Below are 271,623 nucleotides of genomic sequence, written 5' to 3'. Positions count from 1 at the left end.
CAGCGTTCTTCCTTCAGGCTTGGCACCACTAAGGCGTAGGTGGCATAATTTTTTCAGAGGGGGGTGCAGGCTATATAGCATCCCTCAAAGAACCTGCGCTGCAGACTCGCGTACCCTTTAAAAAGAAGAAAGCCTTAAAAAAAAGCCGCCTGTTGATAATGGCGATGAAAATGGTGGTTTGAATGAATGTATACAGTGAGCAATCTTCTAAGTCTGAAATCCAGACCTCTCTCGTTCTAGAGTTCGCCTAGCAACGTTCGGATTATTTATTCAAAATATCACACGAGTCCGTTATGCGTTTGCCTAACGCGACTCGAAGGCGAATGCCTACTTCTTCTTTTTTCTTCTCAGTCGACCGTATTGATACTGTATAGCAGGTGCGTAACTTTTACATTAGATCACGATGTTGCGGTGTTTGTCGAAAACACCGGCAGAGTCCATTTGGGAGTATCGACGATGTTGTCTTTTTTTCTTACCTTATAGACAGGGCGGTCCACACTGTTGTCATAACATACTTCCAGGAAGATTTCACTTGCCCGTGAAGCCGATCTCGGAGAGAAATTCGCATGTAAGAAGAATTTCAATTCAGCTAGTTTGGGCGGACATAGCGTAAGAATTGACGGCGTGACAAAAAAACGCTTGCAACTCGAATGCCAAAGGGAGAGAGAGAAAGAACGTCACGGTGTCCGTGTTGTTGGTGTTTCATCCCCGTCAATACGTCGACAATTTTTACGCTTCGCTTATATTCCGCAGCTAAATTTCACTGACCACAAATGCGGAACTTCTAATAGCAGATAATTCTGCCTGTGTATGTGGCTTCACAGCAGCGTGCGCGATGATGCCGTGAAGCCACACCAGGCCAGCATATCCGGTGAAGAAATGTTAAGCAGCCAAAGTTTCTGGCATTGTATTTGGCAAGATTTTTTAACAGATATCAGAGCGCAGTATCGCTATAAAATGGCGGTTCCGGAATCCTTCGGACCCTACTGCGCCTCGGAAAAAAAAAGTCACATGGTTCCACGTGCATTTGCTTAGGACGACTCGATCGATGGCGAAATCCATTTTCTTATTATCACTCGTGTAGACGCCGCCCATGCTAGCGGCCACATTTCGCGTTTGATGAGGCATCTAAGAATTTCGCCTTAATAGATATAATCATTATGGCATCATCATCAGCATCAGCTGGCCTCGCTGCCCATGTCTACAACGGAATCGCATGTAAGGCTTCGGTAGCTCCGGTGTCGCCCACCAACAACCCACACCGTTCCTCTGACTTCCGTCGACAGTAACTACGTGAACGGCGAGATACTTTCCACAAAGCTTCAGAAAACTTGTAAATGTCGTGTAATCAGCATTCATGAATTTGTCCAAATAGTACGAGAAGTGCCGTACAGCTGGCTATAAAAAGCCGTGATGCGAACTTACTCTATCTCGGTTCCGACTAAAAGGCCAGGTTGCAACTAAGAAGGCACGCGTATCCTGTACTTTCAGCCTTTTAGCTACTGTATGAAATCAGAATGAATGTCATCGTCACGTCGTTTTTTTTTTTTAATTCGGTGCCGATGGCTTTAATACCGCAGGTTGTCGTCTTTGGTACGGTAACGTTTTTTTTTTCTTTTGGTTTAAACATCTGAGCTGTTTAAGCCAACCGTTAGTCCGCGCAGAGCGAACAGAAATCATCATTATCATGAACCGGCACGCGCTCTTTTCGTCCTCTTCTTCATCTTCTGCTTCGCTCCCACAACACACGCGCCGATTTGTCCGGCGTAGGATGCAATAACTCTGATGGACGAGTGAACGAGTACAGAGAGAGAGAGAGACAAAGAGAAATAAAGATAGAGAAAGAGAGAAATTCTTGGCAAATAATTTCTTGGCGAGATTCGAGCCCGCGTACCCACCATCCGCAGGCGAGCGTCGTAACCACTCGGCTATCCAGGTACGCTAGCAGAGCATAGCATAGCTTTGTATAATAGAGTATAGCAATTGGGGTTTGGAAAGGGAAGTGGGGGTGAGGAGGGTAGATTTGAGGATGAGGGGAGAACGAGTACACAGAGAGAGAGAGAGAGAGAGAGAGAGAAATGCATAGAAAGAAGGAGAAGAAAGAGCGAAAAAGATAAATGCTGACAGAACGACTGCAGAGAGATATATATAGAAAGAAAAACATAGAAAGTGACAGAGAAAAAATAGACAGAACGAAAGGGAAGAGTGAGAGAAAGAAAGGATAGAAAGACAGAGAAAGAAAGAGAACGAGAGCGAAAGAGATAGAAACTGCCGATACAAAAAAGATAGAAAAAAAAATAAAGAAAGCACGCATAGCCATGTATAGTACAGAATAGCAAGGGGGTGGGAAAGAGAAAGGCGAGAGGGCAAAAGCCTAAACAAGCCAGGACCAGCTAGGCGTCCACCAGCTCTGCTGTGACCCAGCCCTGCACAACTTAGAGCAAGCTGCGCTAACTTTTTTTTTTTTTTTTGCTTTCCCTCAGATTCTCTGAACTGATGAATGAAGGTACGTATATAGTGAGCCCTTGTTTCACTCTCGAGCCTTGTTTCACGCTGAAAATGATGCGTTAAATTTGGCCAAATTATTAATTATTTGACTCTGAAACATATAATGCATAAACAGCAAACTGGGCGAAGGGTACGTAGACTAAACTTACTGCACAAAAAATATCGGGCTAGTATTGCATTTTGCCGTTAACATTAAATTTTAGATCACAGATATAGCCCAATTTTTGGACGTAAGAACATTCTGTGGCTCAATTTCAGAGGTTCTGCGCATCACCAGTTGAAAGTAGGCTGAAAGCAGGCAACGCGCCTTTTCTCATAACAGGCAGATAGATAGATAGATAGATAGATAGATAGATAGATAGATAGATAGATAGATAGATAGATAGATAGATAGATAGATAGATAGATAGATAGATAGATAGATAGACAGACAGACAGATAGACAGACAGACAGACAGACAGACAGACAGACAGATAGATAGATAGATAGATAGATAGATAGATAGATAGATAGATAGATAGATAGATAGATAGATAGATAGACAGATAGATAGATAGATAGATAGATAGATAGATAGATAGATAGATAGATAGATAGATAGATAGATAGATAGATAGATAGATAGATAGATAGATAGATAGATAGATAGATAGATAGATAGATAGATGCTTTCAAAAGAATGCTCATCGTATTAAAATTAACGCAGGACTAGTATGGTCCAGTATAAATGAAGGAAAATATTAGCGTAGAAGTTAGAACTAAGCAGCTGTTTCTTCAAGCATTTGAAGTGGGCGCCATCAGAAAGAGGTCAGCTGACCCAGCAACAATAATGATCGCAAAGCGGCAGTGCAACAAAAATAACAATATAAGTACAATTTGTATTGGGTTAATTGTTTTGTAAAATATTCTGATGTTAACTTAGTGCGAAAGCATAGAATATGTGTCAATTTTTGCACTTCCGGTGGCGCCAGAGTCGTTACTGAAAGCGGAAGTGACAGGTCGGCAGCGGTGTTGGCGTGCCTGTAGATTTTGCCACGACGCCGATGTTAATATTTTCGGGCAAGCAATTTCTCTAAATAAAAGCTGTTTCGTTCGTTATCGTTAGGCCGAGACAAGACACAGAATGCTGACGAAGTTCGAGACCAAGTCGGCCCGCGTCAAGGGCCTTAGCTTTCACCCGAAGAGGCCGTGGATTTTGGCGAGTCTCCACAACGGCGTCATTCAGCTATGGGACTACCGAATGTGCACGCTTCTCGACAAATTTGACGAGCACGACGGTCCCGTGAGGGGCATCTGCTTCCACAACCAACAGCCGCTGTTTGTTTCCGGCGGCGACGACTATCAGATCAAGGTGAGACGACCTAGCGAACCGAACGAGCCGTCCCGACATGAAGCGACACCCAAAGCCGGCCGCTGACGCAATGAACTACGAGTGTCGTATGTTACCGTGCTTATTTCAGAGGAAGAAAACTAGCTGTCACCGAAAATTTACTCCATCGAAGATAACTAACAAGGATTGACTCCCACCACACCGCTGCGCATCAATGATGGGCACTAGTGTGTCATGTCTCGTCGGAGTTGGCTGCTTAGCGACAGTAATCTGTGGTTTAGTTTAAGTAGCTATCTTCGAGATTACTGACCGGCAAAATAACGGACTCTTTTCTTTCAAAAGCTTTCCATGTTCTCACCAAATCGTCACAGCAGCGCGTAGCTGTCTTTCGCATCTAGATGTCCTGTGAATTATCGACAGATGCACGTCGTACGGCTTCTTTCTGGAACGTGCGTAGTCAACGTCTCTGCATACCAGGGTTTTCGCCTGTGTGCTCATAATTGCAGATATACCCCAGTTTACTTTACAGGTACACATCTTCGTCATAGATACCTGGTGCCAGTGCTAGCGCGCTTGCCTGACTCCTTGCATTTTGAATGGGGCCGGTCCCCTTGCGGAAGGGCACGTTTTACATTTGAACGAGGAAATATGCGCCCCCATACAAGGCTTCAGGTTCGTGAGATCTCACTGTGTGCTCTCTGTCAATGAGTGTGCGACTTTAACTCTCTGTCAACGAGTGTGCGTATTGTGGGGTGCTTCTGACAGATGTTCCTTGCAGTACACGGTTATTAAGGTCTGCTAGTTCAACTCGTGATTCGAAGTTTATTAACGTGTAGCCACACTACTGCCGAAGTGTTACAGCTGTTCATGGTATTGTCAAGCAGCTTTCCATAGACAGCGTTTACCGGGACACCTTGATTATCATGTACTTGTGATGGCGAAATAAAGTTGAATTGATAATTGAATTTGAGACTTTAGGGCAGGTTAATGGAGTACTGACACGATTTCGAGGCATCACAGCCTACCACAATGGACTTTATCATGAAGACTTAACATTCTGTGCTGAGTATGCGAATTTTGTGTCCTGCATGAGGCCGAAATCATTGTCATAGACGCCGGACGACAAAACACTCATCTTTGTGTATGTGCTTAACATGCAACTGGCAGCATTTGATGGATACTGCTGCAAGGGCATCATGAATTGCGGTCCCCACGTTACTTAGACCTACGTCAGACTGTGGTAACACGTCACTGTGAAACTGTGAAACCTCGATATCGAAACCAAAAGTGTTTTCTTGTAAGGTAGCGGAATAAAAATATATACATTGCGTTCTGAGGTACCGTGATGCTCATTTTGGGGTTATCAACACCAGTGCTTTTATTTAAAGCCACAATACAAAAATTGCTAAAATTCATGTCAGTGCTCCTTTAACATTACAACTTGTTTTGTCACTCTCAGGTCTGGAACTACAAGCAGCGGCGATGCATGTTCACGCTGCTAGGCCACCTGGACTACATTCGTACGACCACGTTCCACCATGAGTACCCATGGATCCTCAGTTCCTCAGACGACCAGACCATCCGAGTTTGGAACTGGCAGTCACGCACCTGCATCTGCGTGCTCACAGGGCACACTCACTACGTCATGTGCGCCCAGTTCCACCCGTCCGAAGACCTGATGGTCTCGGCCTCGCTCGACCAGACAATCCGTGTCTGGGACCTGGGTGGTTTGAGAAAGAAGAATGTGGCACCTGGACCGGGGGGTCTTGACGACCACCTTAAAAATCCAGGACACACAGACCTGTTTGGAACATCGGATGCTGTCGTGCGACACTTCCTAGACGGTACAGCTTGTCTTGTGACTGTGCACTTGCCGTTTTTCCTTTATTTCGTGGCTGTTCGGGCTTTAGGTAGATTGCACATGACGTCACAGAAGCCAGAGTTCTTCAGTCGTACGAGTTGCGAAACTCCCCATAGGCCCCGTGTATCAAAATGCGCAATTCCCATTGGCTGAAATCGTGGGGGGGTCTGCTGATTGTCGCGTCATCTGTTGACCGAAAAATAAACTAATAAACGCTCGCAACAACGCTAGCACTGCAACGTAATATTTTGTATTGCTCATAATAGATGACGCAACAATCTGCAGGTTCCCGCAGAATCGGTCGTGGGCTTGTCCGGGTTTCTGAACGCAGTTTCGCAAATTTTATATTGAAGAACTCTGGCGGAAGCAGCTTCTTATCGTGCTAGTATCCAAACATGATGGCCACGGTGACTGTACAAAATATCACCGTGCACAGTACATCAATTTGCCTTCAGTGACGGGGCAGGTTTTACAGCAGCTTATCACTGTTGTCGCTCAATCAAGCTTTTTCCTTGCACGACACCTTGACATGCTAGTATTCTAACAGGGCGGCCCATCAATACAGTCTAGCACTTTGTACAATCTGTCGATTTTACCAGCCACATGCTGCTTGTTAGCCCTGTCATGTGCCAACTGAACTTATTCTTGGCCTGCAGATTTCCTGTCTCCTAACTATCGCTCATGCTTTTAGCTGCTGTCTTCGGTGTTTTCTTTCTCTTGATGATATGTAGGCATGTCATCTTTCAATGGATGATTTCACGACATTTCATAAGCATGTCATCTTTCAATAGACTGGTTTCATGACATTTCACCGTGCCACTGATGCCGCTAAGCGGACTGGACGGCAGCTATGGCAAGAATCATCTGATGTTAACACCGTGCCATAAGATTTATAGGCAGGAAGGGGCGGATATAAATGTTCTACTAGAGATGGGTTAAAAAGACCAGCCCTCGTGTTACCTCTGAAGTTCACTGTAAAAAGGGACGGGGGCATTTTCTGTGGCATTTGTCTTAACAATGACCCGTATATGACAGCGGCAAGCCCACTGTGCATTTGCTCTGGTCACGGTTAAGTCTGTCTAATTAAGAACTTCATTGCAGTGACAGTGTCACTGCGTCTACTTGTAAATTTCTTTAGTCGCCATGTTTTGATGGACTACCATGTGACTGGCTAGGATGAATTTCAGTCTTTGGACAACACCAATCATGTGGTCGAGCTGTGTTTACTCTTGTAAAGGGAAGCGACTACTCGCAAAGTTTGAGGTCTGTGCAGTGCTTAAGTTTTCAAAGCTAGCTGACTGACTGAAAGTGGACGCGACTTTGCCCCAGGTCACGAGCGGGGTGTCAACTGGGCCGTTTTCCATCCCACCGCACCCCTTGTGGTGTCGGGTGCTGATGACCGGCAGATCAAGCTCTGGCGTATGAACGATTCCAAGGCCTGGGAAGTGGATACCTGCCGCGGCCACTACTGCAATGTCTCCTGTGTTTTGTTCCACCCAAGGTCAGCACACATCTTTTAAAATTTGACATGTGATGGTTGTTGAACACTAGCACCTTGAACATGACCACTTCAGTCGCCACGTCTCCTTGTGGGCACTCCACATGTATTTAAATTTGCGTATTAGTGATGACTGTGCAGTCTTAAATGTAGAACTGAATGCAAAAATAACGAAAGTCAATGAAAATCGAAAAGCAATATCATTACTCTCCACACCACTTTGGTGTGGAGAGCAATGATATGACTGAATAATTGTAATTATGTTCCTTCTTGGATCAGAAGGCTGTACAATGAATATTCACTGGTGTATCAGCCTCTAACGGATATTTAGGTATCTGTTATTGATTGCATCATATATCAGAGGCACACATCTATAAAATATCTTTATTTTTATATATAAAGACTGGCCTGCAGTGGCCAAAATTATAATGCTACATGTGTGAAAATTTGTTCTGACACAGTTGCAACATGTTATGAACGAAATACCTTGAAAATATATAACGGTGACTGCCTAATAGCACTGCATTATAATGTGGGACTGGATGGCACAGTCTTTACATAACTTTCCTCTGCTTACAGTGCTTAACTTAGTTAATTACATCATACTAATTAACAGCCTCTTTTCTAAGTTGTCAACACTCCAAGCATGTCTGAGAGAGTCCCATAGATATCCGCAAGGTGAATAGGAAAGCTGCCATGTTCAGGAGTGGGTAAGCTGTCACTTACCTGATGGAGCATTTCACTGGCCGAGCTGGAAGAAGTTTTCTTGCTCCGCAGCCATGAAGCTGAATGCCACTGGTCGATCTGGAGCTTATTTGTGCTTTCTGCTGGTCCATTTGGTGTGACCCGCGCCACGACGGAGTGGGTCTCTCCTAGTAGTGAATGATGTCCTGTCCTACTGTACACTAGACTCATTAAATGGAAACTGAAGGGATCAGGAAAATATATGTTGCGTTTAACAGGAGTTCCATTAACTGAGAGGTAAAGAGGGGTGCAGAATTCGATTACAAGACCAGTCATATTTTCCGTTATTTCCGTTTCAGTGATTTTCGTTTGCCGAGAATCTGCTGTATCTGCTCTCATATCGCCTGCAGTGGTCAGCATTGGTTAATGTTGGCTAGTGCTGCCTAAATGAAAGCTCTCGACTAGTGTTCACTAAGGGTTGGCTGTTGTCTGCTAACATTGGGTAATGGTGGCTAATGTCAGCTTTTGTTGCCCAAATTATGGCTAATATTGGCTAGCACTATCATATGTTGGTTAAATGACATGATTCCAAATAGTGCTTGTGTTCTCCCCAGTTGGGAATTTCTGCTTAAACTTTTTTTTTCTTTTTTTCACCTGATCAATTTTCAGGCAGGAGCTGATCCTCAGCAACTCAGAGGACAAGAGCATCCGGGTGTGGGACATGTCCAAGCGCACTTGCCTGCACACTTTCCGGCGCGAGCACGACCGTTTCTGGATCCTGGCTAGCCACCCGAGCCTTAACCTCTTTGCGGCAGGACACGATTCGGGTGCGTTACCTGGAATTTTGCATGTCATTACTGGTGCAGATTGGCTGGTCAAAAGGCAGCGCAGGTCTTTCTTTTTGAAATGCACTGAAATATTGCCACTGCTAGAAGAGTACTGTACAACAGTGCATGTTACAGCGTTACGAGAAGGCTAATTTTGTTGTTGGTAAAAAAAAAGTGTATTGTTTGAGGCTTGAACTTAAGACCATGCCTTTGCGGGGCAATCACTCCTTCCATCTGAGCAAACCAGAATACTCGAGTACATTGACGTGAGGCTGAAACTATGAACTAGCGCTATATGGAGGACCTGTCATGGTACATTGTGGCTATAGCATTGTAACATTGAACCCTTTTATAAGATGCACTCAGGTAAGAGACAGTTGCATATAAGACACATCAGTGTGCCTACATAGAAAAAGGGGTTGATCAGAAAATGGCACCGTGGTGCCCTGCTTATAAGAGACACCTCACATAAGGGACAGGAACTGCACCCTGGTGCATATCTCTTATAAATGGTTTCAACTGTACTGCTAAGCACAAGGACGTAGGAATGACTCCTGGCTACGACGGCTGCATTTTAGTGGCGGTAAAAATTGATTTGTAGTCTCCGCACTACGGTGTGCCTCATAATGGTATCTCAGTTTTGAAACATAGAATACCACAATTTCTTTTAATTTTGCACTCCTCCTCAATCCGCAGGTATGATCCTGTTCAAGCTCGAGCGTGAGCGCCCTGCATTTGCCCTGCACGGCAACCTGCTGTATTACTGCAAGGACCGTTTCCTTCGACGCCTGGACCTCACCACCTCCAAAGACGTGGCCTATTTGCAGTTCCGGGGCGGTAGCCGTAGCCCTGTTTTCAGGTGCGTATCTGTGTGCTACATTTAATTCACCTTTATTGTCAGCCTTTTGGCTACAGCCAACGACCTGCGTTTTAGGTGCCTGATCTTTCGAATTTGCCTGATAATGTGGGCACTGTAGTGGCACCGCCGCGTGCCACACAGAACCACTGTACAAAGGCATCTGAAATTTCGGATGCTAAAGCCATTTGTCATCCGATTTTTTTACTTCATGCCGCAATTACAGGTCTGAAATGGCATTCATCGAAGCAGCCATTGTTGCCATGTTGATTATCTCGTAACCACATCAACTCCAATCTGCTTGCAGCTGTAACTGTTCCCGAAAGTCACTTTTGCCGCCACACAGATAGATTTTTTTGACTCACATTGGAATCTTAATTACATTGGTCTAATTTTTTACTCAAATCAGGCAATTTAGGGAAATTCATTCACTGAGATGTATAAAGGCAATAGCAGGTAAGCATTATTGTTATTATTATTTTCAATTTATTATTTCTCTATTGGTGCAGCATGTCGTACAATCCAGCGGAGAACGCCGTTCTGCTGAACACGCGCACTGCGAACCCAGATAACAGCACGTACGACCTGTGCATGGTTCCGAAAGACTACGACCCACAGAATCCAGACATGGTCGAGGGCAAGCGATCCACCGGCCTCACTGCTGTCTGGGTGGCACGCAACCGTTTTGCCGTGCTCGATCGCACCCACAATGTAAGTGCACCTTTCTGATGGCCACGGGTTTGAATCCCGGCCGCACTTAGATGGAAGCGAAATGCTAGAGGCCAGTGTACTTAAATTTAGGTGCGCATTGAAGAACGCTAGGTGGTCAGTTTCCAGAGCCCCCCTCTAAGGCGTCCCTCTTACTCATATCCTGGTTTTGGGATGTAAAACCCCAGCGATTATTATTATTAATCTTTCTGATGAATTACATTTCCTGTGTGCTGGATTGGCTCAAATTTACCTTCAGCATGCGTTGTATGTTTTGTTTATCTCGGTAGAGCTGTAGCCATCACTTACCTCACTGTTCACTATGGCATTATTCAAATTATCCTTCTCGAAACTGTGTGCTTGAAATGCATTCCTGCTGGGGTAAGCTCATTGTCTGTGACATTCCGGGTACATTTTATTTTAAAAATACATTAACAAATACCTAGTGATAGTATTCTTGTAACATTATATGTGAGAGAGTGACATCATTAGATGCTGGGACACTAGAAGACCACATGACCACCTGGAAGGTTGGTGAAGATTTTAACCCTTTCACTATCGGATGTTTTTGACCGTGACACACCCCTATTGTTGGCTTGGTTTCGGGAATATCAGGGAATCTTGAAACGCAAAGAAATTGCACGTTGTGAAGTCAAGATGACAGATAGGGATGGAAAGGAGATACAACAACCTTGTTTGCTGCTGATAGCAGCAAGTGAGGCCGCGGAGATCGAGCGAAAGCAGTGATTGAGTCATGTTTCTGTCTATTGGAGAGGCAACGGCGCGCGTCCCTGAACGTGACGCGCTGTAGCAGACAAACCTACGCAATAAAAAAAAAAAACATGGCTGATCCCTCCGTCATAGGAATCGGTATAACACGAAAGTGAAACGTGTCTTCACAGAAGTAGTGCTTATTGTGTAATGATATATGAGAGCTTGTACAATGTCTATTCGTGTTTAGCAGCTATAGCACCGTTTGCCGTGGATGCACCCATGTTGACAGCATGTCTGTATCGCTACGACTAATGCCCATGATCATGATTAAACTGTTGTGGTAGCCGACGGTGTGAACATATATTTGGACAAAGCGAATCGTGAATCCCGCGTAAGGATGATATCAACAAGCTCATAATCAACACTGGTACCCGGTATGCACTTCTTCAAAGCGTCGTCAATTAAGGAGAGAAACGGCACGGTGTGCGCTTTCTAGTAATGGGTAGCCGACGCCTGTGCTCATGCATACATAACACGCACTGAGCTTCAGCAACACGGGAGGTAGAGGTTCGTAGCCTTAGCCGCAAACGCGTGCGTCCCGCTGGCCTCTGTCTTGCAGGCGCTGCTCTCGCTCCACAAAGGCACGACATTCGCCCGTCGAAATCGCGTCCTTTCTGCAACGCATATTGCAGCAGTTTTGTTAGTCGGTGCTCTCGCAATTGAAGCAGTCGGCGGCGGAGAAATCCTGTTGGTGCACGTGGAAGATGCACTACTCCGATGAGCCGACGCACGCTAACACGAAGCCAAAGGCAAAGAACGTAACTGCGTCAAGGGTGCCTCGGCGACGCCAGCGCGGCCACTCTACCGCTCTGGTATCGAGACGCTTTAACCATGACCTCAGACATCGCGGGCAATCTCGGAGTAAGCGCTAGTAAGTGTCGATCGTGAAGTATTACTTCTTTTCACCTCTCACAGACGGCGGCACCACCCCGCTCCGCCCTCTGCGAAAGAGAATGTGTGAAAGATATAAGGCACGTTCGCGCCGTGTCGTGCATCTCCCGCGATGGCTTAGTGGGTAGCGCGTCGGGCGCTTGCCGTCGCGGCCGCGACGTCGTGGGTTCGATTCCCAGCGGGGTATCTTTTTCTTGGTTTTTTTCTTTCTCACCTGTTGGTGTCCATTTTATCAACGTCATATCCGTGACGGATGTACTTGGTGGACCCCGGCATAAAACACTTTCATGTTAAAAAAAGAAAGAAAAAGAACCCCGGAAAACCTGCAGCAGATGGCAGACCAACACTTGCACCCGCAATCATGCGCGTCGCATGGTCGCTCAGCCCGAGAGAGTAGCGCGTGCAGAGTGACCATGCCCTCCAGTAAAGAAGTGTGGGCATGGTCGCTCCGTACCCTTCAATACATGTACCAACATAGCGAGGGGTGAAAATATATGCTTCTAGAAAGACCGCACAGATGACGTAACCAGTAGAATCACGCCAAACACGCCAGCTTTGCTCTTCGGCGCGAATTTTTGAATGCACAATGGAGAACATACCGGTATGTCAGTGACGCTGTGAGGGGGAAACGCGAAAACGGTACTGGTACGTCAGTGACAGCGAAAGGGTTAATGTCGTCATTGGTCAGCGGAGCTTTCTATTTCTGTTTGTTTGCATTAAACTACAATGCTCCTAGATGGTGTACCAGGGAGCTCACAATGCAAGCTTTCCAGGAATTCTAGTAAGTCCTTTCCATCTCTTTCAAATAAACATATGGTATAAAACACATAGATGTTAACAATAAATTTTAGTTGGTACATCAACACTCGTCCCGTTCCCCTTTGTCTCATCTTCAATGTTTCGTGATGTCAAAAACAGAAATGTTTATTTAAAGCATGAACCATTGTTACGAACTCCTCTGGAATGCTGTGTTGTCTAAAGTATATGATTTGCGCCAGGTGATGTGGATTAAAAGAGGAAATCCACAGCTGGGACATTTTGTAACATGTACTTTGCATGGTTACCATTGTGCTTTCAGATTGTCATCAAAAACATGAAGAACGAGGTCAGCAAGAAAGTGCAGACACCCAGCTGTGATGAGATCTTCTATGCTGGCACAGGCATGCTTCTGCTGCGCGATTCTGACAGCTTGATGCTGTTTGATGTGACTCAGGGAAGGTGAGTGTGTGTGTGTGCTTCATTTAATGTGCCCTTGAGCTGAAAGATTTAATAGGAAAAGATTGTTGTAGTGTTTACATTTTTAACCAACACTCGGGAGACTAAAATGTGAAGATACTATTCGATTCTGTTTCTGTTCCAGTTCACCTGGCGTCTAATTTATCTGGCTGTTGATGCTAGCATGAACAGGGACCCACATCAATTTCTGAAAAGGCCAATGAAACGCTGTTCCGGTTTACAGGACTTCCCCTTTGTTTTGGCATAATTAGCATTGCCTACTCTGAGATGTTTTCATTATCTTTCTGGTTGATACGAGTCGAGGAGAGCCTAGGAATGGAGATGGTCTTAGTTGTGACATGCTTGCATGCGGAAGGTGGAACGTCAGGGGATTGAGGTTTCACCTGCTTTTCTGATTGGTCCACTTCCCCTCACTTATCTTGCAATGGCTTACAAAGATGGCAGTGGCTCTCGACGGGGTGTTGCATATTTTTCATGTAACGAGGACCTTGGACTAATGTGTCCCATACATTGCCCCCCTCTACTCTTATGTACTTTGACGTAGTGCCTGGCAATGAGTCCTTGATGGTAGAATAAATTATGACGATGTTTCGAAACCTAGCGGTTTCTGTGAGACGAGTGCATGGCGTGATTCTTTCCCGTTCACGATTGCAGGCAGCGTGCCTCTGTCAAGGCCAAGGCAAAGTATGTGGTGTGGAGTTCAGACATGAGCCACGTTGCCCTCCTGGCCAAGCACACCCTGACCATCTGCAACCGCAACCTGGAGGTGCTCTGCAGCGTTCAGGAGAGCACTCGTGTCAAGAGCGGGGCATGGGACGACTCGGGTGTTTTCGTCTACACCACGTCCAACCACATCAAATACAGTCTGACCAACGGGTGAGCGCCGACACTGTCTCTTTAGTCGTGATTGCGAAGGAGCGAAAGGATAATGTCCGAGGGATACTGAAAGGAAATGCTAAACTATTCTGGAGGGGTAATGTATGCTATAAAAACTGCATCGTTAATTTTGCAGTAGCATTCTGATAATTGCAACAGAAATTGAAGGTAAATGTTCGAGCTTTTGAATTTTTCACTCAAACCTTATGTTTCTTTTTGCAGATTATGGCCATTTTAGCTTAGTAGATGCCTTTGACTCTTTTGGAATGCTCGTATAGTCATTTTGTTGTCAATAAAAACTAAGCCTAAACAGACACCATTGAGATGCGTGATGTCACTGCAAACTGATGTGTGCGAATGTGAAACCAGTATCAGCTTTTTTTTTTTTTTTTACATCACTTTTATCATACCAAACATCCTCTCAAGGGTAGAGTGGTTTTTTGGAAATGTTGTTTTGGAGCTAGGAGAGCTCAGCTTATATTTCTTCAGCATCCTTTTTAGAGCAAAAGGCATAAAAAGAAGCAATCAGAAGTATTCGGCAAGTCCACCAACGAAGAGCTCGTGTCCGCGGTGATGCTGCTGAGGCACAGGCCGTTCTTTACTAAACTGGATTTGCTGATGCCTCATTCTGTCTATCGATTGTCGACCGCTCGACTGCTATTTGTGCCTCGGTCTTGCTTGAATGAAAGTCGCCCAGGAAGTAGTCAACTTTCTGTGCGAAGTGCACAGTAGCAGTCACGTGTTCTGTTGTGTTGGCCCGCAGTGACCACGGCATAATCCGCACCCTGGACTTGCCCATCTACATAACCCGTGTGAAGGACTCGAGTGTGTACTGCCTGGACCGCGAGTGCCGGCCCCGTGTCCTGGGCATCGACCCCACTGAGTATCGGTTCAAGCTTGCTCTGGTCAACCGAAAGTATGATGAGGTGAGTGTCTTTTAACAGCAAAGCTATTTAAACCAAGCGTTAGTCCATTCGTCATGGACAAATCAAACCTCATGGAGCAATGACATCACCTCGTATTGCCGAGCAACCCCTTGGCGCATCTGCGCATAGCTTTGCGCTCGCTCTGCTATCTTGCTATCTAGCCCTTGCATGGCATGGCCGGCTCCTTGGCTGAAAAAGGCTGGGCATAGATTGCGCTAGTGGTGCAAGGCTAGAGACACAGCAGAGCTGATGGGCACCTAGCTGGTCCTGGCTCGAAGCTGAGCACTACTGGCTTCCACCCGGCAACGCTGCACTCGTCTGTAATGCAGGGGCATCTGTCGAGACTGAAGGCTGGCTTAGAGTGATAAAGCCTCGCAACACTTGGCAACACTTAGCAAAAACTTAGCAATGTCTAGCGAAACTTAGTAAAGCTTAGCACGACCTCGCAACACATAGCAAAACTTGGCAACGTCTATGAAAACTCAACAAAAACTTCGCAATGCCCAGCAACACTTAGCATAACCTCGCAATACTTAGCAAAACTTCAAAAAGCCAGGGCCAGCTAGGTGCCGACGAGCTTTGCTGTCTCTCTACTCTAGCCTTGAGCCACTAGTGCAAGCTATGCCCAGCTTTCTTTGCACCTGACATTGTGGTTTAAACAAAGTTGGATAATGCACATCAACGGGCTGGTCGGTTTAGATTGACGAGACACTGAGCTGCGCAACTGTAACAGGTACAAGGGAATAGTAATGAACAACACACAGTGATATCAGGGTGTCGTTTATTGCTTTTCTCTGTCCCTTTTCCATTTGCATTACCCAATCTATCATAAGCATAAACAGAATAAATCTCCAATGTCAAAATGTTGCTTGTTGACCGAAGATGGCGAGACCTTTGGAGTTGTGAAGTTGACACAGCTGAAGTTAACTCCTGCTCAATTGGATGCTATAAATTTTGTGTGTGCGCTTTTAATACTATTTTGTTGCCTGCCAACAGCTGCGAGGCCTTAGCAACAGGTTGCTGGCGCTTACGATAATGCGAGCACAACAAAACATAAGTACAGAACAGCATTTCAGGTGTTGTAGGGTTAATCTGTGCATTGCTTTGGGATGTTTAAATCCTAAATTCGATTCAACATAGACCCCCGGAGCTCTGTGTTGCAAAGACTGTACAATTTTTTTCTTTCGTTTTTCAAAAATTTCGGGAGGCAATCAGGTAAGGTGTTACATAGGGAAGAACTGGTAAACATAATTAGTAAACAACACCATGTAGATCAGTAAAAAATGTTAAGATTCGTGGTTCAGTTTTCAAGAAGAACAAAGAAGAGTGTGTGCCAATCTACATGCCTAGTCAGTTAAAGGGGCCCTGCATCACTTTTTCGGGATGGTCAGAAAACGCTGCTGGTTGGTATTCGGGTCTCCTGAGAACACGCAAGCCTAACATTAGAGTGCAGCACGCTTCCTGGAATTTACAATTCTCAAAGTCAGCTAGAGTTCGTTCCCTCATCCCTCGACAAATGATGCCATAAACCCAAAGTCCACAGCCATTGGCTGATTTGAGCATCGTGAGCTGCACAGTTACCACGGCCGCTGCGGGATGCCGCCTCGTGACCCCTCACGTGCTCATGATCACACTGAAAGTAAGCCGTGCGTTAGAAGAAAAACAAAAAAGAAAAAGTGCTCAAGGTCATGACGTGCGCTGACGAAGAGACACACCTTCTTGCCCATTGTCATCCCCCTCCCTGCATAGCTTTCAGCGCACTCGCTAGTACGAAAGGAGAGAGAAACCGCTTCAAGCAAGCAACAAATCCCTGTAACTCCCCTCGTGCTTGACAGCTTTTAAAAATTTTTGCAGCAGTCGATTTGTGAGGCAAGGAGCTCTTTTAATGATGTCATTCGACAATTGCTTGGATAGGTGTTGCAGGGCCCCTTCAAGAAAGTATTTAAACGTGTATAACATCACTCAAAGAAAACCAACAAGGATAAGTTAAGTCAGTCAGTGTGCTCAGTGTGCAGCAGCTGGTGGAACATGTATATGTTAGTATCAGTAGTTACATGGGATAAAAAGTTGTTCCAGTCGATTAATAGTGCACGGTATGGAAGAACTTGCGAAACGATGGGAGTTTTATGCCAGGCACCTGACTTGGTATGAATGATTGCGGCTTAGAAATATAGCTGAACAGTTCCGCCGCTCTGCCAACAGGTTCTGCACATGGTGCGAAATGCCAAGCTGGTGGGCCAGTCCATCATAGCCTACCTGCAGAAGAAGGGCTACCCTGAGGTGGCACTGCACTTCGTCAAGGACGAGAAGACACGCTTTGCCCTTGCACTGGAATGCGGAAACATCGAGGTGAGCATGAGTGGCAGTCCAGCCGTGCAGCTAGGCATGTGCGAATATTCGGGCGTTTTGAATATTATAACAAATATTATAGTATTAGAATTCCCTTCAACACGAATTTAAGATTTCTGAAATTTCGAGGTATTCAACACGAACTAGTGGATGTGTATTTTACCGCATCTAACCCACCTGGAAAGGTAGTTTCACTGCAGCAAGGGGCTGCTATGCTATGAAGCTGCCTACTCAGAGCGAATCTGCACTGACTTGAAGCCACACTTCAAAGTTGTGTGCATATCATTTGCACCCCCAATAAAGTTAAAATTACAGTAAAATAAATTACAATACAATCATAATAATGGAGAGTTAAAGGCACTTGCTGCATTCGGGTATTGCGTCCTTCGTGATTCTTGCCGTTCACGAAATGTCGGCTACACTGAACTGAGATTGCCAAGCTTGATCCGGGGTCAGTTGCTATTGGTGTTCTAACCACAGTGTGGCCTGTCATCATATAACTACACCGTATGTGTGTAGCATAACTATGGCTAACATAACTTGACCGTGGCAACATTGACCACAGTTATGGTCACCCGGTTAACAGTGGTATTATTATTCTTAAAGGTAATGTTCCTGATAATTGTGATAATTCAGCCTCACTGAGGCAGTGATCTGTCACTTTAGTTGGAGCCAAGGTTTTGCTTCTATTGTGCCTTTAGGCCCTTGATTTTGAAACTGTCACTGTACATGCAAAGCAGTGAGCGAAATGATTATGGCATGGATTTTATTCATGCAAGCATGCTAGCACGCATCTATTTCAGAATTCAGGAGTTTCGTATGTTCCGTTCTTCTAGGTTGCGTTGGAAGCAGCTCGCACCCTTGACGACAAGAAATGCTGGGAAAAGCTGGGCGAAGCGGCTCTGATGCAGGGAAATCACCAGGTAATGGAGGGGCTCGAAACGAAAGCATAGCTGTTCCTTTCTGTACCTGCACGAATAATTCATTCATTGTGATTGGGGACGTTGCACATTACACATTCTGTGTACAGTTACATCATGTAGTACTGTTGTTTCCAATTTAGTGGCTTGTTGGCGATTTGGGCACACTTTCAGCACCATTCTTCAACTTTGACGTGCACTTCATTAATGAAAACTTGATCTTGTAGAGAAGGTTTTTGAACTGTTTCAAACCTCTTTTTTCGTTAAAATTGCTGCATACCAGAGCTTTGGTTTCCTTGAATCATGGGTGCATGTTTTCTTAGTAACAAAACTGCATTATGTACAGTACTCGATTAGTAATGTTCTACACTTATTAAAGGTATCTGAATCTCAGCCTTCCATAAATGTCTTACTTTTCGTTAGCGTTACCTGAGCTTATTTTTTATAGTGTGTTCTGGCGAGATCTGACTCCCCATTCTCCTAATATGATGGCCAAAACAACACATGTGCTATAATAGAGGACTGTGACATGCTTAATACTGTGCATGACGAAGTCCTGTACTACTATGTGCAGGCAGTGATGAGGCTAGGGTGATTAGTTAAACCTCTATGACTAGTGCATTAAAACCCCTCATAAATGTGATTAGTATGCACTAAACACCTCAATGTATACATTTGTATGCTAATTATCATATTTTTTTAAGTGCCCTTAAAATTGAGCGTGCTGTACTTGTCACTAATGTGCAACCAATGAGTTGCCCCTTCTTGAATGTCGCGTTTCAACCTGCATCCCTTGTTGGTGCCTCAGGTGGTGGAGATGGCATACCAACGCACCAAGAATTTCGACAAGCTGTCGTTCCTCTACCTGATCACGGGCAACCTGGAGAAGCTTCGCAAGATGCTCAAGATTGCGGAGATACGAAAGGACACGAGCGGGCAGTTCACCAACGCCCTGTACCTCGGCGACGTGCAGGAGCGCATCAAGATTCTCAAGGTGGGTATTTGCTGTTGATTCCTTCATTGCTTCATCGACTCCGAGTTCAGGTTCTCTGAAGCAGGGAAGAAAAAAACCGCTGTCTTCCTTCTGAATTTCATCCATTATCCGTAACATGCGAGCTGCCATTGTCAACGTTATCATCATTTACCATATTTACTCAAATCTAGGCCGCCCTCGATTGCAGGCCGACCCCTGAAATTCGCAAGGCCAGAAAAAAAAAAAAACTTTATCGGTCAAATTAATGCAGGCCATCGCTTTTGAAGCAGAGTTGGTGCAGGTGTTTCGCGAGCACCTGTTTAAGGCATGACTACACTGCACGATCGCTTCCAGAAAACTGAACAAGTCCGTGCTCGCACCTCTGCCACCTCCGCGTCACCCAACAGGAGGAGAGAGGGTGTCAAAGTGCGTGGCAATCACCGGCGCCTTAATCACGTGACCCGATCCACCTTTGCCGGCGTGAAATCTCGCTGGTTCGACGACCCTCGCTGCATAAACGTGGGACTGCAAGATTTCGGAACAATGGACAGTACGAAGCAGACGACGTGGTCGGCCTGAGTAGCCACGGGGACCACCACTCTGCCGTTGAGCCTGAGTGACCTTGTCACCATGCAGCTACCTTAGGATGTTGCGAAAATGAGCCTCGGATGCGCATGAAGAGCTGTCTGCATACGGTAGCCTGAGATCGGTGCATGGTGAGCCACCATGCTCAAGTGCGGCCGGGCCTTTAGGTAGGTGGCGGCTGCGGTCAAATCATGGTACTCGAATCTAAGCCGAACCCTTTCGCACATCGTTTTTTCGAAAAAAACATCGCCTTAGATTTGAGTAAATACAATAGATTCAGATGCTTTATTTTTCTTCGATGTACACAAAAAAAAGGTGCAGAAGCTGAATGCATAGCAATGCCTTACATAGGCATCTGTAGCTATCATGCGAAAAAATGGTGTTTCAATTGCATAGATCATTTCGCAGCATGACCTCGTAAACATGAGATTTTCTGAAACTGCGTTGCATGCGCTGTATTGGCCTTGCCATACTGCTAATATGCAGCCATCGCCACCATAGTTGCTGCCCTCAAACTATTGTTGTCATTGTTTTCCTTTGACCAGCTGTCCATGTTCTTCAGCATTGCTTTCAATTTTCCTTCAAGTTTTCCCCTATAAGGGAGCTGTTCTCGAACTGTCCATTTCGGCTGCCGCTGATTGGCCAGAGCTCAATGAGCAGCGCGCCCCCTGTTTCAGGTTATTCTTCCGCAATGTCATCTGACGTGACGGTGCTTCCACAACTCTCTACATAAGTGAGAGGAATGAAAGGCGCTTCAGTGCAGTGAACGCAGCTTCCCAAGATTTGCTTTTGGCCACGAAAATCTTGGAGGCCCTGCATTAACTCTTATTCCGTGATCATGTTAGCTGTCGAACTAGGTTTAATGTGGCCTCCCGTTTAACGAACTTGCACGATCATGTTATGGCTTGCCGCTTTTTGCAGCAACTGAACGCACTCGGATGAGGTCAAGCTGAAGAAGACATGTTGATCAAATTAACAGTTCTAGGATAGCTGCCCTAGTCTTTCTTTCTTTCTGTCAATTGTGAGCTTTCGATATTGTTGCCCTGCAGAATTGTGGACAGACCTCCTTGGCCTATTTGTGTGCCCGCACTCACGGACTCACGGAAGAGGCCGAGGCTCTCGCTCCGCTGGTTCCAAACGCGGAGTCACACAGCGCCCCGGATCCCAACGCCCCTCTCCTCACGCCTCCCGTGCCGATCCAGCCGTGCGACGAGAACTGGCCCCTGTTGAGCGTCACCCGAGGCTTCTTTGACAGTGCAGCTACCACAAAGAAAACTGCCATGGCTGCAGCAGACGTGGAAGTGGACGCTGAAGGTAAATCTGCGGGTCATGTGGTGCAGAACAAAGCATCTTTGTGTAGCCTTGCCGGGATTCCACTTACTGTGAGTGTAACTTGGGAAGGCATCAAAATTTGGAAATGGACTACAGTAGACTGTCATTAAACAACAATCTCTTAAACGGAGTTGCTGCTTAATTTGAACAACTAACTCTAATATGATTGGTACAGTAGAACCCCGCTGATACGTTTTTGAAGGGACCGTAGGAAATAAACGTAAGAGACGGGAAACGTAAGAGCCGAAAAACAGGAAAAACGGCAAAATATTTAGTGGTACAGAATTTTTTTTCAATTCTTACGAGCAGCACGAAAATTGGCGCGCTCAGCCGCGATCTAGTCTATGGATAGAAACGCGGAGCTTAGGACGGCCTTATCCACAGAAATGTAATCAACGTATGTGATTTTTTTAACACCAACAGCTGTAAGCATGAAAAAACTAAGCACACGCAATCACGACCGGCGCGGCGAGTCCGACCGCGAACCGCACGCACGACCATGCGAGCTTCAACCAGCTCGAACTCCTCCCCCCGTTCTCCGACAAATAACGATGATGATGAGTCTACGCCAACGCGATGGCAGAAGTGAATGCCAATCTCGAAGGCCTTGCTTTCGCAAGCAATTACGTCATACACGCCATGTTTGTGCAATGCAAATCTCAGAGGCTATGCTTTTGTCAATAGTAAATGCCAATCTCAAAGGCCTTGCTTTCGCGAGCAGTTACGTCATAGACGCCATCTTTGCAATTTGAATCTCGAAGGCCATGCTTTTGTTTGCATCAATTGAAAGATTCTGTTGCTTGCGCCTCTCATGCGGCTAATACTACGGTCAAACGAGGCCAAGCTGCGTGAAAATGCGCCATGGCCGCTCTCTTTGGTAGTCACTCGGTCGGCTCCGGGCGCACTTCGCGACGTATCATACGGGAACGGTCCGACAGTTACGACGTAACAGCGGGGTTCCCAATACATTGTATCCTATGGGAGCTATGCCGGGACCGGCGGAAAACGACGTAAGAGCCGGGAAAACGCAGCAGTGAGGAACGTAACAGCGGGGTTCTACTGTATTTGAATTCCACACCTCTATTCATCTCTGTAAATGGCACTACAGTTAAACGGAACATATTTTCCTGGCCCCTTCAGGTTCCGTTTAGTGAGAGTCTACTGTATTTCATTGTGGCGAGATTCAACTTCCGCACCGTATATGCCAGGAACAAGTGTGAGATTCTAAATATGGTCAGAGGTGCTTTCAAGGATGTTCGACAATATGTTGTCACAATGTGACAACAGTATACATAATTGAAGTCCAGCTAGTGACTGATGGATCATTGAATGCCTGTATTTTGTTGGTACCAAAAACGAGTTTGTTATTTTTACAACTGTACTGTTGTTTCTCCTGTCAAATTTCTTTCCATGTACCCTGAAGTTCCCGACTCACTTTTATGTGCAACACTACTTCATTATTTAATAAAAATTCCATTTCACATGTGTGAAGTAGTGCTGACGTAATTTCCTTTTGTGATTGGTTAGGATGGGGTGATGATGCTGAACTTGCTCTGGATGAGGAAGGCGCAGCGGGCGAAAAGGAGCCCCTTGAAGCTGGCGAAGCTGGAGAAGGTGGATGGGATGTGGACGAAGACATTGAGCTACCGCCCGAGCTCGCTGAAGCGACTGGACCCACCCCTGGTGCTGGGGACGAGGGCTATTTCGTGGCCCCGACCAAGGGCGTCTCCCAAAGCCAGCAGTGGGTCAACAACTCCAAGCTTGCCGTCGACCACGTCTTGGCCGGGTCATTCGAATCGGCCTTCCGCCTGCTCCACGACCAAGTTGGTGCGGTCGTCTTCGAGCCCCTGCGGCCGCTCTTCATGGCGACCTTCGCGCGTTCCCGCACGGCATTCCAGGGCTTGCCCGAGCTGCCCTGTCTATACGGACACCCCCTCCGGAACTGGAGGGACGCCAGTTCCGCCAAGAGCGGGCTCCCAGCTGTAGGCTGCAAGCTGTCGGACCTGCTTGACCGTCTGCAGGTGTGCTACCAGCTGACCACTTCCGGAAAGTTCTCCGAGGCCGTCGAGAAGTTCCGGGCCCTTCTTCTGTCCGTACTTCTCCTCGCTGTCGACACGAGACAGGAGATGGCGGAGGCCCAGCAGCTCATAGAGGTGTGCCGCGAGTACATCCTGGGTCTCTCCCTGGAGACGGAACGGAAGGCGCTTCCCAAGGAGACGTTGGAACAGCAGAAGCGGGCCTGCGAGATGGCAGCGTACTTCACGCATTGCAACTTGCAGCCGGTCCACCAGATCCTGACCCTCCGCACTGCACTCAACCTGTTCTTCAAGCTGAAAAACTACAAAACGGCAGGGTCCTTCGGCAGGCGGCTTCTGGAACTGGGACCGCGTCCCGACGTGGCCTCGCAGACCAGAAAGATCCTTCAAGCTTGCGACAAGACGCCAACAGATGCGCACGAGCTGCGGTACGACGAGCACAACCCGTTTGCACTGTGCGGCAAGAGCTACATTCCCATCTACAGAGGAAAGCCGGAAGCGAAGTGTCCGTTGTGCGGAGCCAGCTACCTTCCAGAGTTCAAAGGCTCCGTGTGCGGTGTGTGTTCCGTGGCCGAGGTTGGCAAGGATACCATCGGCTTGCGCATCAGTGCTCTGCAGTTCCGTTGAGCTCATGTTGGAATTCTTGTGGAGTTGGGACCTTTGTATAGCTACTGGCAGTGAATTTATTTTATTTGTGAGAGACGCTTATATATTTTTTTCTCCTCTTTTCTTGCTGCTCTCCATTCCAGTGAATAAAACACAGCTGCTGTGAGAACAAGAGCTTGTGTCATTGTCCATTTTGCTTATTTAGGTCTAAGCGTAGGTTTCAATAGAGTAATTCTTTGAGAAGTTAGACAGCACACGATACTTATGCCCTAAATATACTACTCAAGAGTTCCTACTTCAGTCACTGCAGAGAATAACGCATTGGAGCTGCTTTGCATGGCAATGACTTGTTTGCAAGTGAACATTGGTACTGACATGCAAAAACATCTTGATTTGGGTTTGTTGGCCTGAAGCACAGATGCTTTGTCACAGTCGTATACATATGTTGTCTCTGCTCTGCGGAGTTATTTGAACTTGACACTGATAAATTTAATGCTACTAGCCATTTCAAGTCCTTGATGAAGTCTAAATGACTAAGTACAGCATCCTGTCTCCATAGCATTACCATATCGTTGCAAATCCTGGAATAAAGGCCACCCAACAGTAGCTTGTTGGTAAGCGGGTTTTCTCTATATGTACATAACCATTTGAAATTGAAACCCATTAAAACAATCTTTCAAGTGTTTATTGAGAGTTGCAAAATCAATCTTCTAATTTGAGTCTTTAAAATCTGGTCAGAACTCTGCCCTAAGGTAACAGTTGAGTCAGTTGGTATCCTTTTGCTTATCGAGGGAGTTGTGCTTTACACAGTGGGGTTGCATGAATCGCCTCGCTATGCGCACTCGTGCATCTACATTTGCACGTGCAGAGTCTCATCGGCGTGTGCCCATTTGGCTTTCTGATTGGTGCATTGGTGTGAGTGCCAAGTTTGTGCAGGGAGTAGAGAGAACTTTGTCTACACATAGTTATGCAGTTGTGTTAAATGAATGAACAAGACGGGCAAGGTACGTAACGTGTGTAATGTAACGTGTACCATACGTCTGAGCGAATGACTAATATGAGAAACTTCTCAAAGTAGGTGTAAAATAGGCTGTGTCCACCAATAGGTTTCACAGACTACTCAGCAACGGCATAGCCAGAAACTTATTTTGGGGTGGAACAAGGGGCGTCATACCTCCATTTGTATTTTTTATGTGAATGTGGGTATATGCTTAGCAAGCCAATTGAGGTCATCTACAAATGGGCTCTTGTAGCCTTTGCAACTTTGCAACTATAGTATATAGACGAGGAAAAGCCCAGGAAACGTTCTGCGTCCGCATTTGGGCTTTGCTTACCTAGAATTTAAGGTCATGGCCTTGTGATATAACTAAGGCACCACGGATTTATAGGTGCCTTTCATGCAAAGGAAGGTATTAACTGCAATTTGACTTATTCTGGTCAAGTGTAAATGTACAAAACATTACACACGCAAAATACAGCGCATAGCGACTGTGTGCGTTGGACTTCATCAAGCTGCTTTCTGTTATTTATTTATTTTTTTAGCGTGAAGGAAGCAATCGCATAGATTCAAACTACTAGCCATTGTCATCGTATCGCAGCGATCCCACGGTTTCACAACGATCGAGTGTTAAATGCGTACTGCGAGCGGTACGACACATGGGCGTTTCGTTTCTTTCTTGAGTTTGAACCTGTTTGAACAGATCTTTTCAAGGTCGCCTGTGGAGTATGACACACTTCAGTGCGTCTGAGTAGAATACATGAAGACACGGACATTACTTGCATGATGGGGATAATGCAATCTTTTTGTGCGATGTCTGAGGGAATCTGTAGCATTTCAACCCACACGTAACCGGCAATTCACTCTGGTCTGGCAACCAGGAGCGGCTGCTCCGACATGGCGCCAGGATTCAACAGGTAGCGCGTTTTCCTTGCGGTGATTCGCCTTGATTAGAGTTGTACGCGCTCCTTTTGGGCGCATATACGACAATAACCTCGACCGCATCAGAGAACACCTGCAATCGCCCACACCTCCCCTTTCGAACGGCACGGCACATCATCGGCACATCGTCGAGGTTGCTGGAACATCGGCAGCCGACGTTCTGCAGAGCAGCGGCGCCTCTAAGTTGCTACGTGAATTCAACACGCACGCCAACGACGTCATAGTTTGCGAGGTGAATTGGTTGTTTTGTTAGGGTGGCTATAATTGGGAGGTGTGAAAACTGGCCTAAGTTAGCCCCCCATTCGCGATCCCGCAGTGGTGGCGCTGTAGTCGGCGGCGTCGCCAGCTTGCAGTGTTCCAGAACCATCGCTGTGGTAGGGTGGCTAGCTGTGGTAATGCACTCGCGCATGGGCGTCGGCAGGATTTTGTCTTCGGGGGTGCAAACCCGTGTTGCATCGCGGCTGGTGGAGTGGAGGAACGCTGGTGTAGCTTGAGGGGGGAGGGGTTGCAATGCCCCTTTTACGCCCCCCTGCCAATGCCCATGCACTAGCGTCGGTCATTGCTAGATTTTCGCCGGGGAGGGAAAGAACGCTATCAACGTGGACATAAACAACATTGTTGCGAATGAACAATACACTTATGTCTCACTCAAGGATCAAGGCATTAGTGCGAACCTTTCGGCAGCTCACAGGTCAAGTAACCAGGCATAATTCAAACCCCCCTAAATGCAACCATTCTACGATGAAGCGTTTACATGTTTGGTCAAGGCAAAATTATCTTTATAAGGTCTCGCTACACATTTACGGAGTAAAAACGAAAGCTTCTTCTAGCGGGGGCGTTGTATCTTTGATGACGTCTTCTAACATTATCACGCGTAACCTTTGATACAAAATATTGTATTTACTCGTACTACTAAATGTGCCTTGATAGTGCGAGTTTCCTTGTCCTTTTGTTCTTTGCCGTTTACTCATCAGTGCTGAAATTGCATTACTCTTGTGGTCGCGCGCCGTCAATGAGCCAGTATGCTCAAATTTTTATAGAAATTGAGACAGCAATTAGTTTCATGGCTTCAACAAACTTAATTAGCATCATTTTATGAGCAATACACTGGTGGATGTTCCTTTAGGTTATGCGTGGGTTCAACACTTTTTTTTTTAATTTGCTCTCACTTTCTGCCTGGTTGAACCCGCTCAAAAGAAAACGAACCCTCGATCGTGATGCAAAAGAACTGCACCACTGGTATTGTCAGTTCATCTGGGCGGGGCCCCCCTCACCGGACTTCTTAAGTTGTATCCGACTGTAGTTTTGTGCCGCCGGACGGGTATCGCCTCGAGCTCCTTGGCTAGGTGCTTGGGCTTATTGGCGCCTAGAGAACGCGTGACATATCGGCTTTGTTGAAGCTGATGCACCCGGCACCCCTTTCACGATGTATATTTCTAGCGGGAAAGTCGCGAAACGCCTTGGTCTCGGATGCGTTTGTTCTGGCCACTGCGTGAGATTACCTTTCTTACACCGTCGTTCTGGCGATACCAGTTGTCCCGGTCCCTACCAAAACTTTACCAAAACGGCAGAGGGCAGCACAAGAAAATGAAAGAAAGTGGATAGTTCGTCGCTTTGGAGCAAGGCACGGTTCCTGGCAGCGACCAGGGGAGCCTCTGGCGCCTGCTTCTAAGGACTTTGGCCCACGCCACGCAGGTTCGTTGTGCGACGTAATTAATGGTGTGTGGGTTGGTTGATGTCGAGAGAAGCTTCTGAGCTCAGTGAGAAGACGCAGTTGTGCACTCTGCGTTGCGTTCTCCCCAATTAGAGTGCTTCCCCATCCTTTTTAATAGTTGTGCATCGCCAGGAAGAGTGAAGCATGTTAATGTGCACGAGAGGACTAGATTTGGAGCAGGGGTGTAGGCAGAAATTTTTTTCGGGGGGAAGGGGGGTTCAACCATACTTTATGTACGTTCGTGCGTGCGTTTGTATGTGTGCGTCCGGGGGTGGGGATTTGAACCCCCCTCACCCCCCCCCCCCCATCATCCCCCCTCTTGGCTGCACCCCTGATTTGGAGTAGAAATTCACGAGATACACTTTATTATTTTTCAGGTTGAGCCAGCTGCGCCTTCATCGTCCGCTGTCAATCATGAAGGGAAGGCAGCCGAATGTCTCTGGCACTTTGATGACGGAGTCGGGCCCACCGCGAAGCCTACGAAAGAAGATCCTCTGGATTAACTGGTACGCTGCTTCAACACAAAAAGCCGACACGCGGTTAGATCGAGATCTCTGGGCTCATGGCCTCTTGTTTAAAAAAAAAAGGTAATTTGAGTGTCATGAGGAAGACTCGACGAGCCTAAGGTAAGACTTAAAGGGACTGGCAACCAATCTTTAAGGCACCTATTATCTTTAGCGCAGCGGAAAGCTATTGGTCAGTGTCTAGCCACGGAATGGTAATGTGGAAAACGCAGTGAAACATTTTTAATCAGAATTTTTCTATCTGCGGCAAATATGAAGTCTTATACACGCTTGACAACACATGCTGCAAACAGTGAGCGCGAGAGCGGTTCGTGTTCGAGCGCGGCGGTTTATTGCGCATGCGTGCACACCACGCGCATGCGCCGCGGCTCGACATGGGCCACTGGCGGCCGCGAAGGCAGCGCCGCTTCTCACCGTGCAGTTCCTTTTACCTCGTAGGTAGCACAGAACAGAGCGGGGATAGATAATAATATACATACGCCTGCTCTTCTCTCCGCTTTCCTTTCCATCTTTCTTTCCCTTCCCCCTCCCCTTGTGTAGGGTAGCAAACCGGATGCTACTATTCTGGTTAACCTCCCTGCCTTTCTCTCGTTTTGTTATCTCTCTCTCTCTCTCTCTATTATACTCTAACTTTGAGGACCAATTATGGCGCGCATGACAGCATCAGATTGCGTGACTATGTACAGCAAGGTGACCGACTTCATAATCCATCTTCAAGGCTCTTCCGCTAGGCTGCGCGACAATACCAGTTTTTGTTACCTTTAAGCACGATTTAAAAATATAAATCCTACTCACAACGCGAAAAGGATGCTGTAATCTGTCACTCTGTCACTATATTTTAAGGCCCTCACGCCACGCCCGCAACCAATCAGAGCCGTTTCGCTTCCGCCGGGGATAGAAATAAAGAGAGAAAGAAACAGTGATAAAAGGAAAGAAAGAAAAGCAGTAGGTCAGGCACGCACACGCCATTTTCCCGATAGGGGATTGGCTCCCGAATTTTTAAATGCGAAGCATTTCTTAGCGAACTTCTGCGACTTTGAGCGTATCTATCTATCTATCTATCTATCTATCTATCTATCTATCTATCTATCTATCTATCTATCTATCTATCTATCTATCTATCTATCTATCTATCTATCTATCCGCCTACGACTTTGTGCTCTCCTGGCCGTTTCGTTAATCGGATGTATACCAAAATTGGTATGGAATAACATGACCGTATTACGAACATAAATGACAGGTCATAACATGAAAATCATGACATGCATGTCATGAATATCATGATTTACATTCCACGGCCTTGGGGCTCTTGCGGCCATTCCGTTAACTTCATATATACCAAAACTGGTATGACGTGACAAGTGTTCATGGCGAACATAATGACAGGTCCCAATGTGCAAATCATGGCACGCATGTCATGTGCGGCATGATTTACATGACATGGTCTCGGGGCGCTCGCGGCCGTTTAAATGAATGGATATATACGAAAACTGGTATGACGAGACAATTCAATATGACGAACATAACTGAAATCATGACACGCGTGTCATGTCCGACATGATTTACATGCCACGCTCATGACGCACTCACGGCCGTTTAGCTAGGTTGATATACACCAAAATTGGTATTGCGCGATGTGACTGTATGAAGAACTTGAATAACAGGTGGTAACATGAAAACCATGACATGCATGTCATGTATGTCATGATTTACATTCCACGCTCGTGGTGCATTCGCGGCCGTTTCGCTGGCTTGATGTACACCAAAATCGGTATTTCGCGACGCGACTGTATGACAAACGTAAATTAGAGGTGATAACATGAAAATCATGACATGCGTGTCATGTACGACATGATCTACATGGCACGCTCATGGTGCGCTCGCAGCCGTTTCGCTCGATTGATATACACCGAAATTGGTATTGCGCGATGTGACTGTATCAAGAACATGAATAACAGGTGGTAACATGAAAACGATGACATGCATGTCATGTATGTCATGATTTACATGCCGCGCTCATGGTGCATTCGCGGCCGTTTCATTAGCTTGATATGCGCCAAAATTGGTGATGCGTGACGCGCCTGTATGACGAACGTAAATGAGAGGTGGTAACATGAAAATCGTGACACGCAAGTCATGTACGACATGATATACATGCCACGCTCATGGTGCGCTCGCAGCCGCTTCGCTCGCTTGATATACATCAAAATTGGTATTGCGCAACGTGACTGTATGACAAACATATATGACAGGTGGTAACTTGAAAATTATGATATGCATATCATTTATGGCATAATTTACATGCCACGCTCATTGTCCGATTGCGGCCGTTTCGCTAGCTTAATATACACCAAAATTAGTAATGCGTGACGCGAATGTATGACGAACATAAGTGACAGGTGGTAACATGAAAACCATGACATGCATGTCATGTATGGCATGATTTACATGCCACGTTCATGGTGGACTCGCGGCCATTTCGCTCGTTTGATTTACACCAAAATTAGTAATGCGTGACGCGAATGTATGACGAACATAAGTGACAGGTGGTAACATGAAAACCATGACATGCATGTCATGTATGGCATGATTTACATGCCACGTTCATGGTGGACTCGCGGCCATTTCGCTCGTTTGATTTACACCAAAATTCGTATTGTGCGATGTGACTGTATGACGAACATAAATGACAGGTCCTAACATGCGAATTATGTTATGTATGTCATGTACGGTATGATTTACATGACACTGTTATGATGCGCTTCCGGCCGTTTAGATAACTGGATATATACCAAAATTGGTATGGCATGACACGAGTGCGTGATGAACATAAATGACCGGTCATGCAATGTATATACCAGAATAAACGTTTCATTAGCATAGTATATACCACATTGTGCATGCACGCGTGCATGGCAAACATGCGATATATGGTGAACTAGATGCCATGGCATGAATGGTTTCATTTGGCTCAAAAATAAACAAAGCGATGTATGCAGCTCTTTGCTGGCTGCTTCGCATTACATCGATTCCCACAGTGCGTGGGATCTACCGGATTTTTTTAATGATTTAATGTGAGCGTTGCTCGCAGTGAGCCAGACGCTTCCGATGTTGCCTTATGTGTAAATTTTCAAGTTCCATATAACTTCAATATTTTTTCGTGTCCTGCTAACGATCACCAATCCAAGCCCGCCTGCTGTAGCAGCGTCTTTGTGTAGCAGCGTTTTTTTATCTGGGGTTTAACGTCCCAAAACCACGATACGATTATGAGGGACGCCGTAGTGGAGGGCTCCGGAAATTTCGACCACCTGGGGTTCTTTAACGTGCACCTAAATCTTAATACACGGTCGTCGCGAAATTCTATGGGAGGAAGTATATATCTGTCGATACGACGAGAGGGAGCAGCTCTATAAGGAGAAAGACGAGCGCTGCAGCGGCGACAGCTGTTCGCAAAATCTTTTCCTTCAAGAATTGAAGAAGCCACCTGCGCGTCTGTTGGTTTTGATGTGCGACGAAGTGATGCCCTGTCGCGTTATAACGAATCACGCTTTTCGACATGCACGTGGAAACGACGTCGAATATAGGTTGCGCGTCTAGAAGACGGCTCATCGTTCTTACGTGCTTGTCGTTTCGGGAGGTGCGTCAGCGGGGATTGGCCGTGATGCACAAGTGTTAGCTGCAGTCCCGAACGTTTTTCGCCTAGTACCGCGCACGAATTATTGTACGCAATTTTCTTTGCTTTGACGGCATTTCCGCGGAGTTGACCGAATAGGCTTGAGCCTCGAGGAGTGCAACACTCGCGCAAAATGGCGTTCTCTTGTTTTCTTCATATCTCGAGGACCCGGGTTCGATTCCCGGCCACGTAGGGCGCGTTTATAAGGGATCGAAATGCAGAACACCCGTACGTGTGGTTTTCATTTAGGTGCACGTCTAAAAACCCCATGTGGTCGAAATTAATCCCCGGCGCCAGGATTAGTTTACTAAGGGCGGGGGGCACCAACGACAAGTGAGTTCCTTCTGGGGGGGAAGGGGGGGGGAGGGGGGCAAGAGGAAGGGAACTAATGCCGTTGTGTTTTGACTGTTTTGACTATATGCGTTGTGTTTTTACTCCTTGCCCTTTAAGGCAAGAAATCGAACACTAGTGAAGTTTCCATGTACGTTGAACTTGTTGAACGGACTCGAAAACTCTATTGTTCGTGGTTATCTCTCTCTCTCTCTCTCTGCGCATTTGCTTTCTTTCCCCATTTTTGATCATTCCCCTCTTTGACTTCTTTCACGGTGTAACGGGCAGCAACGCGGATGTTTTTCTCCCACTGGAGTTACCTTTTGCGCTCAATCTCTCTCTCTCTCTTTCCCCTTTACGGATTTAAGCGCGTACTACCAGGAAGTACAGATATAGTGAGGCACTGAGTCAGCAGTACAAACATAGCCGGTATAGCGTGGTTCAAAACTGTCGCGCCAGTTGCAAACTTTCAAAATGTCGTTAAAAAAAAATCACAGCATATCCACGGGGTGAATGATGATGAGTGGGGCGAAGCTCCGGAGGAAATCATCGGTAAATCGTGAAACTCTTCCGTGAAATTCGCCCAGTACATCATATAAAGAGTGTGAAACACCGTGTATATATTAAACATCAAACTTTTATTGTACTGTTGGTTGACGTGGTCCCTTCATTATCACCGCTTTGTGATCGGTGAAATCCAGGGAAAGTGTCCGCTCACGAACAAAAGAGAAAGCACGCCAAGAGCGACCGCGTTCCCCGCTCGCCCTGTGAGAATTAACGGCAAGGCTAGAGGGAAGACACGACGCGCGTAACGTTTCTCTTCGCGTTCCACGACGCGAGGTCGGGAGCATGCCCAACGAAAGCCAACGGAACGCGATCGTGCAAGTGCTCCGGCTTCGCGAACGATGCACGGCGTTTACTGCACATAAAGCGTCCCAAAACCAAACATCTTGCTCACGGTGTGCTGACGTTTTTCGTAGAAATAATTTCTTTATCATGTACATTAAGACGAAAAGTTGAAAGCTCACTAAAGTATATCGCCCGCAATGTATGTCTTTTAGTGTGATTAAATCAAGGAACACTACGATGTCTTGTAAATTATGATATCTAGTGAATTGCTCATCTAGTGAGCAATTCATTAAACTAGAGCTGGCTACATACATACATACTACTACTACTACTACTACTACTACTACTACTACTACTACTACTACTACTACTACTACTACTACTACTACTACTACTACTACTACAGAGGAGGTAACGACCCACATCCTAAGGAGCTTCGCCCCTAAAAGCTGGAGTGGAAGCTTTCTCAACGCCTTACCGAAAAAAGCGAGACCAGCGCTTACCCACTCTACCTTGGAAACATGCTCTTTTCGAATGGCGCCCGCTTAGAGATAGAATTGTTTTGCCCTGTTAATGTAAATGCTCGGATAATTCTAAAATAAGAGATCATTGTTCACGACGAAGCTCGGTGAGATATCGAGAGGAGTATTGATGACTTTATTTCCAATGAAGTTTGCCAAGGCTTTATGGTTTCTTGCGGAAACCAGTGACACAATGACGCACATTCAGCAGCGTCTAACTCGCAGGGCGTGGGCGGAAAACGACCGCTTTTCTTCGCTGTGCTAGAACGTCATCCTGCCCCTACTAAGATGGTGGCCGCGGTCGACGCCTTAGGGTGGGTACAGCTTCACTCTTGAGGTGTCATTTCTACTCCAGGTATTCTTCTAAGTGCGTAGCACTTTAGAGGCCCGGTTTGTCGTCCATCCACCGTCTCATCTTGCATGGTTGCGCCGTGGTAAATACAGACCTAAAACAAGGCTAACAATGTTCAAAACCAGTGCAAAATTAACCAACAAGGTCTAAAATAACAAACTACAGAAATAACCAAGAATTAATCGCAATAGTTTACCTAAGATCGCGAAAAACACTCCTGAAACGTACGCCTGAAACCCGCGCCGCGCAAGAGAGGGCGCCACCGCCTCGGCAAGCGCGCGATTGCGGAGTGAATCACCGGGTTGCCCGTGCTATGCACATCTTGGGTTACACGGTAGTGGAGCTGCCTTATCGCAGGATTTAAACCAGGGTTGCCACTGCTTTCGAGTAAATGTCGCCAAACGACGAGCAGAAAGTCGCCAAAAGTCGTATTTTTTTACGAATTTCGCCAAAAAAGTCGCCATTCAATTGTGCGGCAATCCTAGAATAAGAATTTCCATGATGTATAGCCCCGTAGAATACAGTGCCATTCAAAGCCCTTAAAGATATTGACATTTCTCAATGGCAGCGCATCGCCCCTTCACCATGGGATGCTTGGTGCACCTGGTTCTCCGACTGTCGCAAGATGTGCGCGGAGGCGCAAGTAGAAAGATAAAACCTCATGATATCCTTCCACCCTGTCCGCTCGTTTCAAAGGTAAAAGTGTGGTAAACCTTAGGCGAAAGCCGCGAAGGCGTTGTTTGTAGACACTTTAATCCCCTCATATGAAAAAAAGGATAACGGTTTATTGAAAGTAGTAAGACAGAATTTTACAGGTTCGTTCATTAGTGAGTCTTATGCCTTTCAGTGTGAACTAATATGTACCGGACGCCACTGTCCCTTTCATATATAATCACTTATATCTACCCGCGTCAATCCAGGCGTTATAATGAACAGGTAGACATTGAAAATGTTATATAGCAATTGTTTTCATTGCACACGTCCACCGAGGCAGTAGAAAATGCCTGAATAAATAATTTTTTATTGCACGAACACCGCGTTCCGCCCATCTTCGCTATACGAGCTCGATTAGGGGATACTGCACGGTGAATAGGTCGCCAAGCTATTCAGAATAGTTGGAGCTTTGGCGGAACAAATGGCCGGACACACGACAACCCGCATCTAGCCCTTCAGAAGCAAACTTTAGCGAAGCTCTGAAGCATTGTGAATCTAGATGAATTGAGTTAGAACCATCTAGATACGGCAAGTACCACAGAAGAACGACCTTAGCAGGATTTAGCGTGGGATCTAGGACCCGCACCACGGCCTACACAGAACGACATTTTTTTAAAACCTCCTGTACCGACTGACGAGGTCATCAGAGCGCGCCGGTCGGGTTTGCCTTTTTCACGAACGCGAACACCTCACACAACCGCGCGCAAGTGTTGTTCCGGCGGCGCGTGCCGAGGATTACTTCGTATAAGCCTCTGCAGGCCCTCTCTAGCCTGGAAGGCGCGATAACATTGAGCGAGAGAGGGGAAAGGGAATCGTAGTCGACGCGGAGAGAAAAAACGTGCAATGTGTGTCAGGTGCACTCGAACGGTGATGAGGCCGCGAGCGCAGACCCAGGGAGCGATGGACCTGGCGTCGAGGCTACGGGTTTGAGCTCGGAGCACGCGCGCGCGCACGTCACTCCGAAGCGAACTCTCGACACCGAACCCTTCGCGGTCCACGTAAACTGCTGTACTCGTGCGGCGGCGCTCAGGCCAGGCGTCCGGCGTCAGGGTCTGTTTCGTAGTCGCAGCTGCTCACTGGATAAAAAAGTAAAGAGAACCTCGCGCGCTGTACGTCGCGCCGTCGTCCCAGCTTCCAAGGTTTGTTTGCCCGTGCTGCTTTTTTTCTCTCTCTCAATGTCTGCCCTGCTTTCTTGTTTTGTTTATGCCGCTATAGTACGCTCAGAGTCGAATGCAGTACCAGTAACGAAAAGAATGAGGTCTTTCTGTGGCGCCTGGTAGGACCAGCGCGCCCCCTCCTACAGCCGTCTTTCTAGAAGGCGGCCTGTGTAAGGCGTATGCTTCGCGCAAGTCCAGCTCGCACTAGCAGCTTCGTCTTTGTGCAGCTGGCTCGGTTGAATCGGATAGGCGCAGCCAGGTTGTCGTTTCTCGAACCCGCTTTTGGAGCGAGGCTCCTGGTTTGAGGGGACCTCGTATGTAATGTTCGTTACACGGGATCACGCGCCCCGTTGACGTCTGTCAGCTGGTCAGCTGCGGTTGTTTGACTTTGGCGTCACAGAGGCCTATTGTGGAGATTACTTCAACGCTTGCTGTGCGTCATTCCAGTGTAAAGAAAAAGAAAAGTATCACTAGAGTGCTGTGACCTAGACTGATGCATTAGTTATAAGCTTATCTTTTTTTTAATTTCGTTTCATTTTTTTTTTTTGTACGGGTTCGAAACTTGGGACTTGCGTTTTCGGTGAAGCGTACCTCTGGTCGACAGCCGACCACTGAAACCAGAGAGTTTAGGTGTACGTAGGATGAACGAAATGGTTATTCTTAGTGTCCTCTGAGCTCCAGGCCTATAATATTCTTGAAGGCGCACTGAATCCTCTGGTCTCCGGGTCTATGTTAATTTAAAGGAAGGCGCATTGAAACCTCAGGCATTCTGATGAGGTGTACCGTTCGCGGCAACGTTTGTTAGTAGTTATGCAGCGTCTTGCGAGTCATACCTGCGTCGATGATGCCAACGTGGACGGTAACGGTGGCAGGCAGCTGCTTTAGTTTCCGTACAGGTACTGATGTGAACGGCGATCATTTACGCTTCCGAACGCCAGACGCCACGCACAGTGTGGTCGCAATTCCCGTTGAAGGGAGCAGTTATAAGAATGGATCTCAGTCGTTGTCAAAGCTTCAGTAGTTGTACAGGAGGCTTCGATCCGGCGGTACGGCGACCTCATATGGCAGATATCAGAAGTGTTTTAATGTACCACACACAAGAGAACAGCGCCACACATGTATGTATGCAGTTCAATGACAATCGCCGACTTTGTCACTAGGTCCTTCTTCGATCGCAGTCGTCCTAATATTCTCGGTCAAATGAAGAGGCAGGTGTCTAAGATACTTAACGGCGGGGGCGATGTAACATTGCAGTTGTTGGATCATTCACAGGAGCTATTGCATTTATTCCTGAAGCGGGTAATGTGGAATTTATCGTTATTCGCTTAATCTAAATACCGCCTGCTCATGTACTTCCGGACATTTATAAGAGAGCCGTTGGACAGTTAGAGGGCCGAATCATAGGCGTCCGCACAGGGGGGGGGGGAAGGGGGAGGCAGGGGGGGGCCCTCCCCCTTATCATATAAGGGGGCGCCACGTCTACCCCTTACCCTTACTCAGTCGAACCTGTGAGGTCATTGTTTAAGGTGCATGGCCATGCAGGTTTTTGACGATAATGGCGGCCGAGAACCCGATGATGTTGCATTCCGAGAACTGATTTACTTCTCATCTGTACCACAGAAAGCCGGGGACTAAAGGCAGGCAGTTGTGGGAAGCACGCAATCGCTTCATTTTCATTTTTGAATCCATTGCGAAGCTTGTTTCCTTTCGGACTCGACCAACGTGAAGGGGGGGGGGAGGGGGCTGCGGTGAAAATTGACCCCCCCCCCCTTCACCCCGTAATGGAAAACTCTGCGCACGCTTAGGGACTGAATAGATACCAAGGGTTGGGAGACGTAGTCGATGACGTCGGAGGGCCAGATGGAGGGGCGAAATCAGGAAGTTCGCAGTCATATTGTCACGGGGTCGCGACGTCGACGAAGGCAGCAGTCAGCGTGTCCGAGATGAAACTCTTTATTTGGCCGAACTTGTGGCCGTGAAACTGAAAGTCACACTACAGCAATACTGATAGCGGCGAGCACTGATAGCGGCGAGCAGAGCGTCGGCCGTCGGAAAACTGATGATCGCTTAGGACGCGCAGTCTTTTATACATCATGCATCGAACTTTCCAGCCTTATCACTGGTGGTCGCGCAACCTCTGGAATAATCTTGGCTATCCGCGTCATGTGCGCAATCGTAACAAAATGATCTACTACAATCGCGAAGCTTCTCGAACACTGCGGCGCGGTCAGCTTCGAGCTTTGCTAACCGTCCTTGCGGGTCAAACCCGGATACATCAAAATAAAACAAGTGGGCGTGGCAATACAACGGAACCAGCTCGCTCAGGATAGGGTAAACGGGAGATCAGCGGGAGATGCCTTCGACCCGCAGTGGGCATAAAATAGGCTGGAATTAATAATGAACGATGCTTACCAACTCTATCGCATGTCGACGCGCGGCCCTTGAGATGCATGAGCCATTCCAGAGCTGCGATCGTGTCGAAAGCTTTAGGTGCATTTTGTAACACATTGTCGCGCCCGAGAGAGCTGTCACGCCGCGAAATCGGATCCATCATCGTTAAACCCCCGACCTTATCAAAGGTACCGGTTTTAACTTTGCCAGGAACGGTATTTCTGGTTCAAAATCAGTCCGTAAAGGAAGTTCCGTGTGTAAAGAACACGTGGCTGTGTTAGAATTGTTTGATTCGCAGTTTCCGAGCACAGCACTCTGCAGGAATTCTTCGTAAACATAAATGTCAGAAACACACTGCCCGTTTGAAAAGTCGTAGCACCTGGCTACTCATGACCTTACGGCAATAACCTGCCACGCTCTTTTTCTTGTTTATTTTTCAGCATAGGAATGCACACTGTGTTTCGGCATCTCTCTACCACATGCTCCCGGCTTCGTGACATTTCTAGCTACATACCAGTGAAATGTCAGTCGACGAAACTTGTTGACCAGTCAAATTGCGATGTGTGACCTGCGAATTCATAGCAGTGGTTACGCGAATGATGCCGTAACTGAGGCTTCGTAAGTGTGCCCCTTTTGCAACCCCCCCCCCCCCCCCTTGTCGACGCCCATGCTTATCCCTCAGTATCTCCCAAGAGAAAAGTATATAACAGCTGCCTGCATCTTACCCGTACTTGCCTATGGGGCAGGAACCTGGAGGCTTACGAAAAGGCTTGAACTTACATTGAGGACAATGCAGCGAGCCATTGAGAGGAAAATGAAAGGTGTAATGGTGTTAAGGGACAAGAAGAGAGCAAAGTTGGCCAGGGGAAAAAAAAAACGGGTGTTAATAGTAGAAATCAAGAAGAAATGGGCGTGGGCATGTAGCGAGAAGGCAAAGTAACCTCTGGTCATTAGGAGCAACAGACTGGATTCCAAGAGAAGGCAAGCTCGCCAGGGGGAGGCAAGAAGTTAGGTGGGCACATAAGATTAAGTTTGCGTGGATAACGTGGCGGCAGCGAGCACAGGACCGGGTTAACGGAGTGACACGGGAGAGGCCTTTGCTCTGCAATGGGCGTAGTCAGGACGGTGATGATGAAGACGTCGTAATAGTTCGCCTACCTTAGGAGAACAGTGGCCTTCCGTAGAAACCTCACGACCACTGAACCTGAACGTCAGAGTTTTCGCGTGTATGTTGTTATGCTGGCTGTCTGTACGAGGTTAAACAATGAAGGTTTGTTGTACCTTTGGGTATATGGATATGTGACATATGCACTGCTGAGGAGAAGAGAGAGGAGAGGAAGGCAGGGAGGTTAACCAGATGGTAGAATCCGGTATGCCACCCTGCGCTGGGGTTGGGGAATATGGGTGCACTGCTGAAAAATGCAACTGGGAGAACGAAGAACGTTGTTTTAAAAGCCCCGGGAATGTTGATCGGACCGTCATTGACATCACCGCTGGAGACCATGCGGGTCGCGCGGCATTGTTCGTAACGGCTGGGGCTATTCTGCTTACGATTGTTCCAGCATTTGTTGACACAGAGGAGAAGGAGGACGAGGATAAAATAAAGGCAGAGAGGTTAACCGAGGCTGAGCCCGTAGGCTACCCTGCACTGGGGAAGGGGAAAGAAAACTTAGTGAGGAGGAAAGAAAAGTCACAGCCGTCATAACAGCAGTTCCGCGTTTCATGACATAGAAGAGAGGTACCATAGACGTGTGCAAAGTTGCTGATGATAGGGGGGGGGGCAATGTTTAATCGCAGCCCCCCCCCTCCCCTCCGTGGTCGTGTTAAAAAAACAACATGCTTCACAATGGGTGAAAAAAAAAATGGAAACGTAGCGATCACCTGCCTCTCACGATGTCCTGCCTTTGGTCCCTGGCTTTCCGAGAGTAAAGGCCCAAGGCCCCTGATGTTTTAAATATAATGGCGCCATCATCGTGAAAAATATGCGTGGCAATAACCCTGCTCTTTAAACTATGACGCGACAGGTCCGACTGAGAAAACTATGGAGCAGACTTTGACCATTTTGACCATTTGGTGTTCTTTAACGTATACACTGACATCGCACAGTACACGGGCCTCTGGCATATATATTTCGCCTCCATCGAAATGCGACCGCCGCGGCCGGAATCGAACCCGTGATCTTCGGATCAGCAGCTGAGCACCGTAATCGCTTTAACACCGCGCTGGACCGCAATTTTGATTGATTCATTGATTGATTGATTGATTGATTGATTCATTCATTCATTCATTCATTCATTCATTCATTCATTCATTCATTCATTCATTCATTCATTCATTTTTAAAAGTGCACATGAGCAGCTTTAGGCCTTTCTCAGGATGCACTCTTGTTGCACAAGGAGCAGAAAAAAGAATACGAGACGTAAAAACAGGAAGGAACAGTGGCACTGAAAGGCAGCAAAAAATGAAAGGGGGGGGGGGAGAAAGAGACAAAGAAAATATTCAACTTAGAACAACTTGTTGCTTCATAACTTTGAGGAAGTTGGTTCATAACTTCGAAGAAAAATTTAGACGCCTAAGCACCACCAGGAGAAAGACGAAGCACTTTTCTGTGCTTCGTCTTTCTTCTTGTGCTGCTTAACAGGCGTCTAAGTTTCTCTTCAAAAATATTCGACGACTGAAATCTGACAAAAAGATCAAGTACAAGGGCTTGATACGTCAGGATCATTACGCAAGGTACTTTGACTCAGATGTTGCACATATTTATTTTAAGAAAACGTTGCGGCAACGGGGGAAGCTTCAAAAACGTTCGCTCAAGAAATTTACAAATTCCTACCGCTGTTTACTGAACGGGTGTCGCAATTTTGTTATCTGGCGTCAGTTTGTGAGGCTAGCAAATGCGACATGGGTTTCACCAACTCCCACAACTTCCTATTTCACTTCCGACACGCGTGTGAGTTTACAGCCGTTATGTGAAATCATTTGTAATGTTTGCTAGGGTCTTGCAAACTTTTTACTTTCCAGTTAGCGGCATATTTGAGATCGATCTACGCTAGATCACATTTCGTCATCCTCGTAAATCTGTTATTAAATGCAGTTGAGAGAATTGTGATTTTTTTTCTGTAAGTAGCGGAGTTTTACACTTAATAGCTAAGCTACATGCCTTAGGTTTTAACTTATCTTTGAAATGTATCAAACTTTGTCAAAATCGGTTAAGTGGCCGCTGAGAGAACGTCCACCGGTTCCCGTTCGCTTAGATATGATCTCCTGTAGCTAAGGGAACCATGGCCCCGCCGCGGTGGTCTAGTGGTTATGGCGCTCGACTGCTGACCCGAAGGTCGCGGGATCGAATCCCGGCCGCGGCGGCTGCATTTTCTATGGAGGCGAAAATATTTGAGGCCCGTGTACTTAGATTTAGGTGCACGTTAAAGAACCCCAGGTGGTCGAAATTTCCGGAGCCCTCCACTACGGCGTCTCTCATAATCATATCGTGGTTTTGGGACGTTAAACCCCAGATATTATTATTAAGGGAACCATGGAAATGATGTACACCGAATTGTTCATCACATCCACGAGTTCACGGCTAATTAATTTTGTCTAATGCGAAAGTACATTTGCGCTTACGACGTGGCTTCCTTCTTCATCTTCCAATCACGTGCGTTTTCTTAATTACAAGATTCTGTTTGTGGATGTGTTCATCGATGCTGCTTGAAGTTTCTGGGCGTATACGCTCGTTAGGATTGGATTGCGAAACGCGCCGAAGGAGACGGGAATAGGCTACACAATGGGCGCCATTCGTCTTACCCGTCAACACTTTTCACGCTGACTCACTTCGGTATTTCGTGGACGCACTTCTCAAGGCGACCCTCGATTCACCTTTCGCTTCGTCGCATTTGTCGCTTTTCATTTCGGTGCGAAAGCCGAAATGCGTCATGGGATGCGGGGTGCTGTGGCAAGATAGTGCGATATCTTATACGAAAATTAAACCAATAATCGCAAGTGTCGTAGGTTGTGAAACATCAAGGCAGTTGGCGGTGGAGCTAGCCGAAGGTGAACATTCCGACAAAACAGTGAGTCACTGGTGAGTTTGAGAATTTGGGGGCCCCAAGGAGCTTGTGAAACCAAGAAATCTGCGAGCCGCCAGGGCGCATGCGCAGAAGCCAAGTTACTCATGGGCTCTTGCGCTCGCGTTGACCCAAGACCAAAAAATCGGAAACTAGCGTGGGTCCCCAAGTCGTCTTGGGTCGCCGGCGAGATGAAGTAGACGCAGCGCGGGCCACGACGCAGTGTGGCCCGCGTCTCCTATAATCTTAATTTCGCCATGTGTGGCGCCGCGAGAGTTTGACCCAACGCAGACTGCTTTGGCCCAGTTTTCCAACTCTGCTGTCCCTCCGAACGCAAGAACAGCCTACCCAACGCAGCTTGGGGACCCAGTGTCTTGAGTCCCCAATTCTGAAACTCTCCATTGAGTCTCGTATGTTAACAAAACAGCGGTAACAGTGGTGCGAGTGCGTGAGTGAAAACATTATTTAAGGTGCCCGGCGGTACTGGGCGAAGTGGGGCCCACAAGCATCCCGGCCTATATTTGGGGCAGGAATATGCTTATGCGTTAAATGCAAGCGATGTAGTACTTAAGCCGGTGTGGTACGGTAATTTTTTTTTTTTGTTCTATGTAAGGGTGTCGTACTGTTCTTGTCTGAAATAATCATTGTTTGTAGATGAGACTGTACTGTCGCAAGGGAGTGAATTCCATGGGGTTTCAGCTGCCGGCGAGCAGCATTTTTTTTTATTTTATAGTGAAGCTCTCTGTGGCGAAGATCCGGGATTTCGTGGCATCCGCATGGATAATCTCTCCCCTAAAAAGTGAGAGTGAGAGAGCCAACAACAAAAGCAAACGCATATCGCTGCTCGCTTCGGTATTCAGTGGTGCGATCTTGTACGCGTTCCAAAATAAGTACGGAGGCGTGGCATTACATCCAGCCGCACGTGACCGCACGCGATTGGTCAATGCAGGGCCGTAACGTCTGTCGCGGTTCACATGGGCCATTCGCGTGCGGCTGGATGTAACGCTACGCCTCCGTGTTTATTTGGAATGCGTACAAGATCGCACCACAGTTCGCCAAAACTACAGGTTTTCCCGCTCACTTTAATCCGAGTGCCAGCTAAAATAATCCGCACGCCACAGAAATAATCTGAGTGCCAAACCCTTTAATCCATGTGCCAAACATTTCATCCCAGCGCCAACATATTTAATCCAAGCGCCACCACAAATAGGCCGCATGCCAGTGAGTTTAATCCAAGTGCCGCCATGTTTAATCCAATCGCCAGCATCTTTAATTCAAGTGCCAGTCAGTTTAATCCATACGCAAGAAACGGACGGTTTGCCAATTTATATAGTCTAAATGTCGGAACAAGGTAAACATAAAGCGAGAGGAATATTTATTTTTTGCCAATGCATGGTCGCGCTTAGGAAATAAGGTACTACGGTATTTTGCCCGAACGTTTCGGCGTGATTTATCTTAGAATTCAAAAAGCAGTGCGGTTTAATTATATATGTTCGGGTACTAAATGTATACGCTCATTATAAGCACGTGGTAAAAGTTTAAGCATCGAGACAGTTTATGCTTCACCGCTACCACAGAATTTTGGGTAATCACGTACTCCGTTGATCGCATCTGGGAGATATTCATTCGCGCTTTAACTATGTTCTTCAGAAGGAAGGCGGTATTGTTTTAGCCGACTGACGTGCACTACGTCACTGGGCGTGTTTGCAGGCGGTTTAGTCTCGGAAACGGGAACGATCTCGTACGTGATGTCCGTTACCTGACGGACGATACGGTACGGACCCATGTAGCGGGATAACAACTTCTCGGACAGGCCAACACGACGAACCGGGCACCACAGGAGAACTAGGGAGCCAGGCAAGAAACGAACGTCGACATGCCTGCTGTCGTAGAGGGTCTTCTGGGCTGCTTGTGAAGCCGACAGCCTAGAGCGGGCGATCTGACGCGCGTGGTCGGCACGAGCGATAGCATCCCGTGCGTATTCGCTCGGCGGAGATGTAGTAGCCGGAAGTAGGGTGTCCAGTGGTAACGACGGATCACGGCCATAGAGCATATAAAAAGGTGAGCAACCGGCGGTATCATGACGCGATGAATTGTAAGCGAAGGTCACATGAGGCAGCGCCAGGTCCCAATCATGGTGGTCAGATGAGACATACATGGAGAGCATGTCCGTGAGAGTGCGATTTAGGCGCTCGGTGAGGCCATTTGTTTGGGGATGGTAGGAAGTGGTCAACTTATGCTGCGTTGAGGAAGAGCGTAAGAGATCGTCAATGACTCGGGACAAAAATGCGCGGCCACGATCGGTGAGCAGTTCACGAGGAGCACCATGGTGTAGAATGACGTCGTGGAGCAGAAAGTCGGCAACGTCAGTAGCAGTGCTGGTGGGGAGCGCTCGAGTGATGGCGTACCTGGTCGCATGGTCTATAGCAACGGCGACCCACTTGTTGCCAGAGTTGGACTCAGGAAAAGGGCCGAGAAGGTCTACACCAACACGGAAGAAAGGTTCGGTAGGGATGGAGATCGGGTGAAGGAGTCCAGCAGGGGGTGCGGCAGGTCGCTTCCGACGTTGGCAGTATGACGAAAAAAAGCAGGCGTTCTTTGCTGCTGGACGCAGCTCGGCACTCCATGCAGCAGATACAGCGCGCGGACTGCGCGGCCTTTGACCGGCACAATTTTTTTTTTGTGCCTGCAACATTGCGTGAAGATGACTTGTGAACGTCCGTTTCCAAGCCTTAGGAGACAGCGCTATTCTAAAAAATACTTATTATAACCTATGCTTATGTTGCATTTCTCGAGTGATCTGGATTGTGCAAAAATATTGTTCGCTTTCGTTTTACCTATAATCCCATTTTGCCCCCTCTCATTGACTAAATTATATATATATATATATATATATTATATATATATATATATATATATATATATATATATATATATATATATATATATATATATATATATGTATGTGTGTGTGTGTGTGTGTGTGTGTGTGTGTGTTTGTGTGTGCACACGTTAGATATACAAAATTGATCTAATAAATTTATCATTTCGCTGACATCCGTAAGATTCAAATGCTCGGTGAGATGCATAATGCAGCGCGGAAAAACGAGTAGGTATAAAGTAAAGAGAAGGAGCAAGGACCACCGCTCGTCCTTGTGCCTTATGTTTTCTCTGCGTATGTTTTCTCGCACTGCGTTAAATATGTCACCGTGCGAACTAGGCCAACAGTTAATACTGTTCAAATCACCGGACACATTTTGTTTTAAGAAAAAGATAAAAACTAACACGGATGTAAAATATAACTTCCGTTTTCCACATATCGTAATCAGCAGTCTATGTTTTAGTACACTGCAGAACGAGAAGCTCTTGGAATTACCTCCAATTCGCCCTGCCCTGCGCGAGCCTGATAGTTTCTTAATTCCGTACTCCATTTGACCCATTTCCGCCCTCGGCTAGGTATTCCACATCTTGGTAGCCATTGCGTCACTTTAACTGAACATAGATTGTCTTTCTTTCGCATTACACGACCTGTCCTGGAGCTGCTGCTCTTTTGTGTGCCAAAACCAAAATCCAATTATGAGCTCTAGTGAGCAAAACTTAATTTTGCTGAACTACAAAATATTCGTTAAGATGTTTGTAATGAGCGGCACGCATGTGCCTTTCTTTCGTTCCCACTAATATGATCGCACTCGTGCCAAACATTGCCCCATAAAATGATGCATAGCAAATTATAAGCCCTCCAAACACAGCTGAAGCAAACTATGGCAGTAGGTTTTTGCCCCGTGAATAATAGCACCGAATACAAATATTAGTGCAGTCTTCAGCTTTCGGGCTATCGTATTTCATATTGTAGCAACTGTATTTCAATTGCACTGCCGTTTTCATGCCCCGTATTACTGTGTATTGTGTATAGATTAAAGTGACTGGCACTTGAATTAAAGTTGTTGGCGCTTGAATTAAACATGGTGGCACTTGGATTAAGCTCACTGGCACGCGGCCTAATCGTGCTGGCGCTTGGATTAAATATGTTGGCGCTAGGATTAAATGTTTGGCACGTGGATTAAATAGTATGGCGCTCAGATTATTTCAGTGGCGTAGGGATTATTTTAGCTTGCACTTGGATTAAAGTGAGTGGGAAAACCTGTAGTAGCGAGATAAGAGGCTCGGACCGCCGGGGTGTCGAGGCGTGTCATGTGCTATACACGGCACGTGACTTAGCTCGCACAAGTACCTACGGACACGCGAAGTGCCCAATAGCGGGCGAGCAAAGGTATCAACTCCCAGACTACGCGGAGCCAGCGTTTGGACGAATAAACTCGTGTGTACGTGACGTCGCCGCCGATACGAATAGATATCCGCTTGTCGAAGCTTTCGTTCCAAGCTGACGTACTAATTCTTTGGCCACCCGTTAGCTGCGCTGAGTTAGTTGCGTTGGTAGCTGCGCTGTGCTGGTAGCTGCTCGTTAGCTGTGCTGGTAGCTGCGCGTTAGCTGTGCTGGTGGCTGTCTTTCGGCGATATACAGTCACCACTGACCACATGTTATGCGAGATTCGGTCCCGTCAAACGAAGCGTTCCATAAATCTTTGCGCACGACATCGTACTCCAGATATTGCCATGCTGGAAGGACATGACGCGTCAAAATCTGTGGTACATCCGCTCGTCACAGTTTCGCAAGAATCCCAGCACTCTGCGCTCGGGATACCTCACGATACGATCGCATGTATACTGCGGCCATGTCGGTCGCACATATCGCGAACAGGCACACATCGGAAGCTTTAGAAACAACGCACGAGCGTCTTGCTTTCAACGTATTCGCGCCACTGTGCAATGCGCTGAATAATGAGCTTGACTTGCATTGCCCCCCCCCCCCTTCCGCCCTGCTTCTTATAGTCAAGTCAGTCTTCCTGCACTTCCTATAGTCAAGTGAAGCTTCTGTACTGCCTCACAAGTGTCATTGGCGTTATAGGTGTGGCCGAAAAAAAAAAAAAAAAAACCCTCGTCCTCGAGCTCACAGAAATGAGGCTCTCGAAGGTGCGCCGGTCGCATGCGTGTTTGTTTGCACCGTTTTCCAATATACACATGCTCTCTCGATCGCGGGCTCGTCGGCGATTAGCCATTCTGATATGGAAATCTGATCTTTTGTCGAGGTTACTTCTCATTTCACGTTGCCGCATTTCATTGCTGCCTGGACCTGAATGCATGACCGTCGTTGTTGCCTGTAGCAACTGAAGTGCTCCGCTGCTAAGCACGTGGATGAAGGTTCAATTCCCGGCATGGAGGAAAGAAATAGTTAAGAGGGAGGATTGCGCAATGCGATAGAAAGAAAGAAAGAAAGAAAGAAAGAAAGAAAGAAAGAAAGAAAGAAAGAAAGAAAGAAAGAAAGAAAGAAAGAAAGAGAAGTAGCAGTTCGGGCACGCACACGCGAAACTTCGCTTGTTCTCACTTTCCCAGTAGAGTAGGGAAGGACTTCTGAATTTTTTTCTCTCGCTGTCTTCGCTATCGCACGTCAGTCGTCCAAAAACCGCGCGACACCTGCATTTCATCCAGCTCTCTCCCATTTCTAGGCGTTATTAGGCGTTAATTAGGTATAGACCAAGGTGTGGGCGGACTGTAAAACTAAGCTCTTAGCGTTGCTCAAGGTATCAGCAAACAAGTCGAGTAACACCCGCACTAAGAAAATCAGCTAAACTATTGTGGCGACAAACTGCGCACAAACCGGCGCAGCCTCCGCCTCGTCACTATCTAGCCCGGCGTGACAAGGCTGCATGCTACACCACGCCTCCGATAAGGGACAGCGCCACCGCAGCGTCACCGGAGGCTTACGTCACCGACGGTGGCGATAAAACCGAGCTGTCGAGCTCGGAAGGCCCTTCCTTCCTTCGCTACCCGACTGAGCGCAGCGTCGGTATGCTCGCCCCGCTGCTGCTACTACGCTAATAAACAGTCGTTATGTTTTATGTTGGGATGCGTCCTTCAATCTACACGGCATCCCACACTATAAGTTCGCAGTCTGTCGTTGCGCGATCACAAATCCTCTTTCTCTCTCTCATCTTTCTACTCCCCTTTCCCCCAACGTAGGGTAGCCAACCTGACATGTTTCTGGTTAACCTGCCTGGCTCCTCGCTTTTGGTTTCTTCCTTCCTATACTTTCTATCGTCATTTTTTCTGTCACTTCGAAGCATTTTCTTTTTATCCGCGTTCCGCGCGGTTCTTATCGCCCTCTTGAGCATACCGAGCGGCGTTTGAGTGGCCACTTTGAAGCTAGGACCGGAAAGGCACGCAAGCCGCTCGAAATAACAGGCATATCGGCCGGCCCTTGTTTGCCCCGTCACCGCGGCCGTCAATATTGGCCCACGCTATACACGTCTCGCCACCGCGACGGGCCAGTCTTGGGTGGCTGAACTGGACGGACGTAAACAATGCCGTCTTTATACAGTCGGGAAATTGCTACTTGTGCCAAAGCGGCTGTTCAACGCTAATCCGTTACCCTCGTGAGAACCGGCAATGAAGGGTCAGCGGTGCCGCTGTAGGGTTCGGCATAAATTGCCCACCTCTTTTAAAGGGACTCCGAAGAGAAGAACGCTTTTTCTCGTATTAGTAAATCACTCTTTCAAGATGCCAAAATCACCACGCTTGCCGCGAGAAGACGTGGTAAGCGAGAACGCGCGCGAAAAGAAAATGGGAGTGACGACGCCATCTTCGAGTGCCCGCACCAGTGGCTGTGATTCCATAGATTTTGGTGACGTTTACTAGGGCCTACATAGTTCCTAATCGGTAAAAATTAAGTACAATGTCCTCTGAGGGGGCCAGAGACTTAACATACCAAGTTTCAGGGAATTCCGTTGAGCGAGTGTTGCCAAAATACGGAAAATGCGCGCTGAAACACGTTACGCCTCGTGCGTCGATATTGGGCGCGAAATTTGAAAATGAATCATTGACCTTGATCTTCTCCTTTATCAATTAACTCGTCATGGTGAAATTAACGACATTAGAGTTATCCGAGTACAATTTATCAATCTAAACCGATTCACTGTTTCGCTTTAGTGTCCCCTTAAAGTCCAGATTTCAAGGATTCGATTTTCGGCCGCAGTGGGGCCGAATAACTTATGCTTACCACTTTTTCCTCTGTAATACTCTAAACATTTTTTGTTCATTATGTATTCTTATGTTGCCTCTAAACGTATGTGCATGCCGCCTTGTGTTATGAGCCCCCCAGGCACCTTCACGCCGCTTTTCGCCTGGGGTTACATTCCAACTATTATGTTGAAAATCAACATTTTTTATTGAATGACTGTTGATGTCAGATCGTTAAGATAATCCGGGAAAGATAGCGCATTGTGTTGTCGTCTCCCTTACGTCCCTGTTTGTAAGCGCTCAATATGTTTTCAAGATAAACTCGGAGCATCTTTTCATCGGATAAGGGCAGTTTCGTGGCTTACTAACACAACCACGTGATCAATCAATCAATCAATCAATCAATCAATCAATCAATCAATCAATCAATCAATCAATCAATCAATCAATCAATCAATCAATCAATCAATCAATCATCGCCGTGTTCTTTCGAGACGCTATTTTACATTCAGTGTTAAACATCAGTTTCTTGCATAAGCCGGCCTCAGCTATGAAAAAAAAAAGAACAGAAGGCGACATAATCAAGCCTTGACAAAGAAGGCTAGAAGATGATGCTTGTGTTCTTGTTTTTTTTATCTTTTGTCAACTCGCTGTCTTGTGAAAGGTACGCGCTTGCCGAACCAGTTAGCGTGAACCGAATAAAGAAGCAACACATTCTAGTGAAGAAATGATCCTTAGTGGTCGCTTCCAGAGGACGAGTCCGAATCTTTCGGTTTCTCTTTGGTAAATGAATTCCGTAAGGCATCATTGCAAAAGTGAATTACGGCGATATCTCGAACTCTTGTCGAAACTCTCTAAAACACGAGATGGATGGAGAAGAGTGCATCGAGGGGCATCACCTTCTTAATTCGCTGACCTTTGTTCACTTCCTTCAATTCTTTTTCTTCTTTTGCGCGTTGAATCAGGTGTGTGGATGGCTAGATTTTGATAGAGCCATCTGTCGCTGGCACTGCCTCAATGATGAGCGATCTTAAACGGCTTTCGGCAGAAGTAGCCTCGCTTGTGCCGTTTAACATTGAAAATCATCGCAGACATCGCCATTACTTGTAATAGAGCAAGCAAGTTCACTGGCCGCGCCGATGCTGTATACTTTCGTCGGATCCGCAGAAGAGAGACGGCGCTGAGACAGAGCCGGAAAAAAAACCAAAACAAGAGAGGCTCGTCGTTTGTAGCCACTTCAAACACCTGTCCGCTTTCCTGCGCTGCTATTTCGAACAACGGCAGCTGCGCAGCTATCGGTCCCTCGCTGTACACTCTTTATTTCCCATGAGTCCCCGGGGGTCGCCGATAACGAACAGCAGCTGGGGCATAAGATGAGCTACCGAGCGTTTCGCTTGTATTGCGGGCAGAGTTAACCAGCCGGACGTACTACATATCGTGCAGTTCACGGAATACATAAATACCGAACACGTGGACTGCAGCAGTAGCGGTTGTTTCGACACCTTGCGGTGGTTAGTCCAACCACAAAGAAGAGGAATTTGTCGAGTGTTACTTGTTTGTGTCACACCACACACACACACACACACACACACACACACACACACACACACACACACACACACACACACACACACACACACACCACACACACACACACAGTTATATATATATATATATATATATATATATATATATATATATATATATATATATTATATATATATATATATATATATATATATATATATATATATATATATATATATATATATCATCGCAACAGATGGCGAGGTCCAGGAAAGCATAGGGAACGTCATTTGTAGTCTTTAATCGTAGTGTTGTGATTATGAGATATAGGGATATGAATATGAATTGAAAAAGTCACAGTTTCGCCGCAAGGGCGAATCAATGAATGCGATAGCAACATATTGGAATGGTATACAAACTGAGGCTAGCAATGAACTCCATTGGGATCTGATCTTAGGACAAAACGCTGATATGAGGGAATACGGCCGCTTCAGGGAGTGAAGCGGTTTTCTCGCTGTCTCTCGCCTTCTCGAGAAGTAAGCGGTGAGGGCACAGCACGTACAAGGCTAGGAGCCGTCTACTGATCTCTGTAGAGATGCGACCGCGCCGTTTTTATCGAAGTTCGCATTTTCTGCCCGAGCGACGCGGAGGCGCTTAAGCTTATGTATGCCAAGAAACGAAGATGCGACATGGGGCTTCCGGTATGCAGGTAAATTGTCATCACTTCGTGGGTACTCGAGACCTGCACTTCCGGGGCTGTGACGTCGTCCGTGTGGACTGAATAATGTAGAGCTCTCAGTGGCACTGAGTAGTCAACGTACGGTAAATAATGAGCTGACGTAGCTGCACGTCTGTCCGACAGTTAAGGGCCGGTCTTCCGGTGCCACATATGTGTAGATGAGGGAACAAATGCTTATTTTCTCCACGATACAAGCACAGCACAGCACAGCGCCTGTATTGTTGGAGAAAGGCTCCTACTCATCGGCAGCTTGAGTAGTTTCAATGCACAGATGTGCCCGCACTTCCTAAGTCTGTGAAGACTGAGGCGTTTCGCATTTTCGTCTAGACAGCTACCAAGCTCAGAAAATAATATGGGGGTGCATTACAACAAGGTGAACTGAACAGTGCATTGGTTTCTTTATTTGTGTCAGTTTGCTTCATGTTTTTTTCTTTACTTGCTCATCTTTGTTTTAAATGCGAAGCATTTCTTAGCGAACCTCTGGCACTTTGAGCGTTTCTATCTACGTATCTATCTATCTATCTATCTATCTATCTATCTATCTATCTATCTAGCCGCCTACGTCTGGGTGCTCTCGTGATCGCCTCCTTAACTTGGTGTACACCAAAATTAGCATGGGAGGGTAAGCGGACTTGACGAATATGACTGTGTGGTCATGATATGAATAACGTGAAAATCCTGTCGCGTGCGTCGTCAAACCCTTTCCTCCAGACACGTGTGGCACATACCCGTTTACCACCGGCCGCGGCGTACGGGTATGCGCCACAGGTGATTGACAGTTTATATCTACCCAGGAACGGCGAGAACAGACATTGGTAACTTAAATGCGAGAGCGTTAAGAAAAACCGACATTGGCAGCATTGACCCGGCGAATGGAAAGTATAAAAATCAGGATGCAAGCAGGAATCGAACCCAAAGATTCTGCGTGGCAATCCGGTATTCTACCACAAAGCCACGCCAGGTCTACAAATTGGTTTGGAAAAACAGCCTATGCACGCGTAATGTCGGTGCAACGTCAGTTGTGGTTGTGGTGCTGGGTATCTAATTTTACAAGAAAGCAATAAACACTACACATGTAGTCCTACAATACAGGCGTCATATCAGATTAACGCCCGTGATTCCAGTGTTGGCTCCGCTTTTATAACAGTCTAATAAGCATTAAATTTGTATTCCTATGATTAAGCAAGCTATTTTGAAGCATTGCTCGACCCCGGAGGAATGCATTAAAGAAAGGTACGTACGATATTCACATCGTCGCAGCGTAAAGTGCACTTAGTCCGCCAGAACGACGCAGTGTCCTCTTCATTTCTTACGAGGCTGGGCGATGGCATCATGCTGACCGAGGATGATGACGGATTGATTGACAGCCGCATTGTAGACTAGGCTACGTAGGACACATACGCCCGGGAGTCTACGAATAGAACAAGCGCCATCCATTTATGTTGGTCTACGTAGCCCTATCCAGGCCTGCCAGCCTCAGCGGCCTAAACCTCACCAACGCGATGGGTGACTTCAGATTCCGACATGTCGCCGGCTCTACATACAGACAATTTGTCGACGAAATGACCGAGGCATCCACGATTTCTAACAGCTCTACTGTAACTCGTACTTCACTACACATGGACCCCTCGCCACCGCGATCGCGACCGGATCCGATAACAAGTCACGAGCACCGTCTAGTGCTCACTGATCACGGTGATGATGACCTTGTTCAAAAACTGTTAGGAACCCCTTCCACCCATGCACACGGGTTCGTGAAACGTGCGTGCTTTCTCCACGACAGCGGACAAGTATAAGCAGAAGCGGTAAGCTGACATGTATACATGTCAGCTTACCGCTTCTGGTGTTGGTATTGACTACGTTGCCGTTGGCAGCGTTACCCAACTGTAAACAGCTGGTTTATAACACATCTGCGGCTCTTCAACATATATGTGTGTACATAAAGTTTAAACAAATCTTTAGCATCATTTCGTAACGTTTCGCTCAGTAAAAAAAAATTACGCCACAGTCACCTTCCCGCCGCATGCTTCGCATAACATCGAGTCCCACGGTACGTGGGATATGCCGAATTTTTTTAAGCAACCTTTTTCCTTTTGCGCTGAATAACTTATAGAACTTATAGAAATAGAGCACCCGAGGGGATATAAACCTCAACGTCTCCGCAGCGAGTCAGTTAGAATAGAACAACAACAAATGTGGGGTGGCACCAAACATAGCGCTACGCGTAAAACCATAGTTTAACCTCACCCCGCGCAGCGTTTTCATGTCGGAACCAGTGAGGTACCTTCGATTTTGCATTGTATATGCGTTCTGCACCGCTTTAACGGCACGGAACAGCACAGCTTTGGGCATATAGCTGCGACAGCTGCGACGACGGGGTGACAATACTGGCCGATTCATCGCGCGAACTGAACCTGGGCGCCGGCCTTGAGCCACTGAGAGAGCTCGTGGATAGAGCTATGCGTCATTTCGTCTTGTACAGGGCACAGAGAGACAGAGCACACACACACACGTGAGGTTAGAACAACGAGTAAAAGTTCTGCTGCAGTGCTGCAGCATGAAAACAGACGTTCGAGATGGGGAGGAGGGAGCCGACTTTGTTTTCTGTTTGGATTTCTTCATCCACCGCCACATGTTCTCCGAGTGGGCGGGGCGTGGCGACGTCACGCGACACGTAAGCGCCCCCCACGTGACCAGCGGACGCACGACACACACCTCTCCGCAAACTGCTGTCGTCGGTGATGCTGCGCGATGAGTCGGAGTTCGGCGATAGCGTGCGTGCGTTCGACGGCACTTCGTCGTCGTGACTGACTTCAGCACGACGCTGTGTATTGTGGTGTTCGCGAAAAATGTGGAACGTCGGGAGTGGTTTTGTTCGTTAGTGTGGAAGACACTATAGAGGAACGTTGACTCGTCGAAGCAGAAACATTCGAGTGGGCATGTTGGATACCAACGTCTGTTGTGATACACTGCAGTGGTGGTCGCCGGCAGTGACCTTACCGGACCAAGCTTCGTAAACGTGCCCACAAGCCGAATTCGTACGTACGGTGCCACCTCTTCCCACCTTTCTACGCACCTCCTAATTTGGATATGCCACTGTTTATCCTATTACAACGACGTGTACGTTCAGCGTTCATATTTGCAAGATGGTTATTACATTGTTATTCTCAAGAGCGTACGTTCACAAGATCGTCGATTTGGAGTATTCTCGGCGACATCGTGTAAGCTGTGGCAGCTTATCAGTGGCTAGATTGTGGCGTGCTTGGCTCGAAGGCGTGGGATGCGATTCTCGTCCGCGGCGACCGCTTTCGATGAGGGCGATATCCTAAAGCATCGGGGTACTTAGATTTAGTGCCGTTAAAGAACCACAGCTGGTCAGAATGAAATACGGTAGCCCCCCGGTGACGCGCACCTTGTAATCATATCGTCATTGTGGCACTTAAAACACCAGAATTTGATTTTCCTTTACCGACTTATGCTCCTTCTGCTTTGTTTTGATAAAAATACGGCAAATGCCATGTGAGGCCTGGCCTAAAAGAATAAATAATTGAAAGACTGCACCGCGACGGTATGTGTGCTCTGTTGAAACGAGTGTTTTTGAACTTGTAGGACTGTTTATATGTATATATTCATATAATTTTTGTTTCTTATTTTTTGTCTTAACAACTATGTGGAAAGGGGTGGCCGTCACCAAATAATGGTGACAACTACTCCTTCATTTATATTCTATTTCAATAAAAATAATTTCGAATGACAGTTGATAACCCCAGAGCGAGGGACACGAAATAATAATTTGATACGTGTCATCGGCCTTATATTATGCATCAGATTAGAATGTACGATATAGCCCAGAATCGCGAGAAGTGCAGGCTCTCGCTTTGCAAATGAGGAAGCCGATAACTAACGCCCCATCGATGTTGCAGAATAAGTGATAACGAAACCTCAGCCTATAGAAGAAGATAACCATGCGGACTTATGGGGAAATTTGTGCTTATTCATCGGGTTGACGTAAGATAGATTAGTGGATATTTCGGACGGTCCTTTTCCTCTTGCCGTATGCTGTATTAGGGAGATAGTAAAGTCTGAAGGAGCTTTAGCAAGCCATTTAATTGGTGACAATTATAAAACATATACAGAATTTGAATCACATAACTTATTATCTGATTAGCGTCTGAATATGCTGCAATATCGAATGCGATGACTATGTACTTACTTAATTACAAAATAAACAACTATGATACATTAACTATTTGAAGTCAAATGTCAAATATTACACGTTAAGGAAATATACAAGCGTTAATTAATTTAGGTGCCTTACAAATATTTTAGTTTTGCAAATATTTACGTTAGAGGCCGTTATAGCTGCCTTTATGCGCTTGCGACTCACTTCGTTAACAAGAATGTGGTTTTCGTTGCCGATTTCGAGACAGCGGGGCTCTTGCCGTGACGTCACTGTCTGACGTCACAAGCTGGAAAAGGCGTTAAAGCCAGCTTGCTATATATGCAGTCTCCGAAAGCAGTGACATTTCGAATGAACGCCTTCTTTCCGTCCTCTCCACCTGCACGGTGCTCGCGCATTCTTCTGAGAACCGACGTCGTCACGGCAGCTGCGTGTACTTGTACAATGCGTGTCCGTGACGATTCGCCGGTGTCCATCGATACAGTGTAGGTTCGTTCGTAATCTTTACGCTGCTATCTGGTAACGTGGGTACTTACGTCAACCTTGATAGAACGAAAAAAAAAAAGAAAGACACTCGCAAACTGACAACTGATACAGCAGTCCGTGTTAATAATAACATCTGGGGTTTAACGTCTCAAAACCACGATATGATTGAGAGACGCCGTAGTGGAGGGCTCCGGAAATTTCGACCACCTGGGGATCTTTAACGTGCACCTAAATCTAGGTACACGGGCCTCAAACACTGGAGAGTTTTAGCAACTTACGGAAATACGGTACGCAAATACGGTAAGGACGTACGGTAGCATTCCTCCTTTCCCGCTGGTTGTGGTTTGGCCGCTCAACGACCGGGAAAGGAGGAGCGGTACCGTACTGCCTTACCGTATTTCCGTAACTTGCTAAAAGACTCTATTTTCGCCTCCATCGAAAATGCAGCCGCCGCGGCCGGGATTCGATCCCGCGACCTTCGGGTCAGCAGCCGAGCGCCATAACCACTAGACCACCGTGGCGGGGCAGCAGTCCGTGTTCTCACGTCTTTCAGAAGTACTAGGGTACGCACACTTGCGCGAAATAATAACACCGATGACTTAGCCAAGGGTGGAGGAGGAGGGTTTAGGGGGAATTCAAATCCCCCAATTTTTTTAAAGTTTTCGTATGTATGTATGTATGTATGTATGTATGTATGTATGTATGTATGTATGTATGTATGTATGTATGTATGTATGTATGTATGTATGTATGTATGTATGTATGTATGTATGTATGTATGTATGTATGTACACCCGCACAAATACAAACATACACACGAACATTCAGAACGAGTAATTGAAAGCCCCCTACCCCCCCTCGAAAAGACTTTCTGGCTACACCTCTGATTCATACTATGCTATCGAAGAGTCTCAGAAAATGCCGAAGGAAGTCCGCCTTGGTGGTCTGTGGTTATGGTGTTCGACAGCTGATACGTAGGTCGCGGGATCGAATCCTGGTCGCGGCGGCCGCATTTCGGTGGAGGCGAAATGCTGGAAGCCCGTGTGCTTAGATTTAGATGCACGTCAAAGAACCCCAGGTGGTAGGAATTTCTGGAGCCCTCCTCTACGGCATTCCTCATAATCATATTGTGGTTTTGGCGCTTAAAAACCCAGATATTGTCATCATTGCTTCTTTCCTTTCGCAAGAAATGTACGGCGTCGGCAAATAAATACTTACGCGAAAAATAAAAAAAAGAAAGGAAGGACGTTTTTGGCGTATGCCTCAAACAGGCGGCCAATACCGTTGGGACATGTGTCGGACGCGAAGCCGTGACCTACATTTCCAACGCGACACGAAAGCATAGCTCCCTGTATGGCCCCTAGGCACTGCGTGTACCGCGTGCCACGGTCACCGACAGTCTTGACAACTTGTCCTGCAAGCCAGCTGCTGCGCTCTTTGTTGAAACGGCCGTTAACTTTTCCATTTTTGAAACGGATTAAGAGTAGTTCGCTGCTTCTATAAATAGCAAGATCTCGATGTATGCACACACAAGGTTCAAATTCATCAAAACGAACTGGATGGTATAGATAAAATAATGTCGTTCATGTGTAACAGCTGCTTAGTCTGTAGTCTCGAATAGTACGTATTATCTTGTGCAGGTGACAGTGCGTATGTATGTATGTATGTATGTATGTATGTATGTATGTATGTATGTATGTATGTATGTATGTATGTATGTATGTATGTATGTATGTATGTATGTATCAGTGCTGGGCAGTATCGAAGATACATGTATCTTAGATACTATCTTAGATACTCTGTGGGTATCTTGTATCTGTATCGCGATACGCCTCGCAAAACGAGTATCTGTATCTGTATTTCCGATACATTCAGCAATGTATCGTGTATCTTAAGATACAAGATACTGCTATAAAAGCACCACCCCGCTAAACAATAAACGTCGACCGGAATTCCGGTTCTCCAGCTGATATTGCTGCCACTACGTCACCTGAATAAAACTAACGACAGTTACATTCTTGTATATTTCCGCCAGAGCGCTCCAGCGAGCACAGATGATGAGGTTTAGGCGTCCCTATTGGTGGAGCAGAGTCACGTGATGGCGCTCGAGCCATCTCGACAAAAACAAGTGTGCGAACGTCTACGCGCAGCCTACCCTTTTTTTTCCTAGATGTTTTCTTTCTGTTTAGTTGTGTTGATTCATGACACTTGTTCATAGCCACTGCACTCTGCTGCATACTCCAATGCGTGCGGCGTCTTTCGCACAAATTCTGATGCCGATATACTGTCGCTATCAAAGTTTGTCTAGCGTGGTGCTTCGTTGCAAAGTCTCAAGAATGCAAGAATGGGGCTGCTTTGCGTCTCGCGGCTTTCACACATCAGCGATGTGAAAGATCTCGAGGAGGTAAGCTTGACTTGCATAAGTAGGATGAGATTGACATACATGCAAAGGATATTCTAACGACCGTCCCTCTATCGGTGCCGACGTTAGATGCAATAGAACGAGCATTTACGTAACAGGGAATATTTTGACGTACTGTGTCTTTGTTCTTCCTGTTAAATTGTTAGAGAAGTTCTTTTAATGATAATTTGATTGTTAGCACAAGTGCTTTCTTTACTGTCGTCCGTTTGCATCCCATACATTACCCAGTCCTCTGCATACCTTTAACAGTGAAGCTGTTTAGCAAACCCTCCCTTCTCCGACGAACCAAAAGACTATCATCATCATAAACGGGTATGTGCCACAGAAATGGGGTCAGTTCTCCTACTCACCACTGGTTCCCTAAAAATGAAGAAGGCAACAGTTAGCCGAACAAATGGCTGCGAAGCGACGGCAGCGAGCCGAAGACCCCGAGTACGTACAACGAGAGAATACTAGGTAACGGAAAAGGCAACGGCGGCTTCTAGAAGACCCCGAAGCGATGGAAGGCCTACGCCAACGACGATGGAAGGCGCCCGATGCCGTCCGGCTCGTCTATATACTCGAAAGACGAAGACTGGTCCTAGCCATAAGCTGATCGGTCTCATGCGCCGTAACTGCAAAGTTCATCCCCGCTACAGCCAAGTTCAAGTAACAGTTCAAGCCAAGTTAAAGCAAAAGTTCAGCAACGTTACAGCCAAGTTCAAGCCAAGTTCAGCCTCGCCAGAGCCAAGTTCGAGTCAAGTTCAAGCCTCGCTACAGCTAAGTTTAACCTCGCTACTGCCATGTTCTGCCTATAGATGCAGAATAAATATGCATGAGACCGATCAGCTTCGCTGCGTATCGAGCTTTGCGCCGCATAGTGCACGTTTTGCGCCATCTTTTTCTCCCGTCTGTTTATTGTTATATGTCTTTTGTAAAAACCGTTCTTTGCTTTATTCTTATTTTCAATTGTCTGCCAACGTAGTTTTTTTTCATATTTCGCAGGATTTCTTTAAAAGTCCGAAAATATCCACCACGCAGCATGTACGCTGTCAAAAAAAAAAAAAAAAAATGGATCGGTCGTTTTCAAATGCGCTCTACGATGTGTCGAAGCACAGTTGGCCCAAAAGTAGATATTAAAAATGTCGCATAATTGACCTTATTTAATTAACCAGTTAAGCTTATGACAAACATGCCATAAGGAACACCACGTGACGGTACACCAAATACCTTTGGTTTCATTCAGCGGCAGTTAACCACTTGTTTTTTTCATTATTTGGTTCAACTTACGTGAAACACCCTGTATACTTATTCACTTTGATTGTTTAGTAGGGAACCACCTTGCTATTTGACTTAAATGTATTGATTTTCTTTTGTTTAGGTCACCTTAAAATATTCTTAGTGTTACAGATCTGCAGGTAAGCAGAGCGAGTAGTGGCAATAGTGTGAATAGCTGTGATAACCTGTGGCGCTTTGTGCCTCTAGAACACGTCTGAGACGTTTCCTGGCAGCTCAGGTTCTCTCGAAGAAGAAATGCTAAAGATTGCATGTTAGTGAATATGTGTCAGCGAACGCTTTACGCCATCAGATAAGTAAAATGTGAAAATCACTGCAGTTTTATGTCCTTAATCAATTGTGCAATTATATAGTTCATCGTCTTCGCACGATGCGTCACAAACAATATCGCTACAGGCGTTGTTGCTGCTCTACACCTGTTGGCGGATGCGGCATTACAACAGCAAAATACGCTTGCGAACAAGGTAAGACTGCACAGCGGTGTTTACGCCATCGTGCGGAAGTATCTTAATAAGGTTCTTGCAAGTAGATGGCAACCGGCTAGCAGGTCGACAAGTAGAGCCCCGACAACCATAAGTTGCAGAAGTGTGAAGCAAAAACCACTAATAGCGCAGCGGTTAAAGAGCTGTCATGTTAAGCAGCCAAACAAACAAATAAGTTGTTTAGGAATGAAACTAATATACCTTGAGCAAGAAAGTTAGTATCTTGTGATACAATAAGGTATTTTATAAAAATTAAGCAAAGTTGGTTGCAGTTAAAAAATTTTCATGTAAACACATTTTTACATAGGCCTTTCATAGGCCTTTGCTGCTTCATAATTAGATCTATAATAGAAAATTTGCAAGTGTATCGAAGTATCTTAAGATACAATTGGGAAGTATCGTATCGGATACAATTATTCCGCAAGTATCTTGTATCTGTATCTCAAATACTTCTTGCCTAAGCATCTTGTATCGTATCGCGATACAATTTCAAAGTATCTTTGCCCAGCCCTGGTATGTATGTATGTATGTATGTATGTATGTATGTATGTATGTATGTATGTATGTATGTATGTATGTATGTATGTATGTATGTATGTATGTATGTATGTATGTATGTATGTATGTATGTATGTTATGTATGTATGTATGTGACCCGCCGCGGTGGTCTATCGGTTATGGTGCTCGACTGCTGACCCGAAGGTAACGGGATTGACTTCCGACGGGACGCCACGTTTCGACGGAGGCGAAATGCTAGAGGCCCGCGTACTTAGATTTGGGTGCTGTTAAAGAACCCCAGGTGGTCAAAATTTCCGGAGCCCTCCACTACGGTGTCCCTCATAATCATATCGTGGTTTTGGGACGTAAAACCCCAACAATTCTTATTTTTATGTATGTTATGACTCATTCAGTCAGATGCAGCTTACCAAAAAAAAAAACAAAAAACAAAACCAGAACCGCGCCCATTACAATTCTGCTGCCGTATTTAAAAAGTAAGGCCTAGCCATAAAACGATTGTCTCTTTCATCTTTCCATCCACAGTTGAATGACAACCAGGCTGAAGGACGGGAGGCGACAGTCAGACTCCGAGGGCCGAGGGCTTTGCGTGGGGGTGTGTTCGATTTCAGCCGGTCACTGGATAATAAGATAAGCTCCTCAAGAGATGGATTTATCCTGACCCCCGCCGGGACCTACTGAAGGGGAAAAGGAGATCCTCAGAAGTTAACGCCCTGGCGTCGAAAGCCGGAACGGCCAAGCCGCTGTCCGCGGAAAGCGTGCCGCCGCCGTTGCCGAACAACTCCACAGCCGGAACCAGAACCGGATCTGCAAGCGACCCAATGGCCACGCTGCAGCTGGAACAGCTGTTTCGCGCGTGCGACACCCGCGGTACGGGATACCTGGACCGTGAAGAGCTCCGCAAGCTTTGCCACCGGTTCAGCATCAGTAGTCAGGACGCCGACGCCATATTCGAAGACCTGGACCACGACGAAGACGGTCGCATAGACTTCCACGACTTCGAGAAAGGATTTCGCGACTTCCTCACGCAGCTCCCGGGAGGCGACACGCCGCCGGAACCGGAGTCGGCAGACGCTGCCGCCGCCGGCGGCGGCAACGCCTCCGCAGCCAACGCGAGTGCTCCGAGACCATCGGAACTGGAGAAGGCGTTGCGCAGGGCCTCCACCATCGAGTATCGCAGGGACTCCGTGATCAACGGCGGCGACGACATTGCCAAGCTGTGGAACACGCAGCGAGCCTGGGGCAACCTGACCACCGAGCTTGCCAAGTCTGGGAACGTCATCGAGTGAGTGTTGTGGCGGCCATTTATGATTCTCGTGCGCGTTTCTCCAGGGGGGGGGGGCTATCTTGTACGCGTTCTGTGACAGGTCGGAACGAAACGTCACGAGAGGACGAGAGGGAAGAAACGGCCAGTATAGTTGAGCTGAGGGAATTCAGAAACGTTTTCAACGCATGAATAATAATAATAATAATAATATCTTGGGTTTAACGTCCCAAAACCACGATATGATTATGAGAGACGCCGTAGTGGAGGGCTCCGGAAATTTCGACCACTTGGGGTTCTTTAACGTGCGCCTAAATCTAAGTACACGGGCCTCAGACATGTTCGCCTCCATCGAAAATGCAGCCGCCGCGGCCGGGATTCGATCCCGCGACCTGTGGGTCAGCAGTCGAGCGCCATAACCACTAGACCACCGCGGCGGGGCTCAGAGCACTGCACGGGCCCGGGCCGGCCCGAAAGCCCGGGCCCGGCCCGGCCCGCGGGCCGGGCCGGGCCGGGTAAGGCGTTCTTGGATCGGGCCCGGGCCGGGCTCGGGCCCTTGGTCTTCGGCTCGGGTCGGGCTCGGGCCTGAGCCAGGCCCGTAGTAGGCCCGGGTCTCATACGTATAGGTATAATTGCGTGTGTACGTTGTGTGGCTTTGTTTTCGTTGTTTTTATGGGGTTTAACTTCCCGAAGCGACCCAGGCTATATGAGACGCCGTCGTTGAGGGCTCCGGGTAATTTAAACCACCTGGAGTGCATTGGCGTGCATAGAAATTGCACAGTACAAGACGTCTACAATTTTGCTCCATCGGTATGCTACATGGGATTTCAAGAAAGGCCTAATATAAGTTTCCGCATTATAGTGAGTGAAAGACGTTCTTGGTACCGTGTAAGGAAAACAACGGTAAGCTGCCTAGATTAGTGTGTATAAGATGTGCGCGTTTGTATCTAGGGAACATTTCGAGTATGCAGCTACGCTCGCATGCCCGTAGACTGGCCAACGCGACTTGTGGTCATTAATATCTCAGGAGCTGTTTTCGTGCATTTTAAGCAGTGTTGTAGGCAGTTACCGAAAAAAAGTAACTAAATACGTTACTCGTTACGCTAACGAAAAAGTAATGCGTTACCGCCCTACGTTGCCTCTTAAAAGGTAACGCGTTACCGTTACAGTTACCCTAAAAAGTAACGGACGTTACTTCTGCCGTTACTCTATAGTCAGAAATTTTATTCACCGCATTTACACTGTAGGAACCCCAAATAACAGTTTTAGAAAGGTGATATTTATAATTCACACAAATTTCCATCACTAACGTTTTTTGCGCGAAGTACCGATTTAACGAGAATACGTTGCACAAATGTGTCGTACCATGGCAACAGTAGCGTAGCCAGCAATTTTTTCAGGGCTGGGGCGGGGAGCGTTCAGCCATACTTTATGTATGGTTGTGCGTTCGTTTGTATGTGTGCCTGTACATATACACATGGAAAATTGAAAGATTTCGGGGCAGGGGGTAGAGGAGGGTTGAAACCCTCAACCTACCCCCCCCCCCCCCCGGCAACGACAGTGCTTCGCAATAGTGGAGTGACCTAAAGTCGCCTATACAGTTACACGTGATGGCTGCTAACTCTGTGGCACATGGTAAATCCATTTTCTCAGTGTGACGTTAAACACAAATTACATCTTATCATCAACGCTCTCCTTAAAGAAAACACCACAACTGTCAACAAATTTACAGTAATTCTGATAGTGCGCTTCTACTAACAAGGCAGAAGATCAAATAGTCATAAAGAAATTCTTAACGGCATAGTTTCGGGGGGGGGGGGAGATTTTTTCACATATGTATTTCTCCCCTTTAATAATCTGTATACCTGACTAAAAAATTGCGAGCGTTTATGTGAAGGTGTTCAAGGTCACCCTCGTTCGCTGAAAAATTGGGTAACTATAGAAACGTGTACCCGCAGTTGCCGATAGAAAGAAGTAACTTTCATTTTGAAAACAAATTTGATAACCATCGCTAGATTATTGCAAGGAGAATTTTCCAATAACTACAGCTTCTTGTAGAAATAAAGCAACAGCTGAATTTGAACGCTGTCATCGGACAGATTGCCTCTCTCATAATCAATACGTCCACACCTACCCTGAATAGGCACTCGAAGGACGCATTGGGTGGTACTCTCAACGCCTGATTAATGAAAATAGCGCGAAAAAACGTAGGACGAGACGAGGAAGGCTAAAGCACAAGCGCATGCGCTGTAGCCTTCTTCGTCTCGTCCTACGTTTTTTCGCACTATTTTCATTCATCATGAATTACCAACTCGTCAACAGTCTATTCAATTAACGCCTGGCGGGCTGGCATGAGTACGCCGCTGTGACAATAGAACGTCGGGGCGAGCTCTGCAATAGTGGCGCCTATGAGACGAGGGAAATTTGTGTGAAACTTCCGGGATAATTGAGAAAAAAAGTAACGAGTAACGTGACACCTCACGTTACAGAAAAATGTTAACGTAAGTACGTTACCCGTTACAGTTCCTAAATAGTAACGAGTACGTTACTAAGTTACCGAAAAAAGTAACGCGTTACCGGTAACGCCGTTACTTGTAACGCGTTACCGCCAACACTGATTTTAAGTGCAAGATGCGGAGCGACTCTTATCCCAGGCAAACGCCGTTGTTAATTTTCCCATTACTAGTGGCGATGCGCCAGACCATAGAGACATTCGTTTCCCCGAGTGGCGGTGACGGTGGCGGTGACTCGGGGAAGAAGGGTGGGACAAAGAACCTTGTTGTTTGAACACGAAAACGTAGTGTAGGTTGGGTGTAGTTGCCTGCCGAGGAGTCAACACGACAGCTTTAATTTATGTAACGCTGCCCAGCCTGGCGTATTCCTCCCAGAAGCAGATAGAGCACGTTTTTATCCCCATTGCATTGTGCCATAGATGAGGTTTGCAGGAGACTTGCTACTTTACTCAAAAGCCCTAGCTCGTATGCAGTTGATGTAGACTCAATTTAAAAATGTCTGCCATGCTTTTTTCTCCACTTTATGCAGGTATTATATTTTGTAGTTGTTCTTTGAAATGCAAAAATGAGATTGCGTGGTTAGCACTGCGTGCGTACATGAAGAGCCAGCTATGACTCCAATTATTTTATATTGCCCTGCAATCATTTCGCAAGAGTGTTACGCGCGTAATTCACCGAAAGTATACACAGTACCAGTGAAAGTCGTGACACTGAAAGAAGTTCCTAAAACAATCTAGAAAATATCTTGTGTGCGGCAGGTATCTTCACAATAACCGAAGACTGACAGTGCCTCATTTATGCTCAAGGCATAACTAGCTGAAACGGGCCGGGCCGGGCCGGGCCGGGCCCAAACCTTTCGGGCCCGGGCCGGGTACGGGCCACATTCAGGAACACCGGGCCGGGCTCGGGCGGGCCGGAGCATGGCGTTTTCGGGCCGGGCCGGGCCCGGGCCGGAAAAATCGGCCCGTGCAGTGCTCTAGCCGGGGCTACGCATGAAGAAATATGGAATTACTGTAGCTGAACATCAATATTGCTAGGCATTGTTTTTTCAAAGCTCAAAATTGAAGAGCGGGATGACTTTAACAATATACTTGTGTTAATGTCCTGAGTGGACGCTATAAGTACGTGTTGCCACAATTCGACGAGTCGTGCGGTAGCGGGGTCTGGTTGCGATTTCCGCGAACTATGGGCGCAGGATTGGAGTAAGCCAGGCACAAAGCAGGCTAATCCGATTCTCCGGGCCCAGCGCTTACGTTTCTATCCAATTCATGTCGTCCGGAGACCGTTATGTATCCGTTCTATCGGACGGAACGGTGCCTCCGACCGTTCTGTGCCCATTCTTTGCCAAAATGATTCACAGCACTGCCGTTTCCGGTTGCTATTCTCACGTCTGACTGTCAGACCAGCCTCCACCAATTCCGTGCGGCTCCCTCTCGTGACGTTTCGTTCCGTTCTGTCGCAGAACGCGTAAAAATAGCTGCGCCCCCCTCCTTCCCCTCCCCAGAACGCTGGACATGTGACAGGGATTCATATTCTATTCAATGTTCAACCACTGTATGCTTGGGAAGATTTATAGAACGGCGGTTTTTCCAAGAGGCCCTTGGCGCAAACACGTTACGACAGAACAATGGTGCATGCTACTTGGACACTGCTCGCTGTTGTTAGCGGGAGTGTAACGGCCTGTCAGCAGAATTGCAAAAGGCCACAGGTTTCGTCTGCGGAGTGCGCTGACACCCGTGCAATGAGTCTACAGGGTGACTGGCGTTACTTTGCCAGCAAGACGGAAGTCCCAGTCTCGATTGCAGAGGAGCAGCGGCGGGCGTGTCGTAATTGCGCAGATACTTCTAATTATATATAGGTGACGAGCGCGGCAACGTTTACACCGACTTTGCGTCACGTGAGTACACAGCCGCTTGGGGATCTGTTTACCGCAGCGTTTGTGATAGCAGGAAAAAAAAAAGTCACCGCCTAATCACATGACTATGCTTGCAAACATCACGTGGGGAGCAGGGACGTAGCCAGAAATTTTTTTTAAGGATGGGAGGGGGGGGGGTGACTGTATTATCCTTTATGTATGTTCGCACGTGCGTCTGTATATGTGAGTGATTATATATACACATGCAAAATTGAAAAAATTTTGGGGGGGGGGGGCGGTGAGCCCCCTCTTCCTGGCTACGTCAATGTTGGGGAGGGAGTCTGAAGTGTTAATTAGTTTGTCGTGTTACTTTTGTCATGCGCCCCAAGTGAAAGCAGCTCGCACCACATGTTCCTCACGTCCGCCACTCGAGAAGCATTTTGAAACGTGATTACTTGTGAATTCTAAGGCGAAAAGAACGTGAAAGAAACATGGAATAGAAACATGGATTCCTCCTGGATAGTTCTGGATGTTGCTGCTGACATACGGGTGTTATTTGATATTGCCACAAACCATCACGGACAAGAAAGAACGCTCCATCATGGCGATGATAGATGGGCGGGTAGAGAACTCTTACGAAGTGTGAGGGTGAGGGGGGTCAGCTTACGAGAGATCTGATGCCTAAAGTTGAGTATGAGGTGTCAGCACCCATACTCAACTTATACATTAAGGGGGGGGGGGGGGGGGTGTCAGACATCACCCCCCCCCCCCTGTATCCGCCCGTGCCATTGAAGACGACAATATAGATGAGATGCAACGCTTAATCGGAGAAGAAACAACGATTAGATTATGAGCAACAAGTCTTACATGACACGGTAATACCCGCTACGTAGTTTTCGATTTTGATGGCTGCACGACGTTCTAGATTTCAGAAACAAAATAATGAGGGCTTTTTGTGCTCCCCTGTGCAGAACACGTGTTCTCTTTGGTTTCGCTCCCAAGTTAGCTTCACGTGAGCAAGCCGAGTGCGTTTTAGAACATTATTGATGAACATCGCCTGGCAGCCGGGAATCGGGAAACAGAGCACTAGGTTTGTTTGGAGGGAAACATAGAGAGTGCTGGTTGAATGGAATTTGCTGCAAAAACCGCCTGTTTCTCGCTGAAACCGGCTAAAACCCCGGCTGCTTCTCGTCTCATGGCAAACGAAATGATAGCGAAAGAACGCCCGGGTTCAACAATTAGCATGGACACATACGCATTTCTACACGCGAATTCAAGAGAGCACGGGAAACGCAGGGAAGCGACTTTCACGGATAAATATTGCCGCAAACACGTAGGATTGCTGCGCAATGCAGCTTCAGTCGACGTTTCTGAAATACTTAGATGTGAGCGACAACTTCTTTAAAGAAAGAAACATGGATCTTTCTTACGCCGAAACACACCTATTGTCTATCACTACGCGACAGCTGAAGAATTTTCTATCCTAAGCTTGAGTAGCGGGCCTCCACGACCGTGATGCAACAGGAGTTCAAATTCTCAACCGATGACTGTCGCTGGTTTCACATATGGGCGCGCTTATAGCAAGCATCTCCTTTTTTTTAAAGCGTGCTTTGCGTGCAAGCTACGAACTTTGGTTCCCTGACAGAAATGGCGCAGTATGGGCAAAATTGTTTGTTGTCTCTTAAGGTGCCATTTGCTAAATCAGTCTACGAGTATTACCACATTGTAAGTTCAGAGAAGTCACGCACTTTAAAAGAGTGTCAGCTGCTTCTTGGCTAGCTTTGTGTCTGACATTCACATCCCTCTTGAGGTTCCACACGCGTGCTGTGGTTCCACTCTCTTTGTTGGTGCGAATTCACTATCGAACGCGTTCGTCTAAAGACCTAGCTGTACACTTCAGGGCGACCTACGCAGGTGTCGCAACAGGCTCCACGCAAGGCGCGAGATGAAGATAACAGTGCGAATGGCTTTCTCTAGAATCGAATGATTGCCTTTTTCATGAGTGTGCATTGTTTTCCCACACAACAATAAAGAAAAGAAAACTTAACAGTTAGGAGTAGTGGGTTGAGCGATGTTGCTGAAAGACAGCAACATCGATCCAGCCATTGCTGTAATGCATTTAATTGTAGCACTGTAGAAAGACTTGGAAGTGAAATCTGCCTACACAATTGCGGTCGGCATTCCACTCGCAATCATCTGTCATGAAACGGAACGTGATCGTGACTTAGCAAATGTTCCCGCGTTCTCTGACGCAGAATGACTCATCGTCGCCTAATTTGCTTGTCTAAATTCTTGTCACATACGCAAATGGCAAATTCGCGAAACCTCTTTTGTATGGCACCTAGTCACTCAAATTCGCAGCAATAATAGTTACTGGAACGTACAGGGAACAGAGTGCTCGTGAGCCTAGCTCAACCGTAGTTTAGACGCTTGCTGTATTTTGATAGCCTTAATAGCGGCGAAAGAACTCTATGTACAATATGGCCGTACGACATTCTACGTTCTAACAGTTTTGTGTAGCGTAGTTGCGGAGTAGAGAAAGTGAGCAGCTGGAAGAAATTTTTAATTGCCTTTGACATTATTCGTGTAGATGATAACGGTCGGTAAATGTATCGCCCGCATAGCGGCGGATATTGTGGCGGATATGTGCATGTGTCGAAGTTTTATGTAATATGGGCACACGTCGACGAGCTCTAAACGCGGACAGAAACGTAACGTTAGATAAAACAGTGCTACAAAACATTTCTGCGTAACAGTGGCAATACATTACATGTCATATACGTTCAGTACGTTGTATATCCATTAATTTTAAAGTATGTCTATATTAGCCGTGTCTCGTTTCTAGAAAATGAGGAAGTGTTTGAGTTTTCTAAAAAGCTTTTGTAACGTTTGTTCACTCACCTTTTCATTCACGTGCTTTTGTTTCTGGTATTTTCGCGAATACTATATACATGTATAGAGATCATATCAGGAATATGCTTTGGTAGAACGATATACTTCACGATGAGGGAAATGCTTTCAGTAACGCCGTACAAAAGCACGTTGTTTTGGCATGTCTGTTAAAACCACGCACGACTGCTGGAGATATGAAGATCCTGGAATTATCGTCTGTAAACTTTGCTTCTTATCGAGAGTGCTCAGGAGTCGTGCTTTTTCACTAGGAAACAAGTAAGTTGAGTAATCTCATTCGCGTGTCTTTAGAACAGAAGCACATTACCTGGCTTAGATAAGACGTCCCGTTATGATATAGTCGATTCGTATGACAGTGGTGCCTTTATTGTCTTTAGCAGAGAAGAAATCATACACAAGAAAAGTGCGGAGAAGAATAGCCGGCTGTGTGGACAGCGAAGCATGGGAAGAGGAAAGAACATAGAAAAAAAAAAAAAACGAAACCAAGTTAAGAAACAGGTGCACATGCGCAGCTGTCTTTGAGCCACACGTGGACAGGAAAACGAGCTTTGTTGTTTCTTCGTGCTGTTGCATGCTGAGTCCCCGCTGTGTGGAACGTTTCCAGAGACGCTTGTATCGGTAACGTTGCCGTCTCGCACTAACCCGGCAGTGCGCATCGCTTTCGAATGGCTGGTTGACACATTTCGTGCACACAATTATAGCTGTTCGCTCAAGGAGGGCAGACGTTAAACGACAACGCGATAGTGTCAGAGATGGAGCGTAAGAAATGCAGGAATTTCATTGATGGATTTCACACAGGGATTCAGTGCAGTTTAATAGATCGTCACGTACGACATTTTGTGAGTGCAAAATAAGAAGCAAAGAAATTTTAAGAACGAGAAAACTTCTTTTCTCCTTAAGATTTGTTACTTTTCTTTGCGCTCTGAAAATGTCGCATGCAATTCACCACCAACTCGCTTAACACCAAGTCTTATTTAACAGAACGTGTTGCCTGAGCTGGTTGGCTCTTACTTGAAGAGTTGGGAAGTGTGCCCCTTAGGACAAGACGGTGGAGAAGACCGTCCTGTTCTCTTCACCTACTTAGGACTGGACGATGAAGAAGTATGTCCTGTCTCCTTCACCAACTTAGGACAGAACAGTGAAGAAGGTCATCCTGTCCTCTTCACCAACTTAGGACAGGATGATGAAGAAGCCCGTCCTGTTCTCATCACCAGCTTAGGACAGGACAGTGAAGTAGGCCATCCTGTCCTCTTTACCAACTTAGGACAGGATAAGGAAGAAGCCCGTCCTGTTCTCTTCACCAACTTAGGACAGGACAGTGAAGAAGGCCATTCTGTCCTCTTCACCAACTTAGGACAGGACGATGAAGAAGCCCGTCTTGTTCTCTTCACCAACTTAGGACAGGGCAGTGAAGGAGGCTATCCTGTCCTCTTCACCAACTTAGGACAGGATGATGAGGAAGCCTGTCCTGTCCTCTTCACCAAGTTATCACAGGATGATGAAGAAGACTGTTCTGTTCTCTACACCAACTTAGGACAGGATGATGAAGAAGACCGTCCTGTTCTCTTCACCAACTTATCACAGGACGATGAAGAAGACTGTTCTGTTCTCTACACCAACTTAGGACAGGAGGATGAAGAAGAGCGTCCTGTCCTCTTCACCGACTTAGGATAAGACGGTGAAGAAGGCCATCCTGTCCTCTTCACCAACTTAGGACAGGAGGATGAAGAAGACCGTCCTGTCCTCTTCACCAACTTATCACAGGATGATGAAGAAGACTGTTCTGTTCTCTACACCAACTTAGGACAGGATGATGAAGAAGACCGTCCTGTTCTCTTCACCAACTTATCACAGGACGATGAAGAAGACTGTTCTGTTCTCTACACCAACTTAGGACAGGAGGATGAAGAAGCCCGTCCTGTTCTCTTCACCAACTTAGGACAGGACAGTGAAGAAGGCCATTCTGTCCTCTTCACCAACTTAGGACAGGACGATGAAGAAGCCCGTCTTGTTCTCTTCACCAACTTAGGACAGGGCAGTGAAGGAGGCTATCCTGTCCTCCTCACCAACTTAGGACAGGATGATGAGGAAGCCTTTCCTGTCCCCTTCACCAACTTATCACAGGATGATGAAGACTGTTCTGTTCTCTACACCAACTTAGGACAGGATGATGAAGAAGACCGTCCTGTTCTCTTCACCAACTTATCACAGGACGATGAAGAAGACTGTTCTGTTCTCTACACCAACATAGGACAGGAGGATGAAGAAGACCGTCCTGTCCTCTTCACCGACTTAGGATAGGACGGTGAAGAAGACCATCGGACATATCGGACGTATACCTTCACCACGCACTTTACCGTACATAGCGTTTGTCCAACCTTTTACACCGTGCCATACATAGATACTGTCCAACTGCCGACCATATGCATTTTTCATAGACCGCACAACTCACAGATATATACCATACGCCTTTGTGCAAGTAGATGTGTGCAAGGAGGTGACTCAGGGGCGAAGTTGCATCACATAACGGGTGTGCTATGATGAGCGCAACTGCTTTGTATCCTGCAGGCTTTCCGTCCTCATATAGGATTGCAGTAACGCAAGAATATCCTTCTTTTTCTTCTTGTTCAAGTACCCCTTTCGCAAGCAACTATATGCGTACATTCACCGAGGTGCCCTTTATCCTCTTTCCATGGTACATTCGGCTTTCCTCGAGCAACCATTTGTTAAGTTCTCGCGATCCTTTCGAACAGCTGGCGGGTGGTTTCGCAAGGACCACTTCTTGTTTTGTTCATTCCTTTTTAGAGCGCTACGCAGGGCCAGAACATCGCACCCAATGAGTGAATGGCTTTTTGTGTTTTTGACAATAGGGTAGGAAAATTGACTCTACGATCGTCTTGGTACCATTGAAGTCGGCGCGTGAAATACTTTAACCTTCGTGCTTGTGACCTTACTTTTGAGCCGAAAGCCTTATATGATTCGCGAGTTGAAAATTCCGGCGTAGTTGACGTCTACACGAATTGTAAAAAAAAAAATCAACTAATAAAAGTTCGGCTCTAGGCGCGCGAGCTGCGTGCTAACATCGTCTTTGCGAAAGCGTGAAGACGAGTCCGTAAAGAATAAGTGCCAGGAGGTCTTCAAGAAAAAAAAAAGTTGAATTTCGAAATTCTTCTGTGAACCTGCGTTTGTGTATTAATGGGTTCCAGAACTTCCCACATTCGTTCTGAAGTGTCATCGTAACTCGTAGAACAAGTGCTGATGTCAGTGATGTCAGTAGAGCACTTTGAAATGAATGCCAATCAATACGCTTTAACGATGAATAATAGCTTTCGCCTTAAAGGGGTACCGACAGAAAAATTTTGGCCTCGCGTTTTTTTATTTGCTGCAATGTGTTGCTGGGGCCCCGTTAGTCATAACACGGCACATCGTTTGCTGCAGCGCGCGACAGATAATTAATTACGGTCTCCCCACTACCGAGCAGTGTCAGTTTCGGTTTCAAAAACGACAAGCCGCCGGTTGAAACTATCACCACCTAGCGGGTCGAGCGTTCGACACGTCAGCACACGGAACTGTGACGCACTTCTCCGCGGTTCGCGAGCAGTCGCCGAGAAGTATGCTGCTGGAGAAAACGCGGCAAAAAAAAAAAAAAAAAAAAAGCGGCTATGACGTCATCATAAATTTTGCAGCGTGTTCACGTGAGGGAAATAGTGGGGTCACCGAGGGTCACCTTTGAGGGTGTTAATAAAGCGAGGGTGTCGATCGCTCACGCTAACTTCAAAAGTAATTTAAAATATCTTCCAAGCTATATTCGCTGTTGATATTTTGCGGATGATATACGCATGTTCACGGCAAATCGACCCCGCAGGCTGTCTCGGCCGCGAAAGTTTGTGTCAGGACCCCTTTAAGTTGTCCTAGTGTTAGTTAAAGGGACACTAAAGGCAAATAACAATTTATGTCAGAGTGAAAGGTCAATGTATGGGAACGTCCAAAACGTCAATATTATCAACAGCAGTGCTCTACTAATCGAGAAATTAAGGTAATAATAATAATATCTGAGGTTTAACGTCCCAAAGAGAAATTGAGGTAAACGCAGGACACGATATGCGCCACGAGTGGGACATTTTGGAAATGATCCCGATGACGTCAAGAGTCCAGAGTACAATTAACCGCTATAGTAATCAAACTAGTTGCGATAAAAAAAAAAAGATCTTTCCGTGCATCACAAAACGTAATAAAATGCTGCTTGTTCATTTCTGTTTGATTCATGGAAAGAAGAACCCCTTGGCGTTACCATGGGGAACGGCGCGAGTGGTTCAAAAGTTCCGTTTTCGCCGAGCTGCGCTTCGCTCACGCGGTCGCGTGGTAGTTTCGGTATCGCGTACTGCTGCGTGTGCTTGGCTCTCGCTATTTTCGCACGGCTGATGCTCTACTTCTGCTGCTGGCCAAGCTAAGCTCCGTTACAGTGAACTGTACAGTTTTGGAGTGACCCGTGGCTGCGTCTTGGCAAGGTTGATGGCCGCTGTTGCGCAAGAAACCGTAGCGTCAGCGGCCGGGCAGTAAAGGCGGGCAACGTTGGGCACAGCAACTGCTACGTCAGAAGGCCCGTTCAGGCGGGTGATTTGAAGTGCGCTAACGCCGTGCGGACCACTAAAGCGGGATTTTCTTTCAAAATAACAATTTTCTTGGCACGAAACAAGCAACTACGCGGTTTCTGCAACGCTTTTTCAACAATGAACGTCGACTTAATATTTGCCTTTAGTGTCCCTTTAAGGATGGATGGATGGATGAATAAAATTTATTTTGGTCCCTCGGAACGCGCCGTAGAGCGTTGGGGTCCGCTCCCATGTCGGAACAAAAAGACCAGGTCTCTGGAGTTCCTTTAAGGGACCCCAGAAATTTTATGCTGTAAACCATGGGTTCTCAAACTGCATGGGTTCCACGGAACCCAGGGGTTCTGTGAAGGACATTTTAGGGTTCCGCGAGCGGTCAGAACGAATGCGACCCGCTTTCGTTTTACCCCCATTAGCACTCAATATATGACTTCGAAGAGAAAACGTTCAAGAAATTTTCTATTCAAGCCATAGCACGCCGCATCCGCACATCCGGTGTTTGCGGGTAGCGAGAAACCTCCACGGTAGCAGCACTAAAGATTCGTCGTCTTGTGCGCGCCATGAAACTTGCGTGATTTGCGGACCCGCGGTGACAGAGAGCTGGTAATTCATGCTCGTGAGCGCAGTTTTGTTAACGGGGACCTCGGCATTTTATTCGCGGCTCATGGTGCGCCGGCATTCACGTGGCGGTTTTCATAAACGCCAATTTGCCACTGCACTATGCCGGTTTTGTAAAGCGCTTTGATACGCGCAAGCGGCAGCGCATTTCGTGGCGGCTGTGTACTACATGAGCATTTAGGTTTATAGCCTTACGACCGGCGTATCGATCGACGGCCATTTCGCGGTGTGACTGGCATCATGCCTTCATTTATGTTTTGCAAAAAATAAAACAAGCTTGTGTACATCCGGCGCTTTGTCTACGTGAAGACATTGCTTACGGCGTGCGGTTCCTGACGCATGGAGTGGATGGTCGGTGGGCGCTTTACGTGACTCGTGGCGCGGTGTGAGGGCGTTGCGGAGGAATCGCAAGTCTGTGAATGATCAGGAGTTGCACATCAAGGACGATGACCTTCGGTATTAAGGATAATAGGCCAATACGGGTGGTGAATTAATACTGTGGGTGGTGAATTAATACTCACATTACGCATACTAAGGAGTAAAAGTATTTTTTTTTTATTTGACTTGATGTAAGGAGACGTTGGCACACAAATAAGGCGCAGGCTACTCCTTAGCTCTTGTAGTACATAGGGTCCATGAACATGAAGTGCATAGGGTCCAAATTTCGAAAATATTACGATTGGCCGAGCAGTGTTGTCGAAATCTTTGCCGAAATTTGACAGGAAGTTGAAGTTTTCATGTGAGAACCAGCGACACTGACATGTGTCTGTATGGGGAAAATCGCCTACCTGAACTACGCGAAAGGTACTTGACGTCATGGAAATAAGCAAGTGTGATTGGATAGGACATCTATACAAATTCTCTCAGGGTGGGACACACACGACCGTGGGCGGAGCTTACATTTTTTCTTAGATTGTAACCGAATATATTTGGTATACGGTTTATTGGTAGAAGAAGGCAAGGTGCGCAAACACACAAACACATGAGAGGAGAACAAGACAGAACAAAAACGCGTTGCGTCCGTGTTCGCACGAGTCTTGTCTCTTACGATTACTGACCAGAAAGTTTGTTTCCATACTCAGAAACGGGACATTTGCACATGAAAGCTCGTATTTGCATCTCACTTAGAATAAGGACTCCCATTCGCCCATTGCGACGGCATGTATGTACATGAGTCAACGTTTTCTTTTTTCTCAATGGCCACATTCTGCGCGTCGTCTGCGCGCACCGAGTTAATGACCGGCCGTTAACCCCGTTCTGCGTTTTGCGTGAATGTCAACGACTGCCGTGTTTTCGATTCCGGTCGGTGCACCCCTCGGTCGTCGGCTGTGTTTTTTAGCTGCCTCTTGAGCGGCTGAGAGGAAAGTCATTGACGATACGTAGGAGAACGATACCGTGCGTACGCATTCTGTAGAATGCCCACGTTTGAAAACACACTGAGCTTCTCGAGACACCTACTGGTCATGCCCGTTATTAACCGAGTTTTTTTTTGTTTTTGTTTTGTGGTCCTTCTTTAGGTCACTCGCTAAAGGTTACGTTAACGACGAGAAGGAAGTTATAAGGACTATGCGTGTGACGTCATGCGGGCGATTTTGTATCCCTGTTTAAACACTTCAGCTGTGGTGCTCCAGATGAGCGGATCTTGATATCGCATATTTTCACAATATTGAGCGACAAATTTCAATTTCCGTTCCTTGGCCCATATGCAGTCTTGGAGCAGACTTCTCCCGTTAACTATCGCGTCGATCCTGTCATAGATCCAACTGACGGCCGCCGTCGCGACACCGAGATTGTCCACGTCTCTCGTATGATGCCTTCCACAAGGCGTTCTCCGCACGTTTAAGTACGCGGAGTAAATTAGTTTGGGCATTTATCAGGCACTTCATCATCTGTACACGATCATCGTCACATTGCTGGGTTCTTCGTCTTCATCGCCTGTGGGTACTCATCTTGAGATCGTTCTGTGCCTTGAGCGTGATCGGTTCGCCATGTCTTCGGGGTGTATTAAACGCGTGTTAACTGCTACGTCACAATATTTATTTATTTATTTATTTATTCAGATACCTACAGCGCCCAATGGGCAATATTGTAGGGGGGAAAACAAAAAAGAATACATTACAGGTGGTATACAACATCAAGAGGTAACATAAGAAGATCAGCAATACGTTTAAGAATACAGATGGCATGACACATGTACATTCCGAACAGATCATTCGATAAAAGAAAAAAATAATAGATGCATACACACACACACACACACACACACACACACACACACACACACACACACACATACATACATACATACATATATCATATATATATATATATATATATATATATATATATATATATATATATATATATATATATATATATATATATATATATATATATATATATATATTGTCATGCAGAGAAACAAGAGACAACGCCCGTTCGCTGGGCCGGCTGTTCTTATTCTACTTCGTCGTTGTCTGCTTCGTCCTAGCCCAGCTTGCGCCAGTGCCCGAGCGCCGCTCTTGGATCCTTACACTCGGCCACGCTGCGAAATTGCATGGCGAGCTGCAAAATCGTCTCTGGAGGGCGTCCTTGGCTGTTGCGTGCTGGACGGTCTCGGCCACGCAGCAACTTGATTTCATAGGCTGTGAAACATGCTTCAGGTGGACGGCACTGGCTATTGCGGGAAGGTCGTAGGTGTCGCTGCCGCATCGCCGGTCGCGTTTCCAAATGCGCCGCATGTGATTTACAAGGAACGGTGGACGACCGAATTGATGTGTGGTGGCCGCCGACAGACCGTGTCGTCAGTAGACGGGCGCGTATCCGAAGATTTGAAGGAGTGCGTCCGCTTCGCGTCGATGAACTACGATTGCGCGAGCTAGGCGGAATGTACGGCGCTGCCGAAACAGGGGCTTCCTTTGTTTCAGGGCTCGCCAGAGGGGGAAGGTGTATGTGCCCCAATACTTCTCGTTTTCTTGGCTCGGAGAGGGGCGTAGTACGCATAGGCAAGCCTTCGACGTTTGTAGTCGTGTTGGTCATATTATATTCCTTGGACCAGACCAGCGCACGTTGACCGTCGGCGAATTCGGGCTGTGACTGCTCTCGAGTCTGCGGGAGCTGCATTGGTGGGTCTGAGAGCGCACTGAAGTGTGCCATACGCTTGCCTGGTTCCCCGACTTGGAGCGTGTCCGGCACTAGATCTCGGACGTGCTCATGCTCACGCACTGGCGAGCTTGGAGGCTGCATCGCCAACTGATGTGTCTTGTGGGCGGTATTATTGTCTGGTGAGATGGGTGCTGGTGGGGGCGTCGCGGAATGCGAAATATGTGGCGTGGAATCCTGCTCCCGGGCGGTATCCGTGTCGGGCGCGTGGCCTTCCGCGTCCACGATTATGTCTGCGCAGGGACTCCGGGAAACTGATGGACGATCGAGATGCTGCCCTTCACAAGCTGTGTCTGCGAAGTAGGGCTGGTTGGCGCTGGGCACAGCTGCACCATAGGGGCGCTGCGCCTCGCGAGCTCGATCTCGGAGGGAGGGCAGGTTTGTGAAAGCCCGAGCTGCGCCGTCGAGGTTGTGTGCCTCACAGCTCCCATCCTCGTTAGAGACTCGGTCGGCAGGGAGGGGGTCGCAGGTATGAGAGAGAGGGCGGAAAAGACTGGTCAACTTGGCACACCATTCAGGCCACGACCGTTGTTTGATCCCTTCGTATGCATGCCATGCCTTGGCGGCATCGCGAAGGCGGTCGATGGCCACCAGCCATTTTCGATTGTCCGGCCAGGCAAGGAGGGTGCCGAGCAAGTTGATGGTCTGAATCCACCCCACGACGTCGTCCTGGAAACCTCGGAACTCCGGTACTGCCCAAAAAGCCGACGATGGTGAAGCGGCAGGCGAGAACCCGGAGTTCAACGACGACAAACGGCCGAGATGTTCTGACAGTTGCTTGAGCGCACGCAAGAGCTCCGCGCTGATGTAAGGTGAAGCGCCTAATGAGCCAGGGATCGTGTCCGCGGAGTATGCGGCAGTCGCACCACTCACGTCGGCGAGATCCACGGCCAAGGAAGCGTGGACGGCGTCACTTGGCGGCTCAGATGATGGTAGAGTCTTGGTCACGGGACACTCGCCATGGGAAGAGTGAGCGATGGACCCAGGCGAAAGGAGCCCGTGCGCATTGTTGGCGCGAAGTAGTACGTCGCCATTCAAGTAGTTCCCCGGAACCACCGTCGAGGCCTGGACGCCGTCCGCTGGTGGTGGGATGGATACTTGCGGCGATGGTCGACTTGCGGGTTCCATCACCGAGGAAGCGCGACGGCGTTCCTTAGGAAGACGCGTTACCTCAAGCTAGCAGGTGGGGTTCGCCAAAGCTTTCGACGACTGCGCCATTGTCATGGAGAGAAACAAGAGACAACGCCCGTTCGCTGGGTTGGTTGGTTGGTTGGTTGGTCCTCAGTTACTTGGCGCAACCCACCACGGGGGATCGGCCATGAAACAGGCGGTACCTTATTTTAGAAATTAAATTGTTTTACAATACGAATAAGTTTAGGAATGAATGTTTTAAAAAATTAGATTCACTGGTACAATCCAGATGTTAAAAAGAAAAAAAAAACCATTTGAATAGGTTGAAACAGTGAAATGGTGCATAAACTTAACATTCTATTCTTTTTGTTTCCCGTAAAAACTCGCACACGGCTGCGCAAACGTTCCTGTGGCTAAAGCCCATTTCAGTTGCACCAAAGGAAAGAATCACCGGAAGGGATAAATTTAAGCCCATCCTTCGGAGAGGTTGATCTAGCAATCGTTTTCTTTGATTAGTGAACAATCTGCATGTTAAAAAGAAATGATGCAGAGATTCACTCTCGTTGCAGTGGAGGCATAAGGGTGACTGTACCAGACCCGACCTGTGTAGGTAGAAGTTCAGTGGGGGAACTCGGCATCTTATCCTGGTAATTGATACTTCTTCCCTTCTAGTGCAGCACCAACGATTTCTCCATGGATACTTAAGGTGTGGAAACTCAGATGTTGCCAAAGCCGATTTGGCAAAGGTATCCGTCGTTGCAAACTTTTCAAATCGTGCTGCTGACACGAACGCCACCGTCGGCAATATCGAGATTATGGGACCATTATGTGATGCCACCGCAAGTGCATCTGCATATTCATTGAGGGTTAGACCCTTGTGCCCTGGTACCCACACTAAGCGAATAAGGCGATAATGTCTTGGGACAAGGGAATAAAATACTTCTAAGGCATTCGAGAAATTAGGTGCAGTTAATGCAGAGCAGATAGATAAACAATCTGTCAGAATGACAGCTTCTGTTATTGATAGGGGCAATTTACGTAAGGCTAGGACAATGGCAAGCAATTCCGCTTGATAAATAGGCGTAAAGTCGGGTAATCGAATTGAAAAAGACCAATCCAAAGCTGAGGATGCAATTCCCACTCCTGCCTTTTCTTCACAAACTGAAGCGTCAGTCGCTATAACGATGTTTGTTTCTAAATGTGACAGGTGGTCTTCCAAAACGGCATTCAGGTACCTATTGGGTAAATGTTTGCATTCTTTAGGAAATATATTGTCGAACTCTATTCTAATTGTTTGAGGAGATCTGTTAAGTACAAGTACTTCACGAAGGTTTACTTGTATTTTTTCCATAAGCTTTTGTGCGACAATCACTTGTGGGCACCTTAATCTAGACCACTGCTGGTTAAAAAAGGACGTCGGCTCATTGATAAAAACATAAAGTGACCTTCTCTGAGGTGTCGCATATATCTTTAGGAAGGTACGTACGGTTAGAATTTGGAACCGTGTAAGAAGAGAAGGCAGGCGCGCTTCTTTATACAAAATATTATTTGCGACAAATTTAGTAAGCCCAAGACATAATCTTAATGATTCGCGTTCTAGCAGAACCAGTCGTCGAAGTTTGTACGCAGGTGCTCCGGAAAACAAGACGCAGCCAAACTCCAATATCGGGCGTATATACATACAATAAATCATAATGAGCACATCACGACGTAAACCAGATCGTTTACTGCTGACTCTACGAAGCATCCCTACCGCCCGTGCTCCTTTAACTGCCATATTTTCTATATGCGCATCCCAATTGAGTTTTTCGGTATAGACCACCCCTAAATACTTGACTGATTCCACCTGCGGAATGACATCTTGTCGGTAAAGTAACGAAATTTGCACTGGGACACTTAGTGGGAAAACTATCATTGCGCTTTTCCTTATGTTCAAAGATAAATTAATGCCCTCAAGCCACGTTTCCAGAGTGTTCATATATATTTGTAGAATTTGATACAGTGTATGTATATCTGCAGCTGAAGCAAAAAATGCAATGTCGTCGGCATATACATACACCTGCACGTCACGTTGTAAAGGGATAGTACACAGTAATATATTAAATAATAATGGTGACAATACCGAGCCTTGCGGAAGACCTCTAGTTTGTTTATAGTTTGAAGAAGACACACCATATTGAGAGCAATAAAATTCTCTGTTTTTTAAAAAGGAATACACCCATGCAACGAAGTAGTGTGGTAAATCTACTTGCGTTAGCGAATTTATTAATTTAACGTGTTCTACGCTGTCATAAGCTTTTGTAATATCGAGAGTGACTAAAGCGGAAAAGTGTTTCTTAGAACGAGCTAATTGTATCCTGCTTTCTAAGTCAACATGGGCACACCAAATGGAGTAGCCACGCCTGAATCCAATTTGGCATGGGCTCAAAATCATGTTTTCGTTCAACCAATTTTCTATCCGAATGTGTAAGATTCTTTCGATTAGTTTTACCAGATTAGATGTGAGCGAAATAGGCCTAATGTTATCTAAAGTGAATCCAGCTCCATGCTTTTTTAATAAAGGAATTATTTTCGCCATTCTCCACTCAGGCGGGATCCATGAATTTCTAATAGAGTGGTTAACTATTGCAAGTAAATCCTGGGGCGAAACTTTATGTACAATTTTTATTACCGATGCGGTTATGCCATCAGGACCTGGCGCAGCATTGGGCAAGATGTTCACTACTTGTGCTAGTTCCGAAGCTGTCACTTCTTCAAAGTCGTCACTTTTGACAGGGGACCGTGAGTGGAATGAACACGCAGCCGTGAAGCGACTTTCAAGACCTTTGGCAATATTTTCCAGGAAACTAGACAACTCAATTGGCGTGGAGACTACCGATTCGATGTTAATTGGTGACGGAATTACTTCTTATTCTACTTCGTCGTTGTCTGCTTCGTCCTAGCCCAGCTTGCGCCAGTGCCCGAGCGCCGCTCTTGGATCCTTACAATATATATATATATATATATATATATATATATATATATATATATATATATATATATATATATATATATATATATATATATATATATATATATATATATATATATATATATATATATATATATATCAAGACAAACCAAGAGCAGTACATCACAGTATAACTACAAAAGGCTAAAAAGAGTTGAATACCGTGGGTGACACGATACCTATTTGAACAAGAATTCAGCAAGGGCAGAGTCAAGGGAACTGATTGGCGACAAGACAACCTCCTCCGGTAGACTATTCCAATCATGGCATGTTCTTGGAAAAAACGAATGCTTATATACGTTAATGCGAGAGCTATATTCTCTGACCTTTAAAGAATGATCGCGACGGGCCGACCTGTAGGTAGGATCAAGGATATATGTTTCCTTCCTTAGGCCTGTTGCTCTAACAAAAATTTTGTGAAAGAGCTTTAGGCGCATGTATTTCCGTCTATCCTGCAAAGTCGGCTATCCGAGATCGGCTCTTATATCAGAGGAGTTTATCGTAAAGTCGTAGTTGGAAGAAACAAACCGTGCTGCACGCTTCTGAATGCGTTCCAATTCGGCACTGCAAGTCTTTGTACCTGGGTCCCATGCGTAGAGAGAGAGAAATAACATTTATTTACACATCCGGCGTGTGGGAAGTCCCCGGCCTCGCAGGGCGCGGATATTCCCTATCTTAAGATTACGGCTATTAGAGTCCGATAATCTCAGAGCCTAGACCTCGAGGATGTTGTGCTCCAACTAGGCGACAGTTACTCGGGTGCCTCCGCGCCCGTTGGACGGGTCGTCGGCTCCTTTCTCCGTTGCTTCGCCATAGCCTCCTCAAGCCGCTGGATGGCCCTTCGTTGCGTCTTCAGGTCTTCGGAGCGTATCCACGCTCTCACCTCTTCGGGATACGTGGCGTCCGGGCACTGCCCGTTCCCACTGTGCATAGCACTGTTACACCCTCCCCACATGATGTGGCGGAGAGTAGCTAGTTCACGTTCGCACACACTGCACTTTGCGTCCACGAACATGTCGGGGCACACGTGCCGGGCCAGAGCCGGTGTCAGCACGCACTCGGTCTGCAACTGTCGGAACTTTACTGCGGAGCATCCGTATTCCAAAATAGTGCGCACGTTTGAAAAGTAAAGAGTTTCTTTCAACTTAGGAGGAGCTTTCTTGAAGTTTCGCTTTAGGAAGTTGAGAACACGGCCAGCCTTAGCTGCTACATCGTTAATGTGGTCATTCCATGAAAAGTCATTGTTATACAAAACACCTAAATACTTGTAATTTGATACAATCGACAGGTTTTCACCATCAAGACAGTACTTGCTATCAAAAATGTGACGTTTGTTAGTAAACCGGACAATGTTACACTTAGAAAAATTCAGCCTCATATTCCATTTATTGCACCACAGTAATATCACGTCTAGGTCATTTTGTAATTCGGCACTATCACTCAAGGAAGTAATTTCGCGGTAAAGACAACAGTCGTCGGCGTACAATCTGAGATGGCTTAATACCTGTTCACCTATATCATTAATAAAAATTAGAAAGAGAAGCGGCCCCAGAACCGATCCTTGGGGGACACCTGATAAGACTGTTCTATATGATGAACTCGTCCCGTTAAGAACAACACACTGTTTTCGGTCATCAAGATAGGCCTGAATCCAATGTAAAAGAACCGTAGGAATGTTTAGTGCAGACAGTTTTATCAGCAACAGATTATGTGCTACCGAATCAAAAGCCTTTTGGAAGACGGTGATATGTGACGTAGCACATGTTATGAATATGTGCTATGTGTGCTAATATGTGTTAAGGGACAATGCAGATTTTGTCCCTTAATCGCGCACTCGTGCAAGCGCCGTATAATTACGAGTACCAGTATGATCGCGGACCGTCTTCAAACTTTACTGGCAATCATTTGTTTATGACGTCGCTGCGGCCCTGAAAAACATTAAATTAACGCGTACACCAGTTTTCGTCTGTCGCGTCCTGTACCAGCGGCCACGCGCTCCCACTGTCTTACTTCAATCCGTAACTAGTGTAAATAGCAACTTTCTTTTTTCCAGGCTACGGCGGCCGCATTTTCGTGGAGGCAAAGTGCCAGGACACCCGCCTGCATAGATTTATTTAGGTGCACTTTACAGAACTTCAGGAGGTGAAAATCAATCCGCAGTCCTCCAGTACGGTGCGCCTCATAATCATACCTTGGTTTTGACATGAGAGCCTCCATAATTACAAATTTATTCGCTAAATAGGCAGTCGTATACGGAACAGCGAAGTGATGCAATAACTCTGTGTAGATGGGCTCACGCCGGCTTATATATATACGCCAGAAGTGCGTCGCAAAAACGTTTCATGCAGCTGTCAGGTTGACATGCAGCTTAGAAGAGTACGGGTGTAGCGATTCACGATTAGGAAAAATGACCGCAAAAGACACGCGGGTCGCAGAAAGTGGACAACACGAAGCAGTACTGACAACTGTTCATTTAATGAGACAACGCCGAGATCGCTAACACGTGTGCACCGGAAAACAACAACAAAATAAGACGATGAAAAAAAACCCGCATTTCCCCGAAGGGGAGTATGAGGAAGTGCGAAGCACGGGCTGATGCTATGAGGGGGCGCGCGCGACTAAACTGCAGAGCCGAGCGAAGGAGACGGCAGCGAGAGAGCACGCGCCAGCCGACCCACGGAGGTCTGGCCGTTTTTAAGTGCAAAGCACTTTTACTGATGATGATGATCTGTCTTCCGAACTCGTTCCAAAGAACCCGCAACGCGTTCAACTTGTTGGCGGCGTTGCGCACGCCCGAGATGGGGCTCAGGTTGTTGTCGAACCACAGTCGATCGCACACCGCGCAGCTATATCCGAAGCTGCGGTCCAGGAAGTCTCGCTTGAAGCGCGCGTCCGGCCGATCGAATTCGAGGGCCCGCGCTCGCTCACGCATCGCGCGTCCCCGCGCCAGATCGGCTTCGGGGTGCTCGGCTCGCTTCGCACGCTTTCGTTCGGCGTCTCGCCGCCGGCCTTCATCACCACAGGCAATGCGCGGGGCGCGCGCAGCCACGGAGGGGAGGGCAGAGCGCGCGCAGTCACGTGGGGCGTGACGTCGCTGCGCCGTTGCTACAGACGCTCCTCTCCGCTCCTCGCGCCGTTGCTATGGGACGGCGGATTCAGGGTCGCTTATAAAGTGCATTCGCACTTAAAACACAGAGCAACCTTCATCAACGTGTAGGCAAGGTGGTGATGCGCTCTCTATTTGCAGCCGCAGTAATGTCAGTTGCTTTTTTAAATGCGGAGCATTTCTTAGTTGCACCTGCGGCGTCGGCCGCCGTCCACACCCCCATCGCGCATGCTCGGCTCGTCTCGTGCCGGCAGCAAGCCTCTCCTCTCCCTTCCTCCCTCCTCTCGATCGAACGCGGGCGGTGTGTATATAAGCGGCGGAGCGCGCGTTCGGAATTCAGTCAAAGGCGTCTTTACTTGGCTTTCGCTTTTTCTTCAGTTTTTTTTTAAAGGCGGAAACCTTATATGCCTCGATCGTCAAATGCAAATATTGAGAGTCGGCGTCGGTGGCATCAACACGAGTGGTTCAAATACTACTACTACTACTACTACTACTACTACTACTAATAATAATAATAATTATTATTATTATTATTATCATCATCATTATTATTATCACGTGATGACGCCACCATGCGGCGTCATCACGACGTCCCAGCTCGCCAAAAATTTGTGACGCCACGTCAGCATGACGTCCCATGACGTGACGTCACATCATGACGTCGTCACATCACATCGTCGCTTAGTCGAGGGTGTGCCGATCACGGAGGCAGTGCAAAACCAGGTGAGGTGCAGAAACTTTCGGACTGAGGAAAAGAAAAAAAAAAGATGACGCCTTTCGCCTTCGAATTGTCTGAGGCGAATACATAAGGGACCCTGTGAGTTCTTTCTTTGTTGTTTTTTTTTTTCGCCAGCGTTTTCCTACGCTTCCGTCCTTGCAAACCGAGGACCTTGCTGTTGCGTTACCCGTTAATCGCACGAGGAACGGCCCGCACTTCTTCCGTGGCTGCACGAACAACGCGACTCGCTGAATAACGTTGCGGTCGCAGTGTTTCACCGAGTTCGTATGCTTTGCCTCTATAGAGCCAGAGTGCATATTGTGCTAACTGTACGTCGTATACATTTATTATCTCAGGTTAGGGACCTTTAACAGGGCGAGGCGGCCGGTAGTCCGCGATAGATTGACGTGCCGTTACTTGCGCCATGTCGCGCCTGCCTGACCCGTCGCTCTGACGTTGCCGGCATTCCTACGCGGCCAACTGTGGGCTAGCGCCTCGCGTTCGTTGCGAAATGTGTTTTGCCGGTACAGGACTCGCGCATGTGTTCAGCGCTCTTTGCTGGACATGTCATTTCATTCTTGAAACCGATAGGCCGATCGAGCCCGGCTGCGTCGTTTTTTGTGTCCAACCGTATATAGCGTAGAAGTCGGCGATCATTTGCGGCGTAACAGGTGGGGATTCCTCATATATTCTTTATATCTCCGCAATAATAATTGTTGGGGTTTAACGTCCCAAAGCCGGGATATGATTATGAGGGACGCCGTAGTCGAGGGCTCCGGAAATTTCGACCACCTGAGGTTCTTTAACGTGCACCTAAGTCTAAGTACAGGGGCCTCAAGCATTCAAGTCTCCATCGGAAATGCGGTCGCCGCGGCCGGGATTCGATCCCGTGGCATTCGGGTCAGCAGTCGACCACCATAACCACTAGACCACCGCGGTGGGTGATTCTTAACATCTCTACGGAGATTAGTACATTTTTTTGTAGTTCACAGCGCTAAGGGGACGACGAGGGCAAAGTACGAAGAAGGCGACGACACGAGCGCTGACTCACAACTGAGGTTTATTGAAAGAAACGGCACGGATAAATACAATACAAAGGTCAAAGACGCCTCAGCGGGGCTACTGCACGTGTGCGGCAGAGTCATCCAAGTGACGTGAACATGCCAGAACACGTGGACTACACACGTGCGCCTAGAAAACGAATAAACAATCAAAAATAAAGAAAACAATCGCTGCTCTTTCTCGGTCAGGGCGAAAAAAGAGCTGCAATTTTTAACCTTGAGATTGTCAACCCGATTAACGCGGGAAAAAGGCTTCTTTGCACCTTTTTCAGTTTTATGTGTTTGTTTGTTTGTTTTTCGGTCGCATGCGTGGGGTCCACGTGTTCTGGCATGTGTACACCACTTGGATGACTCTGCTGCGCAAGCGCAGTCGCTCCGCTGAGGCGTTGTTGGTCTTTGTATTGTTATTTATTCATGTCGTTTCTTTCAATAAACTTCAGTTGTGAGTCAGCGCTCGCGTCGTCACCTTCTTCGTACTTCCTCCTCGTCTATTTAGCGCTGTGAACTATCAAAAATGAATTATCACCGTTCTACTCCAGGTTTCCCACCTTGTGGAGATCACTACGCTTCTCTAGAAGGCTGAAGCGCAGCGCTCCGAACTGGACGGGCGACGAACACCGATAACACTTAATTTGAAATAGCTCACACAGAAGCGATCTGCTGGAGATAAGTAACCTGTTCGAGCGCCAGGGCGGGGTACCTTTATCACTATAAGAACAGCCAGTAGGTGCAGCACTGGCAATCGGACACGGTACCTCGCTCTTTGGAAGCCGACGCTCGTTTAACTACAACTACGGTGTAGCTCCGAGCTTGCGGGCTCTCGGGCATAGTTAACGACAAAGATCGAGAGAATTATATAAAATCACGCCGTATCCACGAAGTGAATGATTATTGAGGAGCTGGCCCGGAGGTAATCGGGTAAACCGTGAATGCTCCGTACAGTTCCTCTACTGTCATAGAAAGACGTCACACGTTTTTATAGTAGCGATTGTGGTCAGGTTGTTGTCGAACCACAAGCGGTCGCAGACCTTGCATCTGTGGCCGAACGTGTGGTCGAAATCGCGCTTGAAGCGCGCGTCGGCACCACCAACTTCAGGTAGCGACTGCTTTCGGCGCTTGGCCGCTGTATCCCGCGCCCGTACCTCTACGAGGTTCTCTTGCCGCCGCTTCCGCGCTGCTTCGGCTTCGCGGGCTTGTATCTCGGGGTCCGCACGACGCTGACGTCTCTCTGCGGCCTCGCGAGCTCTCACCGCAGGGTCTTGGCGGCGAGCCCGCAGTGCTGCGGCCTTGTGAGCCCTCCGCTCCGCCGCCTTGTCTTCTTCGTTCATGTTATGAGTATCAAAGCGCACTGCTGGAGCGGAGCGAGCCAAGCATGCTACATTTGGCTATGCTATATATGGTTTTGCCTGCGTTATTATCGTCATCAAGGCGCTGGAAGAACAAGAGGAAGAAGACTTTTCTTTCGCACAAGTGTGCGCATGCTGCAGTTGGCTGTGCTATATGTGGTTTTGCCTGCGTTCTGTCCCATACATGGACTTAGTAGGGAGGGGAGGCGCTGCGATAAACATTCGCCCCTCCCCCCCTGATGAGTGGAACCCTGCGCACGCCTGTGGCTGTGTCTTCGTGGTCTTGCCTGACCTTGCCTTTGTGTGGGTGCGCTTCCGTCCTAATATGAAGTACAAGCAACAAGTCCTAAGTTTCAGTCTTGTCATAAGTTAGAGTGTTTATGTCCTCCTTGCTGCCGCAGACATACAGAACTGTCAGCTATGCCTGCTAGTGCAAAATAGGCTCTCGTGGATGTGACAACATGCCGACATCTCGCACGTGCAGGTCGCACGGGAGGTCGGAGTTCCAGGAATAATCATAATAATATCTAGGGTTTTACGCGCCAAAACCACGATATGATTATGAGGCACGCGGGTATAGTGGAGGGCTCTGGAAATTTCGACCACCTGGTGTTCTGGGAAGTCTGCGCAGTCCTATGAGCGGCATTCGACTCGGCTAATGAGAGCACGCGTGCCGAATGGCGAAGCTTCTTATACTCGGCGACAACTTTTCTTGACGACACTGTGGAAACTACACAACCGAAGTGCATGCCTGCTGCCGCTCCAAAGAGTATAGTACTTAAGTTTTACTGATAATTTTCTCATTAGCCTTGCTGAAGTAAACGCTGCTTTATCTTTTATGAGACTCAAACAATTGCGGGAAGTTGCAGGTAAAATACAGTTATTGTTCAACTTGCAAGAATGCCTTCCTTTTCTTTCCATTTCTTAAACAGCGCCACCTTTTCAGCACGCCCGTTTTCCAGAGTAAACATGGCGTCCATGACGTAGTTTGTCAGTGTGCGACCGCAAACACGCTGTTTAGTTCTCCAAGAAAATTATACTCGTAATATGACACTAAAATGTACACTGAACAATCGAAATGTTTCTCCCATTCACATTTTTCGTGTATATAATTTTCTAAGCGCGTTAACGATGCGAGCGAGCAAAATCGAAATCGGCCGCAAGCTGCCGTACTGCTTGCGGAACAACACGAATGTGCGTAAGCCCCGCCTCCGTAGCCTTCGCTACACTGTCAAGATAAGCTGTCGAGTTTACCAGAGTCTGTGATAAAACGATAGGAATGATATGCGGGATGACAGTAAACTTTGGCCTCGGTCGCTAGAGATCCTAATGAGTTAACTTTCGACTCCTTATTCGTATGCATGACGCCCGCTGTGGAGCGGTGTCGAGCGAGATCGACCTATAGGTGGCAGCACCGCCGCTGTGTTAGTGTGGATCGTCGCCCGTGCGGTGGGTAGAAGGGTACGGGGCTACTGTTTCTATAACGTCATTCTGCGCTCCGTAGCTGTCAAAAACGTTTCAGTTTCAAAGGGGAGGTATTGTTCTGTTCCTCAATGCCGCTCATATTGCACAAAGTCCGAGATAAGCTTTCATTCCTCTCCCGGCGACGCGCAACATCGCCGAGTGTGGCTTGTCAGGTTTCGAAACGGCAAGGCATTTTCCGATAGCGCGGCAAGCATTTCTATCACGGCGGTTGAAGCGTTCGCTGACGAGAAGTGTTGATGCTCAGTCAAATACGATAACACGTTTCTTACTCCACTCTAGTCTTTAATCTGTGCATTCATGCTTGTTGCATGTGTCTGCGCGCTACGTTCGTCAAAATGGCGGTTGTTCGCGAAAAATCGTGGCGGCTTGGCCACGACTACAAGTCATTATTTGCTTACGCTTTTGCGTACTTCTGCAAGTAAATGAATCGAGTCTCCAAGTATGCAACTTGTTCTACATCTTCCTTGCGCCACCTTCGTAGTGAATGCAAGGTTTGTTTGCGCTAGCGGCGAATCCTTTTAAGCGAGAGTCACCGAGGCTTGCTGCAGTTTGTGCGTTTTTTGTCGCGCTTACTCAACTACGAGAAGCGCTCTCAGTGTTCCAAAGAATAAATATGAGTGTCGTAACTTACTCGTACAGAGTAAAAAATGTCGTTTCGCGAGTCGGAAACGGTCGGACCATGTAAGCGATGAATGAACATGCGCGAGCGAGTTGATCGCCACTGCTCCTGCTGATATGCTTGTTCTCTGAATCTTTTAAATGCATCTTCCAGAAGCGATTGAGGCCTGATATACTACCAAAGTTGAAGTTACCGTAGCTTATATTTGATTAGCAGAAACTGCCTCACAAGGTTCGATACAACAAATTGCGGTACGCGCCGCGATCAACCATATCCGAACTGCTTGAGGTTTTATGAGCATCCTGTAGGGCATGAGCAGTTCAATTCTGCTATTGTTTTCTGGTCAGTCGACTTGACGTATACTATTTTTTGTGTCTTTGCTAAGCCGGGAAGGCTGGAGCACGAATGTGATAACGAGCACGGCATCGTCAGAGCAGCATGTAGAAGAGGCGACACTGAATTCAGGGATGTGGCCCGCCGCAATAACTTTGTCACCATCGATGATAAGCGTGACACAGTACCCAACTTGAGTCAGAATTGTGCTTAGAGGCAAAGGCACTGTGGCAGGAGATTACAAATATTAGTCTCGCAATATGTTGAAGAGCGACAAGCGTGTGTGATGTGGTCGCATTAAAGGGATACTGAACAAAATTTTCGCCGCCGAGATAAATGACTCAATTGAAAGATTGGGTGCTGAAATCTGTTGAAACAACCTTCATTTCAGCCAGAGACTAGCAGAAAATAATGAATTTAATGCATTTTTTGCGAATTGGCGCGTCTAGCGGCCGCGCCGCGAACAAGAGAGGAAGTGACGCGAAACTCCACGGATAGCGACTCGCCAACCGTGCTCGCAGCAAAATCGCTTACCAATCGACATCGCAAGCCGCCACCCGCTGCCGCGCGTCTCTCCCAAAACGTGTTTTCACGGTCGGGAAGGTGTTCTCCGTGCCTGTTCTCAACCGGCAGCCAACGACGCCATTGCCGCGCTCTCGGCCGTATTACGGTCCCTAGCATAGACTTTTCTCACGCGGAGCTTGCGCCCACGTCTACGAATTTGCCGTCTGTGTTGTGTGCTGCTACGTAATGTGAACGGTGAAGCACCTGACACAACGCAGAATGCCTCAACGCTGTTCTGCGCTAGGGTGTGCCCTGTCATACATTTCCAACAGAGCCGAAGCTTAGAAGGATATGGATTCGCGCTGCGCGCCCATCGCAGCCAACGTGGGTGCCTTCAAAGCGTGACTTTTTGTGCTCCGAACACTTCGAGGATAGTGACTATGAGTTACTGTGTAAATTGCTGGTCCCGGCTGCCGACCCACGTTGGGCTACGGCGGCTCGTCTGGCTCGTCTGGCTCGTCGTCCTTGCTGTCGCTTGACACAGCAGAACGGTCACATGCATATGGTTGTATTTGGCGCATCCGTTTTGGAGGCCTGTGGAACTCGGAGTCGCAATGACCGCTCGTGGAACCACTGTCACTCGCACCTTGCATCTTTGCGCTCTCGCGACACGCTCGGTAGTTGTAGCGGTTTTTGAGGAATAAGCGCTATTTTGTTTCCTATGTGGGGAAAAGAGGACAAGGCTCAGCGCCACACCAGCCACCCTCGGTTCTTGAGAGGAGAGGTGGAGAAAGGGAAGTGGCAGGGCTGGAGAGAGCGTGCCGGTTGCCCCCCCTCTTGCTGGAGCACTCGACGTCACGTCCGCCGACAAGCGCAGTGGCATGCAGCCGCCGCGCTCTCACAATCCACTAAAAATACGGCCAACCGCTCGAAATTACGTGAAATAAACGCTGCGTACAGGAACAGTCGTGTCGTCCGAGTCGAATGTAAGTGTTTTCGTAGCTTTTTCAAATTTTTGTTCAGTATCCCTTTAAACAAGTGCTTTTCGTATCGCTACTCACAAAAAGCGACTGACTTTACTAACTTCCATTAGAAAAAGGAAAGAATGAGGTTACTCAACGTCGACCAAATCGTCCCGGTCAACTTCCCTCGTGAATCCTCGAACAACAAACACAACACACACTGATGCTGGAGCGACGACAGGCCACCGGCATCCACAGTTAGGGGCTTCGTCCGTTCGCCGCTAGGTGCCGACTCTGTTCGATATCGAGGCCAATAGATGGTTACACCCTAAAAATAAATACAAGCTCCGCCTACAGAACTGCGGCGCACCTGTCACTCAGCTGTGCAAGAGAGTCGTGCTTGGCGGTTCTCTTGTAACCATAACTGTTTCTTCACCGCTGTGGAAATTACTACACATATTAGTAGTTAAAGGTTGGTCGTCCCTATTAAAACACTGCATCTCCCCGAGCAATGATGTCGGAATCTTTGCTGAAAATTGCCTGGAAGTTCAAGTTTTTCGACCGAAAACCAGCGACACGAACATGTGTCTATGGGAAAATCACGCGCCTTAACTACGCGTAACCCGCTTGACGTCACGGAAATGAGCAAGTGCGATTGGCTGGGCATCTGTGCAAATTTTCTCTAGGTGGCGCAGTGATGGCTGTGGGCGGCGCTTACATTTATTATGTTCTAACCGACTATATAGGTGAGAAACGTGGCGGGAAGCTGCATTGATCTAATCTGTACACTGTGCATGCGTAGTGTGCGTATATAACAAAGTATATAGTTCCGAGAGAATGAGAGAGCCGCTATACGTCGCATGTATGCAGCGCGCGCACGAAAAGAATATCTTTCGCGATCGCTTCCGAGCGCAAGTTTTTTTTCTGCGTCGTCGGCGCCGCGGCAGAACCTCGTCGCGCGCACAGAGACGTAAGCTCGCACAGATGGCTCAAGTCACGACAACGAAACGCGTGCGCCTGCAGAATGAGAGTATAGGTTGGCCCCCTTTCAGCGAACAACCTCTCCGGCTCTCCCGGAGCGCCTGCAGGGAACCTTCCTGTATAAGCAAACCTCAAAGCCTTGGGACTCTGCGGTCTTTCGATTATTTTAAAAAGATATTTATCACTCGCTGGCAGCACTTCAATATAATCAAATCCAATCAAATGAAATCAAACTTTATTTCATCTCAGCAAAGAGAAATGGGGTGGCGGGAAGAAGCTGAATTACTGCAGCTTGACTAAGCCCGGTCTGCTGTGTTACAATACAGGTACACGATAGCCTAAAAGTTTAGGCACTTTGAAATAATATGGAAATAAAAGAGAGTGTGTAATACAGTAATGCATGCAGTATTTAATAAGAAAATTTGTAATACATACAGTAAAGTGTACTGTAAGAAAAAAAAAAACCTGTGTACTTAGATTTAAGCGCACGTTATAATCAAATGCGGAGAACAACGCGCTCAACTGAGTAATCGGTTGAACGTCCTCGATAGGCGACCACTCAGAATTGTCAGAACTGACGAAGTGCTTGGGCCGCGGCCACATCCTGACAATTTAAGACGTGCAGTGAGCGCGCTTCGTGATTTTTGAATGGACAAAGGTTTAATGAGATGTTTATAGTTTTCATTATTGCTCCCCTTCGTAGTAGTATGTTTTTGATGAACATACCTCAAAGTCATGATATGCGTGAGTGCATAGAAAACTATCTGTACGAAATCTATCCGCGGTAAGCTGTGTGACCACCCCTCTATGTACTGGACTATGCCTTTAGACTCTGCTAATTCTTCATACGCCACATATCGTACATGTACTGTCGGCCGCAAAAGTTTGCGGGATCTGCAGCGCGTGGCGGAGCGAAGGAAAACTAGTACCGCGTTCCCTTTCTCTTCGCCGCCGCGCCCTTTCGGCGGCTTCGCCACATACATGGTCCAGCTCGCTCGCCTCGCTATTGTCTCCCGGCCGCAGACGCACGGCGCTTTAGAGGGCGATTGTTTTTATAGGCTCAGGAAAGCGTACAGGAACATTACGACATCCCGCATCGTTCTGAGACTTCATCGAAAGCCTATAGAGGCTTCGAAGAATGCCCGGGTAAGGCCCTCTTTGCCATTCCCAGCGTGAAAAAGGATGCCAAACGACGGGCTGTGTGGCTGCACAGAATTAGGCGGGAAAAATTTGTTCCCACGACTGATACCCGCATTGTGAGGTAAGCGCTTCATTGAGAATTCGCGAATGTTTCGGGGAATGTTGGCGCCTACCCTGCACTAGTGCAGCTTGTTTCGCGTGGTTGCCGCAGGAGGTTCATGCACAATAACATTTTATTATGTTTGGCGTAAAACTGACGCCTTTGGGCTCACATATAATGATCAGCGCGCCATGAAAACTGACTGCTACAGATTGGTACTGCCTGACGCGACTGTATGACGAACACAAATAACAGATGGTAGCATGAAAATAATGGCTGATGCTCTCGCGGCCGGTTCGCTTGCTTGATATGCCCCGAAATCGGTATTGCGTGACATGACTGTATGACGAACATAAATACCCTGCGGTAACATGAAAATAATGGTACGCATGTCATGTAAGGCATGATTTACATGCCATGCTCGTGATGCACTCGCGGCCGGTTCGCTTGTTTGATATGCACCAAAATTGGTATTGCGTGACGTGACTGTATGACCAACATATATACCGTCGTGATTTTCACGTTACCACTTGTCATTTGTGTTCGTCATGCAGTCACCTCAGGCTATACCAATTTGGGTGCATTTCAAGCTAGCGAACCACCCGCCATCGCAGCATGAGCGTGGCAAGTAAGTCATGGCGTACATGACATGGAAGGCATGATTTTCATGTTACCACCTATCACTAACGGTTGTCATACAGAAATAGCTAGTCATAAAAATTTTGGTATATATGCATTTCATTAAACGACCGTGAGCGCCCTGAAACCATGTCATGTAAATCACGTTTTACATGGCATGTCTGTCATGATTTGCACGTTATAACCAGTCACTTATGTTCGTCATACACTCTTGTCACGCCATACCAATTTTGTTGTGTATCAAGCCAGCGAAGCGGTCGCGAGCGCACCATGAGCGTGGCATGTAAATTATGCCGTACATGGCATGCATGCCATTGTTTTCATGTTATCACCTTAATTTAAATTTGTCATACAGTCTTGTTATGCCATACCAAATTTGGTGTACATCCCATTAACGAAGCGGCCAGGACAGCACAAAGTCGGGGGCGGATAGATAGATAGATAGATAGATAGATAGATAGATAGATAGATAGATAGATAGATAGATAGATAGATAGATAGATAGATAGATAGATAGATAGATAGATAGATAGATAGATAGATAGATAGATAGATAGATAGACACGTACATAGTCACAGAAATTCGCTAAGAAATGCTTCGCATTTAATAAATGCAGACAGCCGAGCGCGTAAATGACGCGCAGTTCGCATTTCTTTATCGCGTTAGTACGCGAGCGTGCGCATGTAGGCAAGTGAAAATTGCCGCTATTTCTTTCCTAATCAGTCAGAGAACAACGGTATGCTTCATTCGGGGCTGCAAAAGCGCACGCAATGCGTAAAACGTGCGTTACTCCACGTGAAATCAACACCGCAAATCCACCGCCGCTGCTTCGGCGGCGCTGGACCAAATATGGCGGCGCGCACGACGGTCGCGGTACTTTTCCCGTTCCAGTGATTTTAAGGAAAACTGCATTGCTGCGTCACCTACCGTGATGCGGCGGGTGTTGAGGCTATCGGCCTCGGCGATTAGCGACGGCGCGTTTACACAACGAGCCGTCGCCGGATCTAATCGCGGAGGCTGCGGCCGATAGCCTCAACATTCGCCGCATCACGGTAGATGACGCAGCAATGCAGTTTTCCGTCGCTCGGCCACGCGCAGCACATCCCGCAAACTTTTGCGGCCGACAGTACACAGTGCTTCTGATTATGTTTTCTGTTTTCTTATTTTTTTTATTATTTTATTTGTTCTAGTTTTTCTTGTTTTTCTGTGTCTCTTCAATACTACTGTCATGTTGTTGCGGTAGCCAGCTCTAACGTAGCCTACCTTGCCTTCCCATCCTTTTTTCATATATAAATAAATTAAAAAAAAACCTGGTAGTCAAAATCAACACGGAGCGTCCCAATACAGCGTAACTCATTATGATATCGTGAAGAGGAATGTATCAAGGAGCCTCTATTCTTGTTATGAAAAAACAGAAGGAGAACTGGTCGGCCCCTTGATCTATTCTTCTTCTTTCGTTCAACAACAACAACAACAACAACAACAACAACAACAACAACAACTGAACAGATAATACCTCTCAACAAAAAAGAACAAAACAAGAACAAATCCGTCGTAGGCATGTGGTCGTCCTGAACGCACTCTATTATGTGTCAGTTTCATTTTACAGAACATGACGTTCCGGAGAGCATACGTTTCTTTTCTGCCTTCAATCATTCACCCGAAACTCTTTATATGTTTTGAATTCTCGCTGTGCGGTGTCACACGTCGGACGTTGTGCGTTATTAACGTAGCTGTGATTGACAAAATTTTTGTGTCACTTAGGGTACACGTTCGATGTGTGCTGACTTCACTTACGAGCAGTATCAAACTCGAAAAAGAAAAGTAAGCCGCGTCACCGGTTTTTCACTGTAGGCTTCATAACGTTAAAATAAGTAAGCTAGCCTGACATGGTTTGTGTTCTGTATTTGTCAGGAAGTTCCGAAGGGACCCTATACAGCGCAGGAATTGCCACCCCCTCCTCCCCCGCACTTCTGTTCCCTGCTTGGTCTTTGGACTGCACCATGTTTTAAATAAATAAATTCCAGTTCCACGCAGTTAAAGCTGTTGAAACAGCGAAACGCTGTCGTGCTAACTCCCGCTGCCGCTCGCGACGAACGGCCTCTTCCTCGGGCGTACGAAAAATCTTGCCCATCTTTGGAAAGGGAGCGGCGCACACGAACCCCTGCTCTTATACCCGCGGTCAGTCGCCTCGTCTCCACCGGGCCTCTCCTCCTCGCGCCCACCGCGGCCTCGCATTGGTTACCGCCTCTTCTCCTCGCACCGAACGCGGCCTCTCATTGGCCGCCTTCTCCGCAACGGCAAGTTCCTTTCGCCGAGCTGCGTAACGACAACGGCGAAGCGTCGACTGAAGACAGTTTCGCTGTTAAAATAAATACGTGCAGCATTAACAAACGCACGCACGTACACACCCGTATACCCCGTACGTACCCGCTCGCTCAAACATGCACATGCGCACGTCCTATCTGTCTTCTTTTCTGAAACGTTTTGCGCACAAAGAACGTATTTTTCCTTTTAGAATGCATTTGTGCATACGCACTCACTGGGAAAATAGGAATGGAGACACAACGATACGCGCAGGGTGTATTTGCCTATAGTCGGATAAAAGAAGTCAGGAGAGGCCCTACCCAGACGACCGAAGCGCGGCAGCCGATCGCCTCCGCGACTAAAGAAATAGTCCCGCTCGTGCACGCGCCGATGTTCTCTGAAGGCGGAGCCACCGGCCGTCCCGCTTCATGACGTCAGTCCCGTGTGCGCACCCATTAGTGCTGGCTTGTGTTCATCCGCCTTTGGGGAGGAAATGCCGATGACTTCTAAAGTTGTGTCCGACTATAGTGTAGGAATAAGTTCGGATGGGGAGGGGTATGCGCGTATTATATGTCTGCATTTTCTGTAAGTGTTTCTCGTCTTCGTTTTTTTTAACACGAAAGTATTTTATGCCGGGGTCCACCAAGTACATCCGTCACGGATATGACGTTGATAAAATGGACGCCAGCGGGTGAAAAAGAAAAAAACCAAGAAAAAGATCCCCCACTGGAAATCGAACCCACGACCTTGCGGCCGCGACGGCAAGCGCCCGACGCCCTACCGACTGAGCTAACTCGGCAGAGAACGCGCCTTATATCTTTCACACATTCTCTCTTTCGCACGATGGTCACTGTTGGCGGTGTAGGTAGGCGGGGCGGAGCGGGGCCGTGTCGCCGTCTTACTAGCGCTTACTCCGAGATTGCGCGCGATATCGGAGGTCATGGTTAAAGCGTCTCGATACCAGCGAGGTACACTGGCCGCGCTGGCGTCGCCGAGGCACCCTTCACGCAGTTACGTCGTTACGTTGGTTACGTTCTTTGCCTTTCGCTTCGTGTTAGCGTGCGTCGGCTCATCGTAGTAGTGCACCTTCCACATGCACTAACGGGATTTCTCCGCCGCCGACTGCTTCGGTTGTGAGAGCACCGACTAACAAAACTGCTGCATTAGGCGTTGCAGAAAGGACGCGATTTCGACGGGCGAATGTCGTGCCTTATGGTGGAGCGAGACCAGCGCCTGCGAGACAGGTTACGAACTCTACCTCCCGTGTTGCTGAAGCGCAGTGTGTGGTAGTGTATACATGAGCGGCTGCAGGCGTCGGTCACCCATTGCTAGAAAGCGCACACTGTGTCGTTTCTCTCCTTAATTGACGACGCTTTGAAGAAGTGCATACCGGCTACCAGTGTTGATTATGAGCTTGTTGGTTCACGATTCGCTGTGTCCAAATATATGTTCACAACGTCAGCTATCACAACGGTTTAATCATGATCATGGGCGTTAGTCGTCGCGATAGAGACATGCCGTCAACATAGGTGCATCCACGTCAAACGGTGCTGTAGCTGCCCTACACGAATATACATTGTACAATCTCTCATATATCACTACACAATAAGCACTACTTCTGTGAAGATACGTTTCACTATCGTGTTATGCCGATTCCTATGACGGAGGGATCAGATATGTTCTTTCACTGTAAGTATTGCCCTGCGTTTTTCACATTCAGGGTTCGAAAAGGGACAATGAAACGTCTATATGTTACGCGCACTGACAGCGATCACGAGCTTCAAAGCTGCAACGAGGGCTTTCCTATACCTGTGAGTCATTCAACGTCCTGAAGAAAGGCTGGCGTTGCGTCGGCGCGCTGCGAGTGACCCACGTCAGAATGAAAAAGGAGGAGGGAAATTTGGCAGCGCTCGTTTATTACAATGCACTCGGTAGATATTTAAAGGTCGCGAGCTTCTGACCGTCTGCACAATAAAATTGCGCATAGGGTTTTGTAAGGAGCAGCATTACTAGTGAAACGAATGTTCAGCCGCTTTGACAAAACAAAGAGCTTCTTTTTTCGACTGTTGCTTCAGGCCTGGAGTATCGCCGAGATACGTGCTCTGGGAAATGTTTATTGCTTTTTTTTCGGAACTGTAATTCAAAGGAAACCTCGTACGTAACGCGCAGAGCCGACCTCTCGGGCTCTTCTTTAATATAAGCCCACTTCTCTCGGCAAGGAGTGTCCCGTGCAATTCAGCCGTGTAAGTAGTTTGCTGTATAGACATCTATATCTATCTATATCTATCTATGTACATCCGAGATTTAACCAAGAGAATCTAACCGAGAATTAGGCCAAGGAAAGCACAGCTACGTGACATTAATATTTGTCTTTAACTGTAGCTTAGCAATTATGACGTAAATTGAAATGAATTAATATGGTCGAAAAATCACCCTCCCCGTCGGTGGTATCCATAGGCGTGCGCAGGGTTCCCCATCAGGGTGAGGGGGCGAAGGTTCAGCGGACCCCCCCCCCCCCCCCCCTTTACTGACTGAGTCAATGTACGAGGCAGATTTCGCGCCCCCTCCACCCTTTTAGGTGACTAGGGGGATCAAGATATAGGGCGGATTTTGCCCCCCCCCCCCTCATGGGTGACTAGGGGGGGCGGCCGCCCCCCTGCCCCCCTGTGTGCACGCCTATGGTGGTATCCGAACCCGCAGCCTTCGAATAACGCGTCTGATGCTCCACCAATTGTGCTACGACGGAAGACGCTTCCCGTTCACTTCGTTGGGTATTTCTGCTCGTGTTATCCCTGGGAGTCTTAGCCAGCGTCTGTTGGATTCGTTTGGTTGGGTCTTACAACGAAACGAGCCCCTCGGAAAAAAGTCACAGCATATCTACGTGGTGAATGATGATGAGTGGGGCGAAGCGAACTCACGCTGCAGCACGGCGATGGCATTGGCGCGAGCGTGGTCCTTCTTGATGGAAGATATTGTGACTAGATTGTTTGAGAACCACAATCTGTTGCACACACCGCAACTATGGCCGAAACTGTTATCAAGGAAGTCCCGCTGGAAGCGCGCGTCGGCGGCTTCGGGCAGAGCCCGCCTGATGCGTTTTGCAGCCACTTCACGTGCTCGCACAGCCTCGGGCTCTGCCTGCCGGTACGCGCGCTTTCTCGCCGCTTCATGGTCCTTCACATTTTGAAGATCCGATCCGCGCCGCAGCCGTGCAGCTTCGGCCTCGCGGGCTCTAACGGCGGGGTCTTCGCGCCGCAGCCGTGCAGCTTGTCGAGCAGCTTCGGCCTCGCGGGCTCGAACGGCGGGGTCTTCTCGCCGCAGCCCTGCAGCTTGTCGAGCAGCTTCGGCCTCGCGGGCTCGAACGGCGGGGTCTTCTCGCCGCAGCCCTGCAGCTTGTCGAGCAGCTTCGGCCTCGCGGGCTGGAACGGCGGGTCTTCTTGCCGCAGCCGTGCAGCTTGTCGAGCAGCTTCGGCTTCGCGGGCTCGAACGGCGGAATCTGCTTCGCGGCGTCGACGTGCAGCTTCGGCCTCGCGGGCTCTCACCTCAGGATTCTGCCTGCGAGCGCGCGCTGCCGCCGCCTTCCGTGCCCTCCGTTCCGCAGCCTTGTTTTCCATCTGGCGACTCCGAGCTAAAGAGAAAGCGTGCCAAGAGGGAGCCTCATGGCGCGTTACTTCTGAAATGTTGTCTTCGGGTGTCGTTGAAAACACGAGACGTAGTAAAGAAGAAAGAACGCCACACAGGCGAACACGCAAAGAGAGTGTCACTCGTCAACGTCGTCTTCTTCTTCTACTGCATACCAGAACGCGCGCAGTAAAGAAGAAAGAATGCCACACAGGCGAGTCTCACTCGTCAACGTCGTCTTCTTCTTCTACTGCATACCAGAACGCGCGCTTCTCACGAGCTAGAGGTGGCTACTACAACGCTATAAACAAACGGAGGATGGACAGACCCACGGCATAAGGAGCTTCGCCCCTAAAATACCCCTTATTTCGTTCATACACACGTGAGGGTGTCTGGGCATCCGTATTAGGAAGTTAGTGAACCGCATGAGCGTCACTCTAGTGCGGGCTGGTCGTCCTTTTTTCCGCGTGCCTAAAGAGCACCATGGAAGGGCAGGAGATTGTTCGGTTCCCTTCGCGTGTCGGTGTTTTTCTCGGCGCACGAGGTTTGCTTTTCTTCAGTGAGAGACTTGGAGGGTCGGTCATTGATCCCTATGTGTTGACGTTCTAACGTTTATTCCTGCGGTGCTCTACCTGTACGCACTGAGGCGTTCCGAACCAAAACATGTTTGCAAACAGTAACATGTTTATCAATAACAACGTGCGCAGCGTCAGGTGTCCCGGCAACTTCCTGGCTGGAATTTGGAGTACTTAAAAAAACACGTTTCCGTTTTTCGGTGCCTGTTGTTTTTATATCGCCGAGATGTCGTGCGGTTTTTGTGTATAAAGGTGAAAACTATCGGGACAAAATCGTCGAATACATGTAGGTCCTGTTTATCTTAATTTGAATGACTTGTAACTAGAAGAGCTTGTTGCTGGGCTAGTTGGAACATAACTCGGAGGAAAATATTTAGACGCCTAAGCACCACCAGAAAAAAAAAAAAAGAAGACGAAGCACAGGAAAAGTCCGTCATCTTCGTTAGCTGCGTCTTTTTTTCTGATGCTTAAGCGTCTAAATTTTCTCCTCAACGTGAATGGCTTGGACGAGGGGAAAAAAAGTCACACATCTCCTTATTCTTTTGCCTAAGACGGCTCGAAGGCGAAAGCCATCATCGTCTTCTCCTCAATAGATTGTAATGATCCCCCCCCCCCCAAAGCAGCTCTGAACCCTACCTGGTTTTGCACAGCCTCCGTGATCGGCTCACTTTCGACCAATTGACGATGTCGTGTGATGACGTCACTAAGTGATGTCACGTTATATAACGTCATGATGGCGTCGCATATTCAGCGTAATTCGTGTATTGAGCGTAATGTGAAAGTGTTAGTGATGCGTGAGTGTCCATGGTCGTTTACAATGTGATCCAGCCGCTCTTACGAGCAGTGGTGCGTAAGTTTCTTCCATACCCCGCATCGTGTGACAAAAAAATAAGTCTGTGCTTAGACTGCACGCTGCATCATGCAGGAGCAAGACGGGTGACGTCACGAGGCCACGGAATCGCAAATGGCAGCTTTTGCGCAGACAAATCAAAGGAAACATAAAGAAAAAATTAACTGCGCTGGTGGCATTTTCGTCAGATGACATCATTAATACTTGAGAGTGGGGTCGCAGGCGTGAGGAGGAAGTGTCTTGAAAAGTTACACGAGGCAGATATGTTCAAACAAAACGATGTGAGACACGAAGGATGGAAGTGTCAGGTCAATCATTCGCTCACTTTTCTGGTTGCCATATGCGTCGGCACTTCCTTTTCTTCACGTCATTCATGTTTGTAAACAAGATCGCTTTGACATTGTCAGCGCGCGTGTTCATGAACAAGTGGACGCAAAAACAAAAAGAAACTGAGGGTGCGTACCTCTCGTTTATTTCTGTTCGAATTGGCACGTCTTCCTGAGCGCACCTACGTGCTGCTGAGTGATGTGCCGTTTCTGACTAAATTAAACACCTAAGTAGCAAAAATGCCGCGCGCTTAAGATCGGAACAGTTGGTACGACGCGCTGGCTTTTGTAGGGAACTGCATAGGCACACCTGTCGCGGTGTCTGTAATATCTAGAGTTTTACGTGGCAAACCTACGAAATGATTGTGAGGCACGCCGTATAGTGGACAGCTTCGGAAGTTTCGGCCGTACAGTGTTTTTTAGGGGCGAAGCTTCTTAAAGCGGCACCCGTTTGTCCCTCGTAGTGCGTAACCAGTCGTAACGCTAGTACCAGATCTTGACCTCCAAGGTGGTGCCGGTGGGAGATTTCTCCTGTGCGTTGTTGAACAATAAAAAATTCGCAGCGTGCGCGTGAACTGAAAGCCGAATTCTTCTGTCTCTCTTTCCCCATTAGCAGCCATTGGCATGTTCCAGTAGGAAACGTTAGTAGAAGTGTGTTAGCTAAAAGCCGACTTCTTCTGTCTCTCATTCCCATTAGCAGTCATTGTTTACCTCCAAGGTAGTGCCTGGTGAGATTTCTCCTGTGCGTGATTAAACAATAAAAATTTTGTTCAAAACGCCGTTGATTGATGATGAAATAAACCAACGAAAGACGCCAGATGTTTTCTAAAAGCAAAACGAAAAGACGCCAGATGTTTCTAAAGCAAAACGAAAAGACGCCAGCTGCTTAACGAAAGACGCGAGATGTTTTCTAAAGCAATGGTTTTCTAAACAATGAAAATTCACAGCGTACATGTAAAATTAAAGTGAGCTGTAAGTCGTCATAACTCTCATCGAACCTTTAGTATAATCGCGCTCGATCTCACGTCGGTGATGATGTACTGGGCAGAATTCACGGAAGATTCACGGTTTACCGATGAATCTCCGCAGCTTCGCCCACTCATCATCATTCACTCCGTGGATATGCTGTGATTTTTTTAACCTTCACTGACATCGCACAGTACACGTGCCTCGAGGATTTCGCCTCCATCGAAATGCGACCGCCGCCAGTGCGACCGCCGGAGTGGCCGGGAACGATCCCGCGACTTTCGGGTCAGCAGCCGAGCACCGTAACCACTTAGCACTCAGGCGGACATGTCACGGTGACCTCGTACTGTGAGAGATGCCGACCGAAGATACAAAATGCAACGCCTGTTGCTGAAGCCTTCTAACAACGGCGCTTCAGATGTACCAAAGCTGCCCCGCCACGGTGGTCTAGTGGTTATGGCGCTCGACTGCTGACCCGAAGGTCGCGGGATCGAATCCCGGCCGCGGCGGCTGCATTTTCGATGGAGGCGAAAATGTTTGAGGCCCGTGTACTTAGATTTAGGTGCACGTTAAAGAACCCCAGGTGGTCGAAATTTCCGGAGCCCTCCACTACGGCGTCTCTCATAATCATATCTTGGTTTTGGGACGTTAAACCCCAGATATTATTATTAGATGTACCAAAGCTCGACAGCTGACCCGAAGGTCGTGGGATCGAATCCCGGACGCGGCGGCCGCATTTTCGATGGAGGCGAGAATGCTTGAGGCCCGTGTGCTTAGATTTAGGTGCACGTTAAAGAACCCCAGGTGGTCGAAATTTCCGGAGCCCTCCACTACGGCGTCCCTCATAATCATATCTTGGTTTTGAGACGTTAAACCCCAACAATTAATTATATACTTTATATAGATGTACCAAAGTGATGTACCAAAGGCATCGTGCTGTCACTGGTCTCGCTGTTTGAACTGTGCTTCTATTTCTAAACACGACTAACAGGACCTGCAACACTACGCGTGCCGGAATTGAAAGTGCTTATTGAATCGAACGGTCTTTTCGGCTCGCCCTTTGTCCCGGCAAGCGCAGCGGATGACTACGGACGTATATTGTACTGTGCGCGGTCCGCGTGTGCATTCGGCCGCGCGGTACACCACGGCCGGTCCAGAGGACGAGAGGGACGCTGTTCTGTCCCGGTTGCAGTGAAGCGTGGACTTGATCGGGTGCGCGCGGAAACGCTGAGCACTTTGCCATCGTCCTTTTCGCCTTGTCCTCGCATGCTTATTGCCTTCGCTCTCCACGACATGGCCCAGCACATTCTCATCGAAATCGGAGTTTATTAGGGCGAAAGCCGTAGGTGCCTCGTCAAACGCGAAAATCGACCGTCGGCGTCCCGCTTCGGCGGTGTCGACAGGAGTGCTTGAAAAAAAATCATCATCACGTGATGACGTCACCATATGACGTCATAGTGACATCACAGATTGCCAAAATTTGTGACATCTTCATGACGTCACATGATGACGTCTTCACATGACATCGTCGCTTTGCACTGCCTCTGATCACGGAGGCAGTGTAAAACCTGGTGCGGGGCAGAAAACTAGCAATGCCTCCGATCCTGGAGGCACTGCAAAACTACGTTAGGTGCAGAAGCTTTCGGAGGGGGGCGCGGGAGGATGAATACATCGACTGAAGAAAAATAAGAAGTTGGCTTTCGACTTCGAGTCATCTTAAGCGAATGCATAAGGGACCTTGTGAGCTTTTTTGGGACATCACGGCAACGGCGACGCCGACATTTTGTTTGGAGCGGCTGTATGACTAGGATAGATGTTACAGGTTTTTGTGAGAAGTTCAACAAGTAACATACATGTTCCGCTACGGACGGACTGCGGACGTCACCACTGTGTACGTGGCACCCTTTGGGGAGGCTTGTGAGTATCGATATGGCCGAAGCTTGAATTTTGAACGCTGAAGGAAGCAATGCAAATATAGGAACGTAAACTATGAAATCTAATATATATCGCATACGGCTTCATTAAATCGTTAAGCCACTGAGGCACTTTAGCGTCGTATTGTTAAAGAACTTAAATGAAACAACACTCGCATAGGCCGTGCCACTCAGATATGACAGAAGCCTCGTTATCCTTATTTGTATTTTGTGCACTTCAGAATTGTGTTGTAATATTTGACCATGTTAATCTTCTGAGCATATATTTGTCAAATGTAGTTGCTAAACTATGAGAGACCAATTAGTTTTTAAACTATATCCCCGTTTGTCGAAGCCGAAACAATAAAAAGCAGCGACAGAGTACGAAATAGTGTGGGCGACAGTGGTTTTACGGGTGGAATGACACCCGCGAACTGTCGCGACAGTGGGGTACACGAAAACAACCTTCCTCTACTGACGGCATTGCGCTCTTGTTTTGTCAAAATTCGAAGCGAATGCCAGTCGGAGGAGCTCGTTTCCGTAAACGAGAACAAACAGAATAACAACGGCAGCAGCACAGTCACCTTTCTACGGCGGCGCGAATTACCATTGACACCCGGCGCTCTTGTTTTGTCAAAATTCGAAGCGAATGCCAGTCGGAGGAGCTCGTTTCCGTAAACGAGAACAAACAGAATAACAACGGCAGCAGCACAGTCACCTTTCTACGGCGGCGCGAATTACCATTGACACCCGGGGGAGAAGAAAAAGGCTCGATTGCCCGCGACTTGTTCTTTTGTGGGTGACTCGCGAGCATGTTACGTCATAAATGACGTCAAAGGACCAAGAATACATAAGCGACATACCGAAAAATGAGACAAAACATCAGCCTTAATTAAGGACAGGCAAATGTCTTAGCCTTAGGTGGACATTATTTTTAGTACAGGAAGCTGCGCACGAAGAATGCAAACTGAAAGAAGACGGAACCCACGCGCCATACACTTTCGCTAGGGGTCTCCGCGAAATGCGGAAGGCTTTCAGTGCATACTACGCGTTCTGAGGCGGTGGACGTGCGCGCAATTTCCCAGTTCATGACTCACATTCGAGGCGCAAGTCTTGCGGAGTGCGGTGCAGCATGGTGTCATTTGCGAGTACCACGACGCAATGGGGCGCGCGGAGTTGAAGAAATCCGCATGGACGCTTTCTCGGTAAGGGAACGACAGTACGCATTTAGGTACCTACAGGTAGCTTATACAGGAACTCTATAGGAGCGTTATGCTAAACAACCCGTGTACTTAGACTGAGGTGCACGCTAAAAGAACCCCGGATGATCTGAATTAATCCGAAGTCTTCTACTATGGCGTGCCGCATAACCATATCCTGGTTTTGGCACGCGAACCAAATAAATGAATTTTATATTAATGATTGTGTCACGGCTGCTGTGGGATTTGCCAAGGGCAAACAATATCCGGGGTTTTACGTGCTAAAACTGTAATCCGATTATGAGGTACGCCGTAGTGAGGTGGGCGCACGATTAATTTTCACCGCCTGAGGTTCTTTAATGTGCATCTAAATCCACGTATATGGGTATTATTACATTCTACTGCCACCGAAATGCGGCTGCCGTGGTCGGGAGTCGAACCCGCGTTCTCGAGCTCAGCAGGGCCAAAGACGGCTCTAGATTGAAGTGCGAACACGAGCATTGTGCTTACTTTATGGGAATTTACTCCAAAATACCTCAAGATCACCGCTGAAAGATTTGGTCGACGGTTGACCGTAATGTCGTGACCTAACTTTACGTGTTTGCGTCCGTGCCGTCTGTTGCCTCGTAGAAAACTGTCAGCCAACGAAACGAGCTGAACGACCGTCGCATATGAACCTGCTTCAGGGAAATCATTACGAGCTTGTAGTCTCCCCTAGTATTGCGAGGCCTTACGTGACGTTTCTAGACGGCGTTGCATGTCGGCGTAATGATGTGTGGACTGTGTCGACAAAGCACTCTTCAAGAACAAGCCAGCGCTGGTGCGACTGAATGGGGCTGCCAAATAGTGTGAGTCGTGCCTGCTGTACGTGTCATTACCCCTGTGACGTGTTATACCGTATGTCGCCAGATCTTCTAGCGTGTTTATTATTTGTACCAAATCGTCTTTCCAGGGAAAGTCCGCTGACAGCCTACCATCGGGCGTTCTTGAATAGGTGCGTCTTGTTCGACTGCGTTTTAGATTAGCCCTATACTGTGTTGCTTCGTTCATTATAATTAAGGCTAAAGCCTTAGATGCCACATCGAACACGAAGAATGACCGTCGGCGTCGTCGTCAACACGAGTGATGCAAAAAAAAAAATCATGTTACGGCATCACCCTATGAAGTCATCACGACTATGACGTCATCACGTCGGAATTTGTGACGTCATCATGTGGTTTGCACTGTTTCCGCTCCCGGAGGCAGTGCAAAACCTCGCTAGGTGCAAAAAGGTTCCGGGGGCAGGGCGATTAGTACAATCGACTGAGCAGAAAAAGAAAAACGAGATGGCTTTCACGTCCGAGTCACTTCAGGCGAATGCGTACGGGAACCTGTAAGTTATTTCTTTCAAACGATGCGTACACGTTCTCTTGCCGCGATTCACAATATGAAGCGCGGTAGTAATCAAAGTTCGCGTGTGACGCGCTTAAGAAAAGTGTCTGTCTTTGACGTACTCAACGTCGTCCAAAGCAGCGTGTCGTCGCAAGGCGGATGCGAGAATTCTTGTGACGAATGTACTGATGGCGAACTTGCAAGGGACACGAAGTCGCGCGCAGTGTAGCTTATAATGGACAGTGGCGCTCATCGAAACGTCTCCGTCCTCTATGCTTGCGTAATATACGTCAGGCCTGTTGCTTGTAATCGGGCCGTATTAACCAACAGCTTATGGAGAATTGCCTACGGATAACTCCAGGCATGTTCGTTACTTCGCCTCCATAGACCGCGATTGATAGCTGATCGTTTAATGTGTTTTCAACGTGCTAATGAATCTGTCTGTCTCTTTCTCTTTCTCCATTGTCCCCTGCCCTGGATTATTCACGCGTCACTTCCGCCTGTTTCCACCCAACCAATCAGCGAGGAGACGCTCAACGACCTGTACAAGGAGCTCCAACGCAGCGAAAAGCCTCAAGTCGTGGAACGTTTCGAGGACGTCATTGCCGACCTGTTGGACAACATGAAAAGGCTCCAAGAGGAGAACAGCCAGTTGGAAAACACGTGGCTGAAGTAAGCACCCATTCATTCATTCATTCATTCATTCATTCATTCATTCATTCATTCATTCATTCATGTTCAATCAATCAATCAATCAATCAATCAATCAATCAATCAATCAATCAATCAATCAATCAATCAATCAATCAATCAATCAATCAATCAATCAATCAATCAATCAATCAATCAATCAATCAATCAGTTTCTCTGAGCTTTTCTTTGCAGGGCGAATTCTGACAAAAATCTAAGCGTGCTTACAAGTGCTTTAGTTCAATGTGGAGTTGCTCACACCTGCTCGACACTTGTATAGTACGCACCAAACGTACTGAACTACAACAGGATTACCACTGGAGCTTGCTGGCTTTTCGTCACAGACTCGTGTTGTTGCGCGTAAACCGCGGTCGTACAATGGTTATGGTGCTCGGCTGCTGACACGAAGGTCGCGGGTTCGATCCCGGCCACGGCGGTCGCATTTTGATGGAGGCGAAATGCTATAGGCCAGTGTACTGCGCGATGTCAGTGCACGTTAAAGAACACCAGACGGTTGAAATTTCCGGAGCTCTCCGCTATGCAGCGTGCTTCGTAATCGTATCGTGGTTTCACCCGTAAAATCCCAGATATAATTATTAACACGGACGGAAGAAAGAACGCGCTGATACAAGCGGACATTTTATTGCTGAGATCGGCGTGACCTTATTTATACATTGTCAACAAACAACATTTCGCGTGAAAGCAAGGGCAAGAACACGACGATAGGACGTCAACAGACACACACAGTTGTCGGGTCACTAAGATAGGCTATTTTCTTAGCGGAGTGAACTTCGCTTCATGTGTTCCACTGCGTTCTTTCTTTTATCCGTGTTTTGCGCGCAACAGCACAAGTCCGTATTACACTAGGCCGCCATATCTACATCAATTTCTGAGCCTGAGACTCGATGCCTTGTTTTGCAATAGTTCAAAAAATAAGATAACGTGGATTATCAAGGAGCGGCGAAAGTTGCTCCGCGCGGAAGATATTGTCCACGAACAATTCAGCTGCGTTCTACACCTCGACATTTCTAGCAAGCGTTCAAGTCTAAGGCCACAATAGGTTCGGTGGTTACGCTGTTACACCTTGTGAATGCATGGACCGTAAAATGTATACATTTCATGTGGGCCTAAAGAGCGAGACACGAACTGCGATTCAAGAGGGAAAAAAAAATCATTGTTTTGCCTTGACCAGGGAGAAGAAAGAACACGAGGAACATTTACGGCGCATGGAGGAAGAAATGGACAACCAGGTCAAGCTTGTCGAGTTGCAAGCCAAAGCAAAGGTAAGGCGCCAGCGTTCGGCTTTCGAACGCAAGTATTACAGCCCCGTGTAACGTCACCGCGAAAGAGCGCGTCATTATACAGTGAGGAAGCCGAGAAGTGGTATGAACCTGACCGTGGCCTCCGTGATCTGACATGCGATATGGCCCTCACGTGATAGCCCTTGTGTCACGTGATACGAGCGTGATACCTTCAAGTAGAAATACTCGAAGGTACCTACAGCGGCTCCACAGGCTCCATAGTCATCCGTAACGACGGCGAAAAAAAAATTTCAGTAATGAAGTGTTAGTTATAACTAACAGACAAGAAAGCTAAGGAAAGTATAGGGGTTGTTATGTCTAGTAATTCTGATGTAAATGTGAAGAAAGTGAAGTGGACGAAAAGATAACTTGCCGCAGATAAGGACCCAACCTGCGACCTTCGAATTACGCGTCCGATGCTCTACCATTGAGCCACTGCGGCGGTCATCCTCCCGTCCAATTTATGGGATATATGTGTGCATTTAGAAATTCGGTTCCCTGCCGGCGGCAAGTTATCTTTTCGTCCCCATTACGTTCTTCACATTTGCATCATAATTACTACAAATAACGTCCCCTGTACTCGCCTTGGCTTTCTTGTCTGTCAGTTCTAATTACTGTTGTGTCTAGCAATGAAAAACGAACCTTTTAAAATTCCCCTTCTTTAGTAAAGAAGCGTGCAAGGCAGACAATGCCTTCTCTCCGACGGAAACCGTGGGATTTCTTTTGTCATCCCCCCTCGCCCTCTATCTCTATACTGCAACGATGCTATAGGGCAACGATGCATCGGCAGAGGGCTTTGCTACTTTACTGTGGCGAATTCTTCTCTCAGTCGGATGAAGCTTACATATAATCACGGGCAGGTGTCGTATATCCGAGCGTCGGACAAAATGCCGCCGTCCTTCACCGATGCCACTGGGAGTCAACGCTTGAAGCGCAGCGGTGGATGCAGCCGTGCGCCTACGACTAAAAGTGTCCAAAAACAGCGTGACACTCGAATGTTGTTAGCGTGACGCTCAAATGAAAAACAGTGTGACACTCGAATGTTGTCTCCGTCCGTGCCTTGTTTCGTTTTTCACTACGCTGGTCAGTTCGTTGCACGACAGGCTGTCGAATGATTAACGACCATCAGCTGTAGAACAGGACAATACGCTGCTGAAGGACATCTCTTTCTTCATTCTTTTAGAATTTCTTTTTTTCTTGTCATTTAAATCACAGCTGGGAATCAAGGGTGGCAGTGAACTCTGGACGTAGATATCTTTCTCACGATCCACCATATCTTGTTGTCGTCAGTGCTGTCGGCACCGGTGTCACGTTCGGGGGCGTTTGCGCACATTCACAGCGTCCTGTAGAATTCTGGAACAGACCCGCCACGGTGGTCTAGTGGATATATAGCGCTCGACTGCTGACCCGCAGGTCGCGGGATCGAATCCCGGCCGCGGTGGGTGCACATTTTCGATGGAGGCGTATGTGCTTGAGGCTCGTGTGCTTAGATTTAGGCGCACGTTAAAGTACGCCAGGTTGTCGAAATTTCCGGAGCCCTCCACTACGGCGTCTCTCATAATCATATCGTGGTTTTGGGACGTTAAACCCCAACAATTATAATATATACTGACAGTTTTGTGCGCTATTTTAACGTGTAAGCTTTCTTGGGCTGCTATATAGACTAACCGGACATCCGTCCGTCTGCAACGTAACGACGCGTTACTATCAGCGGGCTGATTGATCATGGAGCCTCTGCAGGGCGAATGGTGACGGCTGTTCTGGACTACCGTATTTACTAGCGTGCTACCAGCACCTCACCTATCACATTTCTTTGCATACAACCAGCAGGGATTTGCACTGTAGTCGCTGACAAGCATAGAATAAACAAAAGCTACGCCGTCAGAACTGCGGCGCGCCTGTCATTCGTATGTGCAAGAGAATCGTGCTAAGTGGTTTCTGTTGTGGTCGTACTTTTTCAATGGAAATGTAAATACTACTCATATTAATAATTAAAAGTTCGTCGTCTCTACTTATGATATTACGTTTTCCCGAATGGTGATTTCGGAGTCCTTGCCGATATTTGCCAGGAAGTTAAATTTTTCGACCGAAAGTAAGCGACACCAACATGTGTCTGTATGGCTGGAATCAGCCTACCATTTACACCCGAAGGGTGCTCGGATTTAAGCGCATGCGATGATATGTAGCAGACAGCTGTGGGCGAGGCTCACGTTAATTCTTAGATTGTGACCGACTGTAGTGTATGCTTGTACGAGCGTAACGCTGGCTTGTACTGTCTTAATCAAGGTTAAAGTCGACTGCTGGCTACTGGTGGGTAGTTCTTTGTAGTAACGAATTAATGATAGCTAGGGGGACTGTTGTTGGCTAATGTATAGCTAATATATCGGCTACGGCTGGCAATTGACTGCTATGCTAGGTCATGTTAGCTATAGTGTCGGTTAAACGACGCCTATATAATGCTTTGTGCTAGCGTTGCCTTATGACGACTAATAACGGCCAGTGGTGCCACATATATATGTCGGTTAAGTGTTGTATTTCCGTAATAGTGCTTACGCGCCTTGTACAGTTCAGTCTAGCAGGAAGTTTCGGCTTCAATTGGCTGCGCGCAATCGGCATGTGACGTATGCATGGTGATCGTTGCACGATGTTGCGATTTTTTCTCTCCTTTTTGTTTCTTTTGCGGCGCAGGCGCAAGAGGAAGTGGAGGCCAAACGGAGGACCCTTCAGGCCAAGATGAGCGAGGAGATGAACGAACTGCAGTCGCACGTCTCTCTCTTCGAAAAGGTTCGCCATTCAGTGATTTCCTTGTCACTCGGTTGTCCTTGCACAATTCTTGTTCACGTGTTCTTGGGACTATATATGCTATAACGTGGCTTGCATTCACGTCACTGAAACTGCCGTAAGGGAGCACCAGCTTGGGTGGGACGCGACGTCTGTGATGTCACACTAATGTTATCAAAACATCACACGCAAGTTATTTGACGCACAGAGGCATTCGTGCATCACACTGAAGCCGGTTAACCGCAACCTGTTTTTCATCAAAGCCGCCATCGTGGAGTGCCATTACGTTCAGAAGCTAGGTTCATGACGTCACGTGCAAGCTATCTATAGAGGTTGTATCTACACAAATCGGTGCCCCAGACAGGCTGGCCCGTAGACACTGCTTGAAAAACGAAACATGGCACGTAGGGCTCACAAATAGAGAACTACAGTAGAACCGCGTCGGTACGTTCTTGGTTCGTACAATTTCCTGGTGCTAACGTATAGGATGTCATTAATGCGATGAAAGGGGCTAGTTGGTTCATGTTGGTTTGGTGATGCGCTTACGGTAGGGAGACGTTACAAAGTACACAGGACACAGTGTTAACAGGACGAGAGCAACCTTCAAATGGTTTTTATTATTCATGCGGAGACATGTAAATATAAATTTACAAAAACACGTGGAAAGAGATAGTACACTTGACTCCGCCTATGTGACGTCCATCACGAACTCGATTTCCGCAGGAGATAGTTTTATGAATGCCTCGCTGACGCATGTTTCGGCGCCCAGAGATGCCATGACAGCAGCTTCGTAAACTATTCTCTCCCTGTCGTCTTTTATCCGCTTTACAATAGTTGTTTATTCGAACTGGGGTACGCATGTGCATTGGTTGCAGTGTTTCCACGTGTTTTTGTGAACTTATTTGTCTACGCATGAATAATAAAAACCAGTTGAAGTTTGCGCTCGTCCTGTTAACACTGTGTCCTGTGTACCTTGTAACGTCTCCCTACCGTAAGCGCATCACCAATCCAGGATGTCATTGCCTTCGCGATGTTTACAGATTTCGGTGGTGGCGTCGTACGCGAGAAACCATGCGCCCACGAGCGTGCAGGAATGCGACCCTCGAAGTTGCGCCGGTAACATGCGTATTTTGTACGTGCCTTTTAACTCGAAAGTGTTTTATGCCGGGGTCCACCAAGACTTTACTGACATATTTCCGTCACGGATATTACGTTGATAAATTTGAAGTTAACGGATGAGAAGAAAAAAAAAAACTAAGAAAAAGTACCCCGCAGGGAAGCGAACCTACGACCTCTTGGTCCGCGACGATAAGTGCCCGGCACTGTACCGACAAAAATACCGATACAGATGCACGACATTCCACAAACGCGCCTTATATCGCTCACACATTTTCTGTCGCACGGTGCTCTCTGTTGGCGGGCTAGGCGGGGCGGGGCGGTGCCGCCGTCTGTGAGCGGTGAAGTGAAATAATGCGGCATGACACTTACTAGCGCCGATACAAAACGATTCAGCTACGACGCAGTTACAGCATAGACTCCCAGATTGCGCGCCGGCGCTCAATCTCGTGTCTTGGTGAAGCGATACAGAGGCCAGCGGGACGTGGAACGCCAGCGCGCGTTCGCGGCTCAGGCTACGAACCTCTGCCTCCTGTGTTGCTGAAGCGCAGTGTGGTAGTGTATGCATGAGCACAGGCGTAGGTTACCTATTACTATAAAGCGTACTCCGTGCCGTTTCTCTCCTTCATTGACGACACTTTGAAGCAGTGCATATCGAGTTCCATTGTTTATTATGTGCTTGTTGATGTCATTGTGTTGATGTCAGCTACCACAACGGTTAAATCATGATCATGGGCGTTAGTCGTCGCGATTGAGATGCACCCACGTTGACCCGTAGTGGCTCATCCACGTCAAGCGGTGCTATAGCTGCCAAACACCAAAAGACATTGTACAAGCTGTCATATATCACAACACAATAAGCACAACTTCTGCGAAAGCAGGTTTCAGTGTTATACCGATTCCTATGACGAAGGTATCGGCCATGTTTTTTCTAATAATTGATGCTCTCTCGATTGCGGGCTTATCGGTGATCAGCCATTTCTGTTAGGGGAATCTGTTCTTTTATCGAGGTCACTTCATTTCGCGTTGTCACACATCATTGTCGCCTGGATATGAACGCATGATCGTCGTTGTTGCCTGTAGCAACTTAAGCGTTGCGCTGCTAAGCGCGTGCCGGCCGCGGCGGCTGCATTTTCGATGGAGGCGAAAATGTTTGAGGCCCGTGTACTTAGATTTAGGTGCACGTTAAAGAACCCCAGGTGGTCGAAATTTCCGGAGCCCTCCACTACGGCGTCTCTCATAATCATATCGTGGTTTTGGGACGTTAAACCCCAGATATTATTATTATGCTAAGCGCGTGGATGAAGGTCTGATTACCGGCATGGAGGAAGGAAACAGTTAGGAGGGAGCTTTGCGCAATGAGAAAGAAAGATTACACCATTTCCCGCTAAAGGGGACCATGAGGCGATGCGAAGCCGGAGCACTTGCACGATCGCGTTCCGTTGGCGTTCGTTGGGCATGCTACCGACCTCGCGCCGTGGAACGCGAAGAGAAACGCTACGCGCGTCTTGTCTTCCCCCTAGCTTGGCCGTGAATTCTCACAGGGCGAGCGGTGAACGCGGTCGACAGGCGTGCGAGAGGGGGGCAGCGTAGGAGAGGAGAGAGAGGGGGAAGGGACGCGCATGCGCTGGTGCTCATCGCGGCGTTGCGCAGGAGAGAATTTCGGCATGTCTAGCCCGCGTTTCAGAGGAAGAGTGGAGAGGGGAAAAGGGGAGAGGGGGAAGGGGAGAGAGGAAGTGGAGAGGGGAAAAGGACAGGAGGAATGATGAGGGGGAGTGGAGAGGAGGTGTGTGGAGAGGGTATGCGCAGTAAGGGTGGTCACGCCGCACACCACCACCACCACCGGATTGAACTCCGCCATAAGATACTTCGCATCTAAAAGAACGACAGAAGAGTAGTACGCAAGGCACGCCCACGCCAAGCTTCGGTTGCCCCCATTTTCCCGATAAAGCAGGCTGCTGAATTTTTGTTGTTTATGGGTCACCGTCTATCCACTGTCGCCCGTCATGCGAACTCATCGCAAAACATGTCATCACAAAACGCGCCAGCACCGTTAAATAGAAATAAAAACAAACATATATACCTGTATGGTCGCTGAGGTCATCGCCGCCTTTTTTCTTTGTTGTTGTTGTTGCTGTCCGCAGGTCGAGCAGTGGCTGAGGGCGAACGAGACGCACGACCGCAAGCTGACGTCGGTGCACTCGAAGCTGGACGAAGCGCTGCAGGAGAACCGGCAGTTGCGGCTAAGTCTGATGGACACGCAGAACAACGTCGCGCTGACGCGCAGCGAGCTGGCCCAGATTCGCTCTCAGTACGAGGACAAGTGCAAGGCCCTGTACGAGTGAGTGAGCGTCCTCAGCCTGTTGCATAGAAGGCGTACTTTTCAGGTGTTTAACAACGCCAGGGCAACAACATGATCTTGAGGCATGCCGCGTTGACTCCGGGTTGAGTTTGACCGCACGGGGTTCTCGCAACGTGCACCTAAATCTAATACACTGACGTCATTGCATTTCGCCTATGATGGCAGGACGCGCGCTGCCTTTCCGCGCGCCCTGCATTGGGAGATCGTCTGGTCTGGAACACTGGTAGACGCGGTACAGTTTCAACGGTGAAGGGAGTGTTGTCAGCGTAGGCGGGCACAGGGTTGCCCGTATGGGGGAGCCAAGTTAATTTGCAACGCACCTCAACCTCTTCCTGGCCTCTCCCATTGAGGCTGTTACGGTCACTAGGTTCCTTGTAGCGCACGTAAAAAGACTAGGACAAATGCAGGCACACATAGACACCAGGGCGCTAACTTCAAGCAATGGTTTATTTTCGGAAACCAGGAGTACACTTATGCACTCGCCTGACGGTCATAACGCAGAGCAAAGACAAGGCGCAGAGGGAATGTATGGAGGGGGGAAAGTCCCCCCCCCCCGCCCACGCCTCTGCGCACGCCTCTGCGCACGCCCACGGTTGTCAGCGTTGCGTTCCATACTTGGCTCTTCCTGCATTCCTGATTACAACCGTGTTATATGGCCGCTATGGTCATGACTAAACTCTGTTCATGCATATATTTGGGTACATGACACAGCGCTTTAGTTAATGGGACGTGAATTTGACCATCTTATACTGCTCGTAAAACAAACAGCTTTGCTTAGTGTAATGGTGCAATGCTTTGTAATCGCCGTCATTTAATGTGCACTTCGAACGAAACGACGATTTGCCTTTCTTATTTGCAGCGAACGAGAGCGCATTATGGGCGTACTGCAGGAACAAGGACTCGCCAGCAAGCAGCTTCAGCACCTCCAGTGAGAACCCCTTTTGTGATTGTCTTTCGGTACATAGTGCAGAGTATGTATGTCTTGCGCCTGCGACGCGTCGTCTCATTCGTATTTGTCCTCGATTGGGTCAAAGCGCATGGAAATCGATCCAAATCGAGCTTCCCTATCGACCGTCACTTCTAAGCACGCTCAAGATTCGATTCTACTTGGCATACTCTCGCGTAGTGTACATTGGTTGGAGTTCTTGCTTCGCGCAACAGCCAACAACAGGAATTTTGGTGTTCACGCCTTGCAACATTGCTTCGGTACAAGTTGAAACTTTGTTTAAAGTCAGTTGGGGCATTGGGGTTCGTGATAGTGCACTAAAGGGCAGGCTGGCGCTAGTGTCTATGGGAGCTGCAACGCATGGCGCTTCAGCCAGTATGGGAATGATGGGTAGTACACGGATTTGTCTAAACTTCGTTCTTTCGGCTCCGTTTGGCTCCACGTCGTCTGCATTCGCTTTGTCGGAAAACGAAGTTCAGCAAAAGTCTGCAGTTCCACTTCACCACTTTTACCTTTTTAGGCTCACCAATTCAAATCTGGTGACGAAGTTCACGACGTTCTGTTTTTTTATCCGAAATGAACGCCAGAACACTGCAGTAAACAAAGCGACAACTACGTTCGTAGCCGAAAGCACGAAGAATAGGCAAATTCGTGCACTACCCATTCCTATGGTGGATGAACGATCGCAGCGCCACATTTCCCTCTGATGAATATTGTAGGAAACTCTATGAGCTGTGGCACCCTGTGAAGATTGCAGAAGAAGTGAAGCTTACCTAGCTCTTCCCTCGCTCTTACAAGGTGTTATATTATTGCCACGAATAGTTTCCAATAACTGGCGTCGTCATATCAATACAACACATATTTGACTTTACTGGTTACATGACGAGCATAACCTTAATCTTTAGTTGTGTTAAGTTTATTAGCGTAAAAGCTGCAACAGAAACTTAACTGATTCGATGATCACTACGAGGAACCACGTATCAAACCACGACGCTTCAAACTCTTGCCTCAATGAAAAATCAGACTAAAGAAAGTGGTCAGCAAACGTTTTCAGTAAGGCACTATCGGAGCCGCCGCTGCATATTTCCGAGCCATGTGGTCTGTTTCCATTAGTGTAAGCACGAGCCCAATTTTTATGCGTCTATCTCACATTTAACGTTTGTTAATCTCGGCAGATGCTGCTTCGATATGCGCATGTTTTGACCTTACTCAGTGACCTCACTCATCGTTCTTGCCTTGCCCGATTATTTATTGCACGTTATGGTTGGCCGCAATCGAGCGTGTTAAGGAATTTGTTTACGAAAAAAAAAGAAAAAATACGATTTCGACGCTTCGTTTGTTTTTTCCTCTTGGTTGTTGACTTCATCCTTTGATAGCTTTTGCGTTTCGTGTTTTGCAGAGAAGCCAACAGAAAACTGCAAGACACCAACGATATCTTGCGGAGCGTCTTGGAGAAAGCCGAAGCCGAGAAGTCGCACACTTCAGACGTATGCCTGATTTCGATGATTGATTGGTTGATTGATTGATTGAGATAGATAGATAGATAGATAGATAGATAGATAGATAGATAGATAGATAGATAGATAGATAGATAGATAGATAGATAGATAGATAGATAGATAGATAGATAGATAGATAGATAGATAGATAGATAGATAGATAGATAGATAGATAGATAGATAGATAGATAGATAGATAGATAGATAGATAGATAGATAGATAGATAGATAGATAGATAGATAGATAGATAGATAGATAGATAGATAGATAGATAGATAGATAGATAGATAGATAGATAGATAGATAGATAGATAGATAGATAGATAGATAGATAGATAGATAGATAGATAGATAGATAGATAGATAGATAGATAGATAGATAGATAGATAGATAGATAGATAGATAGATAGATAGATAGATAGATAGATAGATAGATAGATAGATAGATAGATAGATAGATAGATAGATAGATAGATAGATAGATAGATAGATAGATAGATAGATAGATAGATAGATAGATAGATAGATAGATAGATAGATAGATAGATAGATAGATAGATAGATAGATAGATAGATAGATAGATAGATAGATATAGATAGATAGATAGATAGATAGATAGATAGATAGATAGATAGATAGATAGATAGATAGATAGATAGATAGATAGATAGATAGATAGATAGATTATTTATCCGTGCATTGTCCTACCCTTGAATGCTCCTGAGTGCCTGATGTTTCATGCGGATTGATCGAATAATAGCAGTTACATCTATAATATCGATAGGTATAGAGCCACAGAATATCGCCATGTAGGTGCGGCAGTGGTTGTTCGTTTGGATTTGCGTGTCACTGAAAAAGAAATGCTTACCTGGCTCTTGGTTTATTATTTTTCAAAATTCTATTCCTCCTCCCCCCCCCCCCCCCCCCCCCCCCCCCTCCCTACAACAGCAACTGGTGCGACAGGAGTCGGTGCTTTCCGACTATTTCGGCGACTCTGCCTTCACACCACCCATGAGAAACCGAAGGTACGTAGATGCACGTCGTATAACTGTTTTTTTTTTATTGATATGATATATAAGGAGATGTTGGCGCACAATTATGGCGCCGGCTACTCCTTAGCCCTTGAGTGAAACTTGAACACATATCTTAAAGTAAAACATACAAGGCAGTTCATGTAAAATAGAACACTCGGGTACACATATGTAAAAACACACTTATAGGCACATATCACAACAAAATGATAAAGAAATGTTCCAAAGACAGCGAATGAAGTCTCTGATAATGTCCGTCGTTAATATTTGGTCCGACCAGCACAAAACAGCAGAGCACACGTCTGGTCTTTAAGAAGATGTATTCGCTCGTGAGTACATAACAGTCGATACGTTATTCACTTCAGCACACACATATGATGGGTGTCATATGAGACTGCGCATAATAAGTACGACATGTGTTACACAAATGAAAGTTCGGTATTTATTAGTAGTTGTCAGCAATGCCGCTGTCTTGTAAGAAACGTGTTAACGCTTTTAAAGCTTGCGTCTGTAAAACTCTAGTTGGCCACGGGCCCCTGTTTTCTTTTTATGCGCTATGACGTGGTCACTGCGGCGCGTACAGTGAATAAGCGATGTACGCTCTGTACTAGTATAGAGCTAATGGCAAGTTTATAAACCATTTGGCAAAATGCTTGCCATCTGCGTGAGTTACGTAAGGACTACGGGGGTGTGGCGCATTTTCCCATTCATAAGCGCCGTAGATGCTCCTGGTGGCCGCCGCTGGGAATGGTAATGAAGGCTCGATGTTGGAAAGGAAACAGTATTCGTGCTCCCAGTATTTGAGACCTGGCATAGACGTCAGCCATCTCTCGGTTCACGCCACGTATTTAGGCATTCGCTGCGCCGTAGCAGAGAGCGCTTATTTTGTGTTCGCAAATCACCCGTCGTGCGCGACTCTGACTTCGGCGAGTGCCTCCTCGGACTCGCCCGCGCTTTCGGCGCGCTAGCGGCGCCTCCTTTCTCCGGTCCTGAAAGCGGGCTTGTCCGCGCGACACGCACGAAGAAGACGTGCCGGCAGTTTTCTCCGAGCAAAGGTGTTCGGGAACGAGACGGCATCGGGGTGGCGTACGAAGCGCACCGATGCTATAGGAGAGGAGGCGGTGGAAAAGTGGAGGTAGAAGGGAGGGTATACTTTCGGCGCAGGGCTGCCCTGATGGAAGAAACAAACGTGAGAGGAAAAAAAAAAGCTTCTGCGCATGCTCGGAGCGCACGCCAAAAGCGCGCGCACCTTTTCCACGTCGTTACAGCGGGCGCCCTGTGAAAATTATTACGAGGACATAACTCTCCACCCACTCTTCTCCACCGCCGTGCCTTCCCCCCCCCCTCCCCCGCACACACACAGAGCTACGGTCCCCGAGTGAGCCACGGCTGCTGAAGAGAGTGAAAGTTCTGTGAAACGATGGCTGCATGCATACGGGCTCTACGATGGAAGCTTTCTCTCTCAGCCTCTGCGAGTCCCGCGCTCCTGCAGCAGAAGCAGCGCGGGAAACAGCTGCGGCGTTCTCTCGCCCGCGACTTGAGCGAGCGCGGACGAGCGAGGCAGAGAGATATTGCGAATGAAGCAAGCCCCGGGTTGAGGCGAAAAAAAAAACAAAACAAACGCGATAGCGAGGTTCGTGCGTACGTGCGTACGCTGCCAGGCTATCTGTACAGGAAGGCAAGGAAGGAGCAGCCAGCAGCGCTTGCAACCCTCGTGTTTAATGCGTCGCAATGCCGCCGCCGCCGCCGTTAGCGTGGTTCTTGTGAAGAACGCCCACTGCCGACCTTGGAGCGCACTTGGCGCCTCCCGTCGGACTCTGAAAGGTTTCTCGAGCGTTAAGGACCAGACCCGAGGCCTCCGCTTCCGTCGTCCCTTACCTGGACCACTGGACTGTTTGCGGTTCCTTACCGCCGTCCCTTACCTGGACTTACTGGACTGCTTGGGGTACTCCCAGTTACCTGGTACACCAGGTATCTCCAGCTCAGTTTCTTATGTGGTGATTAGACTGCTTGCGGTGGAAGGAACACTGGACTTGGCTGGACCGTTCCAAGAAGCGCTTTCTCCTATCGTCTTTATCGTGCGCTGAGGTAGACCTCAAGTTCCAAGAACTGTCGTCTCGTTCATTGCAGTGTGCGCGCGTCATCGTCGTCGTGGCGCCGACCTGAAGCGACCCGCCGATTGCGGCTATGTCGCTCCACCTTAAGGTCGCTTGCCATTAAGGCTGTCACTGGGGCGATTCCTTATCGTGGGCTTTGATGTACCGCCCTCCTGATGCAGAAAGAACACCTGAGCATTGCTCCAGAGTGACTGTCCCGGAACCTGCGCTCTCCTCGTTGCATGCATCGACTGCGACTACCGTCGTCTTGGAACGGCGGGAAGACCTGACTAGAGCGGTCGCGGTTTACTGCTGAAGACCGTTCGTCCTAGAAGTGTGTGTAATCCGAGTCGCAACTGGAGCGGAAGCGGTGGATGCCTGGAGTGGTCCTGGTCACTAAGTGATTACTGTTCGTCATGAAGCGTCTCAAGGCAATGTTCGGCGTCGGCAGGCGGGGCAAGTTAATCGTGAGCGACGAGCGTGCGCAATCGGAAGTCGATCCGGTGATGTGGTACAAAGTGCTTCCGGTCGGCGGCGGCGGCGACACGGCGGCCGAGGCAGCAGCAGCAGCAGCCGTCCGGGAATCGCCGGCGACGGCGAACGGCTGGGCCGGTGGAAAGCCGGGAAGAAATTCGATTGTCGCCGTCGAAGAGTAGGTGACGCTTTTTTGCTGGTTCCCTTGACAAGTAAAGAATTAGGAGGCGTGGGAAAGAGGGACAGAGTCTGCGTTACGTCTTCAGGGGGAGGAGGAGAAGTAAACGAGAGGAGATAGAGAAATATCTTTATTGAAGCAATATGTTCAGCCAGCGTACATTCGCCTACTTGCTATTCTATAGGGATAGGAAGGGAGGGCAGGAAACAGGCGCTAGAAGAGCGTGCGCAGAAAGATATATAAAAAATAAAGCATAAGATGCAGGTCTTGTAATAGCTGTCCGAGGCGACGAACAGAAAGCGTCGACAGGGAATTTAAAACATAAAAAAATTAAGAAGAAAGGAACACTTATGCTAACATTGGTTCGAGCAGCGGAACTAAAAACGAGGGACAAAGGACAGACAGAAAAGGACGTCGTTCCTTGTCTGTCTTCCCTTTGTCCCTCGTTTTCAGCCCCGCTTTTCAAACCAGTGTTTGCTGTGAACCAACTAGAACCGGTGAATACCGGTGTAAACACTCATGGGCACAACGCACACTTTCTCGATTGAACGATCAAAGTTTGCTGAGAAAAGCGGTTGATTTGCACGCGTACCGGTTGACGATGTATGCGAACACGAATTTCAGTGCTTTTCGTCGTTTAGTGGGCAGGGCCAGGAACGTAGCATCCGTGTTACACCGTGTTACCGGCTTCGATTAACTTTTAAGGTAAAATATTCTGCCCAAACAAGGACGGACCACAAAGAAGAGACGAGACAAGCACTTCTTTGTGGTCCGTCCTGGTTTGCGCCGAAGTTTTCACCTTAGAAGTTATCTATATCAGCTAGGTCCGGACAAAGTTTTATTGAGGCTTCGATTCAACGTTGTCTACGCAATAATTCGTCTGCTTTACCACAACGGCCAGACTACAAGCACATGCTGTGACAACTGCGGAGCCGTGGAATCCGTAGAGCACATCTCGCTTGAGTACCCAGCATATAATGACGAACGAGAATATCAGGATAACCTAGACAGGGTTTAAAGTCTCACTTCATTGGAGGGAGGGCCCTGAGAGGGCGGCGACCTATATACATACATACTCACATGCATACAGCCCCCATTACGAAATGGAAGAGGGGGCCGGGCCCCCCCGAGCACCCCCTCCCCCCTGAACCTAGAAAAGCTCGACCAAAGCCCCTTCGGGAGAGGAAAAAACGCTACTCCTGCAGCTCGTAGTTGAGAGTACGGCTCAGCGTCGAAGTCCGTGAAAGGAATATGTCACGGCTAGAAATAAGGAAGAAAGTCAGAAAAAAAATTGGCCGCGTATCTGCGTGCTTCGCTGCAAATGTCGTGTAAAGACGATAGAAGAGGCGCTGTGTGAGATATGGACGCCATCTGCAATACGTCGGGAAACATGAGTGCTGTGTTGCGTGCTGGTAGTCCCGGCGCAGCAGCAGGCGAAGACCGGCGGTGACCAACGCGACCGGCGGGGACACCAGCCAGCCCGAAAACGCGGTTTGGCGCGAAGCGCTGAAGCAGAGAAACGTCCGCACTCAACGAGTACTCTCCACACACTCTTTTATTTACACGCGTCGCCTGGGTAAAACAGGAACGCCAGAGCGGCGCCCACAACCGGCAGCCTGAAGGCCGCCACAACGCGCTTTTTCATTTTTTAAATATGTTTTTTCACCTTCTTGGCATTCTTAAAACTAAAGTTTTTCAACACCAACCCATGGCATTCGTACAGTGCAAGACAGAACCGAAACCGAAACACAACAATGAGCTCGTGCGAAGGGCACGGAGGAAGGCAAATTTCAGCGCATTCGCATTTTCAGCTTTGTTGAAACAGCGCTCACTAGACGACGACGAAGTAAAAGAAGGCACAGGACAGGCGCTGCCTGTCCTGTGCCTTCTTTTACTTCGTCGTCGTCTAGTGAGCGCTGTTTCAACAAGATGAACGCTTACCAGCTCGCTCAAGCTTCCATTCTTATGCATTTTCAGCGCAGCTTAAGAAACTAGAGTCCTTAAAATTACGTATGTATGCATTTCCTATTAAAGGAACACGCCACCTAATACTTACCTAGTGATGTTGCACCTCAGATATGCATGATATTTACTTTTTGATCGACAACGTTCACAAGTATGAACAGCCGTACCAGTTCAAGACGGCTGGCCCTTGGGCAAGTGGTTCAACTTTGGCCGAGTGCTGAATCGAGGGGACGTGCCGACAAACAGAAAGACAGACAGACAGAAAGACAGACCAAAATTTCTGCGTTTAAGTTCCCCAAGAAAGACTATCGTCTTTAAAAAATGTGGCGGTTGAAAGGCGGCGCCTATAGTCTGACACCTGCTGCGACGAACGTGCTGAGATTTCCTTCCCGTGTGTATCGTCCCAATATACATGTATACAGGTTTGGCGCGAGCTAAGCGTGTTGCCATTTTTTACTCCTTAACAAGAGGAAGGAGAATAGGGGTTTTATGTGGCAAAAATAAGATATAACTATGAGACACGTTGTGGTGGGGACACATACGTTTATCCGGACACGTTGTGGTCCGAATAAATTTTGACCACCGATAGTCGGTGACAGCCTAAGAACGAATACAAGCTCCACCACAAGAACTATGGTGCGCCTGTCATTAATCTCTGCAAGGGAGTGGCGCTGGGTGGTTTTCGTTATAATTATAAGTACTTTTTCGCTGCTAATGTAAATACTACGCTTATTATGAAATAAAGGTTCGTCGTCCCTTCTTAAACTTTTACGTTTCGCTTCGCATTGAAGCCGGAACTTTTGCTGGAATTTGCCAGGAAGTTCAAATTCTCGGCCGAAAACCAGCGAAAAGAACTTGCGCCTGTATGGGAAAGTCACCGTGACCGAATGCGCTACGGGCGCTTCACGTGAAGCAAAGAGTCAATTGCAATTGGATGGGGTCATTTGTGGAAGTTCATCCTGCGTGGAACAGCGACGTCTGTGGGTGGGCCTTACATGCATTCTTATGTTGAAACTGACTATAGTTTTTTTAACGCGCACCTGAATCTAGACGTATGGAGTTTCTTGCGTTTCACGCCCGTGGAGAAGCAGCCGATGTGGTCGGGAGCCGAACCATCGTCCTTAGCAGCGTTATGACATAACCGCTAAGGCACCGCGGTGGCCAATACAGGAAGTGTGCATATTCATATGACTTAGAATCGGTCAGCTCTTAATTAAATAAGAAGAAAAAAGAAAGGAAAACGCAGGCGTAGTTAGAGCTTACGATGATTACCCTCGAATTTCTTCGCTAGACGATGTGATCTTGGAAATCCTGCTCCATAATCCCCAAAAAATTACAACTGCGGTTTTGAAATGAAGGACTGTGCAGTTGCTTTCATCTCTATATTAGATCTTTATAATCCTGAATGTTCTAGAAGGAGCGCAACTCCTGGTGGACGCGAAAAAGTCCACTTGATTGTTTCTTAGGAAAGGCGCGGGATTTTTGGGCACTTGATGCTCACTGTCTGCATAGATACTATTTCTTTAACGCTCAAGTAGATATTGACAACGCCTATATTCTCCTTTTTCCTAAATGTTTTAAAAAAAAGTTGTTTTAACGTTTTGATAGGTAATCGCTTTATTATTACGGTTACCTTTTCGTCGTAATTCATAGGTTGATGACTGATTTTGTTAAATAATAATTTTTTTCCCTCTGGCTATGTCAAAAATTATCCTGGAAACTTTATTTTTGTGTGCGAGATCACGTGTCTTGGGTCTTTATAGGTGGATGGTGTTTCTGAAGCCACTCTATGATGTTTGAAAGGCCTATGACGACTGAGTCGACGGTGTTTGTCAAACATGTCCTCTGCAGCCGGTTTCAGTACTAGCCTCACAGGAACGCTTTTGGTGCCTCTTTTGGCTAACTTAGTGAAACGACATTGTTATTTGTTTAATGGGTACCGACCCCAATTTTCCAAGCTGAGTTTATTCCGTCATACAAATCTCCTTTGTACAGAGACGGCTCTGAGCAACTGTGAAGCTCAGGAAATGCTCGTATTTGAACACTAAAGTAGAATTTCGCATGGCGCAGCTACTGACATCTACACTATCGTGACGTCAGACTACAGTGTCACTTCTGGTGACTTCACGAACCAGTATGGCTAGTTGTGATGACGTCAGGTTCCATATCATTCAATACGACCGCTTGTGCGTCTCCAACTGAGCCAATGAGCCGAGCGGCTGTGGAAACGGCTCGATACCTTGCGCGAGCACGTGACATGAAGCTCACTCCGTGTTGTGACGTCAAGATACAGTAGGAACAGAAACTGTCTTTTAAGAAGATAATGTGATTACTATTTCAGGGTGCATCAACGCTTACCAGTGCATTTTCTAGACTCTCGAAGGCTTGGCCTTTAATTTCACGGAAAAAGAAAATCAAAATGTTCATATCTGTACCCCTTTAAACAACCCTTTAGGCTTCGTCACGTGCCTGTAGCTTATTCTGATATGGTTTAAAGCTCGAGCAACTGAACCTCTACATTTTTTTTCTTCAGTCCGGTTGTATATGAGTTAACATAAAGAATATAACTTTTTTTGTTCGATTAAAAAAAAAAACGTTCAAACTGCAGCTCAAACGACTTACAAGCGAGCTGAGAACGTCTATGGTTATTCTTGTATCATTTTCAAGACCAGGAGAAATTTGTACTCGCTTCACGCTAACTAAAGCGGGAGTCTAGCACAAAACAATGCCTTTACGTCCACGCGTTTTCGTGCGCAACAAAAACTTGACGTGGTGAACCGTCTCGCGTCTTATGAAAGTCTGTGAAGCAGACAATGCAGTAGAGATAGCCACTTTAATGGATGCACTTGAATGGATTTATCCACACGCGTTTCTAGGAGTTTTGAATGGCGTCGCTTTTTAAAGGGGCCATGACACCCAATTTTCGGTCATAATCTGTGTTATGTGGATTAATCCTTGCGCATTCACAAATAAGCTGGCGAAATGTTCGCGCATTTGGTCGAGCACTTAATTTATAATCGAATATTTTTATTAACACGCGAGCGGCGCGAGAGTCAGGCAACACTGCTGCACTCGCGAGCCGTGACGTAACATGCATCGAGCTTTGCAAGCGTATGCATTGCGGCGAACGATATTGTTCCGTGGTCAGCTGCTCGTGATATCGATATAGTTTAGCTTTCGTCAGCTTGGCACTGATATTGAACGATTTGCAGCGGCTGAAACTTTGGTAGAAGACGACGGCTCCGTTCTGTGCTGCACATGACGTCACGCGCGCCATTGCAAAATGGCGGTCGCCGGCTGTGGGCGGGCTTTACAGCCGGCGACTTCTAGGTCTTGTTTTGCACTGAAATAGTCTTTTACGGCCCACTTTTGAAATCCATATAGACATAATAGACCCTCTACTTCTAGTTTTCGCTGAAAACCACAAATCTTTGGGCGACCGTGTCATGGCCCCTTTAAGTCACAGATCAGGATGCGTTGAACTGTCTTACTTTATATATATATATATATATATATATATATATATATATATATATATATATATATATATATATATATATATATATATATATATATATAAGAATAACCACACGTGACGCCAAATTGAGAATATATCTTGCTTAATTTAGGAGCTCATATCCATAATGTCGCTAAATCGATTTATAAGGTTAGAGATGAAAGCAGGGCAAGGATTTGCTTGTTGATTGAAACCTGTATAACAAATAGAAACTACACTTTTGACGTTGTTACCTTTTGTGACTAGTGATGAAAGTTCGGTAATTACTTCTGTAACTCCGCCGTTCAAGGGAGCTAGCTAACTGCAAGCACACCGACGTTCGTGTTTTGCCGAAATGGCAACCTATTTTGTTGAAGGGCTGTGTGGGTAGTGAAATGTGGATTGCCGACACTATCTTACGGTGTCAGCTTAGGTGAATTGATGCTGGATAGCTTACACTGCAATGTAAACTTTGCGCTTTACAATGTAACCTAGCCTAACCTAACGTAACCCCACCTAAGCTAACCTAACCAGAAACGTTCCATATACGCAATGTCAATCATTCCGTATGGTTCCACGCAATTATAACGTAAAGTTATGGCAAATACATGAAAACTATATGGAATGCGTATGTTCTACGCAAGAAGTACGCAAGAAACACGAAGAATTGTTGGAATATGGCACACGGAACGTTGACGTGGCTTTTGATGTGAAAGATGTGCAGCTTAACAAGCGCTATAAGAATGACAGGTAATAGGTGCGACTATCACTCGCATCTGCCGTCTTTGGGTCTATAGGCAGAGCCTTCAATTGGTGCAGTTATCACTATCGATCACTTGAAGTCTATTGTTTGGATACGATTGCCCCAGGTCCCGAGGGGGCATCTTATGCGATTACTTATGTGCTATAGGCTCACTATGCTTTTCTGCGCACTATTCGTACGTTTGAACCGATGGTGCAGTGTTCTTCGTTTACAAGTTTACATGCCAGAAAAAATGTTCGAATACCTTTGCCGGCAAGCTGTTCCAAGTAGGCTCTCTTATTCGGGCACCTGTGAAACAGCTGTTGTATTGAATAGCTCTACGGAATCGTTTGATTTTTTCTCAACTGCTGTGCGCACGCCTACGCTATCGTAAAAAACGTAATGAAACTACGTTCTCGTTACTGGCTTATGCACCAGAATAGCAAGCCTGTCAAAACTCAATTGGAAAATAAAACTTGGATGTACGCGGAGTGTTAAGAACAATTAGACGAACATTCACTTGTGCTTTCAACGCCGTCGTAAAATCGTCTGCAATGTGGAGCTTGGGCACTTAGGATATTATGGCACTTAGGAATCTAAAGTAAACGAGTTTGCTTACGACCGCAAAATAAGGGAGTAGTGGCTTATATTACAACTTTAAAATGAGCTACTGCAAAGTAAATACTGTGGCTCTCACCGTTTTTCAGTTTCGTATCTATGCTTGAGGAACATAGAAAATAGCTCACATAAAAAACAGCGCTAAAAACGGCGGACAAGAGAAAGAAGGACACAGACGGCGGCGCTGACTTACAACAAGATTTATTTGCTAGCACCGCGCAATATATACTTGTACGGTATCTGACAAATATAGGAACAACAAATAAAAAGATAAAAACAGTGAAAACCTATGGAACATAATCATCGCCATGAGCCTCACGTGTGTAAGCATTCTGAAGAAAATCAATTTCTTTTTGTGATAGGGCAATTGAAGGCCTGCTGACACACGCATCGCCCGGCCTAGCCATTTCCGCAGCCTCGTGAATTTCGCGTATCATCTGTTCCCGGTGACGCTTGACCACTGCACAATGCTGGAAGTCGGGGGAACAGCCGCAGTCTCGGCAATGAATGCCGAGGTGCCCCGAAACCATTGAGGAGACATTGTGAGCGTGCTCTTTCAGCCGCTCATTTAAACAGCGGCCTGTCTGGCCGATGTACCTTTTGCCACAGGACAAGGGTAGAGAATAGACCACCCCTTCAATGCATGGAACGAACTTGTTCCGATGCCTGGTCTGGCATGCTCGCTCTCCCCTGGAACCAGGATTCACGGCCTTGCACAACCTAGCCTTCATTGCCGAGACTGCGGCTGTTCCCCCGACTTCCAGCATTGTGCAGTGGTCAAGCGTCACCGGGAACAGATGATACGCGAAATTCACGAGGCTGCGGAAATGGCTAGGCTGGGCGATGCGTGTGTCAGCAGGCCTTCAATTGCCCTATCACAAAAAGAAATTGATTTTCTTCAGAATGCTTACGCACGTGAGGCTCATGGCGATGATTATGTTCCATAGGTTTTCACTGTTTTTATCTTTTTATTTGTTGTTCCTATATTTGTCAGATACCGTACAAGTATATATTGCGCGGTGCTAGCAAATAAATCTTGTTGTAAGTCAGCGCCGCCGTCTGTGTCCTTCTTTCTCTTGTCCGCCGTTTTTAGCGCTGTTTTTTATGTGAAGTATGTCGTACCAACTCGCCCAAGCAACCACTTTAGCAGGGGCGTAGCCAAGGGGGGGGGTTTGGGGGTGTTCAAACCCCCCCCGAAATTTTTCAATTTTGCTTGCGTATATAGGCACGCACACATACAAACGCACGCACGAACATAGATAAAGTATGGTTGAACCCCCCCCCCGAAAAAAATTTCTGGCTACGCCCCTGCACTTTAGATAGAAAATAGCGTTACTTTAAGTACAAGATAATTTAGAGTGAACTCCTTAATTTATTTTGTATAATAAATTTAAAGATTAAGTCTTGTCTGTCAGTCGGCGCTTGTGCTAGCAACTTTTGTCTCTTGGCCGCTGAGCTTATGCCGCTATTATAATTAAAATATGGAATGAATATCCGCATCTTGGGCGCATAGACGTTCTCTGAACGCAACTATCAAGGCTCCTTCCGAGACTTGTTCTCTGTAATATCACAGCGCGTTCTAATAGCTGTTACGTGCGCACACGTGCCAGTTGTTCTTTCCTTCTGCCACTTTCTTATTCTTATTCTCCCTGTTAAGGAGGGAAGCGAACCAAGCGCAACTTGGTTAACCTCAAGAAAGTTCGTTGCTGGGCTAGTTGGTTCATAATCTTAAATACTGCATCGCTCATTCCACACTGGACAGAGAAAGAACACTGATGCACAGGACCAGGCCCGTAGCCAGGAATTTTTTTTGGCAGAGGGGGGGGGGGTACTTGCTGAAAACCTTGGCTGTTTAAGAAAAACATCTGTTTTCATTATTTATTTTTGGTAAAAACACCTACTTCACCAAAATTTCTGGGGAGGTCCGGGCCCCTAGACACCCCCCCGCCTGGCTACGGGCCTGCACTGGACATTATCCTGTGTGGAATCCGCGCTATCCAGTATTTGAGATTGGTTAAGCTCCCCGTATTTTCTTCTCCCTTTTTCTTTCTCTCTGTCGACTCGACCACTCCCCGCTTATCGACGACCTGCCGCTCAGGCCGCTCGGTGACCGGAGGCCCCTGTTCGACCCCGAGGAAGAGGAGCGCGCTTCGGCCATCTGGTCGACCAGGGCGCCGTCCATGGACCAGCACCCGGTCCTGGACCGAATCGAGAGCGAAGAAGAGCCGGTCCTCGTGGACCTCAACCACCGCGACGAGCGAGACGGCGACCCGCTGGAACAGCGACAGCAGCCACAGCTGCTGCAGCCCAAGGAGAATGGAGACGAAACGGTCGCCATGATGGCGGGAGGCCACTTGCAGCCGCCAGCTGCCGCAACGGCAGCCACGATCGCCGAAGAAGCAGGTAAGGAGCGCTCGCTCGCTTAGCGGGGCCGGCACACCTGTCTCTTCGCTACACCACTCTCTCTCTCTCTCGCCGGAAAGAAGCACTTGCGTTGCGGCGCCCTTCACATCTGTATTTGTGCGCGTGATTCCGATGCAACCGCTCATCTCTCTCCCCTAGAAGTGCGCAGTCTGTATCTAGGGCAGCAGCAGGCGTCATCCCCATAGTTTTTTTTTTTCATTTCTTTCTCGCGTTTCGACCCTGGGCCCGCGGGCCATTGCCTGTGCTTTGCAGGATGCGTCATCCGCCGCCTCCGGTGATTTGCGCGCGTTTTGAGAAATGGTCGCTGGCTGCTCACTGACGCGGTATAGTGGTGATGGTCACGACTTTGTGTTCGTCGTCGTGGGCCGGCCTGCCCTCGTCCTGCGAGAACCCTGCCGCCGATGTAGTGGTTTCTGCTGCGCTCGCGGCCCGTGCACCTTTATTCCCGAGACCCCTCGCTCCTCCATCACACCCTCAGCTGCGCCTGCACTTCAGGCGCTGTTCGCTTTGAGTGACGTATAGTGCGTGCGCCACGCTGCGCCGGCATGTCGGGACCTTGGAACGAGAAATGCGAAGAAACTGGGGCAGCGGTTTTGTGGACAAGTGCGAGGATGGACGTACTGCGAGAGAACGGGTTGACGAAGGGAATATTGTAGCGATATATAGGTAAGAAGGAAAGGGAAGCAAGGTTTGTGACCGGGCTAGTTGGTATTCAGTGATTGCATAAACGGCGCGGAAGGAACGCAAAAACGAGGGACCTACGAGGACTGGCGCTGATTTCCAGCTAACTTTATTTGCACGAACCTAAAAAAAAAAGAACAAGATATCGCGCACGTGATTATGCGCAAAGCCACAGCAGCAAAAGAAAGAGCACCAGTCCTCGTCGTTTCCTTGACGAGGACTGGGGCTGGTGACGAGGACTGGTGTTGGACTAGTGCTGGTGAGGACTGGTCCAGTCCTCGCTGGGATCCTTGTTTTTGTGTCCCTTCCACGCTTTTCTCATGCAATCCAGGAAAGGAAGAAAAATTTGAAGCGGGTCGCGGCTATTGCGTATGTGTATTGTAGAAAGAAGGTTCTAAAGAATCTTAGCATTGCAGTGAACAAAGCGGGAGGCGTGCCTTTTTGTGCGGGCATTTTTTATCCCTGTGTTAGTTTTTTCTGGTACTAAAGAAAGAACACGAACACTGGACTCGTTCGCCGCCGTTCTTTCAGGCGGTCGGTGTGATCTACAACGTGGAAGTGATGTGCAACGCGTGGGTCATCTACAAGATTCCGCTCTCTTGCGGAAAATTTTCATTAGCTAAAACAGGCGGACGCCTGAATGGTCCGGTTTAGGAAGCACCGGGGTGCTGTAAGTGCTCATTTGTCGCGCTGATAACTCTGCCCCTGAAAATGCTTCAACGCAAGCTAGCCCAACTTTCTTCATTGATTACAGAACGACACGTCGTTCGACGCCACGATTGTGCTCAAGAGTGTGAGGTTGCCGCAGGCAGGGTCTCAATACCCATTCGTTTGAGTGCTCTCGACGCATGCTTCGTCGCGCTTCGGTAGATAGCCACCTACGTTCCCAAATCACACGGCCACTTTCACACTTGAGCGACCACATGAAGGAAAGAAGATGACCTTCTAGGGGCTCGTTTTTCTTTGTTAGACACTTTTTTCTTTGCTGGACAACATTAGTAAGAACTAACAAACAATAATGCAGAGACAATAATAAAACCACATGCAGCTTTAGATGTTTATCCTTGTACCGTCTCTATATGGCCTTGCAATTTCAAGAATCCAACTATACAGTTGGCACCATACAGTGCCAAAACACTGCCACTGTAAGGTGTACTCAGAAACAGTGGGAAGGCCAGATTTTCAGCTCGACACTCGAAGGCCGGCTCAGACTGATCGGCCGGGCAAGGGGGCTGGCTAAGCTGCTTACATAGGACGAATGCCTTCGCCTGTCCCTAATAAACGTTTGTTTCTCTCACTCTGTACTCCGTATTTCAATGTAATGGTTATAAGAGTTTTGAAGTATATGAATTTTATTCGCTAGGGTCTTCCATATAATATATGGAAACCTACACAGGTTTCTAGTTAGGATCCTGATATGTTTATCCGAGTGACAGTGAGACCAACTTTGCGTGCCCGGGATGCAGTCGAGGAAGAGGGAAGAGGAGGAGGTCGTGTAAGCTCTTAAGGATACGTTCGTGTGACCACATATCTATATGAGATTCATAAGCATGCGGGTCTTCTTGATGGGCTTCTAGCGTATCTGTGACATATTTCGCTCGTTGCAAAATCATCACGTACATTACAGTACGACTGCAATGATCTTGCAGTCCCATTCCCACTCTTCCTTGTTGTCGGACATCTCGAACATTCCAAAAAAAAATGTATTATGACCTGAACTCCAGCAGAAAATAGGACACACCACAGCTCTGAAGACGGCGAAGACAGCCCACGATGACAGCGCTGTGGAGTGTCTGGTGTCCGTGGTCTTTGCGATCTGTTTGATATGTTCGAGAACGATCACCAACTAGCCCAGGTGTCGATTCTTGTTGATCCGTCGGCGTGTGCAGGGTTCATTAGGCGTGGGGGAAGTTTCACCCCCCCCCCCCCCCACGTCCTCTTTCCTGTGCGGACGCCTATGTCTTCACCGTTCCGACGCCTTTTCTGTTCTTCCGTAGACAGTGGTCTATCGACCCTTCGTTCCGCGGCCGCGCTGGACTCAGCCGAAGAAGGCCGCCAGACCGACTACAGCACCCCTCTGCCGTCGCTGTCCTCCGAAACGGTGTCGCTTCGTAACCGGTCGTCGTCTTCGGCGACGCCGTCGCTGCACGACCACGAAGACAGCCTGGACTCCAACACCGCGGGCGGCCCGACCACGGCGTCCACGGTCACCGCGGCCTGCGGCCACAGCAGCGGTCCGCTGCTCACGTCCAGGCCACCGCTGCCCGTGCGTAGCACGAGCAAGGCGAGCGACCGCAGCGTGCAATCGTTGCCGCCGTCGTTCGGAGAGTCCAAGGCGTCGTCGTCGTCCTCGTGTTCGGGAAACGGCATGGTGTCCAGCGCGCCCGGGGCGGGTGCCTCCGTGAGCAGCGAGAGCGGCATCGGAAGCCGGAACACCTGGTGCAGCGTGAGTCCCTTATTTTTCTACTTAGTGTTTGAATAAATTCTGGCGTTTCGTGTGCCGAAGAAGAAGAGGAAGAGCAGAGGAAGGCAGGGAGGTTAACCAGAAGTTTGCATCCGGTATGCTACCCTGCACTGGGGTTGGGGAATAGGGGGTTGAAAGCGAGAGAGAGAAAATAAATAATAAGAAAGAAAACAAAAAAAAAACAATCACATCCACACACACACAAGAGCGTTCCGCTCAGAGGCGCTCTGACAGGCCAGTGGATCGCAGGAAGGCGAGTAGTGCTTGTAAAGCCTTCTTCTGCGACGTTATGTTCGGACGATGGCGTAAAAGTCTTTCTTCTGATAGAGGCTGGTCGTCTATCTTGTTGAGAGCATGGCAAAGAGATTGTCTCTGTGTTCTATACTTCGGACAGTCACACAGAACATGCCGAATCGTTTCTTCGTCGCCGCAGTGTTCACAGGCGGTGGAGTCGGCCATCCCTATGCGAAATGCATACGCATGGGTAAACGCGACGCCCAGCCATAATCTACAGAGAACGGTAGCGTCACCTCGGCGAAGTCTTGATGGCAGTCGAAGGCTTAACGTTGGATCAAAGGTGTGTAGTCGTGCATGCATGAAATGTGGCTCATTCCAATTTGACATGGTGCATTGGCGAGCGAGCATGCGGAGCTTCCGAGCAGCGTCTGTCCTAGAAAGAGGTATCGACAGGTCGCGGTCCTCTGTATGGGCTGAACGGGCAGCTTGATCGGCCCGTTCATTGCCGATAATCCCACAGTGACTTGGTAGCCATTGAAATGTAATGCAATGTCCTTTCTCGGTGAGGTTGTGGAACATCTCGGCAGTCTCAAATACCAATTGTTCGTGCGGACCGCGGCGTAAAGTCGACAGTAGAGACTGCAGTGCCGCCTTGGAGTCGCAGAAAATCGTCCACCTTTTTCTCATTTGGTCGTTAATGAAAAGCAGCGCGGCGCGAAGCGCTGTGAGCTCTGCTGCCGTCGATGTTGTTGGGTGAGCCGTCCTGAACTTGATAGTTGTGGCGATCGTTGGAATCACGACCGCCGCTGTTGAACTGCTCGGTAGGACGGAGCCGTCAGTGTAGACGTGAGTCGAGTCGTGATACTTCTCGTACAATAGAAGTAAAGCGAGCTGTTTAAGAGCTGGTGCTGACAGATCTTGTTTTTTCTGGACGCCTGGTATTGTCAGGTTGATGACTGGTTGTTTTAGGCACCATGGAGGAACCGAAGGTCTCGCCGCCGGTGTGAAGCCAGTCGGTAGAGAGTCGCCGTGTGCGGAAGCGGCGATATTACTACGCGGCATGCCGTACGGACTTCGGGTTAATTTCGGATTTCTTGAACATCCCTGGTCCGCCTCGGTGGCACAGTGGTTACGGTTGCTCGGCTGTTGACCCGAAGGTCATGGGGTCGATCCCGGTGGGCGAGTCACTTATGATGTGATACCTCCGCCGAAGTTCGAATGAAAGCGGAATGTTCTGCCTAGCGCTGCGTAAGCAGCGCTATTTTGCCACTGTCAGTGGCTGGCCCGTGTCATTGGGTGCCAGCAGCCTATAGACTGCGCCGTTTCGCGGTTCTTACTATTCTGCCAGCCTCACTCACTACTGACAAAACCAGACAGCGACGTGAAGATTTACCAATGACGCAATATTTGAAGTTCCTGCTCAAATCACGTGACTTTACTTATTTATTCCATTTTTTACTGATGCGTCACAGGCTCCACGCAGGAGTAATATGTGAGGGGGACTAGGCAATATTTCTTTTTGCAAAACACACAAAAACAAACAAAAGAAATTAAAAGAAGACAGGTAATGCACAAAGGAAAAATGTAAGAGATATGGTATAACATAGGTTGTAACATTGTGATAATAAAATGATTGTTTTAATGCGTATGTTTCATACATATTTGGGTTCTGCTACTTGATATCGTTACATAACGTATAAACATGATTTCATGTTAACTCACGTGCCCTAGGACTGTAACAAAACCCCGCAAGGTGCTAACTCCAGAACCTTCCGCCGCGGTGTGCCGTTGCCTTGCGCAGCCCCAGCCTCGGCGACCAATTTCGGGCTGTCCATCAAGCCCGCGAGGCGGTGGGGAGGCAAGGCCTCCACGTCCCCGCGTGGGAGATCTAAGGCCCGGTCGGCGAAAGCTCTGCAAGACTATCAGTGAAGTTGTTACGAACCAATTTCATGTTTCATATTTCACCACCCGCATGTGACGGCGACCGATGTTCCGTTATTGAGCTTTTCAGGATATGTAAACACGCACCCCGTATAGATAAGAAGCGTTAATCCTGATGTCCTTTTCGGTCGGCGATAATGTACCTTATTGTTAGAAAGTAGTCGCGGCGCAACTGCCTTAATTTTACAGCTTGCGTTGCCGCACTTGAGACTGTAGCTTCGCGGAATATTTCTTCAGTGTGGCGCAACGCGATGGCTGTTCCCCTTACGGTCGGCGCTGACGCAGAAAGCGGCTTGCGCGGTGCTTCAGGATGTGCCTGACAAGCCCGCGCGCGCGCTCTTTCTCATTCATTCCTCGCGAGAAGGCGCGGAAGATTTGCGAGTTTCCGTCAAGAAAGGGCGCTCCTGTTGGTCGTGCTATTGCTCTATCATTTCGCAGTTAACGTTCGCTTCGTCGGCTTTCGCGTTAACTCGGTGCTAGACAGAGCTGTGTCGCGTCGTCTTTGGCTGAATTTTACGCGCGCAGCCAGTAAGGCGTTTCGAGAGTTCATCAAACGCAGCGTGGAAGTTGCACGCCGGCTTCGTAACACGCGTGCAAGGTTCAAAGTAACTCACCTCTCACCTTCCCTAGTAGGATTGCCTATGGGTTGACCGCTCGCCACAATTACGGCGAGCGGCTGCCGGCATTACGTTCACCTTAACGTAAGGAAGAGCGTGAGCGGCTTTCGTCTTTGACGTTGTATTCGTGGCATCTAATAGCAGTAACACGATAGATGAAGCGATACAAGTTGTTTGAGCGTTGATTACTTTACAAGGAGAGATTATTCATTATTATTTCTTTATCTGGGGTTTTACGTGCCAAAAGCACGATATGATTATGAGGCACGCCGTATTGAAAGGCTCCGGAAATTTCGACCATATGGTCTTTTTTAATGTGCACTGACATCGCGCAGTATACGGGCCCTTAGCATTTCGCCTCCATCGAAACGCGATCGACGCGGCTGGGATCGAACCCGCGACATTCGGGTCAGCGGCCGGGCGCCGTAACCACTACACCGCCGCGGCGGACAGTAATTATTCGTCGTCTCAAAAAGGCGTCTCAAATTGTTGTCTCAAAGAGGCGAAGGCCGTTACACTGAAATTAGTGCGAAACTTTCCTTATTTCTTTTAATCATCTGGCATATTCGCGTACAGCAATTCGCCTGCCTGCCACCCCCCCTCCCCGTTTTTTTTTTTTAAACTGCAGATGGAGAGTATCGACGTCTCGCCGAAGCCAATGTCCAGAGGCAATCTATCTTCACGGAGGATTAGTGAAATCAAACGTCAACTGGGCGTCGACCCAAGTACCGCGAAGTAAGTCATTTGCCCCTTTTATTCTACATATTTCGCTGGGAGTTTGGGCTACCTTAAGGAGTCTGACCGGCGTGGCTTGCATAACGTGTTTAGCATATCCAAAAAAGGCAGGAGTTCACGGGAAGATGGAAGCATGAATAAATGAAAAATCCTTGAACATGGCGTGTCACTGAAGCGAACGTTTCGACAAGTTGTCTTGTCTTCTGCCAGTTGTAATGTTGGAGAAAAGGCCGCTTGTCGAAACGTCTGTTCCAGCAACACCCTGTGTTCAAGGAGTTTGCGTGCTCTGCATGTGAAACAAGACACCGTGAACTGCTTTAGTGTGTGTTTGTGTACGTAGCTAACACGACCGCTTGTATGCTTATACGCAGGGCTGGGCAAAGATACATTGAAATTGTATCGCGATACGATACAAGATACTCGGGAAAGAAGTATTTGATTATACAGATACAAGATACTCCCCGAAAAAATGTATCCGATACGATACTTCCCAATTGTATCCTGAGATACTTCGATACATTTGCAAATTTTCTATTATAGGTCTATATAATGAAGCAGCAAAGGTCTATGTAGAACTGTGTTTACTTAAAAATTTCTTAACTGCGACCAACTTTGTTTAATTTTAACAAAATACCGGTTTGTATCACAATATACAAAATTTCTTGCTCAAGGTATATCAGCTTTAATTCCTAAACAACATATTCGGATTTGTTTGGCTGCTTAACATGACAGCTCTTTAACCGCTGCGCTGTTAGTGGTTTTTGCGTGGCACTTCTGTAATTTATGGGTGTCGCGGTTCTACTTGGCGACCACCTAGCGGGTTGCCATCTACTTGGAAGAACGTCATTAAGAAGCCTCCGCACAATTACGCAAATACCGCTGTGCAGTCTTACCTTGTCCGCAAGCGTATTTTTGTTTTCGTAATACCGCATCCATCGACAGGTGTAGAGCAGCAACAACGTTGGTAGCGATATTGTTTGTGAGGCATCGTGTGAAGACGATGAACTACAGTGTTGGCGCTCATAATTAATTGAGGACATAAAACTGCAGTGATTTTTCATATTCTACTTATCTGCTGGCGTAAAGCGTTCGATGGGAGCCTATTCACTAACGTGCACTCTTTTACCATTGCCTCGAGAGAACCTGAGCCGCCAGGAAACGCCTCAGACGTGTTCTAGAGGCACAAAGTGCCTCAGATTATCACTGCTATTCACACTATTGGCCCTTCTGGCTCTGCTACCTACAGATTTGTGACAATAAGAATACTTTAAGGTGACCTAGACAAAGGAAAACCAATATATTTAAGTCAAATAGCACGGTGGTTCCCTACTAAACAATCAAAGTGAATAAGTATACAGGGTGTTTCACGTAAGCAGAACCAAATATAAAACAAATTGGTTAATTGCCACTGAATGAAATCAAAGGTGTTTGGTTTACCGTCATGTGGCGCTCGTTATGGTATGCTTTGTACTAAGCTTAACAGGTAAATAAATAAGGGCTATCATACGACATCTTTAATATGCACTTTAGGGCCAACTGCGCTTTGACACATCGTAGAGCGCGTTTAAAACGACCGATCCATTTTTTTTTTTCGCAGCGGTCATGCTGGGAGGTGAATATTTTCGGGCTTTTAAAGAGTGTCCCCGAAATATGAAATAAAACCACGTTCGCAGACCGTTAAATATTAAGAATAAAGCAGAGAACGTATTTTAGCAGCAGGTTACAAATGACATATTACAATAAGCAGACGGGCGAAAAAGATGGCTGAAAGCTTGCACTAAGCCGCGCAAAGCTCGACACATAGCGAAGCGGATCACTCTCATGCATATTTATTGCTTTATCTAGGCATAACTTGGCAGTAGAGAGGTTGAACTTGGCTGTAGCGAGGCTTGAACTTGACTTGAACATGGCTGTAGCGAGAGTGAATTTGGCTGTAACGTTACTGAACGTTTGCTTTAACTTGGCTGTGGTGGGGATGAACTTCGCTATTAGGGCGCATGAGACCGATCAGCTTATGCCTACGACCAGTCTTAGTCTTTCGGGTAGAAGAGCTGGACGGCATCAGGCGCCTTGCATCGTCGTTGGCGTATGCCTTCCATCGCTTCGGGGTCTTGAAGCCGCCGTTGTCTTTCCAGTTACCTGGTATTCTCTCGTTGTACGTACTCAGGGTCTTCGGCTCGCTGTCATCACTTCGCAGCAATTTGTTGGGCTGTTGCCTTCTTCATTTTTAGTGGACCAGTGTTAAGTAGGGGAATTTACCCCATCTCTGTGGCACATACCCCTTTTTGATGATGATAGTTTTAGGGGCGAAGCTCCTTATAGCGGCACCCGTTCGTCCCTCGTAGCGTAGTATGTAACCAGTCTTACGCTTTGACCTGCAAGGTGGTGCCGGTGGGAGATTTTTCCTGTGCGTTGTTGAACAATAAAAAATTCGCAGCGTTAGCTAAAAGCCGACTTCGTCTGTCTCTCATTCCCATTAGCAGCCATTCTTTACCTCCAAGGTAGTGCCTGGTGAGATTTCTCCTGTGCGTGATTAAACAATGAAAATTTTGTTCAAAACGCCCTTGATTGATGAAATAAACCAACGAAAGACGCCAGATGTTTTCTAAAAACAAAACGAAAAGACGCCAGCTGCTTAACGAAAGACGCCAGATGTTTTCTAAAGCAATGGTTTTCTAAACAATGAAAATTCACAGCGTACATGTAAAATTAAAGTGAGCTGCCAGTCGTCATAACTCACCGAACCTTTAGTATAAACGCGCCCGATCTCACGTCGGTGATGAGGTACTGGGCAGAATTCACGGAAGATTCACGGTTTACCGATGAACCTCCGCAGCTTCGCCCACTCATCATCATTCACTCCGTGGATATGCTGTGATTTTTTTTTTTTTTTTGGTTCGACGGACAAGGAACGATTTTCAGAACACCTTCAGTATTAAAGCTATGCAGAGGACTAGACTGTGTACGGGATTCAAACGGAGGACAGCAATGAGAGCACTTGTGCTAACAATCAAATTATCATTCAAAGAACTTTTCTAAGAATATAGCAGGAAGAACAAAGACACGGTACGTCAGAATATTCCCTGTTACGTAAATGCTTGTTCTATTGCATCTAACGTCGGCACCGATAGTGGGACGGTATTTAGAATCTTCTTTGCATATAAGACGATCTCATAGTACTTACGTAAGTCAAGTTTACATCCACGAGATCATTAAAATCGCTGATGTGTGAAAGCCGCGAGACGCAAAGCAGCCCCATTCTTGCACTCGTGAGACTTTGCAACGAAGCACCGCGCAAGAAAACTTGGATCGCGACAGTATAGCGGCATCAGAATTTGTGTGAAAGACGCCGCACGTATAGGAGTGCGCAGCAGAGGCAGTGGCTATGAACAAGTTCCATGATATCAACATAACTATAGAGAAAGAAAATATCTAGGAAAAAAAAGGTAGGCTGCGCGTAGACGTTCGCACGCTCGTTTTTGTCTAGATGGCTCGAGCGGAATCACGTGACTCTGCTCCAGTAATAGGGACGCCTAGACCTCATCGCCTGTGCTCGCTGGAGCGCTCTGGCGGAAATATACAAGAATGCCACTATCGTTTGTTTTATTCAGGTGGCTTAGTGGCAGCAATATCAGCTTGAGAACCAAAATTCCGGTCGACGTTTATTGTTTCGCACGGTGGTGCTTTTATGGCAGTATCTTGTATCTTAAGATACACGATACATTGCTGAATGTATCGGAAATACAGATACAGATACTCGTTTTGCGAGGCGTATCGCGATACAGATACAAGATACCCAAAGAGTATCTAAGATACATGTATCTTCGATACTGCCCAGCACTGCTTATACGTGATAGCCCTAGAAAGATACTCAGCTGCTAGCTGTTACCCGCTCTTTACCCGAAGCACAGTTTTACCGGTCGCGTATTCTCTCCAGGTACCACCGCCGAGCTCCGAGCCCATCCGGTTCGTGCCAGAGCGTGAAGATCACGCCTTCGCCCAGCGCACTCAAGACGAGGCGGCAGAGGTCGCTGTCTCCCCAGAGGTCGGGTATTCCCCCCGTCCCACTCCCAAGGTCCAGGGTCACGTCCCCGGAGCCCAAGCCCGTACCGCGACGCCACCTCTCCAGACAGGACACGCCGGCAAAGTCGACCGACGAGCCCGACCTCGACAAGCCACTCGAGGACGGCGGCTACGTCGAGGACCGCAGGCGGAGCTCGGTGGCCCAGATGAAGGTCTCCGACCAGGAGACCCGGGGCAGCCGCAAGGTGTCGTCCGGCTCCACGTGTTCGCAGCTTCACCGACTCGGCAGTTTCAGCGACTGCACGGGACCGCCCGAACTCACGTTCAGGGTGGTGTTCGTCGGCGACGCGGCCGTGGGCAAGTCGTCGTTCATCATGAGACTCAGCAGAGGGATCTTCATGCCGCAACTAACCTCCACGCTCGGTAATTAGGCTTACATTTTATCTACTCTAGTTAACTCACGAGAAACAGGAAGTCTTGAGGACCTTCCAAATCCCCAAGTGTCAGACAATACTCAGAATAAACGAAAGAGAGACATGAGAATGAGTAAACGGTCATTTAGGGGTCGGATTTTCCGGTTCCTACAGTGGTCTATGCCTCCTTCAGTTCCGGAAGCTATGGCGCCATGACATTCCCTTAGCCCTTCCACCAGCTTGCGCTGCTTCCACTGCTCAGCGTACACGATTGGGTGGCCGCGCAGCTTATGAGGTGTAAGCTAAGCTGTCGTTTAGGATAAGTTATACGTTACGGATTGTGTTGGCGCTTTACTTGTCAGGCTACGAGTAGTAGTAAATAATTGTTTATTTGAGCAAATATGTACAAAAAGGGGGGAGGAATAGGCAAATGGCTAAATGGTGGCCGCACTGTAAATGTGTAGCTCGAGTGGCTGATATACCTGAACGGCGGCCATCAGTGGATGATGGAGGAGTAGAGGAGAGGTATAGGGGACATAGGGGTGGCTATTTGCATATTTACACAGATGGACCTAATAACTATTTACATGTGCACAGTCGCGCCCAATATGAGTTGTAACATGTCGCCCGTGGTCAAAGCGGAGTCGACACTGCACGGTGGCGCCGACATAAAAAAACAATCAGTGACGTAAGCATTGTTTCGACTGCTGGCATTTGCAAAACCAGTTTCACGTTTGCCGGTGTTAAAGTATAGGCATAGGACCCTTTCAACCGTGGCCACCGTGTCGCAACTCATATAGAGTGCCATTGAGCAAAGAAGGACCTAATCAGGCTCGAAGGGCTGCGGATCAACTTGGCTGTGTGACCATATTGTTCGGAGTTCTTTTATTGCGCATAATTATGATATTACAAGTGGCGATTATACAGACACAGAGGGAGGTCCCATAGTCAACAGACTGTACAGGGGACCTGCCATGAAAGGGAGGTACCCTTTACAGTAGTAAGTAGTACTGGTCAATCATTACCTCGTAAAAGAAAACGCAAAAAAAAAACAAGCCTGGTTGCATCGGTATTTACCGCGCGTCAAACGCAGCCTGTATCGACGAGAAGCGTGATTTTCTAACGCAGACGCAATTTTTGTTTTTTGTTTTTGCGGACGTGCGCAGGGGTGGACTTCCAGACGAAAAACATCTGCATCGACAACAAGAACGTTAGCCTGCAGCTGTGGGACACGGCCGGACAGGAGAGGTGAGTGACAGCTGAATCGTCTCGCACAAAACTAGACGGGTCAGCGATAGAGAGAGGGAAATAAAATGCACGCTGAGTACACCGTACTGAAAAGTGACGCAGCCTTTATATGGATGTATGCTGCGGTCTTCCTGGCTCACGTCGTATACCGTGTAGTACTCTGTGCAAATAGGTCGCCAGTTTTACGCGATTGTCCCCACTGAACGGCTAGCCCGTATTCTCGCTAATGTTTGCCTTGTAGATGTAGCATGCTCAGGCTCCTTCGTTTTAGTACCACATTACAATGTACTACTACTTGCCTTTTTCGCCTATAATGAGTAATCGTGAAATCATAATCATAATAATAAGTAAGCGTGCCTCATGATCATGTCGTGGTTTTGGCAGGTAAAGCCCCACAAATTATTACGAAAGAAGCACGTTTCCACCTGTTTCGAATCAGCTCACCGACTGGCGTCGAGAGGGGGAGGCTAATGTTTGAATAGTTGTGGTGTTGTTGTAGAGAGATGCGCCTCTTTTAGGTTTTGGTGGCAACTCGCGAAAGGGGTGCGTTTTTATGTCCTATGTGCGTTAGAATTCAATCGAAGTTCTTATAAATCACCTTTTTCTCTTAATATAAGACAATGCTGCGCTAAATTCATCGAAAAATAACCTTGCCAACCCACGCTTTCCACGCAGATTTCGGTGCATAACGCAGTCCTATTTCCGCAAGGCCGACGGCGTCATGCTCATGTACGACTGCACGAACGAGCAGTCGTTCCTGAACGTGAGGCAGTGGATGTCCGACCTCGAGGTAAGTCCAAATAATAATAATAATAATAATAATAATAATAATAATAATAATAATAATAATAATAATAATAATAATAATAATAATAATAATAATAATAATAATAAAAACAGAAGTCACACGATCCCTCATGCATTTGCCTAATACGGCTCTAAGGCGAAATTCATCTAGTTATTATCGGTCGATTGTATTGATCCCTCTCACCCCCCGAAAGCTTTCCAAACCCAACGTGGTTTTGCACTGCCTCCGGGATCGGAGGCATTGGCAGCGTTCTGCAGCGCACCTGGTTTTGCAGTGTCTCCATGATCGGCTCACCTTTCACCTAGCGGCGATGTCTCGCGATGACGACGTCATCACAAGACGTCACGTTATGTGACGTCACATTACATCACATGTGACGTAATAGTGACGCCACGATGACTTTACAAATTTTGGCTGTCTGTGAAGTCGTGGTGACGTCGTAGGGTGACATCATCACATGATGATGATTTTTTGCATCATTCGTGTTGACGCCGATGCCGACGGCCACTTTTCCCGTTTGATGAGGCATATTTGAGGCTTTCGCCTTAAATGAAGAAATTCATTATCGTCTGATTTGATCTCTGCGTGCTGTATGTGTATACCTGTGTGATTTGGCATCGCAGGAGGTGGCATCCCGCGGCATCCCCATCATGTTGGTCTCCAACAAGACCGACCTGCGGGACGTGTTCAAAATGCAGAGCAAATCCGTCGTGGAGAGAGAAGCCGGAGAGAAGATATCGCAAGTGAGTGTCGGGGGGTAACACCCACGAGCAACTACTGAGCAACTGTTAAGCAACTCTAGGCCTTCCGCATCCAAGTGGAGCTCATGATGTCGCATGCTAATCCGCGCACTGTTTGCGCGTTATAATGCACGTAACGAAATCTTTTCAGGTTCGCAGCACTGTTGCCGACTCGCGATCTCTACTCTCTTGCAGAAAGTTAGTTTTGCGGAATTTCTCGAGGTAGAGGAAGAAATTATGAAATTGACAAACGCCCGTTTGTAGCACAAAGCTCGAAGCAAAATCCAAACGGATTGTTCAGAAGAAAAGACTCTCAGTTTTTGTTTGTCCGGTGTTTCAGACACACCCCTTTTACTTAGTCATTTCATTTTAACGATATAAGCCTATTAAAAATAAAATTGGTGCTGATCGCGTTGGTTTCGCATGTCTTTCAGGAAATGAAAGCTATATTTGTGGAGACAAGTGCCAAAGATGGTTCAAATATTAACGAAGCTGTTGGCGCCTTGACCAGGTAAGCGGCCTATTCCGTTTCCTGTAATGTGCGAAGGCACTCCGACATAGTTTTTTTTTGTAATTTTAAGAAGCTTATAGGTTTCTGAACTTCCGGTAAAATAATAATTTTGTAGTTTTCCGCTGCCCTTAGCACCGAATTTCCTTCGCTAAAATTTATGAAGAAATACTAGAGGGCACCCGCCCTTCTGGGTTCACGTGGTTTTATTCTGCAATCATAATGTTGTCATCATTGGCCTAATTTATACCCGACATAGTACGAGGGCCTTCCCAGAAATTTCTAATTATATCCCTTTTTCTTGTTGGTTGGCCTCCTCCTACGCTGGAGGACACGGATTCTATTCCGCGCCACTGTGGCCGCATTTCGATGAGGGCGAGTCGCTAAAACAGCCGCGCACTTGATTTAGGCGCACGCTAAAAAACGTTAGGTGGTCAAAGTCCTCCCTCCTCTTTCCCCTTACCGCTGCGGTGTGCTCCATAATGATATCGTGATTTCTGGCGCGTCAAGACCCAGAAACTAACTAACTAACTAACTAACTAACTAACTAACTAACTAACTAACTAACTAACTAACTAACTAACTAACTAACTAACTAACTAACTAACTAACTAACTAACTAACTAACTAACTAACTAACTAACTAACTAACTAACTGAGTGACTGACTTCCTGACTAACTAACTAACTAACTAACTAACTAACTAACTAACTAACTAACTAACTAACTAACTAACTGAGCGACTGACTTTCTGACTGACTGATTAACTAAGTAACCAATTAAGTAACTGACTAAGTGAATAACGAACTAACTAACTAACTGAGTGACTGACTTTCTGACTGACTTATTAACTAAGTAACCAATTAAGTAACTAAGTGAATAACTAATTAACATGCTAAGCACATCAAGTTTCACAAACTAATTAAATAACTAACTAACTAATCAAGTAACTAGCTTAACATCCTACGCCTGAAAATTTTCTAACTTCGTCATACGACCCTGCCGCCATTTTGTTTTTCCCGTATTTGTGTGTGCGTGTGTGTTGCTCTAACCAACTAGCCCGTGTTTCGATAACTTACACAGTCTTCTTCTTTTTCTTTGTTTGTGTTTGCGTGTGTGTGTGTGTGTGTGTCTGTAGGAGCATGATGAAGCATGCCGTCCCCCACGAGAAGGACAGCCTCACTCTCAACGACAAACAGAGCAAAAGCTTCGCCGCCAAGTGCTGCAACAAGTAAACAAAAAAGAAAGCGGGACCGACGCAACGCCTGCGCGAATGTGCGCAACGGTTTACGAACTATACAAAGCCGATGAGTGAACATTACCACTGTTTAATTTCTATTATTTTTTTCTTGATTTGTTGTGCTCGAACATCAAACCTTGCGACGAATTCGGTTGTTGTCTGAAGTGAGCTTAGTGTCTGCTACAACGAATTATAAGTGGGAATTGTTGTTTAGATGGACGTTTGCCTCTGTACAACGCTTATTGCCGTCATCATCGCGTCATGACGTCATGTTCTGAACTCGTGATGTCATGTTCTCGAAGAGTTGTCCACTTATCAACCGTTTTGCTGTCAGTATGTGAAAGGCGTGGGATGTCGTTGCGGCTGCTAAAATAATTTCCATTGTTCCAGTAATCATAAGCGACGGACAAGCGCCTTTCAGCAACTGTTGCTTTCGACGACTAGATAGATATATTTCTTTAGAACTTTTCGGTATCATCTGAGAACGGAGCCAGAGATCTGTGGTGTTTGCGCCAGTCTCGTAGGTGGGCCAATGACCTACACTTCTTCGGTGACGTCAGTTAACTAGTGGTAGATCATTTGAGAATCTGTGGGCTGGAACACAGCAACTTTATATAGAGTCGTCACTGTGGAAGAAAAAAAGAAAGAAAAATAACTGGTGACGCTGGTGAACGTGAAAGACGATAATGTAAACAGTGCATGCAGTGGACGGCACTGTTGCCACATTAACCAAGATAGACCATCACCGGCCACCACCTGAGCTTTTTTTGGTCTATGTTACGCGAGAATACAACGAGTAGTACCTCGCATGCTGCTATGCCGCTAGTCTGAAGCTCGCGTGCGTAAAATTATGTTCAAATCAACCCTTCATGAATTGAGCACCGATGATGCACTATATGTGGCCATCTGTTTAGTCTGTGTGTCTTCTAGTCCCCGGCTTGTCAATTAGGCACTTTGCATGTAGTGTTTTCTTAGCCGACACTTTTCTTCGGCTGGGGGTCAGTTTTTTTTGTTGCTCTTTTTTTGTGTGTGTCTAGTCAACTTTGTACAATGATTTACACCATGACACTTTGCCGTTAGACCAAAAAAAAAGTACTGCGAACAGTGGAAGCACAGACTGTCTGGCATACGTTACGGTCAAGCTGTCTTAATGTTTCGGGAATCAGCACGACGTTCACATTGTACTGGTAGGCTAAACGTTTACCGCTGCCTAATTATGATCTTGCTTTTTTCTCGGTGACTTTGCCTAAATTGAAAGGGCGGTAAGACCACGAACACGCTGCTGATATTTGGCAAATACTGATTCTTGTTATGTACTCGCAGATTCAAGTGCCGCTGAATGTAGAACAATGTGTGGTGTGTAAAAGTACAAAAAGACAGTCAGAAAACGCAACGCTTCAAATAGGCTGCTGTCAGGATGACTTAGATGAGAATGAGTCTTCGTTTCTGGCTTATGTTTCAAGACACAAAAAGCAAAAGCCTGCGAAGATGTCAGCATGTCCAAATCTGGTACATGGTAGGGTCTGCCTAATACTTCATAGCTGTCGCAGAGAGACCGCTATCCTTCTTAAGAGTGACCATAAGAGTAATCTTAGCAGTGAGTTACATACACTCAGATGAAGTGTCGTATCGCCGTTCTCATGCCTTCTTGAACATTCTTTAGTCCCGACTTGCAGAAACACAGTGTTGTGCGCAACTGCTTAGACACGTTTAATGTTAAAGAGCGCAGGAAGAGCATCCAAAGCGAACGCGGAAAGCCGTTACTGCTAAGTTACGAGACGCAATGTGACAAGTTATTTCACAACTAGCAGCTTCATGCTTGGTTGGTGAACGCCTGGCAACACTGACTGCTAGTGGCTCCCCTACCGCAGCTGTACAACTAAAATGGCTAGTGAACACGTTGTTACAGCGCAGTGCCCACTATGACGTGTGACAAGAGACATCATGTGGGCATCAATCGGAGCATGTTAGAGCTTCATGGTACCCGACATGGGACCTGAGGTTGTGAATACGACCGTTGTTCTTATAAGTCTGAATGAGTGCTTTGATATACTATTGAAATCTGTCGTTATCTCATGGAACCTGGTGGAACCTAGGCATTCTAAAACGCGGTTCCTGGCACGACTGTTGCAGCTCTGAACAGTTCCTTAGGTTAGAACCTGTTGGTACCTGATGGAACATGATGAACAGTTCGATAGCGACGCGGTTGCCGGTAGCGGCGTTTGGTGGAGTTTAGAATGAATATCACCGCCGACAGGTGGAACATCTTGGTACCTGACAGAAACATTTGATGTGCATGTTTCTACGATTTGCCGTTTGACGGATAGCCAGTTGAATGGTACCGCGTTGTCTTTTCGATTTACGTGTACTTCGAGACGTTTTCTTTGGGATGATCAGTGCCCCGGAGCACTTCTACGGTAGAAGATGCGATGTAGCCATTGGACGTTTCGAATGCAGGCAGTCTGTTCTGTGTAACACTGCACGATGACGTGCTAGTTAGAAACTAAGACACAAATCTCAGCCCCGCCCACCAAACCGCGGCGCGCCCGCCCTTCTACAGCGAAGGACAGTCGTGCCTGCGGGTTTCCTCTGGAACCATAAGGAATTTTACTTGGCTAACGTAAATACTTCTCATATTAAAAGCTAAAGGTTCGTCGTTACTGCCTAAAACGTGACGTTTGGCTGAGCAGCGATTTCAATATCCATGATGAAATTTACCAGGACGTTCGAGTTTCCGACCTAAAACCAGCGACAAAAACGTGTGTCTATGGGAAAGTAAACTATCCGAAACACTCGAGATGTGCATGACGTCACGAAATTGAGTAAGCGCTATTGGTTGGAGCATTTACGCGAGTTCTTTGTGGGAGGTACAGCAATGGCTGTGCGCGGACCTGAAATATTTCTCTTAGTTAGTAACCGAGTATAACACATCTGCTGGCCTCTTTGGTTTCGCTGACTTCACCGTGTCACCGTGTTTGTTGGCGCACCGACAAAGCTCTTATGATCAGTGCAAAAGCTGCGTGCCCTTCCCATGCATTCGGGAGAGTCGCCTGTTCCTATGCGCTCCTACGCGTTGATACCTTTGGCAAGAGCATTTTTTTGCACCGTGCATAATCTCCTGTACAGCCTGTCCTACTGTTTTAAGTTATTTCCCTTCCCGCGTGCCGAGCGTGTGCGTCACGTGGCAGCCACGTCACCTGTGACGTACATGCTCAGCGTGTACGTCACAAGCGCGTGCGCCCGCGTTAGCCGACACGCTAGCGCCAAAGGCTGTGCAGAAGTTTTCATAAAGAAATATAAAACTGACACGAGGGGAACACATGTGATTTTACTTTTCCTAAATACTCGTTTGTGGATGTTGTTGGGTTTCATTTTTATTTTGCTTTTTTGTTGCCGCCGTTGTTGTTTGTGGTTCTCGATAGTTATTTTGTTCACTGTTTTCCATTCAAGCTGTATTTCACCATGTTGCCTTTCTCGGGAAAGTTTGAACGCGTGGTCTGTAAACCGCGTGCTTTTCTCGCGATCAGCGTTGTACAGTTAAGAAGAAAAAAAAAAAAGGCTTTCGCATGAAAATCTCACGCCGTTCATTCAAATAAATAAAGTACAGGCTGCTGTCTTCCAAACTTACGGTGTGCTCTTCTTTTTGGCCGATGACGAAATGGTAAGTAGGCTGCATTTGAACCGCGGCTATCCCTTTGTTATAGCCCTGAGGCTCTAACCGCCAATGCTTAGCGAAAGTTCAAACTGAAGTGAAATAGACGCGGCGAGGCCGGTGCGGCCATATATAATATATATATATATATATATATATATATATATATATATATATATATATATATATATATATATATATATATATATATATATATATATATATATATATATAGAGAGAGAGAGAGAGAGAGAGAGAGAGAGGGTTTATTATGGGAGAAAAGCTGAGAGGTCGGCCTGGATGGATGGATGGAAGGAACTTTATTTGGTCCTGAAGAACCCGAGAGGTCGGCCTGAATCAATTTTCTGACCTGCTACTCAGCGTTAGGAAAGGGAACTGGGTGGAAAAGAGAGTAGAGAGAAGGTGTTGAGGATGAAGGTGGTGATGAAACGAAACGGCCATAGAGTTTGATATAATATCTACTAGAGGGAACTGCGGCGCTGCAGTCGTTCAGCCACCATGGGAATGATGAGTAGTACATGGATTGGCCTAGTCTTCGTGCTTGCGGCTTCGGACGCACGAGTGACTTTTTTATCGTTTTGTTTTGAATTTTGTTTCGGATACAAGAGTGGCTCGGTGTGAACCTCGTAAGCCCGATTGGAATCGGTGAACCTAAACAGGTAAACGTGGTGAAGAGGGACTGCTGAACTTTTGCCGAACTTCGTATTACGATAAAGCGGCTGCAGGCGGCCACACGGAGCCGAAAGAACGAAGCTTACGCAAATCCATGTACTGCCCATCATTCCCATGCTGGCTGAAGCGTCATGCGTCGCAGCTTCCATAGACGCTAGCGCCACATTTACCTCTAGCGTGTTATTTTGAAACTCTATGGCTGCAAGTGCACAGAGGTTCGTCGACTGCCTGAGCCGTTAATCGGGCAGAATTTGAGAGCATATCGAAAGGCGCCGCAGATTTCCTTTATGCATGTTACACGTGATAGCACTGCTAACGCCGGAACACACAGATCAGCCAGCGCTCGCACGTTCCGTTTACCTACTGGGTAGAGGAGTCGTTGTATTGGGGCGTCCACGTCTGTGTAGAGCGTGCGAGCAGCCGGCTTTGCTCCACGGGCGGCACCTTCGGACGCGGCGTGCCCAGGAACATGCGACGACTAGGCAGATCGGTGCACGTTGATTTAAAGGGTCCGTAAACTACCTCTAAAAATACAAAAAAGCGAGCGCGTTATTCTGTTGTGGCGTTTCCCGTCTTTTCGGCACAATTCGCGAGGCCAGCGGCCTGTGCACGTGACGTCATGGGGAAATAAGCTCTCTCTTGGTTCATATACGAGGGACATCAGTTGTGAATTGTCGCTTACCTTGCTTTGTTGTCCAGTTGCACGCCCGTTTTGCCGTGTCTCGCATGACTATCATCGACTGGTTTCACTTCGTTTCGTACGTCTTCGACTGCGCAAGCGGAGATAACAGCTTGTAACCGAAAAGCGCGAAATCATGATTCTCACAACGCTTGGTGCTGACATTGCCCACGTTTTATATGAAGAAATAAGTGGCGAGGAGGAGATAGAGCCTGTAGGAAGGGTTGCGAAGGCGCGAAAGAAAGCACTGTCTCGTCCTTGAACTCGGAGTGGTTTAGGGGCCCTTTAAACCGGTAATGATATTGGTAAGCACATTCGTTCTGCGGGCTGTTCGCATTGCTCGAGGTTATCACCTTTTCATGTGACCGCGTATTTCAGAACGCCAAGAAAGCGCTCACCGTTTGTTGTGAATGTGCGGATGCGTGCTGTCACATCCCATGCAAAGGCGTCATTCTTTGGCATCGAGATGACGCAAGGGCCCTGAGGCCGAGTGCAAATTCGGTTTAGCAAGGGCACCCTTCAACGTTGCCACCCGTGCAAAGCAGGTTCGCATGACTGATAGGTCGCGCGTGTTGTTGGGTACACTACGTCGGACACCGCAACCGCCGCAAGGTTTCTGCCCGCAGAGCAAAGCCGGCTGCTCGCGCGCTCTGCGCAGGTGGGGGCGTGACTGTGCTTGTGTTCTGCAACGCGTTGTTCCAGGACGAAGCCCCTACATCCTCGGCAACGCCTGTCATTGTGAGTACTGAGGATACAAGTTTTCTTTTCTACACGGTGGCGGGCATATCTTGCAGGGACTGAAGAGACTGACGTATGCAGAACGGGCTGGTTTTTAAGTCTACCTTGCTCTCTCGTTAGCGCATCAAAAAATGGATTCAGGCTTTGCTCTCAGCTTTGCTGTCACAATACCCCCCCCTCCCCTCTGCCCTCTCTCTCTTCTCATGATGACGTTGTCGCATTGTCGTCAGCCACGTGCACCACGATGTCTTGTCTCCAGGTTAAGCGTAAGCTTGCTCTGAATGCAGGTGCCAAAGTTTTCGGAAAAGTTCCTCATTCCAGAAGGGTAGTTAATAATTTCTTGGGTTTTGCGGGCCAAAACCACGATATGATTATGAGTCACTCTGCAGTGGAGGGCTCTGGATCACCTATAAGGTTCTTGAACGTGCACCTAAATCTAAGTACACGGGCCTCGAGTATTTCGACTCATCGAAATGCTACCACCGGGGCCGGGATCGAACCCGCATCTGCAGCCGACCACCGTAACCACTGTACCTTGCTTCTTTCTCCTCCTTTTTCGCTGTTCTGCGCTAAGTGACCATACTTTTACGGTCAGTACTCTGTATGAACCTACTGGCCCAACAGCAAGTACTTCTGAACCACTCTACCGTTGCGGCGGCTTTAAGGGCAGTTCTCGAGAAGCCTAACTGAAAAGCACTGAAGCTAACTTCAGGTATTGCATACGAGCTCATTGGCTGAATGAGCAAACGTCGATTAAAGCTTCGCGAGAATCGATAGCTTGCACGTGGCGTCATGAACGCACAACATGGTGACCTAGATGACGTCAAGCCAGTGTAATCACTTGGTGAAATAACTGCTTCAGCGTGATAATGACGTCGCCGGAACGTTATTGAGCCTCTGTGCCTGAATTACGAAGGAACCAGCATGCGATGCGCTGATAACACTAACGCGCATCACAACAATATTCGCGTCCCACCATGGTGCTACCTGCTTCAACGTGGCTGTTTCGGTGACGTCAGGCAAGCCATTTACAGTTCAATTTTGTCAAACGAGAAGGTAGGAGTAGAACTCCCCCTTCCCCCGAAATTGTTCAATTGTGCATGTGTATATATACGCGCACGCACAAACATTCATAAAGCGTGGTTGACCCCCCCCCCACCCCCCGCAGAAAAAAAACTAATTAGGAACGCCGGGCAGGCAGGCGCTACCATCAGAGTGCGCCGATGGAAAAAATAGTGCCATGCATGGTCTGCGCGTGCGCGGCATCCCTAGCGAGCATGCCTCGCTCCGTAATGCATCTAGAATGGCGTTGCCTTGCGCCTTTAATAGGCTAGCGTTAGGTGCTTCTTAGCGCTTGAAACCTCTTCTCTCCTGAAGTTTTTCCATTTTGCACGGGTATATATATATATATATATATATATATATATATATATATTGACAATACATATATATATATATATATATATATATATATATATATATATATATATATATATATATATATATATATGTATGTATTGTCAAGACGTTTATTAACGGGCACTCAGCGACGGCGCACGGCAGCGACAGTCAAAGCGGGGCCGACTCTCTGCACGAGGGGCGTGCTCTCAGAGAAGAGAACGACCCACTGGAAGGCGCTCGACAGGACGACCCATTACTGAGTAGGAATGCTTCGCTACAATTTCCCCGGCTACGAAAAGGGAGCCGCCTGGCGACCTAGCAACTTGTCACTATGAGCGGGTCATGGTAGGGGTTCAGGCGCGCCACGTTGACAATGTCGCGCCCTCGACGGCGCATGTCCAAAGAAAGGTAGATGGGTTCGATGAGGTAGTTCACCGGGGATGTGCGTTCGACGACACGGTAGGGGCCTTCGTATTTGGGCAGTAGTTTGGAAGAGAGGCCAGGTGCAGTGGTAGGGACCGAGAGCCATACGAGCGCTCCAGGAAGGAACGTGGACGCAGAACTGGTGGTGTCACCGCGAATACTTTTCTGCCGCTCTTGGCTATTCGTAGTAAAGGTTTTGGAGAGCTCGCGACACTCCTCAGCAAGTCTGGCTGTGGCAGAAATAGGCGCACATTCAGATCGATCCGGCTTGCAGTTTCTTTCGGCCGGGGCGGGGAGAGAAGGGCTGAGCTGCCATTTTTTCTCAAATTGTAACCGAGTATAGTGCGTAGTAAAAAGTGTCCTTATGACAAAGCACACTAGTAAAGGAACAGAACTAAATGGCATGATACTAGCAGACGCATTGTGCCCCATGAAAGTCGTTTAAGTGATACTTCATCACGTGATTTGTTCAAATCATTCAGTGCAGACGTGAAAAGAATAGGCGTCGGAAATAAACAAGCAGAAAGCTGTGCTTCACAAAATGAGATTAACAAAGCATGGAGCAAAACACCGTGCAGCTTTAGGGATGCGAAGCTTAGTATAGACAGTTTAGCGATAACAGCAGCAAGCGTGCGGCTTCGAGGATATTCTGATCACGTGATTTGTCACTCGGCTCCACGAGTACAAAAAGCGTTTCCGAGTTGTTTCGGGTATGGAAAGTCGCTGCACGTTCTCGCATAAAAGGAAGACGTACGAGTATATCGACTCAGTACTAATATCTATAATTCTGTGCATATAATTCAGTGCTTATTTCCAAGATTGTCGCTGTGCACAGATAAAATAATGAAAGTCTGCGGACTTCTCTACTGCCACATTCTTGCAACTTGACATTGTGTTTACAGACCGCAAGGTTTAGTGACCTACATCAGTGGGCGAAGCCGGAAGCTGTGCAGAAAGTACGTTTGTGAACGGCGAAGTGCGTTTATATACCCTAAAGAGAGTAGTAGCAGAACTTCCAGTCACCGTCACTCGCGGTAGAGCAGAAACTTCGCGTAGGACGTCATTCGCAGAGCAGGTCATCGACTCTGGTTCTGGCAGTAGTGATGGTGGCACCATAGTAAGGACCGCGAAGTGGCGTGGCGTAGGTTACTGGCCTTCCCAGTGACACGGCCCAGCGACTGACACTGGCAAAAATACTGATGCTTCGTGCAACGCCAGGCGGGTCCTTTTCCTTTCATTCATATTTCACGGCGGTGGTAATGACGTGGAACGCGACGTTTCTGCTCACGTGACGGCACCGGAAGTTCCGTTACTGCGCCTTTTAAATTATGGAAACCCGCAGCGGCTATTGGGTGTACAATACCGGAAACACTCAAACTATGAGACCTAGCAGTTACGGTATCGTAAGGGAATTCCTTGCTTGGCGAGTTGGTTCATAATGGTAAACTGCAGAGTGAAAATTAGGTACGGGACACGGACGAACACACGCAGCACATGACAAGCGCTATAATAGTAGGGTCCACTGCAGAAGAAATGTGTCTTAAAGGAGCCATGACACGGTCACCCACCCTTTTGCGGTTCTCAGAGAAAAATAGAAGTAGAGGGTGTGTTGTACCTATACTTATATGAAAAATGCGCTGTACAAGTATATTTCAGTACAAAATAAGCCCTGCAAGCCGCCGGTTATTAACCCCGCCCGCCGGCGGCGACCGTCATTTTGCCATGGCGTGTGTGACGTCATGTGCTGCATGGAGAAGAGCCGTCGTCTTCCATCAAAGTTTCAGCCGCTGCAAATTGTTCAGTTTTAATGCCAAGCTGAAGAAAGCTGAAGTGGCACGATTGCACGCGCAGCTGACCCAGGGCTCGCAAGTGTGCCAGTGTTGGCGAACTTTCAGGTCGCTTGCGTACTTACATAAAAAGATTTAATTACTAATTGAGTGCTCGACCAAATGTGCCAAGATTTCGCCAGCTTGTATGCGAATGCACAAGAATTAACTCGCGTAACGCGGCTTCTGACCGAAAAGTGGGTGTCATGGCCCCTTTAAGGGAATTGGTTGCTGGTCCTGTTGGTTCATAATGGTCATAAGGTGGTTCATAATGGTACCGCTTTTTCTGTGCTGTGTTAGTTCTTCTGTGTCCTGTACCTAACTGGTGCTCTGCAGTTTAGCATCGCTATTACTGCAATCTTTTCCCGCGCTTGCACCATCCGACACCGTAAAACATGCGATGCGTCCTTAGGAGTTACAATTACCGTATGCTGTCCTTGATATCCTCGGGCGCAGTGAGCACGTGGTTCCGGTAGACGTCGTCGATTTCCTGGTAGTCGAAGGTCGAGAACGAGTGAAACGTGATGTGGAAGAGCTGGCCGGCATTGATCTCATTGTCGATGTTTCGGATGTCCTCGTCGGTGTACTCGAGTCGCGCTAGGCTTCGAAGGCCTACAAGAAACTGCAGACAATGCGAGACAGCTTTAATTAAGATATTGACGGGCACGCGAGTTTTGTTCATAAAGAACGTTGAGACGTTCAAGTATTTGGAAGCGACTAAAGGTGCTTAGCGAAAAGGCTTCTCCATGGACAGGGCAATAATTAAGCGGCGTAACTAAATGTGATTCGTGCTTCCTTTTAAAAGCGGAAGTATATATTTAAGCTGGCCGTAAAAAAAACTTTGGTGTCCGCAGAAAACGTCAGGTGGGCATGCGCCACAGGAATTGGGCAAGCCCGACTACCGAGTATCGCGTTAAACGAAAACTCTGCAATGCTTCACAAAATTTATTCGAAAAGTTAGGCGCACCCCCTAGCACTGCCACATGCTAGCATCCTGGTTTGCTCATTGTTAGAGTGACTGACCCTGAAAGGCGTTGGTCCCGAATTCGATCCCCGGGCCAGGAAGAATGTTTCTTCAACTAAGCTTTCCTTTCTGAGAAATCCGTGTGGATTTTCTTGTGGCTCCGTACTACAAACGGATAGTGGTCAGTTAACTCTTCTACCACCTTGCGGGATTCCGCAGGGCTCATTTGCAGTCGTCTTACGTGTTCCTTGATGGAGTGGAGACCGAAGTACGTGATGAATCCGTTGACGTGCTTCAGGTCCTGCGGATCCTTGAGGTCGGTGGACACTGCAAACTCTTGTGCCAATGAGTGCTCCTTGACCATTCCCGCAGGCATCACGTGTTCCTCCGTGATCTCTCTTTCTGTCTCTTGGTCCAGGGTTCGACTATGGGAATGAAAAATTTGTCAGCTTTCATATGAATTCAGCTTGGCTACGATTAGTGCCTACCTTCTTGGATCTTTACTGTTGACTCTTATTTTATACTAGTAAGAATGACCTCATCAAGCAGCCAATGAAGGGAACCTTGTTCGTTTCTACTACAATGCACAGTTTGCGAGAAACTATACGCAGGAAATATTGGTTCGGGTACTTTTCCTTTTTGTGTGAACATTAAGCGGGGAAAATTGAAAAAAAAAAGTGTATATTACCAGCACTTTTGGCTAATTTTGCCCACTGTTCAACATCAAGGTAATTGAAAGTACCTACAGGTAATTAAGAGTAATGATAGCACATATTTCTCTTGCATACTGCTAAAGATTCGCTGAATTTTCACATATTTGTCCGGCAGATTTTCTTTCCAGTATTTTAAGAGAATAAGGTAAACTTGCGTAAAGTTAGGCAGCTGTGTATGTTTTGTTCGGTGGACATTGAAGAGATAACGTAGACCTCCTGTATCATTAGATATGGTCATGCCTGTAGAAGTACGATGTACTACTAGGAAAAGCATTATTTTTTTATGAGCCTGAGTCCTTACCTTTATGTAAGTGTCACAGGATAAGTAATGAGCGCCTGAAGTTTTAGTTTCTGATTAAGCTTTATTGTTGTTTTGGCTCGTTATATACTGACTTTCTTAAGTAGGCCGCCATTGCGAGCGGTCTGTTGCGGCGTTTTTAATTTCTACGCTTTCGTTTTTCGGGGTCAGCAGGGTATGGTCGTGCAGGCTGTTAGCCGAAGTACTTTTTCCTGCATGTAGTTTTTGATGTTTTAAAAGAGAGTTGTGGTTTAGGTCATTGAACATAGTTGTGTTACTGTCAACCTCGGTTCAAAGGCCTGATTTACTCGGGCAATAAATGTGATCAGATAGAATATAAGCGACGCCGCTCACTTGAACATGACGTGGAATTCTTTGCCTTCGTTGTTACCCTTGATCAGTTGCGTCGACTCCGACCAGGCGCGCTCGATGACGTAGTGCCGGGCGGTTCCCTTGAGGCGGTAATAAACTTCAGACGTGTCCGAAAGTTGATGCTGCGGAAACCGAATCAAAGAAATTGTAAATTGTTAGGTACATCGAGCGTGTGATACCGCTGTGTTACCTACTGTCGACAGTGCTATAAAGCATTTGAGGTATTGAATATCACGTCAACCGTGGTTTGCTTAAGTTCTGTTACGATATCAAAAGCACGTCTTGTTCCTTAAGTAATGTGAGTAACTGTACGATGTCGCCAGCTGTGCTAGGCGTTTGCGACGCATGGATTACTAATCGCGTAGAGCGTGTGAGCATACCTCCTGCAAGATAACTGACATTGGGTAACATACATACATACATACATACATACATACATACATACATACATACATACATACATACATACATACATACATACATACATACATACATACATACATACATACATACATACATACATACATACATACATACATACATACATACATACATTCAAAGTTTGCTCGAACACGAATGTGTTGTATCGGAAACGCATTAACGGGTGCTGTGTTCTTTGTCGCACGCTACTGCGGCACGCATGCTTGCTTCAGCGTTTGTACTTGACGCAAGTGCATCGTAAAGCGGATGTATGCTAGACATACATCCGCTTGACATACGTCCGCTCTTGATCGGCATGTGACAGTAATAGAAGTAGCTGCGCGCTGAAATCGACCCAAAGATCTGCCCGTCCAGTTCAGAATCCCCGTTACTCACCGTCCTCTGAGATTCGCATTTGACGCAGATGGAGCCTTTCTGCCTTCCGTACGTGGCGTAAATTTCGCGGTCGCATTTCTCGAGGTTCTTCGCCTTGGTCACCTCGATGTGGCCGTTGTCTTCAGTGTGCACGATGTACAGGCTGTCGCAAGGACCATGCACACCGTCCTGTACAAAGCAAGATGACACGGTTCGAAGCCTTTGTATCGCATTGAACGTTTGAAACGTATACCGTGCACGGAGGCACAGGAATGATGCCGTAAGAAAAGACTCAGGCGCTTTAGACAGTCGAAGTTCATCAGTTTTACAAGATTTTGGGTCGCGGCCGGCTTCTCGCTGACCCAGTTGTTGAGCTGACACATCTTACCTTCGTACTCTTGGCCCACTCACCTCTTTGACATTGTACTTCCGTGCTTGCGGGTTCTGTTGGCGCCCCTTGAACAAGTCCAATTGAAATAAAGACAGGACGCCTTTCTTCATGTTCCTCGCCCAGGTGGGCTCGTTTTTGTCGATTTCGATCTCCTCGACCTGCGATGCAGTGGCAATAACACGCCGTTTATGTTGAGAAACATGGGTTTCTTAAAAAAACAAAAAAAAGAAACAAAACGTATAGCACGCTTCACATTGCACTGGTGTCCTATGCTCTTAAGTTTGTGCGAACCTGAACGGCCACTATGAAGGAGCGGTATTCATGATTTCGATAAACAGCTGCTTTCTTTCTTCTTTTATTTTCTTTTTTTTTAGTACTTGTAGAAATGTATCAGCCGGGGTGACATAAACGTAAACCTCTCCACAGCAAGCCAGTGAGAACAGAACAGAACAGCTTTAAAGCAGCCGCTCAATTACAGTTATTTGCGCATATTGGCAATGTTCGGGTAAGGAGATGTCATTACACTCATATACCACACTGGGGGTAAAGTCTTAAAAGACGCTATACCTTTCCATCGTTGAACCTGGCGGCAAATGGGCGCTGGAGTGCGCTGACCGCGTCTTCGTTGCGGACATAGTCGAACTCGTGGTGAGCGACGTCGATGTTGTCAGAATGGAAGGCTTCCGCTTCGAAGTCGACAATCTAGAAGTAGTAAGGGAGAGTCATGAGAAAATTAAAATAAGCACAGCCTCCGACTTTTGTACGAAGTTGCATGACGCCGGTATCGCCGCCTTTCCTTTACCCTCTTTAACACCCTCCTCAGGAGTTTCCTCACTTTCTGTTCTGAGTCACATCATTATGAGAATTTGGTGGTGCATTTAAAGTACATCTGCTAGCCCTGGATTGCCTTGACTAGCGGTAGCTCTTGCAAAACACAGCAGTGAAATTTGCGGCAAATAGAGCGAGAGGGTACAAGGGGAATTAAAGATATGACGATAGACGGTTTGATACTCTGCCATGGGAGAGGTTAGAAGGGAGCATTAAAGATAAAGGAAACGAAGGATATAGCGTAAAGCCATGAATGAGTGTATGGCACATAGACAAAATAAAAAGAAAACAAGCATAATCTGTAGCGGTTGGACGACCTTATCAAACGCAGCGACAGCGCCGGGCAGTCGGGACTGGTTACCTTCGACTCCCAAGAGCGTGCAGAACGTACGTACAAGGTAGATTGCCATGAATCGCGCTAAGAGTATTAGGCGACGCACTCCAAAAAGAACATGCGATCTTATGGTGTCCAGGTCACGAGGGCATCACAGGCAACGAAAGGGCGGACTCCCTAGCTCGAGAACTTACAAACCGAGCTGGGAGCCACGGCCCTTGCCGAGATAGTCCGCTCAAGACCCAAGACATCTTCGAACACCAACGTTGCACGAGAAAATGTCTTGCCGCGCCGCATCGGCAGCTGGGAGTAGCAGAAGCTCGCGCCTACAGAAAAATACAAACGCGCACCTATCCCTACTGGGAAAGGGCCCACCACATGAATCCCACATTGCATGCCGGCGCATGTCCATGGCGGGGTGCACGGTCGTTACTGCCACATGTGACATAGAGATGCGCAGAAAGATCACAGGAGGCAGACTCGCATATGTTACAATTTTAGGGAGCCGTGGGAGATCATCCTCGCTTAGCCATGGCTGTAGGTCCAAAGAGGCGTCTTGGAGCAGGCGGGGCGTGTAGCCAGGATCACTGTAGTCCTGGAATAGGGACCTCCTAACGCGCTCTTTCCCATTATACCCTTTCCCTTAGTCCCAGTTCCCTACCTTGAATAATTAATAAAGTTTTTCCACCGAACTTATTGTCCGAAAGAAGCACTCTATTTTCTGTCAATCGGTGAGACCACGTAGGTCCAAAAAAACTTGAAAACAGGGGTATCAGTGAATACGCAAGTACACGTACACAAGAGGAAGGCTTTAAGCAACGACGAACGCTGAAACGCCAGCGTTCATCCGTGTCTAACTGTCACCCCCATTTTCAAGTTCATCATGCACCAACTGGCCCTATGTACTTGTAGGGCTTACTGGCAACAGAATGGTTGTATAGCTTGCGGAGCGTTAATCTAATTTAGGAATACTATAACTATGCACCAGTTACATTCAGCACGTCCATAACACTTTGTGTAGGCGTGATGCGCTGGATATTCAAGATTACGTCAGTAACGACCATTAATGACCCCACACATGACTTAGCGGTCAGCGACCGGTAGCTTATCAGAAAGCTCATCAGTGCGTACTACGGTAGAGGCAATACGATGCGACTCGCTAAGAATCTCTGCATACGCGATTCTGAGCAGCTATTCTGCGCCGATGTAGCTTCGCCTGCTTTTCGTCTCAAATGGGCTAGCAACTTGGATTGTGCGCAAAGAATGTTTCCGCGCGCACTTTTGCAAGCATGCCGCTGTACGGTTGGCGTAGAGTTTCTCACTACTGCCTAGACGAAAAACGTGCTGCGGTGCTTTTGCATGTATGGGAATAATGGGATTTGTCGGATTCGGATTGGCATCGATCACCAAGAGGCCGGACGCTTTCGAGCGCGACCTACAGGAACTGTTGATCTAATCAGATGTCCCCACTCCAGTGCGCCTGTTCTAGTTCATTACTTCCGCCGCTAGGGACGGCACGCATGGTGCTAGTCAGCACCTGTTCGCTGTCGTCAGCTTCAGCACTCATGGCGCTGTTTCGCCTAGTGCATAGCGTTCATACAAAGTAACTATTATGCATAATTACAAAATATTTCGAAAATAAAGATATGAGGAATTATTTAGAAATTCTATGCACTTGAATGGACTGTTGGAGACAGTGACTGACGTCTCTCGGAGACGGTTTATTGGTTAAACCGCTAAGGTGGCGCTGGCGTAAGTCTGCACCTCACACGATCCTCACCACTTCGTCCTCAGTTTCCATCATGTATGCTTAAGGCCACAGCATCATATGCGGCGTCCCACACAGCGCAAGCCTACGGCGTTACACGTTGGTCAACCACTATACAATGCATACTTAACCGCACGGCGTATTTTACTTAAGCCTCTGTCCAAATTTGCTAAAACAGTCACATATATGCCGGCAGTTCGTCACAGAATACGGGCGTGAGTCTCACTCGAATGCCGTCGAAACGGCCGCAGAGTAGCAGACGATGGATGGATGGATGCTATGAGCGTCCCCTTTAAAACGGGGCGGTGACATGTCTGCCACCAGGCTCGAAGAAAAAAAAAAAAAAAAAAAACCTTCCTTGTTTCATGTTGGCCTAATACCTTATCTACATTGATTAAATCTATGTTATTATACCAAAACAATATAAATTCACGGTCCACCTCTCTGCCTCTTAAGGCAGAATGACCTTATTTTCCCCCATTATTTATTTTTGTTCTTTATCTCTACTTTTCTGCCACCAATACTCTAACCGTCTCTTACTTATTTCTATCGCGGACGTGTGCAGCTTTCCATTGTTGTCCCTAAAACCCAAGGCTTCATGTAGACTCGTGCCCACACGTATACCTGGGTGAATATCGCCACATTCAATCAGTACATGTTCCATCGTTTCCTTAGTTCCCCCGCAGCATGTACATTGTTCTTCTTGGTTACTGAATCTCGCTTTATAACTACGCGTTCTAAGGCAGCCCGACCTTGCTTCAAACAGTAAAGCGCTTCCCCTTGAATTATCATAAAACCTTTCCCTCCTTATTTCGTTTTTTCCCTTTCGGTAGTTACTCAGAGCCGGCTTCTTTTCCATCGCTGCCATCCAATAAGTCCTCTCCGCCTCTCTGACCTTCCGCTTAATGCTCCTTGTTGCCATATCGCCCGCACTGCTAGCCGTATATTTACTGGTGAGCCTCCTAGTTCTTTTTCTCCACTGCGTGTCAACGCTTTTTCTATACAAATACCTGAAAACCTTCTCTGCCCATCTACTGTTCTTCATTTTCCTCAGCCTCTCTTCGAATCTCATTTTGCTCTGAGCTTCCCTCACTTCAAAGCCTGTCCATCCCATATCACCCTTTACAGCCTCATTTGTCGTCTTCCCGTGAGCGCCCAACGCGAGGCGGCCCACCGTCCTTTGATTTACATCCATTCCGGATTGTACCTCTGACTTCATGCACACTACTGAGTTCCCAAATGTAAGCCCCGGGACCATCACACCCTTCCACAGCCCTCGAAGCACCTCGTACCTATTGTATCCCCATAAAGCTCTGTGCTTCATAATTGCAGCATTCCTCTTTCCCTTTGCTACCGATGCTTTCTCTTGTACCTCCATATATCTATCCCCCTCATTTACCCATACTCCGAGGTACTTGTACTCGCTTACCCTCGGTATTTTTTGGCCCTGTATAAAGACCACATGGTCTTCGTGATCATTGAATACCATCAATCCACATTTTGTTGCACTAAATCCTAGTCCTAGAGCCTCACATTCCCTTCCGCACATATCTGCCAGTCGCTGTATATCATCTTGACTGTCCGCAAATAAGACAATATCATCAGCATAAAATAGACCTGGAAGCTTCTGCTCAACCATCGTGCCGACCTGCTTGTGTGACAAATTAAATCCAATGTTGCTACCTTCTAGCGCTTTTTCCATCCTCACCATGTACAGCATGAATAACAGCGGGGACAAAGGACATCCCTGTCTCAGCCCCTTGCTAATTTCAACGCTGTCCTTGCTACTTATTCCTTCCCATTCTATACAAACTGTATTTTCTCGGTATATTTCCCTCAAAAGCTGTATACAGTCGTCACATATGCCCACTTCTTTCAGTATATCCCACAAAATTTCCTGATTAACGTTGTCATACGCCCCGGTAATATCTAGATAAGCTACGTATAAGGGCCTGTTTTCTATTTTCGATATTTCTATACACTGGGTAAGAACAAACAGATTATCGTCTAACCGCCTGTCAATTCGAAATCCATTCTGAAGTTCTCCCAAAATATCGTTTTGTTCTACCCACGCTTCTATTTTTAATTTTACTGCCTGCATCGCCAGCCTGTATAGCACCGATGTAATGGTTAGCGGTCTATACGAGCGAATGTTATCCTTTTCTCCCTTGCCTTTATAGATTAAGTTCATTCTACTTTTTCGCCAACTGTCTGGTATTTCCCTCTCCTGTAAGCACTAGGTTACATCCGAAAGATAACAGCTGATTCGTTTAAAAAGGTCGCAGGAACAGCTTATAGAAGCGACACCAACGGCGAGCAATTGAACGAGAGCTGGCGCACGCGCTGCCAAAGAAGCCCGGCTTGTCTGTACAGGCATGTTGGTACAGGTCAAGAGTTCCAGTAGGTCGTGCCTCGGAGACTCGTTTGGCTAGAAGGGTTCCTTACGCCACAACTTAATTTTGTCCAAACGCATCACGTAATCGGCTATTACTTTCTTAGCGCACACAAAAACAACTTTTATTGAACTTTGAGAACGTCTGCTTCGATGTACGATTTCATGAAACGTAAAAAAAGGTAGACGACGAGGTCAGCGTTCACTCTGCGACAGTTTGTCGTCTGTTTCTTCCTTTTGCCGTTTGCTTATGCCCTACAGGTGAGCCAACCTTTATTTTTCACGAACTGTTTTACGGGTGAAGGAGGTCCTTTTATGAAAGCTTTGTTTTAATGAAGCATTATTTGTGCAGCCATATCCACGCTTTAGGCCTGGTCTCGCACAACGCCAGCGAACTCAATCCCTCTCAGACAATATATTCTGGGCATCATGCATATAATGTCGTTCCCTCGTTAGCTCCCGTTAAGAAACTCGCATAGACGGTGGCACCAGATTTAGCTCCAGGTATTATTGTGAGAGTCTCTGCTGTTGTTTGGTGCACACGGTGCTATGCGCGTGCATTAACAGACGTGCGTTGAACCTTGCGATGCTTACCGAGAATACGGTGTGGTCTTCCTTCGGTTGCACAAGGATCTTGCTTCTGAACGCAACGCCTGCGGACTGCGACGGCTGCTCGGGATTCGCGATGTGCAGAGTTCCTTTTTGCCTGTAGACATACTCTTTGCCCACATCAAAACCTGGAAAGCACACGATAGCTCGTTTCATTGTTAGGGCGAAAGCCTTTGTTACCTCAGCAAATGCTAAAAGTGACCGACGGCGTCAGCGGCGTCAACAGTGAAGCAAAAAATCATCAAGTGAGGACGTCACTCTATGACGTCCCCATGACGTCACATGCCGCAACAAATTCGTGACGTTATCATGGCACCACTATGACGTCACGTCATGACGTGATCACGTGCGATCGTCGCATGGTCAAAGGTGCGCCGATCACGGAGGCACTGCGAAACCACGTGAGGTGCAAAAGCTTCCAGTGCCTCCGATCCCGGAGGCCTTGCAAAACCACGTAGGGTGTAGAAAGTTTTGGTGGGGAGGGGGGATCAATACTATCGACTGATAAGACGGACTTTTACTTTCGAATAATTGTCTTAGGCAAATGCATATTGGACCGAGTGACTTTTTCTTCCATCATGCGTCTAACACACCTCGCTAGGACAGAATTGTTGTAAGCTTTTGCCATGTTCACTGAACTCTACCACGACTTTGCTCAAGCGCTAATAACTTCCTTTGAAGAAAAAAAGGAAAATTACGTTTGTCCGCTTGTATAGCTTGTAGCCTTTCTGTTTCTGTAACTCTTCTCCACTTTGCAGGCTTCCGCATAGCCGATTCGCCAATGGAAGTCGTAGCAACTTCTATTGAAAGGGGCAGCATGCAGTTTTTCTCCGCACATTTTCTTTCTTTCTTTTTGGGTGCTAAGGCAGTTTCGCGCAAATGTAACTTGACATGCGCCAATGCACACGGTCATGAGCAACACGCTCGAGTGACACTACATTACCTATGTTGATTTTGAATACCTCGACTCCTGTGTGTTTGAACTTATATTTACGCGCCCATTTCGTACCAGCAGAAGGCTAAAACTCAGCCCTTGCAAAGTCAGCTAGCACTTTCTGCCTTCTTTATTTCTTTTTTTTTTTCATTCAACGCTTCCGAAGTCAGTATATGTTCCGCAGAGAAAGCTGTTCTCAGTGGGTCGCCAGGAAAAAAGAGAAAAGCGTTCCAAGGCACCGCGGCCTTCTCCTACCTGAGGTAGCCGCAGTGAAGGTCAATATCCACAGAATCTTCATCATGATGATGATGAGTCAACGGCTGGTTTCCATCCCTGCTGCGTACCGCTTCCGGATGCGGGCTTGTGGGGGTCGCTCATATGTAGTGGTGGTCGGCCTATCTCGACAGATTGCCGCTGGATGTAAAAGGGGAGGGCAGCCGCTGCTCGGAGCGACGACCACAGCCTGTGCTCCCGAGAAAGTAGATAGGCCTTGCCTGACATGGACACGTGTCGGAGCGCTGCGGACGATGAGCTTTATGTCGGCACCAGAGGGATCGTGCTCACGGGGGTCATGCCCTGTCTGCTCTCGGTTCCGGTTTCTACGTTTGCAAGACGACGGTCCTCTTGCGTGTCGCACCGCAGAACCTCTTGATATCATGGAACTATACCCTGAAGAATCGCATACAGATAAAGCGCAAGGCGGCTTCGTCATCACTGCTATATGTCTGCATTCGCGCTTTGCAACGTTGAAGACAGCCGGCTATCAAGCACGGCTGACCACTGTGAATCGGTCTCGTTGTCACTATGCTTACTTGAGTGTTTTAGCAGAGCCAGTTTACCGTACTGTAAGTACGGAAATACGATACCGTCGTGGCCGGCACGTAGCTTTCGTCAAACGTTTTAGCCGCTCCAGTTCCAGCAGGAAGTCTATAGGAGTGAACGGCTATGTGGCCCGTGGATGCAGCGATGAAGATCGAGTGGGTCGCCCAGGCGTGAGGCTTAGCTTTTTCACGGACGTGGCTGTTTGGGCATGTTCTTAAGGCATAACTAATGGTGTTTTAGCGTACAAATAGACGAGTACATAGACGAACACTGAGGCAACGGACAAACGGATGTGGCGAAGACGGCTTATCATAATACCTTGGCAAATCCACAGAAAGTGTGTCACTGTGACATTCCACAGAATGGTATAGCGATGTATAGGGTTGGCCTAGGCTAAGCGCTGTCCTGCGCAATTCCATTGTCCGCGTCTTCGGTGCGCTTCAAGCTATCTTTTAAACATATACCATAGGGGGCCGCGGTACACTGTTGCGACCAGGGAGCGTCACGGACGGGTAAAGCGCAATCTCGACACGAAGCCTTTGTGTAACGTAACCTAGCTCCTCTCGGCGGGTTAAGCCACTAGGAGGAGGAGAAGGAAAGGAATGAAAGGGAGGGAGGTCAAGCAGACACGGATCGTGTTCGCTACCCTACACTATATAGGGGGATGGATTAAGGGATGAAAGGAAAGAGAGGAAAGAAGGTGCTACCAGGCTACAGGTTCGCCAGGCCGTTACAAGCCTGCAAGCGATCGCTCGTCTCGGTCGATTTTCGAAACAGTCACAGAACGTAGTACATATGAAGTGGCTAAAGGGATTTAGCCTAGTGCGCTTCTGAGTAGGGCAGAGTAACCTTCAGCATCGAAGGTGCACATGGCTAGGTTCTGGCGGATCGCGTCCGCTGACAGAAGATGCGTAGAACAACAATTTTCGGTGAACCGATTAACTCGACTAATCCAGCGACTTCGCATCGAAAAAATGGACAGGGCGCAGATGTAAACATAAAGGTGCGTGATTTCGCCGACATGGCAGAATGACATGAACAATTTTGCCTCAAAGACAAGACCACTTGAATAAGAAACAAACCATTTTTGCACTGTCGAAACAACTTGGTTGCTCATGTACTACGGGACTTCATTTTGAGACTGCCGTTGGCCGCCGTTGACGAGACAATCTGCGTCATGCTCCAGAGAAACACCAGGATCCTTGAGTGTATACGTGTCTTTATTCGCTCAGTATAGTCAATAACGATAATATATAAACTCACTGTACCAATATTCACTATACCAGACCCACCATAGTCAGCTTCGCCGGCTTCCATATTTACAGTATATATTTTAAGAGCTCTGAATTTGTTTTTTTGTTGTTGTTAAGTACCATGGAGACGCCACCAGTGAGACGTTTGCACACGAATCAAGTTGATATTGATGTCTCAAGGCGCTCCGCTTTATGTGTGGTTGCGTGGTACTCTAAAATTAAGTTAGGTTCTAAGCTATATTAGCCGTTCATAAGTTGTGGATGATGTGTCGGCGCAAATCTGTCTCAGAAGCTCTCTCGCCTTTAAAACTTTGTGTCAGCACCTGTTTAAAAAGAGGGCCCCTGCCTGCCGAGAAAAGGCCGAAATTGTATAGTTTTGCTATTTCGTTGTCAATTCCTTCGGCAACCATAACTATTGGGCACGTGGTTTGTCGAGAGCGTTGTCAAATTTCGTTTCTTGAGCACTGCTTTTCTCAGTTTTGTCGCACCAGCATGCTAACTATGGTATGAGGACGTTGGGCTAGCTTTTGAAGCAGGGCTGTAAATGTTTTTCGCTGTTGAGTACGCAATCTATGTAAATGTGAACCCAAATTCACGGCCACTTGATCACACTATTTTTTGCACACATGCAGCGTCAGGTCTTTTTCCGATATCTATTCTCGTTTTCTCGTCGCAGATGTATAAGCTAACTGCTGTTACTACATTACTTAACGCTGGTTTTGTTGTAAGATCTAAGTGAGCTGAACTCTAAGTAGAACTCGGACTTGTTTCACGGGCTTTACTACAAAACTGAAACTTCAATAGGTTAACGAAATGTCGCGGCGTCGAGAGCACTTCTTCACTGTACTCCGCACGGTTTCCAAATCTGAACAAAAATTGACAGCCGTAACATGACACTTTTTTTTGTTTATTGCTTTTTCTTTCACACTTTACATAGGAGATGATATGAGGACGTTGCATTCTATGAGAGGTTAAAAGTTAAGAGCTCGCTCCTAAACTTCCCGCAGCTATGGGTTGTTATCAGTGAAAAAGAACATAAACGGTAACTTTCTTCACGTTTTGTTCCATTTTCTTTCGTTCTTTGACGGGAGTTTGTGGGCGACGTGCTCATAATGACGTGATGAGTGATCCGAGCCGGCGCGCCGCCGACGACGGTTAGTGGGCCGGCGCGTGGCAGTCAGCGCTGGGCACCACGTAGCTCTTGGCGAACTCCAGGGTGTTGTTGTAGAGGTGACCGTCGGGGCCCGAGAGCTCGTGGTTCTTGTCCAGGTTGTAGTCGCCGCACAGGCCGCACAGTTTTCCACGGTAGAACGGAGCGACCTGACAAAAGCAAACACAAGAAGCGCCATGATTATGCCGATCACAAAAAGAAATATGGTTATCACCCGCCGCGGTGGTCTGGCGGTTATGCCACTTGACTGCTGACCCAAAGGTCAAGGGAGTTAAACCCGGTCGCGGCGGCCGCATTTCGATGGAGGCGAAATGCTAGAGGCCCGGGTACTTAGATTTAGGTGCACGTGAAAGAGCACCAGATGTTCGAAATTTCCAGAGCCCTCCGCTACGATGTCTCTCATGATCATATCGTGGTTTTGGGAAGTAAAACCCAAGCAACATATATGGTACGCACGTCACTACACATGAAACGGTCCATTATGCCTCGCAAAGTGAACTCCAGAGCTCAAGGGGAGCTGATTACGATTGTGGTGGGAAAACCCGTCATTGTGTCAAAAGTAGCAAAAAAAAAAAAACCCAGAAATCATATAGAGCAGGGTCTGAACTGTGTCTCCAGATGCTTCAAATTAAATCTAGAAAATGAACGGCAAGCAGAGGTGTTCTAGCGCGGGCATAGCAGTTGGGATTGGTGCTCGCAGTGCTGCTAGTTTTCGCACTGTTTGCACTCATTGCGCGTCGACCTAATGTACGAGTCCTTTATGAAGTGATGCATGCACTGTTAGAAGAAACCAGCGTACTAACCTCGACAAAGAGCATGTTTCCGCCAAATCCAATGTGGAGGCCGTAAGACTCGGAGTCCAGCTTGAACCACTTGGTGGACGTCTTCTTGACCCTGAAGAGCTCGGCGTCGTGAGAGGTGTGGCTGTAGGAGTGCTCGGGAGTGATGTCCACTTTGTTACCGTCCACTCGGAGCACCAAGCCGGACTCGCCGTCCAAGGGCAGCATCTCAATCATGGTCGTGTCGATGAACACCTTCAGCGCCTGCGTTTGATTGCCCGGAAAGACGGAATAGATTCGATTTACAGCATTCGCGACGAGATAGCGTTAGATTTCATTAAAGATGGACTGTTGGCGATAACGTTTATGCGTCTTCGTAATAAGGTCGGCCAAAGCCAGTATAGGTTGATGGTTTGGAGATGTCATGGCGACGGCTGTCAAGAGTCAGGGAGTTGCAGATTTTACGGTCATCTCTGTTTGAACAAGAAGCCATTGAGATCCGACTCTATGACATAGAACGCTAACCTTTCCTTAGGCAGCTGAAATATCCAGGAAGGTAAAAGCGAAAAAGAAAACATGTCTTAGGATCTGTGCGCGCAGTAATAAGTAATGAGGAAGTAAGGAAAATAGCAGAGTGAAGAATCATATAAGCACGTATGCACGCAAGCTTTGAGCTTACATTGTAATGAATTCGGCTGTAACAAATAGTGTTCGTTATGCGTCACGAACGGATAGTTGGTGCGGCCACGTCTTTCTCTTTATGTAGTTTCCTCTTTCGCATTAATCGCAAATCACGTGCGTCGGCAAGAAGCGCTTGCAGCGCAAAACCATTAGACATACTTTCTATGCTTCCTGGGTTAATTCTCTCTCGCGACGACTGAACAGTGCGCTCATTTAGATTGACGGTTCTCGGTGTCGACTCGCTCACCTTGGTGAGCGAAGGGTTGTTCGTGGCACGAGCCAGGACGAGGAACCTCTTGAAGGGCGAGCAGTCGCGAGCGACCACCTTGTAGCAGTCCGTCTCGGGCAGCTCGATGAGAGTGCCGTCGAAAGTGCGCACGCCATGGGCCTGCAGGTCACAGTACTCTGAAAGAGAAAGAAGGTTTGGTGTTGTTTATACGTGAGTTATTTCATGGAATTCCAAAATCTGTCTGACCGACTCTTAAAGAAACGATCGTTGAAATAGTTGGTAACTCAGCTTGGTAAAGCAATTTGAGCGTAGTTCGACAGGCTCCATAAATATATACATGCACAAACTCGAACGGGCAATCGCTCAAGAGGTATGCAACCACTGGCAAGCGCCTGTGAGTTGGACGTCTCCCTTGAATGAATGTGTGGGTTTGTGAGCTAAGGCAAGTGTGCCGAATCACACATTACTGAAGGGATTAAGTGAATACGTCGACTTTCTTGCGCTTCGTACTGTCAGTGCCAGAGCTTTGATATTTCAGCGACGTAGCGCCATGATGTAGCCTCATTGTGTAGAGGCATTTTGTATAGGCTTTGTGTAGCGTCATACTGTAGTGTTATGGTGTACATTCAGTGAGGGACACTTACTGTGCCTGTAGAGCTTGGAGTACTCCGCGGCGTTCGTGTAACCGGCTACATCGAAAATCCTCGGCTCGAGGATTTTGCTGAACGTGGGCACTCCCCAGTGCTCGTGGCTGTGGCCGTCCTCGGTTGTGACGATCATGTCGGTGTGCGGCTTCTCGCCGACGCCCCACCAGGGAGTTTGCGAGACGACGTGGAGCTTTCCGTGGTCGCCCGTCAAGTACGAACCAAGCACACCCAGGAAGCCGGCCTTCCAGGGCTTGTACGCGTAGCGTTTCGCGTAGTACTTCGACAGGCGATGGAGCAGCTGTGGAAGAAAAAAAAAAACGAGTGGGAAGTTGCATAGACTTTCTTTGTCAACTTGATTTGCGTGCCTCAGAGCCATTTTCTGTGAGCAATGTTATAAACCTCGGTTTGTAAAAGGACGATCGAGGTTGAACCGTCCGTGAGCTGCATCGTCTTAACGATATTGTTTGTTAGATATTCAGGTGAAAGACTTAGATGCCTCATCAAACACAAGATTGATCGTCGGCGTCAACGCTAGTGATGCAAAAAGTGATGACGCAACCATAAGATGTCATCATGACGTCACATATTGCCAGGATTTGTGATGTCACATGATGATGTCATCACATAACATCATCGCGTGTTCAAAGGTGTGCCGATCATGTAGGCAGTGCAAAAGCACGTTAGGTGCGGAAAGATTTCGTAGGGAGCGGGGAAGGATCGGTACATCGAGCGAGAAGAAAAAGATGGAGAAGATGGCTTTCGCCTCTGAGTCCTGGTACGCGAATGCATAAACGACCCTGTGAGTTTTAAAGGACCCCTCACCAGGAGACGTTTGATTACAATTTGTGTGCTGGATGGCTTGGTAGCACGAACCACAGGCATTAGTACCGGAGATTAATTAAACACACCAATAAGGTTACAGCTATGGCTCGACTGCTGCAGATGAAGAACCTCCTTGGTTCAGATACCGCCTCGTTTCGCAAGAGATTATCATCACATCCGTCTATGCAACCAGAAATTGTTTTTGTCAAGGCGAGTATTGAAAGGAAGTACGTGGCTGAGGGACCTCTTCCGCTCTTGTATTTTGGGGCCAACGTTCGTATATTTTGCACGATGTGATTAACTAACGATGTAATAATTAAACATTATTGTGGGTAATGAAGTTCAACGTTGCGCCACAATAATTGCTAGAGGCCGCTTTTTCTATATCTCAAAGCTACGATGGGTTCTTCGCATGAAGAACTTCAACTCTCCCATTTGACATAACCGTCCAACTTAACTAATAAAAAGCTAATTAATTCAACTTTCTTAATTACTATCCCAAGTGATGTCTTTAACCATCTTAAGATGCCTTCAGCTACAGAAAAAGCAATATTGAAGGCAGCGAGCAAATATCGCGTTTTCCTGATTTCCCAGTTTGTACCATCTAAGTAGAATATATCCCGCAAGATTTAAAGATACCTGTCCGTGGTGTTCACAAGCACTAACACTCAGCCACATAACATGGAAATACTCCCAGAGGCCCACACATATCGACAGCTCACTCATCACTAAGCAACCACACATGTTTCACAGGCAGTGGGAGGCATGGCTTGCGGACGAGGACAAGCAGAGCCAAATAGCTTTGCTTGACCAGGCCCAGCGAGCCGCTCGTGCCAGCGGAGCCCTGGACTAAGGGCCCGACCAAACTGCCTGCATTTAATTTTTTTTAATTTTATTTTTTTCTTTTTCTGAATAAAGTTTCTTCTTCCTCCTGATTTTTGAGGATTTAGGACACATTTCTTGAAACACCCGATATATATTTAATATGTATATAATATGTATATATTACACGCCGACGATAAGAACACGCCGAGTGGATCCATGTAATTGCTATCGCCATAAAAGTAATGTTGACCCAAACGACGCCAGGAAGCGGAATACTGTGTTGAGTACGAAGCCGGCTTGCTTGAAACAAACACCTTATGACGCGTCACTAATTTCATGAAGCTGGCGTCTGTGTCCGCGAATGTGTGACCGTTTTAGAGCAAAGTGTTTTAAGTACTTACGGGCTTGTAGTTCTTCCACTCCACGTCTGCGGTGAACTTTCCGAGGCGGCTGGAGTAACGGAGCAGTCTGTAGCAGTAGTGGCTGAAGGGGATGCCCTTCTCTTGCTTCTGGTGGCATTTGTTGGCGAGCCAATGGAGGAAGGTGCTGCTGAACCGGTCCCTGCCGATGGCCTTGCCTTCAGCCGCGGCTGCCAACTGCTGTTCGTCTTCGTCGGTGTGTGTGAACTTGCCGTCAACTGTAATCTGTTCATAGCATAAAGAGTACAGAATTTTATATCATATACATGCGAGCTACAGACGATGTTAAGTGGCGGGTACGTTAATCAACGTGACTGATGTGCGCGCTACTGTAGTTGAACTAAAGCATGGGACACGTTGCTTGAACCTGGCCTTATTCGCAAGAGCAACAATGACGTTAAGAGCTCTTTCACCTCTTCGAGCTCAAAGTCGTGAGAGTGTTTTTTTTTGCCTAGCCATCATTACCCTTCCTACAGGCGCTATCATCCTCCTCGCCACTTACTTCTTCGTAAAGCACGCAGTCAGCACTAAGCGTTGGGCCTGTCAGGATTGCGCGCTTTTCGGCTACGCGCTGTTCTGCTCCGATTGCGCAGTCGAAAACGCACAAAACGAAGTGAAATCAGTCGATCGCGCACGATAGTCATGCGAGACATGGGTAAATGGACGTGCGAGTGGATAGCAAAGCAGGTTAGGAGACAATTCACAAGTGATATCCCTCGCATATGGACCAATCCGGAGCTTATTTCCTCATGACGTCACGTGAACAGACTGCTGGCGTCACGAATTGCACCGAAAAGACGGGAAATGCCGGGAGCATTTAACGTGCTCGTTCTTCGTATTTTCGGAGGTTGTTTAGGGGGCGATTTTAGTTAGTCTACAGTAGTGCTAGAGTTGTGAAAGAGTCTAGGGTTTGAGCAATGGCCCCACAGTTGACAAAAAAAGTGAGGGCTACAAGCAAGAACAACGCTAACCTCACTCCTTCCATTTTGTTCTTTCTTTGTTGTGCTCAGGGTCCGCGGCTTAGTGTTCTGTATAAGTACCAGTTCTAGGTTCGTCCTGGTCGGCCTGAATCTGCAAACTTACGCTTGTCCCTGCTTCACAGCTGGCTCCATAGTGAACGTTAAGGTGGGCGTCGATCTGTTTTCCCGTGTAGAAGGTAGGCATGTTAGTTATGGTCCAGTCAGGATGGGGGAACTTCGCCGATGCGTCCAGGCAGATCTGTAGAAATGAAGTCAAATGAAGAAAGCACTTTTCTTCTTCACCGATATCTCACAATTCTTCAGTTACGTTACTTCAGTCCGTAGTGCAGTACAGTCTTAATCAGGTCCTGGTTAAATCTGGCCATATTCAGGAAACCAGACGAAAGATGTCCGGTTCCCTGGCTATATCTAGCACTTTAAGCGGTACCTGAATTAAGAGTGTAGTATTGCATGGGCTGCGCGTGTGCTTATCATCGCTGCAGAGGCACATAGAAATACACCTTTCGAAGTTGCCTTGTGTTATAATTAATGATAATCTTGGTGACGTAGACGATCTAACGAAATTATATTTGCGTAGTACGCAACTCCTTTATGTTCTACGTCACCCATGGTTTCGCCTTACGTCGCCTTTATGTCCATCGCTCGTGGGCTATAAGTTTGCCGATTCATGCAATTCAGTACAAAACCAATCAGTATAGATTGGCATGAATCGGCAAACTTAAGTCGTTGGCTCGTTTTTTATTCTTTTAAAGCGGCAACGCATACGCTTGGGTGTAAGGGGCAGTTAACTCCTTCCATACCCGCTGTGGTGGCGTAACGGCAAATGCGTTCCGCCGCTGAGCCCTATAGTCGTGGTTTCGGATCTCAAGTAAGACCGAAAGACGAGCTAGGTGGTACATATACATTTTAGAAACTTCAAGCGCGAACTGCGACAGGGAGGGCTAGTGTCGCTGGTGTCGTTCCCTCCCTCTCTTGTCCCTGCCGCAGTTCGCGCTTAGAAACTCTAAGATGTTCGCATCTCAGTCACGGCGGGCCGCATTCAGATGGGGGGAAAATACAAAAACGCCCTCGTGCTTAGGTGTAAGCTTACGTTAGAAAACCCCTCACGTGATCAAAGTCAGTCGACGTCTCCAACTATGCGGCCTGCCTCATTGTAGTCATATCGTAGTGTACTGAGACGTCATGGCGCACAAGATGGGGAATAGAACCCGCGGGCCTCCTAGGTGAAACCCATGGAGATAATCCGTGCCATTGCGTTTGCCTTTTATTCGGAGCGCCAATGCGAAAGGCGAAACGTGAGCCGATTGGTAGCTACGGGGTTCAGGGCGTTTCTTTGCGTGGTTGAGCTGAGGCCACGCCAGAAACGCGGCGCGATGTCGTGTGATGATATATTAGCACAGATGGGATCGCGCTACAACGGCTCTGGCAAGCGAAACCCTGCCGAAGTTCATTTAAACTCCAGTTCTGCGGAGCTTACCTTCATTTCGGTGTCATCGTGGCTGAACGGTGTCTTCTCGTAGAAGAACTGCAGCTTGTGGTTGAAGAGGTCGTGGTTGAAAGAGTATCGCAACTCGGCCGCGGCCTTGCGCTCCTTGGCGGCGCCCTTGAAGTTGACGTCGAGACGCAGCACGTGCGTGGAGGGCACCTCGGGATCGTCGAGGATTTTGTCGTGGACGTTGAAGTGACTGTGCCGTTCGTCGTCCGGCTCCAAGAACTTGTACGAAATGTCGATGTCCAGCTGAAACGAGCGGTTTGAGAAGACCGGTCATTACATGTAGCCTATAGCCTGTATTTTGAGTTGCGGAATTTTGTGTGCGTGTTTATACCGAGCTAGACAACTTGAGGGCGCGAAATGTAGCAGCTATTTATTTATTTTTTATGCGTTCACCTACTCAAGGCCGACTTGCAAAGTTTGCCTTTTTTTACCGTTTCGTGATTTTGCAGTGTTTCATTACAGCTTCAACGTAAGAACAAGCTATAAGAACACCTCAAACTGGTGTAGAGGGTCGTCCAAATCTTAGGTAAACACCTAATTAATATTCAAGACCCCATAGAACCTCATGTTTAATACATAATTCGGAAATTTATTATCCTGTTCATCGACACCATGATTTTACGTCATATAAGGCAGACTTTCCTCGTGAAGTAGAATGAACGTTTTAGTTTTATCGGCTTGAATACGAATGAGGTGTTCATTTTAGATGCGGTCGAGCCCATACAAGCAGAAAATTTTAGAAACACCTTATAATTCATCGGCAATGCATAATAACAAATCGATGTCGTTCTAGGCCCTTCTTTAGAATTTATGCTTAGACATTTGAGGAAAGAGCCCTTGAAAGCTAGTAAGATAGCAGTCGCAAGAGGTAACGTATTTCAACTCGTATCCTGACCCCCGCGCGGAAGTACATTAGTACGGCTCGCTTGTTTGTCAAGGGTCTCTTCATATCTTATTGGTCACGCTTACACGAACGTATACGCTGTAAAGGGCAATCGGTGTGTCTGATATTGTGTTAATCTTGTTTTATTTTTACCAACAAATTTCGTACATATGGGACGAGTCTTGTTCGAACAGTTCTTAGACTCATACAACTTCCTGCACCGTTTGGTCCTTCGGCGTACAACAAAGTTGTACCTAACTACGCTTGATGCCCGGATGCCGAGAATAGTGTTGTTCGAGTATTTTATATCCCGGTTACGGCACCTGTGCTTCCCTTCATCACAACTGTAGTTTCTTTGCAGCTGTCTGACGAATGAATTTGATTCCTTTTCTGCAGTTACCATATTTTAAGAATGTCAAGTAAACAAAGCAATGCAAGCGGAGAACATTAAACGCGATATACCAGGCGAGAAAAGGCGGGGACTTTGCGCTCACAGAACGTTTCATGATTCTGCGGATAAATATTTTTGTTTTATTTGCTTTAATAGTCTTGCAGGTCGACCTTGGGTTATTGCATTTTATAATCATTCCATTATGCTACCGTTAATTACGCTGTCTCTCTTTAATTTAGCAATTATTGTGACTATTCTTTATGTATTATTATGCCTATCAAACAGTTATGTTTCAAATTTGTTGCTGTTGTAATATTACTTACTGCTTGTTATTCCCTCTATGTTATGCTCGATACTGGGCCTTTAGGGTAGTAAATGAAATGAATGATGAACGAATGAGCCTGCACCGATTGCGCAAGGGCTCGCCCCGCTACGGTGGTCTAGTGGTTATGGCACTCGATGGCTGACCCGAAGGTCGCGGGATGGAACTCCGGCCGCGGCGGCTGCATTTTCGATGGAGGCGAAAATATTTGAGGCCCGTCTACTTAGATTTAGGTGCACGTTAAAGAACCCCAGGTGATCAAAATTTCCGGAGCCCTCCATTACGGCGTCCTGCATAATCATATCGTGTTTTTGGGGCGTTAAACCCCAGATATTATTATTATTATTATTATTATTATTATTATTATTATTATTATTATTATTATTATTATTATTATTATTATTAGTACGCAAGGGTTCGTCTTTCGCTGGCTTGAACTGAAGTAAGGACAGCGCGGGAGGCGTGTGTGTTCGCTGATGCCCGATCTTGGATAGTCGCGCTGTAACGTATACGGGAAGGAATTTTGCGTGAGCATAGAGCGCGATTCGCGTGACGCTGTCCCATTACGTCATAGCTCGATTGTCGAAGACTATATGCATAGCCGACTGGCAGTTATTGCCGCTGTGTACAGTGCTGTGTTGCAATGTATAGCAGTGTACGTACATTGTTGTACGTTGCCGACTGACACGTCACGTCTGCGCTTATATGGTGGCGTTCGCTGAGCTCACCTCGGTGGTGGGATCGTGAGCAGCGGGGACGGCGTAGATCCTGATGTCACGTGGGTGCCAGTGCGGGTTGACGGCCATGTAGTAGAAGCGCTCCCGGCAAGACATGTCGTGGTACACTTCGCGCACTGCCTGGTGCAGTCCCCTCTTGATCAGGTGGCCCTTGACCTTGAGACCGACGCCGAAGGTGTCGTCGAAGTAGTGGCGGTCGAACTGCGCATGGAGCGGAATAGGTTTCATTAAGGTGGCGCCAAAGAGCAACTCTGAATCGACTGAAGCTGAAAAAAAAAATGATTTGTTTATAGCTGTACTGTCTTTGATTTCACCGTCACTGCTTCGTGATTACACACTATCACCTGATTAGCACGGATACAAGCATCACGTATTAAAGCCTTGTGTTTCGTACTTTCGCCTCATTGGCTCAATATAATATCCCGAACCTTGCCGTATAACGATATCTGAGTCCCTTAGAGGCAGACTCGTTGAAGTTTATTTCAGGCAAGAAATGTACCGTTGCCTAGGAAAAAAAAGCAGGCGTGTTCATAAAATACACGAAGAGGTTCATAAATAATGCCTGACATTAAAAAAAAGAAATTAATATTATGTCTATAGTCCTTTCACCTCGGTTAGTTCTTCAGGTCGGTAGAGAGGCTTCATCAGCTTGGGCATTTCAGTGATTGCGTGCGAGGGGTCCGCACTGATGTCGTAGCGCATGGCGAAGGTGTAGGGCCGGAACTGGTGGTTGAGCACGTTCCAGGGCAGGTGCACTGGACGGCGGAGGCTCAGCTTGCCCTCGAGTGGTGCAAGGGTCACCTTGAGGTCGAGCGGCCAGGAAACGGTGGTCCTCGCATTGAAGCCCGTTCCGAAGGCCTGCTTGGTGAACTGCGGGGCGAAGCCCACCATCTGGTCCATCGCGGTGTCGTATCTGTTTTGAGTGGTGAAAGAATTGCCACAAGACCATAATATTGCTTGAGTGTGTTCTCACAAATGGATGTCTTGCACGCTTCTGGATACTCTACATTGGTACTGTTTCGTAGTTAAATAGCATGAGCAATGTAGGAGTGGAAACGCCGCCGAAAACTAATTCATCATCGTCATCGCCATCAGTGCCATGAGCCTGTGTCCACCTGCAGGACGTATGACTCTTCAAAATATTTGATTTCAGGTGATTTTTATACTCATAGAGCTGATCAGATGACTTACTTTTCAAAACTGTTTGTTTCAAATCAAGCGAGAATCTGCACATACAGATTGTGCAGGCTGGGCCGCCCTATACCGCGACCACACAGCAGTGTTTAATAACACTTCGGAAATATTACCGTGAAGTTTGAAATGTACGCCCAAATTTAACTTGATCATCTGAGCATTGCATGAGCAAACTTCCCAGTCTTAGTTTGGCGTTGTAGATGTGACGAGTATGAAGAACCTGCTATGACTCTAGTAACCTTAAATTCTCACTTATTAAACAAAACATGTGGCTGACAGAGCAACGTACTTCGCAGAAGTCTTCAGGATAAGCCGAGTGCCAATTTCTTTACTGTTAGAGCCCTCTAATATAAAGTCTTTTTTTAAGAAGAAGACCAAGTTCAGTCGATTAATACTTATGGAAACCACATTGAGCTGGTTCTGTATAGTTATACGATTATAAATGACTACGAATTTATATTCAACGTGTCGTTCCTTGCCCTACTACTTTTCCCAGTTTGGGTGGGGGGTGGACGGGAAAGCGGTGAAGTGGCCCCATACTCCTCCCCTCCGGTTCCTCCAAGTAAATAGCCTATGTAAACTGTGTAAGCTTAAGTTTTCCTTGAAAAAATTTGCGATTATAACGTTAAACTACCCCGCATTGTTTCCTTCAGTATAGGTCGTTAGCTGTTAATGATTGGTCGAAATTTTCTGGGTCATATGCTCACAGCACCTGCTCTTAAAACGACGCAACAAATGACGCGTAAGTGATCCACCGCGTAATTACCACTTACGCATGGCTGCGTAAAAAATAATAATGAACTAGTTTGAATAAGGCGTATTGTTTATCATTGGTTCTTCGCTCTTCGTCAAAAATTTTCGGTGTGCCCTAAAATCACCTTTTTGTTACGCGACGTCACAAGTCTGCGAAAACTCGCGGCGTTAAAATGAAGTGTGCACAATAAGCAGCACATTACTGTGTTGAACAAAAACTCCATTTTTGTTTCGGAATAGCCAGACAGTGTCTCTTTCTGAACGTAATTTAAGAAGGCTGCCCGCCAATCACATTGGTAGCGGCTGCTTATAGCAGCGGGTGAGATGGATTCAAATGTGTATGGATACTTTCACTTCTAGTATAACGATGTTGAGCTGTTTTTGCGCGTGTACAACTCTGTGACCTCATCGTTTTTGACAGAGAGGTAGAGAGAGAAATAAACATTATTAGGAACAGACACAATCCTTTGCAGGTGGGCAGCCGTCTTAGTCCAGAAAACCGTGGACGCTGATCATCTCCCTGGTGATATAGATCAAGTAACGAGGCAAACTTGAAAGCTGGGCTTCTCAATGTGCTCGAGTCCACTGCCTTGTTACAAGCCGCCGCGATCGCTGCAGGCTACCCTATGATAAGCCAAGTATAGCACGCTAATCGGAGACTAAAGTGGGAATATATTTTAGCTGTCCTGGCTAGAAACAACTAAAATACTGGACACTTCTGCACACTGATCAACTCACAGCAGCTTGGATATGGAGCATGGGCGATGCTATTAATTTTCAATGAAAGAAACTGAATTTCCTGATAAAGGAATGCGTTTTATCAGGCAATAAAACGTTTACTGGTTCCCGCTCATATTTGCGTCGCCGATTACTTAAGCTTCAGGCCAGGCAGAACAAAATAAAATAAAATCATGACAGATTGCTGTAATGTTATAGAGCCCCTGCTGAGCGATAGCCTCCTCTGCAATTGCTTGAGCGCAAGGCGCGCAAGCGTGGAATAGGCAGCCCGCACCGCAGGTAGCCAACATTGCGTGGTCATGATACACGGAGGACAGTCGTCACAGTAGAATCGTAGGACAAATTTTATTACATAATTACGTTGTTGCTGCGTTCAAGTAAAACCTTGTCTGACTTGTTAGTTCCCCAGTCTGCAGCCGACAAGAACCACTGTCGAATGTGGGGGGGGGGCTCCGCCTAACTTTTCGCAGTGGGGGGGGGGGGGGGGGGGCGGCTCGAGCCCCTTTGCGCCCCCCTCCCCAGGTAGATACGCCTATGATGCCATAAGACTTCGACCTCCTGCACCGCATTCATCCCTTCAGTTACCCTTCTCCTTCTTGTAAATTCTGCGCCACTTCCCAAGCAGTACTTGGATGTGGGCGCGAAAAGACACGGACGAAGGGAAGAAGACACACACACTGGCACCCAAGCAGACTGATACACACTGGCGCACACACACTGGCGCCCTAGCAGACTTACAGCACATCATGTGGGGATGCCCTAAGCACCCTCTTCCCCCTTTCCTCAAACACTTAAATTCTAGTTAGGAGCAGTGGGATGCTGCCTTGGGCAGCTCGAGGCCCGACATTCAGGAGGCCATCCTGGAGTGGCCTGAGAGGGTAGAGGAGGCCTACTTCAAGTAGTTCCTCCCCCCCACACTCTGTCCCATTGCCCCCTTCCCTTTAAACATGAATAAATAAAGTTGTTCATTCATTCATTCATTCATTCATTCATTCATTCATTCATTCATTCATTCATTCATTCATTCATTCATTCACTCATTCATTCGAACGTCGACACCTAAAACAAGAGAATTCTAGAGGGTGAAATGTTCAGCGGGAAGACCAACTGTCTCATACTGACGTTAGAAGTCCGATTAGCTTGCTTGAGCAATATGTATTCTAAAAGAAACTCAGCGTTGTCTAGCTCTTACATCACAGGAGGACACGTACCTCAAATCTTCGTGCATAAGATTCAATTGTGGTCTCTCACACTTGGCTCATTGCTGCGCTATTATCTAAGCATTTAGCTCACTGCAAAAGCCTGCCAATAAGTTTGACGTTTATGATCAACGATATGCATTTGTGTTCTAACGCCGTAATATTGGAAACAAAGGAATCTCTGCATCAGTGCGAACGTGGGCGAAATTTTCAGTGGCCTTTAAATGGGGCCTTCCTACATTATTAGGCCACAATTATTTACACATGTTTGGTTGCAGATACGGTGTTCCAGGGGCACAATAGCTGATGCATTCGCCACTCATTGGGAAGGGGAATCGAACAAGCGACCTTTGGGCCTAGCAGCGGATGTTTAACTCACAGGTAGTGGCGCTTGATGTCCAAGTGGAGCTCTGCGTTGTCGCCGTGGTTGAGGGCCATCTTGTCCCTCTTTGCATAGATAAACTCGACCTGCTTGAAGTAGAAGAAGACTGGCACTCCCAGCTCGCTCGGCATCAGTAGCTCTAGGTCCTTAGTCATGTAGAAGTACTTCTTGTTGACATCGGGTCCCAGCAACGACTGCACCGCCTCCTCCGGTTTAGCTGAGAGAAGGTACAGGTAGACAGTGGGCCTGCTATTAGGTTTAGTAGGCGTAGCACCGTGATATGATTGTTTATACGTTTAGGGTACTTAGCATTCATTAGGACGAGAAACTGGGCGCGTTGGCTTGGCATTCTCTGAGTTTAAAGGGACGCTTAAAGTGAATCAGTTTAGACTGATAAATTATCTTTTGAAAACAATACCGTCGTTAGTTTCACCATCAGAAGTTTATTAATAGATGAGAAAGTACTCGTCAAAGTTTCACATTAAAACCCCGTTCACGCTGCGTTGGCGCGAGAGTCGCATAAACTGGGGGACTCCACACGAGTGACAGAGAGCTCGTGGTCTATTTTACTTTGCCTTCAAGGAACGAGTAAATTCCTCGACCAACTCTGCGCTACTAACTCACGGACTTAAAGAACACTGGCGAGATTAATACAGTTGCTTTACTCTTGCAGTGCTCCCTCTATCCAAAACACGTATTGCAACTCGAAAGGGCGAAGTTCCCAACCTTTCTCCTGTATGTTGGCCAACATGCTCTCATCGATGCTGAAGGTGTCGGTGGTCTTTCCGAATATTGACATGGTGAGACGGGCGTAGAACGGGTCGTACTCTCGGTCGGCGATGTGTAGCTGCGCATCGCGAAGGAGGCATTAGAAAACCGCGTCTAACGGGGCGAAATCGATCGACAGCAAGAGAAACGTTAACCATTGGGCCAGGTGGTGCATTATTGTGAAATAGTTTTGCTAAACAAAACACAGTACTGGAAGAAACATTGTGGACAGTTGAAAGTGACCGTTTATCTTGTCCGCAGCGTTTCTTTATGTACTGCATGTTTTGTTTCGCTCAACGATTTTTGCTATGATAGAAAGAGGTTTACAGGTTTGGACACACTGCAGTCATTCTATTGGAGAAGAAAATGTGCTTGCAACACACTGCTCACTAGCAAGTCTCATATCTGAAGGTGGACCAATAGGACACAATCTACAAGGGCCAGCGGTCGCAAAAGTGCGCAAATGATTCCTGTGTATCCCCTTATCTTTCTTCTTCCTCCTCCTAGTTCCGATTGCCTCCCAGTGTAGGGTAGCAAACCGGATCCTCGACTGATTAACCTCCCGGCCTTTCCTCTTCTTGCTTTCTCTGTGGGCACGATAGCTATGAACCTGAAACATGTTCACGCTACAAGTGTGGCTTCAGAGGACAAAACGTGGCCTTATTTGTAGATTTTGACTGTATTGTAGTAATTGTGACATAAATGGAAATAATAAACTGGATGAGAAGTCAGCTTGCTGCAGGTAGGGACCGAACCTACAACCTTCGGATATCGCGATATCATTATGAGCCACGCTGTAGTGGAGAGTCGAGGAATTTCGACCATCTGACGTTCTTCAACGTGCACTAACATCGCACAGTACACGGGCCTTTAGCACTTCGCAACACGCATTCCTCTTCTCGGGTTTAAATGCACGTTAAATAACCCCATGCGGTCGAAGTTAAGGAGGAGTTCCCCCACTACGCGTGCATCATAATCTTATCGCTGTTTAGGCAGGCTGTAGTGTTATGTAGTTGCTGCCTATGCTAGGCGTAAACTGAACAGCTAACGATGCCGCGTGTACCTTGTCGTCATTCTGTTGTACTTTGATGGGCGAAATGTTTACTTATAGAAAAACTGAGCTGGTGATTTCAGTGTCCTGGCACCACTGAAACTTCTTTCAAGGCAGCGACTAAGCGTCGATTATTCCCGAACTGGCCACAATGGCGAACATGTAGCCATATATTTTTGCTGTACAGTGCACGCTTATTCTAGTTAGACAGCGTCAAAGCTGTCGCAACATTCATAACACTGGCAGCCCTACTGAAACGTTTCATATGCCATTCCAATAATACCATATGTTTCCGCAAGACTCTGAGAAAAATATATGGCTAGTCCAGCTCTCATGCACCTGATACACCCAGATTTATACATGGCGGACAAGTGGAGGCCCTGAGACTCTAGAGTCACCATAGTCCTATGGGAATGTCTAGGTATAATACACAATAGTAGTGATGCCTCCGCGCTGTGATGCCTCCGAACTGTGACAGCCTCCGCGCGCGCGGGGAGTCTGCGCTGCTCAGCTCGGACCTCGAGCACCAGCTCTAGGCCGTCCAGCCAGCCGAGGAAGCCGCCAAGGGCGAGCAGCCCTTGACCGAATCCTAGGCGGGGTCCAGGCCCATTCTACCAATTCGCAGGGCACTTAATATAGTTCTTTCATCTGATGTGATGTGGTCTCCGTCAAGAAACAAAGGATTAGTCGAATGACGTACGGAATGTTTCAGTAGGGAGAGAGCTCTTATACTACCAAAAGCAATGCAACGAGTTTTTTTTTTTTTTGGAATACGACATATGAAGTAGAAAATGGTTTCTCGTTGACAATCAGTTAAGTCAGTGTCTCGAAGCACTCACAGAATCCTCGATCTCCTTTCGCTCTTTGGCCGATGCGTCACGTGGAATGCGGCGACGGCCCATGAAGTTCCAGAGGTTCTTCGAGGATCCTGGACGTGGGCCTAGCATGCTGCTTATCAGCTTGTCCAAGCCCCAGTTCTCGAACTCGAGGGTGAGCGTGTCGTACGAGTGGCCGGCCCTGTAGTCCTTCAGCATGATGTAGCAGTTTCGGGGCAGGTAGCTGTCGTGTGAGCGGATCATCTCCGAAGGAAGTCATGCTGCCGTAGTCGTACTTGGCTGCGCCGAAAAACAGTTCAAAGGTCCATATACTGGTGCTATCCACCTTGATGTGAATATCTCATTCACACTGGATTATTAGTGACAGGACCCCTAAGTTTACAACAGAGCCCTAAAGGCAATATTTAGTTATATATGATGCTTAACACTATCGCAAGTTACAACGTACACTGCCGGCTTCAAGCAATCGCCGCCGGCAGATAGTCAGTCGTAGTGTAGCCCTCGACGCTCGTCTTTCTTTCTGAGATCGTTCTTTCATGAGTGAGTTGGGTTACGTACCACCTATTAGATATCTGCGTTAGACGTGATATCGACCAGTTTTTACGTCTCCTGTCACTCTGCAGAATGGCAGAAAATTTCATGATATTTGTGGCTGAATTTTCGTAGCAACTGTTTTCAAGAACCTTTCAATTGTTGCAATGAAAGTCATTGACACTTGAGCTGAATCTCAAAGGAATGTCCCGGTTTGTTAAGGTTGGACGTTGAGCTGTCTTTCGAGTAAGAACGCAAGAGCCATGAAAACCTTGCTGTCACAACGTTGGAGCATGAGCGCGAATATACTGCCGGCAAGGACTCTAACGTACGTATTTGTTGCCCAATACCGCAGGACCTACTTTGTGAAACAATCAACCGCGATGGCTGTTATTGATTGTTTGCGCTGAGACGCGGTCGCGGAATCGCACTGGAGGAAACGTGAGCTGGAAACGCTTGCACCACGACGCGCCTGGTATCCTACAGCAGTGGGCAGCGGTGGTTCTTTGATTATTTTAAACCACGAGATGGCAAAAATGAAGAAGCATTTAACGTATTCTGCCACATGCTTGGAGCTTTATGCTGCACTGGAGTAGTATATCTTGCGTTTTCTGGATTAATTCTTAAGGATAATGAAAGGAACGACTACAAAATTGGACTGCGTATATGAGGAGGTCAGTGTTTTAGAAGCGTAGCAAAAGTAATTCAACAGTATGTTAATAGCGACAGACAGGCGCAAGAAGGCTTACGGCTGTATGTGGAGGAGACGATTAGGTGAGATGAAGCCCTGTCTATGGGTCTTCTGAACCTTGTGTCGTGGTCCCATTCTGGCAGCACGTACCGCATGTGCTGGGCACTGAGCAAAAAAGAAGCAAAACAAAGTATTGGCAAAAACTCTTTGGAACGTGTGTGATTTCATATGTGAAGGGACACTAAAGAGAAACGATGAATCGGTTTAGATCGGTAAATTGTGCTCTGAGAACTCTGATGTCGGTAATTTCGCCATCATAGGTTTATTATTGAGGAGAAACTCAAGTTCAAATGTTTCATTTTTAAATTTCGCGCCGTAATCTCCCCGCGTGACGTCACGGATTTGAAAGTGTGCTTATCGTATTTTGGCGCCTGTGGCTCAACAAAATTACCCCAAACTTGGTATGTTAAGTCTATGACCATCTCAGAGGACAATATACTTGATTTTTACCGATTAGGAATTACGTAGTCCCTAGTAGAGCTGTGCACGGGCCGTATTTCCGAGCCCGAGCCCGGCCCGGGCCCGCTGACTTTGTCCAAGGCCCGCCCGAGCCCGACGGCAAAGGGCTGCGAGCCCGCCCGGCCCGGCCCGACGTACGAAAACACAATTTCGGGCCCGGCCCGGCCCGGCCCGGCTTTTTGAAGGTTCGCTGCGAAAACAAAACATCGTTTTCCGGTAATTGGCATTTTATTGAGCATATCAAATATGATCAAGCGACACACGACGAACAGTCTCTGTTGCACAGATTACAAATTACAAGTAGACGGCCTCATGCCAGCAACAATGGAGTTCTCTCGCCGAAGCCGTCACGTGTATGGGATGTGCCCATGCAAGCGTCAGCTTGCACGAAGGCGATCTACGTCGGGTCGCTGTCGCGTGCATTTTCACTCATATCTAACGCGAACAGTCGCGTGGCGCCGTCACTAGCTCAGGTGGTGTTACTTCTCTGTTTGTCGGAGTGCAACAGAGGCAGTGCTTTACCTGCTCCCCTTTTGTTTAAAGTAGCGAATGGAAAGGAAAAGCGGTAAAGGGCGGTCGCGGAAAAGGCGCTGCATGCGTGCTGGAAAACAATTCCCGTTCATTCTCTATATTTCGGGCTTGAGTCCGGCTTTGCGCCGGGCCCGAACCCGGCCCGATAAAAGTCCAAGTAGCCCGGCCCGGGCCCGAGGTGAAAATACGTCGGCCCGCCCGAGCCTGGCCCGCGGGCCGGGTCGGGCTCGGGCTTTCGGGCTACCCGGAGCCCGTGCACACCTCTAGTCCCTAGTAGGCGCCGTGAAAACATGTGACGTCATGGCGTATAGTGCGGAAACTTCAAGGTGGCGTCGCCACCCATATTTTATTTTTGCGCGTTCTCTCGCTTACTAAGCGTCTTCTCGCAGCAAGCGTGGTGTTTTTGGAATCGTGACAGAGTACTTTACTCAGATGAGAAAAATCGTTTTGCTCTTTAGTGTCCCTTTAGACGCTCGAGATTTGAAAGTGTCTTCATGGTGAATGGTTTTCGAACACAAGAACAGTGTTTGCTTTGCAGTCATCCATTGAAATTTGACTGTAACCTTGCTCATACATCTAACGCTATAATATAAAGAATGAGGAGAGAGAGAGAGAGAGAAATAACTTTATTTATAAAGTCCAGCGAACTTGACTTGGGGTAGGCCTCAACCCCGGCCTAGGCATCGGCCGCGAGCCCTTGGGCTCGGGCGGCTTCCTCGGCTCGCTGAGAAAATATTTTTATCATTAGAGTAAAGCAAACGTGATTCATTACGTTTGCTTCACGTGATTCAGTAAAACTACGACTGCAGCATCACTACTGTGCGGTACATGAGGTTGTTCCAATGTCAGAGTTTCAGAATACAAATACATTACCGATACTTTGATTGGAATATCGAATGGCATATCAAATAACTATAAGATCTCACGGCCTATATGCCTCAGCGGCTCTCGACTACTTCTCTCGACATTAGCGTCAACGGGACTAACCTTGGATTTACGTTTTCTCACGAATCGCAACTTTGTCTGATTCTGGACGGTATATAACCGTCACACTCGGGCTTGTCGATCGCTCGCTGCGCGTGTCTTGACTTCTTTTACCGTTTTCTTTTCTGTGTTTCTTCAAGTGTCGACTGCACATGTTAGTTCGACGAAGATAGTTTTGCCTTTTCGTATATGTATGCGCATGAACGCTGATATCTCGACCGAACCAAATGCCTTCTCGTAATCTATGAAGGCTATATTATAGTGCTTGCATGGTTGTATTCCGCGCGTTTCTCTATCACCTGACTGATAGTGTGAATATGGTCTATTGTTGAGAAGCCTGTACGAACTCCTGTTCGGTCCTTTGGTTGATTGAATTCTAAGGCTGTCCTAATTTTATCAGCTATTATCTTTTTAAATAGCTTGTAAGCAACGGATAGTAAGCTGATCGACCTGTAAATTTTTTCAAGTCCTTGACGTTCCCTTTTTCTTATGGGTTAAGATGATGTTAGCCTGTTTCCGAGATTCTGGCACCCTCACCAAGATAATCGCTGGTCATTAAGGGTAACTGACTGCATTCCAAGAGAAGGCAAACGCACGAGGAGGAGACAGAAAGTAAGGTGGGCACAGGAGATCAAGAAGTTTGCAGGTAGAACGTGGCAGCAGCAAGCACAGGACCTGGTTGATTGGCGGAACATGGGAGAGGCCTTTGCCCTGCAGTGGGCGTAGTCAGGCTGAAGACGATATGTGTGTGGTCTGTCATTCATGACTTGACAGTGTCAGCCGCAGCGCTACAGTAGTGGTATTCATGTAATTCGTACTAGTTCACTGACCTACATTTACGGGAAAGCAGGGCACGCAAACTGTTGCGTTGAAGGACAGCATGTTTGCCACACGTTTATCCTGTTGACTCGTTCTTGTGCACAGTGCTTGAGTGCCTGCCTTAGTTCATTATGCAGTGAATCCCCGTCAACTCATTTACTCAAATTTAAGTTCTTCTAAAGGCAAGTTTTATGTTTTATATTAGCCGTCGGACTCACAGTTCACGATGGCAGGGGTACTTTGACTTGGCCAAGGTGCGGAACGCGCTCGACACGAACGACACCACCTGGTCGCTGGGCTCCGTGAGCATTTCGAGAGCAATGTGGCGCAGCAGGTACATCTCTGGGTGGCTGAACAAGACGATGAGGAAAGAGGCGATACGGATCTCGCTCGGTTCGCTTGTGTTGTAGAACACGGGCAATGCGATGGCGCGAGCCTGCGTAGAAGAAACAGGAGAAAGGGGTTTGCAGAAAAGCTTTTTGGCAGAAAGTTATAAAACGTAGTAGCAGGCGTCTCTCGCGTTTAGCCAAGAATCAGGAAACGTCAGCATGGTTTAATCTGTGCTACACACACCTAGAACAATGGAGCGCTGGGGTAAATGGTATTCTATTATGACGATCGACTGCTCAAGGACACCAGGGACGAGGAAGGGGACACGAGACGGGCGCAGACTAGCGCGTGTCCCCTCCTCTTGTCTCTGGTGTTTTTGCGCAGTTGATGGGCACTCTACATACACGCTGGATATATGTTGTCATCAATCCCAATAAATCCGGCGCTAGTTTATTAACCATTGCTTCTATTTCAGGGCAGGTTTTATCGAACGAGAAGTATATTGAAGGCTATTGACCACGCTGAAAAACAATACGCGAAATACTTCGGTGGGCTTAAAGGGACCGACAACTGGCCAGAACGGGTGATTAGATCCTTGTGGAAATGAAAAGGCCGTGAATTATAGTGACAGATTCCAGAACACTTTTCGCGATCTGAGTAGGATTTATATTTTTAAATCGCGTTTAAAAGTAACAAAAACCGGCATGTCGCGCAGCCTAGCGCGAGCGCCATGAACTAGACGTATGCAGTCTTAAGCACTTTGTTGTACGTAGTCCAATGCTTTTACACGCACCAGAACGAGAGCTGAAATTTTGAATATGTATGTTATTGTCAAATCCCGTTTGTTTCTAAGGTAAAAGAAGTAAAGCATGAGATGCGGCGCTGCTTTCGTGGCTTCCAGTGAAACAGAGGCTTCGGCGCATGCGCGCGGCGTCCGGCGGCGTTTCCCGCGTACTCGACTCTCGTCTGCTCTCGTCGTATCGAACTTTTGAAGAGTAGCACGCGAGTTTGCGCTGCTGCTCGCAAAATGCCATCGACTTACTGTTCTGTGGAGGATTGCTACCACTTCATGAACAACACTGCTGGTGTATCCTACCACTTGTTTCGTTTTCGAAGGCTTAGCTTAGCTTGGCTTGACTAAAATGTGATAAAGCGACCTGTGTACGGCCCAGAAAAACGCTATAACTATTGTAAAATAATTTAATAGGCTAGAAAGCAGTAGTCGCGGCACCGCAGGCTTTGCAAACGTAACATTGCCTTTTCATACTTAGGGCATAACTTGTCTGGCGTATAATCGCTATCGCGCTCACCTCTCACTGTTTGCAGCATGTGATATTAAGACTGCATAATCACTGCAGATCGAAAAACTCTGATTACAAATGTTTTACGGCGTTCTCCGCGTTACCACTTCGTGATTAGAAGCTCTGACCGGTAAGCTTCCCGTTGCACTCAAGAAAACGGGTACCACAAAAGTTGGTTGTCGGTCCCTTTAACAGGGCATCCTGGCATATAACTCGCAATAAAACATCTAAATCGTTCGGAGCCTTGAGCTCTGAAGCGTTTGAAAGCCTCAGCACACCAGGAAAGGTCTCATTTGGTGAGGCCGTAGTACTTTATGAAACTTGTTATTTGTTTACATTTGTTTGCGACATGATTGCAAGTATACGATACCTGCAACGTCGCCGCTTCTGAAAGCATCAGTTATTGGTTTTGTACGAAAGGAACCTTCAATACCCAAAAATATAGTGGCCCATACCTCCTCTGTAGACGACATCAAGCCATTTTGAGATACCTGATGTGACTTAACTGCAGAAAGAATTACCCATATGGGGTTAAATAGCGAGCATTGCATGGGGATATACCTCATTCTATGGCTATTTAGGCAAACATTTCGCATGGGCATGCTGTTGGCTTGAGAGACCTGTTATTTACCTTATGCAATGATTTAAACGGAAGTATTACTACTCTGTATTCACACTTGCGTTTGTGCGCCTAAGGCCCACTAACGCAAGGGAATCGAACCCGGGACCAACGCCTTTCTGGGGCGGTCGCTCTACCAGTTCAGCTAACCAGTAAGCTAGCAATCGGCAGCGCGAGGGCGAATTTATCTACAACTCGAAGGACATAGACACATATTAGTGCAATCAGCTCTGAGGAATGCCGCAAGGTGGCGGAAGGGTGAAGAAAGGGAAACTGACAACCACCCGTTTTATATAGCATGAAGCCGCAAGGAAATCTATACGGATTTCTCAGAAAGAAAGCCTCTTCGTTGCCGAAAAAATCGTCCAGCACCTGGGCCGAATTCGGGTCCGGACCAGGACGAATTTTTCGGTAACTAAGTGGCTTTCTTTCTGAGAAATCCGTATAGACTTCTTTGCGGCTTCATGCTATACAAAACGGGTGGTTGTCAGTTTCTCTTTCCTAACCCCTCCGCCACCTTGCGGGATATCGCAGAACTGATTTGAACTGTCCCTGTTCCTCTGTGTGCGCTGCTTCAAGTCTGCGGAACTGAGGTAGTTCTGTAAGCGCTCACCAGTTCGGGGTGGTTCTTGGATGCCTGCTTCAGGGCCCACAGGGCGGCCATCCTTTTGGGCTCCTCCTGACAATTGCAGATGAAGCGCTCCAGGTAGTGCATGGCTTTACGAGTGCCCAGGTTGCCCGCCATGCGCAGGTAGACGGTGCTCTCGAACTGGGGCTCGTGGTGTGTGTCGGCCGGTGTCACGGAGTACTGCGTGGCACGAACGAGACAATTTTTTGGGAAAATGGTCCTACTATCCTGGAAGAAACCATGTCATAAAGCTCGCGCCAGATGTCCGGGGGCGCGAATAATGGCGTTCTACCGCTTAAACGACTGCCACGAAGCATAAGCGAGACACCGCGTTAAGGTTACCCGTAAAACTTTCCTATTTACCGCAGGTCTGTAGCCCAGGATGCGGCTCCAAAGTATACATAACATAAATTTGCTTATGTGGTATCTGGCGGGTTAGTTGGTGTACATGATATTGAGAACGGCAGCGCAAATATTTTTAAGAAAACATGGACAGACAACGAAAGAATATAGCTGTCAAGAATAGGGTTGTCGACAAAGTTCTAGTTTCGGCCCAGTTTTAGCTTTCAACCATTGAAACAGAGAACGCTTTCTTTCTCGCGTAGAACGATATACAGCACATTTGGAATTCAGGCTTCTCGCCAAGGATTAAAAAAAAAAAACACTTTTTTCTTAGATCGTGCATACCACTGCGATTTTATTCATGCCATTGCAGCACGGGCCATTATATAAATTGATGAAGCTCTGCTTAAACGCTGCGTCACCAATTTTTAGTTTACGTCACACAGTAACGGAGTAGCGAATACATATTAAAAAACCTTCGGTCATCTTCGTTCTACCAGTATGCAGCCAGACTGCTAGGTTACCGTAGTAGTTAAGAAGTTTATACGCAACGTCCGTTCGGTCAGATTTCTATAGCGTCGAGTGCTGTAAAAACTGTAGCTATCGTTTACGATGAAAGTCCACAGGTCTAACGAGAAAGACGCGTTATAGGTAAACGACAATGCCCAGCCGCAACTATATATACGCTTGAAATTTTAGACGCGCAGTTGAGACGACAACAAGGTGATGCATACATTGATCACTAACGATGGAATAAAGCGCGCATATTGAACCTGCGTAGTAGACGCTCACGTTAAAGATGTGCGAGACGATCTCGGGTCTGCAGGTGCCATGGTCCTCCTCGTGGTCGTCGTGGGCATGCTTGCATCCCCTGCCGCTCGCGATCGTGCTCGCGGCCAACTTGCAGGCGCTCCAAGTTCCCGGGTGGCTGTTGACGGCCTCCGATTTGCACGAGTCCTGCGCGATGAGGTTGGCAGTGGCGACGGTTACTCTGCGAGCCTCTGACATTAATTCATTTTCACTCATTCCTAGTCGTGATATCGAGGGCAAAGCGTAGAAACCTCACCTCATATTCAGGCGAATGCCTTAGTCGCCTCATCAAACGCGAAAATGACCGTCGGCGGCGACGGCGTCGACGGCGTCGACGTCAACACGAGTGATACAAAAAATCGTCACCACGCGATGTCGTCACTATGTGACATAACCATGACGTCACATCACGTGACGTCTCATGATGACGTCATCAAATGACATCATCGCTTGGTCAAAAGTGGGTCGATCCTGTAGACAGTGCAAAATCACGTCATGTGCAGGAAGCTTTCTGAGGGGGGGGGGGGGCAGGGGCGTAGCCACGTTAGGGCACACCGGGCCCGTGCCCCTCCCCCCCCCCCCCCCCCCACGGAATTTTTTTTTGCCATAGCACTACAGAGCAGAAAATGACACTCGACCACATCTGCCTGCTCGCCGTGCTTCCAATTAGGGTTGCAGAAGTTGCGCCTTTTTCTTTCCTCAACCTCTCCTCCTCCTCCTCCTGCTCGTCCCCACTACAGATCAAGGAGGTGCCCCCCCCCCCCCCCGAAAAAAATTTCTGCCTATGCCCCTGGAGGGGGGGGGATTAGTAGAGCGACTGAGAAGAAAAAGATTGCCTTCGCCTTCGAGTTATCCTCGGGGACTACATTAGGGAACCTTTGAGTTTTTTTAAGCGTAGATCTCAACTATGTGTCAGGTTTAATTTTTGAGCTGGAAGTGTTCCTGCCAGCGTTCGCTCCATCCGAGTTACTCCGAGAAACATAAACGCGCAAGCAGCCCTGAGCTAAACTACATGGCGGGATTGTTGCTTTTCATAGCTGGTGAGCACAGGACAAGGACGTTGTGCTCAATGTCTTCGTTCTCTGTTTCCCTGTGCTCTTTAATCGCTTACAGTGTCGACTTAGTGCAGCCATAAGAATAAGCATACACTCGGAGCAATAGTAAAAGCAGAGCTGTGTGGACGGAAACATTTGCAGATACGCATCGAGTTCGTTCCGAGGAAACGAAACTACTGCTACTATTCAACCCAGGTCTGCCTCGAAAGTCTCACGACAGTAAAAAGGCGTACTCGTTTTGAGCTATCGTCAAAGGCCTTACAGGCTTAATCCCCTGATGAATATTGTCCTTAATCACTTTGCACATTTACCGCAGGACGGTATTAAAGGCCAACTCCGGCGATTTTTCGAGGTCGATGGATCTCAATGAAATTCGCTGGGTACGTTCCTTTGCCTGTGTCCGTCATTTATGCCGAATTACTGGCTTGAGACATGCACAGATTGTTTGCAAATGAATTTTAAAGATTGTCTGCAAACGCCCTCCTGGCTTCTCACAATTATTGGCAACATTGCGTCTGTGACGTCAGTGTTGGGAAGGCGGCGGAAGTGACGCAGCTGAGGGCACCGCTAACTTCGGCGCTTCGGCCGCTACAGCGAGCGTCTGCTGTGCACAAGGCGACAGACAGCGTTGGTTTGGCCGGCGCTTCGCTGGTCGTCCCGGCTGTCACAGTTTTCATACTCCGCGCCGGCGTGACCGGCATGCCTTGCCCGACTTCCGGTCCGTTCGTAACAACGTCTACGTCATACGTAGACAGTACACTCGGTTGGGTTTCGGTTTCGGTGTTGCGCTTTTTTGCTTATTTAAAATTATTCTCCAATTTGCCGAGTATTTCTGCTATCGGGCCCGTAACAGGAGCGTCTCAGGAACATAAAAGCACCGTTACTTTGACATGGCCAAAAAATCGCCGGAGTTGGCCTTTAAGCGATGACAAAAGTCAGCGTATAAATCGGAACAGGTAATTGAGAGTGGTGGTAAATTTCGGTACAGCTCGGAACTGCACGCATGATTTACTTGCATGTGAAAATGAATTGTAGCTATAATAACGGGCAATGAAGTTTCACTCTGGAACTTCTTTGAAGAGCGCTAAAAAACAGGACCGAGAAACGAGATAGACGTGACAGGTGCTGCATTGGATGTGACCCTTTACCAACCCGCCCTACTTTCCGCGCTGGCGACTCCGGATCGCAGCTCTTTGTCTATGAGGGAATACACAGTGAACAGAAAGCATATTACTCTTGCTTGTCTGGGTTTAATTACCATTAACATAATTTTAAGTATAACTGGTTGTTTGCATTACGTAGCCATAAACAATGTGGCCAGCCTGATATTAGAGGCGCAAGGCTGAGTCACAGCGGAACTGGTGGTCTCCTAGCTAGTCCCAGCTTGGCCCGATCTCAGTTAGGCTTAATTAGCTAAATAACTTCGATTAGCACAATTGGGCCACATGAAACTCGGCTATCTCGTGTGGCTTCAGAACTGGAATCTGGCCTAGATGGTGCTTACTGTTTGACATCTTGACTGCACACAAAAGACAGACAGTGGGAGTCACCGCCCGTGTCGTCGTGCCTCCCAGTGTATTTGTATTTTGTGTGCGGTCAAGATGTCAAACAATATCTCGAGTGGGCTTGGTCCGATCGTGCACAACATAATTAGTCTTAATTAGAATTATTCTTAATTAACACCAATTATTCATAACTGGGCTAAACGAGCTCGGCTCGGTCAATAGTAATTAGTGTCTTTCTGAGCTTGGCTTCATTAGCCTGATTGGGTATTCGACTTAGATTACTTCTGTTAATTGGGCCTCATTAGGTATGGCTTAATTAGACTTACTTGTACTCGGCTTAAATAGACGATACCATGCTCAACTATGCTGAATTAGATTTGGCTATAGTTACATCGGCTGACATAATTAGCTTAATTATGCTTAATTAGGCTACAGGAAACTCTTGTGCTCGAGTGGGTTTGGTTCGATCACAGACAACCTAACTATTCTTAATGAAGGTTAGTCTTAATCACCACTAATTAGACATCGTGGGGATTAGGCTCGACATGGTCAGTAGTAATTGGTATGTTCCTGCGCTTGGCTTCACTAGCCACATTGGGAATTCGACTTGGATTGCCCGCTTTATGTGGCTGATACCCGTTCCTGATGATGATAGTTGTCTGGTGACGCGAACCCGCATAACGAAAAGCTTAATAGCTCTGCTATAAAGAGAGGCAATGAGACTAGAAATTGAAGACGTGTCTCGGTAGGTTTTGGCGGGATGACCACAACATATATAGACATCAATGTAAAAAAGGAAAGCTATTTCAGACAGGCATATCATGCTTGTATAATTCAGCAATAACCCACGCATGAGCACAGAGTTCATAAACTAGATCTTGTAAAACTCCTAATTACCTTGCTCCTGAATTACCGAGAAGATAATGGCCAAGCTATCGCCTATGGGTGAAATGCCGTTCAATTGCACACAGTGCTGTACACAGCGCGATAACGCTTTGTTGGAGACGTGTCACTCACGGCAATTTCGAGGATCAGGGCAGTGCTGACTTCCTTCAGGTTCAGGTGGAGTTTTCCGTAGAAGCGGTGGGCGTCCAGTTTGCTGATTTCGTTGTTCTTGATCAGGTTCAAGCCGAAGGTTATGTGAGGGTTCATGCCGGCAGCAGCGAGGAGGTCCAAGAACGCGTGGCTGGAGAGATACGACGGAAGGACACAAGTGATGTGCTCGTGCCGTCGTGACTACTCGAATCATGTGTGCGCCATGTTAAACATTAAACCAGTTTAGACAGATAGGTTATTCTTTCAGAACTCTATTGTCTTGCTTTCGCCATCAGAGGTTATTAGGCCAAGAGAAAATGGAGGTCAAAGATTCAATTTTCATTTTCGCGCTGAGCCTTTAGCGCGTGAACGTCGTTGTGAGCAACAAAGAAAACGAGCCCTTAAATTCCTCTTTCCTTCAATTATAGCGAGGGTCTCGTTCTGGCAGACTTCGTGCCTTCAGGTAGTGTGCGAGGGATTATTGGTAAGCTGCCAGCTCCTAACGAGGTCACGTGCTACGTGGCGCCAGCAGGCAAGAGCCACACTCGCCGTCACACTCGCCGTCATGGCTACGAGCGGCGCTGACTAACACTCCCAGGTTTAAATGAACAGATATACCCGATAAAGTATACGGGAGGACGACCGCCGCCGTAGCTCAATTAGTAGAGCATCGGGCGCGTTATTCGAAGGTTGCAGGTTCGATCCTTGCCCGCGGCTAGTTGTCTTTTCGTCCGCTTTAATATCTGCACATTTATATTACGTTTACTACAAATAACGTCCCTTATACTTCCCTTGGCTTGACTGTCCGTTGTCATTAATGTTGGGACGTCAAGAATTTCGAAGTTTTTTTCGTGCATTTCGGCCGCATTGGTTTAGCGAAATTTTCTGAAACTTGGTATGTTAAAGGGCCCCTAAATCACCTCCGATATTTTTTCAAATATTTCAAGTAAACACGCGCGTCATGTGCAGAATGCCGTCACGATCAACGATGCCACACGTGGCAGCGCTACGAGCCGCGGGCCCCCCACAAATTCTAAGAAACAATCCTTTCTCCTCTCCGGGCCTTTCCGGCCTCCCTAGTGACGTGTGTGACGTGGAGACGTCGAATCTGTGATGCGTTCTGCAGGCGATGCTGCGATTGGCCGAACAAGAACCTACGACTTCCGGTTAGTCTGCAAGCAGCTGCGCGCGCTCCTTGCTGTGCTTCGTCGTGTTGCCCGCGTGTGCGCGCTGGCGAATCGGCAACTGCGGCCCGTAACGCAAGTGCCAAATCGCTAGCGTCCCAGTACAGTCAGGAGAGTGAAACTTCCTATACCTTCCATGGAACGGGATATTCGCTCGCAGCGCCAGACGAACACCTGGTGTTTGGGGGCGGTGCTAAAACATGGCGGCGCATTGCAGACACGCACTGGGGGACGCCATCTTGATGAGGACTGAGAATCCCAGTGGTGGGGGCGAGCGATTTAGCGCCAAATTCAATTGGGATGCACCAGCAAGCCAAACTTGGCGAGTGGAAGGTATTCAGATGGCGAGCGCGTGACCGTCTTCCTGTTGCGCAACCCGCCACATGATCAAAACGACAATCGTTGCGTTCTGATTGATGAAGGTTTGCCCATCCACCTATTTTCGCACCACTTATTCTAAGTAAGACTGTGTTTTTGTTTACGTGTACACATAAATTAGACAGAAATAAAGAGCATAGCTTGTTTGAATCTTTTATTGCCTAAGCGTACCATTCATACAGTAAAAAACACAACACAAAAACAAAAGCAGACAATCAGAATATAATAAATCACGCACGTGTATGCTCAATTAAATTACACAGCTACTGCTGCAACCGTATCCTGATATGCCGTGCAAGCGTAGAAAAACAAAACGAGCAGCATGCAGATCGTACCTTTCGTCCGCCGCGGATCCGAAAGAATTTTATGCCGGTACGGCGTGAAGAATTTTGACACCGCTCAGCACAGCACGATTTGTGATAACGGCGCGAATACATTCATGCGTGTGTTTCGCTGAAGCTTGCAAGGGTTTTGCCACTTTCGCTGAAACAAACTTTACAGTGGTAAAAGCGGCCTTTGGGACACCGTAAGCCGCAGCACACACGGGCGCGTGAGAAGAAACGCCCCTTTTTCGCCGTGAGAGATAACACGGTGCAGTTCCCGTTTTCCACTCCTGGTGGCGCTCGTATTTTCGCAATTCCGAACTGCAACCTTTCCGTTCACTTGCGTATTAAAAACACCGGAGTTAATAGGTAAACTGGTAATAAATATAAAATGGAACAAGAACGTTCATTTATGCTCGTAGGTATAGTACAGCCCCCAAACATTAGAATCGCTGCGGTCAAGGGACAGAAAAACCGCGAAGTTTCACCCCCCTGGTACAGTCACGCCTAGCGGCCCGATAAGCCGTGCGAACTGAATCCGGCAGTTCTTTGCGATGGCTTTCACGCATCAGTCTGCGGTGCTTGGCTGCGAAAGCGGCGACTAGGAAAAACGAAAAGACGCGACGTGTCACCGTACTGGTCGACCATGTTGGCGATCCTTTGAAGGCGTGTGCGCAACACAGGGTCTATACCGGCACGATTCGTAGGAGCATGGGCTGGCACGGCAACAACAGCGGTTAGACGAGAACCACGGAGTTCACGGAGTTGCGGCAACCCGAAGATCCCACTGTTTCGAAGAGCGCGTCAGCGATGATGGCATGTCACGTGAGATTGGGAGGGGCACTTGGCGAGGAGGGCAAAGCGGCTTTGGGAGAGGAGACCAGCCGACGAGGGGGGGGGGTGGCGTAGGGAAAGAGTGAAACGAGCTATCGCCGCTTTTCGATCATCAAACGCTTGTGACAGCGCTATTACGACACCGTGAACGCGCGCCCAGCGTGTATTCGACGTACAGCACATGATCACCCATTGCGGTTCACGTGGGGTTGTGCGCTTCCTGGAGCTTACGCTCTAAAGGATACGCGTGCCCTAATTTGGAAGGAGACCACGATGTGGCAGGTTCACCACTCACAGGATGTTGTCCTTCTTTTCCTCAGGTGCAGAGACCACGTGGTTCTGGTATACCCAGCTGATCTCATCGTAGTCCAAGCTCGCGAACGAGGTGAACAGGATCAGGAAGAGCTGGCTTCCACCCGGCTTGTTGTCGATCTCCTTGATGTCCTCGTCAGTGTAGTCCAATTCCGCCAGCTGGTGAAGGCCTTCCGCGAACTGTAAGTATGTGAGGGGGGGGGGGGTAGGAAGGGGTTGACGTTTGATGAACTACCATTAGTCTAGTATTTCATTTAAGTTCATTAATCCTTGAAAGCAGCTAATGCATTCCTGAAGTAACCGCCTCCTGTTTCTTTGAAAGGGTTGTCGATACGTCAAAGGAAGTGTCTACTGAATTTAGTTTATTTACTAGCACCCGCTTTTCTAGTGGTTATGGTGCTCGACTGCTGATTCAGGTCGCCTGATCGAATCCCGGTTGCGGCTGTCGCGTTTTGAGAAAGGCCAAATGCCCGTGTACTTAGATTTAGGTGCACGTTAAGGAAGCCCAGGTGGTCGAAATTTCCAGAGCCCTCCGCTACGGCGTCCCTTTTAATCATAACGGGGATTTGGGACGCTAAACGCCAACAACTATTATTATTATCATTGTCATTGTTGTTGTTATTATTATTATTATTATTATTATTATTATTATTATTATTATTATTATTATTATTATTATTATTATTATTATTATTATTATTATTATTATTATTAGCACACTGCAGGCACCGGCTGTCTTTTCGTAACCGTTGGCTAGTGTTCACTAAATAATGGCTAGTCTCAGCTAATGTTGGCTTTTCGCTGTTATAACAGTAGCATTGTCTTTGTTAAATTGTAATCCACTGGCTTTGTCATATACCTTTTTCTTTTTGAAGTCGGATCAAGTCACTGTGTGATCGAGCACTCTTTGTCCGAAAATACACTTCTTAAGCACAAGGTATAAGCTCAAGAAAAATAAAGATAGCGCAGAAAGAACGCGAAATATTGACTATACTCGGCGACACATTTCCGTAAAGCACTGTGGAAGCTACAAAACCGAAGCGCATGCCTGCTACCGCGCCAAATACTAGTACTTAAGTTTACCGGTAATTTTATAATTTGCCTTGCTGAAATAAATGCTGCTTTATTTATCATAAGACTCAAACAGTTACGGGAAGTCGTAGGTAAAATACTGTTATTGTTCACATTGCAGGAATGCCTTGCTTTTCTTTCCATTTCTTAGACAGCACCACTTTTTCAGCACACCCGTTTTCCAAAGTAAACATGGCGTCCATGACGTAGTCGGTCAGTGTCCGGCCGCAAGCGCGCTGTTTAGTCCTCCAGGAAAAGTATACTCGTAATATGACACTAAAATGTACGGTGAACAATCGAAATCTTTCTCCCATTCACATATAATTTTCTAAGCGCGTGAACGATGCGAGCGAGCAAAACCGAAATCAGCCGCAAGCAGCCGTACTACTTGCGGAGGTACACCAATGTGCGGCAGCCCCGCCTCCGTAGCCCTCGCTCCACTTTCAAGATAAGTTGTCGCCGAATATGTTTAGCTATGGGCAGCGTAGCCCGAAATTTTTTTTCCGGAGGGGGGGGGGGGTTCTGCCATACTTTATGTATGTTCGTGTGTGCGCATATATATAGACGAGCAAAATAAAAAAAAATTGACAGGGTTCGAACCTACCCCACCCCACCCCCACCCCCGCCCCACAAACCCCGTAGCTGCGCCAGTGTTAGCTATCTACTAACTAACCCCAACATCTCACGCAAATCTATGCGGCCTCGTACGTTAGCTTTGTTCGTAATCGATTGAAAAAATTCGAGACTTCTTGCGCGAGAATAAATTCGCTGGAAGCATGGATGTGATCTTAAACATCACTCAGGTTCCGTAGCAGGGGGGGGGGGGGGGGGAAGGGGGAGGGGCTTGGGTCCCCGCTCGAAATTTTGATGGGGGGTAGTGTTTTTTGCCGCAAACAAGTAAAAAATAGGTGTTTTTCTCAAGTAGTCAAGGTTTTCAGCAGGTGACTCCACCTCGCCCCCCCGAGAAGCAGTAGTGTCCGGGCCTGACACTGCTGCATTCCGCGTAACTGAACTCCGCCTTACTTTTTCCTTGTTACCGTGCACGTCGAAGTGCTTGTACGGAGCGTTGGGGTGCTTGAGCTCCTCGGGGTTCGTCAGGTCACCCGTGGTGCTGAACTCCTGAGCCAGAGAGTGCTCCTTCTCGTGGTCATCGCCGATCGAGGTGTCCGTGGTGGCGTCGTGCTCTTCCAGGAGGTCCAGGGTGCGACTGCAGATATTCGTGGACAGTCAGAACGTTGCGACAGTGCAGCATGTTATAATACGTAAGCTTGTAGCTGGTTCACTGGCTAGAAGAAATGCTTAATCTATAACTACGAGCACGGCACGCGTCAATGACGAAGTAAACGTGGTGGAGTCTTGCGCTTTTTAAGGTGGATTTATCGAGCAGCAGCGACTATGGCTTGATACGTGCACAGATAATGTTTGCACAGATAATATTTGCTTCATTATTATTTGCACCAAATGGGCTATATGACGGTACGAAAGGAATGAGCACAGACCACTGCGACTGTGGCAAGCGTTACGGTGGTTCAAGACTTACGTTACCGAAAAATTCACTCTGGATGACGACATGCTGGGAGCCTTGAGTACGTAGCGTGTACTCGGAATTAAAGTATGCTCTTTAAACCAGCGTACGTTCCTCAGCTCTTTCAAAAGCGGGAGCGATATGTAGCGAGGAATGTCGGCTATTCCTTGCTGTGCTTTTCCTTCTCTCCAGCAATGCTTACTTCAGTTTCACGTGGATCTTCTTGCCCTCGCCGTGAGGCTTGAACAGGTATCCGGACTCGGCCCAGGCGTGCGTGATGACGTAGTGTTGTGCTGTTCCCTTCAGCTCGTAATACACCTCGGATGTTGAAGAAGACGGGTGCTGAAGAGTGGTGAAAACACATGAATGCTGAGCATAATTGCAAATTTAACCTTTCAGGGGCGGTATCTTTTTCTTGCCCAAACTAATACGGATTATTCTGCTCAGCACTTTACAATGCTGTAAACACAACGTTGGAAAGCCCTTTAGTATTGCAAAGAGGGGATGAAATTCCGAGCAAATTGGCTAATTTTCTTTAGTATTGGCTGAAGTAACAATCAGAATGGAGAGTATAAAAAACCGTGAAAGAACTTTAATTTTAAGCTGTTCATCTAATTACCTTCACGTACCATAACACCAAAAAACATTTATTTGGTGTTTTGTTGCAAAATTGTCGTAAACACGATTATTGTGTTTCTTAAAATTTGACATTTTTGTTATGTTTCTTCAGGATCAGCCACTCAACTAAAGATATGCTTGCTGTAGTATAGATTTTAGCTTTTGTGAAACTCTACGGTCCTTATAAAAATCGGTATATTGGTTGCATAGAAGAGCGATGTGTTTATTGCCGTGTGGTTAGTTGGGAGCTCACGAGCTACAGCTTCTTCTCGAAAGCATCGCATTCAAACACTTTCTTCGAGCTCTTCCTCTAAAACCGATTGAACGCCACCGTTCACTGTTAGACTTCATACGCGAAGAAAATTTGCATGTGTATTTTTGACACCTTTACTACGCCTAACAACAGGCTTTCGAGAAGAGAAAAAAAAATAGACACTATAGCTTCTTCTCGAGTGCATCGCATTGAACCACTTCGTTCGAGCTCTTACTCTGCAATCCATTTGAACATGATTTCCGTGTCTGCGGGTAGCCGACGCGGTCCACTCACCGTTTCCTCCGCTTCGCACTTGACGCACTTCTTGGCCGCTTCCCGGCCCACGATGGCATAGCTGGGCCGGTCGCACTTCTCCAGGTTCTTAATCTTGGTCACCTCTATGTAATCGTGTTCTTCTTCGTGCACCACGTACAGCGTGTCACACACGCCGTAAAGGCCATCCTGCGTGCAATAATATCCCACTCAGGCACCGTGTACACATGTGCGTACACAAATTGTTTTTGCTAGTGGTGTCGTCTAGCGGCTAAGAAAGAGCAAAATACATCGGGCGTTGATTGAATTGAACATTTTGCGTTAATGATGTGTCTCCAAATAACTTTATCTTGTTGTGTATTGCCGCATATGATCACTTTGCTGAAGGCACTTTCACGTTCAATGTTCCGCTATCCGAGAGCCACATCAAAAGGGTAATTTTTGATAGCTTAAAGTGAATATAACCAACAACAATATTTGCAGCCTTTCGGGCTCGATCTCCTATTGTTTTGGGTAAAAAAGCAGGGAGTGACTGATCTCAAGATAAATAGACCTTGAATTACTCCCTAATTAGGATTAGTTACTGGAAAATGCTTAAATCAACGTATTACCACTTTTTAGTTGTTGCAATAGAATGTCGAGTACTTTGGGCTAATGCTGTGTAAATTTGAAGCATTTACAGACAGTGCGTCACAATTCGGGACTGAGGGGGATGCCTCTTGCTTGAAAACTTAAACACGACCCAAAACAGAAAAGAGATCAAACGGGATAGCAATTTACCCAAAGTGATTGTCGAAAGAGGCAAATAGTTCAACGTTTCGTGCGATATTTGTCAAGATACGGTGTGTGTTTCGCGTTTCTTCATATCCCTCCACTTGCTATTACTGGTATCTCTCACCCAAATATGTTTTTGGTCTTCAAACCGTTGAATTAAATTTCCTTCTCTTGTGTAATAGTCCATCCATATTTTTGTCTTTTGCATTGTTTGTTTGTCCACCTTTACATTTTGTCCCACTTCATTTCATATAGACGTAGCCATTATTTACCTCCTTGTTGAAACCCATTGGTCCGTGACGTACTTCCTGTTGCAATCACGTGACGTATCATATTCGAAGTTAACCTTCGTATGAACTTATGCTTCTTTATCTCCTAATTACTACGCTTCAATGAAAGGCTACAAGTAGCACCACCAATGCTTTCTTTGGCTTCATTAAATGTAGGTTCCTATGGCTGTGTCTGATAAAAAAAAAACCTGCCGTTGGCCGATTCCTCTTATTTCGTGTACTTCGCTTTGACAGAAAGACGTTTTACAGTACCTTATGAAAAATTGATGCTACAGAGCTTACAAAATTTCACTTCCCCCCTATCATCCCCCCCCCTTTCAATAAACTATAAAGGAGTTCCGTTTCGCAATTCGAAGCCTCCTTTTTAAAGTTTATTTCTCGACAAACTTCCTTGTAGGATGAATCTGCGAATGTGGAAATATTGTGAGTGTGGTAGACGACTCTGCTTATGACATGTTACTACGCACTAAATTTGGGAACCGAAGTAGAAATCCTCTCGTTATGCAGAAATCTCCCTCCCATCATTGTGTTGGTGTGGAACCCAAACACATTAATACGGCGATGTTTCGGGACCCATCCCATCCTTGCGTTATACGGAAAGCCCGAACGCGATGAAGAGCTCAGATCTTTATATACTAGATTGTCCCTCGGGTGGGACCTTGTTGTGGACAAAGCCTGCACATGTTCTTGGTATTGCCTCTTCGGCCTGCTTACCTCTTTGACGTGGTACTCCTTTTCGCGGTGGTGCTCGTGACGTCCCTTGACGAGGTCCAATTGGAAGAGCGAGAGCACGCCCTTCTTGAGGTTTCTCACCCACAAAGGTGCGTGCTTGCTCAGCTCAATCTCCTCGATCTGCAGAAACCGATGCACGGCATCGGTCAGTCAGTACCAATGGAAGTAAAGAAAAAAAAAAGAGCTAATCAAGTTAGTGTACCGTTTCACGTTTCGTAGCCGCTGATAAAGCCCCGAGTCAGTGCCCTTAGAGGCCTCGTGAAACGCGAAAAGCGACTGTCGGTGTGAACACGGGCGACGCAAAATATTATCTTACGACGTCACCATATGACGTCATACTGACGTCACAGGTCTCGAGAATTTGTGACGTCATCACATGACGGCCGGCGCTTTTTCAAAGGTGGACCGATCCCGGAGGCAGGGCAAAACCACGTTGGGAGCAGAAAGCTTTTAAGGACAGGATCAATGCTATCCACTTCTAGTTGTCTTAGGCGAATGCAGAAGGGATCGTGGGACTTTATCATTTCATTTGGGGAACTATACGTTTCTAGTGGTGCAATAGTATGGTGCCGTAGCGAGCGGGATCTCGGCAGGGCGGGCGAGCCGCGGAAGCAAGACAAACTGAAGCAATTTCCCATGCTATCTCCTTGTACACCAGTTTGCCTGAACCGCGTGAATGACAAGCGCGGTAATGGTGCTGTTTGGAACATGTCTTCCTAATAGCTTTAGGAAAGCCCCCATGACGTGTAAAGATATTGTCGCGCGAATTTGCGCGTCTTGGAAGTACTACTGGTGATGCATTTGTGTTGCGTGCCTAGCGTGACCGCCTATGCGGAAACCGTGGTTCATTCTTCTTCTTTTTTTCATTTTTGAAGACAAATATGTGCATACGGCGATCATAGGTGGCGCTAGAAACGTCGCCGCTTCAGTGATAATGCTTCGCTAAGCGTCACTGTACCTTTCCTTCGTTGAACTTTCCGGCGAAGGGATGTTCGAGAGCGTCGTGCTGGAGATTGTTTGGCGTGTAGTGGAACTCGTGATGATGCAGGTCCATCTCGTCCGAGTTGAAGGTCTCAGTTTCGAAGTTTACAATCTGGAACAATAAGTTACAGAGGCGTCTGATTTCTAGAAACAAAGAGCAACAACACTACCATAGAATATGAATCTATTAATGCCCGTCGAGATTTTTTTTTCTACTGACTATCCTTGCGCTAACGTTGCTAACGATGCCCAGTCATCAGCTGTAAGGCAAACTGAAGTTCTCTTAAGTACAAAGAAAAAAATTGTTTAAGACAGTTGTCATATAAAAGTCACAATTGGAGTTAGATAGCAAGGAACAATAAAAGAAAGATGTACATTCATGATGCTCATGTAGTGTGATGTACATGTCCTCTGTACACCATGCAGCCACACGACAGTCTGTCAGTCGTATTTGCGTATTAATCGCAGTAGGCGTAGTGCTTTGAAGAGGCGGAGGTAGGCAGAAAAGTGTACGTAGCGCTACACGCAAAACGATGTGTCACATCGTAGCTAACTGCGAAAGCTGAAAGTCTCTGAAAGGAAGCATCGAAAACAGCAGCGTAGGACAAATCTCTGTTGAGTAGTAGTGAGCTGCATCTTTCTCGGCACAGCCGCATTGGAACATTCGTTTCCGTTGATCGCACCGTATCGGGCAACCTTGTGGCAATAACCGCAGTAGTACCGGTAGTACTTCTTATGCTGTTCTTTCGTGTGGTTACCTTGAAGTGCGTGTGATCTGGCTTGGGCTGCATGATGACCTTGCTTCGGAATCCCAGGCCAGTCAGTTGGTGTCGCTGCTCAGGGTTGAGAACGTGCATCGTTCCCTTGTATTCGTACACATACTCCTTGCCCACCTCGAAAGCTGTTAAGGAGAGAGGAAGCAAGAAATTATCGCTGCTTACTCTTGATTAAGTTATTAAATTGGGCTGGTTGGTGCATACCAGAAGAACTCTTTGACGGCGCAAGGACGAGGCAAACAGAATGAGAGCGCTTCGTTTGTCTCAGTCTGTCCAGTCCTCGCACGGCTACCCAGTTCTTTTATGACCATTCGATATTCTTACGAAAATAGTGCATACCGTGGTCAAGTAGGAGGAGGAATAAGCGAAGGGTTTTTTATATGGCAGGGTGGGAAGTGTGGATAAGGCTAGGAAAAGTATGACCCCCTTGAAAGCCTGAGCAGTTGTACTCTAGAACGCACCAACAGCAATGAAGGAGACGGGAGATACACGGACGCAGCGGCTTACATTACAAATGACCGTTTTGCAATCAGCGTTGTCGACGAAAACGGCCAAGAAGTGAGAGCAACATCCGTACGTGCCAAGGACGCAAGTACAGCGGAAGGGCTGGGCATAGCTCTGGCCATCGCTGCATGCAAGACGCGGGTTACCGTGATAAGGGATTCGCAAGAAGCGTGCAGAAGGTACATGAACGGAAGGATCGGAAAAGCAGGACGCCATGTCTTCAAAAGCACCAAGGTGGAAGAAACCACCATCTCTGGACACCGGGACACGAGTCTCTCGCGGGGAACCTGGCGGCGCACGCTACGGCTCGAGATCATGTACGCCGAGCCATCTCCGACACGCAGAGAATACGTGCCGACGGCTGTCACGACGAGGATGAATGCATACCGAAGAAGTATTCAGACATTTTGGCGCGTTACAGGAAGCAGAGGAAGCCGTACCCGCCGGCACACTAGAGTCTGAGCAGGGAGCAAGCGGTGACCTAGAGAAGACTCCAGGCCGAAACCTCCCCGTACGGAACAATGGTGCACGCAATATATCCAAGGACCTACGGGCGGGACTGCAAGTTTTGCTCACCGGACACGCGGCAACACCCTGCGCCACATGGTGCTGGACTGCAAGAACAATCCGAACGTACCACCGTCACCACCCCCAAGCGAAAGCGAAGAGGAAGGTGCGGATCCAGAGAAAAAAATTGGTGAACAGGGCTCGGGCGGCGGCAGCGAACCATGGCTACCTGGACTGTGGAGGCCACCCACCTTTTATTTATTTATTTATTTATTTATTTATTTATTTATTTATTTATTTATTTATTTATTTATTTATTTATTTATTTATTTATTTATTTATTTATTTATTTATTTATTTATTTATTTATTTATTTATTTATTTATTTATTTGTACTGCGATCCTCTACAAGATCTTGGCAGCGTGGTACACATATAAGTGCTCAAAAACAGAAATATAACAAGGGAAAACAATCAATGGCTTTGTTCCCACATGCGCTTAAAAAAACAAAACAGGCAAGTGACGTTATTCCAACATCCTTAAAATTAAACAGACAATGAGTTAGCATGAGTAAAAAAGGGGAAAAAAAAGAAACGCACGAAAAACATCTCAGCCAGACAAGAAAATGCTTCCTACTGAATGTGCGATTCAAAGTGCGATAGTGAATCCTGTGTCACAGTTTTGTCGGGCAATTTGTTCCAAGCCACTATCATTCTAGAAAAAAAAAAGACTACTTAAAACAGTTGACACGTGTCGTGAATGGTGTTACAGCTAGTGAGTGTCTGTGCCTGGTAGGGCTGAAGTAAAAAGAGCCTGGTCAAAAATGAAGTTTATTTCTCTCTCTCTCTCTCTCTCCTGAAAGCCCTATGTTTACTAGGTGTAAGCGCATCGTAAAAGAAGTAGACTGTTTTGCTGTCAGTCCTAGCATTGGTTGGCGTTTAACATAACCGGCCAGAAGCAGCCATTGTTAAGTATACGCACACGTATTCTCCGAAAATATGGAGCCTTAGCTGTGTTTATGCTGCAGCCTTAAGCTCTCTATTGTAACATTCTGCTGTCATTGAAGCGAGATGTGAATAGTGTTGCAAATATGTCTCACATCCAGCAGCTCTCCTAAAGAAACACGAGCAATATCATTAGCTCAGTTTCTTTGACCAAGCAAAAGAAGACCCGCTGCCGTGGTCGAGTAGTTAAGGGGCTTGTCTGGTGACCCGAAGTTCGCGGGAACGAATCACGGCCTTCGATTGAGGCGAAGTGCCAGTGGCCCGCGTGCTTGGATTTAGGTGCACGTTAAAGAAGCCCAGGCGTGCGAAATTTCCGGAGCCCTCCACTACGGCATCTCTCATAATCATATCGTGGTTTTTGAACGTGAAATCCCAACAATTATCATTAAATGCGACCCTAAAGGACATTTACCTGCTCGTCTCGATGAAGATATTTCGTTGGAATTCAAGCCTGCCGTTTCGTATCTTTCAAAACCTGCACTCTTATCTGAAGTTCTATCTGCACTGTCAGGTCGACGGTGCCTCTGTATTATATATATTTCGAGTGCAGAATCCTGTAGCATTCCCGAACGCGAAGAAGTTATGGTTGTTTACCTCGATAATGGGATATTAATTATTCAACATTTTTTTTTTCTCTTGGATTCCTTAACCCTAACCTATAGCATGACATCGACATAGTCTGCATAACGTACGCAGCCTCCGCACTAATGAGCTGCGAATGAACATCTACGCGTTCGGTTATTACGAGTATTCGTTAAAGAAGCAATGCATCTGTCAATTACCACAGCGCCTGGAACTCTTCTGACATCAGTTTTCTACAGACAGACTTCCTTAAAGGTGGCTGTGGCAAGCCTGTCAATTTTACGGGAGAACCATGAACCTATAGTTTTCACTGATGGAATACAGACGGTACTCAGCCCTCTACGCCCGTAGGCACATTTCGTAAACCATTTAGATAGCCACGTTTTGACATGGGCTATCCTCTTTACTGCCGAACAAAGATGTAGGCAAGAAAAAAGAGATGTAGTTTGGAAATTCATATTTCACATGGTTCCACTAGTGGAAAAAAAAAAGATTGCGACAAAAATTTATTTTCAAAAAGGTAGAAATGGGTGTCCACAAAGGGAGACTTAAGTTGCAATTTGGCAGAACAACGCCACTGAAGGCCGATTCTGGATTTCAGGGGTTCAAGTATTTTTAAAAAATTATTACCAAAGACCAATAGCATAACTTTTTCACACCACACTGTATGCAGAAAAATTATTACTAGCAAAACCTTAATCAGTTAAACCTAATCTGTCGTGCGCCAGCTGCGCGACCTGCCACCGCCGTTTTGTCTGCACACAAGCCAGTAATGTTGTCTTCTGCTGCTCACTCCTGGATTGTGAGTGAGGGACATTCTAGGCGACAAAGGCTTGAGTTTTGAATGACACTGGGGAGTTCGCTGCTGTGCAATTTGCTTATGAAGTCACGTCCACGAACGTGGTCGCAGGTTGCGAGGAGATTAAATGCCGAAAATAAGGGCCAAGTTCGGTTTCCCTCATAAATTTTCTTAGGCGCAACACGCATTTCAAACAAAATCGACTCACCCGAGGCGACGGCGGCCAGCAGCAATAACCAAAGCACTCTCATGATGGTAGTTGCGAGCTCAAGCCCATTCCAAGCTGAGCTCTAAGCCTGCGCTTGCTCTTAGGAGGCCTTAAGTACTCTGTAACCTTCGCTGCAGTGGCGCTGCTGTGCTGTGGTTTGGGCGAGTGAGGCGGCTTTAGCTGTGCTTGGGGCGCAAAGATTCACTGATATGGAAAGGAGGCTGGCAGGCTTCCGAAGGCTTACGGACGCGTTGGATGGAAAGAGAAATACGTCTCAGCTTCCGATCTCGAGCCGTCTAAACAGGATGCACCCAGCGAGAGTTTAGGTCACTCTTCCTCAAATATCCGTCGGTGCTCAGATTTCTCGACTCCAAAGTCCGGCTGCGGCCGCGTAGTTCGGTGTCACGCACGCATGGGACGACTAGGAAGTCTACCCTTGAAAATTCATACGACACCCATGATTGCGCGCCTGTCTTATCTGCTCGGCTCGCTGTTTTTAGTGCGCGCGTTTTGCCTTTTACGATAGACTTGCGGATACATGTCTGCTGTTGGGAATCCGTTTTTCTTTTGAAATTGGAGGCCTGGAGTCAGCGCCGAATGAGTGAGGTAGGGTGTGTTCCGCTTAGTGGGTGAGCGGCAAGGAAGAGAACGCGTGCACTTATTTTGAGACCTTGTCTTTCTCGCTCTTTCTCTCTCTCTCTCTGTTTTTAATCTCTCAGTTCGTTGTTTGCCCTTGTACGAGCTTTGCTTGGGCTGGGTGAGTCTTAGGACAGCGAAGACCGAAAACTTCACAGGGTCTATTATTCATTCGCGTGAGACGACTCGAAGGCGAAAGCAGTCTTTTGCTTCTCAGTCGATGTACTAATCCCCCACTTCCCCCGAGGGCTTTCTGCGCCTAACGCGGTTTTGCATAGCCTCCGGGATCGTAGGCATTGCAACCATTCTGCACATCCAGCCGCGCTCTTCCTTCAGGCTTGGCACGACTAGCGCGAATCTGCCATACTAGGGAACGGGAAAGGCAACGGCGGCTGCGAGTAGAGCCCGAAGCGATGGAAGCCCTACGCCAACGACGACGCGTAGATCTGTGAGAGGTGCGAACGCTCGGTTCTGGAGTCTGGACATCCCTGTCGTGACTACCCTATGCTCGCGGACAACTTTTCTTGGCAACGAAGGGAAAGCTACGGGGGCGAGCTTCTGCACATGTACTCCTACGCGAAGTAGCCCGGTGTGACCTGCGTTTTCGTACTGCTCTGGAAAGTGGTGGCTGCATGGGGTAAGCGTTTCATACCCGAATCGTAATGCCGCGGAAGCAACACAAAGAACAAGAAGGGACGCAGGCAAGCGCTTGTTTGCGTCCCTTCTTGTCCTTTTTGTTTCTTCCGCGCCATTACGATTCTGATCATCGAGCACCGACTGGCCCGATCGGCCACCCTTCTACGTTTCATACCACTTAATTTGTATGCATTTGTGGGTAAGGCTCGACGGAAGTTTCCGAGGCGAGTAGACGGAGGAGCCAGAGTGGGACGGACGCTAACTTAAAGACGCAGACGCCATTTATCGTTTGATGGACGCGTAAAAGACTCGACTTTCTCGCGTCTTCAAAAACACGGAGTGACAACGTATCAAGTGCGACAGCTATATGTATCTCACTGGCGCGTGCTGCAATATGTCTCAAAGAGCTTCCTGTAGAAAATGACGGAGATGTGTTCTATTTCTCGCCTAGAACACCCGGACGCAACTGTGGGACTACACTCATTAGCGATATCATTCGCGCAATCTGGCTCTGTGGCCTTCGCTTCGTTGCCAAGAAAAGTTGTCCGCGAGTATATAGCTGAAGCCTAGCAGCAACTTAAAAGCAACCAGATTAGACTTCAAAGTCGTCCCGTTTTGCTGTTTCAAGCCTTGCGCGAGTTAGCGCAAGCTTCGCCATTTTTTTTTTTTTGGCATCCTTCCTTCTGACGCCGCCGACGCCGACGGTAAGTATTCGCGTTTGGGAGACATCTCAGGCTTCCGGCTTAAAAAGTAATTGTGGTGGTCAGCCCTTCATCGCATCATTGCTGCTGTAAGCATACTGATGGTGGACGCGCTTTATTTGACGCTGCAAATGACAACGAACGCAGAGCGGCTTGTCGTGGTTGAATCACATTCCACCGACAAGCCGAATTCCACCGACAAGCCGAAGAATTACATTCCACCGACAAGCCGGTTCCACCGGCTTGTCGGTGGAATGTAATTGTGATGGCCGCCCGCGCTCCCTCTGACAGGAGGGAAGTAGCGTCCCCCATCGCATACAAATAAAACTTGCAATGACGCAGATAAGCTGGAACCGATAAACGGTCCAAATAATAATCCTCTATACGAAAGTAATAAGGTGAATTGATCAAGGGTTCCTTCTCTTTGTTATACGCAACCGAATGAAACCAACAGACAGTGAAGCCAAGTAAGGTGTAGGGGACATTATTTGTAGTCTATAACTGTAGGGGAATAATTATGATACAAATGCAAATAAATTAACTTGGACGAAGGCTCAACCTTGGGACCGAATCGACAACCTTCGGATGACGCGTCCGATGCACTACCAATTGAGCTACAGCGCTGGTCGTCCTCCCGTCCACTTTATTGAGCATTTCTGTGCATGTTCTCCTGGGAGCGTTAGCCAACGCCGCTCGTAGCCATGACGGCCAGTGTGGAACACTGTCTTTTTGCCAGTTCGCGTTACGAGTTACGGGAACTTTTTATAAGCTGGCTTGCTTAAATTGCACGAATAACGATTCATTTCTAGCTTTACGGAACGCACGAGCAGCTGGCAACTGAGGAGCAATTAAGGCACGGTGCTGAGAGCAACTGCGGGCTAAAGAGTTTTCACAATGTCGATCATGCTTTTGGCAAACCGTTCCAACCGTTTGTCATAATACCGTGGCGACCAAAGTCCATGTGCGAACCCAGAACATTTTTTTCTGAGATATTGCACGTCTCTTCGACTGATTTGTATGAGGTCCAGTGTGCTTCATGTAAAATAACAGTTTACGTTGAATTTGCGCACTACTTCTTTTGAGCGAATTGTATGCAGAGGCATCCTGCACCTCTTCGTCTTTTGTCACGCAGCAGGTCACGTGTTCTTGTTTACTCTGCCAAGTAATGAAACATGTTGGGATACGAAGTATATATATTGCCTTTTTCTTCACATATATTAGCGCAAAACTGCAGCCTTGCGAAAGTTTAATGCTTGCTGTACGCAAATTTTCCAACGCATTAAAAGCTGATCTCCACCTGACACACAAAAGATGTGCATAAGTGGTTCACTTGAATGAGCAAGTTCATATACGCAGTCCATAATAATATATGTAATACGTTACGCACGGTGGCTCATTGGGTGTTTTCAAGTATGGAGTACTTACACGAAAGCAAAATGCTCATATCGCTGGTAATCCAACTCGTTTGGAGTCAAATTATTTAAAATTCTTATTTTTTTTTCATCAGGTCTAATGGCCCGTTCTAATCTCTGTTCACTTGCACTACTTAGTCTCGCGAAGTACAGCACATACACAGTGCATGATGGATTAGCCAAGTGCACAGAAAGGATGTAGTAGTAATATGGACATCCCAGGATGATTGTGCTTATGACTGTGGCATGGTGTGAGCGTCATCCATGCACACGTTCTCTTTCGATCATTTTCAGTGAGTCGATTTGCTTGCGCAGGGCGAATAACGTTATTGAGCTATCGCGAGACCGGGAATAAGTTGAACGTTCTTTGGACGTCGTATATGTGTCAGCACTTTAGCTCGTGAATGCACAGCTACGCTTTTAAAACAGTCATAAGTGCATATAACTTAAAAATGCGAGCGGTGCCTGTATATCGTTCAAAAGCAAACTCCGCTTATCGCGTCACTAAACGTCGCAATAAGAAGGAATGAAAAGAAATAAACAAGAGCTAACGTTGTCATGCCTCATAGATGGGTTATCTCTGAAAGAGATTTGACGTCAGGATTCAAGAAACATATCGATTCTGATCTCCAGGATGACTGATAACTGGACACCTATTCTGAAATGTAATGCTTGTGTTCCAAGGTTATGCTTTAACACATGGTGACCGAATGCAGGGCCTCACGAAAGTGCTTCAGACGCATCACGTCTGTGTAGCTCATGAACGTACTTATTAAAAAAAAATATGTGGGACGAGGACACCATGTGCAAGCAGGCCGCAAGCTAGAGGTCCGCCATCGGCGTGCTTGAGACCTCTTGTATAAGGAAGCCTCTTCTCACAGTAAAGTTGGCCAGTTCACTCTTTCAACGCTGCAACTCGGAAATACGGCTTGCTATTCCCCTTTCATATTCTTCCAATCATATAGCAAGGGCTCCGTTCTAGAACTGTCTCAAACGTATGCATAAATAGCCAGTTTTGCGAACCACAATTCCATCTTTAACCAAGCAGCGATAGAATTGTACGGTAAAGTAATGTCACTAGCATAATAGGTTTTGTGTCTGTCCATTGATTAAATGCCTAGATTAGGTTAAGCTAACTCAGCACCCTGTCATTTAACTTACTACGCGGGTCAAGCAAGTTAACTCAACTGCCAACATGTCTCTTAATCACTAGAAATACAAACCAGTACACATTTTGTGCCTTCATATAACCCATATATGCCCAGTGTCCTACGTATTGGACGCTTCTTTGATGCACTCTAACATCATTATTTCTTTAGTTGATGACTAGCGCCACCTACAGCACATCAAGTAATCCTCATTCTCAACGTGTGCAAACCTAGACATTGCTTGCTTTTCATGCTGCCACGTGCCGTCCTCTTTTCTCCGGGCAAACGCTTGCTTTTGTGTGAAAGACGTGATGGAGAGGAAGAAGTGCAATGTCGGTGTGCACGTGAAATGTTTCAAGGCTTACCACACCCGCACATACCCCCACTAATGTCCAGTATCCTATATGTATAGGACGGCTTGAAAAACAGTGCTGCGTTTACCTGGCAGTAAATAAAGAACTTCTGCTTTCTTTCGAGGGTAGAAGTACACTTTTCATGAAAAAAAATTGTTTTGTCATTTCTTCTGAGTTTGGGCATATATGGGTTAATGTATAACTGTTGACTCATCGCAAAAATTTGGCACAGGACAAGAGAAGACGAGTGCTACATCCATTAATGCAATTTGTATGTTTATGTTTACCATATGTTCTGAATTCTATGTAACTATGAACACACGTTCATGACCGATTTATCAAACTTTTCTTTTTCGTATACAGTGTCCAGTCTTCTTCCTATGCCTGTTCTCGTTTTCTCGTCGCTGAGGTGTGAGCTAATTACCGCGGCGGCTGCATTTTCGATGGAGACAAAAATGTTAGGGGCCCGTGTACTTAGGTTTAGGTGCACGTTAAAGAACCCCCGGCGGTCGAAATTTCCGGAGCCCACCACTACGGCGTCCCTTATAATCATATAGTGGTTTTGAGACGTTAAACCCCAGAAATAATAATAATAATAATAATAAATAATAATAATAATAATAATAATAATAATAATAATAATAATAATAATAATAATAATTTTTAATATTATTATTATTATTATTGCTGTTGTTGTTGTTGTTGTTGAGGTATACGCTAATTACTAGAGACCGGATTTAGGCAAATGCCTATTTTCTAAATGGGCGCCTATGTGAACACTATTTAACCTCAAATGTCTCTTTCGAGTGCAGTTTGAGGCAGTTATTCATGTTACCGGGCTACATTGACTGTTCGGAACTCTATGGGATTCAACGTAGTCATATAATTCAACCAACTTCCGGAAAAAAAGCCGCTTGCAGCAGTGAAATGGGATGCGCCGGCCACCATACGCTTGCGCGCTGACATGGCGCGAGCGGTTGGCTACTGCGAAATCCTGGAGAGCTGTCAGGGCAGAGGAGAGTGAAGATCAAAAAATTAAAAAGTGACGTGTTTTTTTTTTGTAATTTACTTCTTAAGGTGCTCACCAACGTGGAAGCAATAGGTGGATAGCAAAATGACGTCTTCCGGTTCGATGACTAGCTCTTCGCTGTTTCAAGGTGTGTGCCGTTCAGTGTAACCGGGGAGAAAACACGTATTTTCCGCGACGCGGTTGTTACCAGTTATCTTGCCTCCTCCCCGATTACACTGAACCGCACACAACTTGAAGCAGCGAAGAGCTGAGCCTTGAACGTTCCGTGAACCAGAAGTTCTATAGCAGACGACGCGCCGTTTTGCTATCCACCTATTGGCCCCACGCGATTAGAACCGGCCAATACAAGGCATTAGAGGTGTGCACGGGCTCCGGGTAGCCCGAAAGCCCGAGCCCGACCCGGCCCGCGGGCCGGGCTCGGGCGGGTCGACGTATTTTCACCTCGGGCCCGGGCCGGGCTCGGGCTACTGGGAGTTTTATCTGGCCGGGCTCGGGCCCGGCGCATAGCCCGACTCAAGGCCGAAATATAGAGAATGAGAGGGAATTGTTTTCCAGCACGCATACAGCGCCTTTTCCGCGACCGCCCTTTACCGCTTTTCCTTTCCATTCGCTAATTTAAACAAAAGGGGAGCAGGTAAAGCACTGCCTCTGTTGCACTCCGACAAACAGAGAAGTAACACCACCTGAGCTAGTGACGACGCCACGCGACTTTTCGCGTTAGATTTAAGGCCAAATCCCATATGAGTGAAAAGCCACGCGACAGCGACGAGCGACCCGACGTAGATCGCCTTCGTGCAAGCTGACGCTTGCATGGGCATACCCCATACACGTGACGGCGACAAGTGCAAGCAGCGAACGTAACTTCAGTTCGGCGGGCTACATAATGCAAAAGCGCCGCACTTCGTTGAAGCCGGAATCGTTGGACTGCTTGCTGTTTTTGCACGCCAATTTGTAATCTGTGTAATAGAGACTGTTTGGTCATATTTGATATGCTCAATAAAATGCCAAATTACCGGAAAACGATGTTTTCTTTTCGCAGCGAACCTTCACAAAGCCGGGCCGGGCCGGGCCCGGGACTGTGTTTTCGTACGTCGGGCCGGGCCGGGCGGGCTCGCAGCCCTTTGCCGTCGGGCTCGGCCGGGCCTCCGACAAAGTCAGCGGGCGCGGGCCGGGCTCGGGCTCGGAAATACGACCCGTGCACAGCTCTACAAGGCATATCCCTCCTTTCCGGACTTTTAGCGGTTCGGCTATCTGTTCCTGTGCTGCCCTTCTCAGCCATGCAGAAAATAAAGTGTCTCAGGAGTGTGTTGATTCGACAGTGGACACTTGATTCATCGTGCTACAGGATAATATGAGGATAATATGAGAGACCGTATTCTGCGAATCGTGCGGGAAAAAGGACGATTGCACGGCTGTGTTCAACTGTTGGCCCCTCTGTGCCATCATAAAAAAAAAACATTTTTTTTAAAAAGCGAAGCTAACCGTAATTTGTGTGGCCTACGGATATGTGCCGAGCGGCCTACGCGATAACTATCATCATCATAAACGGGTGTGTGCAACAGGAATTGGGTAAATACCACTACTCACCACTGGGCCACTAAAAGTTATGAAGGCAACAATTACCGCAACAAATGGCTGCGAAGCGACGGCGGCGACCCGAAGACCCCGAGTACGTACAACGAGAGGTAATGGGGAAGGCAACGGTGGTTGCGAGAAGACCCCGAAGCCGTGGAAAGCTTACGCCAACGACGACGTGCCCGTAGATCTACGAGAGGTGCGAACGCTTGGTTTCAGCACGAGGTTCTGTTTTTGGAGTTTGGGGATCCGTGTCGTGTCTGTGACTGTGTGTGGTTTAACTCGAACATCTGCGCTCAGAACCAACGCAGAAGCACCCTAGCATCACCTATCTAAAACCTAGCAACGACCTAGAAGCAGGCCCGTAGCCAGGGGGCCCCCCTTTCCCCGAAATTTTTGATTCATGATGTTTTACCAAAAATAAATAATGAAAATAGGCGTTTTTCTCAAATAGTCAAATCTTTTTTTCAGCAAGTGGGCCCCCCCCCCCCCCCCCCAAAAAAAATATATTCCTGGCTACGGGCCTGCCTAGAAGTAACCTAGAAACAATCTTCATCACCTAGCTAAAGCCTGGAAACAACCTAGAGGCAATCAGATTAGTCTTCAGAATCGTCCACTTTCGCTGTTTCAAGCCTCTCGTAGCTTAGTGCAAGCTTCGCCTAGTTTTTTGCTTTCCTACTGTATAGATACAGGTCGCACACGTCTTTGTCTTGAAATTGCTTGCATTTACGTAAACATTTATTATGCCTACATTTACGAAGTTGGAGGCCTAATACCCTTTTTGCCTGCCTTTTTTTGGCGCCTAAGACACACTTTTTAAAGGACTAAAAATCCGGCCTCTACTAATTACTGTCACTCTAACATCTGACGCTGCTGGCTTGTTCGGCGTTGCTTGCTTGTTTGTTTTTAGGGCTAAGGGAGTTTTACCCCGAAGCAGGAATCGGACTTGGCTTACGTGCTTTACTACTCCGAAGCTGAAACGGTTGGAGGTTTAAAAATGGACGCGGGGTTGATAATGCGCATCTGTGCGTGTTGCTAGTGCGGTTGATAGCGCACCAAGGCTGGTGTCCCCACCAGAACACACCACACCAGGCTGATATCCTCATCAGGACACACCTCACCAGGCTGTTAAGCCCACCAGAACACGACAGCGTTGTCTGTCGTGTTCACCAAAACATAACATAACTAGCACCAAAACATAACATAACGGAACACACCAAACCCACTCTGGTGGGTTTTTCAGCTGGGATATTCAGGTATGAACACAAATAGACAACCGTGACATGACACTTTCTTTTTCGTTTATTGGGTCTTTACATTGGAGATTAAATAATGACGAACGTTGCATTCTTGGAGAGGTTAAACGTTTGAAAGCTCGCTGCGAAACTCGCCGCGGTTATCGGTTGTTATCAATAAAAAAATGTAAACGATAACTATGTTCACGTTTCGCTCCATATTATTTCATTTTTTTTCACGTGAGTTTGCGGGCGATATGTTCGTTGTGATGACGTGATGAGTGATCCGAGCCGGCGCGCCGCCGATGACGGTTAGTGGGCCGGCGCGTGGCAGTCAGCGCTGGGCACCACGTAGCTCTTGGCGAACTCCAGGGTGTTGTAGAGGTGACCGTCGGGGCCCGAGAGCTCGTGGTTCTTGTCCAGGTTGTAGTCGCCGCACAGGCCGCACAGTTTTCCACGGTAGAACGGAGCGACCTGACAAAAGCAAACACAAGAAGCGCCATGATTATGCCGATCATAAAAAGAAAAATGGTTATCACCCGCCGGTGGTCTGGCGGTTATGCCACTTGACTGCTGACCCAAAGGTCAAGGGAGTTAATCCCGGTCGCGGCGGCAGCATTTTCATGGAGGCGAAATGCTAGAGGCCCGTGTACTTAGATTGAGGTGCACGTGAAAGAATACCAGATGTTAAAATTTGCCTGAGCCCTCCGCTACGACGTCTCTCATGATCATATCGTGGTTTTGGGAAGTAAAACCCAAGCGACATATATGGTACGCACGTCACTATACATGAATCGGTTCATGATGCCTCGCAAAGTGAACACCTCCAGAGCTCAAGGGGAGCTGATTACGATTGTGGTGAAAAAACCCGTCACTGTGTGAAAATTAGAACCCCCCTCCCAGAAATCATATAGAGCAGGGTCTGAACTATGTCTCCCGATACTCCGAATTAAAAATAGAAAAATGAACGGCAAGCGGAGGTGTTCTAGCGCGGGCTTAGCAGTTGGGATTGGTGTTCGCAGTGCTGCTAGTTTTCGCGCTATTTGCACTCATTGCGCGTTGACCTAATGTACGAGTCCTTTATGAAGTGATGCATCACTGTTAGAATAAAAAGCAACTGTCGTACTAACCTCGACGAAGAGCATGTTTCCGCCAAATCCAACGTGGAGGCCGTACGACTCGGAGTCCAGCGTGAACCACTTGGTGGCCGCCTTCTTGACCCTGAAGAGCTCGGCGTCGTGAGAGGTGTGGCTGTAAGAGTGCTCGGGTGTTATGTCCACTTTGTTGCCGTCCACTCGGAGCACCAAGCCGGACTCGCCGTCCAATGGCAGGATCTCAATCATGGCCGTATCGATGAACACCTTCAAGGCCTGCGTTTGATTGCCGAGAAAGACCGATGAGGTTCGATTTACGACATTCGCGTCGACACATCGTTACATTGCAGCAAAGCTCAATAGACTGTTGAAGATAACGTTTATATGTCTTTCTCCGCAATGCCGTTTCTGCGGAGAACCCGCATCCCTCCAAAACATGGTGGGAGGCTGCCGTAAATTACCACTATAACCTCCCCACCCTTACCACACTCACGAGCTTTGGGAGAGAGCCTTGGCCAGCTCCAACCTTGACGACCAGCTAGCTTGTCGTGAGGGCCCAGGACGCTGCCCGTACTTAAGGCATCCTTGACTAAGGCCGCATATCCTTGGATACCTTGTAAATAAGATGTTTATTCTCTCTCTATACGTCTTCATAATAACGTCGGCCAAAGTTAGTACAGGTTGGCGGTTCGGCAACGACATGGTTGTCAAGAGTCAGGAAGCTGGAGATCATTTCTGATCAAACAATACGCCATTGATGTCTGACTGTACGACTTACAACGCCAACCTTTTTTAGGCGGCTGAAATATCCAGGAAGCTAGGTAACAGAAAAAAAAAAAGAAAATGTGTCTTAGGTTTGTGCGCTTTTCTGAGCTCACACATCAATGAGTAATAGGGAGCCAGGATAGCGGCAGAGTTGAAGAAGGATCTAAGCACGCATGCACGCAAGCTTTAAGCTTACATATAATGCCTTCGGCTGTAACAAATAGCGTTGGTCATACGCCGCGAACTGATAGTTCACACTGCCACATACTTTTTTTAATGTAAGTTTCCCTTTTCACATTGATCGCGTGCGTAGGCAAGAAGCACTTGCAGCGCAAAACCATTAGACATACTTTCTATGCTTTGTGGGTTAATTTCTCGTCAAAATTTTATATTAGAAGAACTTGCGCACAAAGAGATGGAGGTAGTTCTCAAGCAGACAGAATGCTGTTGATCTGCTTGAAGACTCATTTGTTGGTACAGTGAAAGCTCGGCAATTAGACACTCGGTAATTCTGAAAGTCGGATAATTCGGACGTGTTCTCTGGTTCCGGCCAGCATACGCATTGTTTAATGTCATCAAACTCTCGTTAATTCGGTCATATTTGACCGCAATCCGGTTAATTTGGATGATACTCTGAGCGCGCGGAGCGCGAAGTGTCGCAGTTGTCTGACGCAAACGAGCGAAAACGGCGTTCGCGGACAGCCGAAACTGCAGCTAGCTTTCAGAAAGGCGTGGTTGCCATCCACAATCGCGTTGTTGGTACGTAATAAGGTATGGGTTTAGAGCACGTTACGGATTAAAACACGGGGGTGCTGACCCGCGTTCACATTGCGAATGAGTTCGCAAATGACGAAAATTGCTCCTTTTACACTGCTCTTATGCAAAATAATTAATGCATTTGCATATTCCTCAAGAAAGGGAAAGTGCATTGATGTAATATACATATATTTATTGTTTTCTTGATATTTTCGATAGCCCCGCCACGGTGGTCTAGTGGTTATAGCACTCGACTGCTGACCCGAAAGTCGCGGGATCGAATCCCGGCCGCGGCGGCTGCATTTTCGATGGAGGCGAAAATGTTTGAGGCCCGTGTACTTATATTTAGGTGCACGTCAAAGAACCCCAGGTGGTCGAAATTTCAGGAGCCCTCTACTACGGTGTCTCTCATAATCATATCGTGGTTTTGGGACGTTAAACCACAGATATAATATTATTATTATATTTTCGATAATTCGACATTCGCTTAATGCGGCCAGTTTTTCCGGTCCCGTGAAATTCGAATTAACGAGCTTTAACTGCGTCATTCCATATGGAGCCAACCTTTCAAGCTGTGACGTCAGCTGATTGACGTCAGCGATTCGAGGTTTTGTCGTCATAGTAATCGAGTAATCGAAACAAGGGAATCCTTGACCCCATTTTCGCAGGAGTATTTGCTATCATCTTGGTTTGCCCCGACGAAAAAAAAATCGCCAGGCCAGCGCGGAACACGCAGCACAGTCACGGCGAAAGCTGGACGAGCGGCCTTTGTAGAGGCCGCTGTAGACTCTCTTGGGACAGCTAATGCAAGTACACATGCGAGGTGCTCTGTGGTAGAATACTCGACTGCCATGCAGTGGGCCCGTGTTCAAGTCCCATCCGTTCCTAGGATTTTTTGCTCGTTTCCTTTATTATTTTGCGCGATAGTGGTTACGGACACCGGCGGCGGTGGACAACTACCCTACTGCCGTTGGGATCTCATAACAGCGTTCGCTGTAAAACAACTCCCCTGTCAAATATCTCTCCTTCAGACGTCTATCACACAACTCCCCTGTCTAATGCCTCCTTTGCCCTGTCAAACTACCACACTATCACAACTGCCGTTTCAGCACCACTGCGCAGGCTTAGACTTCTTTTGTCTGACTACAGCCATCAACGTCAAGCCTTCATCGTTCAGGGACCCGATTGGACTTTAGTGTCCAAGACACGATATTTACTTGGGTAGCGGGGAAGACTACGTATTTAACAGTACATACTTGGGCGGTTTCCAGCGAAACGCACTGGAAAAGACACAACAAGGAAGACGGCACACCGCTGGACTAGCAACTGCGAGTTGCTAGCCCAGCAGTTTGTCGTCTTTCTTCCCGTGTCCTTGTCAGTGCGTTTGACTGGAAACCCCCCTCACGACGTGAAACCGAATAGCTCAGGCCAGCACTTTTCTCGACAGTACATAAGGCATTTACCGTGGAATCTACGCGACATTGGTTATGAATGAATATTCTTAGCTTTGCAACGCGCTCGATAAATTGAGCGACCGAACTCTTTCGGAAGAAAGAATCCTGCACCATCGAAAGAACTTAACGTCACAGAAGGCTGTGCAAGTGCTACTGCGCTTTCTGCGTCCAGCCGGTCTATCACAACGGCTCGGATTGGAACGTTCTGCACCTGCGTGCATGTGTGCGTTTTTTAAAATTTTATCTCGCTCTCTCTCGTTCCACTTTCCGACCCCTCTTTCCCCACCCCTGTGCAGAGTAGCAAACGGGTTACTGCCAACGTTACTAGACTAGTAACCTAGTCTAGTAAAGTTGGGTTACTACTACCAGGTTAACCTCCCTGCCTTTTACTTTTCATATATTTCTCTCTTGTGACAACTGAACTGTGCGCTAGCTTAGGTTGACGGTCTTGGTGTCGACTCGCTCACCTTGGTGAGCGAAGGGTTGTTCGTGGCACGAGCCAGGACGAGGAACCTCTTAAAGGGCGAGCAGTCACGAGCGACCACCTTGTAGCAGTCCGTCTCGGGCAGCTCGATGAGAGTGCCGTCGAAAGTGCGCACGCCGTGGGCCTGCAGGTCACAGTACTCTGAAAAAGAAAGAAGGTTTGGTGGTGTTTCTATACGTGATTTATTTAGTCTAATTGTGAAACTTGTCTAAATAAGTCTTAAAGACCTCACTGTTAATATAGTTGCTATATAACTCAGCTTGTTCAAGCAATTTGAGCGCAATTCAGCAGGTTCTATAAAAATTATGGCACATTCGCACTGTTGGTGCCAAGCTTGAAGGAAGACTGGAGCTGGGTGGCACTCTTTCTTTCTTTCTTTCTTTCTTTCTTTCTTTCTTTCTTTCTTTCTTTCTTTCTTTCTTTCTTTCTTTCTTTCTTTCTTCTTTCTTTCTTTCTTTCTTCTTCTTCTTTCTTCTTTCTTTCTTTGTTTTGTTTGTTGTTGTTTGTTTGGTTGTTTGTTTCTTTCATTCTTTATTTCTTTCTCTTGTATCTGTTTTTTTTTTTGTACCTGTGGCTTTCCATTTCTTTCTCTCTATATCTATTTCGTTCTCGCTCTTGCTTCTATTTCTTTCTCCTCCAGTCTTAATCTCAGTTTTTTCTATCTGTTTTTCGTGCCTATTTCTTTAATCCTCTCTCTCGCTGTCTATGTCTTTCTCTGTCTTTCTATCTTTTTATGTCTTTATTCCCTCTATTCCTCTCTATTTTTTGTATGTTACTAGCACTTTCCTTTTCTTTCTCTCTCACTCTCTCTATTTTCTGCTTCTCTTTCTCTCTCTCTTTCAGGTATTTCAAGTGTTTCACTTCGCTGAGCAGGGTTTTCGCCTAACGCTCGCACCTGCTGTACTCGGTAGTGGGGCTTGTCCGATTCGTGTGACTCATGCCCACCTGTGGTTTTCTGCGGACATCAAAGTTTTTACGGCCGGCTTAAATAGCTCCGCTGTTAATATGTACACGCGCACACTCGAGCAGGCAATCGTTGAGATACCCGCCACTGGCAAGCGCTTATGAGTTGGAGTCTCCTTTGAATGAACGTGTGGGTGTGCGATGTAAGGCAAGTATGTCGAATAGCATCCTAATTACATTACTCAAGTGATTGACTGAATAGACCGACTTCTTCGCGCTCCTTGCTGTCAGTACCAACGCTTCTACACTTCAGCGACGTAGCGTCTTGGTGTAGCTTCATCGTGTAGTCATTCTGTAGGGTCATTGTGTAGCATCATGGTGTAGAGGCATCGGGATGCCCCGCCACGATTCTTGGAACTGTGTAAGTTCTGTTGGGGTCGCGATACAATTTACCGTGGAAGAGGAATCTGGCCGCTGCCTTCCGTTTCTTCATGTCCTTGTGAAACGAGACGCTAGCCGCCTGACATTCAGTGTTTACAGAAAGGACACACATACCGGTCGCTTCCGAAGCTTTAATTCTGTGCACCCCTCCTGCCATAAACGTTCAGTTGTGTCGACACTGGTGCAGCGCGCCCAGCGGACTTTCTCTAGGCAAGAGTACGCACAAGAAGATACGGAAACCGTTCGACGGGAGCTGGCTGCTTCCGGATACCCGCCTTCATTCATGAACTCGTTTCAGCGATAACTGCAGCGCCCAGCTCAATATCGCACCACATCTACAAGAAAACACGCAGCGGTGCCTTATGTCCCAGGCTTCAGTGAAACACTCGCTCGGGTTTTGCGCGGCTATGACGTCCAAATGGCTCACGTCCCGACACGGAAGCTCAGAGGCAGTCTCACAAATGTCAAAGATAAGTTGGACAGACAAGATTTTTGGGGTGTAGCTTACGATATTCTTTGCGAAGTGTGCACGCAAGTATATATTGGTCAGACGGGGAATTTCAAAAGAAGGTTCCGGGGATAGTTTAATGACGTCAAATACAAGAAAGTTGCTTCTGATGCTTTTGCGGAGCATACTGGACACGACATCAACTGGGATAACGCCTGCATCATCGACACTGAAAGAAAGTTGTTCCCGCGATTGCACTTGGAATCTTTGTCTATTCAGTTGTCGTCACCTGTGCTGAAACAACTGTCTCTGCTCCATTTGCACGAGAAGTATGCGGAGAGTGTACATATATATACAGATGGTTCCACAAACAACCAGTGTTCGTCCGGTGTGGTGGTTGTCCCAGCAAGAGCTATTACCATCAGCTTTAGGACTGACCACTCCACGACGTCGACAGCTGCGGAACTAGCTGCTCTGCGCGCTGCACTTCGTTTGGTCAATCGGGAACCACCTCAACATTGGTCTATCTTCAGCGACTCAAAGGCAGCCCTACAATCTGTGCTATCTGCTCTGCGTCGCGGGCCATACGAACAGCTCTTGTTTGAAATTAGATGTCTTCTCCATACTTCACATGAGAAAGGGCACCGCGTGACGTTTCAGTGGCTGCCAAGTCACTGCGGCGTTGTAGGGAACGAACACGCCGATAATGCCGCTCGGGAAGCTCATGAAAGCACACGGGAAGATACCATCCCACTTTCAAGGTCTGACGCTGCCAGCAGTCTTCGAGGGCTTGCACATGAGATAACGCTCGCTCTATGGTGCCTACCAAGCAGCCGAACCAACCGGACCAATCGTCAACACCACCTGTCCTCTTTGATGCATCTCTGTAGGCCAACTGGACTCCGGTGAAGAGAGGCAACGCTGCTTTATCGCTTATGGCTAGGCGCAGTGATGCTACCGAGGACTTCTGATTTGGAGCAATTTTTGGAGCAGCAAAATTTCCGTTTTGGAGCACTTTGGAGCAGCAATATTTTCATCTTGGAGCACTTTGGAGCAGATAATTTTGCATCTGGGAGCACTTTGGAGCAGCGAATTTTACATCCTGGGGTGCAATACAGAAGCATATTGCATTAACATTCAAGCACCTGGGTATTATTATGGGGCTCTTATGAAGGCTAGACATATTTCGATTCATTGCAAATCTCATAGAAAAAATCAACTCAGGAGCATAGGCGTGCGCACAGGGGGGGCAGGGGGGGGGCGCCCCCCCAATCACCTAAGAGGGGGGGGGGGCGCAAAATCTGCCCCGTACATTGACCCTTGCGATAGCAATTATATGGACACTCTCGGCGGATTTTTGCCGTCGCCGTTGCCGTAATTTTCCGTATAAAGTCCAAATTAATAACAACACCACGCGCATTCTAGCCGCGGGTAAAAGCTCGCGAGCGCTGGCGACGAACGCGGCTGAAGCGGAGATTAAACTAGCCGGCCGTCTGTCTCCGCCGCACGGACAGCGCGTGAGATAACATCTTCCCGCGTGCGGGCCTGCCGTCGATTGCTCACCAAACAGAGAGGAAACGCCCCGCCCGTCTTTCGTAAGGAGCATGAAGAGACGCCAGGGGAGCGGAAGGGGGGGGGGGCGCATCGTTCGAAGGGCGCAGTCGCTTGCGCGCGCGCTATCTCGAGGCATCAGGGGACGGCTAGTAAACTTGCTGTGCTCTCAACGCTTACTTCTCGTTTAGAGAACTCAGAGCAAGAAAACCCTTCGGTTCCTGGAGGGGCCATATTCGGTTAAACCAGCGTTTTGTTGAGTTCGCGAGATCGGATCCAAAAGAGTTAGCTGCTAGCCTTACTTCGTTTCACAATACAATTTTTTGGTATCGCATTCATTGCTTCGCTCTGAAGCGAAACTGAGTTTTCTTAACCGTTAGCTATTGACCCCCGAAAGCGAGGGGCGGACGTGTAACATGGCGTAGCCGCTTCACTGTCGGCCGTCAGCGACGGGCCCGCTACTGACAGCTGCGCATTTGCGGCTGCTCCGACCAGGAGATAGATTTTACTAATGAGATGACATTTTTAAAAAAGCAAGCAAAAAATTCGAATTGGAACCCTAGCACGTGAGCTCGAAAGGGCAGGGCCTTTTAGGGGGTATTTACCGCAGAGTGATTACAAACTCGGACGCGTGCTGGCGGAAGGAATTACGAAAAAGCTGTTCTGGATGAAGATCCATGGATAAAGTATATCTGAGGAAAAGTGTCAACGCGTTTCCACCGTTCGCGTGCTCTTCCATAAACGCGAAGCAAGGTAAATTCGATATTGTCCCATATATCTACTGCGAGCGATCCCAGATTTCATTCCGCGATGTCCGGAAACAAGTGACAGACATTTTAGCGGCACTCATGTAGTTATTACTGAACACTGCTTTCCTTACGTGCCATGCGACGCTTGAAACGAGCTATCAGCAGCGTTTCTGGAACAGACGACGTCCGCCGATGAATCGCCGTCGCACTTTGCGGAGAGCGCGTTTTGCTGTCGAGCCGACTTGCAGAACAGAAGCTGCGTCGGCACCGTGCATGGCATCGTGGCTTACTCGGAACGCACGTACGAGCGCTATTTATTCAGCGGAATAATTCTTAGTCCATGATTGCGACTTTATTGGCAGCCCCAAGATCGAGCTGCACATGTTCTGACGCGCCGGCGGTGCGATTGCCGGTGATAGACGCCCCCAAACCCGAGACTTTGGCGCAGTTTGGCGCAAATTTCGTCGATATTATCAGGATGGCGCAGTAAATACAATTTGGCGCACTTTGGCGCAGTTGGCGCAGGAGTGGAATCACTGCTAGGCGTGGCATTCACGAAGTCCTATTCCTTTCGGATTGGAATGGCCGACAACGCTCTTTGCGATGCCTGTCGTTGCGAGGATACGCTGCACCACGTCCTGTGCATGTCCGGCATATAATGTTCAGAGACAGTCACTGGCGTCCGTTCTAGCGCGCCTTGACAGTGGACAAATGTCTAGTGAAACAGTTCTTGCATGCCGTCAACAGAAGACATCACAGTTGAAGGCGACGAAGGCACTGCTGAGGTTTTTAAGAGAGACGAACTTGGACAAGCGGCTGTGACAGAAATATCGCTTACCACGCAAGAGTGACCGACTGATTCTGTGTGTGCAGTGTCATGTGCTATCTTTCTATCTTTCTCTCTCTCTTTCCTCTCCATCTTTAATCTTCCCCACCCTGTCCCCATGTGTAGGGTAGCAAACCGGTTGTCCTATACTGGTTAACCTCCCTGCCTTTCCTTCTCCATTATTTCTTCTCTCTCTCTTGGCTATTCAGACTACTGCGCACACACTAAACAGAAATATTGGAACACTCCCCCCTGTGTATGCGCGATGTCTGTAACACGTAATAATGCGTACTTAAGAAGAGCGTACTACGCCGTTTGCTGTCAATGTGGACAAGGCTTCCGTGCGGGAGCCGCATGTCTTTTTAAAATTTTTTGTGTCTTTTAACCTCCCTGCCTTTCCTTCATTTCCTTCCTTTTTGTGTCTTTTACCTTAGTCGGCGTCTTTCTTTTATTTCACTGCGTTTTTTCCCCGACCAGGCGGGATTCCGTCGGACTCTTGACTATGGTGTAGAGGTATGTTGTAGAGTCATGGTGTAGAGACATATTGTAGAGGCGTAGTGTAGAGGCATGATGTAGTGTGAAGGTGTCGTCTAAGTAAGGGGCACTTACTATGCCTGTAGAGCTTGGAGTACTCCGCGGCGTGCGTGTAGCCGGCTACCGTAAAAATCCTCGGCTCGAGGATCTTGCTGAACGTGGGCACTCCCCAGTGCTCGTGGCTGTGGCCGTCCTCGGTTGTGAAGATCACGTCGGTGTGTGGCTTCTCGCCACATCGCCACCAGGGAACTTGCGAGACGACGTGCAGCTTTCCGTGGTCGCCTACCAAGTACGAGCCAAGCACACCCAGGAAGCCGGCCTTCCAGGGCTTGTACGCGTAGCGTTTCGCGTAGTACTTCGACAGGCGGTGCAGCAGCTGCGGAAAAAAAGGAGCGGGAGAAGTTAAGTATATTTCCTATGTTAACTTGACTTTCGTAATTCAAAGCCTGTTAAATGAGCAACGTTGTTAAGATCGGTTTTTAAAGAGGAGGAGCTGCACCGATTTAACGTGATTGTTTCTCAGATATTATTGACCCCCTCACCAGGGCCCATATGATTACACTTTGTGAGCTGGACGGTTGGTTAGCACGCACCAGATACTTTAGCATCTGTAGTTAATTGAACACATCAATAAGATGACAGGTATGGTTCGATGGCTCCAGATTAGAAACCTCCTTGTTGCAGATATCACCTCGTTTCGCAAGAGATTATGATCACATCCGTCTATGCAGCAGTTATTTCCTTGTCAAAGCGGAGCATTAAAATAAAATATGTGGCTGGAGGTACCGTTGCAGTCTTGTACATTGGGACCCTCGTCTATAAATACGCCAGGGTCCCTCGTAAGGACCTCGTAGTATGACGCCAAGAAGCGGAATGCTGTGTTGAATCCGACGCCGGCTTGCTTGAAACAAACACCTGGCGACGCTGCGCTATACTTTTGTGAAGTTCTCGTGTGCGTTCGCGAATATGTGACGGTTTCAGAACTTACGGGCTTGTAGTTCTTCCACTCGACATCTGCGGTGAACTTTCCGAGGCGGCTGGAGTAACGGAGCAGTCTGTAGCAGTAGTGGCTGAAGGGGATGCCCTTTTCTTGCTTCTGGTGGCATTTGTTGGCGAGCCAGTGGAGGAAGGTGCTGCTGAACCTGTCCCTGCCGACTGCCTTGCCTTCTGCCGCGGCTGCCAGCTGCTGTTCGTCCTCGTCTGTGTGTGTGAACTTGCCGTTAACTGTGATCTGTTCATAGAGAAAAGAGCACAAAATTTTGAAGCGTACGTGCAAAGCTATACGCGATGCAAGGCGGCGGACAGGTTAGTGGACGTTGCGGCTATATGAGGTACTATAATTTCAGAAAGGGTTGGATATGCTGCTTGAAGGTGATCTTTTTCGCGAGAACAACGATGTCGTCAAGTTACTCTAGAGTTGTGCTGGAGTCTAGAGATTGAACCATGGTGACCTAGCGAAAAACAAAAACAAAAAAGCCGGCAGTTCCCACGCATTGTGGGAATCGATGTAATGCGAAGCAGCCAGCAAAAGCTGCCTACATCGTCTTGTATGTCATTGAGGAAACTGCGTGTCATGGTTTTCATGTTAACTCCTATTATTTATGTTCGTCACACAGTAACGTCGCGCAATACCAACTTCGGGGTCGATCAAGCTAGAGAAACGGCCGCCAGCGCACCATGAGCGTGGCACGTAAGTCATGCTGTACATGACATGCGTGTCATGATTTTCATGTTAACTCGTGTTTTTATGTTTGTCAAACAGTCACGTCGCGCAAGACCAATTCCGGGGTAGATCAAGCTAGCGAAACGGCCGCCAGCGCGCCATGAGCCTGGCACGTAAGTCATGCTGTACATGACATGCGTGTTATGATTTTCATGTTAACTCGTATGTTTATGTTCGTTACACAGTCACGTCGCGCAATACCAATTTCGGAGTAGATCAAGCTAGCGAAACGGCCGCCAGCGCTCCATGAGCGTGGCACGTAAGTCATGCTGTACATGACATGCGTGTCATGATTTTCATGTTAACTCGTGTTATTTATGTTCGTTACACAGTCACGTCGCAAGATATCAACTTTGGTGTATATAAAGCTAGCGAAACGGCCGCCAGCGCCCCATGAGCGCGGCACGTAAGTCATGCTGTACATGACATGCGTGTTATGATTTTCATGTTAACTCGTATGTTTATGTTCGTTACACAGTCACGTCGCGCATTACCAATTTCGGAGTAGATCAAGCTAGCGAAACGGCCGCCAGCGCTCCATGAGCGTGGCACGTAAGTCATGCTGTACATGACATGCGTGTCATCATTTTCATTTTAACTCGTGTTATTTATGTTCGTTACACAGTCACGTCACAAGAGAACAATTTTGGTGTATATAAATCTAGCGAAACGGCCGCCTGCGCCTCATGAGCGTGGCACGTAAGTCATGCTGTACATGACATGCGTGTCATCATTTTCATTTTAACTCGTGTTGTTTATGTTCGTTACACAGTCACGTCACAAGAGAACAATTTTGGTGTATATAAATCTAGCGAAACGGCCGCCAGCGCCCCATGAGCGTGACACGCAAGTCATGCTGTACATGACATGCGTGTCATGATTTTCATGTTAACTCGTGTTATTTATGTTCGTTACACAGTCACGTCGCAAGATATCAACTTTGGTGTATATAAAGCTAGCGAAACGGCCGCCAGCGCCCCATGAGCGCGGCACGTAAGTCATGCTGTACATGACATGCGTGTTATGATTTTCATGTTAACTCGTATGTTTATGTTCGTTACACAGTCACGTCGCGCATTACCAATTTCGGAGTAGATCAAGCTAGCGAAACGGCCGCCAGCGCTCCATGAGCGTGGCACGTAAGTCATGCTGTACATGACATGCGTGTCATCATTTTCATTTTAACTCGTGTTATTTATGTTCGTTACACAGTCACGTCACAAGAGAACAATTTTGGTGTATATAAATCTAGCGAAACGGCCGCCAGCGCCCCATGAGCGTGACACGCAAGTCATGCTGTACATGACATGCGTGTCATGATTTTCATGTTAACTCGTGTTATTTATGTTCGTTACACAGTCACGTCGCAAGATATCAACTTTGGTGTATATAAAGCTAGCGAAACGGCCGCCAGCGCCCCATGAGCGCGGCACGTAAGTCATGCTGTACATGACATGCGTGTTATGATTTTCATGTTAACTCGTATGTTTATGTTCGTTACACAGTCACGTCGCGCATTACCAATTTCGGAGTAGATCAAGCTAGCGAAACGGCCGCCAGCGCTCCATGAGCGTGGCACGTAAGTCATGCTGTACATGACATGCGTGTCATCATTTTCATTTTAACTCGTGTTATTTATGTTCGTTACACAGTCACGTCACAAGAGAACAATTTTGGTGTATATAAATCTAGCGAAACGGCCGCCTGCGCCTCATGAGCGTGGCACGCAAGTCATGCTGTACATGACATGCGTGTCATGATTTTCATGTTAACTCGTGTTATTTATGTTCGTTACACAGTCACGTCGCAAGATATCAATTTTGGTGTATATAAAACTAGCGAACGGCCGCCAGCGCCCCATGAGCGCGGCACGTAAGTCATGCTGTACATGACATGCGTGTCATGATTTTCATGTTAACTCGTGTTATTTATGTTCGTTACACAGTCACGTCGCAAGATACCAATTTTGGCGTATATAAAGCTAGCGAAACGGCCGCCAGCGCCCCATGAGCGTGGCACGTAAGTCATGCTGTACATGACATGCGTGTCATGATTTTCATGTTAACTCGTGTTATGTATGTTCGTTACGCAGTCACGTCGCAAGATACCAATTTTGGCGTATATAAAGCTAGCGAAACGGCCGCCAGCGCCCCATGAGCGTGGAACGTAAGTCATGCTGTACATGACATGCGTGTCGTGATTTTCATGTTAACTCGTGTTATTTATGTTCGTTACACAGTCACGTCGCAAGATACCAAATTTGGCGTATATAAAGCTAGCGAAACGGCCGCCAGCGCCCCATGAGCGTGGCACGTAAGTCATGCTGTACATGACATGGGTGTCATGATTTTCATGTTATCTCGTGTTATTTATGTTCGTTACACAGTCACGTCGCAAGATACCAATTTTGGCGTATATAAAGCTAGCGAAACGGCCGCCAGCGCCCCATGAGCGTGGCACGTAAGTCATGCTGTACATGACATGGGTGTCATGATTTTCATGTTATCTCGTGTACTTATGTTCGTCATACAGTCATATTACGCCATACCAATTTTCGTGCACATTCGATTAACCAAGCGACCAGGAGAGCACAAAGTCGTAGGCGGCCAGATAGATAGATAGATAGATAGATAGATAGATAGATAGATAGATAGATAGATAGATAGATAGATAGATAGATAGATAGATAGATAGATAGATAGATAGATAGATAGATAGATAGATAGATAGATAGATAGATAGATAGATAGATACGCTCAAAGTCGCAGAAGTTCGCTAAGAAATGCTTTGCATTTAAAAACAAAGGTGAGGGCTACAAGCAAGGAAAACGCTCGCTTTACTCCCTCGTTTGTGTTTCTTTGTGCTCGGGGTGCGCGGCTTCTTGGCCTATATTGGATAACACTTCAAGTTTTGTCCTGGTCGGCATGAATCAACAAACTTACGGAGGTTCCTGCTTCGCAGCTGGCTCCGTAGTGGACGTTAAGGTGAGCGTCGATTTCTTTTCCCGCGTAGAAGGTAGCCATGTTAGTTATGGACCAGTCAGGATGTGGGAACTTCGCCGATGCGTCCAGGCATATCTGTAGAAATGAGGTGAAATGAAGAAAGCATTGTCTTCTTCACCGAAATATCACAACTTTACATTAAGTCACTTCAGTCGTAGTGCAGTAGTATCCAATGGCGTAGCCAGGGGGTGGCACACCAGCCCCCCCTCCCCCCCGAAACTTTTTTCTACCATGAGATACGGAGCGCAAAATGACACTCGAGCACACTTACCTGCCCGCACCCCGTGTCGGATCAAGGGCGTGCACCCCCCCCCTCCCCCCCAAAAAATTTTGCCTACGCCACTGGTAGCATCACATGGACTGTGCTTGTGCTTATCTGCCGCACAGGCATATAGAAGTACACATTTCGAAGTTTCCTGATGTTATAATAAAGATAATCTCGGTGGCGTAGTCGATCTAACCAAATTCTCCTTGCGTAGTACTATATGCAACTCCTTTATGCACTACATATCACCTATGGTTTCGCGTTTATGTCGCCTTTATGTCCATCGCTTGTGGGCTCTAAGTTAGCCGATTCATGGCAATCAATATAAAACCAATCAGTATAGATCGGCATGAGTCGGCAAACTTAGTCGCGGGCTCGTTTTTTGTTTTTTTTAGAGGCAACGGATACGTTCGGGTGTAAATCACAAATAAATCCTTCTATACCCGCTGTGGTGGCTTAGCGGCAAATTCGTTGCGCCGCTGAGCCCTATAGTCGTGGGTTCGGACCTCAGTCATGGCGGACCGCATTCAGATGGGGCACAAATGCAGAAACGCCCTCGTGCTTATGTGAAAGCTTACGTTAGAAAACCACAACGTGGTCAAAATGAATCGACGTCCCCATCTATGCGGCCTGCCTCATGTCATATTGTGGTGTACTGAGACATCAGGGTGTATGATGGGGAATCGAAGTCGGAGCTCCTGGCTGAGAGCCACGTAGATATGCTGTGCCGTCGTCTCTGGATTTTATTCGGAGCGCCAAGGCAAAAGGCGAAGCGTAAGCTGAATGGCGGCTTCAGGGTCCATGTCTTCCCTTTCTCTGCGTGGTTCCGCTGGGTCCATGCCAGATTCACAGCGTAATGTGGAATGGGAATGTTAGCAGCAATGGGATGACGCTACAACGGCTTTGGCAAGCGAAACCCTACAGAATTTTGTTTAAACACCGGATTTCCGGAGCTTACCTTCATTTCCGTGTCGTGGTGGCCGAATGGTGTCTTCTCGTAGAAGAACTGCAGCTTGTGGTTGAAGAGGTCATGGTTGAAGGAGTACCGCAACTCGGCTACGGCCTTGCGCTCCTTGGCGGCGCCCTTGAAGTCTACGTCGAGTCGCAGCACGTGCGTGGACGGCACCTCGGGGTCGTCGCCGATTTGGTCGTGGACGTTGAAGTGACTGTGCCGTTCGTCGTCGGGCTCCAAGAACTTGTACGAAATGTCGATGTCCAGCTGAAACGAGAGGTTCGAGCAAATCGGCCATTAAGCGGCTGCTGTAGACCATTTGTCAGACGACTCCCTGGGCGCCGCCATAATCCTCTCTGAGCTGCGCTAAATAGGCGAGACCTCCCAAAAATTCACTGCCGAGGCTGTGACGTCAGCCTTTGTACTACCGCGCGCAGCCCAGCATGGCGGCGTTTTTTGTCTCCTGTGAAAAGGTCTGGTGAGTTGCAGAAGTTTGAGTGCGTGTTTATACTGTGCTCGGCAAGTTGGCGCGAAATGTCGCACATGTTTTGTTATTTATATCTTTTATTGCGATAGCAATTATATGGGAAGTCTCGACGGGGTTTTGCAGTCGCCGTCGCCGTCATGTCTTTCCCGTATGAAGTTCCAATTGATAAGATCCCCCCGCGCATCGTATGTTCTACCGCGGGTAAAAGCGCGCGAGCGGGGGCGACGAACGCGGCCGAGGCAGGGATCAAACGAGCCGGCCCATTTCCGTCGCTCGGAGGGTGCATGCGATAACATCACCCCGCTCGGGAGGCCTGCCGTAGAAGCAGACAGGAAACGCCCCGCCCGTCTTCAACGAGCATGAAAAGACGCATGCACCCTCCGTCGCTTGGAGGGTGCATTCGCTCGGAGAGGGGTTGAGGGGGTTGTCGCGCGAGGAGCAACTTTGAACTTTGAATCTAAGGGCGCGGTCGCGATCGCTGGCGCGCGCGCTATCTCGACAGCCATCACAGCGGGCGGGTCGTATACCCTTCTACGTGCTGCGCTCTCAACGTGAAGTGCCTATGCGGAGAGCGTCTCTCCCTGGAGCGGCCGTATTCTCTTCCACCAACGTTTTGTAGTTAAGCGAGATCGGATACAAAACAGTTAGCTGCTAGCCTCACTTCGTATAACACTACAATTTGTTGCTGTCGCATTCATTGCTTCGCCCTTGCGGTCAAACTGTGACTTTTATGCGTTAACTTATTCAAGGCTGTCTTGCAAAGTTTACCTTAGGAGACTCGGCTAAAGGCTCGCCGTTTAGGGATATTGCGGTGGCGCATTACATCTTCAACATAGGAATACAAAAAACACCTCAAACTGATGTACAGGGTCGTCCATGAATAAGGTAAAAACACCATTAGTTTTCACGACCCCATAGAGCCTGATGTTTAATACATAATTCGTAAATTTATTATTGTGCACATCGACTCCATGATTTTACGTAATGTAATGGACATTTCCCTCGTTAAATAGAGTAAACGCTGTAGTTTTATCGGCTTAAATATTAGTGATGTATTTATATTAGATGTTGTCGACTCTGTAAAAGCAGAAGAAGATTTTGTAAACATATTGTAATTCGTCGGCAGTGCATAACAACAAATTTATATAATTTTATGTTCTCTTTTAAAAATTTATGCTTACGCGTTTGAGGAAATAGCGCATGAAAGGTAGCAAGATAGCAATATTAAAGGGGCCAACAACTGGCGAGAGCGTGTGATTAGACCCTGGTGAAAATAAAAAGACCGTGAATTGTATTGACAGATTCTACCATCCTTTTCACAATGACAGCAGGATTTACATCTTTAAATCGCGTTCAAAAGTAACAAAAAACCGATGTGTCGCGCAGCCTAGCGGATGAGCTTTCATTCTAAAAGTCTGCGCGTGAAAACACAAGAAAGAAGTCAAGACACCACAAGCGCCGGATGAGCCTTGAAGCTGGATTATGGAGTCGTTTAGTATCAGTGGTTTGATTACTTAGTCTGATACTTTCGTGCTCGCCATAAAAACTGCTCAAAATTAGAGTATGCATATTATTCCCCATCCGCGTCCTATGCTGTGCTGCTCACGAGGTAAAAAAAGAAATGTTGCACGCTGAGAAGCGGCGCTTTCTTCGCGGTCACTTGTGAGACATGTCGAGCCGCGGCGTACGCGCGAGGAGGGCATGCATGCCCAGCAAACGGCTCGCAGAAACACGAACCGCTCCCACGCTCACCTCCCTGCGTTTGCAGCATTTGTTCTGTGCATACTACTTCATAGCCGCCGGGATCGAAAATTTTGGATTATAAACGTTTCGCGGCGTTTTCCGCGTTACCATTCCGTGATTAGACACTCTGACCGGTAAGCTTTTTGTTGCGCTGAAGAAAACACGTACCATAAAAAATTGCTTGTCTGTTCCTTTAAGAGGTAACGTATTTAAACTAGTTTCCTGACCACCGTACGGCAGTACATTAGTACGGCTTGTTTGCCAAGGGTCTCTTCATATCTTATCGGTCATGCTTACACGAACGTATCCGCTATAAAGGACAATTCGTGTGTCTCATATTGCGTTAGGATCATGGGTTTTCTTTGCCAACAAATTTCGTACGTGTGGAGCGAGTCTTGTTCGAACAGTTCTGATACTCATACAACTTCTTGCAGCGTTTGATCTTTCGGGCTGCAGCAAAGTTGTACCTAACTACGCTTGATGCCCGGATGCCGAGAATAGTGTTGTTCGAGTATTTTATATCCCGGTTACGGCACGTGCGCTTCCATTCATCAGAACTCTAGTTTCTTTGCAGCTGTCTAACGAATGAATCTGATTCCTTTTCTGCAGTTACCATATTTCATGAATGCCAAGCAAACAAAGCAATGCAAGCGGAGAACATTAAACGCGATATACCAGGCGAGAAAAGGCGGGGACATTGTGCTCACTGAAGGTGTAATGATTCTGCGGGTATGTTTTCGTTTTATTTACTGTAATAGTCCTGCAGGTCGACCTTGTGTTATTGCGTTGTATAATCATTCCATTATGCTATCATCAGTTGCACTGTTTCTCTTTAATTGTGAACTTATTATGTCCATTATTTATGAATTATTATGCCTATCACACTCTTCCATTTTAAGTTTGTTGCTGTTGTAACAAAGTCACTGCTTCTTACTGCCTCTATGTTATGCTCAATACTGGGCCCTTAGGGTAAATAAATTAAATGAACGAATGAACCTGCACCGATTACGCAAGGGCTCGCTTTTCGCTGGTTTGAACTTAAAGAAAGACAGCATGGGAAGCCTGACCTTGGATACTCGCGCTGTAACGTATGAGGACAAATTTTGGGTGAGCATAGAACGTGATTCGCGTGACGCTGTCTCATTACGTCATAGCTCGATTGTCGGAGACTATATCTATAGCTGACTGGCCGTTATTGCCGCTGTGTACAGTGCTGTGTTGCAATGTATAGCAGTGTACGTACATTGGTGTACATTTCTGACTGACACGTCACGTCTGCGCTTATATGGTGGCGTTCGCTGAGCTCACCTCGGTGGTGGGATCTTGAGCAGCAGGGATGGCGTAGATCCTGATGTCACGTGGGTGCCAGTGCGGGTTGACGGCCATGTAGTAGAAGCGCTCCCGGCACGACATGTCGTGGTACACTTCGCGCACTGCCTGGTGCAGGCCCCTCTTGATCAGGTGGCCCTTGACCTTGAGACCGACACCGAAGGTGTCGTCGAAGTAGTGGCGGTCAAACTGCGCATGGAGCGGAATAGGTTTCATTAAGGTGACGCCAAAGAGCAACTCTAAATCGACTGAAGCTGAAAGATGAATCATTTATAACTGTACTGCCCTTCATTTCACCGTGACTGTTTCGTAATTTCACACTATCACCTGATTAGCACGGATACAAGCACATGATTTAAATTCGTGACGCTACGTGACAAAGCCTGTGTTTTGTGCTTTCGCCGCATTGACTCAATGTAATATTCTGAGCCTTGTCGTGTAATGATATCTGACTCCCTTAGAGGCAGACTCATCGAAGTTTATATCAGGCAAGAAATGTACCGTTGCCTAGGAAAAAAGCAGGCGTGTTCAGAAAATACTCGAAGTTCATAAATAACGCTGCGCATTGAAAAAACCTCTTATTATAATGTCTACTGTCGCTTCACCTCGGTTAGTTCTTCAGGTCGGTAGAGAGGCTTCATCAGCTTGGGCATTTCAGTGATTGCTTGCGAGGGGTCCGCGACGATGTCGTAGGGCATGCCGAACGTGTAGGGTAGGAACTGGTGGTTGAGCACGTTCCAGGGCAGGTGCAGAGGACGGCGAAGGCTCAGCTTGCCCTCGAGTGGTGCAAGGGTCACCTTGAGGTCGAGCGGCCAGGAGATGACAGTCCTCGCGTTAAAGCCCGTTCCGAAGGCCTGTCTGATGAACTGCGGGGCGAAGCCCACCATCTGGTTCGACGCCACGTCGTATCTGTTTTGAGGGGCGAGGAAAATGGCACAAGACTGCAATATGGCTTGAGCGCGGTCTCACGAACGAAGGTCTTGCACGTTTCTGGGTGCTCTGGATTGGTATCGTTTTATATTTGAGCCCAGTCAGGAATGTAGGAGAGGGAACGCCGCCGGAACTTTCTAATTCATCATCATCAAAGCCAGGCCCGTAGCCAGGAATTTTTTTCGAGGGGGGGGGGGGGCACTTGCTGAAAACCTTGACTATCTGAGAAAAACGCCTATTTTCATCATTTGCTTTTGGTAAAAACGCCTACTTCACCAAAATTTCAGGGGGGGGGGCTTTAGCCCCTCCCCCCCCTGGCTACGGGCGTGATCAATGCCATCATCCTCATAATCTATGTCCGCTGCGGTACGAAGGCCGTCTGCTGCGGTACGAAGGCCTCTTCCAACAATTAGAATGGCATAAATCTTTGCTGATTCATACTGACGCTTGATGTCCAGTTTACCTGTCTGAGCGATATGTAATATAAATGGAACTCGGTGTTCTCTCTTAGATCGCCAACGGACTTGCACCTAAAAGCTTAGTGCACTGCATTCAGTTAAGTTCTTTCATACCTGGCTCATGCCTCCCCTATATCCTAGGCATTTCGAGCAGTGCTAGGCAGTATCGAATATACATGTATCTTCGATACTATCTTAGATACTCTTTAGGTATCTTGTATCTGTATCGCGATACGTCTTACAAGATGTTTATCAGTATCTGTATTCCCGATACATTGAAGAATGTATCGCGTATCTTAAGATACAAGATACTGCGATAGCAACACCACGGTGCGAAACGATAAACGTTGGTTGAACTCCGCTTCTCAAGCCGATACTGCTCCCACTAAGCCGCCAGATTAAAACTAAAGACAGTGACATTATTTTATCTTTTCGCCAGAGTTTTCCAGCAAGGGCAGGTGATGAGCTCTGAGCGTCCCTATGGAGGGAGTAGAGTCACGTGGTGGCGCTCGCGTCGTCTCGACAGACAAACGCGTAAAGGTCTACGCCCAGAGGACATTTTGTTTTCACAGTTTCTGTTTATGGCGATAGCAATTATATGGACACTCTCGGCTGGTTTTTGACGTCGCCGTCTGTCGAACGGGCGACCTCTCGGTGATATGGCACTTGGCTCTTAGCCACTGTCCTGTGCCACGTACTCCAATGCGTGCGGTGTCTTTTGCACAAATTCTGATACCGCTGTAGTGTCGTTATCGAAGATTCTCTTGCGTTGTGTTTCGTTGCGAAGTCTGAAGAACACAAAAAAATGGGCTGCTTTGCGTCTCGTGGCTTTCACACATCGGTGATTTGAAGGGCCTCGTCGATGCAGGTTTGACTTACACGCAATGAGATTGACTTATATGCAAACAAGATTCGTACAGCTATAGCACCACCGGTACCGATGCTGAATTTAACAGAATAAGCATTCACTTAACAGAATAACGTATTTTGGCGTACGTCTCTTTTTTTTCTTTTCATCAATGAGTTTTCGAAATCATAATTGGATTGTTAGCACAAGTTCTTTCTAAGCTGTCCTTTTCCATCCCATACATTATTTATGTCTCTGTATTGCTTTTTTCGGGTCTGCTTACGGCAATATGTCTTTAACGTGCTGGCAACGTAAGCTCCCTGCTTTATTCTTACTTTTAGCTGTCTGCATCATTTCTGCTACTGTTTACAGACTTATTAAGCTCACTGTTATGTCAAGGAGACGTTGAGAGCAAATATATAATATTCTGCGCGTGCATGGAGTATACAGTAACAAAAATTCTGCCTACTGCTTAGTAAAATAGCGAAATTGAGTTTTCATTATAATAACATAAATTATTAGGAGCCATCTGAAAGATTTTAGCAAAGGGATTGGAGAAACATTGTTATACAAAATGCTCCGTTTTTCTAATTAGCGTCTCAACGAGTCGGTTTACGCTGTTTTACATAGGCACTGAATTTTCTGTGATCTTACCTTAAATGTCTAAGTCTCATAGCTATTAGGGGTTAGTGACTATGATACTTGACTGCTAACCCGTAGGTCGCGGCGGCCGCAATTCCATGCCCGTGTGCTTATATTGAAGTTTTATAACATCACGTGGTCGAAGTTTCTGGAGCCCTCCACTACGGTCTCTATCATTATCATATCGTGGTTCTGTGGGACGTTAAGCGCAACAATTATTATTAGCTCTTATGAGTACGGCCTGTATCGTGTTCCTGCACTTATTCGCTGTGTTTGACACAAAACCGCTTTTCTATTTTACTTAGTTATATTTGTTTTTCTTTTTTAGAATTCTCCAAATATTTTTACTGTTACTAATCACCAGGTAATCGGAGCTTAAGTGGCAATATAGTGAATAGCGGCGGCGTCCTGCGGCACTTTGTGCAACTATAGAACCCGTCCGACACGTTTTCTGGGCTGCAGATGTTCTCTTATTAAAGAAAATATGTTAAAAGATTGCGCTTTACTGAGTACGTCTCTAACGAACGCTTCATTCTAGCAGATAAGTAGAATATAAAAGTAATTGCAGTTTTATGTCATCTACGTAAACACGATGCGTCGCAAAGAATGTCGCTACCAGCTTCTCGCTGATGTATGTACACCTGTCCGGTGATCGGGGCGAAAAGCGTGATATGGTTACGGGCAAAGTACTAGAACTTAACAACAGTAATTGCACTATTGTGCGGAGGCTTTTTATTGTAGTTCTTGTGCCTAGATGGCGTCCTGCTAGCTGGTCGGCAAGCAGAGCATCGACTCCACCCAATTACAAAAGCGGCAAGCAAAAACCGTTATCAGCGAAGTGTATAAGGCGCTGTCATGATATGCAGCTAAACCAGCCCCAATAAGTTGTTCCGGAACGAAAGTAAGATACCTTTAGCAAGGAATACAAAACTTTTGAGATACTAACATACGTTTCATTCAAATGAAACAAATGTGGTCGCAGGTAATAAACTTTAAAGTGAACATTTTTGTGCATCGGCGTTTAGTGCTACATTACCGTATATACGAATATATAATAACAAATTTGCGAATGTATCGAAGTATCTTAAGATACAATTGGAATGTATCGTATCGGATACAATCGGCGTTGTGGCATCTTGTATCTGTATCTCAAATACTTCTTGCCTGAGTATCTTGTATCGTATCGCGATACAATTTCAAAGTATCTTTGCCCAGCCCCGATTTCGAGGACAGTAAGAGCCTGTCAGCAGTTGTGACGTTTGGGCTCAACTATATGATCTTGTATTCCAACGCCGTATTATTGAAAAGAAGTAAAAAAAAGTCACAGTTTCGCCGCAACGGCGAAGCAATGAATGCGATAGCAATAAATTGTAATGTAACGCGAAGAACGGAAAGCAGCTCGAAATTGCCAGCGCGTCGCTCGAGCCCAAAGGACGCACGAAAAGAACGCACACAGCACCAGCGCGAACTATTATGCGTCACAGCTCGACACTGGATGCGCACTGCTCAAACATAAAGCAGGACGCACGAAACGAACGAACAGGTACATACAGGACGAGCGCGAACTAACTGTCCCAGTCGTTACTTATTTCTGTTTGAACAGCGCGCCCCTTTGCAAACGCCGCCGCTGCAGCGTCGAAGCGACCTTCGTACGCTCTGTGACTTCAGCGCAGACATCGCGGGGAAAGCACAAGACATACAACCCCCCCCCCCCCCCCCCCCGCGAGCCGCCCCCTTCTTTCCTCGAGATAAGCGCACGAAGGCGACCACGCCCTGTAGGCGAAGAGCAACGGCGTTCGCAAGAACGGGGCGACGATCTTTAAAACGCGCCACGCGTGGACATCGCGCCATCTATGTGGTAACTCAGAAAGCAGGCTGATGTAAGTGGTGTATATAAAAAGCTCGCCGTTAGCAGGCTGAAAGACGGAGCTGTTCATGGCCTAACCGTCAACGCCGCGCACTGGAGAGCGGGAGGTCACCCGTTGGATTCCGCGCGTCGTAAAGTTTTTCCGAATTATTTTTCTTTGTGGCTTTGATATCTATATATAGACATATACATATACGGTGCATGACGGCGGCGACGGCGACGGCAAAAATCAGCCGAGACTGTCCATATAATTGCTATCGCAATAAAAGAACAAGTCATAGCCGTCAGTGCGAGCGTGGGCACATTTTTCAGTGGCCTTTAAAGTGGCCTTCTTACAGTGTTATGCGACAGCTTTTTCTTGATGTTTAGTCACAGAAACGGTGTTTCAGGGTCACAAACGCTTGTGTATTCGGCACTCATCGGAACGGGGAATCGAACATGCCACCTTTGGGCTTAGCAATAGATGTTTAACTCACAGGTAGTGGCGCTTGATGTCCAAGTGGAGCTCTGCGTTGTCGCCGTGGTTGAGGACCATCTTGTCCCTTTTTGCGTAGATAAACTCTGCCTGCTTGAAGTAGAAGAAGACTGGGACTCCCAACTCGCTCGGCATATGCAGCTCTACGTCTTTAGTCATGTAGAAGTACTTCTTGTTGACATCGGGTCCCAGCAACGACTGCACCGCCTCCTCCGGCTTAGCTGAGATAAGGTACAGGTACATTCATTGCAACTGTTGCTAGGTTTAGTAAGGACTGTTTACATTGTCACGTGGTTGTGACGGCGAAGGGCTCAAAACTGAAGCCGGTAAAGAGAAAACTTTTTTTTGTCGGGCGAACTTTGGGCCCAGGAAAACAGACTAAAAGTAGAAGCAAAACACTCGCCGCAAAATGACAACGGCGAGCACAGACTTCGGTCGTGAGATAATCTGATCGTCTACGGAAAGCGTCGTATTTTATACGCGAGTTTGTGAACATTCCAGCATTATCGCTGGCGCCCGCGTTAGCTCCAGAGCAAATTCGGCTACTCGTGTCGTGCGCGTCTTTTCATCAGAATAGCACAAAGCAAAGAAGTTTCCTACGCATAACAGCGTGGCCTGCGCCGTGCGGCGGTAACTGCTTTTGTGGGTGATACCCGATCAGATTAAAATTAACATATAAGCGCACGAGGCAGTGTGTACGCGGTACTAGCATCGCATTAGGACGGGAAGCTGGGCGTGTTGGTTTAGCATGCTCTGAAGTTAAGGGGGGAAACGACAACAACGCCCAGAAGCATCGCGTTGGCTGGGATACTTCCTGCATCATTTTACTCGACATCCTTGAGTTCTGAAATTTCGTGCTATAGATCATACTCAGGTGCGCAATTAGCGGAATTCTGCCTTCGAAAATTTATCTTTGTGATGTGGATGCTGCGTAACAATCCTGACTGTCCTGACGCACTCTGGTTCTCCTGGGGCATTGGGTTTGTTACCCATCCGTACACCATGGCACTGGTAGTTCAGGTTGCGTTGCCGATTTTGGAGAAGATTGCTCGGGAAGCTTGCCGATTTCTAGAAAAAAAGTGATCGCTTATTAACTCCGCCTGGTTGACGCTTGTCGAGAAGCTAAGATGAAAAATACTAATAGTTGCAACGTGTTGCTTGGTGCCCAGACCACATCCGTTTTCCAAGCAAGACGATTGGACTCCTTTCTGAAGATGAGTAAACTTAATCTAACTTATTGTCATCAGGATATCAACCCTCGAGTGCTGCCTTTCGTTTAAAGGTGACAGTCGTATGTGCTCAGCTGAGTATAAAAAGAGTACACATTACACGTGTCATGGCTGCTGGCCTGATACCGCGCTCAAGACTCCGCCCAATGTCGCGCATTTCAAGCTCCACTGTCCATTGCTGGTACTACCTGGAGTATACTAAAACGGTGCACTTTTATTACGAGCCTGTCTACCAATTATTTTGGTATATGTTGTAATTCGGCGAACATTCGTTCCAGCATTAAAACACCTAGAATCGTGTAAGAAAGGGCTTGGTTAAGAGTCGCTGGTCTATGAAGTTGGAACTAAGCCTCGGGAATCTCGTTTCAGCGAGCATCCTTTTGGTGAATTTTGTGATATTCACGGTGACAGTCACAAGAACTTACTGCTGGAAATTATCATCTTAGCTGACATGGTTGCGAGACTGTTTGTATCGCTGTGCGGCGGCTGCCAGATGCTGCCGCTAGATTGTGCTCCGTTCGCCGATGACAGAGTGCCAGACCCCGTTAACGCTGCGTCGGCGACGTAGTTGCCTGAAATGGGCGACTCCACTTGATTAGTGGAGAGGCTGAGTCTATTTTGCGCCTCTTTCAAGGAAAGTATAAGTTCCTCGGCTAACTCAGCACTACAGTCGCACGGAGAATCGTGCTTGCCTGAGCCAGTTGCTTGCCCATCGTAAGGAGGGTTTCCAGCCAAACGCATTCTCCTTGTCAGTCCTTGCCAATGCTTTTGGCTGGAAACCGTCCTTATGGTTTCACGCGGAGTTAAACAACTCTGCGGAGAGTAATACAATAGGTCTGCTCTTGCAGTACTCCTGTTACATCTGTTAGTGTTCGCAACTCGCATACATTGCAACTCGAAGGAGCGAAGTTCCCAACCTTTCTCCTGTATTTTGGTCAAGATGCTCTCATCGATGCTGAAGGTGTCGGTGGTCTTTCCGAAGATTGACAGGCTGAGACGGGCGTAGAACGGGTCGTACTCTCGGTCGGCGATGTGGAGCTGCGCATTGCGAAGCAGACGTTAGAGAACCACGTTTGGTGAATAACACGTGGAGGTTTGCAGGTTTCTGTTCATTGGGGTCATTGTTTCTGAGAGGAAAATGCATTTATAACACACCGCTGACTAGCAAGTTTCCTACAGGGGCACCAATAGGACGCAATTTACAGGGGCCAGTGGTCGCAACAGTGTATAGGTGATTTGGACACGATAGCTACGAACTTGGTCAAGATGCACGTGAGGCTTCAAAGGACAAAACGCGACAGGCTCAACATGTTTACATTATTTTGTACCAGTTGCCTTTGCTAGGCATAAACTGATGAGCCTAACGACACCACGCGTACTGAAGTGTTCATTTTGTTTTATACGATGTACAGATGAGGTGAAATGTTTACTTGGGTAAAAAAAAATCAGTTTCTTTCCAAGGGCGAAGCAATAAATGCGATAGGGACAAATTTGAATGCTATACGAAGAAAGGCGAACAGCTAACTCTCTTGGATCCGATCTCGTGTCACTACAAAACGCTGGTGTAAGGGAATACGGCTGCTCCTTGGAGCGAAGTGGTTTTCGCGCTGTCTCTCGTCTCAACGCGAAGTAAGCGGTGAGAGAACAGCACGTACATAGGCATGTGAGCCGTCTACGGATGTCCGTCGAGACAGCGTGAGCACCAAGGGCCCTTACGCTCAAAGTTCGCAATTGTTGCTCAAGTGACGCAACCCCCATCCCCTGCCGAACGGCGCCCCTTCATGCTTTTTCGCCTACAGAAAGACGGTCGGCTGGGCGTTTCCTCCATTTTTGAGGAGCCATCGACGGCAGACCTCGACATCGAGGCGACCTTCGTATGCGACCTTCGTGCGACGGAGATGGCCGGCACGTTCCGTCTCTGCTTGGGCCGCGTTCGTTTCCAGCGCTCGCGCCTTTTTAATCGCGCGTGGAACATAAGATGCGTGGGGCGATGTTACCGATTTGGACTTTAAACGGAGCATGACGGCGATGCTGACGCCGACGGCAAAAACCCCGCCGAGAGTATCCATGTAATTTTTGTTGTAAGAAAAAAAAATGACGGAGCTGGTGATTTCGCAGCGTCCTGGCAGAACTTAAACGTCACTTAAGCGGGTGTCTGAGCATCAATAACTTTAACAGGCCTCAGTGGCGATTATGAAGCGATATTCTCGCTATGCAGTACGCGCGTTTTATATTAATAAAGCATCAAAGACTTCGCTACATACGTAACACTGATAGAGGGCTTTGATTCTACCAAAAGCATACTCCGTTGGCTTTAAGCGCGACATATAAAGCACATAATTTTTTTACTGTTAATAATGAGTCGAGTCAGTCAGTGGCTCAAAGCACTCACGGAGTCCTCGATCTCCTTTCGCTCTTTAGCCGATGCGTCACGCGGAATTCGTCGACGGCCCAAAAAGTTCCAGAGGTTCTTCGAGGATCCGGGTCGTGGGCCCAGCATGCTGCTTATCAGCTTGTCCATTCCCCAGCTCTCGAACTCGAGGGTGAGTGTGTCGTACGAGTGGCCGGCCCTGTAGTCCTTCAGCATGACGTAACAGTTGCGAGGGAGGTAGCTGTCGTGTGAGCGGATCATCTCCATAGACGTCATGCCACCGTAGTCGTATTTGGCTGCGTCGAAATACAGTTCAAAGGTCCATATACTGGGGCCATCCGTGTTGACGTGAACGTGTTATTTTTCATTGGATTATTGTAACAGCAGCCTAAGTTTGCAACGGAGTTATACAGATTAATATTTCGTTATACGTGATGTTTAACACAATCGCGATGATAACGTACACTTCCGGATTGAGCAATCGCTGTCGGCAGGTGCTGTCAGCCGCAGCGTTAGTTAGTTGTTAAGTTAGTTAGTCATTAAAACTTGACCTAAATCTTAAATAATAAGAATAAGTGCTGGCGTTTAACGTCCCAAAACCACGATATGATCATGAGAGGCGCCGTAGTGGAGGGCTCCGGAAATTTCGACCACCTGGGGTTCTTTAACGTGCACCTGAATCTAAGTACACGGGCCTCAAGCAGCAAAACTTCTTTGCAGACTAGTTGGTTCATACTTGTAACTGCGCTCTTTCCTGTCTCCCTTCTTCTTTCCTGCTGGTTGCGCAGTAAGGGCGAGTTTACAAGCCTCAAGCACTTTCGCCTCCACGGAAAATGCGGCAGCTAAATCTCAAAGGAATGTTTCGATTTTTTAAGGTTTCATGGTGAGCTTCCTTTCAAATGAGGACGCAGGAGCCTGTTCAAACCTTGCTGACACAGCGTCTTAGTATGAGAAGTAAGATACTGCCGGCAAAGATTCTAGCGAATATCTTTGAAGCCCAGTACAGCAGGACATTCTTTGTGAAACAGTCAAGGGCAGCGGCTGTCATTCATCATTTGCCTCGACACGTGGTCGCGCAATGGGCCTCGAGGAAACGTCAGCTGGAAACGCTTGCATTATGATGCAGCCGGTATCCCAGAACAGTGTGGGCCGCGATGGTTCTTTGATTATTTTCAAACCCCGAGACGGCGAAAATGAAGCAGCACTTTACAAATTGTGCCACATGCTTGGAGTTTATGCTGCGCTGTAGCCTCCGTATAGCCTGCGTTTTCTGGATTAATTCTTAAGGATAATGAAACGTACGACTACAGACTGGACACCGCGTCAGAGACGGCCAGTGTTAGAAGTGTAGCAGCAGCTATTCAACAACATGACACTAGCAGAAGAAAGGCGCAAGTAGGCTTACGGCTGTATGTGGAGGAGATTATTAGGTGAGATGAAGCCCTGTCTATGGGCCTCCGGAATCTTGTGTCGTGGTCCCATTCTGGCAACACGTAGCGCATGTGTTGGGCACTGCAAAAAAAAGGACAAAGTATTGAGAAATATTCTTTGGAATGTTTGTTGTTTCGTATGTGAAGTCAGCAGTGAGTTCATAACTTATTCACATCACTATGCGGTTTAACCTAAAAACTGGATATCGGAAGTGTCTTCATAATGAGCGGTTTTGAAACACATCAGTGTCGGCTTTCTCTTCACAGTCGTCGATCGCAACCTAACCGTACCCTTGATGAAACATCTAAATATCTATGTTAAAAAGCAGTGAATAGAAAATAAATTACCATGACAATAAAGCAAGCGGGATTTGTGCGCCCACTGCTCATGTAAAACGAAGAGTGCAGCATCACAAGTGTGCGGTATGTAAGGATGTGTCATTGTCAAAGTTTTCGAATACGAATTTATTGCGGATACTTTGCCTGGAATATCGAATAAGATGTGAAATAACAAGGCACCTATGCCTTAGGAAGCTTCTTGATTATAATATGTTGGAACATTCCGAATCAATCGTCAGTAGTAGTAGTAGTAGCCGTCATGCAGATTACGTGACCAGAGGGGAGAGTGAATAAGAAATAAATAAACGAAATTATGATGATGATGCTCGAAATGTTAAGCGCGCGTGTTTCAAATCTAGTGGCGGGTCTACGACACCATAGGCGTGCGCACGGAGGTGGGAGGGGAGGGGCCGCCCCCCCTAGTCATCTAAGAAGAGGGGGGCGCAAAGCCTACCCCATACATTGACTTAATAAGGAGAGAGGGGGCGCCGCGATGAACCTTCGCCCCCCCCCCCCCACCCAGGACCATGCGCACGCCTCTGACCACATCACGTGCTATCGCTAGCCAATCACATACACTCGCGCGCTTACAGCTTCGCTCCCCGACGGTTATCACGGCCTGGAATTGGCTAAAATGTTTTGCGACGATTTCCGATCATTGTGTGATTCTACATCTTCGCACGAATCGCTTTTCTGTCTAGAAACGACTGAGAGAGCGACGTTATGCACGAAATCATTCGGTATATAATTCTTTAGGGATGTACATACGTCACCAGAACTCGTGATCGACCACCGTTAGCGCTTCGCTGACAGGTAGCTCTCAGTCATGGCAGACCTGCGTTAACGAGGTCGTTGGTACGAGGTGTCCAGGTTGATGGCGGGTGAAAGCGCCCCCGCGCCGCCTGAAAGAGATTCTCAACTCTAGTTGTAGCTGCACGCCATGCATACCGGTAAGGCATGAGCTAGCTCTTGGACTTAGGGAGTGATCCCCCCATCGCTTCAAAATACGGGTGTAGCAATACACGCGTTACGTACGGAGGGACCTCACGTTTCGCATGGTGCGCTTGGGCGGAAGTTCTGCTTACGCGCCCTATACTGAATGTGAAGTTGATGCTTACGTGGATTAGACAGTTGCATTTGGTTGCGCGTCCAAATAAGGCTGCCTGATGATTGGCGCTTAGGGCCATGGGATCTGAGCGCGAATATTGCTCGTGTCGCGGTATGCCAGTGGTGTACTATAGCAAATCTCCTCCTCCACCAATTCACCGAAACAAAACCAACCTTCGCTGTTTCCCGAAAGAAGCACGTAATACAAGCCAGTTTTTTTAGACGCGCTCCTTGACGGGAAACAGCGAACTTGGTGTTACAGACACAGACAGACAGACAGACAGACAGACAGACAGACAGACAGACAGACAGAAACGCTAAAAGTGTCTGGTTCGCCAAGAAATGTTTCGCATTTAGGAAACAGTCTCCGAAGCTTGTTACCCTCTGTAACCTCATCGACGCGGTCACGTGGAAGCGACTTCCGGCAACGCGTGCCGCGAAGCCGAGGACACACGTAACTGTCATCCCGTAACCGGGTCTGGGACGAATTCCACGGTATACACCAGCACTATACAGCCCGTTCGCATTGTACTTGCATCCCTGTCTATATGGCTCGTCGTACGTGCGCTCGTTGTTATAATTTCGCGTTTATTTTTTTGCTCTCCGCCACCTTTACCCGATCGGCACCGCTTTGGCGGCTGAGTTTAGCGAAGGACGACGTGACTGAGGCGCGACGAAAGTGCTTTGAACCTGGCCGTATTCACGAGCCTGCTGGCTCTTTTGTTTTACGTGCCGTGAGCGGGGAACAAAAAGTGTGTCACTCAAACGGGTATTCGCAGTTTCGTGATCCGGAATATAAAAAAAGTGGCCGCGTATCTGCGTGCTTTGCTGCAAATGTCCTCGAAAGACGATAGTCTTCTGCCATTTATGTTTTGCCTTGCCTCAGACAGCGCCTCCTCTATGTTGAATCGTCCGCACCTGGCTGACATTGATAAAATAGAGGAGGCGCTGCGTGAGACATGGACGCCTTCTGGCAGTGGCGTCGGGAAACATGAGCTTGTGCAGAACCCAGGGCCACTGCCAGGTGTCAGCACGATCTCGTCGCCAGAGGGCTTTTTCGTGCATAGCATCGCATCTTCAGCGCAGCCCAAGAAACACTGGCAGAGGGCTTTTTCGTGCATAGCGTCGCATTTTCAGTGCAGCCTAAGAAACACTAGGGTCTTTAGAATTACGTATCTGTGTATTTTCTAGTAAAGAAACACACCACCTAATGCTTACGTATTGATGTTGCGCCTCAGATATGCGTTATAATTGCTTCTCGATCGACAGTGTTCACAAATATGAACGCAGCTACCAGTTCAAGATGGTTGGGCGTTCAGCAAGTACTTATTTGGCCGGGTGGCTGAATCGTGTGACAGATGGAAAGACAGACAGACCAAAATATCTGCGTTCAAGTATCCCAAGAAAGACTATCGTCTTTAAAAAAACCCGCTTGTTTATTCGACCCACCATTGCAGCACGGGGTAATTCGCAGCTTCTTGCATGGCAAACCTATGCAGTGTACTATAAAGTGTGTTTGCATTAAGAGTCCAGGTAGGCGCACCGAATACCCTGCTACTTACAGCGCTATAATACTTGGTTCACAGGAACATCGACTATAGATCGCCTATATCTTGTAACAACTTTCACAAATTATTGCAGGGCCTCCTTCAGCAGAACCGCTGGAGAGTTAACAAGGGCTGTATTTATGCTAATCAACATTCTTTGCAGCAAATTAAGAACTATAAAGCTGATCGAAGATTTAGGAATGCCTTGTCACATCAACTCTGTGCCAGGCCCCCTTTGAACAACAACGATTTGTTTTTTGTTTTTTTCTGAATTCCCGTCACACGACGTGTGCCTATGCCGCTCTCAACAACTGCTCCGGACATTAGTGCCAACTGGAACAACCTTAAATTCGCGTTTTCTCACGAATAGCAACTTCGTATTTCTGTTTGTGAAGGGTGTACACGCACCGCACTCCGGTTTGGCGCTCGCTCGCTGCGCGTATCTTGATTTCTTTTACCGTTATCTTCTTGGTCCTTCAGGTGCCGACTGCATCGCAAACGCAAACGCGAGACCTATGTTTTCTATTTGCCGATTCACTCACAGGTCACGGTGGCAGGGGTACTTTGACTTGGCCAAGGTGCGGAACGCGCTCGACACGAACGACACCACCTGGTCGCTGGGCTCCGTGAGCATTTCCAGAGCGATGTGACGCAGCAAGTACATCTCTGGGTGGCTGAACAAGATGATGAGGAAGGAGGCGATACGGATCTCGCTGGGTTCACTCGTGTTGTAGAACACGGGCAAGGCGATAGCGCGAGCCTGCGAAGGAAAATCAAAGAAAATATTACTGAGGAAAAAAAAGGACGTTGCTATTGTAGATAGGTGTCGGCCACGGAGAGTTACAGGACACAGCAGTAGGTGTCTCTTGCATTTAGACTCAAGAAACCAGAGTCGGTAAATGTCAGAGCAGTTGGACCTGTTCTACATACACGCTGGATGTATACATGTTGTCATGATTCGGAATAAAAGTGTTGATGTTCAGGCTTTATTCGGAAGTCCTAACCTTCTCGGCCACATTTCACGATCACAAACTTCGGTGCTCGTTTATTAAGTATTGTTAGATTTTCGAGGCTGGTGTATTGAACGAGAAGTACAGACATGACACGTTGAAATACGATACGTGGAATAGTTGTGAGGGCTCAACCGGGTGCCTTCACATAACTTTCAATAAAACGTCTAAGTCGGTTCGTACCTTGAGCTCCTGAAGTCTGAAAGCCGCGAGACACGAGACAGGTCCTATTTGGTCATGTTGTAGCCTTTTATTTCATTGCTTTTATTTGTGTATTTTTGTTTGCTACCTAATAGCAAGACTCCTGTGTAAATCATAATATTGGCATCTTGATGTCGTCTCTCGGTGTGTGAGCTTTGATGTCACTGGCTTCTTAAATTTTCAGTTGCACTACTATCCTCTGACAGTATAAAAGCAGCTTTTAATGCTGAAAACTCCTAAATAGCCTGTAATTCCCGTGTAAGCGATGGCAAGAGACTCTGCAGTATCCGACGCTGACTTAGCTGCAAAAAACTCAGCCTTGTGGTATGAAATAGCGAGAAGTTCATGCGGGTACCTGTTTAGGCGAGCATTTGGTATGGTAAAGTTGAGCCGTTTTGTTGTTAGATCAAGGCCAGTTTTGTAGTTTGTGCAAAGTTGTCAAGGTACTCCGTACAAAGGTTAAACTACTCCGTCCTCGCACTTGCATTGTAATTTTGTGAGCGACCCTTGACAATTACCTCTCCATCTATAAAAACACTGCGCTAAATAGACACGGTTACACTAGGACGGGCGCTGATTACCTCTTTCCGAGATGGTGAGCTGTTCGGCGCAACCAGCTCCGTCGAGCTCTGCTAACTTTTATGAACCAAATTGATATGACCACTCGTTTATAGCATTTTTTTTCGGGTTTTTACTTACTTTTCTCCAAGTGTTCGTCATTTTTTAAAATATACTTTCCTATCTTCTTTCTCCTTTCGCATCCCTGTTCCCGAAAGAGTAGGCAGGCGTTGTGCCTCTCTAGGTGGCAGTTTTCCAATTCTCCATATTTCCTCCGCGTCCTTGTGTACTTGTGTAGGCATATCGAATAGTTAAGGCACGCATTCAGTTTGTTTGTTTCTTTACCACCACGTACAGACGGATATAGAGTACTGGTGCTACATTGTGTTACGAAAACACGCGATAAAGTGCTGGTACAATGGGAAAGACAACAGGGATGAAATACGTTCCTGTGGCGTTATCTTTGCCATCGTCCCTGTTCCTCTGCGTGCGCTGTTTCATGTCTGCGACACTGTGGTAGTTCTGTGAGTGCTCACCAGTTCAGGATGGTTCTTGGATGCCTGCTTCAGCGCCCACAGGGCGGCCATCCTTTTGGGCTCCTCCTGACAATTGCAGATGAATCGCTCCAGGTAGTGCATGGCTTTACGAGTGCCCAGGTTGCCCGCCATGCGCAGGTAGACGGTGCTCTCGAACTGGGGCTCGTGGTGTGTGTCGGCCGGGGTCACGGAGTACTGCGTGGCACGAATGAGAGGATTGTTAGCAAAATGGTCCCACCAAGCTGGAGAAAACCGGGGCGTAATACGCGTGCCAAATGTCGCGGGACACGCGTATTGGCGTTCTTCCACTCAGACGTATGCCACGATGCATCAGGGAAGCCCTGCGGTACGATTACCCATAGAACTCCTGTAGTTTACCGCAAGTCTGTCGCCCAGGACGTGACTCAAACGTTTACAGAACGTGGATCTCGGGAAAATTTTAGTTTCAGCCCAATCTTAGTTTTCAGCCGTTGAAACATTAAACGCTCTTTTTTTTTTTGTCGCGTAGAATGGTTACAGCGCATTTGAAATACAAGTTCCGTGCTTCGCGTTAGGCAACCTGCTTTTTCTTGTATCCCGCATAGTACTTTCGACCTTTTATTCTTGATATTGCTGCGTGGGTCATTATACAGATGCCTAAAGCTCGAGTCAAACGTTACGTCACCCCTTCTTGTAACGCAGTAACGAAAAATCGGTCATTTATAATGAACTGATCAGCATACAATCGTACTACTAAGGCTACCCGTAATATTTACGAAACCTGCAGGTAACGTCCATCTTATTATCAGACTTCTATAGTGGCTGCACATCGAGTGCTATACAAATTGTAGCAATCTTTCCTTACGACGAAACTCAACTTGGCTCACGACAGAGACGCGTTTTAGACAAATCACACTGTTCTAGCCGCATACCATGTGTGCAATTTCTTACGGCCAATTGAGACGACGACTGGTTTAGGGATACGTTTACCACTAACGACGGAACAAAGCGAATGCATAAACCTATAGAACGTGCGCTCACGTTAAAGATGTGCGAGACGATATCGGGTCTGCAGGTGCCGTGGTCCTCCTCGTGGTCATCGTGCGCGTGCTTGCATCCCTTGCCGCTCGCTATCGTGCTGGCGGCGAACTTGCAGGCGCTCCAAGTTCCCGGGTGGCTCTTGACGGCCTCCGATTTGCACGAGTCCTGCACGATGACGTTCACAGTGGTGTCGTGTGTTCTAGGAGCCTCTGAACTTATTCATTGTCAGTCACTCCTAGCCTTGACATCGAGGGAAAAGCGCAGAAACTTCTTTACATCATATTCGAAGCGTAGATCTTTGAGATATGTTAGTGTCTCAGGTTTTGTTGCTCAGCTGCATGGGAAGTGTTCCTGTCAGCGCTCGCTCCGTCCGAGTTACTCTGACAAACCTAAACGCGCAAGCACCCTGGATAAAGCTACGAGGGGTTCGTAGTATTTGATAGGTGTTCATTTTTGTTGATAGGTGTGCTTAGTTGCTGACAGGTGTTCATAGTTGTTCATAAGTGTTCAGAGATAGGCGTTCATTGGCGTTCATAGTTAAAGAGAGGACGAGAAGGTTGCGCTCAACGTCCTCGTTCCCTGTTTTGTTTTCTGTCCTTTGTTTACTTATAGTGTCGACTTAGCCCAGCCTTAAGTTTGAAATAATACTCAGAGCGCTCGCGATAGCAGCGCTTTTTGAACAGGAAGATGTGCAGCTGCGCATCGTGTTCATTCTGAGGAAACGAACAAGATGCTTGAGTTCAACGTTGGTCTGCCTAGAAAGTGCTAAGACAACGAAACCGCCTACTCGTTTTGAACCATCCTTACGGGCCTAGTACCATAACTAAGATCATCCTTAATCATTTTGCACATTTAAAGCTGAGCTGTCTTAAGGGATGACAATAGTCGGCGTATAAATCGGAACGGGTAAGTGAATATGGTTTCAAATATCCTTACTCCTGAAAGTGGCTGCATGAGTTAATTGAACGTGAAAATCAACTGTAACTAATAACGCCTAATGAACTTTCGCTCTTGAGCGCGACTCTGGGTGTATGAGGGTTGTATCATAGTGTACAGGAACCAGACTACTCTTGACCCTCGCGGTTTAATTATTGCTATCTGAACTTTCAGTGTAACTGCTCGTTTCAATACGTGTTGATAAAAAAAAAGAAAGGCATCTTGGCTAGAAATTGAACACGTGTCTTTGTATTCATCAGCAGGGTACCACAACAACAGAGTCAGCAATGTAAACAGATATAGGGAGCTTGTTGAGGCAGATATATCATGCTTGTATAATTAAGCGGTACGCCACGCAAGACCAGAAGGTTCATAAGTACACCAGATCTAATAAAACTCCTGATGACCTTGCTCTTGAATTTTCGTCCACTAAGGTATAGTCTAGAAGCCATGTCCAGACGACCAAATGCGGTTACCTCTACACAGTGCTGTTTGCAGGATGACAACGTTTTGTAGGAAACCTGGCACTCACGGCAATTTCGAGGATCAAGGCAGGGCTGACTTCCTTCAGGTTCAGGTGGAGCCTTCCGTAGAAGCGGTGGGCGTCCAGTTTGCTGATCTGGTTGCTCTTGATCAGGTTCAAGCCGAAGGCGATGTGAGGGTTCATGCCGGCGGCAGCGAGGAGATCCAAAAACGCGTGGCTGGAGAGATACGACGGAAAGACGCAAATGTTGGGCTCGTGCCATCATCAGTACTCGAATTATGTGTGCACCATGTTAAAGGGACACTAAAGTGACACATTTAGTCAGTTGAGACAGATAAATTATTGTTTCAGAACTCCAGAAGAATCCGCTGGTCGACTAGTTGGTACACCTATTGATATGTACTAAGTGCGTGCAGTGCCAAGAAACTAATGCCGGTGTCACACGATGCACTGCTGATCCCCAGTGGCGTAGCCAGGAGGGGGGGTGGGGGGAGCACACCGGCCCGTGCCCCCTCACGAAATATTTTTGTGCCATGTATTACAGAGCACGAAATGACGCTCGACCACTCTTACCTGCCGGGACCCCACGTCAAATCAAAGGCGTGCCCCCCCCCCCCCCAAAAAAAAAAGAAAATTAAAAAAAAATTCTGCCTACGCCACTGCTGATCCCTGTTAAGCCCGGTGGGGATCAAATTTCTGAAATGTGATTGCCTTCCTTCTGTAGCTTGCGTAAAGGAACCAATCACGAGTAAGAAATTCGATCCCGATTAGTCGTGATCGCGATCAAAAATGCCTGTGTGACACCAGTATACACGTAAACGACATAGACTGCAGCTTATACTTCCGACTACGTTTACTGAAAAGCACGAAGCCAGTTTTATGCATGCGCACATGCTAACAACTACTGGAGGCGCATAATGGCTGTCCAAATAAACACTCATTTTCTTTGGCAGTTATATACGCACATGGAGCACTTAGTTACCACCAGAATGTAGTTGAAAGTTCGCCATCGTAGGTTAATTACGGTAAAAGAAAATGAAGGTCAAAGATTGTTTTCAATTTCGCGCCGAAGGTTTAGCGCGTGAGCGTCATAGTGACGTCATGAATTTGTCTTTTTGCGCATTCTGTCAACATTGGTTCAATGAAGTTTTCTGAAACATGGTATGTTAAGACTTTGGGTATCTTAGGCCGCAATTTAAACAATTTTCGCGGATGAACTAATACGTAGGCACTAGCAGATGGGCTCGAAATCTATGACGTCGGGGCGATCTGGTGCAGAAACTTCAAGGCGGCGTCGCCACCCGTATTTTATTGTTGCACGTTTTCTTGCTTACCGAGCGCCTTCTGGCGCTAAGAGTGGTGCTTTCAGTAATACGAAATTCTGATTTACTAATACTAGAAACAAACACAAAACTATCATTGTCATGAACAGGAAAGCGCTCTCTTCATTCTCTTTACGGTGAAGCTGTTTGAAGTTGTGCTTCGTCCTGCAAAACTCCTCTAGTGGGTATGCATCGCTGGAATTGGGCAAGCCCCATGGCCGAGTACAGCAGGTACGAAAACTCTGCTCGGCGAAGTGGAGCACGTGAAACACGTGAAAGAGAGAGAGAGAGAAAGAAAAGCGATAGAACGAAAGAGAAAGAGAAAATGCCGAAGCTTGCTCTAAGTCGCGCAAGGCTTCACCCAGCGAAGCTGGACGATTCTGAAGTATAACAGAGCAACCAATAACCTAGAAACAACCTAACAACTAGCTAGAGTCCAGCAACGACCTAGAAGTAACTTAACATTACCTAGATAACGCCTAGCAACGACCTAGAAGCAATCCAGAAACAACCAAGCATCACCTATAGCTAAAGCCTAGCAACAACAAAGAGGCAATCTGGAAACAACCTAGTATCACCTATCTAAAGCCTAGAAACAACATAGAAGCAACCTAGAAACAACGTAGCGTCCCCTAGATAATTCCTAGCAACAACCTAGAACCAACCTGCAAACAACCAAACATAACCTATAGCTAAAGCCTAGCATCAACGAAGAAGCAACCTGGAAAGAACCTGGCATCACCCAGCTAAGGCCTAGCAACAACCTACAAGCAACCAGATTAGACTTCAGAACTTAGTGCAAGCTTGGCCATTTATTTTTCTATTTCGTGTCCTTTTAATACTGTGAGAGTTATTGCTATTTGTCCTGCGCAAGCAGAACGATGTACACATGATGCGAGTGCAACGCACGGCACACAGCGCTGTGTCTTGTAGACTGTGCTTCTTTTGTCTAATGCAGGGTTGCAGGCGACACTTCCCTGTGAGCAAGGAACACTTTTTCTGTCCTCTGTCTGCATTAAGGGCTAACCGAACACGAACCTGCCGGCATTTATTTTCACTCTGCGCACCAGCTGCACTGCGCGTATTTGCCGTACAGCTCATCATCACCCGTTGCGGTTCACGAGGTGTTCTGCGCTTCCTCGTGCCGACGCTCTAAGGAATACGCCTGCCGTTATTTCGAACACGAGCAGGTATATGTCAGGATCACTCACAGGATGTTGTCCTTCTTTTCCTCCGGGGCAGAGGCCACGTGGTTCTGGTATACCCAGCTGATCTCATCGTAGTCCAAGCCCGCGAAAGAGTTGAACAGGATCAGGAACAGCTGGCTTCCGCTAGGCTTGTTGTCGATCTCCTTGATGTCCTCGTCAGTGTAGTCCAATTCCGCCAGCTGGTGAAGGCCTTCCGCGAACTGTAAATTTGTGGTGGGGGGTAGGAGGCGGTCGACGTTTGATGAACTTGTATTAGCCTATAGTTCTTGATTTCAATACAATAATTCTTGGAAGGAGTTAATGCAGTCCTGAAATCACTTACGCCCTGCTTTCTGTGAAGGGCTGCCATGACGTCGACGGAAATGTCTGGCTGAGTTCACTTTATTTACTAGCATACTACCGGCGCTGGCTAATTTTGGGTAATTTTAGGCCCTAAATAATGACTCATGTGAGGTAATGTTCGCTTCTCCCTGCTATAACTGTAGCGTTGTTTTCGTCAAGTTTTTATCCGATGGCTTAGTTGTCTACCTTCTTTTTTTTTAACAGGAAAGTGTTTTATGCCGGGGTTCACTACAGCTCCACTGACGTACTTCCGTCACGGATATGACGTTGTAAAATATACAATAACAGATGGCAAAGAAAAAGAACCAGAAGATGAAGTTCCGTCGCCGGGAGTCGAACCTACGACCCCTCGCTCCACAGCGCGCGGCGCGAACCGACTCGGCCGCAGACGGCACGTTCTTCACCGTACTAACAGCGAGCTATTTATATACACCTCTTACCGTTGGCAGCACCCGGAGATTGGTGGCACTTCAGCGTGTTTTTATTATCGAGAGGGCGCGAAGGGCTCGAAGGGCGCGCTTTAAAGGTCGTCGCCCCGCGGTTTGCGATGCGCGCGCGCCTCCACATTGTGTGGTCGCTCGTGCGCACGCGCTTGTCTCGTGATGGGGGGTGGTTTGTATGTCATGTGCTCTCACTGCAAGTTTGCGTTAAATTTACAGAGAGCACGAATGTCACTTTGCTCACTGCAACGGCCGCTTTTGCGAAAGGAGCGCGCTGGTCACAGAAATAAGTTACAACTGTGACAGTTTGTTCGCGCTCATCCTGTGTATACTTGTGCGATCGTGTCGTGCGTCCTCCTTTGTGCTTGAGCAGCGCGCTTTAACTGTCGAACTGTGACAGTTCTTAGTTCGCGCTCATCCTGTGTATGTTCTTTCCATGCGTCCTGTCTGCTTGAGCAGCGCGTTGCGAGTTTCGAGCTGCTGCCGTTCTTCGCGTGACATTACAATTTGTTGCTATAGCATTAGTTCCTTCGCCCTTGTGCTGAAACAATGCACAGAAAACGCTCAACTACGTCTGTGAAGGCCCGCTTCACTTTCGTGTTATACCGATTCCTATGGTAGAGGGATCAGCCATGTTTTTTGTCCTTACTCTGTGGTCGAGCACTTTTCCTCTAAATAATAAAAATTGTAACAAAAAGAGAACGATAAAAGAGGCACAAAAGGGGCGAAAAATATTCAACATTTAGCTAAGTACAAACTAAGCCAACCTCTCACGGCTCCTTCTCTTCATCATTGAGCATACGGCGCCATCCGTTAACCTTATTCGTAATCGATGGAAAATATCAGATGCTTCTTGTGCGAGAATACATTCGCTAAGTATGGCGGTGAAAATGAGCACCGCCGGATTTGGCGTAATTGAACTCCATCTTACTTTTTCCTTGTTTCCATGCAAACCGAAGTGCTCGAATGGAGCGTTTGGGGTGTTTGAGCTGCTCGGGGTTCGTCAGGTCCGGGGTGGTGCCGAAGTCCTGAGCCAGAGAGTGCTCCTTCTCGTGGTCATCGCCGACCGAGGTGTCCGTGGTGGCTTCGTGCTCTTCCAGGAGGTCCAGGGTGCGACTGTATATATTCGTGGACACTCAGAACGTTGCGCCAGTGCACCAAGTTCAATTCAATTCAATTCAGCTTTATTTCAGGTATTACGGTATTTCAGGTATTTCAAGTTATACGTGAGCTTGTCGCTGGCCTGCTGGCCAAATGAAATACTTAATTTAGAAGTCCTAGCACGGCACACATTGGTGACCAAGTAATTGCGACGGGGACTGGAACTTCCCAGCGCGTTTTATCAAGCAGAGGCAACTACGGCTTTATATGCGCATAGATCACATTTATTTCCACCGTCATATGTCATTAGCCTCGCTAGTTATGAACGACATGTTCAACTCCTTGCAAGATGATCCACCAATCGACGACAAAATTGTGCTCTTGTAAAGCCGAAATTGATATTCAGCAAAACCACAATATAATACAAGCGCGTTGCTCTGCTAGCCATTCTTGAGTTAGGAATTTAGTGCGTTTGGTTTCTAGACTGAAACTGAGTATTGGCCTGCAGCAACTGACCCATTTTAAGGATTAAACTCGCGCTTTAATCCCACATACGGTAACCTTACTGCGAAGGTAACATCATCACAGCGCTTTTTTTGTCCACTTTCATCCACCCTCAAGTTAAGTTGGGTGAATGCTTCCCGGTCGCGAAGACTGACGCTGTGGGAGGACTTATGGTGTGCGATGGCTTATGCCGTGGAAATACTTACGATGTGCAATGGCTTACGTTGTGGGATGATTAAGCTGTGGGAAGGCTTACGCTGGGGGAAGACATATGATGTGTGATGAATTACGTTGTGGGCAGGCTTATGATGTGCGATGAGTTGCGTTATGGGAAGACTGAAGCTCTGGGAAGACTTTCGCTGTCGGAAGGCTAACGCTGTGGGAAGACTTACGGTGTGCGATGGCTTACGCCGCGGGAAGACTTACAATGTGCGATGGCTTTTGTTGTGGGAAGACTTTACACGACTTACGCAGTGGTAAGGCTGAAGCTGTTGGAAGACTTACGCCGTGGTAAGGCTGTAGCGGCGGGAAGACTTAAGCTGTGGTAAGCCTTACGCTGTGGAAAGGTGGGTAAAAATATTCCTTATCAAAAAATTCACTTTGTATGACGACATTCTTGGAGCCTTGAATACGTAGCGCGCACTCGGCATTAAATTATGCTTCTTAAGCCAACGTACGTTCCTGAGTTCCTTCTAAAACGCGCGCAATATGCAGTGAGGCATTTCGACTATTTCTTGTTTTGTATATTTCTCGTTCGAGCACTGCTTACTTTACTTTCACGTGGATCTTCTTTCCCTCGCCGTGAGGCTTGAACAGGTATCCGGACTCGGCCCAGGCGTGCGTGATGACGTAGTGCTGTGCTGTTCCCTTCAGCTCGTAATAAACTTCCGATGTTGAAGAGGACGGGTGCTGAAGAGAGATGAAAAGACAATAAGCTCGAGAATAGTGGCAAAATTTACTGACGGGAAATTTTCGAGACAAATGCAAAAAATTATTGTGCTTAGCTCTTTACAAAGCTGGAAAAACCTTGAGTGTAGCAAAGAGGGATGAAGTTTTGAGCACGGTCGCTAATTTTCTTTAGATTTGACTCAACTAACCATGACAATGGAGAGAATACAGAGGCAATTGAAAAAACTTTACTGTCACGGTGCAAAGTGAGGGACCTTCACGTGCCATAAGATGAAAAAATAAAGTTTTGCTGCCGCGACAAGGGAAAAAAAATCGACGAAAATGCGAATGACGGAGCGCCACGTTAAGTGCATTTTTATACGAAACGAAATAAACAATGCAAGCGAACTGTTCGCTACCATGTTATTTTCTTTACTTATTTCAGTTTGCCATATGTTTTATTCTTTATTTGTTCAGTACCACTTTTCTCCTTTTTTTCGTTGCAGAACTTATAGAAAAAAAACGCCAGGCGTGCGCTGAAACCGCAGCACAGTCACAGCGAAAGCTGGAAGAGCGGCGTTTCAAGAGCCCGTTGTAAGCTCTCTTGGGGCTACAATACAAGTACACTAGAAAGGTACCCACTACGCCATAAATCAAATTTTCGTGAAGTTGGGAAGCGCCTACTAAGCCATTATTCGTCATTCTGCGGAGAAGCGAGGCACCAGCTACACGTCTGTAAGGGATTATGTGCACTTTTGTTGACGCGACGACTGATGACGATGAAGAATTACGGCTCAGCCCTTTGTAATGGGTTGGAAGCTTTAAACGGCCCACCAGTTATGTAATTTCCACTGGGTGACGCCCGGTCGCTATTTCCCTCTGCCGTCATGCTGTATAACATACGCTGACGTGGGAGAGAGACGGGGAAGGGGTGCGAAGAACTTTACTGAGACCCCGAGGAAATGGATCATGCGCTTATGGGCTTCCTTGGCAACCAATACAAGTGCATTTGAGAGGAACCCACTACGCTATAAATCATTGTAATTTTTGAGAAGTAGGGCAGCAGGCACTGTGCCATTTTTCGTCATTCTACGGAGAGCCGTGCTATCTGCTAAACGCATGCAAGGCATTATGCGCACTTTGTTGATGCTGTGCCTGATGACGACGAAGAATTATGGCAGAGACCTTTGTAATGGGTTGGAAGCAATCAACAACCTACGCGTTGCGCAATTCGCATTGTGTGACGCCTGGTTATAGAATTCGCGTTGTGCGACGCTTGGTGCTTATTTTACTCTTCTACCACGCTATATTGCATATGCTAATGTGGTTCGTTCCCGACACGAAGCCTGTATAGGACCTTTTTGCAAAGCGGTTTCAACCACCGGCATGGCTCAGAGGTTGAATACTGGGCTCACACGCAGAGGGCCCAGGTTCGAACCTCGTTCAATCCTGGAATTTTTTCTTATTTCGTTTTTTTTCTTATTTCGAGCGATACTGGTTACGGACACCGGCGGCGGCGGCGGCGGACAACTACGGCGCCAAAAACGGCCGGTGAAATGATCTCATAACAGCTTTCGCTGTAATAGAGTAGCCTAGGTGATATCAACCTCATGCTCCCTGCAGTGAGCCAGTTAGGGCAGAACAGAAATAAACAATGTTATGCCAAGTTTTCCCCAAAACCGCTCGTGAAAGCTAGATTATTTTCTTAGTGATTGTTTTTCGCAACATTCCTTTAGGATCGATGTGAAGTAGTCCTAGCTTAAGATATTGATCGGGTTTCAAAGTAAAAATAGCAGAATGTAGGTAAACATAAAAAAAAAACAACTATAGAGGCACGACGTTTACAAATTCGCTGCTCCGCTCCAAAAACAGTTGCATTTGTCTGAACACTTAAAGCCTACCGAAGCGACGTAGTTTACAGCTTTTATGGTAGGGTTGCAGTGTTCTCAAAAGGTAAGCAATAAGTTCTGCTTCCCCTTTAGCGGATGGTTTGAAAGCGGCGTACAAAACGTCAACACTTTCCGTTGTTTATATACCTTACACAAGTTCCCTGCGAAATTGTGTGATAATTTTGTTTTGCTTTTATTAGCATTTACAAGAATCGTAAACATGATTCCTGTGTTTGTAAAAATTTAGCATATTTTTTGCTTCTTGAGCATGAACGACTTAACTAAAATTTATTTGCTGTGGTTACTAGATAACAACTTCTATGAAATTCAGCGAGCCAGATAAGAATCAGTTTAGTGGTTGCTTAGAAAAGCGATTATTTGTTGTCGCCGCGTCGTTAGGTAGGAGCTCATTAACTACAGACCGACTGACCACCGGACCTTGATCGCTGGATTCACGGACCGTTCCACCGTTCACTGTTAGACTTCATATACGAAGCAAATTTGCATGTGTATTTTTGGCACCTTTACTGTGCCTAATGGCACGCTTTCGAGAGAAAAAAAAAAGATACTATAGCTTCTTCTCGAGTGCATCGCATTTAACCGCTTCTTTCGTGCTCTTCCTCTACAACCGATTGAACACGTGTTCCGAGTCTTCGCATAGCCGATGTGATGCACTCACCGTTTCCTCCGCCTCGCACTTTACGCACTTCTTGGCCACATCCCGGCCCAAGATGGCATAACTGGGCCGGTCGCACTTCTCCAGGTTCTTTATCTTGGTCACCTCTATGTAATCGTGTTCTTCTTCGTGCACCACGTACAGGGTGTCACACACGCCGTGAAGGCCATCCTGCGTGCAATAATATCCCAATCAGGCACCGTGTACACATTTGCGTGCACAACTTGTTTTCGCTAGTTGTGTCGACTAGCGGCTAAGAAATAGAAAGGTGCATTGAGTTTTCCGTCAATTGAATATTGTGCGTTATTGATGTGTCTTTCTCTAACTTTATTTTGATGTGTATTGCCGCATATGACCACTTTGCTTAAGGCACTACCATGTTCAATATAACGCTTTCCGGGAGCCACGTAAAAAGTGTGATTATCCTTGGCTCGAAATGAATATAAGCGACAAAAAAATTGCAGGAGTATTTCGGGCATGACATTTGATTCTTCTTGGGCAAAAGCAGGACATGACTGATCTGAGGATAAATAGACCTTGAATTACACTAAAATTAAGGTTAGTTACAGCAAAATACGTAAATCAACACATTACCACTTTTCTTTTTGTTGCAATAGAATAGCGAGTACCTTGGGGTAATGCTGCGTAAATTTGACGTATTTACAGACAGCTCGTCACAATTCTTGACTGAAGGCGATGTGTCTTGCTTGAAAACTTAAACACGACGCCAAAGAGAAAAGTGATCAGACGGCATAGCAATTTACCCAAAGTGATTGTCGAAAGAGGCAAAGAGTTTGATGCTCCGTGCGATATTTGTCAAGACACGGTTTCGGTATTGCGTGTTCTGTCTGCTTACCTCTTTGACGTGGTACTCCTTTTCGCGGTGGTGCTCGTGACGTCCCTTGACGAGGTCTAGTTGGAAGAGCGACAGCACGCCCTTCTTGAGGTTCTTCACCCAGAGAGGTGCGTGCTTGCTCAGCTCAATCTCCTCGATCTGCAGAAGCCCACGCACGACGTTGGTCAATCGGTATACCAACGGAAAAAGAATGGTCTGATGAATTTAGTGCACCATTTCGCGTTTTATGGCCGCTGATAAAGCCCTGTATGTCTGCCCCAAATAACACGAAATATTGATGTGTTTGAACCGGTAAACTGGACGCTTCTGGTGACAAAAAAAGTAGATTTAAAGTGAGCGGGATGTCTCTGCGCAAGACGTGTCGCAGAAACAAGACTTATTTAAGCTGTTACTCTGCTAGCTCCTTGCACAACTCCCTGTTCTCCGGACTTCGCGAATGATGGACATGGCATTCATTATATGGAGCGCGAGTTCTTGCTTGCGTTAGCAAAGACTGCACGATCTATAAAGACATAGTAGTGTGACTGTACGCATTTTCAAAACACTCCTAGAGACGCACTTGTGTTTCATGACTAGCGAGACCGCCTCTGGTGAAACCACAGATGAGTCTTCTTTTTTGTATTTTTGAAGACAAGTAAGTGTATACGGAGATTGTAGGTGGCGCTAGAAACGTCACTGCCTCAGTGATAGTGCTAGCGTCACTGTACCTTTCCTTCGTCGAACTTTCCGGCGAAGGGGTGTTCGAGAGCGTCGTGCTGGAGATTGTTCGGCGTGTAGTGGAACTCGTGGTGACTCAGGTCCATCTCGTCCGAGTTGAAGGAATCAGTTTCAAGGTTAACAATCTGGAAGAATAAGTTACAGAGGCGTCTGCTTTCTAGAAACAAAGAGCAACGACACTACCACAAAATATGAATCTAATGTCCCTCGAGATTGTTTTTATAGTGACTATAGTTGCGCTGGCGTCCTTGACGATGCCATGTCATCAGCTTTCAGCGAAACTGAAGTTCTTGAAGTACAGAAGAAAGATGCTCAGGGCTGTTGTCATATAAACGTGACGGTTGCGGTTAGGTAACTAGAAAATATACTAGAAAGATATACGTTCAAGCTACTCAATATGAAGCTCATTGCCTCTGGAACACCAGACAGCCACAGGGCAGTCTGTCATGCGTATTTGTGTACTCATAGCTGTAGGGTACAGATTTGAAGAGACGTAGGTAGATGGAAAAGTGCGCACAGTGCTGCACCTAAAGGGAGGTGCCCCTCCTTAACCAACCAGCAATCCTGAAAGACTCTAAGAGGAAGCGCGTAAAGCAGCAGCGTAGAACAAATATCTATAGCGTAGACGTCTGCACCTTTTTCAGCATATCTGCATTTATAAACATTCGTTTCGGTTGGTCACACCACGTCGGGCCACCTTGTGGCAGTCACCGCAGTACTACGCCTTATGTTACTCTTTCATGTAGTTACCTTGAAGTGCGTGTGATCTGGCTTGGGCTGCATGATGACCTTGCTTCGGAATCCGAGGCCACTCAGTTGATGTCGCTGCTCAGGGTTCAGAACGTGCATCGTTCCCTTGTATTCGTACACGTACTCCTTGCCGACCTCGAAGGCTTTTGAAGAGAGAGGAAACCAGAAATCACCACTGCTTAGCCTTCATTGTTCTTACGAACAGAGTGTATACCACGGGCAAGGAGGAGGAGGAGGAATAAACGTTGATTGTACGAAAAGCGAGAAAGTGTGGGCAAGGCTAGGAAAAGGTATGATCCTATTGAAAGCCCTGTGTTTACTTGGTGTAGGCGCACGGCAAAGCAAGTAGACTGCATTGCTGCTAATTCGGGCATTCGTTGGCGCCTAACCTAACAGGGCAGAAGCAGCCGTTGTTAAAAGGGTACTGACACAAAATTTCACGTCTGAGATAGCCTGCGGGATCGAGTCCCGTGAACGTGCGTATATCTAACAAATCTCAACAGCGAATATAGCTTGGAAGGCAATTTATATAAATATTGAAGTTCGCGTGCACGATCCAGCGCTATACGCCGCACCTCGCGACATTGACATCATCTAAAGTGACCTGAAGGTGACCCCCAACTTCCGCGAAGTCACCACTGCGGCCGATCTCCGAGTTGGCGCAACTAAATGATGACGTCATAGTCACCATTGTCCTGTTGCCGCTCTTGCGCCAGCGGGCTACTCATCGGCGGCTGCTCGAGGTCCATGCCCGCGGCGAACGTGTGGAAGCCTCAAGAAGGTCGTTGCCACCAGACGGCGACGACGGCAACGACATCGCGCAGCACATGCGGCAGTTTAAATAACGCGAGACCATGCAGGCAGCGCGGAAGTATGTGTCATTTCTGTGTGCCGTTTCACACGATAGATGGCGTTAGTTGCCCACGGCGGCTCGTCGTTCTCGGAGCTCTCCCAAACCGAAACTGACACTGGTCGGCAATAAACAGACTGTAATTATTTGTCACGCGCAGCAGCAAGCCATATACCGTCTTATGACTAATAGGACTCCAGCAACATGTTGGAGCAATAAAATGCCACAGGAAAATTTTTGTCTCAGTACCCCTTTTCTGAAGTTGAACTGATGGCACAAATGCTCGGACGGGGACAAAGAACACAGGACACGGACAAGCGCACACTAGCAATTGAATTTCATTCTTCCAAGAGCTTTGATTCGCAACCCTCAAGCATGCGCACAAGACCAAAGAAATAAAATAACGTAATCTCTAGAAACTCCACTTAGTCAAATCTTATCAACCCGAAAGCTATACTCGTTCTGATAAATAGTCACGGAAGGAACACTGATACAACGATGGCCAAATTTCTGTATGTACATAGCGTCAGCCAGTTCCCGAGCCACCTTGTCTTTACTCTTCCGCAAAATGCATGCGTCGCCCAGCAATGGTTCACACGTGCATTCCTTGCAGTGATACGGCAAATGAGATCCTGCCCCATTTTTGATAGACAAGGCGTGCTCTGCTAAGCGGTCATTAATACACCGGCCAGTTTGGCCGATGGATGCCTTGCCGCAGCTCAGCGGAATTTTGTGCGGAACACCAGTTGAACATTTCATGAAACGCGTTTTCTTCGTGTGTTCTTTTTCGCAATCATGAAGGCCTCTTAGCAGACGACACTCGAGCAGAAATACGAGAAAGTTTCCTAGGAGCCGAAAATACTACCGGTACGTTTATACCTGCGCGATCAATTAAACTTCAACTATGTACCAACTGTACCGACAGCAAACGCTACTCAGTACCCCTTTTATTGTACGCACATTTTACTTTCGATCCGAAGACATGGCGCCTTAGGTCTGTCTAGGCTGCAGACTTAAGCTGGCTACCGGAACATTACTGGTGTGGTTGAAGCGAAACATGAATCTTGTTGTCTGAAGGCTGTCTCGCATCCAGCAACTCTCTTAAGAAAACTCAAGCAATATCATGCTCAATTTCTTTTACAAAATGTAGGAATGAGTCGGTACATAAGGTAGTGCCCCGTTTCATTTGATACGAAATTCTGCGCTTGTGTAACTTTGGGTGGGCGTATCTAAGGGCTTTCGACAAAGCGAAGCTTTGCGTATCTACGTTCCCGTGGTTTTAGCGTCGCTGCACTTCTCGCCGAGTAAGCTGTACAAGTTGCAGGGAATAGCGCAACAGTATGCGTCGGGGCATTATATCTGAGGCCGCACGGAAGGTAAGGTGCTGTAGCGTGAGGCAGGACAAGAGACGCAGAAACAGCGTAGAGGAGTGCTTTTCGTATCTCTTGTCCTACTTCGCACTGCACCACCTGAACGAAATAAATAAATAAATAAATAAATAAATAAATAAATAAATAAATAAATAAATAAATAAAAAGGAAAACCAACTAGCCCAAACAGCTACTCGCACAAAAGAAGATTGGGCCGGTACCGTAAACATTCTGATAGAGTGTTAGGACTTGCTAGGTGGATCCTGATACCGGTGAGAAGTATGTATCACTTCGATTCCCCTTCTTTCTTTACTTCGAGTTATTGTAACGCGGGTCAGTTTTGCGGGCGCTGCAATTAAAGGCTTAAGTGGATCGAGCCTGTCGCTCCATACATAGGTTT

At 47.2% G+C, this 271,623-nt stretch overlaps 4 protein-coding genes and 1 long non-coding RNA gene across 6 annotated transcripts; 3 read left to right on the top strand and 2 right to left on the bottom strand.

The window, feature by feature from the left end:
• The first annotated feature begins 3,491 nt into the window (after positions 1–3,491).
• Positions 3,492–23,951, top strand: LOC119404823 (coatomer subunit alpha). The gene is made up of 14 exons (XM_037671496.2): positions 3,492–3,860; positions 5,299–5,683; positions 7,030–7,201; positions 8,552–8,709; positions 9,406–9,568; positions 10,075–10,276; positions 13,017–13,156; positions 13,829–14,050; positions 14,814–14,976; positions 17,179–17,325; positions 18,162–18,248; positions 19,054–19,239; positions 20,853–21,117; positions 22,663–23,951. The coding sequence occupies exons 1-14, from the start codon at positions 3,633–3,635 to the stop codon at positions 23,796–23,798; spliced, it is 3,654 nt and encodes a 1,217-aa protein (XP_037527424.1). The 5' UTR covers positions 3,492–3,632; the 3' UTR covers positions 23,799–23,951.
• Positions 23,952–35,398: 11,447 nt separating this feature from the next.
• On the top strand, positions 35,399–150,897 carry LOC119404822 (ras and EF-hand domain-containing protein homolog). Of its 2 annotated transcripts, XM_049419027.1 has the most exons (19): positions 35,399–35,532; positions 61,229–61,988; positions 107,481–107,522; positions 108,422–108,571; positions 109,782–109,872; positions 112,579–112,674; positions 115,932–116,128; positions 117,009–117,077; positions 118,495–118,582; positions 119,546–119,622; positions 131,296–131,600; positions 134,300–134,748; positions 138,190–138,296; positions 142,234–142,742; positions 143,899–143,980; positions 144,656–144,770; positions 145,412–145,531; positions 145,963–146,039; positions 147,175–150,897. In XM_049419027.1, exons 2-19 carry the CDS (start codon positions 61,525–61,527, stop codon positions 147,269–147,271), a joined length of 3,135 nt encoding a protein of 1,044 aa, XP_049274984.1. In that variant the 5' UTR covers positions 35,399–35,532; positions 61,229–61,524; the 3' UTR covers positions 147,272–150,897. The 2 variants fall into 2 exon arrangements, with proteins under 2 accessions (XP_049274984.1, XP_049274985.1); XM_049419028.1 differs by lacking the exon at positions 107,481–107,522.
• Positions 150,898–170,313: 19,416 nt separating this feature from the next.
• On the bottom strand, positions 170,314–212,325 carry LOC119404819 (vitellogenin-4-like). The gene is given in 26 exon segments (XM_037671490.2): positions 170,314–170,481; positions 171,136–171,375; positions 172,040–172,197; positions 172,666–172,966; positions 174,717–174,959; positions 175,818–175,952; positions 177,192–177,452; positions 179,534–179,743; positions 180,152–180,455; positions 183,806–184,025; positions 184,535–184,655; positions 186,467–186,712; positions 186,714–186,742; positions 187,744–187,850; positions 190,757–190,974; positions 193,402–193,596; positions 194,551–194,715; positions 198,146–198,314; positions 201,178–201,374; positions 203,289–203,472; positions 203,993–204,132; positions 204,956–205,123; positions 206,713–206,850; positions 207,689–207,823; positions 208,470–208,612; positions 212,092–212,325. Coding segments are annotated over 26 exon segments (4,635 nt in total). The 5' UTR covers positions 212,135–212,325; the 3' UTR covers positions 170,314–170,316.
• Positions 174,730–232,069, top strand: LOC125759807 (uncharacterized). The gene is made up of 2 exons (XR_007417498.1): positions 174,730–174,858; positions 231,953–232,069. It is a non-coding gene; the product is annotated as an uncharacterized LOC125759807 (long non-coding RNA).
• Positions 232,070–235,448: 3,379 nt separating this feature from the next.
• LOC119404821 (vitellogenin-2-like) lies at positions 235,449–267,992 on the bottom strand. The gene is made up of 18 exons (XM_049419387.1): positions 267,966–267,992; positions 267,537–267,674; positions 266,684–266,851; positions 263,997–264,136; positions 262,585–262,738; positions 260,844–261,040; positions 258,359–258,527; positions 256,891–257,055; positions 255,871–256,065; positions 254,108–254,325; positions 250,548–250,654; positions 249,164–249,438; positions 247,659–247,809; positions 245,544–245,763; positions 240,929–241,232; positions 240,303–240,512; positions 236,771–237,031; positions 235,449–235,622 (listed from the first exon to the last, which is right to left on the bottom strand). Exons 1-18 carry the CDS (start codon positions 267,990–267,992, stop codon positions 235,449–235,451), a joined length of 3,273 nt encoding a protein of 1,090 aa, XP_049275344.1.
• Between the last annotated feature and the right edge of the window lie 3,631 nt (positions 267,993–271,623).

Source organism: Rhipicephalus sanguineus, chromosome 9 (assembly GCF_013339695.2).
Source record: "Rhipicephalus sanguineus isolate Rsan-2018 chromosome 9, BIME_Rsan_1.4, whole genome shotgun sequence".
NCBI lineage: Eukaryota > Metazoa > Arthropoda > Arachnida > Ixodida > Ixodidae > Rhipicephalus > Rhipicephalus sanguineus.
Note: the sequence above shows the minus strand (reverse complement) of the source record. Positions and strands in the feature narration are given on the sequence as shown.

What these genes read in the sequence shown, in the direction of transcription:
- LOC119404823 (XM_037671496.2), top strand. Translation starts at nt 3,633, where the DNA reads ATGCTGACGAAGTTCGAGACCAAGTCGGCCCGCGTCAAGGGCCTTAGC. An exon ending in TGTGTTTTGTTCCACCCAAG is followed by an intron (nt 7,202 to 8,551) that starts GTCAGCACACAT and finishes ATCAATTTTCAG; the next exon opens with GCAGGAGCTGATCCTCAGCA. An exon ending in TCAACCGAAAGTATGATGAG is followed by an intron (nt 14,977 to 17,178) that starts GTGAGTGTCTTT and finishes CTCTGCCAACAG; the next exon opens with GTTCTGCACATGGTGCGAAA.
- LOC119404821 (XM_049419387.1), bottom strand. Translation starts at nt 267,992, where the DNA reads ATGAATGCCATGTCCATCATTCGCGAA. An exon ending in TACCCCTGCCACCGTGACCT is followed by an intron (nt 250,655 to 254,107) that starts GTGAGTGAATCG and finishes TTTTTTTTGCAG; the next exon opens with TGCCCAACACATGCGCTACG. An exon ending in GACATCAAGCGCCACTACCT is followed by an intron (nt 241,233 to 245,543) that starts GTGAGTTAAACA and finishes CCCTCAAAACAG; the next exon opens with ATACGACGTGGCGTCGAACC.
- LOC119404822 (XM_049419027.1), top strand. Translation starts at nt 61,525, where the DNA reads ATGGCCACGCTGCAGCTGGAACAGCTGTTTCGCGCGTGCGACACCCGC. An exon ending in AAGTGCAAGGCCCTGTACGA is followed by an intron (nt 116,129 to 117,008) that starts GTGAGTGAGCGT and finishes TCTTATTTGCAG; the next exon opens with CGAACGAGAGCGCATTATGG. An exon ending in AAGCAGCTTCAGCACCTCCA is followed by an intron (nt 117,078 to 118,494) that starts GTGAGAACCCCT and finishes CGTGTTTTGCAG; the next exon opens with AGAAGCCAACAGAAAACTGC.